The 288,358-nt window shown below is 36.9% G+C and overlaps 2 protein-coding genes across 4 annotated transcripts; both read left to right on the top strand.

Annotated features, from left to right (window-relative positions):
• Positions 1–56,281: 56,281 nt before the first annotated feature.
• Positions 56,282–225,027, top strand: LOC149576078 (ABC transporter G family member 28-like). Of its 2 annotated transcripts, XR_016361373.1 has the most exons (15): positions 56,311–56,793; positions 56,877–56,953; positions 98,187–98,441; positions 150,346–150,409; positions 150,513–150,659; positions 150,922–150,956; positions 156,364–156,437; positions 156,653–157,572; positions 158,092–158,388; positions 158,679–159,152; positions 159,276–159,424; positions 159,698–159,987; positions 160,087–160,220; positions 224,131–224,202; positions 224,754–225,027. XR_016361373.1 is itself a non-coding variant. In XM_089816266.1 (14 exons), the coding sequence occupies exons 1-14, from the start codon at positions 56,612–56,614 to the stop codon at positions 224,917–224,919; spliced, it is 3,264 nt and encodes a 1,087-aa protein (XP_089672392.1). In that variant the 5' UTR covers positions 56,282–56,611; the 3' UTR covers positions 224,920–225,027. The 2 variants fall into 2 exon arrangements, 1 of the variants encoding a protein (XP_089672392.1); XM_089816266.1 differs by lacking the exon at positions 224,131–224,202 and having other exon boundaries at positions 56,282–56,793.
• Positions 187,983–192,294, top strand: LOC149576079 (uncharacterized). 2 transcript variants are annotated; one of them, XM_089816269.1, is made up of 7 exons: positions 187,983–188,758; positions 188,918–189,606; positions 189,770–189,986; positions 190,114–190,266; positions 190,405–190,801; positions 190,956–191,355; positions 191,474–192,294. In XM_089816269.1, exon 7 carries the CDS (start codon positions 191,632–191,634, stop codon positions 191,935–191,937), a length of 306 nt encoding a protein of 101 aa, XP_089672395.1. In that variant the 5' UTR covers positions 187,983–188,758; positions 188,918–189,606; positions 189,770–189,986; positions 190,114–190,266; positions 190,405–190,801; positions 190,956–191,355; positions 191,474–191,631; the 3' UTR covers positions 191,938–192,294. The 2 variants fall into 2 exon arrangements, 1 of the variants encoding a protein (XP_089672395.1); XR_016361375.1 differs by lacking the exons at positions 187,983–188,758; positions 190,956–191,355; positions 191,474–192,294 and having other exon boundaries at positions 189,297–189,606; positions 190,405–190,783.
• Positions 225,028–288,358: the final 63,331 nt, after the last annotated feature.

The following is a 288,358-nucleotide window of genomic DNA, read 5'->3' as shown; positions in this document are numbered from 1 at the left end:
TCACTTTGAAAGAGTGAAAAATGGTGAGATATTGCTGGTGGTTTTTCCAAATTGGGTTTCCACATAAAATCCTATTGTAAAATCTATGTTTAATTCTTTATATATTTTACATTTGATGATGTTGTCATTAAGCTGAACATATATGTTTAATATAGTATCCTACAATAGAGGCTGAGCAACAATAGGATAAATAGAACAAAGAGAATTTCTGTTTAATTATTCAAGTGGTACTTAAGAACCTTGAGTAACAAATTAACCCCACTTTCAGTTATTATAAAACATTTATAACAATTGGTATCAAAACATAGTGTTTACAAAGAAAATTTTGAAGGTACTTAAAGCCAAAGATCATGACTCATAAGAGAGATTTACCCAAATTGAACAAAGAGAATTTTCCTGCATGGAAAACCTTGATGAGGCTACACATATGTAGTATTAGTGATGATGCTATCAAATTTGTGGACAATGAATATGTGAAGGTAACAACTACTCCTCTGACTGTTGATCAACTGAAGTAGAAGCAAGAACACAATCAAGCAATGTTGGAGATTGCCTCGGCCCTAATCTATGTCAAGTTTGATGAATTAAAGGAGTGTGACAGTGCAAATAAAATGTGGGACAAACTAAAGACCATATATGGAGGTGATGGAAATGTCTTGAGAGCCAAATCAAAGAGCGTAAGAGGTAAATTTGATGATATGAGAATGATGGAAGGTGAGAACATAGTACAATATTACAAAAGATTAAAAGACTTTGTGAATGTTATTTGTGGTGAAAATGGAGAAATCAAAGATGAAATAGTAATAAGCAAGGTATTGAGAACTCTGCTCCCTATATATGCCATTAGATTTTATGCAATTCAAGAACTAAGATGTACGCTAGGTAACACTTTGACCTTAGAAGGTGTAATTGGTAGACTTACTGCTTTTGAGATGTTTAATTTTGATAACTATACACCTACTACTATTGAATATGCAGTCAAGTCACAATTAGTTCTTAGCAAAAGAAAAGGCAAACATGTGAAGAGTAACACTGATAGTTCTAATGATGAGATTGATGAACTTGAAGCTATGATTGAAAAAATATTTGGAAGAGGAAAAGGCAAATATAGAGGAAAAGTTCCTATTTTTTTTTTTTCATATAACAACGTTGATCATATTGCTGCTAGTTGTCCTAACAGAGAGGATAAGGATGAAAGTAAGGAAAGTAAGTACAAAGGAAGAAGATATGACAAAGACTACAAGAGAAACAAGGATGATAAAGATAAGAAATCTTGTTATATTATAGAAGAAGAAACTAACAATGAATCCAAGAGTAATGATGACGAAGTTGTCTATGTTGCTTTGAAAGAAGATTATGATAAAGATGAGAAAATTGCATAGATTTCATATTTAAAAAAAGTGACAAATGGATAATTGATAGTGGATGCTCTAATCATATGACTGGTGATAAAGATAAATTTGAGAATATTGGTCCAAACAAAGGTGGATGTGTTAATTTTGGTAATGATATGCCATGTGTTGTGAAAGGTAAAGGTGCTATTCAACTAACTAATAAGATAACATGTGACAATATTTACTAGGTTGAAGGACTTAACAACAATTTGTTGAGTGTTTCACAACTAAACCAATCAAGTTACATAGTTAAATTTCACAATAGGAAGTCCAAGATACATGATGTTGGTAGTAAGCTGATTGGAACTAGTGATCAAACAAAAGTTGTAACGCCCTGCTCGGGAACCCAAGATAAATAAACCTAATATGTTACAAAGTTAACTAAACTATTTTTTAATAATAATTTTAAACAACATCAAATTAATAAATGTGAAAGCAATATACACATACACAAGTAATTACAAATAAAAAATTTCATTCCTTAAGGGTTCCTTCATGTTGAGTCACATTTAAGAAGTTTATAATAATTAGTTTAAGTCTCAAGTACAATGTCATGATCACAAGAAAATAACAGATACATCATCACATAAGAAAAATCATAAGTACAACTAATAATATGAAAGCACATCTAATGATTAGCATCCACTGCACATGTCACAAGGTGTGTAAAAATAGATACAAGTACATCAAATGAATAGAAGTCTCCAAGATAAGAATAAGAATGATGATGGTACCACTATATCAATGAGCATCCAATGTCTATCAATCTAAGGGGGACCCAAATGGTAAGAAGACACTACCTCCTGACTATGTGGTCACCTAATCAAGCTCCCACTCCCACCATGTAGGAGATAATGTAGGATCCACACATAGATCATCAATTCATAAAATAATCCTAGGCAAGGAAACTTGATAGCCAAATCTACCTCAATGGTAACACAAACTACTCAAGAAGAAGATATAATCAAAATAAAAAAGACACTCATCCAATACTAACACCACATACCAAGTCAACATACAAATACCAAGACTAAAAACACACAACCACCTTGAAATCAATATCAAGTGTCACAAGCACAATGACCAACAGATAACGACAGTCATCAATAAAAGTAAACTACCAATCACTAACTCCAACAATAAAAACACCACCAATAAATAATTGATCATTCATTAATAAAAGTCAACTCTCAACAATAAATGGCATCCAACCAATGAGTGATAACTCACAATAAATACACCATCAAAAATCATATCCAACAAGTACACTGCTAGAGGCAAATATAAAAAAACCATGAAGGAGACTCAGGCTACATACTATGGAGTGTCATCACATGAGCCAACTCTAAGGTTACCCAAGCAATCTCTCAAGACTCTGACCCCCTAGTGACTCTATGCAGAACAAAAATACCCTATCGTGAAGACAAGAAAACTAATGATACCTCTCAAAATATCAACATCATCTCATCCTTAGTCTATACAAGCACTCAAGACATGGAAAAGGAAAAATCTCTAACTTATATTTTTAATGCATCTCAAGGAAAGGGCTAGGAAAGATATTTTAATTACTATGTTATCACTGGTTACACAACTTACAATGAGTTACCCTGATAGCCACTTTTGAGATTGGCCTCCATTGCAAGCCACTCCCATAGACACGTACCTAGACTTCCTTCCAAAAAATCGCAAACCACAATTGTGTCCCATACCACAAAAGTAATATTGATTGAATTCAATTTCTTGATAGACAACCCAAAAATAACATTGGTTCTCAAAACCCAAGTTCTCATAAGCTCATAAAATATAAATATCAATTCAAATCATAAAGTTTATCATGACATCCAGTCAAATAATCATAAAAGAAATCTCAAAAGACACCTCTAGTGCACATCCTAACTTGGCTAACTAAACAACCCACAAAGAAAAACCATCACAAAAATAAACATCACAAGACTATAAATAGAATATTAGAAAATACATAGTTTTTAACCACATGATTTAATTCCACAAATTTCTCTTGTTTAGTTTGGGTCATAAGGATGTGTTTAAATGTCAAAACTCTTTATGTATATAAAATATCATGCAACATTATCATGTTTTTAATTTAAAAAATCTTAAATCATAATTGATTTAATTAATAACATAAATGTATATTATTAGATTAAATATTAATATCAATTTAATTTCTAAAATATTAATTTGTCTTCTATTTAAGTCCAATATTAATATTTACTCTTTTGTTAAATTCATAATGCAATTAGAGATAAAATTATAATTATAATTGAACAATTTATAATTTCTCTCATAAAGTCAAATAGTTATTAACTAGATGATGACAAAGTGAACTTCACCACTACTCTTAAACTATAATAAAATTATAAATATTTATTTATTAACTTTACTCTTACATTAATAAATATAAAATCATTTATATGCAATTAAGAGTTTAACTAGACTTAAAGAATCACTAATACTAACATTCACTTTAACTAAATGAATAATATTTATTTAATTTTTGAAATTAATAAATTATTATTTTAATTATTTTAATTTTTGAAATTAATAATTAATCATTAGAAAAAAATTTGTTTGTTGTTTAATAAATAAATTCGAAAATAAAATTATATTTTTATAAAATAAAATTATATTTTTATAAAATAAAATTATATTTTTATAAAATAAAAATAAACATGCAATCACTATTTTTGGATTCCCTTGATCTTTCAAACCATGCAACCATAATATGCTTAGTTTTCTATTTTTGGATACCCTTAATCTCTCAAATCATGCAACCATAATATGCTTAGTTTTATATTTTTAGCATATTTGTTTTCACATGCATGTATGAGTTTATTACAACATACTTTCTTCTTAATTAATCTTTTGCTTTAACCAATAAATTTTGCAATCAACTTATTTTAGATGTAAGAATAATATTTATCTTTTTTTAGAAAATTCATGATAATCACATGCTTCTAATGACAAATTTAAAGTTCAAACCCTAGTTGTTCAATTTGTTGCTTTCTTCCAATTTTTTATAATTGAATTAGAAAGGGTTTTAAAAGAATATAGTCATAATCATTTTCTAAATTTTTCTACAATTTTTTGCGATCAAATTTTCTTGACCAACACATTTTTTCTTTTCAAAATCTACAACATAATTCTTGATCAAAAATTAATACAATAAATTAATAAGCATTATGCAAGCACCCAAAAAGACACAAAGTAAACAGATCTTTCAATCAAATTCTACAGTGGGTTTTCAAACCTACCTCAAAACCACAATTAAAATCTGAGACAATCTATGGACGCATGCAAATCCAAACTGTCTAAAACTTTCAACAATTATTTTGATCCAATTCTGAATTTTTGCTCTCAAAACTCATGTGTAGAAATGAGCTCAAATCTTTTAATAAAGAGTTTAACTCTACCTAGGGTTTATGATTTTTGAACATACAAAGGCCTATCCTTAAAATAAACTTTTATTATTTAATCATTTCATGCTCACTTAAAAAACTTTTTAATAAAAATCTTTTCTTTTCTTTTCCTCCACTTTATTAATTAGCATCAGCACTAATTAATGTGTAGTTTATTATTTAAATTAATAATAATAATTAAAGCTCATTATCTAAATGTAACTCCAATTTAATTACTATTAAATAAATAATTATAATAAAATAATATTTAAATTTTAATCTTTTAATATTCTAATTCTATTTTTATCCAATTTAAATTAGACTTTCAAATTAAATCTTTTAAACTGGAGTACATATTTAATTAATTAAATATCATCATATTCTAATTTCTCTCTAACCAATTTTCTAAATTTAAACTTTTAAATTAAAGCATTTATTTAATTAGTTTTTAATTAATTAAATATACTCGTATTTTAATATTTTCTTTATATTCAAATAATATTTAATAATTCTCAATATTATATGCTTAACCCAAATATTATAATTAAATCATTTACCAAATAAATCACGTAGCCAAATCTACATAAAAGCAACATTACCAAAACATACCAAAACTCAAAATCAAAAAATATAGACAAAGACAAACTTATGGGTTTAAAAAGGGTGAAAAGTTAAATTAATGTCATCCATCTTAGGACAAATAATCAGGCTATGGTTGGGATTGGACCTGAACATTATCTCCCCATTCTTACCATTGAGTTATTGTGATAGGGCATGCTCATCCTGGCAATTCAAAGAAGTCGATGCTCGGTACCTATATCCTACATAAAAGACAAGCATGTACATGTATATAAATATATCTAAACTAAACAAGCAATGGCAAGGAGTGATACATTGTATAGATCCCAACTAGCAGGTGAGTACGACTCCCTCCATTAACCACATCAAACATGTTAGATAGAAAAATAAAATAGGCACACACACCATACACATGCAAGTATGGGGTAAGTACCATAATAGTCACAAGTCAAACATCAAATGCTTAAATAAAATAATGCATTATTATGAATATGAAGTAATCATCTTACGTTGCTATGAAAGAAATCACATTTATTAACTACGAATCGTTGAAACATCATTAATGCACCAATAATCATAATCATTAAACAATACTTGAAATATAGTCAACTAAGTGATCATCGTTGATATATCTCTAGTCCAAGTCATAAAATAATATCCTTGAAACTAACACATCCATTATATAGGCATAAAAGAGTTTGGTAAATATAACCGAAAAACAAACTATGGGTGAACAATTCAAGAGGTAACTTGTTCTATCTAGATTTATCAAATGAGACATGTTTGTTTGCACAACAAGAAGATGTTTGGTTATGGTACAAGAGATTATATCATGTAACTTTTCAATTTGGGGAATATCATTAAAATGAATAAAGTAAGGGGATTGCCTAAACTAAATAAGCCTGAAAATGCCATGTGTAAATAATGTCAATCAGGAAAAATGACGAAGTCTAGTTTTAAGAGCAAAACATACACTGCTAGTGATATTTTGGAATTGGTTATGATGCAAGAGCATCAGAAAGTAAAGGGGGAGATTTTTTTGTTTTTTGTTTTTTTCAAAAAAAATAAAAGAGGAACAAAAATAAATAAAAAATTGTGGAGTAGAGAGAAAGTGATGAAAATTAGAAGAAAAATTAAATAAATAAAAATGAAGAAAATAGGGAAAATGCATTTAATTTGGGTTGTGGGTATTTAATGAGTGTTGTAGCCGACTTGTGGCTTATACATATATTTAATGTAAGGGTTTATTTTAATTTGTAATGGGCTAGTCTAACTTGTGGCTTAGTTGGGTATAAGTAGGGGGTCTTGTGGAGTTTTAAGGCATTCATTCAGTGGAGTGAGAAATAGAGAGTGTGGGATCCATCTTGGAGAAGAGTATGGAAGATGGAGTAGTTGAGTGAGAAAATTTTATTTAAGTGTGTGGAAAAAGCATCGAATGTGAGGCAGTTTACACCTAGATCTTGGGTAAAGTTTGAGAAGGGCTAGTAGTCAAGGCTTGGGAAACAAGGAGATTTCTTAGTGGGCTTGCGAGCACAAATTTAGATCTTCCTTAGAGGTTTCTACCAGAGTGTGGATTTGGAATAGCTAGAGTTTTGATTGGATCTTGAGGGATCTTGTAGAACTCTTACTTGCTTTGTATCTGGTCATAACTGGGAAGGCCTTATAACCCAACACATTGCATGTAATTAGTTATTTTATGACTAAAGTGTTAGAAATTTGTGCAACACTCCCCTCGAGATTTGTGAGATGGCTTAACTATCTCTTATGTACTATAAGTTGAGTGGTTGTATCGGGCATTAACAGATCGATCTTTTGGTGCAACGGTAACCCCACTCTAACAAGTGGTATTAGAGCTTGGTCAAATGTTTGAATCCTCACACCCTCAGGTAACATTGAGGGCAGATTGTTGAAAAAAAATTTAGTGCTCCCCTCACGATTTGTGACAAGGGATTAATTGTCTTCTATGTACTATAAGTTGAGTGGTTGTATTGGGCATTGACATATCAAACTTTTGGTGAAACAACAACCCCACTCTAACATAAAGAGTTGTGATTTGGTATCAAATCTTGATTTATTGTTATTTTTTCATTGTGTGGTAATTTGCTAGGAGCTAGGACATCTCCTTTGGGAAATCTCCTTCCTTGCACTACATTAAGGAAAAAACATTGTGTAGTAGAGAGAAAGTGACAAAAAATAGAATAAAATTTTAAAAATAAATTAAATTAAAATGGAAGAAAGAGGGGAAAAGGCATTTAATTTGGGTTGCAGGTATTTAATGAGTGTTGCAACTGACTTGTGGCTTATGCATATATTTAATCTAAGAGTTTATTTTAATTTGTAATGGGCTAGGCCAACTTGTGGCTTAGTTGGGTATAAGTAGGGGGTCTTGTAGAGTCTTAAGGAATTTATTCAATGGAGTAAGTCATAAAGAGTGTGGCATCCATCTTGGAAAAGAACATGAAAGATGGAGTAGCTCAGTGAGTGAAGTTTTCCTAAGTATCTGGACAGAGCACTGAATGTGAGGCAGTTTACACCTGGATCTTGGGTAAAGTTTGAGAAGGGCTAGTAGTTGAGGCTTGGAAAATAAGGAAATTGCTTGGTGGGCTTGTGAGCACAAGTTTAGATCTTCCTTGGAGGTTTCTACCAAAATGTGGATCTAGACTAGCTAGGGTTTGGATTGGATCTTAAGGGATCTTGCAAAACTATTACTTGCTTTGTATTTGGTCATAATCGGGAAGGCCTTACAACTTCATACATTGCATGTAGATATTAGTTTTCCACAATCCATAAGAAACCTTTGTTGTATTACTTCTGGGAAAATTGTGTGATATTTTTTTTGTGTAGCAGTTTTCTCCTTGAGCTCTTTCATCCTGATGATGGGTGATAAAGTGTGATCTGAAATGTTGATGCAAAAAAATATCACACAATCTACCCAGAAGTAATACAACAAACATTGCATGTAATCATTTATTTTATGAATAAAGAGTTGTGATTTGGTATCACATCTTGTATTATTATTGTGTTTCTATTGTGTGATTTTTTGGGGGGGCTAAAACATCTCCTTTGGGGATTCTCCTACCTCACACTACATCAAGTGGTATCAGAGAAAGTGTTGGGCTAGAAAAAATAAATAAATAAAATTAGAGAAAAGAGGGATTCTCCTAGTAGAGAGAAAGTGATGAAAATTAGAAGAAAAATAAAAATAAATTCCTTGCACCTCTTAGGACATCTCCTATGGGGATTCTCCTATGTTGCACTATGTTAGGTGGTATCAGGGCAAAGGTTGTTCTTGAGCATGTAGACATATCGCTAAAGTTGAGGTAGTTTGCACCAAGATATTGGGAGGACATGTAGATGGATATATGGTTGTGAGGATGGAAGGTTGATCTTGTTTAGGAAGATTGATCTATTGGTGATTTGTTGCAAAGGGTTTGCAAAGATCTTGGAAGATGGCTCCAAGAGGATTGGACCTTGGGATGATTGTGAATCTATGTGATATAGTGGAGAGGAGGATTAATAAGATAATACCTTGGGTGGATGTTGTTGTGGATGTTGTTTTTTCTAAAAGAGTTAAGAAATGGAAGAAGGAAGTTGTATGCTAGTGGAGTTTGAGTCCACTGATCTGAAAGAGAGTTGTATGGCTAGTTAGATGACTTGTTTGAGAGAGAAGATGGCATCGCAAGGTCAAGGTGGAAGAGTTTTGTTGATCAGTGTGTGGATCCTGATACAAAACATGTAGAGCAACTCGAGGTTGTTCCTAAGGATATTCCCAACCTTGAGGATATTGGGATGAAGATTGGTTTTTGTGATCAGTTGGTTGAGTCTGACATGGTTATTGTAGAGCACTCGGTTCTAGATAATCCAGTTGTTGTTGGTGGTGAATTGTATGTTGTAGAGCATCTTATTGTGAGCAATGAGACTATTGATGTTGTGAGTTTGGAATGTGTCAATGGAGATCTAAATATTGTTGTTGATGTGGAGTTTGTTGTTGCTAGTGTGGATTCATTAGTTTTTTATGTGAATGAGGTTTTGTTGATGAAAAATTATGTTCAATTTGTTCTTGGGAGTGAGCATGTTGATTAGATGATTGAGATTCTGGTGTTTGATATATGTATATAAATGTGGATGATTTGCATGTTGATTTTCTTGTCCCTGTTGGAGTGGAAGCCTTTGGTGAAGATGAAGATGGTTGCAAATATTTCTTTTGGTGTCAAAGAGTGGGACACACTTTTCTATCTACTTGGGGAGTCTAATGTAGGAGCATCTTGCATCAGAAAATAAAGGGGGAATTTTTATTTTTATTTTTAAAGAAAAACAAAAGAGGAAAAAAAATTGTGGAGTAGAGAGAAAGTCACAAAAATTAGAAAAAAAATAAAATAAATAAATATGGAGGAAAGATGGAAAAATTCATTTAATTTGGGTTGTGGGTATTTAATGAGTGTTGCAACCAACTTGTGGTTTATGCATATATTTAATGTAAGGGTTTATTTTAATTTGTAATGGGCTAGGCCAACTTGTGGTTTAGTTGGGTATAAGTAGGGGGTCTTGTGGAGTTTTAAGGCATTCATTTAGTGGAGTGGATCATAGAGAGTGTGGGATCCATCTTGGAGAAGAGGATGGAAGATGGAGTAGCTGAGTGATCGAAGTTTTCCTAAGTGTGTGGATAGAGCATCAAATTTGAGCTAGTTTACACATGGATCTTGGGTAATTTTGAGAAGGGCTAGTAACTGAGGCTTGGGAAACAAGGAGATTGCTTGGTGGGCTTGTGAGCACAAGTTTAGATCTTCCTAGGAGGTTTTGTTAGATTGGGGTGATTGATCAGGAAAGTATTGTAAATACTTCATCGCCCCAAAAAAAAAAAATAGGCCCTATTTTATTAGAATTTTGGGCCGACATGTAATTATTAATTATAACCCTAAAGTGGTTAACATACTTGTATAAAAGGGCTTAGGGTTAGGGATTATTTCATAGTGGTGATGCGAAGTTAGTTCTTGCGGCAGTATTCAGCTGTAAGGGATTATAGATTGTAATCCGGTTGTAATCAGTGGATCATAAAAATATCGGACTTGCTATTTGGTGGATGTAGCCTAGGGATTGGGTGAAACATGTTAAATCTTGGTGTCTTGTGTTCTTTTCTATGTGATCTATTATTTTATGTTATTGGTTATATTTGCATGTAATTGTTATTTATATCCATGGTTTAATCCTAGCAGGTTTCTACCAAAGTATGCATCTAGACTAGCTAGGGTTTGGATTGGATCTTGAGGGATCTTGTAGAATTATTAATTGCTTTGTATTTAGTCATAATTGGGAAGGCCTTACAACCTGACACATTGCATGTAATTAGTTATTTTATGAATAAAGAGTTGTGATTTGGTATCAGATCTTGCATTATTGTTGTGTTTCCACTATGTGGCTATTTGATGGGGGCTAGGCCATCTCCTTTGGGGATTCTCCTACCTTGTACTAAATCAAGTTCATACTAACTTATGTGGACCCATTGATGTTCAAAGGTACTATGGATTTAAGTACTTCATTCTATTTGTTGATGACTACTCTAGGATGATGACTATGATTATTCTTAAAGATAAATATGATGCCTTTTAGTTATTTAAGTGGTATTTAGCCAGAGTTAAAAAAAGAAATAAGGAAGAGTCTATAGTGCTTGAGATCTTATAGAGGTCATGAATTCATTTCAAATGAGTTCAATATATTCTGCAATGGTAGATGAATTAAAAGATATATGTCAACACCAAGGACCCCTCCTCAGAATGGAATAATTGAAAGGAGAAGCATATCAATAATGAACTATGCAAGGACATTAATGATGGAGAAGAGTGTATCAAATAAATATTGGAGAGAAGTTGTTGGTACTACTCTCTATACCCTAAATAGTCTATAACTCAAGAAATCTATACCCTGAATAGTGTATAAGTCAAGAAACTATGGTATGGGTATGCTCCTAATGTAAAATTTTCAAAATATTTAGAAGTAGATGTTATATACTTAAAGATAATAGGAATGGAAAACTTGATGCAAATAATGATAAAGGTATATTCCTAGGATACTCCACCAAAAGTAAAGCTTATAAGTGTTTAAACTCTAAAACTAACAAAATTGTGAAAAATGCAAATGTAAAATTTATGAGTTTGCATAAAGAAGTGACATTTCATGTAATGAAGAATGTAAAGGTTACAATACATTCATCTATGTGGATGATGATTCTCCCAAAACTCAAATGAACAAAAAAATCAAGTTGCGGTTTCCCAAAAGACAGGAAATGATGTAGTGCAATAAATTGTCGAGCAACAGAGAGTGGGTGTCAAGCGACAGAATGAAGATACCGAGTTTTGTGGTGTGGAGCCTAATTAGACTTAGAGGTTTATTCAACATAGTTTCCCCCAACATTATTTCTACGAGTTTTTTGGAGTAGCACCTCTGGTGGGGTTAAGGGGCAATGCCCCATGGGATTTTTTAGGGGCAATGCTCTCGAAGCCAAAAAAATGACTTTATAATGTAAAAGGCATCAGGTACTTTTTTTCTACTGGATGAATTATTCTAGCCCTAATTTTGTAAGTAAAAAAAGCTTGTATAGAATGGCTTATAGTTAGGGATTTCATAATGAATGGTGATATTGTATCTTCTTATAGTGATATCGAGCTGTAAGGGATTGTGGATTGTAATCACTAGATAATAATAATATTGGACTTCTTGTTGGCGAACATAGCCTAGGAATTGGGTGAACCATGCTAAATCTTTGTGTCTTGTGTTATCTTTTGTGTGATAGATTATTTTATGATATTGGTTATATTTACATGTATCTATTATTTATATCTGTGGTTAATCCTAACAAGTGCTATTAGAGCCAAGTTGTTGTCATTTTTATTTTTTGTAGCTAGATTGCCATTATTTATTTCTAGTTTTATAGTTATCCTCCACAAGAATGTCTCATAGTTGAGTGGGAGTGATGGTAGATGAGGGTAAGATGAAGGTTGACAAGTTTAGTGGGAAAACTTTCAATTATGGAAGAATAAAATGGAGGATTATCTTTATCAGAAGGATTTATGGAAGCCATTGGAAGGAAAAACCAAGAAACAAGGAACTATGACAGATGAAGACTGAGAGATTTTAGACATAAAGGCACTTGGAAGTATTTGATTATGCTTGGTATTTAGTGACATTTAACATTATAAAAGAAAAGATGACAGAAGAGTTTATGGAAACCCTTAAAAAATTGTATGAAAAACCCTTCACTTCAAACAAGGTATCTCTTATGAAGCATTCATTTAATATGAGAAGGTGGATCTATTGTAGATCATTTAAATAAGTTTAATATTGTTACTAGGTAGTTATCTTCAGTGAATGTCAATTTTGATGGATAAATTAGGGCTCTCTTAATTTTGTATTCTTTTCCTAAAAGATGGAATGGATTGGTAATGGTTGTGAGTAATTTTATTTCTCGATCTAACACCCTAAATTTTGATGATGTGATTGGTGTTATTTTGAGTGAAGAAACTTGTAGGAAAACCTCAAGTGGATCTACATCTGGAAGTGCTTTGAATGCACAAAGTAGAGGCAAAATGACTAAGGGAGGAAGTAATTCTATAAATTTTAGAAAATCAAAAGCGAAGAGCTCTCAATCTAGAGGATCAAGAGATTACTGGTACTGTGAGAAACTAGGGCATAAGAAGAAAGATTTTTAGACTCAAAAGAACAATGAAGGAGATAAAATAGAAGGGAACAAGGAGGAAAATGTTGTAAGTAACAAATTTGAAGAGGATTCTTTGCTTCTTTCTTTAGAAAGTGTTGATGATTCATGGGTTTTAGATTCTAGTCATTTATTTCATGCTACACCCCATAGAGATTATTTTATTTATTATGTCCAAGGGGATTTTGGGCCTGTTTATTTGGGGGATAATGAACCCTATCAAATTTTTGGAAAGGGAAAAGTTAAGATTAAGTTGTAGAATGAGAATCATTGGCTACTACATGAGGTCAAACATGTTCCAAAGCTAAGTAGGAATTTAATTTCAGCAAGGCAACTCGGTGATAGGGGTTGTGTAGTTACTTTTAATGATAAAAATTGGAAGCTTTCAAAAGGTTCCCTTGTAGCAGAAAAAGGTGTGAAAGAAGGCATATTATATCTTTGTATAGGTCATATTGTTCCTTTTACTTTAATGGTTTCAAAGAAAAATGAATGTTCAAGAACAGTTGCTGCAGTTGAGAAAAGAGAACAAATAGTTATTGTAGATTCTAACACAACATTATGGCACCACGAACTTGGGCACATGAGTGAGAAAGGTATGGAATTTTTTCATTCAAAGAAAATTTTACTAGGTCTAAAATGTGTTAATATGGAAATCTGTGAAAGTTGTGTGTATGGAAAACAAAAGAGAGTGAGTTTTGTAAAGATTGAGAAAGAAAAGAAAAATGAGAAATTATAGCTTGTGCATACACATGTATGCGGACCAACTGAAGTATCTTCCCTTAGTGTCTCTCATTATTATGTTACATTTATTGATGATGGAACTAGAAAAGTATGGGTTTATTTCCTTAGACATAAATCTAATATATTTCAAACTTTAAGAAATGGAAATGTTTGGTTGAAAATGAGACTGGTAAAAGATTCAAATGAGAGATCTAATGATGGTGGTGAGTATTGCAATCATGAATTTGAAAATTATTGTTCCACTAATAGTATTCATAGACAAAAAACTATTCCAAGGAGCCCACAAGAAAATGGAGTGGTTGAACTCATGAACAAGACAATAATGGAGCATGCAAGGAACATGAGGTTATATGTTGGGTTTTCCTTAAACATTTGGGCAAAGATTGTCAATACTATTGTGTATTTGATTAATAGAGGTCCCTCTACTCCTTTAGGTTGTGGCATTCCAAAGAAAGAATGGACTGGTAAGAAGGTGAGTTATTCTTTTCTCATAACCTTTGGTTGTGAAATATTTGCACATATAGATTCTAAAAATAGAACCAAGCTGGAAGCATGTGCTAGAAAATGAGACCTGCAAGAAGCATGGGTTAACAAACAAACATTAGCTAAAAATTTTGAAATTGCATCAAAGACTCATCAAAATGAAAAGAAAAAAATATCAACTAATGCTTGCTTGAGTTTTGCAACCCTAAGCAACCAACAAATCCAACCTTCCAACCACCTCTACAGCTCAACAAAGGCACCCGTGAGAGGCCTTGTTGGTGTGTTAAGATGGGGGGATGTTTGATGTGCTCTCTCAAACACAACAATAAATGAATCTCTTGAGTGAGTGAGTGTAAGTGTGCATGCAAGTAAGATATGAATCTAGACTAAATGAAATGAAGAACACCTCAAGAAATGGCTATGGAGAGAGTCATTTTTGAAGGTATTCAAGGATGAAGATGATATGTAATGAAAGAACTAACTAGATATGCAAACTATGATAAAAATGCAAGCTAAAATGAAGCTACAAATGCATGTAGAAACTAGATTAACAATGCATGATGTAAACTAAATAAGCTACCAAATTGTTAGTATGAACCTACAAAATCACTATGAGACTCTACCAATGCAAGCTCAAACTACCATGAAAGCTCAAACTATGAATGCAAACTCAAATCTCAAACCAACATGATGACAATGCAATAAAAAATGAGATGCAAATGCTTGAGACAAGCCCTCTATTTATAGGCTTGAGGGAGGGCTTGGTGAGGTGACATCCAAGTAAGTGCCAAATAAGGCGACATGCAAGCCATGCAAATGGTCAAAAATTCAAAGTTTTCTCACACGTGTGTGAGCAAACTTGAGAAGAAGAGTGGGAGACAAGAGTGTGTAGGCATGCCATCTCACACATGTGTGAGCACACTCTTAGGCTAATGAGGGGGATTAGGGAGATGATTAGGAATGATTAAGTGGGATTAGGCTTGAGAGGATGAAAATGATGGGTGTAGACTAGGCTCTAGGTTAGGTTTAAGACTAAATTAAGTGAAATTTAATTTAATCATGGGTTTAGAGGAATTAATGGGATGTGAGGATTTAAATAAATAAAATTTATTTAAAAAGGGGGGAAAGATGGAGGATCATGTGTTAAATTAATTTAACACATTAAGGCTAGAAGTATTTAAATAAAATTTAAATACCTAGGAAAATGAACTCATTTAATTAATTAGCTTAATTAAATAAGTAGAGGAATGTGAACAATACAATTAATCAATTAATAATTAATTACAATGTCACGAAAAATATTAAAATTAATTAATATAGTGTTTAGGGACGATTTTAAGCGTCTACAAGAAGATAATTCAAAGAAATATGTATTTGTTGGATATGCCATTGATGAATTTGGTTATAGGCTTTGGAATTTTAAAAATCATAAAATTGTACGAAGCAGGGATGTCATATTCAATGAGAAAATATTGTACAGGAATCTATTATAGCAACATGAGAAGAAAGAAAATGATTATATAGTGTTGGATGATACTCCAAAAGATGATGTTCCAACAGTTCCTAATGATCTGCAACAACAAATACCACACACCCCACTGAATTTTAGACGATCAATAAGGCTAAGTAGACCTCCAAAAAGAATTTCTCCTTCTTTTTATTTTATTTTACTTACTGATGCTGGTGAACCTGAATGTTATGATGAAGTTGTACAGGTGGATACAAAGATTCAGTGGGAGTCTGCAATAAAAGAAGAAATGAACTCTTTGCTAAAAACAAGACATGAGATTTATGCAAGTTGCCTACAGGTAAAAGGGCTTTATAAAATAAATGGGTTTAGAAGTTTAAAGAAGAGGATAGAGGTAAGAAAATATTTAAAGCTGGGTTAGTGGTAAAATGATTTGCATAGAAAAAGGACATTGATTTTAATGAGATATTCCCTCTTGTTGTTAAAATAACTTCTATTCACATTTTTTAAAGAATTGTGGATATCGAGGATTTACATTTGGAGAATTTTGTTGTTAAAATAACATTTCTTCTTGGTGATTTGGATAAAGATATATATATGCAACAACCATAGGATTTGAGGTCAAAGGTAAGGAGAACTTAGTGTGCAGATTAAAGAAAAGTTTATATGACTTGAAGCAAGCACCTTGGTAATGGTATTTGAAATTTGATAGTTTTATGCATAAGCATGGATGTAGTAGGTGTCATTTAGATCATTGTGTTTATTTTAAGAGGTTAGATGATGACAACTACATTATTTTATGTTTATATGTTGATGATATTCTTGTAGTTGGGTCTAACATGGATTATGTTAAGGGGTTAAAAGCATAGTTAGCACATTCATTTGCTATGAAGGATTTGGGAGCAACAAAACAAATGCTTGGTCTAAAAATTTGTAGAGATGGGAAGATTAGAAAATTGACATTATCTCAAGTTGATTATATTGAGATGGTGTTGCAACATTTCTTTATGGAGAATGCTAAAGTTGTGAGTACACCTTTACCTGGTCATTTGAAGTTGACTAAGGAGATGTGTCCAAAGACACAAGACGAGGAGGATAAAATGTCCAAGGTACCTTATGCTTTAGTTGTAGCAAGCTTGATGTATAATATGGTATGTACTAGGCCAGATATCACACATGCAGTGGGAGTTGTTAATAGGTATATGAGTCATCCAGGGATCGAGCATTAGAGTGCACTTAAATGGATTCTCAAATGTTTGAGAGGAACATCCAGTAAGTGTTTACATTTTGGCAGCTCTACTACTAATATATAGGGCTATGTTGACTCAGATTTGGTAGGGGATATTGATACTAGACAAAGTACTATTGGTTATGTATTTACTATTAGTGGGACATCAATGAGTTGGATTTCTTGGTTATAGAAGGTTAATGCTATATCCACTACAGAGGCAAAGTATATTGCTGCAACAGAGGCAGCCAAGGAGAGGATATGGCTTCAATTCTTCATGGAAGAATTGGGACACTCATAGAGCGATAATTATTTGTTTACAGATAGCCAGAGTGCCATTCATTTTATGAAGAATTCTACTCTCCATTCAAAGAAAAAATACATACAGTTGCAGTACCATTTCATTCGATCAATTTTGGGTGATGGATAGTTAAAGATGGAGAAGATACATATAGATGATAATCCAACATATATGTTTACCAAGGTAGTAACAAGGGAGAATCTGAATGCCTCTTCAATTTTGGTTGGTCTTCTAGATTGAATAAGATAAAAGAACAACAAAGTCTAGGGTAGTTTGATATTTCAATGGTAGCTATAGGTTTAGCGGTGCTATAATCAGTCTCCAAGTGGGAGGTTATTTTTGTGGAGTCTAATCAGTCTCCAAGTGGGAGATTGTTGTGATGTGGAGTCTAATCAAACTCAGAAGTTTATACGACGAACTTCCCCCTAGATTATTTCTACAAGGGTTTGGGGCCAGCGCCCCTGCGAGTCTTAGGGAAGTGCCCTAGGTGCATTCCCTATCGTAGTACAAGGTGGGGTCAAGGGACAACACCCCCACAAGGTTTTTTGGGAAGCTAAAAATGACCTCATATTGTAAAAGGTGTTTGCTACTATTTTTTCTATTGGATGACTTATTCTAGCCCTAATTTCGTAAGTGGCAAAAGGTTGTATAAAATGGCTTAGGGTTAGGGGTTTCATAATAAATGGTGATATTGTAGCTTCTTACTATGGTATTGAGTTGTGAGAGATTACAGATTGTAATCACTGGATAATGATAATATTTGACTTGTTGTTGGTGGACATAGCCCAGGGATTGGGTGAACCACATTAAATTTTTGTGTTTGTGTTCTTTTTTGTGCAATCTATTATTTTCTGATATTGGTTATATTTGCATGTAATCATTATTTTTTTCCATGGTTAATCTTAACATTAAGTCACAAATAGGAAATGTTGACCATTAGATAGAAAATGTCAAGCATGCAGAACATAAACCATAACCTAAACAAAAGAGAGCAACTGAGCTTGAGATTATTTTTCCAAGTCAACTTGTAGAAGAGCCAAGAAGGAAACTACCCATGCTAGAAAAATATGTGAGAAGATATCACAAACCTTACCAATCATTAGTGATGTTCAATCAAGTGTTATGAAAAGAAAAAAAAACTCAAAGATGACACATGCTTACTTTGGGAATTTAAGCCCAAGATAGTGAAAGATGCTTTAGACAATGAAGATTGGATTCAAGCAATGAATAAGGAAATTGACTAGATTGAGATGAACAGTATTTGGACTTTACTGCCAAGACCTAAAGACAAAAATGTCATTGGGACAAAGTGGGTTTTTAGGAACAAACTCAATGAAAAAGGAGAAGTAACAAGAAATAAGGCAAGATTGGTATGCAAAGGATATGCTCAAGAAGAAGTTTATTATGGAGAAACTTTTTCTATTGTGGAAAGAATAGGAGTTAGAATTCTTCTTGCATATTCAACCTACAAAAATTTCAAGGTATATCAGATGAATGTCAAATCTGCATTTTTAATGGTATACTTGAGGAAAAAGTATACATTGAACAACCTGAAGGATTTGTAGATCCAAAAAAGTGGAACATGGTATGTAAACTGAACAAAGCCTTTAATGGATTAAAACAAGCTCCAAGAGCCTGGTATGAGAGACTACATAACTATTTGGCAAAGATTGGTTTTGAAAGGACAAATGATAACATTAATCTGTATTTGAAGAATGGTAAGACTAATGAAGTACTATTGTTTGAAATATTTGTGATGATATTATATTTGGAAGAAGAGAAGCATTATACAAATCATTTGCTAATGAAATGAAGAAGAAATTTGAAATGTCTATGTTTGGTGAAATCAAATTCTTTGTTGGATTAAAAATATGTCAAATGAAGTTTGGTATTTTTATTACTCAATCCAAATACATAAAGGAGATAATAAAGACTTTTGGTATGGAATATTCAAGGCCAATGAGCACACCTATGTCTACAAGACATAAGCTATCTAAGAATGATGATTTTACTTATGTGAACTAGACCTTATAGAGATCCATGATTGGAAAATTACATTATGTTGTTCACAATAGACTAGATATTGCTTTAGTAGTTGCAATAGTTTCTAGATTTTCACCAAATCCTAAAGAGAACCACATAATGGAATTGAAAAGGATAATGTGATATCTAAAAGGTACAGAAGACTATGGATTTCATTACAAGAGAAGTGATAGATTTGAACTGAAGGTATTCATTAACTCAGATTGGGCAAGAAATATTGATGACAAAAAAAGCACTAGTGGAGGTGCATTCTTTCTAGGAAAGAGATTGGTGTCATGGACAAGAAAAAAATAGAATTTTATTTCCCAATCAACAGCTGAAGCCGAATATGTGGCATCTACAGTGAACTATTCAAACATTATGTGGATCAAGCAATTATTAAAAGGTATGAAAGAAGAAATTTTAGATCCAATGGTTATCTATAATGATAACACAAGTGTTGTTAACATTTCAAAGGATCATGTGATGCATGTTAAGAAAAAGCACATTGATATCAAGTATCACTACTTCACGGAACTAGTTCAAGAAAAAGAAGTGAAATTAGAATATGTGATGTAGTGCCTCTCGTGTTTGCAATCTATTTCTTGTTCATTTTAATTTGAGAGATACTTGATACTCTTATATTATGTACCTTGAGATGACCTGAGGGTCAGATGTTATACTTTAATTTCAGTACCATAGATGCTTTACTGCTATGTTGTTCAATTTATCATATTTGCATGTTGATTTCATTTTGAGATGACAATAGATCTATGATGATATCTAATTATCTGGTATTTGGACATATTTTCTGATTATGTTATGTGATGGATCTTATGCTATGGTTATTTACTTCATTCTTGTCTCTTTATGCTTAATGCAAATGTGAGTGATGTAAATGGATTATTTAGGTATAATTGAATAAATGATTAAATTAGTTATTTAATGCATTTACTACTTTAGCTATGTTATTATATGCAATTTCACTTGATCGTGTGTTTTAGTGTTTAGGATTTATATCCTTGGTAGTGGCACATGGAGTTAGTGATTCAACTATTCATATTTTACCAATGTCGTCCCTTTATGGTTAGTGTATCCTTATTTAATTGTTTATATTAAAAATTTTAGTGATTATTAAATCCAAACTCATTTGCATTATATGTGATTAGACTAGTAAGCAAGTCTATGCATTTAGAGATTCAGATTGTCACGAAAGTTGTTAAGTTGATTTCTATGATTTTGGGTTTTTGGACTCTAATTTTTATTGAATTTAATTTCTAGTAGCTTTGCCTTAGGTGAATTCCTATTACAAGGGCTAATATGTTTTCATTTGTGTTGATTCAGAGTTTAGCTAGTCTAACTGGCTATTTGTCCTAATCAATTATTCACTTGAAAAGTGAATAAGTATTGAAAAAGGGATTTATTTCTCACTTCTCACTTTTGCAAAATACAAATTTGAGAGCTTTTTGAGAATCCTCTTCTAGAGGATCATGTTTTTGTTCATTGTGAGAGCTATGAGCATGGGATCTTTTTGAGGTCAGTCTAATTGGATCCAGCTTGGGTAGACCTTGCTTTGTTGTGATTTCTAGTAGTTTCAATAGGCAATTTATTTTAGTGTGTTGTTTTTAGTTTCAGCCCCTTTTGCTATCAAGTAGGGCTTTCTTATTTTCTTTTTTATGCTTTGTTTTAGCTTATGTTTCTAATAGCATTTTTTTAGGAACTTGAGAACTAGTGTTCCTCTTCATTTCTATTTGTTGGTTTTGCCCAGTTGGTTGAGTATGAAAATTTTCTCTATTTTTGGGATGGGGGTTTGGGGTTTTGCGTTGTTATGTTGGTCATTTTCATATGCAGTTTCTCAACCCAAATTTTATTAGATTTTCAGAGTATTTGTGCCCAAAGACCAATGGGTTTTAATCTTGAAGTTTTTCTAGTTTTGGGGGTTTTTACCTCATTTTGTGTGCCACCTTGTTTTCTCTAGTTTTTCTAGCATGAGTTTGGTCGCAGATCTGGATCATCCATTTGGATGTCATTCAAACCTTTTTTGCATTAGGATGCGTGTTGCATTCATCCTCCCAAGTTTATTTTCAATTGAGTGATTTTCGACATTATGTTCTCATCCAATCTTTATATTATGATCTTCGTGATGGTGGTGTACCACACATGAGTACATGCACGTACACTTGTTGGGTGATTTGCAAGGCTCGATCTTCTATGGTACTTTCAAGAGTTATGATCATTGGGGTTGGGTTGAGAATATGCATGCCTGCGGGCACTCATCATTGGATGAGCATGGGTAGGGTAGAGTAGCATATGAAGGGAGCTTCTATCTCACAGCCTAGCAATCATGGTGCCATAGGTTGGTAGAGGAAGCTTTAATCAAGTGATAACTAATAAAATACTAGGTGGTAATAAAACTTAAGATGATAAAAAGGTTCAAGATGTGCTCCTTCCGTTGGGAAGTCTGAGCTGCCAATACTAGCTTGGGATTGTCGATGCCAAGTGACTCTCCATGATTTCAGCCCCTAATTAGTAGCCCAATGAGTGTTTGACCAAGATCTATGGTTTATGCATTGTCTATGTTCTTGTTTTCAATCATCATACTGTCTAGTGTGAGTGTTAGCCATGGACATTTTCTTTATGTGTGTTTGTGGTTAGATGATTATCTCCATCAGCACAGTGGGAGTGGACCTACAAGTTCCACATGGTTGGGAGGCATAGCTACCTTCACAACTATTAGGGACCAGTGTACAGAGATGGTCTACTATCCCAGTGCGAACATTGCTAGATGTTTTCACTTAGTACTTCGGGTTCCAAAGTATTCTTTCTTGTGATTTATGCTTTCATTGGAATGCGTGTATATCATATTTAGATGATTTTAGTATTGACGTGTTTCCTTATTATGATGTTTAGCATATGTTAGATGATGAGTTGGATTTTTAGGATTATCTTATGCTTTACTTCTAGCATGTTAGATTTCCTTATTCTTATGTTGTAGCGCATTTTAGTAGTGACATCCTCATAGATAGCATCGACGATCTAGTCAATATTTTGGGATGTTACGTGTGGGGGATGGCTAGGACCCAAGATGGTCCTATGATGCTATTATGGTTGGGAGGAACATTGTACTTAGTTTGGTTGTTCTATACATTGCGATTTTGTTTTAGTACACTATGATGTTACCTTCTGTACTTTCCCTTCATTACCATGTTTACATGTTTAAACTCAGATTCTAGCTTTCCATATTTCAGTTATTGTTTAAGTGTCCTTGCCTTGAGATGGGGATTCGGTACCCCCCGATGTGGAGGAACTTTATTTCTTAGCTTTTTACCTTTTTGTTTTCTAGTGTGTTGTCTTTGATTCTTGTGCAAAATTGTACTTTCTCCCGCAAGAATGCAAGATCTTGCATGGTGTGTTGGGATTTCTTGCATGGCTTTTGACACTTTTGCACGCAAAAGCCCACACCAATTTTGGGGTGCCTTGACTACTGTCGAAGCACTTCCTCGTGTCATTTGGTGCACTTCCTCGCATAAAGGGCAGTTTCTCATGTTGCTTGTTGCACATCCTCATGTGAGAATCTATCAATCTGTTGTCATTGCATGAAAAATAAGGGGTATCTAGACTTGGCTAGGGAAATTTTGGAAGTTGGTTTTGGAGACCTGTTATGTTTGACATCTTCCTAGTTCAAAATAGATTTCCTATAGGGTTTAAAATATATTGTTTAAGTAATTCCTTATATTTAAGATATATTTGAATACATGTGACAAGTCTTTTGAGATAAGTTCTAGACCTCTATGAGCTAAGATAGAGATTCTAAAAAATTTCAAGGCTTCATAAATTTAGACTTAGCCAAATTTTAGGGCTTCAGGATTTCAAACTTAGCCAATTTTTAGTAATTAACTATTATCTTTGAGCATGGTGTTCAATTTTTGAGTTGTGCTTCCTTTGTGCCCTCATATGTGTGAGACCATGGTTGGTCTCTATTGTTTTCTTGTTTATATTTTGGTCAGTGGTGATGCTTGGAGATCTTTGGTGTTTGATTGTTTGGTTAGTCTTCTGTTGTGATCTTTGTGATCTTTATATGTTGGTTGTTGTGTGCTTCCATACTTGTAAAAAGAAAAGTTGTTTGGCTTTTATCTATCCTTGTTTCAAGGATCTCTGGGCAGGGCATTACATGTGAATACCAATGAACAGATTGCTAACATATTCATAAAACCCTTACATAAAGATGCTCATGAATATCTTAGAGGTAAATTAGGGGTAATTCCCCTAACCAAAGCTACTTAAGGAGGCAAGGTGCATTGCATCACATGCACTAATCAAAATATCCTACATAGTGATGCAATACAAATCTACTTTGGGAAATACCTAAGGTAGATAGTCAAGTACAACATAATAGATCAGTCATAGACAGATAACAAAAATTAGCCAAAAATGCAAAATCTACATAATTCAGATGTATGAAGTTTTGAAGCTAAGTGTCTTTGGCATTGTTGTCAAAGAGGGAGAGATTACTACAAAGGGAGATATATAGTAAAGAAAGAGAATATACAAATATTATTGTCAAAGAGGGAGATATTGAAAGAATACAAAAAGAGGGAGTGATATAGAAAAGTCATAGAGGGAGAATCTATAAAAGGAGATTTATCATTTTAGAGGGAGATAAAAAAAAAAAAGAAGAATCATAATGACAGTAATAAAATCTTTTAGATTGTATCATAACTAAGCTAGTACTAGTATTGAGATGTTTGAGATGTTGCCATCAATGCCAAAGAGGGAGACTATTGGAAACTTACAATTGGAACAATTATTGTTTTGTCATTGATGTCAAATCTAGTGATAAAACATATTGCTATCTAATCTAAATATCATATCTATTTGATTGATGAAGAGGATTTGAGAAGTTTCTCATAACAAAAGAACCTAGAGGAAAGGTTGAGTTATGAAAAGGAAGCTACAATGGACATTTGATTAGTTAGACTTTGATAAAGCAAAGTGATTGTTTATATCAAGAAAGTTAAGCTAAGTTGATCAATAGAGTAAATGGCTAAGGAATGTTGAGCGATGCTAGTGTCAACCGAGCCATAGTTCGTGTCAAGAAAATCTAATGTTGACCGAGTGTTAATATCGACTGAGTAAGTTTGTTGATCTCGAGTCTAAATTTTTATTGTAACTGGGTAATTCAATAATGATTGAGTGTCAAAATTTAGAGATTGTCAAGTAACAATGTTAAGAATGAATTTGAGGAAATCGTGATTCCTGCCTAACTCGGTTGATTTATTAGGAGATGTAAACCATGTTGAAGATAAGATTGATGAGTTGGATCAATTCAAGGTGAGGATTGGGTAAAGGCCTAATAGATGGATTCTAGAGAAGTTTATAGAGGTAGATCAAGAAGATGGACATATACAATGAATCATATTGAACCTAATCATAAATCCTAAGATCTACAGTGATTGTGGAAAATGGTAAAGCAAGAATTGCCTATTTAAAGAGGTACAAAGAAAGAAAAAAGTAGAGTATGGTGCGTATGAGAAAGAAATATAGATAGATGTCAAAATTTAGAGATTGTCAAGTAACAATGTTAAGAATGAATTTGAGGAAATCGTGATTCCTACCTAACTCAGTTGATTTATTAGGAGATGTAAACCATGTTGAAGATAAGATTGATGAGTTGGATCAATTCAAGGTGAGGATTGGGTAAAGGCCTAATAGATGGATTCTAGAGAAGTTTATAGAGGTAGATCAAGAAGATAGACATATACAATGAATCATATTGAACCTAATCATAAACCCTAAGATCTACAGTGATTGTGGAAAATGGTGAAGCAAGAATTGCCTATTTAAAGAGGTACAAAGAAAGAAAAAAGTAGAGTATGGTGCGTATGAGAAAGACATATAGATAGATGTGGATCAAAGGCACACAATGGTGAACACAAGAGTGTTTTAGTGAATGCAAAGCTCAAGGAAATATGTTGCATAGATGATGTTGATTTTGACAAGTGAATCTAAGAAGATGGCTTAAGTGTTGGTGAAGTGAGAAGGTTGATTGCTTGAAGGGTTGTCAAGTGAATAAAGATCAGAGATGATAATGGGAAGCTTATCAGTGAGTCAACACATGAACCAAACAGAGATCTCAACCTACAAAAGTAAGTTGTAATCATACAAATCAAAACCTAATATTTTCTTTCTAATCATTATAATCAGTTTGTATTGAAATCCTTTTAACAAAGGTTGACCTAATAGTCATTTGAAAGACTTAATAGTTTGTGTGAACCCTTTAGCCAGGTGACATTCTAAATGAAATGATCAAAGTCCTCTGACAAGGCCACTCCTAACTGGGTGATTAAATCCTCTAACCAGGTCACATTTAATAGTGTGTTTTATAAACCTTTAATAGGGTTGGCTCCTAACAGAGCTCACTTTGAAAAAGTGAAAAATGGTGACATGTTGCTGGTGGTTTCTCCCAATTTGGGTTTCCATGTAAATCCTAGTGTCAAATCTGTATTGAATGCTTTATATGTTTTACATTTGATGATGGTTTCATCAAGTAGTGCATGTTATGTTTAAGACAATATTATACAATAGAGATAGAGCAACAACATGATAAACATAACAGAGAGTGTTTGTGTTTAATTGTTCAAATGTTACTTAAGGACATCGAGTAACTAATTCAACCCCCCTTCCCCCCCCGCTCTTAGTTATTCTAAAATATTTCTAACATTTTGTCTAGGCCAAGGTTTCATTTGGTGGACCCTGAGCTTCTCCTTCTTGAATTAATGCCTTCTTACTGTAGACACCTAAAAACCTTTAGAAAATAAAGTATTTTTATTTTCTGAAAAAATTTTGATGACATCATCATTTATTAATTAATTAATTTTTATGCCATTAAATCCCTTTATCTTAATTAAAAATATTTAATTAAGGAATCCCTCCCAAAAATGTTTAAATCTTATTTAAACATTATTTCCTTATTTATTAATTATTTAATTAATAAATTGACCAAAAAACCCAAAATAAATAAAAAATTTATTTTTTGCCCAAAACTTGGCCAATTTCCTTAAGACCACTAACCTCTTCCAAAATCTTCTAATCTTTCTTTAATTTTGATTAAAGGCTAATCCCATCATTTCCTACCCCTAATCCCAACTCAAAATATTTAATTAAGATTAAATATTAATCCTCATGTTTATTAAAAAAGTTTTAATAAATATCTCCTCAACCCAAACCCTTGAAATAAATAAAACTTTATTTATTTCCTAAAAATCTAATTTATCCTCATCCTAAGAAGTTCTAGACTCTTCTAGAAAGTCTTCATCCTCATCCGAGGAAGTTCTAGACTATTCTAGAAAGTCTTTATCCTCATCCAAAGTCTAGACTCTTCTAGAAGATGTCTTTAAACCTAATCCTAATCCCCTCCTAACCTTGTCACATTCCCTAAACATGGGTTAAGACTTACTAACCCAAGCCAAAGTTAACAAATATCTCCTCCTTCACCCACCCTCATTAAATGCCATCCACTTGCCTATCCCTAAGCTAATCCAAAACCATCCTAATCCATCCTCTAATCATTTGCACAATCCTAAGAAAGCTTAAAACCTTCCTAATCAAGCCCAAGTCTAAATTACTCTCATCTCCCTCAAAATATCTCAACCATAAAACTTTATGAAGCCCACTAGGCCATAAATGACTCTTCCAAGCCCTTTTATTGCTCTTACAAGCCATTATGAGGGTCTTTATGAAGATTTTATCCCATTGAGCCTCCTTTGTTGACTCATCCTTCCCCTTTCCTCCATCCTCTCACCCTGTGACATGTGTCACTCCCTGATTGGTTGTAAGGAAGCACAATCCATGTGCTCTCCTCTCATGCAATCTGAGCCCTCCATGAGCTTTTTCCCATCCTTGCATCTTAGCCCTCAATCCCTCAAGCCTCTTGCCTATAAATTGAATCCTTCCTCTTTGCAAAACAACACAATCCATGAAGTAAAGTCATAATGCATTTTAAGAAGCCATTTTACATCAAAACCATACACTCACACCCAAATTCCAACTCCATTTGAAGCCCTTTTTGAAGCATAAAGCTTGAGCATACATCCTATCTATTTAGACAAAGCTACTCAATAAGAGAGCTTCTCATTGAGAGAGCCCATTAATGGCTCAAATTCTCAATTAAGAGCTCATCTTAGTTTATCTTGAAGTTTATGATTTTTTTTAGTTTGTAGAAACTTTATTTAAATTTGGTTTTTATTAGCATACTAACATTGCTCATATACATTTTGGCACGCCCGGTGGGACCCTGCATGGGTCATCTTCATTAGCTTTTTTAGTCAAGTTTTGTATGTCATTTGCTAATTTTGGCTAATTTTGTTTGTTTTTGTGATTGGTAGGATTGTATAAATTGGTTTTGTAGGTCCACATGAGCATGAAAAAGACAAAGGAACTCATAATCTATCTCATAGTGTTTGCAGATTTTTCAAGCTTATAAGTGGACAAATCACTTGGAATTCTTCTTCCTCTTCTTGTCTATATTCTTCTTATTCCATCTACTACTTCTTCTTCTTCTTGTGGGAGATCTTGGCCATTTTGTTTGAAGGAAGAAAAATCATACACACTTCTTTTTAGTGCTTAAAATGAACCCCTAAATCATACTTAAATCCATTAAAAACTAAAAATTTGCAAAGAAAAAAAAGCCTTTTAACAAGTGAAACTAAACCAATTCAATCATTTGCATCCTTGCAACATCAAGGTTTTAGATGCATTCATGCAAAGTTAGGAACACTTCATTTTTGGAAATTTAAAAAGAACTTCAAGTTTCCATTTCAAAAGGTTCAAAATCAACACTAAGTGCACACTAAAATCTAAATCAAACTCAAAGAATCAATCAAGGATAAAATGAACCTCATTTGCAAATATTTTAAAGTTCTTTTAAAAATCTCATGAAAACTAAGAGTCCTAAATGATTGCCAAAAATTGTTCTAAAAGCTTTGTTATTTGTTCCAAACAAATGTCTTGTTGCAAAATCTTGAATGTTTCTTAGGTTTTTCATGGATCAAAACAATCTAGGAATATCATTTTTGGGCTTAAAATATGAAAACTGGAACACAAAATCTTGAATGAAAACCAAAGTCCAAAGAGTCATTTTCACTTTTGAGTCTAAAACAATCTTGAATGATCTAAGGTTAAAACAAAGCACTTCAAAGTTCTTAAAACAACACACAAAATCTCAATCTTGAATGCTCAAAGGAAAAAACTTGAATGTTTAATCACTTGTCTTTGAATGCATGTTGCTAAACACACTCTTGAATGCCATGGATTAAAATCAAATTTTTCTTGAATGCATGATTAAAACAACAAATCCAATCTTGAATGCCAAGGATCAATTAACCATTGCAATATCAAACACTTCATTTGGAGCTTCTAAGATTGAACAAAACAAATCTCTTTTCCACATGCAATTTAGGTAAAGTTTAATTTTTGGACATTTAAGAAACTTTGTTAAGTTAAATAAAAATTTGCAAAAATCAATTTGAGTAGTTCCTTGTACTCACCTCTTTTCTAATCACCCATCAATTCAACCATTGGTTGCAATCTCAGCACCATTTATGGGGATGGGTCTACTTGAAAAAGGTGTTAAATGTTCCACAATCTAACTCACTCACTTGGTCTTTGAACGTTTGCTTTAACTTTATCAAAAATTTTAAATGACCAAAACTCTAGATTAAATCGATCACACTTCAAGTTTGGGCACTAAAATTGAACAACTATTGACGTGGAGGGCCTCCGGGCGCGCGCTTGACAAATCAAGTCTCACACATCTTTGCTTTGGGCTTAAAACAAAATCACACCAACTCTTGAATGCTTTAAAGGAAATTAATCGATACTTGACGTGGAGGGCCTCCGGGCACGTGAGTTTTCTTTTGTTGACCCTAACTCTTCTTCTTGTTTGCATTCTTTGATCAATTTACTTTTGTTGGCACTTCAAGTTGGAATTGAACATTGTCTCTTAAACATGAGTGCTTGCAAAGTCTAGATTAGAACACATAAGAGTCAGTTGGTAAAAGAACAAGCGTGTTTTTTTTTTTTAGCCCAAGGTCATCCAAGTCTTCTCTCCCCTTGTCGTCTTTCGAGGCCATCTTGGGTGCATAAGATTAGGATCCAAAACCTTGTTTCTTTTTAGGAGGCCTGCTTGGTGATTTCATCACCCCTTGGATGACCTCAACTCCAGCGTTCTGGCGGAGTATAAGAATCAGGAGGTGAATCGAAAGACACCTCTCTTGGAATCAAGATTTTTGTCACTCGGGCTAAGCCTCAAGGAACTTTATACCCTTGAGAAGTGAAAGAGGAGAAGTGGGTTACCGCTCCTCTCGGCTGTGTGACATCTTGTTGGTTTCATCTATGAATTTGGGCCTCACGTACCTTTGGGTATATCGAGGACTCCCTAGCTAAACTAACTGTCAACCTTGTAGAAAACCATCTAGAGTGTTAATGTGTTTGAAGTGACTGATCAAAACATTTGTAAAACATACACACTCCTCAGCGCAAGTATCACATTCTGAGAATCAAAAACTTCTATCTAGTTGTTCCTATCTATTGCTTTCTTTTTTATTTGTTGAATGAATGTTTGCCAAACTTGGTCAATCCTAGCTTAGGATACACTTAGTGTAGTCACTGCCTATTCCAGAAGTTGAACAAGTTGAAGCAAAATAACCAAGGTCTCTCAAAGCCAAGCAGATTCAAGAATTGATGTCAGAGCAACCCAACCCCAAACAGAAGTTCCACAAAGTTAAACTCAAACCATCTCAGACATACCAAGAACTTTCAACCAAGAGAAAGGAACTAACACCAAGTCCTCGAATTGTCAAACTCCACAAAGCAAAGGATAAAGCTGCCGAAGCACTTCAAGAGGCCTGGTTATAGTGCACCATCAAATTTAGCCAACATCCAGGAGTTAATCCTGCTTATGCCTTACCAACTAGGCATGATTTCTATGATTAGACACCCTTGTTTCTCCACACCTTCTTGGATAAGCTTCACCTTAGAGTCATCTTTGTAGAAAAGTCAGCCATATTAGGTTATCCCGTTAAGAATTATTAGCTCATCCATCTCATTTAGGACCAAACCATCTAGCCAGCAATCCAAAATCTTCACATCCAAGCCTTCAAAAGTTGTTGTCACCTTGCTAAAAGTTTGCCATTCCTAAAATCTTTCAAAACCACCAATCTCACCAAGGTTATCCCTTTGACAAAGCTTTGTCTAGGGTAATCTAGCTTTTCCACTTGTTATCCCTCGTCACCTTGAGCTAAAGGTTGGGATCCACAAGTGGTCAATCTCATGTTCTTCCTAAAGGATCATCAGTCTATCCTTAAGTTGACACAATCACCACCAAGCTTGCACATAGGAAAGCAGACCTTTTGTGCTTTGGCAACATATCTTTGAAGTTAGAATCCCCAACCCAATCCTCCTTAGGTTTTGTCATATAGCTTTGCCTCAACCTAGGAAATCATTTGCATAGAAAAGCCTTCCTCCCTTTTGCATCCACTAGCATTTGTTGCATCTCATCCCTAGGAGCATTTTTCATGCCACTCGTCACTCGCTTAGCCAAGAAGAAAGAAACAATGGAGCCCTATCATTTGGATCGATCAAGCCTCACCCCCCTTGAGCACTCAGCCATCCTTCAGCCCAAAGAAAGCTATGCCATCATCTACTGACATTGAAGCTTTCATAAACCAACCAGGAAATGCAATATTGGTAAACGCCATTATAGACAAGAACAAAGAGACAATCATGGCTAATTTTCGAAGGGACAATGTAGGAACCTTTGACTTTGGAAGACCCCCTCCATTATCAGATCCATCTCACCCATTGTTTGGGTAGCTGCCACCACCCATAGGCTCTTATGATCCAAATTATCCTCAATATATGCCAAAAGAAGAGCCTCCAGCCAATCCATATGATCCAACAGACCCAAACATTCCATCATCCACCCAAGTTGAAATCTCCATGCTGCAAGCCAACCCAGCCACCACCACTCCATCCTTGGTTCATACCTCTTCGCTCAAAACCCCCTTTACCCAAAACACCTCACCGTTCACGCCCTTCACTATTGCTGTTGCTGCTCCCCAACCCAGCCTTCCAAATCCACCCATCTCCCAAATCAGTGCTAGCATCTTTGGCCAACCTTAGCAATATACAACAGGGATGCCCCCCATGGGGCCAAGTAATCAACCTTTCATCACCCCCAGCTTGTTCACCATAGCCTAAAGCACAATCCCATCATTTCCATTAGGTCTTGGGAGCTCAGTGCCATCAGCCACAAATCCACAAGCTACTACCCTCACTCCACAAAGCTATCAAACCTCACAAGCTACTACCAATGTTCTGCCCAACTCTCAAGTGACCCAAGCTCCCGCCACCACTCTACCAAGCTTCCAAATCTAGCCACCAAGCTATCAAAGCCCATCAATTCCCTTTCCTAGCTTTCAATTCCCACCACCTCCACCACCAACTAATCCATTACCTCCTATTACCAACTACTTTTCAATGCCACTTCTAGGAAATAACCCACCAATCCAGCCAACCACCAATTATTTGCAGGTACCATCCCAAATGGGGGCGCAGCCCACATACCTTGGTCAAACTCCACAAGCCCCCCAATCCTTTCCCCAAGCTTCACAACCATCTTATACCTTACCTCCACAAAGAAATTCATTTATCCTACAGTCAGCTTGTGTTCCTCAATCCCAACCTCAAATCCCATATCAATAGCAAGCCTCGCAGCACATGCAACACTATGCGCCACCTCTCCCTCAAAAAACTGTCATCCACCATGCAGCTACCCAAACAATGTACAATCCCTATCAGCAAATCCCTCACATCCATCCATATTCAGTGGCCCCATCTAGTGCATACCTACCTCAAGGCACTCCTACATTGGGGGCACCCCAACCATCACCCATTAATTCAGAATGGGAAGCCATGAAAATAGCTTTGAAGAACATCCAAGAGGGAAATGATTCAAAAACTTTCAAGTTTGAGAATGTGTGCCCTTACCCATTTGACAAAGCCATTACCGTGACACCATTCCCCAAGCATTTTGAGCCACCCAAATTTGACAAATTTAGAGGAAAAGGAGACCCTGTCACACATATCAAAGAATTTTACATGCACTGCCAAGAAGTGGCATACGATGACATCTTCCTCTTGCATCTCTTTCCCAAAAGCTTGGCCGGACCAGCTCTTGAATGGTTTTATAGAATCCCCTATGGCACAATTAAATTTTTTGTTGAATTATCTAAGGCATTTGTAGCCCAATATGCCCATCTTGTTGAAACAGAGCTATCAGTAGTTGATCATGTCCACACCAAGCAAAAAGGTGGAGAAAGCCTTCCCGAATATCTACAAAGATGGCAAACCCTTACCACCCGCATATCTTGCACCTTGCCAGAGCTCCATTTGGTGAAAATGTTTATTGATAATGCCCATCCTAGCTTGGCTCACCACATGACCATGAACTGTTTGCAGACCTACAAAGATATCAAAGAGAAAGGAATGATCCTTGAGCAAGGACTCATTAATGATGGTGTGGTCAAGATTTACAAGGAAGCCAACCAAAATCAATCACATTCTAATGACAAGTCTAGGTATTGGAACAAAAACAAGCATGTTGCAACAGATGGTGTCACTGACACCAGACATGTGAATATTGTTGGTCCTTCTCACAACCAGTCCAACCCACTCTATCAACCAAACAATCAGCAAGTTATCAACTACCAACAGCAGAATAATCACAGCTATCAAAACCACAACCCAAGACCAAACTTTCAAGGGTCTAGCAATCAAGCTAATGCCATCAATGTAGTTGTAGGACAAAAGCCCAGATTCCAACCTACACCTAGAAACTATACACCCCTTGGTGAGCCATTGGATGTCATTTTTGAGAAATTAGTCAAGGAAAACCTCATCAAATTTCCTCCTACCCAGCACATTGACCCAAGCCAATCCAAAGCTGCATGGTACAAAGACAATGAGTACTGCAAATTTCATAGGGTAAAAGGTCACACTACCCTCAGATGCATGAAACTGAAAGACTATGTGCAGGACCTCATTGATCGGAAGGAAATCACTGTTGGTGCCCAAACCTCTCCCAATGCAGGCTTACAGATCTATCAAAATGCTTTTCCTCCTCACAACAATCAAAATCTTGGAAAAGCACCTATCCAAACCAACAACAACAACACCAACAACCGTCAGCCAAACCAACAGCATGGAAAGAACAATGACCACACTTCATCCTATATAGACTATGGTAGCCTTATAGGTTGTATATCTGAGAAAGAGCCTTCTGTCAATGTTATCAATATCCAAGGACCAAACAATGAGTGTGCAGTCACCACTCGAAGAGTCCAATTTAACATCACAGGCCCACCCGTTTCACCAGCACCATCAGATCCATCAAAAAGCCAGTACAATATCTTGAAACACCTTGGGAACATGCCAGCCCAAATCTTCATTTTAGACCTTCTTCGCACTAGTCTTGTGTACAAGAACATCCTTGACAGTGCTCTCATAGAATCCAATGTCCCTTCTAATATCAATGCTACTGATTTTCATAATCTTGTTGGACACCTTTCATCCTCATGTGCCCTATCGTTCAAACCCACCAACATACCCGTGGTCAAGCTAGATCACACCCTTCCGCTTCGCATAGCCATCATGGTATCCAATTTTGTAGTGAAAAGAGTAATGATAGATAATGGATCAGCCTTGAATATTTGCACCCTAAAATTCATAAAACAAGCTGGGTATACTAAGGAAGATATCATCAGTGAGGTTATCACCATCAAAGCTTATGACAACTTGGAAAGAACCACAGAAGGAACTATTTTGCTGCCAATTAAGGTTGGGCCAGTCATCCAAGAGACACGCTGCCATGTTATTGATCTAAACCTACCATTCAACATACTCCTCGGTCACCCATGGATTCATGCCATGAAAGTCGTTCCATCCACTTACCATCAGTGCATCAAATTTTCGCATCAAGGCACTAAGGTAACCATCCATGCCGATCCAGAACCCTTTGCTTACTGCAATGTGATTGAAGCTTCATATACAAACCATTTCCCTGGAATTGATATTGGCACATCCATCGCTAGCTCATCCCACACTTGTAATGACCCAGAAACCATCCTCGCCTCTACCTTGTCTACCGTGAAGATCAATAACAAGGGCTATGGAGAGTATAGTCTGTTGAATGATTTGATGTTAGCGCACTCCCTCTTGATCCACATGCCCATGGACGACCAACATATCACAAAGCTAAGGAGATTCCACCTCCTCGATACAAACAGTTTGGCCCAACAACCTTTGTATCCTCAAAAATTCTTCTTCATGAGGAGCTCAATCCAGATATCAACAATTGGTTACATAAGGATGCACCTCAAAGGAATTAGGCACGCCTTGATCACTTCAGCCAGAAGTATCCCCAAGAACATAAGCTCATCACTGACAAATGGAACTATCAAGGTGGTGGTCTAGGACTAGAAGAAAGAGGCATGCAGTGCCCCATCGACGCACACAAGTGAGAATTGAAGTCAGGTCTTGGCTTTGGCATACCCACAACTGAGGGGACCAATATGGATGGTCACGCTTTTTTGAACATTCACCGTGACCTTGTCGAAATCGAAGACATTCCTGAGGAAGTTGAAAAGAGAGCCTACGATGATATCCTAGACCAAATCTCCCTTGGAGACTCTATTCTCCAAGAACTATCCATCCACCTCATTGACCTACCACTCGCCCATCCACAACTCATAGATTGGGACCAACCAAGCGTCATACACATTGATGAGTTCACATTAGAGGAAGCGCTTCTGAGATTCATGGGAGCTGAAACACCTCACAAGAAAACAAAGCCAGATTCTGCCTATATCTACAAGCTAGATCCCAAGGGGTATTTTGGAGAAAATCCCCAACCTAGTTCCGATACACCCAAAACTAGAACTAAAGTGAATCTAAGACTAGCTAAGGTAGCGAAGAGAACCCCTCAGCAAGAACATCCAAAGCCACAAGTAGAACATGAGGATTTAGCATTACCTCCTCAAGATAATCGACCAGAGATATCTTCTATTCTAATTGAGGATACTAGGGAAGTCAACATTGGTTCTTTAGAGATCCCTAGGCTTGTTCACATTGTTGCATCCCTATCACAAGACCAAGCTGATCTCCTCTTTGAGGTCTTAAGAGAGAACATTGGCCGATTTGCATGGTCATATCAGGACATGCCAAGGCTTGATCCAAAGGTTCTAGTTCATCATCTTGCAGTCAATCCACAAATCAAGCCTGTCAGACAAAAGCTTAGAAAAATGCACCCCAAGGTGGCATTACTGGTCAAAGTTGAGTTAGAAAGAATGTTAGCTGCTAAGGTTATCTGACCTATCGACTATTTAGAGTGGATCTCCAACATGGTCCCCGTCACTAAGCCTTCTGGTGACATCAGAATCTGCACTGATTTTAGAGATCTTAACAAAGCTTGTCCAAAAGATGATTTTCCCTTGCCCAACATAGATATGATTGTAGATCTTATAGCTGGACATGAAATTTTGTCCCTCATGGATGGATTTTCTAGGTATAATCAAATCAAGATTGCAGAAGAGGATCAGCATAAGATAGCATTCACTACCCCTTGGGGAACCTTTTGCTACAACATGATGCCTTTTGGCCTAAAGAATGCTGGGGCTACCTATCAAAGAGCTATGACAACCATTTTTCATGACCTCATCCATAGTATTTTGGAGGATTATGTGGATGATATCTTGGTCAAGTCTCATACCTTCATGGATCATCTTGCTGACTTGGAGAAAGTCTTTGATAGGTTAGCCAAATATCATCTCATGTTGAATCCCAAGAAATCTGTCTTTGGGGTCACATCTGGCAAGCTTCTAGGCTTTATAGTTTCTAAACGAGGTATAGAGATTGACCCCAAGAAGGTCAAGGCTATCTTAGACATGCCTCCTCCCCAGACACTGCGACAACTTTGTTCTCTTTAGGAAAAGCTTCAACCTATTCGGCACTTCATCTCCCAGCTTCGACCAGCTTCGACCATCTCAAGTAGTATCTCATCAATCCCCCTATCTTGGTTCCACCAGTTCCTGGTCGTCCCCTGATTTTGTACATATCAGCAACACCTACTGCTCTAGGGGCACTTCTAGCACAGCTCGATGACTACAGCAGAGAAAGAGCCATCTACTACATCAGTAGAACCCTAGTTGGTTATGAACTCAATTACACTCCTATAGAAAAAGCTTGTTTGGCAGTTGTTTTCTCAACTCAAAAGCTTCACCATTACATGCTAAGTCATACCATCCAACTAGTCTCCAACATTGACCCTCTCAAGTATATGCTCTCCAGAACAACACTTACAGGCCGTTTGGCCAAATGGGTTATGCTCCTTAGCGAATTTGACATCCAGTATGTGGACAGAAAGGCAATCAAAGGGCAAGCTATAGCAGATCACCTAGCTGATGCACCTCTAATAGATGCTTATCCGTTGATCACAGAATTTCCAGATGAGCATATCTGTCTAATTGAAGAACAACCCCCATGGAAACTTTATTTTGATGGCTCATACACATCTCATGGATCAGGGGCAGGAATATTGTTGGAAATACCTCAAGGAGATTACATTCCAAAAGCCTTCAAGCTACAATTCCCTAGCACCAACAATATAGTTGAATATGAGGCCCTCATAGCAGGAATAAAGATAGTTGTAGAATGGAACATTGCTGAGCTACAAATCTTTGGTGATTCTCAGCTCATCATCAAGCAAGCCCTAAATGAATATCAAACCAAAGATGAAAAGCTATTACCCTACAAAGAGCTAGTTGATCAGCTAACCCAGCATTTTACAAGGCTTCAGTTTACACAAGTGCCTCGAATACAGAACAAAGCAGCAGATGCTATGGCTACTATAGGCTCGCTCTTGGAAATTCCCCAAGCAGCTACACAGTATGAGTTTTTAGTGGAGTAGCTCCTCACACCCGCCTATGCGAATGAGGATTCAAACCGTGTTTGTATCTTGGTTGGTCCCCAATCCCGTTGGTACCATGAGATTCACACTTACCTTAACGATGGTATCATATCCCCTCACCTCACACGTACCCAACGCCAGAACCTCATCTGAAAATCATCTTGCTATGTTATCATAGCTAATACCCTATATCGTCAGGGTTATCACGATACTCTCTCTCGATGTTTAGACCAAAATGAGGCCGTGATGGTATTAAAGGAAGTACACTCTGGACTTTGTGGTGCCCACACGAGTGGTATTTTCCTAGCGCGACAAATCCTTAGAGCAGGCTACTATTGGCCTACCATTGAAGAAGACTCCTGTGACTTTATCATAAAGTGTCTCCCATGTCAACAGCATGCAAATCTTGTGTACGCTCCTGCACAGGATCTACAGCCTATTGCACCACCTTGGCCTTTCGCTTGTTGGGGCCTTGATCTAGTTGGAACTATCACACCCCTCTCATCTGATGGACATAAATGGATAATAACAGCTGCAGACTATTTCACTAAATGGGTGGAAGCAGTCCCCCTAGTCTCAGCTACAGGAGTTCAGGTCTCCAAGTTCATCTTGTACCACATTGTTTGCCGCTTCGGCATCCCATCCACCATCTTCACCGACCACGGAGGTAACTTTGAAAATCTCAACATGGAAGAATTATGCACTTCCCTCCGCATCCATCATCGCTTTTCTAGCCCATATTTCCCACAAGGTAACGGCCAGGCAGAGGCAACTAACAAAACCCTCCTCAAAATCCTAAAGAAAGTTGTCAATGATTCCAGCCGTGATTGGCACCTACAAATAAATCCAACCCTATGGGCCTATCAAACTTCCTTTTGTACATCCACAGGCACAACTCCATACTCCCTAGTCTATGGTGCCAAAGTGGTACTACCTATAGAGGTTGAACTTCCCTCCTTGCGCATATCTTTGCAAGGGCAAATATCAGATGAAGAATATAGAGTAGCTCGACTCACCCAGCTAGATCTCTTAGACAAGAAGTGACAACAAGCCTATGATCATCTCACAGTCTATCAAACTCATCTCAAAAGGAATTTCAACAAGAAGGTGCTTCCACGACACTTTCAGCCAGGTGACATGGTCCTCAAAGAAAACATGAAAGTCCAAGCAGATCGAGAAAAGAAAGGCAAGTTTGAACCTACATGGCTTGGTCCTTATGTTGTCACTGCTTCCTTTGGCTCCGGAGCCTATTAGCTATCTACATCGGAAGGAGAACTCTTGAATGATCCTACTAACATCATTCATCTCAAGAAGTTCTATGCTTGAAGATCCTTGGTATACCTAGCTTTTGAAAAATACAAAAAAAAAATAGTAAAGAGAAATAAGTGTCCAATGGTGAAAACTTGGCAATTCAACCGCCTTGGATAGGTACCTTGGTGAAAACTTGGTAATTTAGGCACCTTGTGTACTAAGACTAATCCATTATCTATCACTATCCTATCCCTCATCCATTCACCCACCATCCCATAAAACACCTGCTTGTTCCCTTGGTGTTCCAACCAAATATCCAAAATCTAATGGAGCTTGTAAATACCTCCTGTACAGCTTGTAAAATCTTGTACCTTAGCTTGTAAAATCTTGTACCAAAGCTTGTATTATACCTTGTAAATCTTGTACCATACCTTGTATATCCAAATCTTGTCCAAAGTTTGTACCATATTCCAGCCTGTAAATAATCTTGTATCCTAGCTTGTATACTATCATGTGCACACACAAAACCCCATTTTCACTTAAGCTTTTTACAAACCATCTACCTATCCACCTATCACCTATTATAGACATCCCATCCTCCACAAACATTTCCATCTCACAAAAACCAAAACATGAACAAACTTGTACATTTGTAACATATCTTGGTCCATCAGCTTGTAAATCCTCTTTAGCTTAGTACCATTGTATCTATCCAGCGTTCGTGTCAGTTCATCCTTGATCAGCATCTTGCACCCATCGCACATCTTGGTTAGCTATTCCAATGCATCCTTTAGCTAGATTTCCTGTCACCAAAGTGTTATCTTTCTTAGTTCAGCTTGCCAAACGCATCACTCATCCAAATCCACTAGCTTAGGTGCTCTCTGATAGGTCCTTGCAGGATATAGCTTTCCTCATGTTTGATCTTGGTCCGTTAGTACCTCGTCCTACCCATCTCGTTGGCAAACGGTTCTCTTTTGGATTTTTGCTTTCTTTTGATTTGGACTCTTCCCTGTTGGATCTTGAAATATCTTTTCCAAGAAATCTAATTGTTCCCTCCTCAAGGTTGCCACGATCTTCCATATCATGGTATACTGCGAATGGGGCAATCTGAGCGTAAGGTCTTGATCATGTCTTTTGCTTGTTTTATTTTCTACTTGTGGGTTACCCAGTGTCATTTCCACACTGCTTCCTTTGGGATTCATGTGTGATACTGGGGCAATCCTTGCGTGTTTGTTTTGAGTCAGTTCGTCAGTCCTCTGGAGAGTTGGTGAAAAGGCCTTGATGTTCTTGGTAACCTTGGCAATTAACCAACAATCCTATAGCAAATCTAGTGCTCAACTACATGGTGGTACTTCTCTTTGAAGTATCCCCCCACTCAAAAAGCTTTAATGGTTTTCCTTCATCTCCATTATCCCCCATCCATATCCAACATCCATATCTCCTACCCCAGCTTATGCATCAGTATCTCTTTGAATCACTCCTCACCTTTAGCTTTAGGGATCCATAATCCTAGTCTTAGGAATCCACCAATCCAAATCAATCCACCAAGCCTCATCTTTCGAGATCCACAATCCTAGTCCTAAGGATCTCCGAAACCCATCTTCCGCCAATTTGACTCTTTGAAATCCTATTGCATCAGCTTTATAATCCCCTCATCCATCTCCCTATCTTGGATTCCTTTTTATAGCGCTCTGCTCCTTCATCCTCCACCTTCCCTAAAGTCTTAAGCTTGCTTCCTCTTGTGCATTTGATTCTCCTTTATCATTCTCCCATAGTGAGAGTTTGAGCTAATTCAGTCCCTTCTCTTTGCCAATCTGAGTTTCCTTGCTCATCTGAGATTCTTGTACTTTTCAAGAAGCCATCAAGCCTCGCTTTCTCTCCCCGCCGCCTTCTTGAGGGGGCATCTCACAGTCCATTCTCTCCTCTTCTGCTCTAGCCTTGGGCATCTTATTTTCTTATCTTTGATGCCATGCCACTTCCGGCATCACATCAAAGAGGGGCAAAATGTAGACACTTAAAAACTTTTAGAAAATAAAGTATTTTTATTTTCTGAAAAATTCTTGATGACATCATCATTTATTAATTAATTTTTATGCCATTAAATCCCTTTATCTTAATTAAAAATATTTAATTAAGGAATCCCTCCCAAAAATGTTTAAATCTTATTTAAACATTATTTCCTTATTTATTAATTATTTAATTAATAAATTGACCAAAAAACCCAAAATAAATAAAAAAATTATTTTTTGCCCAAAACTTGGCCAATTTCCTTAAGACCACTAACCTCTTCCAAAATCTTCTAATCCTTCTTTAATTTTGATTAAAGGCTAATCCCATCATTTCCTACCCCTAATCCCAACTCAAAATATTTAATTAAGATTAAATATTAATCCTCATGTTTATTAATAAAGTTTTAATAAATATCTCCTCAACCCAAACCCTTGAAATAAATAAAACTTTATTTATTTCCTAAAAATCTAATTTATCCTCATCCTAAGAAGTTCTAGACTCTTCTAGAAAGTCTTCATCCTCATCCGAGGAAGTTCTAGACTATTCTAGAAAGTATTTATCCTCATCCAAAGTCTAGACTCTTCTAGAAGATGTCTTTAAACCTAATCCTAATCCCCTCCTAACCTTGTCACATTCCCTAAACATGGGTTAAGACTTACTAGCCCAAGCCAAAGTTAACAAATATCTCCTCTTTCACCCACCCTCATTAAATGCCATCCACTTGCCTATCCCTAAGCTAATCCAAAACCATCCTAATCCATCCTCTAATCATTTGCACAATTCTAAGCAAGTTTAAAACCTTCCTAATCAAGCCCAAGTCGAAATTTCTCTCATCTCCCTCAAAATATCTCAACCATAAAACTTTATGAAGCCCACTAGGCCATAAATGACTCTTCCAAGCCCTTTTATTGCTCTTACAAGCCATTATGAGGGTCTTTATGAAGATTTTATCCCATTGAGCCTCCTTTGTTGACTCATCTTTCCCTTTTCCTCCATCCTCTCACCCTGTGACATGTGTCACTCCCTGATTGGTTGTAAGGAAGCACAATCCATGTGCTCTCCTCTCATGCAATCTAAGCCCTCCATGAGCTTTTTCCCATCCTTGCATCTTAGCCCTCAATCCCTCAAGCCTCTTGCCTATAAATTGAATCCTTCCCCTTTGCAAAACAACATAATCCATGAAGTAAAGTCATAATGCCATTTTAAGAAGCCATTTTACATCAGAACCATACACTCACACCCAAATTCCAACTCCATTTGAAGCCCTTTTTGAAGCATAAAGCTTGAGCATACATCCTATCTATTTAGACAAAGCTACTCAACAAGAGATCTTCTCATTGAGAGAGCCCATTAATGGCTCAAATTCTCAATTAAGAGCTCATCTTAGTTTATCTTGAAGTTTATGAATTTTGTTTAGTTTGTAGAAACTTTATTTAAATTTGGTTTTTATTAGCATACTAACATTGCTCATATACACTTACTAGGAGCATCCTTTGGCTAGGCTTTTTCCTCTTGCCTAACCCTCTTTTCTTCTTCCCCTTAGCCTTGTCACTGTACAAGTAAGTCACTTCCCTCTCATATTTGTGGACCATCTCTAGTTCTATTGGGGACTTCTCTTGGTAGGTCAAGACAGTGACCTTGGTGCCTTTACCTTTCTTAGGCCTGGCCTCTACCTGTAGTGTTAGCACATTTGGAACAAGCTCCAAGTGAAAAAAATTCTTAACCTACTCTTGGGTTAACTAGATGAAATGACTAGCCCTATGATGTATATCATCATTCTCCTCTCACCCAATCTCAACATTCATTATTGACCTCTCAAAGATTCTATCACTATTGTATAGTGGATCCAACACCTCCTCGGTATCCTAGTTCCATATCTTTAGAGGGATATTCAAATTGAGGGCTTTCTCAACCAGTTGTAGACTCATCCTACAATAGTTCTTAATCCATTCACCATAGTCATCTATATAATTCATCCAATGATCTTTGATGGCAGCATCTGAGATGAATTATTTCCCTACAAGATGTCACACCATCTTGATGTTGTCAAAGTATAAGTAGGTTGATGGATATTGATCCTTCTCCAGCTTGTATGTTGCAATATCTTGCTTCTACTTCACCTCAAAAGGTTCAATAGTGATGGGCCAAATCCATGTCTTCTCATGCTACTTTTTGACCCTATCATATGCTGAGGCCAATTGCCTATCTATTTCCAACAATATCAATCTATCAAATGGATAACACAGAAGCTTCTTCGGATATAGGAGAGTCCTAGCCACCAATATGTACATAAATTTATTGAACTAGGTATAATAAGCACCCACTTTTTCTACTTGGGAAATGACTTCTACAAAGAGTCTCTTCACATAATAACCCTCAATGAACTATATTATGGTGAAGATAAAGCCATCATTCACCAATTTGTATCTCGAGCTCTTAAAAGGGATCTTCTTTCTTACCAATTGAGGGTACACTATATACAACTAAGTATTCATGTTTTGTATGCTCCCTATCTTTACCAACCCTGGGTAATTTATTAGCCTAGCTTCCAAAAGATACATGACATAAGAGGTCATGTAGAATGTTAGATCATTCTTTACTGAAATGAATTTCTCGTCTAGGTTGTTGTTGATGATGGTGGCCTAGTCAATCAACAATCCCCTTTTCTTGATGGCTTCGATGAAATGAACCATCCATGTGCCTAGATCACTGAGAGTCCCATGACTCTACTTAATAGCACTATACTATAGCTGATGTCATCTATCTTGTATCCTCGGGTCATGTTGACCCTTTTGGCTCTTTTGTTTGTGGGGGGTTGGGCAATGAGGTACTTCTCTTGTACTATGTCTTTTGCCTCTTGTTTATGTTCTCTTTACCATCGATCTTCTATGTCATATGTGATCTTTTGGAACTGATCCATAGTTGGTAGGTGGAACCTTCTCAACATTAACAGGTCATATATCCAACACCATCTCCCCCGTGATACTCCTTATGACCTTTTCCTCCAACACATAGTGTTGAGCTAGTTCCACGATCAACTCAAAAGATTGAATGGATACCGGATGTGAGGTTGTGTTCACTAGCCCACTTAGAATCAATGACAAGATCATCTCTAATATATTCCTTGAGTTGTTACACAGGACCAGGAATGTGTTCTAGTCAATGTGACCCATCTCTGTATCTCCAATTTCTGAGTACTTGTCCACAAATCGTGAATTCTTTGGAGTTCCTAGGAATTTGAAGGTAACTAATTTATGTGTTATCTTAGCCACCATTGATGAGGAGGATGATGCCATTTTGACCTGCACAAAACACGCATGTCAGTACATTAATGGAAAAACTTGTAGAATGCTAATTAATATGACTTAACTAATGTGAAATTGATGACAAAACCATAGAAAATGGAAAATTTAGCCTATAGGGCTTGAAAAGTGCACATGTGCACCTTACGCACCAGAAATACTTGAGCATGTGTGCAAGGTGCAAATAGTGCAAATCTTTGCGTTGATTTGTTCTTTATATGGTGCACATGAACAACATGCACATGTGTGACACTTTTATGGGGGCTTGAACATTTTATACTCGTATGTTGCATATATAGCATGTCATGTGCACCTTGGTGGAGTTCATATGTGCACATATATGGAGGGGCACTTTGGAAGTTTACCTTGTGCATTGTTGAAGTTGGAGAGTGGGGATGTAGAGGTGTTAGGATTTGAAGGTATAAATGTGCGGCTTTGGGGGTCTCCTGGGTGCAAGGTACCAATAAGCGAGGTGAGGGTTTCAATTATAGGTGGGGGCCCTTGGACGTATGCATAGGAACCTTTGAAGGTGTGCATGTGCGCATTTTTAGAGTTAGGCACTATGGACACACAATGCACACCCTTGATTGGTGTGCATGTGCACTATGTGCGCACATTCTGCCTGACTTGGGACATTTTGACCTTTGGACTAACTAAACATGCTCAAGACTAACTGATTGGACATCATAAACTAACGAAGACTCGTAGGGAGACCTTTTCTCCAAGGCATGCAACTAGGTACCTCATTCTGAGGAATAGAATACCTTGCCCTAAAAGCAATGAGGGTGTCATATCCCCATTTTAAGATAAAATTTTAATAATAATTAGATAATAAAATGTCATTAAATAAATAGTGATAATAAAGTTATATAAAAACTAATACTGAAATATAAAGCTAGGAAATAATAATTATTTAATCTACATTATTAATGAAATAATATTTAGAATGATGTTTTTTTAAATAATAAAATTTCAATGAGTAAATAAAGAAATAAAATAAGATACAAGAGACAGTATTGTAGAAAGTATGTTAATTTTCTAAATAGAATTTAATAATAAATAATAATAAATACAAATGAGTAAGTAAATAAATAATATAAATTAACTAAGTCTAATAAAAAGTCAAGAGACATTTAACAAATAGATATGACTCCTTAAAATTAAGATATTAAAGGGAGGAGAGTCTATTTTAGAGAGGAACCAAAAAAGGAGGAGGAGAAGAGAGGAGTTCAAAAAGGAAAAATTGAAGAGTAAAGTAATATGAAGAAAATAAGGAAGTGACTTTTTGAAAAGGTGTCAATGATATTAAAAGGATGTGAAGCTTTGAAAGGGTCATAATTATAAATAATTGCAACTCTTCAAAAATATTGTGATTATAAAGTAGTCAGACTTTTCAAAGGATTTTAGTTATGAAGTGTGGTGGCTTTTTGAAAGTATTCTAACTATGAAGTGGTGTGACTTTTCAAAGGATTTGTATTATGAAAGGGTGTTACTCTTGGAAAAGAAGAAGGTAAGAAATGTATCTTTATGAATTATATTTTTTTAATTATGTTTATGAATTTATTTATATTAATGAGCCATACTTGTGGATAATATTGTGTTAGCTCATGGGGTTAACACCATGGATATTAATGAGACTCGAAGCATGGAGCATGTAAGATATTAAGACCTCCATTGTCTACCATGGTCAAAAATCAATGTGGATTCGAAGCATGTAGCATGTGAGATATTAATATCTACATTGTCCACCATAGTTGAGAATTGAAGCACAGAGCATGGAGATATTAAGATCTCCATTGTCCGCCATGGCTGATAATCAATGTGCCAGAATATTCTGATGTTATCAAACATATGCATATGCCATTGGCCTTGGATAGAGGATGCTCGTCCAAGAAGAATCTTAAGAGGTGCGCTCCCAGGATGACAGCGAGGTATCTATGAGCTAAGAAGCCCAATCTGGAGACATCCTTAAGATTGGGGTTAACTTAGAGGGTAGAATAATATATTTAGTTTTATTATTATTGTGATTCTAACATTTATTTTTTGGGTATTACCTATCCCTAACTAACCCTATTAGTGGGGACATTACAGTGGTATCAGAGCATGATCTTGCCATCCTGTAGGGTTAAAGGAGATCTAGAAAATTAATTTATATAAAAGACTAATGTAGACAGTTAATGACTATTAGAAAGGATACAAACATATCCATGATATCAACTTAATAATTTGGACTAAAAGAAATATATATTTCAACTCAATAGAAGAAATTATCTAATTGCTTGAGGACAAGCAATTTGAGGAAGGGCGAATTGTCATATCCCCATTTTAAGATATAATTTCAATAATAATTAGATAACAAAATGCTATTAAATAAATAATGATAATAAAGTTATATTAAAAACTGATACTAAAATATAAACCTAGGAAATAATAATATTTAATCTATAATTGATGAAATAATATTTAGTATGATATTTTTAAAAATAATTTTAAAATAATAAAAATTCAATGAGTAAATAAAGAAATAAAATTAGATACAAGAGACAATATTGTAGAAAGTATGTTAATTTTCTAAATAGAATTTAATAATAAATAATAATAAACACAAATGAGTACGTAAATAAATAATATAATATAGAATAATATAAATTAACTAAGTCTAATGAAAAGTCAAGAGATGTTTAACAAATAGACATGACTCCTTAAAATTAAGATATTGAAGGGAGGAGAGTTTATTTTAGAGAGGACCAAAAAAAGGAGGAGGAGAAGATAAAAGTTCAAAAAGGAAAAATGGAAGAGGAAAGTAATATGAAGAAAATAAAAAAGTGACTTTTTGAAAAGGTGTCAATGATATTGAAAGGATGAGAACCTTCGAAAGGGTCATAATTATAAATAGTTGCGACTCTTCAAAAATATTGTGATTATAAAGTAGTGAGACTTTTCCAAAGGATTTTGGTTATGAAGTGTTGTGACTTTTTGAAAGTATTCTAACTATGAAGTGTTGTGACTTTTTAAAGGATTTGTATTATGAAAGAGTGTGACTGTTGAAAAGGAAAAAGGTAAGAAAGGTATATTTATGAATTATATTTCTTTTTATTGTCTTTATGAATTTATTTATATTAATAAACCATACTTGTGGGTAATATTGAGTTAGCTCATAGGGTTAACACCATGGATATTAATGAGACTCAAAGCATGGAGCATGTGAGATATTAAGATCTCCATTGTCCACCATGGCTGAGAATCAATGTGAACTCAAAGCATGGAGCCTGTGAGATATTAATATCTACATTGTCCACCATGACCGAGAATTGATATCAAAGCATGGAGCATGGAGATATTAAGATCTCCACTGTCTACCATGGTTGATAATTGATGTGCCAAAATATTCTGATGTCGTCAAACATATGCATATCTTGTTGGCTTTGGATAGAGGATACCTGTCCAAGAAGAATCTTACGGGGTGCGCTCCTAGGATGATGACGAGGTAGCTATGATCTAAGAAGCCTAATCTAGAGACTTCCTTAAGGTTGGGGTTAACTTAGAGGATAGAATAATATAGTTAGTTTTATTATTATTGTGATTCTAACATTTATTTTGCAGGTATTACTTCTTGCTAACCCTATTGTTGGGGACATTATAGAGGGGTTCCCCATTTTGAGTTCAATATAGAGCATGTATTGTAAGGCCACAATAATTCTAACCATAAATCTAACCCTAATCCTAACCCTAACTCTAATTGTAACCGTAACCCTATCTCTAATCCTAAGCATAACCCTAACTATGACCATACCCCTAACCCTGACCCTAATGAAAGCCCTAAATCTAACCCCAACTCTAATTCTAACCCTAATGTTAACCCTAACCCTAACTCTAACCCTAATTATACCTCGAACCCTAACTCTAACCCTATATATAACCCCAACTCTAACCCTAAGCCTATATATAAACCTAACTCTAATCCTAACCCTAATTCTAACCCTAAACCTAACACTAATTCTAACCCTAACTCTAACTCTCACCCTGATTCTAACCCTAACTCTTACTCTAACTCTAACTCTAATTCTAACTCTAACTTTAACTCTAATTCTAACTCTAACTCTAACACAAACTCAAACCCTAACTTTAACTCTATTGTAACCCTAACCTTAACACTAACCCTAATTCTTACCTTAACCCTAAGCCTAACCCTAATTCTAACCCTAACCTGAACCCTAACTCTAACCCTGATTCTAATCCTCACCCTAATTCTAATGCTAACCCTAACCCTAATTCTAACCCTAAATCTAACTCTAATTATAACCCTAACTCTAACTCTAGATCTAATTTTAACCCTAATTCTAATCATAAATCTAACCCTAACTCTAACTCTAATTGTAACCCTACTAATCCTAACTCTATCTCTAACCCTTACCCTAACTCTAATCCTAACCCTAACCCTCATTTGAACTCTAATACTAACCCTAACCCTAATGCTAAACCTAAACCTAACCCTAATCCTAACCCTGACCCTAACCTTAAATCTAACCCTAACTATAACTTTACTCTTGACTGTAACATTTTATCTTACAATACACTTTAAATAAAAACAAATCAAAGTTATGCAAATTAAATACCTTATATAGAATTTAAAAATAAAAAGTTGAAGAATTTTTTTTATGGTAACCTTTTTCTTGATAGGTAATCGACCAAGGCCTCAATTATTTATTATTTATTTTATTATTATTGCTAGATTAATTATTATTATGTGTTAATCTTGTGTAGATTCAAACCCAAGACCTCCTTGATGAGAGGCTCACAATTTACCTATGTGTTGTAGGTTCTTTCCTTTTGTTATATTAACTTTATATAACTATAATTTTATAGTAACTTTATACATCTATAAGTAAAAATTAATTAATAATTTTTTACTAACATTATCAAAATAGAAAAATAGAAAAATATTTTTCCTGTTGTATTTGTGTGTGTGTGTGTGTGTGTGTGTGTGTATAGAGAGAGAGAGAGAGAGAGAGAGAGAGAGAGAGAGAGAGAGATCATTCTCGAGGCACCTATTTTCATAAATCCCATTTGAGAAAGAATAACCTTAAGATTAAATGAAAATAGGCACCTTGAGAATGATTACTCTCAGCATAATATATTGGTATATATAAGCTAGTTGATTACATGAACACACAAACTTCAAGAGATGTTCTATCTATTTGGCAAGGGTCCATGTGCACTATTGATCATATTTGGAGTTTTTATTTCATGTTGTGGCGATTATCTTTGCAATTTTGAAGAAATATCATATTTTCTAATTAATTTTTTATTTCACCATTCTCAAATCATCTTGAAAAGGAGAAACTATAAAAATAGTTAAAGATGACATCATAAAATATCTTAGATGGCTTAGTTGTTGTTATATTTGTATGATCTTGTTCCTTCACTTGACACATGTAGTAAGAATTTTTTTTGAAATTGTTAAACAGATCATGTCTTAGAAGTTAAAGTTAGAAGTTAAAGAAATGTATTTTGATGATAACATATTGAATTCTATTATTTATTTTAAGTGTCCTTGTGCTCTTTCGACTAAATTTTTTGAGATCTATTGATATCCTTGAACTCATACATACCCAGATAATCCTTATTCAAATTGTAATGTGTCTCTTCTCTTTCCAAAAAGGATACCCTATAGTTGTAATCTTATTCTAGAGTTTCGTCATTTGGAATAATTGAAAATTTAGAAGATGAGCACAAGGTAGCTTCAAAGGTTTCTAAATTTTCTTCAGAGGTAGTTGTTTTAACCTTCACATTCATTAATTCATTTCACAAAGCCATTGATTGGGACTTCCATCATTCTTTTTTGTTACAAACACCTTTGTCTTTTATATTTGAAGGACACATTTGAGGGGTTAACTATCCTCTTTTATTATAATCATTGAGCTCTTCTTGTCAAACTATATCTATCTTTGGATCTTATTCAACATCAATTTCCACAAAGATTCATTTTGTCACCTTATTTTTTGATTAGGCATGTTCTTGATTGCATTATGGTGTCATATTTCTTGGATAAGGAGACACATAAGTAGTTTTCAAAGATACCATCAATTTTTTTATGCTTCCTTATTTTAATTCTTATATTTTCTTAGGAAACCTTCTTTCTTTTATACTTGTTCTAGTTTCTTCCTAAGGTTAGATAAGTTGTGATATTGCCATTAGGATTTAACTATGTAATTTTGAGTCAAACTCATTGACCCATATTTCATGAGTAGTGATTCAACATGAATCCATATCTCATGAGAATAAATGGAACACTTAGAACTCATTGGATCTAGGTGATGCTCACAGGGGTGAAGCACTGGGACTTCGTGGGAGGTCACCCATCCTAGTACTACTCCAGCCTGAGCGTGCTTAACTATGGAGTTTCCTCTATGCTTAAACCCGAAGCTTGCAACCCCATTTGCAAAACCTTCACCAAGTGTTGTGTCTTATGAACCATTCATTAGAAAGCCCCTTAAGCTCATCAATTGATAAGTAGGAGATAATTTCCATAGCAAATTAAATTGTGATATTGCTATCATGATTTAACTATGTAATTTTGAGTCAAACTCATTGACCCATATTTCATGAGTAGTGATTCAACACGAATCCATCTCTCATGAGAATAAATGGAACACTTAGCACTCATTGGATCTAGGTGATGCTCACGAGGGTGAAGCATTGGGACTTCTTGAGAGGTCACCCATCCTAGTACTACTCCAGCTTGAGCACGCTTAACAATCAAGTTTCCTCCACGGTTAAACCCAAAGCTTGCAACCCCATTTGCAAAACCTTCACCAAGTGTTGTGCCCTATGAACCATTCATTAGAAAGCCCCTTAAGCTCATCAATTAATAAGTAGGAGATAAATTCCACAACAAGTCAAATTGTGATATTGCTATCAGGATTTAATTTTGTAATTTTGAGTCAAACTCATTGACCCATATTTCATTAGTAGTGATTCAACATGAGTCCATCTCTCATGAGAATAAATGGAACACTTAGCACTCATTGGATCTAGGTGATGTTCACAGGGATGAAGCACCGAGACTTCTCGAGAGGTCACCCATCCCAGTTCTACTCTAGGTTGAGTGTGCTTAACTACGAAGTTTTAAGAGAGGAAAATTTGTAGTTAAGTGTGCTCAGGCTGGAGTAGTATTGGGATGGGTTACCTCCCAAGAATTCTTGGTGCTTCACCCTTGTGAGCATCACCTGGATTTTTTAAGAGAGGAAACTTCGTAGCTAAGCACACTCAAGCTGGAGTAGTATTGGGATGGGTAACCTCCCGAGAAGTCTTGGTGCTTCACCCTTGTGAGTGCTAAGTGTTCCATTTATTCTCATGAGAGATGGACTCATGTTGAATCACTACTCATGAAATATGGGTCAATGATTTTGACTCAAAATTACACAGTTAAATCCTGATAGCAATATCACAATTTGACTTGCTATCAAAATTATATCTTACTTATCAATTGATCAACTTAAGGGGCTTTCTAATGAATGGACACTTGGTGAAGGTTTTGCAAATGGGGTTGCAAGCTTTGGGTTTAACCATGGAGGAAACTTCGTAGTTAAGCGTGCTCAAGCTGGAGTAGTATTGGGATGGGTGACCTCCCAGGAAGTCTTGGTGCTTCACCCTTGTGAGCATCACCTAGATCCAATGAGTGCTAAGTGTTCCATTTATTCTCATGAGAGATGGACTCATGTTAAATCACTACTCATGAAATACGAGTCAACGAGTTTTACTCAAAATTGCACAGATAAATCTTGATAGCAATATCACAATTTGACTTGCTGTTGAAATTATCTCCTACTTATCATTAGACAAGTTGTTTATAGACATTGGATCATGTTTTGTCCTTAGACAGTTATTATTTTTGTTAGAGATTATTAATTAAATGTGGGAGTTGGGGCTCTCGTGTCTCTCTTTTTCCCTCTTATGATCACATAAATTATATCTTCATTACAAATATAGTTCTTGGAGAGTATTGTTGATATATTTATGCATCAGTCACTCTATCACTTGTATATGATTTTATTGTACAATATCTCTTTTTTGAAGAGATTTTTTCCAAGTTATTTTTCTTCTTTTCCCATTTGTGGGAGAAAATTCATGCATGACTACCTAACATGGCCTAGTATCTAGGGCCCATATTTTCATTTTACATCATTCCATAATAATCTACTCCCTATGTTTCACTTGAGAGGTTTTTAGAATGAATAATGTCTCGTACATTCTAAATGTCCTTTACTAGCAAGAAGACAATGGACATATTTACATGTTATGTTAGCTTAGATCCTTGGTCCAATTCTAGAAGTTAGTTGTAATGGGTTCATTTTTACCTTATTTACTTTTTAGTTACCTGGACATACAATAATTACATCACATTCATTTAAAGTTTGTATCAAGGTGATTTCTTGTATTGCATATTAAATTTCTTACACAAGTAAACCTCTTATACATTTTTAACATATCCCATTGATTACTTACTAATGGACCTTACTAGGATAATCCAATTTCAAAGGCGATTAAAATCAAATGGACAAGGGCAAATGATAAATGGATAAAAGACTTTTTTTAATGGAGCATTGAGGGGGAAATTGGGACCATCAAGAGCGTGATATGTGGTGAGAAATAGTTTAAGGTGTATAGTAATGATGAATTTTGAAAAAAGTGAACAAACAATGAATCAAAGATGCATGTGGCATTACTAGGGAATCTACTTGGCTAAATAAATTAGTTAATAAGTTATGTGTGGAGGATGACAAGTGATGGTAATTGTAACTACACTAATCAAAGTGGGGGGAGGGGGAGGGGGGGCATGAAATATACATAAATATATAAATTTTATTTGTTAATTACTAAAATATTTCAAAAAATATAAAGTATCATGTATATAAAGAGTGGTGGCAATAAGTGGTGGACAACCTCTCAAAAATGGCATTGACATCCAATGAGTGTCTACCATAGTATTGACATATTTTATAGATTTAAAATGGGAGAATGATGATACCCTATATGCCCCCAATGATTGGATTGCATCATGCTTTTATATGTCCCAAAATGATGTGAGAGCTATGGATCAAATGAATTAAAAGAGAAGGTGAGTATTTTTTCATCAGATGTCGTGAGTTAAGTAGATAATTTTGTGTAAGAAAGGTTGGAAACATTTTGGTGGTATGTCAAGACAACATTATAGAGGTGGAGTTCACCCTTCTTATTGATAAACAACAACAATCCTTCTTTGCAAGGGTTACTAATAAATATTTGTAGGGAGTTTTAAAAAATCAACGAACTTATTTTTCTACATGTTGTGGATAGCTTACTTAGGGAGGAGTTTATGAGATCAAAGTATTGATAGATGGTAATAATGGACATTGCATTCATGTTCCTTGTATTGAGTCTAGAACTGCATTTGAAGGAATAGGCTTAATGGGTCATGACTGAGAATGTAAGGAAGAAATGCCTTTATGGCATGTAATTGCTTGATAATTTACCAAGAAAGGGTTTCAAACTTCTCCCAAGGATTGAAGGAGCACCAATGATAGAAATGGGTCTCTCTACCCATTCATCACTTAGAGTGGACAAAGAAATAGAGAAGAATGCCGAACAAAGGCCTAGATGGGTTGAGATGCCCTCAAAGATTTTCCTTGAAGGGTGGAAGGTACAACTACAAAAAGGATACACAAGCACCAAAAAATGGGCTAGAAGATTGTTGGATTAACAACCCTATCAAGCCAAAAAGGGAAAAGAAATAAGTTTGTTGAGGTCCAGAGGTGCTTTTTGGCCACAATTCTATTTTTTTAGTTGGTGGTTTATATGTAAGAGTATTGTAGTGTCATAATGCCTGTACAATATATGTTAGCCATTTTAAGGGTAATTTTGTGAAAGGGGAATTATGTTTTATATGTAATGGGGTGGTAAAGGAATCTCAAATGACACTTTGTACAAGGTATGGTTTGTATGGGAGATTGAGCAATATTTATGAAAACTTAGTCCTTTTGCAATGTGGGGTTGGGGGGGGGGGTGGGGTGGTGGTGGGTAGGGGGAGCTGATAGTATGAAAATTTATTTAAAGAGAAGGGTTACAAAACTATGGAATAACATTATGGTATATGATAATTACTTAAATGACTTAATAATATCTTTTCATAATGAATGAAAAAATAATACATTAATATCGATAAAAAATCAGTAAATAAATATATCCTATTTATGATCATTTGATCATATCACATATCTTATATCTCAATATTCAAGCAAACTCATTAGCTTACATAGTCTCTTGTGGAAGGCATCATTATTTTTACATGTGATTTTAGAGCTCAAAGATCCTACATGGTATCAGAACACCATACACCCTTTTTACATTCATCAAACCTAGATACTTCCTAAAATCCAAGGTAACTTTTCATCCCATCCTTCCATTTCACGATCTCACCTCTTTATTTCAACATCCATATAAAGATGTTTTCCAAAATAACTTATGAAGCCTAGATTTTAACCATCATGTGACACATGCCACATGATTATGTCTTTGATCTCGATGCTATTTTTTGTTCAATCCTTACCATTCATCATCAATCAATCCTAGCACTTTATTTTCCCTCTTAACAATTCCATAAAATGGAGGTCTCTCACAACATCTTCACATATAGCTTTGCCATACACCACTCAATCACCTTGATCACATCATCATGTTATTAGAACCTAACCACATTAAATCTATCAAGATCAACATATTATTTAATCTTTTTGAGGTATATATATATATATATATATGTTCTTTTGTTATATCATTTGTGTTCAATATGCTTTTTTTGGAGAAATTTTTTTCATGATGCGAGATCATCTTCTTAACTTCAATTAAGATGCATCACTTTTGTACGTGAGTACTTCATCAGGCCTTGTAGAAGAGACTCATCCATGCACAAATGCAGCCATTATTAAATTCATTATTATATTTTTAGCTTCTCCCTAAGTTGATCTTAAGGGAAGTGTTGGAGTTATTAAGTAATCGCGCTAGTAGTTGATTATTCAATCATTAATTATATAGCCCCCTACTATTCCATTACACTTAAGCTAAGACTAGGAGTGCTTTTCTATATCTACAATATTAAGCTAATTATATGTCATGTTGTCTTATAGGATATGATGATAACATTTTTCATGATCTAACTTAATCCTTACTTAAGGTTTCATCTAAGTTTTTGTCTTTATGCTTTTACAAGCATTGGTTGTACATCAAGCGTGATCTAATTGCATTCAAGCTAATCTCAATACTAGATGCTTTCTTGGATCAATTCTTTGTCAAGTTGCATAACAATCAATCATGACCTTTTCTCTTTAGATATAATAGGTGTTTTGGTGTTAGGTGATTTTAATTCAAAAGGTTTTTAGTGTATGCTTTTGAGGTTGACCCCACACTCATAAACTTAATCCAGGACCCAAAATTTGGTAGACCAAGGCAAAGAACAAGACGCTATAAAAAAAGAAGCATAACCAAAATAAGATACCATGTATGAGAATATATAAACACAAGGATATCAAAATAGATAATTATATAAGAATGTATATAAGAAAATAATAGACAACAAACATCAAGAAATTGAATTTTATATAGAACTATAATTTATCAAGATATTAATATACCCATCTTTAAACAAATCTAAATTTAAATATAAGTAAAAATATAAATATGAAATAAAATATAATAAAAAATATAAATATGAAATAAAATATAATAAAAATATAAATATGAAACCAAAAAAACAGAAAAAAGAAAAATATACCTTTTAACTTCCAAAAATAGATAAAAAGTCCATTGACTAAAATACAAATTTTATAAAAACACGCCTTATCAAATTATAATTCACCTAATTAAAAACAAGAAACAAAGAAGAGGTCCAAGTTTATACGTGAAAGACGAGGAGAATTGAGATTAATTTATTACATAAATCTTATCGTTTAGGTAGAATATCTTCAACAGGCCAGTGGCTACGGCAACGTCTATACAGCCACGAAAATGCACTTCCTTACGAAGGAGAGGACTCGGAATTTTTTTTGAAAAGTCAGAAAAAGCAGTGTAAAGGAAGTGCATTTTCGTGGCTGTATAACCACGGGCAGTGGGGACGGGGAAACAGCTGACCACACAAGCTCATTATTGCAAGGGAAAATCTACTTACAAATATCATTCCGCCAAATGATTTCAGACGAGGACACATTTATGATTTCTCGCTTGTTTGAAATGATAATTACAATTATATATGTCGGACAGGACACATTCAAACTTCAATATAATATCAATTAAATTAATCTGACAGTGACAAGATGTCTACTATTCCACATTGCATAGGGGCGGCATATTTCCCTGCGTCTGATTGTTTTTCCGCCTGCAATTTTATGTGGTGGACTACTCACTCGTTCAAACATATATTTCTCAAAAGAGTATTCGATGCAAACATAAAAGAAAGCTCATGGTGGAAGGAATCCGAATTGGACCTCGACTTCCAAAATCATGAGATCAGGGAAAACTTCGAAGCATCAAATGAGATTCGAATTATTATGAATGGAAGATCATTGTGGAGGGATACGGGATTTTAACCAGTTACGACCGTAAACTTCAGATTAGGGAAAATATCGAAGCAGCCGAGGATTTAAGTCAGGGTAATGGATGAAATAAGGAGACATTTATGTTTAATGTGTCTGATTTTTCTAGTCTTTGGAGTAAGGGCTCAGCATAACAAGAGCTTTGATTCGGTTTCATGGCGTATATACGAAAACATCGTGTCGATGACTGAAAATATCACCAACGAAGTTGCCGAAAAGTTCCCTTTCTGTATAACGGACGTGTAAGTAAAGTTTGAGTATTTTCAGCATTGCTTTTAGAAGGGAATGCGGCTTGTTAATCTTAGTTCTGATTTGTCCCTTTCAGAGACAAGGAACGGAATGATGCTTTTAATTTCTCCTCAAATCCGGACTTTGTATCGCTTTGTCTGTTGGAAACTGATGGTATGGTTGCATTTCTTTTCTTCCTTTTTGGCTATTTAATCATCAGGAATAGAAGCAATGTAATATTGTTCACGAATTTACGAATTTTTGTTTTTTTCCCAGCAATTCAGGTATTCATCCAAGTTTGAATCAACATAATTATGCTGTGTTGGCAGAGTGGAGTTGAATCCACAGTCCGAATCTCGTCCACACTCTTGGCCTTTAGGTTAACTCATTGTCCACTCAGTAATCGCTGTCTCACGATAAATTGTGTTGTTTTAGAATAGGGTGAATTGATGCAGGAGCATCTTGGGTTTCTTTGTAATCCTGCACATTAGTTCATTCTGCCTAGTTCCAATTTGGCCGATTTTGCTCACATTTAATTTTGGTATAGTTAATTATATTTGATGAGGGCCGATTTGTGGTTTCTCTATGTTCTAGAATTATCCGTAAGCCATTTTGGCAAGTATAAGTAGGGTGTTTAGGTTTAGGGTTAGGGCAGATTTTTGGTGGGAGAGTTCAAAAGAAAAGAGATATGTGGATTTAAAAAGCTGATTTGGAGATTTCGAAGTTGTACATTTGTAATTGGCCATAACCCAGAAGGCCTTACAACTGGGCTTGTATGCTGAATATTTGATGAATCAATAAATATATCCTTGTTCTCTCTTCCCTTGGTGCTGTTCCTCATGTTTGCTTCCGTTGTGTTAACTCTTGTAGGGTGGTTTGGATAGCTGGGTGCACCTTTGGTTTAGTTATTCATCCCTTGCCTGCATCAGTTGGTATCAGACCCTGAAGTTCATCCTTTTGGAGATTGGATTGTGTAGAACCCTAATTTGGATCTAATTGTAGGGTGGCAGATCTGTGGATTTGACCTATAACTTGTAGAGGGTTACGATCTTGCAGGACCTTGATTTGTAAAGATGGTTCGTGGTAGAGGAAATAATGTTGATAACGTTATATTGGATCAGTTAAGACAAATTGCAGCCAGATTAGATGCTGTGGAGACAGCCTAGAGGAGAGGAGCGCATTTTGAAGATGTAAGTGATGATAAAGCAGCAGCACCAAACCATAATCCAAAACCTGAAGAAGATTGAGATGAGGAAAGATTGTTGCGATTATTGTCTAGGGCAAATTCAAAGCCTGCTGTAGAAGTTGTTCCTTATGATGGAAAATTGGATACAAATACTATGTTGGATTGGATCTCTGATGTGGAGAAGTTCTTTGAGTATGAAAACACTCTTGATAACAGAAAGGTGAAGATTGCAGTCACTAGGCTGAAAGGTCATGCATCATTATGATGGAAGTACTTGCAAACTGATAGACAAAGGAGAGGAAAGGAGAAGATAAGAACTTGGCTAAAGATGGTGAACAAGGTAAAGAACAAATTCCTTCCTGCTGATTACCAAGTTAGCTTATTGAGAAAGATGCAAAATTTGAAACAAAGGGACATGACTATGAAAGAATATATTGAGGAATTCTATAGATTGGACATCAGATCTGGACATGTGGATGATGATGTTGAAAAAATTGCAAGGTACATTAATGGATTGAGATCTGGAATTCAAGATGAGATAAGTTTTGTGAAGTTGGAAAGTGTGGAAGAAGCATACCAGTATGCCTTGAAGGCTGAGGAGATCTTGACAAAGAAGCATGAACAAAGACAAAGAGGTAGAGGTGGTAGATTCCAAAGAGGTAGAGGTAGATCTTATGGAGAAAGTAGTAGATCTGACAATTCTATGCAAGATAAAGACAAATCTGAATGGAAGAGTGATGATAAAGGCAAGACCGAATGGAAAGGTGGTCTTATCGAGGAAGAGGTAATTCCTATTCTAGAAGTGGATTTCATGGTAATTGTTTTAGATGTGGCAAAGCAGGGCATAGATCTTTTGAATGTAGATTCTCTGAAAGTGGACAGAATAATAGAAATGCTGTGATTCAAGAAGACATTGAAAGTTCACCAAGTGGACCTGAAGTTGGAGAAAATTTGATGGTGAGAAGAACCTTATGTAATAAAAGAAGCGATGAGGAACCTGTTTGAAGGAGAAGTCTTTTCAAGACAAGATGTAAGATAGCTGGAAAATGCTGCAAAGTGATCATTGACAGTGGGAGTTCTACAAATCTGGCATCAGAAGAGCTGGTTACCAAGTTGCAGTTAGAGAGGCTGAAACATCCCAAACCTTATCATGTTTCATGGATCAAAGATGAGCATAAGATATTGGTAAGTGAGCAATGCCTTGTGAAATTTAAAATTGGACATTATGTTGATGAAGTTTTGTGTGATATTATGCTCATGGATTGTTGTCATATTTTGTTGGGTAGACCTTGGCAATATGATAGACATGCTGTACATGATGGAAGATTGAATCAATATACTCTTTGGGTGAATGGGAAGAAACAAACATTGTTGCCTTTGATTGAAGTTCCAGATGAGGTTAATTGTACTACTGTAAAGATTTGTATGGTTAATGGGAAACAATTTGAAAAGGAAGTGAAGAAGAATCAGGTTTGTTTTGCCATAATTTCAAGAAAACCAAGTTTTGTCAATGAAGGCCAAGTGCAAGAGAATAATGCTAACCGAGTGCCAGATAGTGGTGACTGAGTGACAGATGGTAGTATTGACCAAGTGCTAGAAGAAATTGCAAAATTGCTCAATGAATATAAAGACATTATTGCTGATGATCTTCTTGATGGATTACTTCCAGTAAGAAGTATAAGTCATTGTATGGATTTGATTCCTGGAGCAAGTTTGCCAAACAAAGCACCATATAGATTGACACCTACAGAGAATGAAGAACTTAACAGACAAGTGCATGAATTGTTGCAGAAAGGTTTGATCAGAGAAAGCTTGAGTCCATGAGCTGTACCTGCTGTATTAGCACCTAAAAAGAATGGAGAATGGAGAATGTGTACTGATTCCAGAGCCATTAACAAGATAACAGTGAAATATAGGTTTCCTATACCAAGGATGGATGACATAATGGATTGTTTAAGTGGAGCAAAGTATTTTACCAAGATTGATTTGAAGAGTGGCTATCATCAAATCAGAATCAAAGAAGGTGATGAATGGAAGACTGCTTTCAAGACAAAAGATGGTTTGTATGAATGGTTGGTTATGGCTTTTGGTTTGACTAATGCACCTAGTACTTTTATGAGGTTAATGAATGAAGTTCTGAAAAGATTTTTGGGTAAGTTTGTGATTGTTTATTTGGATGATATTCTAATATTCAGTAAGACTAAGGAAGAACATCTTGAGCATATTAGACAAGTATTGCAGAGGTTGAAAGAGGAAAAGTTGCTGATTACTCTGAAAAAGTGTTCTTTTATGCAAGAGGAGATTGTGTATCTGGGATTTGTGATTTCAGCTGATGGTTTGAAGATGGATCTTGAGAAGGTTAAAGCAATTTTGGAATGGCCTACACCTGAGAATGTGAGTGAGGTAAGATCATTTCATGGTTTAGCTAGTTTTTATAGAAAGTTTATAAAGAATTTTAGTGTTGTTTGCAATGCTATGACTGAGACAATGAGGGGAGATAAAAAGGAATTCAAGTGGACACATGGAGCTGATAAGAGTTTTGAGACTATGAAACAAAAGGTTGTAGAATTACCAGTATTGGCTTTGCCTGATTTCAACAAAGTATTTCAAGTTGAATGTGATGCAAGTGGTAATGCAATAGGAGCTGTATTAAATCAAGAAGGTAAGCTTGTTGCTTTCTTTAGTGAAAAGTTGAATGATGCTAGAAGGAAATATTCTGTGTATGATCAAGAGTTTTATGCTATTGTTCAAGCATTGAAGAAGTGGAGAAATTACTTGATGCCTAAGGAGTTTGTGTTGTATACTGATCATAAAGCTTTACAATACTTGGGAAGTCAACATAAATTGAATCAAAGACATATGAAGTGGGTTGAATATTTGCAGAGTTTTACATTTGTGATTAAGCATAAGAGTGGAGTTACTAACAAAGTTGCTGATGCATTGAGTAGAAGACGTTATTTGTTGACTGAAATGAAGGTTGAAGTTCTTCATTTTGATGAGATGAAAGAGTTATATGATGCTGATTTTGATTTTTCTGAGGCATGGAGAGAGTGCAGAGCACCAAATCTGACAGATCACATAAGTAAGTATGATGAGTATTTCATTCAAGAAGGTATGTTGTTCAAAGGCATTCAGTTGTGTATTCCTAGAAGTTCTATGAGGTTGAATCTAATTAAAGAAAAGCTTAGTGGTGGATTAGCTGGACATTTTGGAATTGATAAAACATTGGGTTTGCTGAAAGAAAAATATTATTGGCCACAAATGTATAAGGATGTTCAAAAATTTGTAAAGAGTTGTGGAGTTTGTCAAGTTGCAAAAGGAGTGAGTCAAAATACTGGTTTGTATACACCTATTACTGTTCTTGAGAAACCTTGGACTGACATTAGTATGGATTTTGTTCTTGGATTGCCTAAGACAATGAAAGGGTATGATTCCATATTTGTGGTAGTGGACAGATTTTCTAAGATGGCTCATTTTATACCATGTAAGAAGACATCAGATGCTGAGCATGTTGCTGAACTTTTTTTTAAAGAGATTGTGAGATTGAATGGATTACCAAGAAGTATTATTTCTGACAGAGACAGTAAGTTTGTTGGATATTTTTGGAAGACTTTGTGGAAAAAGATGGGTATTGAGTTGAAGTTTAGTTCTACATTCCATCCACAAACAAATGGACAGACAGAGGTTGTGAATAGAAGCTTGGGTAATTTGCTAAGATGTTTGGTTGGGAATAAGCCAAGTAATTGGGAGATGGTAGTGGCACAAGCTGAATTTGCATATAACAATTCTGTGAATAGGAGTACAAGGAATACACCTTTTGAGATTGTTACTGGAATGCATCCTAGAGGCATATCAGATTTGAGAGATGTTGTTGGTGAAGAAAAGAAAAGCGTTGCAGGAGAAGAATTTGCTGATTTTATGGAGTCTTTGCATAAGGAAGTGAAGTTGAGATTGAAACAAAGTAATCAGAAGTATAAAGAGAATGCTGATCAGTCTAGAAGACACCATGATTTTCAGGTTGGTGATGAGGTGATGGTTCATCTGAAGAAAGGAAGATTCCCAGCTAGAACATATAGTAAGCTGAAGATGAAGAAATTTGGACCTTGTAAGATCTTGAAGAAGTTTGATAGTGGTAATGCTTATAAAGTTGAGTTACTTGATGACATGGATATATCTCTTATATTCAATATTGCTGATTTGTATAAGTATCATGAGTCAGAGGATGAAATTGTTGTACCTGATGATTATCCTAAGAAGCAAATCAAAGAGGTTGAACAGATATTGGATCAAAGAGTTGGTAAGAGCACAGGAGGAAAAGATTACTATGAATATTTGGTGAAGTGGAAGAATAGACCAGTTGAAGATGCTACATGGATTTCTCAATTTGAGTTGGATTCAGCTTAGGGTGTGACACTTGCATGATTCAGGAGAATCATTTTTTTCCCAACCCTGGTTGTCTGATGCAGGAGCATCCTGGGTTTCTTTGTAATACTGCACATTAGTTCATTCTGCCTAGTTCCAATTTGGCCGACTTTGCTCACATTTAATTTTGGTATAGTTAATTATATTTGATGAGGGCCAACTTGTGGTTTCTCTATGTTCTAGAATTATCCGTAAACCATTTTGGCAAGTATAAGTAGGGTGTTTAGGTTTAGGGTTAGGGCAGATTTTTGGTGGGAGAGTTCAAAAGAAAAGAGATATGTGGATTTAAAAAGCTGATTTGGAGATTTGGAAGTTGTACATTTGTAATTGGCCGTAACCCAGAAGGCCTTACAGCTGGGCATGTATGCTGAATATTTGATGAATCAATTAATATATCCTTGTTCTCTCTTTCCTTGGTGCTGTTCCTCGTGTTTGCTTCCATTGTGTTAACTCTTGTAGGGTGGTTTGGATAGCTGGGTGTGCCTTTGGCCTAGTTATTCATCCCTTGCTTGCATCATGAATGACAGAGAATACATAGTGAAATCGCATACTTAGAAATGTTCCTCACGTTTCCTTTCTAACCATAGGTCTAAAACTCGGGGCGCACACTTGCGACTCCTTTCGGCATACGATTTACCCTCCGCCTGCCATTTTCTATCCAAGCCTGCCAAAGAAACTTTTGGCGAATTTTGGCGAAGGCTCACTCCTGCTAAGCTAGTCAGTACAAGATATACTCGGTCGTTACAGAAAGCCTTGCATAAATCTTCTCCTGTCATTTTGTCTTAACCAACACGAGTCTCGAGGGTCTAAATTGGTGTCAGGTCATTAGAGGATTTATTGATGATTGGTTATAACTTAATGACGATAAAGATATTAAAAATGGATGTGCCATGAGGGTCGTCCTAGTCTCAAAGGCCTTAATTTGGGTCTTGGGGTGGCAGCGTCTCATTTCGACCTTATCCTGAATATCAGTGGAAGCCACGAGGGGCACTGTAGTCTCTGAACCTTCACATGTGTTTTAAAGTAGACAAACGAAAATGTGCTGAAAACCTTCGGGTGCAGGTTGGGGCTGGGTGAACTACAATAAACAAATACTTAACCCTTCTGTCACAATTTTCTATTGCTTGTAATTAATACAACTAATCATCAACAAGATAGTAATGACAACACACACATAAACACCAGATTTACTTGGAAAATCTATTGTGGGAAAAAAAATGGCGAAAATTTCATATAGTATATGAAATAATTGATTACAAGTTTTAGGCCAAAAAGCCCAAGAACTCATCATTCCTGATGTTTAGGCACCCCAACTCACGGTCACTAAGAGGACTTGCACAATCTTGAGGCAAGATACAGGTTTGCACAAAACTGCCAAAAGAGCAAATTGTCTTTCAACTGGTACTGAAAAATGATGAAATGAAAGATGTAGTATCTCTCGATCAACTTTTGTAACCTCTACGTTTGATTCAGCAATTTGCACTTCTGCTCTTCCTTGTTTGCTTTACTTTGTCTTCACATCACTTCACAACTTCCTCACACATCCTCTTACTTTTCTCATTCCTTTGTACATGCACGTACATGTGTGCACATAGATTATTTTATCCATCAAAATCTCAACAAGATTGGCCACAAGAAAATGAGCAATGTTTACACGAAGTCTGCCACCAAGAACATCAAGGCTTAGTGCTGTCCACCCTAGGAGATAAAGAGGACTTGAATAAATCACAATAAGTCTTCGTCAAATGATTTGATCAAACCACATGCATTGCAACACTCCCACCGGCCAAATCCAAACATAACATGTAGAAAAGCATAAAAAATGTGTTATTGGTAAGCTCGATAACACATTCCAAAGCACATGTCAAATGTGGTAACTCCTATTGCTAACTAAAGTGGAACTTCTCTTTCGCCATATGCAAATAAAGGTGCAAACTCCTAGGTGTCTCAATTGCAAACTAGAACGTATGCATTATCCTAAGTAAGCTTCAATATAATTAGTGATAAGCATACCAACACCCCCCCTTAAGTGCAACTTAGGGGAATGCATTTGAACTCACAATTCAAGGTAGGGCCTGATTAATAGGCCATTAGCTACCGATGTACGATATGAAATGCAATGCAATGGAAATTTTTTTCTCATAAAGTGAAGAAGCACATGTCAAATTTGGTAACTCCTATTTCCAACTAAAGTGGAATTTCTCTTTTGCCATGTGCAAATAATGGTGCAAACTCCTAGGTGTCTCAATTGCAAACTACAATGTATGCATTATCCTAAGTAAGCTTCAATGTAATTAGTGATGATCATACCGACACCCCACCTTAAGTGCAACTCAGGGGAATGCATTTGAACTCACAATTCAAGGTAGGGCCTGATTAACTTGCCATTTAGCTACCGATGTACGATATGCAATGCAATGGAAATTTTTCCCCATAAAGCGAAGAAAGGGAGAAAGCGACGTGGGACAATTCCTCCCTCCAAATGAGAGATGGAAACAAACAAGATGCATGCATGGGGGACTCAAGACCCTCTAAGGACTACATACATCATGAATATACAATCAAGTATCTGTTCATAAGAATGAAGGAAGGAGACATGATCTCCCCCCCACCCCATAATGAACAATGTCCTGCAGAAATAGTGAGCGCTGGACGATAAAACACAGTCCAATGCTTACAAACAATATTTCTCCCCTTGGGAAGAAGATAGACCAAGTATAAATGCAGGGACACTTCTCATTCTGGATATGAATTAGGATCCAAATTAGAATGATGATGCTGTCTCTGAAATCTGCTCATGTGTCACTATGCCCTTGGATGACGAAAATGCCTTTTAACCAAGTAGGAACATGCTTAATTACAATAGAAGGTGACAAACAAGCAATCAATGGAAACTAATTGTGAACAAGCTATAAAGACAAAGACAAAGTGATAACATTATTGCTACAACTATCATCAAATAGGAATGATGCCTCTGAAACATGAACGGGAGTCTCCAAACTCGAAGAAGCCATCACCTAAGCACGATAAACTTGAACCAAGCAATGTGACATATCAAGTGAAGGAAGAGACTCATGAATGCCAATTTCCAAAGACGCGGAAGAAGATTCTCCAACTGTGATGAAGCTGTCATCAAAAAGAAGAGAAACCCCCTCAGATGTGTTTCCCAAATTTGAAATGCGAGTCTCCATAAACAACGAAGCAATGTTTGGCAAGTAGGAACCCCAATCAGGAAGACAAATAGATATCTTTTGCAATAACTCACTGGAACTGCTAACAAGAGATAAACGTGTTATCTCAATTGGAGAAGTAGGAGCTGCAGATGGAGTTACTAGATCATTGTAGCTCTAAGTGCTGCAAATTCTTCAATCTTCTCTAAGCTATCATCTTTAGAGGGAATATTGTTTGCATCATCAAGTGGAAGAAGGCAATATGAAGCAAGATCACTTGTGAAAAGAGGAACATTTGGATCTCCAAATGTCTCCCAAATAGTGGTCCAAATTGTATGTGGGCATTGATTAGTTCTGAACTTGGGGTAGATGTCATGGAAGAGACACAAATAGATGTTGCTACCAATCAAATCTATGACATGAACATTTATTCCATCCCAAACATATTGCTTCCACTGTGACTTTGGCTTATGAATGAGCCCATAAAGATGAGGTGAGATTAAGCCACCTACAATGTGTGATGATTCTTTTTGCTCATGACTCATAGTTATCCTTAGTCAAAGATCTAATAGAAGGATTTGTTGCATAACCATTGATTCCATCAATGATACATTTCTCAAAGCATAAATTGAAATCAATTGTAGTTGTAGAGAGTGAAGAGAAGAAGCCTTAAACTAGGACAGTGGCCACAAACCATACATAGGCATACACACGAAAAGAGGTGGCTGTACTCAGAGACATTGCCATAAAGTGATCGGCCTAAAGGATTTTTTTGATATTATGTTTGCAAAATGACAATAGTGGAGACAGTTGATGGACCCAAGCACAAAGAAAGTTGGCGAAACTAGTTAAGGTAGTTACTTGCAAGTGGTGTCACCTTCTTCCATGAACAAAACAATGACGACATTGCCATCCATAGTGCGAGTTGCAGGAAAAATAGATAGTGGGAAGATGTAATATTCCTATATAGGTGTACAGATTGATTTCGGGCTCTGGAGGAGGATGGATTGTGAAGCAGGAGGATGGATTGCAAGCAACAGGACAAATTTCAACTAGCAGGACAAATTTCAAGTAACAGGACAAATTTCAAGCAGCAGGACTGGCTGCAAGCAGCAGAACGGACCAAGCAACAGGAACTGACCGCATGCAGCAGGATGAACCAAGAAGAGCAAGACGAACCAAGCAATAGGATGGACTGCAAGCAGCATGATAGATTGCAAGTAGCATGACTGCAAGAAGCATGACGAATCAAGCAGTAGGACTGCAAGAAGCAGGATGGATCAAGCAGCAGGAGGGACTGCAAGCAGAAGGGGGGGTATGAAGTGTAAGCAGGAGGATGGAGTGTAATGTTGAAATGTTCCCGTGTACCGTGGTGCCAACAAGGGTCCCAATGTATTGGTACATAATTTTGACATACAACAAGTCTAGGCATACGGAGATTTGGCTTGTACAAATCGGAGTAAATGGGAGACGTATGGTCTAGGAGGTCATACGGTGCTATGGAGTCCGTAGGAAATTGGTGAAGGTTTTAGATGGATGTACGAAGGTGTTCGTATGACAATGCCCCTATGGTATGTTGGGAAGCCTATACAATTGGTGTTGGTAGATGGTTGTCCATATTCATACTTGGTTTGAATCAGCTCTTCGAAAAGTTATTAGATTTGTAAGTCGTGCAATTGGTGCTATTTATGAATGAGCAAATTCCAATGTTGTGTGCTAGATAAGTTGATATTAAAACACCAATTGTGCAAGATATATGCCAGCCAAGAAAAGATGTCGAACATAGATATTCACCAATTATATTTGTAGACAAAATGACACTCTAGATGTGTCGGATCCAAAGCAAAGTATACAAAGACAGAATAGGGTGAGGGTTGAATCCCACCAAAACCAGAATAACCAAGTAGGGAAGATCTTCCACTTCCAAAATGGCGAATAATATTGAACTCCAATTGGAATTAGTAGTACAAAGAAATAATCCAAATCGAAATACCTACAACAATTGATCTGACGAACATATATACCCCGTCGGAGGAAAATTCCCGAGGGAGAAACAATGTGTTGACACATGACACAACAAATACCTACACCAATGGAAGATGAGCCCGAGATATACAAAAATCAATTGGCACCCCAAATAAAGTTATTAATTTATTTTGTTTAATGATGGGGATATTATAGAAGAACATAGGGAAAAAGACAAGGGCATAAGTACAGAGCTAGGTGGCGAAGGACTAGGTGACGATAGATGCCATCTCTTTGAGGGTTTGAATGGTGTAGATTGCAAGAAATGGTGGCTGGAGAACCCACATGATCATCCTATCAAAAAAAACTTGAGGCATATGCAAGTTCAATGAGCTATTTAGAAGTTGATATTCTGTATTAAAGATTTCAAGGTAGCTCTTCGAGCTATGATTGGTACTTATGACAGGTAACAACACCAATCTATATTTGATTACCAACACTATTAGATTGCAATCTCTTTTTCCACTCATGAGTCTACCAAAGTTTTTGGCATCCAGGAACACATGGGAAAACGATTGAGAAGTGTAGAAGATATCACCAAAAAACAAGGATATTTTGTTACAGCTGATGCGCAAAGATGACCTGACACTCACTGAGCGAGATAGGTTAAAGCATGCAAGTAAAGGGAGAGGCGTAAAGAAGTCCTTTCTTTGGCAGGGTGAGTGGAAGTGCATCCTGGATGTTTTAAAGAGCCACTTGATAGGAGCTAGCTTCGCGCTGGATATTGCCATTGCCTAGATATCTTTGAAGAACGAGCTCAAGAATGGTGTCATGTATGATTGGGCCTTCATGTTGGCAAATTGAATGGAGAAATTCATGACATTGTAATGCAAAGGTTCTACATGCCGCACCATGCCATCAAGCTCTACCTCAAGGCGGTATACACTTAGATATCTACACACTTGTATGTAGCATACGATGGCACAGGGTTGAGTACACCCGACCAACCACCCATCTTTTACTGGCTGAATCATGACATTTAGGGAATTGGTGGGGAGTTTCAATTAAGTGAGAAATGTAAGAGGCAAGTAGTGGTGTTTGAGATTGAGTCTGACTTAGATGGCGAGGGTGGTGATGACTGTGGGGAGGAAGAGTTCGTTGGTACATCACAGGCGAGTGGAGGTAGCTTCTAGATGGTGAGCATATGAGGGGAGCACACTGCTGAGGGAGAGGCCTTGGACTCAAAGATAGGTTAAAGTATGCAAGTAAAGGGAGAGGTGTAAAGAAGTCCTTTCTTTGGCAAGGTGAGTGAAAGTGCATCTTGGATGTTTTAAAGAGCCACTTGATAGGAGCTAGCCTCGCGCTGGATATTGCCATTGCCTAGATATCTTTGAAGAACGAGCTCAGGAATGGTGTCATGTATGATTGGGCCTTCATTTTGGCAAATTGAATGGAGAAATTCATGACATTGCAATGCAAATGTTCGACATGCCGCACCATGCCATTAGGCTATACCTCAAGGCGGTACACACTTAGATATCTCCACACTTGTAGCATACAGTGCCACAGGGTTGAGTATAGCCAACCAACCACCCATCTTATACAGGCTGCATCGTGACATTTAGGGAACTGGTGGGGAGTTTCAATCAAGTGAGAAATGTAAGAGGCAAGTAGTGGTGTTTGAGATCGAGTCTGACTTAGATGGTGAGGGTGTTATGATTGTGGGGAGGAAGAGTTCGTTGGCACATCACAGGCGAGTGGAGGTAGCTTCCAGATGGTGAGCATATGAGGGGAGCACACTGCCGAGGGAGAGGCCTTGGACTCAAAGATAGGAGTTGGAGCCACACGAGTGAATACACTCACACCCTCAGGTAGTGACACATTTCAAGTCCTGTTAACCCACCACTTCTATCCGGAGTTGCCCATTTGACTTCACCTACTTCATTTGGTAAGACGCGGGAGCCGTTTTGGTACTTGGCTTTGGGCAGTTGAGGTGGTTACAGTGACAACTCCTAGTGTGGAGATGATAGTATTAGCCCTACAATCTTAGGTCAAGGAGCTCAAAGGTTTCATCTATTGGCTAGGAGGTTTGATTTGTGCTTTAGCACCCTATTCTAGCTGCTAGGGTTTTAAGGCAAATTGGAGCTTGAAGATTCAGAGGGAGCTTGAGTGATAGATGGAGAATCCCAAATCCTTTGTAGAGGATCATCAAGCTTGAGAAAAAGTGTGGCTTTGAAAGCTCTTTGTTTGGTTAAGACATTGGGCCAACTATAATTTATTGTGATAATCAAAGCTATGTGAAGCTCTCTGTCAATCTAGTGCAAAAATGCTACCCTTGTTGAGAGGGAGTCTCAATATGAGTGATTCTTACTATTTGCTAAAATGCATATTTCTCTGAGGTGAAGGCTCTTGAAAGATGTTGCTGTGATAAATGCATATTTCTCTAAGATGAAGAAGTATGAGGTGAAAGCCCTTAAGAGATTGTGATAAATAAATTTTCCTCGAGATAAAGAAATATGAGTTGAAAACCCTTGAGAAATGTTGCTCTTTCCACACATGGGAGTAGCCATGGTGCATGTCCCATCATGTTGAGTGATTCGGTGATAGGCACTTGTGTTTATGCTTCTATCCACACATGGGAGTAGCTATGGTGGACGTCACGTTGAGTGACTCTAGACATTATCACGTTGTGAGATTCCATGATAAAACGTTTTTTCACAAATGGGTGTAGCCACTGTGGGTATCATATTAAGAGACTCCATCGCAACGATATCTGGAAAGATACCTCCCTAGCTAAGAGGGAGTGTTGATGTTATAGCATCGGGAGCGATCTTTTTTTCCTAGATTTGAAATATATAAATAATCTGTTTTTTATTTGAAGAGAACGGAGGGTCCTCACTTTGAAGGGTTAAGACATTGAAGAGTCAAGACAATGAAGGGTCAAGAGAATTTTATATATTCTTCCGAGATAAATTGGTAAGAGAATAGATTGATAGCTTTTATTTTTCTTAGAGATTGATACTAGAAATTACTATGATCTACATGTTAATAAATGCTATGATTGAAGCTTCAATTGAGCCTAGTGTTTGGACGAATTGTAAAGCAGTCTTCTGATGCAAGAGCATCTTGCATCAAAAAATAAAGGGGGGGAATAAAATTGGAGGAGAGAGAAAGTGACGAAAATTAGAAGAAAAATAAATAAAAATAAATAAAAATGGAGAAAAGAGAGAAAATGCATTTAATAGGTGGCATTATAAAATGTAACTTGTGGCTAAAGGGGTTATTTAATGTAACTTGCTAAGCCGACTTATGGCTTAAGGGTTTATTTAATGTAACTTGCTAGTGGTCAACTTGTGGCTTGGTTTGGTATAAATAGAGGGCTTTGTCTTGTCATTATTCATTCATTTGGAGGAGTGAGTGTGGAGAGTAGCTGAAGAGCGAGTTTTTCCTGAGTTTGTGGATAGAGCACCGAATGTGAAGCAGTTTACAGCAGGATTGTGATTATTATCCAGCTTGGAGGAGAGCATGGAAGATGGAGTAGTTGAGTTAGAGAAGATTTCCAAAGTGTGTGGATAAAGCGCTGAATGTGAGGCAGTTTACACTTGGATCTTGGATAAAGTTTGAGAAGAGCTAGTAGCTGCAGCTTGGAAAACAAGGAGATTGCTTGGTGGGCTTGTGAGCACAAATTGAGATCTTCCTTGGAGGTTTCTACTAGAGTGTGGATCTCGACTAGCTAGAGTTGGGTTGGATCTTGAGGGATCTTGCATAACTGTTATTGTAATTGTTTTGTATTTGGCCGTAACCGGGAAGGCCTTACAGCCTGGCACATTGCATGTAAACAGTTATATCTATGAATAAATTATTTTAACTTGGCTTCAAATCTTGCATTGTTGTTTATCTTCCTTTGTGTGGTAATTGCTGGGGGCTAGGACATCTCCTTTGGGGATTCTCCTACCTTGTACTGCATCATCTTTTGTTGTTTCCATATATATATATATAAGTGATATATTTGTCCCACAAGCTGGAGGGTTTCCCAGTATAATTCATGGTGTCTTATTGTGTGTTATTTCTGCTTTGTTTCATTTCTGAAATGAAGCTTTAACATATAATCCCATAAACAATAACCAAAATCAGTAAATCCATACCCAATAAAAGTCTACTTCTTGGATTTTGCCTCAAGCTTTGTTCTATTTTCAATGTCAATATGGACATGAATGATTAGTTTACCTTTTAACTTGTCCTTGCCTCCTTTGGAATACCGCAATCTAAAGAGCTTGTGGAGGACTTTAGTTTTCTGGAAGTCAAAGTGTGAACAATGTCCAAAAATGTGTTATGAGTGAGCTAAAGATCCACTGCCCAAACAATAGATTTTAGGGCACATTTTGGCAAAAGTGAGGCCCCACTGCTGTGCTAAGCATCATGTAGAAGTTATTTATTCATTCTTTTGTAGATCAGAAGTAGTTTTAGATAGTTGAGATGTAGTTTTAAATTTCTTTCAACCCAAAATAATGCCCCAAAACCGTAGTTACATGTTTGGCGAATTTCAGTTGTAAAAACTATATAAACCAGTGTAACCCGGGTGCGCGCAACCGGGTCAAAACCCCGGCGCACTCGGTGCGGGTGCGTCACGCACCCGAGTACCCTCGCCGGGAGTTTTTCTGCTGCCACACCCCCACCGCACCCGTCAAGCACCCGGGGGGGACGTAGTGCTTGGGTGCTTCCAGGGTGCTTGGGTGCGTGGGTGCTTCCTGGGTGCTCGCGAGGTGCTTCCTGGGTGCTCCTCGAGTGCTTGCAAGGTGCTTCCTGGGTGCTCGCGGGGTGCTTCCTGGTTGCTTCCCGAGTGCTTGCAGGGTGCTTCATGGGTACTCACTTTGATATGGCTATAATACATTATTATTATTTCATTGTTTCATGCTATTCGGCTCATTGTCATCATGAGCATCTTTATGATATATGATATTCATAGAATCATATTTGAAGAATGAATTTTGAATCTTGCATCTTGAACTAAGTTGATTTGTTAAATGGTCATTAGTAATGGTTATGAAGTTTCAAGTTTCAAGTTTGAACTTATGGTTTGTGAATCAAATTTCAATTTTCTCTTTTCATTGTATTCAACTATATTTGGTATGTTAATGTTATATAATATATTGAAGTATCATTTCATAATTAGCATTTTCAGTCATATATATTATATATATACTATGCAACCCCCTCCCTCCACTCCCCTCCTCCCCTACCCCCCCACCCCCCCTCCGCTCCCCCACCGCCGCACCCCCGCCGTCCCCCTGCCGTCCCCAAATTGAGGCTTTTTTTTTCCCGCACCCGAAACTCGTCCCGACGTCCCCCCGCACCGCCGCACCCCCGCGCCGGGGTAACACTAATATAAACCCACATTTGTTTGTAACAAGGGTTGGGATTTTTTTGTTTGAACACAAATATTTAGTGCTGTTGCAATCTCAGTGTGTGCATATTGCTGACTTTGTAGATTTGAAATGAATTTGGATTCAGGAGCGATTTCTTCTGTTCCTTAGTTTTATTCAATCATCTGCTTTAGTTGGTGTTGATCATCGAATACTTATGTGCTGTGCTAGATAAAATTGTTGAATCATTTCTATTTGTGCATTGAGGAAGAATTTGTCCCACTTGTGTGCATGCGTATGGCTTTGTGATTTTGATGAATTCAAGAAAAAAACTTTTGTTATCTAAATTTCCATAGGTGATTGCATCGTGTTCTAATGAATTGTAGGAATCCAAATTTATGATTAAGTGGTTTCCATCTTAACTGTTTGTGACAGTGAATATGTGTTTGAAAAATCATTGTATGTAATAATTTTTTTTTCGTTTACATTTATCTCTTGCATCCCTTGAAACCTTTTGCAATTTATTTTACATTGTGATTATCAAGTTAGACTAGTTTAGAAATTGGTTTCTTGTTTTCAAATTCTGGTAACCGTAGGATTGATCTTCAAAGATATTAGAAAACCAGACTTCAACAGCTAAAAGAGAATTGTAAATTGCTAATTCTAGTAGTCACTCAATTTGAAATTTATAAAGGCCCAACTTGTGAACCTTCATATTGTCTTCCATTGACCTATCCAATGTGACAGTGGCCTGATTATCTGGAACCTTTGAAGTGGTTAATTTCCCTTTTTCAAGAGAGGGATCTCATTCTCGCTGTCCTTAACATTGTATCTTGCTAAGATGGAAGTCAATAGTAACACATCATGGAGTATGTAAAAACAGAAAGGTATCGCATCTAGGGCTTATAAGATCTTTTGGAACTTACTAGAAACCATATCAAATCACAACGCATGACTTCTAGGACTTTTAAGGACGTATAAAAATGTACTAGGGCTCATGTTATAAAGGATTCAACAGGTCTAGCAAGTTGCATTATTCTAGTTGAATCATGTAATTAGTGAAGGTTGCACACAGGTTTAACAAGTTATGTTATGCTAGGTGAGCTACACACCAATGAAGGTTACAAAGAAAAACCCCTCTATCTGCTGAGTTATCTTGGATATGATATTGCTAGATGCTGCTACAATTGCATTGAGCAAATTGTGGATATTACTGCTAAATGGGTGTTGTAGTGTCATCCATCAAATCATGATGTGCGATCAAAGTGGACAAACCAATCTTGTTGTGTGTGCACAAAGTGAAACACATATTGGAGTGTATGCTTGCAACTTAAAATGATCAGGTGCGCCAATCAGGAGCAATTACTTTAAGGTAGTATACATCCAAAGACATGTAGCTCGCAAAAGTGCAATGCCCCAAAACATAGGGAAATCAAAGGTAAAAGGTCACATATGAAACAAGAGGCTCCAAAAGCACACTATTGCTCCTAGAGCTAAAGATAAGGAAATCAGTTTACTCTTTTAATGCCTTGATTTATCTCACTAGATTTACTGTAGATTTAAAATGAAATAACAATGATGCAACTAGTTAACCGGTTAAATGAATGATATGCAATGATAGCAATGGTGTAATTGATAAACCAATTAATTAAACTATGTAAAATAGTGCAAATAACCACCAAATAAAGCAATATGAAAGAGAAATACTGTGATTTATTAGTGAATGCAAGGTACTTAAGCAATAAATTTCAGAAATATGTGCATATAAACCTGAATTCTTAGTGAAAATAAACTCAGATACAAACATCCAAATCAGAAATGATGCAAGCCAAGGCCGGGTTCACCAAAATGAGATGGTGTGAGATAGAGGTCATGTAATGTCTTTTTTTCTGTGAAATGAATAAAAAAAAAAAAAATTGTAAGTTGTTAAAATAAATACCATTTTTAAAGGATGAGTTTGTTTTAATTAATTTAATTAAAATTCAAAAAAATAAAATAAATATTATTAAAAGTCACTTTATTTAATAAATCTCTCCAATTTATTCTAGAAACTACATCATGAGGTGGAGAATATTTTTTTTAGAAGGTTCATCAAATTGCTATAAAAGTAAGGGCTGGCAGTAAATTTGGATATTTAGATGTTATTGTATTTGATATGGTTTTGTTTGATCCTTTGCATTAGCTGATTCTTTGAGGACATATTTTACAAGTGTGGTTGCCGTTGCCCTAAAAGATCAACTTGTTAATGCTTGATACAACCACTAGACTTATAGAAACCGTAGGAGGCAGTTAGACCATGTAACAAATCCTGTGACAGATGCTAGCGCATTGCCATCAATCCCCCTGAGCGTCACTTTCTGTAGGCTTGTGTCACTGACGGAGGAGTTTTGAAATTGTGACCAAGCTCTGATACGACTTGTTACAAGTGTGGTTTCCATTGCACTAAAAGGACTTGTCAATGCTCAATACCATAGTTGAAAATATTGTTATCGACAACTTATCGTCGGGGTAAAAAAAAGACATCGACAAATATTAGAGATAAGATAGGAACTTTCGGGAAAATATCACAAACTTAAAAAATTGCTTAAATTTAATTAGAAATGCATTTATTGCAAAATTCAATAACAAGATGCATCTAATGAGTTTGTATATGAGTAAACCAACCAAACAAGCTGATCTAGATATATATAAATACAAATATACAGAATCACATCCGATGGATTGTAGCCATAGACTGATAATCTAAACTTTGAAGCAAACTAAAAATAGAAAATTGTCTTTGTAAAACTATAAGCAAATACAAGTGTCAAGTACAATATGAAAATAGTCTACATCTTCCTCTTCCCCTTCCTAGTAACTCTGGTAAAAACTATTGGAATGGGATAGGGTCTAGTCCTAGAAGTTTTCTCTTTCTATGGCTGTGGTTGTGGTTGTGACAAGACCTCCATCCTTATGTTGAAGGTGCTGACATTGACAATGACTCAACATCTGTATCCTCTACTCTCTCAGTGCCCTCACCCTTGTCATGAAAGTCATCCAATCCCATTGCGAATCCACCCTCCTCCATAGCCTACCTCTCCAAATTGTAGATCTCATCTTCTATGTACGACAAAGGTTTATTCTATGATGTCCAATCACAGTAAGGATCCATGTCATCCAAATCAGTTGGACTCACTGGTGCTAACTCTACCTTTCTTATTCACAACTTAGGGTTATATTTCACAAAGGCAAGGTCATTGAGGCGTATCTGTGCTGGCTTGTTCCTCTTCTTCTTGTGAATGGCCTCAAATAAGCTCCTATTATGCTCACAACTAGATGAGCTACAAGGCTAATATTGGACGCAAAAGAATTTTTTTGTAGATTTGGACATTTCCATCCCATTTTCGCCACCAAGGATCTACAAGATAAATATTAAAGAGTTAGAAAGCAAGGTGAAAACATATTTTAGTTACTTAGTTTTTATCTACTTATCATACACGTGAAAGACTCTAAAAGTCCAAATATTGTACTTGGGGTTTAAGTATTTCTTACTCTCCTTGCCATATCTGAATATAATAACTTGTCCATTGCATTCTGGTACACTTTCAGCCTGACCACAATGAGGTCTCTCACCTCAACCTTGGGTACCATCCTTTGCATGCAATCAGTGAAGCCCTCCATGACCTCTCTATTGCAATCCCAGTAGGATGGAGAGAAGTGAAAATGAGGGTTGAAGAAATACCTCACCGCATTAATGGATTGGCAGAGCTGATTGTTCCCCCTCCTATCATTAATGTCCCACATCCAGATAGACATGCGTCTACTGGAGCATTGGAAGACCCTGCATTGACCCAATTGTAGAGGTATCCCTATTTGCCATTTAATGAAGAATCAACCTACACATGCATCAAAGGCACACATTTAGAAATTGAACAGACAAATAAAATTAGTTTAAAAAACTAAATTTGTTTAAATAATTAAATAAGTTTATAAACATAGGTGAAACTGGAAAGAAAAAGAAAAGAAAAGTGACAAGTTATGAATTTTTTAAGGAACTATGAGAAATTTGTAAAAATAGCTACAAAATGGTGTTACATCTTGCACAATACGCTCTAAAAAGAGTTAGAGCACATTGGAAATAGTACTAAAGGTCTATATAAACTTCGATGCAACTAAGGCAAGACAAAATGATTTTAGAAAAATAAGAAAAAGAATTTTGATTACATACTTGTGAATCCAAATTTTCTTGAAAAATCTCTTCAAATCCGCTTCAAATCCATAAGAAATTGCTCTAGAATGTTGCAAATGACATTTTTGCCTCCCCAAAACCTTTCTCCTCACTAAACCTTTTCTTGCAAACTAGGAAAAGTGTTTTTGCCCTTTGTTGGGCTGTCACAGTCAAATACCAGGCTGCACACACGATACGGTTTCAAGTTATCGTGATAAGTATGTATTTTATTGCCGATAAGTGCCATTTTTCTTTGCGATATTCTTGTAATTTATTTGCAATAAGTTCCTGCAATATCTTTGTTTACCGTACAGGGTAAAAGGATACTTATTGCATGTAGTACAGTAAGATATAACACAGAACATATACTTTATTCATATACACAATATGCACTCCAATGCTTACAATATGATTATGATGTCACAATAGTCCCTTTTAGATGGTGTACATATACTTTCCCGAAGAGGTGACTCAACCGTCACACACCCTTTTGAATACACTTCTACCCATCGGCTGCAATATAGTTTTATTGACAACATCATCCCCCCAAAAAGTAAAGTCATCTTCGAACGACAAACATCAAAATTCAAAATAACAACTAATTACATCAATTTTTTGCTACTAAGAAGAGGAATGCGTCCTTGGAGTAGTAGCCATCTGTGCCCTACGCTTGTTCAGCTCTGCTCGTAGCTTGTGCACTTGCATTGTCCGTACTTTCAGATCTAACTCAGTTTCCATTTGAAGCTCTAGGGCTTATTGCATCATTTCAGCAATCTCTCCAAGCTCTCTCCTTTTCCTCTGCTATCTGCTCCTCCTTTGTTGCCAACTGTGCCTTTTCTGCTGCTAATTGTTCCTTCTTCGCTGCCAACTTTTGGGTACGCTCACCCAAGTGTGGCTCTACCGCCTCCAATTGAATGGTCAACTCCTCTCGAGTTCTCTATGCATCCACCAATACAGCCTCATGTCCAATGCCTACTTCGAGTGCCTCAAAGCATAACGCCCCTTTTGAAATGCTTGCTTCAGTGCCCTCTCCACCTCTGGCAGACAGACACTCCATGATTGCAACAGCTCCAGGTCTCATCAACTGGTCACACTTCCCAATACTGATAACTGAACTGATTAGGGGTCTAGGGGGCAACGCCTCCAGTAGGGTTGAGGGGTAGCGCCCCTGCGGAGTCCTGGGGCAGAGCCCCAACAAGACCAAATCAGCACCCTCAAATCCACTCAAAAATCCATGGAACACACCATTTTTGTGATTTTCTTCCAATCCTATACTATTTCTGCCAACTGCTTCTGTTTTACTACCTCTTTATGTCTTTCCCTTTCCTTTGGTATCATGTATTAATCATTGTGAACTGTTTTGATTTGTCGTCGTTTTTCTTTTTTATAGAACCTCCTATCACCCTTCTTCTGTGTTTGTATGGTGGTCGTCCCTTGTATCAATTTATGTCATACGACCGTGCAATGATGTTTTATAACTTCTTTGTACCTTGTCTGTAGCCTCTTCTCATTTCAAAGGCCGTACAGTATCGTCTCACTTGCTAAGTGTTCTATGCCACCTTGTGTCCGTATGGTATCCACAACACTCCTACCTCCTCCTATCAATGGTCGTACTTTGATGCCCCTGGCTTTTTTATGCTTCCATGTCACTCTATGACGCTCTTCTCTATAACCCCCAGGCCATACAGTATCACCACTTCTTTGCAATCTCTCTGCCTTTACCGTACGATATACAACACTCCATACTCCTGATAACATACGGTGTTTTGAATGCTTTCTCCTTGAGCTGTACGGTCGTACAGAAGACCCTCCTTTCTATTCGTATGGTAGACCCTTCTCCTATGCTGTACGTCCGTACGGTCTTGTTTCTGCTCCTGTGTTCCGTACGTCTGTACGGTTCTTTCTTCTTCACAGACGATGCTCCTTTATGTGCGGTACATATGGTGGTGTGTTTGGTTTATTGCCTTCCTTATACTGTACTACTATACGGTCGAGTCACTCTTCTTGTCTTGTTGCCGTCGTATGATGTTTGTTCAAGGTTGTGCAATGTGCTCATATTTCTTCTGCCTGTGTGAAGGCTGTATGGACCATATTTGCTTTTTATAATGCTTTCTTTGTGTCGTACGACCGTACGGTTGACTATGCCTTCATGTTTCCGTACGATTGTACGGTTGACTATGTCTTCCTGTTGCCATACGGTGAGCTCCTCCTTTCTACTGAATGACCGTGCAGTGAGTTTTCCTTTCCACTTGGTGCCCGTATGGTGATTTTAATCTTCTCTAGCGCTCATACATATGATTTCTTGTAGTCGTACGTTACCTTGTATAGCCTTCAACTTATTTTATTGTTGTTTCAATACATTTTATACTTTTCTTTCATATTTACTAAACTTTATACTCTATTTACATCTACTTATCTTACCTATATACATTGCTAATTACTATCTTATGCTCTCTCTGAGCTGTTTGTCCGCAGAGGGACGTCACTTTTTTTATTATAGACTTCTAACTTCAAGCCGTTCACTGCATCAGCTACTTCCTTCCCGTCGAGCGTCCATAATTTGATTGCCCCATTATCACCAACTTCGCGGATCTTGTATGGTTTGACTCATTTAACTTTAAATTTGCTTGGTCTAATCTCATTATGCCCATTATACTTTAAAGCTAACTGCCCCGGTTGAAACTTATTCAATTTCAAATGCCATATTTTTCACCTATTTTGTGTAACCTCCGTGGTCCATTGTGTTTGCAATCGTCGCTCATCAAGTTTAATTAAGTTATACAATCTCTCCCTCAGGCTTTCCATATCTCCCAGTTTGTTCTCAATCGCGATCCTTAAACTTGGTACCATGAATTCCGTCAGTTGCCACTCCATGCCGTCAATAACTATATTCTTAATTCTAGAACCTTCACTCTGTACTATTGAAGTTTTTATTAAACACTTCCTCTTTGTTTCCTGTGCAGACCGTACAATGTGTTTTCCTTGCCGTCGATACCTTTCTACTAAATCCGTGGTGCAGTGTAACCTTTTCTTTCCATGCAGTTCGTCCATTGTGTACCGTATGGTGTAATCTTTCCTTTTTCTGGGTTCGTACGGTGTGTTCTTCCTCTTGTATTGGCCATACAGTATGTTCTTTCCTTCAGCGTCAGCCGTAACCGCCTTGCCTTCCTTTGCTCCTCTATATTCTTTCGAACATTCATTTTCCTCTCTTTTATTACCTTCATCAACCCTTAACATATTACAGCTCGAAAATAGCTCGTAGTCCTCCATCTGCCAATGGAGTAGGTCGTTCACCGAGCCCAAGTCATCATTGTTAGACCCTCTGTCTAGTCTCAATACTCCCTCTTCATTAGGTTCCATTCTCTTCTTCCCCTCGTCGTCCCCTCCACCTTTGCCTTCGGAATCCGATGATGCTGCCTCCTCACCTATCATCTGTGTGTGTAAGTTGATTACAAATCTTTCGCCTCCGTGTTTCATGGACATGGTATTTCGTTTCCAATCACGTTTCACCTTCTCTTGTACCAACCAACCTTGTCCAAGGATAGCGTCATATCCTTTTCTTTTTAACGAAATGACCACGAAATCCAATAAGAATGGTTGCATTCCGATAGTTAACGGCTGCGCCATCAAGGTTCCCAACAGCTTGATTCCGTGCTGATTTGCAACGAGTAACTAAAATGTAGGTGGCCACAATGTAGGTTGTCCCAACTTTTTCTATATATCCTTCGGTAACACGTTTACACCTGACTCTCATTGCAGGGTGGAAATGGGTTTGAAGCATTCACAAATAATTTGAGGGTCAATGCACATATTTCCTCCACAAAGATATGAGAAGCAACACACACTTTGATGATTTTACTTTGCATAATATCTGTATTGAGTGCTATTATTGATTGCTAATTAAGTGGATACTGGATTGCCTCAAAGAATTCTTTTTATTTGAGACATCATGACTTCCTTCCCTATGCCGACTGTATAATCATTTCTATTATTTATGCTCGAAATCTGCATCTATTATCCATGTCACATATTCAGTTTACAGAATGTTGTGCCAGCCCTCGTCTAAGCCTTGGGTTTTGTTTAAAAGAAAAAACGAAGAAAACATTGGAGAGCCCTCACATAGCAATCGAGTGTGCTTCTTGCTCGTCTCGTAGAAACTGATGTTGTTGACCAAATTTAGAATCCCAAACTCACATCTGTCTTGATTTACAGGGATTGGATCTATCCGAGGACCGTTGGGAAGTTTCAATAGGAAAATCTCCCCATTCACTCGTGACACACAAACAAAGTCTTAGATGCGAGCTTGCCCTTGAAAGATCACTTTTCCAGGCATCTCGGTGACACATTGAAACGACAACAGCTGCCAAACCATTCCCAATGTTCTGCTGATTGAGTTGCATATAGGTGACATTAGGGAGCTCCCACATAGCAATCGGGATGCTTTCGTGCCCATCTTCTCATAAACCCGATGAGTCATCTTGCTCCATTGCTGAGTTGGAAGACTTCACAATATTTGGCAAGCTCCAACCAAACCTTGGACTTCATATATTTCATGGTTTCAATAAATTTATGATCGCTGACAGGGTGTTGTTTATACAAATGATGTCTCTAACTCTTTGCTCATTCATTCTTCTTTGTCTTTGAAGAATTAATTCTCTTCCATCGAATGAATAAGATGCATTATAACTATTGCTGGTTGGTACACCTACTAAGCAATGCCTTTTTAAGTATTAGTTATTCCTTATCGCTGAATACCCCTTGTTGTGTATAAAGGATTTTGTTAGATTATCATCTCCTTTCCTAAATTGCTCGCTGACCCTCTACATCAGATATGAATAATATATGTATATCATTTTCTGATATGTTCCACCCTGTAACCCTTTGAATCCATTGTGTCCCAATATGCCTGCCACGTGCACAGTCGGGACTTGATCCTCTGAATACATTTCCCACACTCTGCTTCATTCAACATTTAATTTCCAAATTTTAATGACAGACATTATGATTGTTGAAACCTTTGAATGTCTTCGGTTACAAGTCGATTCCATAGATTAGCAATTATATCGATTTAGACTTTACCCAATCTCTGTATCAGCAATCACACATAGCTGTTTACATTTTGCAGTCTGGCTCTGATACCATGTTAATGTTTTCCAGATCTGCTGCAAATTTAATAGTACTGCCATTGTATTTGGTATGTATTTTCCAAATGGCAGCCATCTCTCTAATATAGGATGAATCATGGATAGACATGTCTCTTCACAGGACATGTCTATTCATTAGAATGCAATTACTATAATGACAAATAAATATCTAATATATTTAATATATTAAATATATATATTATATCTCACACTTATATATATATATAATATATTTGCACTATAGCTTATCCTAACTAAAGCTACCAATTATTAACATTATTTGCCAAAGTGATTTGGTCATAGTAATCCCAAACATGAACCTGGAGATGATCTCCCTTGGTTGAGAGACCAAAGAAAGATCCCATGGTAGCAGTAATGTAAACAAGGTAAGAGTTCATATAGAAGGGCGCTGAAGTTCCCATGTTGCCTATCTGTTGGCAAAGTGCACTGCTGATCAACTCTTCCCAAAAGATGTGTTCTTTGTTTTCCATGATTTGAAAGATGAACTTGTACATCCATGGCTTGAAATCATTAGAATCTCTGAGACCACTAACTCTGCTGAGAAAGCTGATGAGATTCTTGTACTCTTGTTTAAAGTTAGACCGATGAATGGTCTTTGGCCATCTTGAGAAGTTGCTCCTTTTATTGTCTAACCAGTATTAGTTGACATACTTGTGATAATCACCTTTCTACCCATTGTAGCATGCCAAAGATGATTCCTTGGTTAAATTTGCACACTCTGCTTTATGTGGTACTTAAAAGATTTGCTCAATGACCTTTGGATCAAGGCTAATGGCAACCTTGCCGTTAGCATCCTTAATAGTCTTTGATTTTGGAGTAAAATGCCGTGCATATCCAAAAACAAAATCAGGTTCCATTGCTACCATAGAAAATGCAGACACCAAGTGAATGTTATTCTTTTAATATGTTTCATATCATGACCAACATGATTTTCAACTCTTCGCAGAAAATCAGCCATATCCACATGACCAATCATTGTGTCCATTACATTATCAAGAATAGATGCAACTGATGATGGAGTTGCATGAACCAACTCTTTATCGTATTGATATTTCATCTTTCCTTTGGACTTTGATGACGAGGGCATCTCTTGTGTTTGTGCTGCAACACAAAAATCCCAAAACATAAACACATCATCAAAAGGAATTGCCATACAAGTTGATTTGCGATCAGCAACCAAGGTTTGGAAACGGATTGGAGACTCTGTAGATCCAATGAAATGATCTCAAAAAGAAATCATCATGCATATGTAGTGAATGAAGATGAAATGAACTGAATGCGGAATGGAGTGTTATGAAGGTTGAAAATGGAAGATGGAATGAAATGAAATAAAATGAAAATGTGTGAAGGTGGAACACATGGGAATGCGTACGAATGAAGATTGCTGATTTCCGAACGTGACTTAGGGTTTTCAGGCATTTATTGCATGAAGAATGAATACATGTAAGTGCAACATGTAATGAGAGATGAGATGCGAATGCGGATGGAAGATACACTTTACATGTGAGGTTTTCAAACATAGCCCCAAATCTTGGGGACCCCCCTTTTTTTTAATCGCCTTGGCAAATTTTTGGATTGCCCTAAAAAAATTTTGAGTTTTGAAAATTTCACGCCTTGGCACCTTTAGGACAAATGTGGGGAGGCTTAGCTTATTTTCACCCGGTTTCAACTTGATTTTCTAGAGCTATCAATTCTATCCTTAGGCCGAATAATTTTGTAATGATCCCATCTTTTAGCAGTTGACCAAGTGTGTGTGCGTTAGCCTTGTTCTACATGGTCCCGAGGACTAACGAAGGGTTTAATGGGATCCTGGAGTGTTTTGGCCTAGTCATTTCCAGTTTGGGCCAAAAAGAAGTTGATTTACTCAGTTTCAGGCATACTTACTATTTTTAGTAAGTCGGCAGGACACAGTGCAGGTCAATTTTGGTGATTGGATTCGATACTCCTCGGTGAGAGCTTTCCGATGAGCTATCACTCGCATTATTCGGAGTCCGATTGCTAATACATTTTAATGCTTGAAGTTTTATTAAAGTAACGTCTAATTTAATTGTAAAATATTAAAGTGTTACTTTAATATTTATTTTATGGTGATGTGTACTCAAGGGAGACATAAAGGGTATTTTAATATATGTTTTATATATTACACATCTTTTATCCCACATTGCCCATATGAGTTGAGCGGACCCTTGGAAATAGAATAAAAGGAAGCATTTGTGGCTTCATCAGGCAGGTTGAATATGAGAAGAAATTGGTGTGTGAGTTGCAGCTCCGTTCTTGGCATTTGAAGACGTTTATCCTCTCTTGTAACATTCTAGACGTCATTCCCTTGGGGTTTGGCCTTTGGAATTCTTTGTTATCGGCTTCATTATCAGGCAGTTTAGTTGCATTTCCGGCTACAGGCAGATTTGGTATTTTGCTCATATCTTCTTCACTACTTGCCCGACGCTTATGCCGCTTTGAGGGAATGATATTACGAAGGTAGTGGGCTGATTGAAGGACAAAGTACTCTAGCAGCAAGTTCGAAAGCATGGGCTGGAGTATTATGTCAATAATGCTGAAATAATTAGTGAGTTGATAAATCTGCCATGTATTTGGTTTTATGAATTCTGAAAATAACATTTTATTAGCAGCAGTTCATTTCCACTTTGCATATTATTGTAGTTTCTTTCTTGTTTATGTTGTATGATACCAATTCCATGCACGAAACACAACAAACAAATAAACGTTTGATTTCCGGAGTTATAAGGGGTTTAAAACATTAAACGGAGAAATAAGAGGTTGCATGCAAACTGTTTGACAAAATTCCTTTCAGCAAATTGGTTTAGTTTTTTGGGACATCCAGGGGTGCCCATTACAAATTTTCTAAGTTAATTTCAACTTGGCAGGATAAAATTGTGAATTTTGTACTTGGACGATTTCTTTTGAAAATTTGGTTTTAATTGTGTAAATTTGGAGGATTTTCAAAAGGGAAATTTTAATTAGACTTAAGTTTTGGAAAATCTCAAATTTTTCTTTGGTGAAAATTTAAATTTTGTTGAAATAGGGTTAAATTGCAAATAATCGATTTTTGGTTCTAGATGCAATTTTATTTTATTTTTATTGGCATAACAAAATCGATTTAGGTAGAAAGTTGCAAAAAATTGGCTTTAATAGATTAAAATTGCCTTGAAAGCTTTTAGTTTTTAATGAATTTGGTAATTTAATATTGAAAAAATGGCTTTTGGTTAGTCAAAATCCAAATTTAATGACGTATTAATTACTAAACCCTCATTAAATGGAAATATTTAACACCCTCAAGGCACCATTTAATTTCGTTTTGCAATTTGGAGCTAAGTGGCAAATTTAAAAATGCAATTTTCTTTTGGGAAAAATTAAATTTTTGAGCTAAGCACTTAATTATGGACCATGACTTGGAGTTAATTTTTGTTTTTTTCTCCTCCAGGACTAGGTCGGCTTAGAGGGAAAAGAAATTGGGTATAAAGGAGACCTCTTTCCCATTTCTTCTTCACAATTCATTCCTTCCTCTCCATGCTTGGGTGAATTTCCTTGGGAGCAGATTTTGATGCTTAGGCGATTTTGTTCTAAGGCAGATTCCTCTCCATTGTTGAGCGAATTTGTCTTGAGGAGCAAATTTCAGGCCTTGGCGATTTTCCTTGTGGGCAGATTTTGGCAGATTTTTGGTGATTTGTTCTCCTTCTATGTGCTGCGATTTGTGCCCTAAGCAACATTTTTGGGCAAATTGAAGACTTCCATGCTTGGGCGAATTAAGACAAGGGCAGAACTTTCCACACTTGGCATTTTCTTGAGGCAGATCTGATTTTGTGACATGGACAATTCATGGTGAAGGTCTGATTTTTCCCTATTTAGGACTGCATTTTTTATATCAGACTTGGCGATTTTGTTGGGAGAAGGGATGCATATGAAAGTTTGATTTTTGTTTGTTGGGCAAGTGTTGGATAGTTTTAGAAGTTTAAATTTTTTATTTGCAAAGGGATTTGAAATTCTTGAAGTCATATCCTAGGTTCTGAAAAGTCGCTGTAAGATTATTAGTTAAGGTGAATTTTTATCATCTAGAGTTGCAAGGGGTCCTTAAGCTGACATCCATCTTTCATTCTCGTCTAAGGATTGCTCCTCTTGGTTCTTCTTGCCTTCTGGTCCACCACTCTACCATCCCGTAATAGGGCGACGAGCATGGAGGATGGTAGTGCAAGTAAGAATCTCAAGCGGGCAAACACTAAGAAAGACAAAGAGGATATGATGCCCAAAACTCCCTTCTTCTCGAAAATGAAGAGAATAACCGACACCAATATTGGTACAGTGGACATGATACAGATGAGGGACAGACTAAAGGAAGGACAATCCCCCTTGGCAAAAAGGATATACAAGAGCGGAATTGTACATGTAGCGGCTTTTCCTCCCACATTGCCTTGTCCAGAATTGATTATGGAATGTGCATTCAGATTTGATCTAAACAGTAAATCCATCATTTTTGATGAAGGGAAGAGAGTGTTGGCTAGCATTGGCGAACAAGCAATCGAGGAAACATTCAACATTCCCCAATACAAAGGCATGACGGTTGTGATGATGGACCAAGCAACTAAATCATTTCAAGATAACCAAGAGGCCTATTACACGTATCTAAAGCAGAATTGGATACGCGAGGGAAGGAAGGGAGTTAACAGATCATCGAGGCTCACAATGGCAGATTTCAAACCAGAGTATGGTGATCTCGTTGTTCTGCTTAGCCGGATCATAGGCCTAGCTCAAGGGATGCAATTTGAAAACTGGATGTACTTCTTCATTGATGAGATCGAGAAAGGGAAAATAAGGTTTGATTGGGCCAAGATCATAAGCGAGAACTTAGAATTGCAACTCAGAACCGTGCAAAACCAAAAGCAATTCTACATGGGCTCTTATCTGTTCTACATAATTGCTAGATTGTACAAGAGTCCAGGACTTAAGGCCTTAGGAGAAGTTGGTAGCGGACCGAGACAATATTTGGTACATGAATGCTATCCGTAGCTCCATTTGCACAACAACAACTATTACAAGATATTTTGTGATGCCTTTGCTATGAAGATAGTAAGGGTACTACAAGGAACACTTGCTAAGAGACTTTCATCGGACGCAGAAACAAAGATAAAGAAATATGGAAGTTGGTTCATCTAATTTCCGCAATTTACATACATTAGAGTGGCAGAAAGTACAGTTTGTCTTACGAGGCTTCCAAGGTACCCACCCGACAAGGTAGTTTTGTTAGAATTGGCTAGGCAACTTGAGCACTATGATAGAATAATGAGGAACGAAGGGAAAACAGGCAATTTCGTTCTCAATCGTAATTGACAATGATAGTTGCCCAAATCGGGCCTCCTTTGAAGCCGTAGAGAAGGAATTGGAATGGTATCATCTAGGATGGTACAAAGCAAGGCAAGGATTCGATCCTAATGGTCTTATCAAGGTATCTCATGGAAATGAATTCAAGCATGTTCCCACCATAGAAGACTTTTGGGCCAACGCCAAAGATGACTTTCATGTGAGAAAGCTAGCTTTCTCAAGGTTGTCGGTGAACATGATGAGGGCTATTAGATGGAAAGGCTTTGATATTTTGGATCAACTGGAGGATGATGGAAATGTGTTGAGAGAAGACTATGATACAGTAGAAGGAACATAATTGAATCCAGTGGATTGGGATGACCATCATATCCTTTCTTGGAAGCAGTCACAAGGGTAGTGGATTTACATACCGAGTCGTGGTATAATGAAGGACTAAGGAAGCTACAAAGACAAAGGACTCCCCTTACCTATGAGATGATGAAATCAAAAGAGAAACAAGCAGGATTAGTCAGACAAAGGAATGAAGGAAATAGCTGGCAACAGGAAATGATTAGAAATAGCAAGAAGAAAGTTTTGGAGGTAGAGAAGGGCAAAGAACATCCAGAGCCTCCAACCAAGAGACAGCATGCAGCGCCATCAAGAGAGAGTATAATTGAGGCTAGAAGCCAAGAGGTCAATTCAAATGATAAAGGGGCCGCGGTGGAGGTGAGCTCTGATTCGAAATCAAGTGGCTATAGTGAAAGCACTGAGTACTCCCCTCTCTCGGAGAACCAGCAAGGAAATGATATGGAAGAAACTAGTAGAGAAGAAGATGGACCAATCGACATCGAGGCAATAAGTCAGGAACTCGAGACTGTTGGTGACGTTTTGTTAGTTGAACCAAATCCAGATTTGGGGAGATGCACTGCACCACTATGGTTAAGACAAATGCTTATGCCAAGAGGCGAGGTGGTAACGGTCCATATAGCTGAGGACATCCAAGGGTTAATGGAAAAGGGTGATAGCGAGAACCAAAAACAAATGGCAAGAACAGTGGCAAGGGTAATCAGGAGCGACAATGATGGTCACCGAAAGGTTCAGATTGCTATTCCAACAGTCAACAAGGCAGTGAATGAGATTGTGGCCCAAGAATATGAGATAGTGGAACATAACTTGGGAAGGAATACAGATGATATGGAGTGTGAGGAGGTCTAGGAAGGTATGGCATCAATCAGAGAGAGGTTAAGGCAAATGAAAGGATAGTAAAGTTGGAGGTTGAGAACAAATATTGGAGAGATAGCCAGCCCATCCAACAGCTGCACCAGGCAGCCCTTCCTCAAGACAGCGAGAGCAATTCAGGAGAGATATTAGCTCAGCTACATGAAGTCAGGGTTTGGATCCATGATACAATCCAAGATGGGCGAAATTTCTTGCCTTCCTTCGTCTCGACATTCCAGTCATTAGTGGCCATTAGAGACAAGTTCAAATTATTCGAAGAGGAGTGGAAAGGTTTCCTTCCCGTCAGAGATTTGGCTATTCCTAGGCTACAGGCGTTCATTGGGCTACCTGAGGCATATTTGCAAAGGGCCAGGTTGGTTGATGAAAGAGGATTGAGTATAGTTGAATCTTGGCTTGTTGCATTAACTACCAGATTTAGAACACTTGAGGAAATACATAATGAGATTGCATGACACAGTCCAAGCGTCGACACTTCTATTTCAACCATGATGAGTGACGTTGGGGTGGCACTTGATTTTGAAGATATTAGAGAAGAGGATATCAATGAGACAGATTTTGGATCGAGGTTGGATGAGTTAGGAAAGATTGCTATTAAGAAAAAGCATTTGGGCACCCTTTCCTCTCTCAATGCTTTTATTGGATTTGCGAAGGAATATGAGAAGGATCACAAAAAGATACTACAAGCAGCAAGCAGCGTGGCAAAGTCAGCGAAACTCAAGGCGAAGCATACACCTTGTCCTCCTATGGGAGAAGTTAACGAAAGGCTAGCTAAGTTCATTGCCTTGGCTAAGAAAATGAAAGAAAAAGGGAAGATTTATATTAGAAGATCATTTGATATAAGCCCAAGTGGCAATTTCCCTTTCTTCTAGAATAGGACAAGTGTCTATTTCTGATTGGCCACCATTTTGGTGCCTTCTCATTGGTTGCCACTTTTTGCACTTTTTTCATTGGTCCATTGATGAGGTGGCAGCTGCTCATTGGCTGATGGGATGGCAACCCTAATTAGGGTTTTGAGGATCCAATCTGGATCATTGATCTTGTTTTGATCTCCACTGTTCGTTGTATTTTTGGCCCCTATAAAAGGCCATTTGCTCTCATTTGTAAAGTGTTAGAGAAATTGTTGCGAAGATAATACCAAAATTGCTCTCTTTTTCATTGTTGCGATTTGCATGTTGATTAAGAACATTGGGTGTTATTGCATGTTTTCTACTTCCACATAGATTTCTTTTCAAGTTGTTTAAGTTGTTTAAGTGAGGTTGAAGTAGATGGATAGTTGTATGGTAGCATTGGTAAATGTTTGATAGGGGTCAATACTAGGCCACTAGCATCCTAGTGGCTGGTTGGGAAGCTTTATGTGGTAAACTAGTTTATTATTCCTTCAAATCATTGCACTTGTGGAAGTGAGGCCGTTGGTCAGCTCTCATTGGGTTTGATCCCCGTCCATTTGCTAACCTTCCATTCATAGGAATAGGAGTAGAATAGTGAGTAGCTGGGTAGTCGAAGTAGAGAGAGAGAAGTTAGAAAGGTAAGTCAAGCATTAGAACACATCCACTCACCTTCCACCACTATCACTTTCCCATCAACAACACCATTGGCAGACACATCCTTCATCACCACCACCATCAACATTATCTGCCTCTGCACATTTCACAAACCAAGCCACCATCACTTTCATCCCACCAAAGTCCAAGTCATCCTCGAAAGAATAGCGTAAGGCTGCCTACGTGATTATTAGCAAATCACATCGATAAAACTGAGAGAATATCCAACGGTGTAAGGAACATTGGAACTATTGCTTATGTCTTCATAGGTAATAACTTTTCAAGAGAGGAGTTGCATGTTTGATATCCCATATTGAATATTCAAATCCTAATATGTTATGTAAGTGATACAAAACTCGCATCAACAACATGCAAATGTGAATGAAGGATGAGGTGCAAAGCATGGAATGATACAGAAACATGTATTTGCTCACGAAGGCGCAAATGCATATGGAGAGATGGAAATGGAAAATGTAAGAGGGATAATGAGCTTTATTGTCATCTTTGGTGAAAAGGTGAAGTCAAAGTACATGAAAAAAGAAAATGACATCTTTTTGACTTTTCAAAAAAGAAAACTTTTAGTCAAAATTGGACCTTTTAGATGCTATTACACGTAAGGCTTTTCGTGTAATTATGTCGTACGAGTGAAGACAAAAAGTGAGATGAGTGAAAATGAAAACGGAAAATGGGATCACATGCATTGTGGATGGTGAATGAGATGGAAAACATGTAATTGCATTTGTCAGATGAGATGTGAAGTATTGTGACATCGAAGATGGAAGTGAAACGTGATGATGCTTTCACATGAAGTGAAACAACAAGTTCTTGGGAAAGAACTTGTAACTTCTCCAAAGTGGAGAAAACCGGCAAGCAAGCACAAAGCACAAAATTTCAAAAGAAAAACGTACCTTTGGAGAGTGACTCAAACATGTCAAGATGCAAAACACTTCAACACACAAATTCAAATTTGAAAATTGGGGAAAAACCAAAAACAAGAAAATGAACAATTTCTTCATTTTTAAAGGAAAAATGCACTTTCCATGGCATAGATTTCAACAAGTGGCAATCATCAAGCAATAATGTGCATAAAATCAACAAAATCAAATTAAATAGCAAGAAAGAATAAGTCCACTTACATGAAGATGAAGTGCCAAAAATGAAGGAAAAAGATGCTCCAATGTTGAAAATGTCTTTAAAAACGTTTTGAATCTTTCAAACTCTTGCAAATTCGAATGGGTGAAGGCAGCAAATAAGGAGTATTTGGAAGGTGATGCCAAAATGTGCCCTAATAATGCTCCAAGATCCAATGTTTTGCTTGCACAAGCTCATGGGACATTTTTAGTGAAAAAACGTGTTTCACCAAGGAGCATGGTAAAATCGATTTGGTGTTTAAACATGAAATCATGTGGCAATATGCAATGTAATCACCAAATAAGACCAAATCGATTCATATTGGAGCAAAAACTTTGATAAAAAATGATGTTTTTTATGAAGTTTTCTTAAAAATGTGCCCTAGGATAGAACTGAAGAAAACGATTTTCAGCAAGATGAACCCATTTTTGGCGCTAGAAAATCCATTGCCAAGCAAAACGACCTTAATGGAAAAGATCTCATGCAAAAATGCCAAGTAAATCTCTCACAATGAGCAAAATCAGGTTCTTGGAGAGCAAATGCATGTGTTCTTCCAAAATCGGACCTTTTGGGGGGCACAACATGTTTTAAAATATGCTTTAAGTTAAAATCAGACCTTTTGGTTTGACATGCATATTTTAAAAACTCTCAACAATGTAAATTGGACTTTTTAGGGTGCATAACACATTTTAAAACATGCATTTGGTGAAAATCAAACCTTTTGGGGAGGACTGCATATTTTAAATGAAATCTCATATTTTTTATGCAATGACATATAAACTCACCTTTTGATGTAATGACACCCAAAAGGTCCACTTTTGATAGTCTTGTGCTTTAAAGTTGAACTTTATATGCAATGACATGTAAAATGTCCACTTTTGATGAATTTTACATGTAATTGCATATAAAATGTCCACTTTTGATGACTTAAAAGTAATAGAAACATACAAATATCCATTTAATTTCATTAAAATGGTACTTTAATGGGACGCAAACAATATTTATAAATCATATTAAAAATATAACACATAAATATCATTTAAAAAGTAACATAAAATGAGCATTTGATTTAAAAATAAAATATTAAATTGAAATTATATAGTTTATATAGCGACTTTAAGTGAAAAATCAAGAAGTAACTCAACTTAAAATTATAACATAAAGTGCACTATAGTTACTTTAAGTGAAAATTTAAATGATAAAGTAACTTAAAAACATAACATAAAGTGAATTTAAGTTATATTTTTCAAAAAGTTAATGTCAAATTAAATATATAATATGATATTTTTTATTTGTGCTATTGCATAAAAAATGTCCACTTTTGAGACACTAAAATGACCATATCTCATGCTCTAGATTAGACCAAATCAAAGGGAAAATGGAAAGCCATAACATGAGCGAAACCAAAGGACTAAAAACCAACAAACGCAAACTCAAAAGCAAAGAAAAGGACGATGAGTAAAGGCTCGATAGAAAGCAAAACGAAACAAACTTGACGAAAGCTTTCAGTAAAACAATTTGATATACGAATTGAAGTTGATTGATCGATCAACATTAAACAATTGGATATCAAATTCAAATTTAGAGATACGTGAAATTAGCTTGAAAAAGTTTCGTGCTGTTACCAACATTTTGTGGTGACAAAATGCAAGATAACAGACATCAATGACAATAATTCCATCACATCTTGCCAAGTAATTCCTTTAGCCATTGTTTCTAGGCTCTAACAGACTTGCTCTTCCCTTGTTTGGTACCATAGATTTCTGCCAATATCTTCGTGTTGTCCCGTAGTAACTTGAACTCCTTCTGGAATTCCTTTTTCAACGCATCCCATGTTGTCAAGTTGGTCTTATCTACACCATAGTACTCGTCAATGGCTCCCTCCCTGAGTGTAGCGGGGAATTTTTTAACCCATTCATCGTGGCTGGTAACCCCATTTGCTGTCCAAATGGTTCGCACGTTCGACAATGGTAGTTTGGGTCCTCCTTTGCGTGGCCCATAAATTTGGGCAATTTTTTGCTTGTTTTTCGCCATGGCTACCGGTTGTGATACTTGATGTACCATCAATTGTACTGCTGGTTGTGTTGGTTGTGCTCTGTGAGGGGTCTGCATTTGCTTCTGTGTACCTGCATTGGATTGTGGTGTGGTAGGCTCTGAAAAAGGTTTCGGTTACTAGACTATGCTCGCTCGTTCGGTGTGTGAGGAACAAACTAATTGTCTCAGCTACCTCGTGCTTGTGTTGCTTTAGCACCTCTAGCCGCGCTGGTTCCCTCTTCACTCCTGCATGGTTTCTCCACCCTCAACCCGTGGTGTATGAGACGAATTTATGAAAGTTTCTTCAATCCAATTTAACATTTGCCGTGTTTCTTCCAGTAACTCCTTGCTACTTCTCATTTGCCAATGTTCTAGCAAACCACGCTTCCCTTCAATCACTGTACCTCCTGTGGCACTATTGTGGTCACCCTCTGTAACACCTCCGTAGTCCGTTTCAATGAGTTGTTTGAACCTCTGTCTTCGCTTGGTTTGCTCTGCGAGAATTAGGGCTTGGTGTGTGTACGACATCATTTGGATCCTTCTTATTTCTATCTTTATTTAATAGATTGGGCATCAATTCCAAGATAACATCATAAATAACAAACAAGCATAACACTTATTTATTTATTTATATCTCTGTAGAAGACAAGTGGGTCAACTGTCCGACCTTTGTCATTATAGATTTACAAGTGTTCTTTTCCACCCCCAAGACTTAAGCTCATGGGTTGGTCCTTTGTCGGGATGCATTGCAATCCTCTCCCTTCCGATGGATGCTTTCAACAAAGTTTTGGAGGATTTGTTGTTGTCACTGTTCGTGCTCGACTTCTTCCTGTCGATTTTGCTGCATGAGGAATGCTAGCGCTAATAGATGAGGCAATTGGTGCAAAAGCCTATCCGCCGCGAGACTGACGTTCAGTGCATCCCACATAGAGTCCTCCATAACTTCCTCTTGCACGGCCTCCCTGCATACAAATGTTTCAATGGCGGCTTGTAGGAAATTACGAAAGTCAGTTGTCAAAGCGTGCTCCCCTTAAAAACATTATGTGATTTCTTCTTCATTGGTTGTCTCGTTGTCATTCACAGGTAGTCGCATCTATTCCATTACCGCACTTCCCAAATTCAATTCGGCAACATCGCCAAATGTTTACCCTCGTAGTGTAACATGAACCAATACATAGATACAGAACAAGGTATTCAATATAGGAGATGTATAGAACTCAAAAGAAATACATGTCATGCCTTGCTTATGAAGAAGGTACATACATATAGCGTCCGAGGGGGTGCGAGGTGAACCATCGCACCTGTGTAATTGCCTTTGTTATTCCAAATTGTCTAACTACCAAGTTTACCGACAAAAATCGCTTCCTCTTTTGTGATGAGGACATCTATTCTACACAATATGGTGGGTTGATTTGTCTAGAGCAGCATCGGAGGCAGAGATCTTTTTGCAGAGGAATTCTTGGAAAGTCGACAATATTTCCCGCAACTAGAGTGCATCTTTACATTGATTTGATGCACTTAATTGGGCCTGGCTTGCAGTTTGCATTCCATTTAAATCTTTGTTCCATCAATATATTATTAAGTATTTTGGAGGGAGCCGAGGTTGGATCTAAATTGTAAATGCAAATGCCTTCATTTGACTACCTTTCCTGCCATGATCATATCTGGGAGGTTCTCTGATTGTAGTCTATTGGGAAGGAGCTCAGAGATCATACAAATCTTTGGTCACCATTGCCTAGTGAAGAATTGTGGGTTGCTGAGCAACATCATTTGCTGATAAGAAAGGAACGCTGTGCTACAGATAGAGGATTAGAGAAGATTTGCTCCATTTTGTGTTTGACAAAATTGATTGTAACTGCTGAGGCTACAATCCTACTTTTTTGTTGCTATTCTATCTAGAAACAAGTTTCAGAGGCCAGCAAAATAAACCCCTAACATGTTTCTGGATTTTGAAATGATTAATGAGATATGGTAACTTTTATTGTCATCACTGTTTCAACTTGATGCAAATGTTGTTAACTACTACAAATGACTAGGATTTATGATTTATGTTGAATGGGAAGAACTATTGCAAACCTCTGTTCTTTATCTGCTGTCAATAATCATATGCAACTGAATGATAAAGCACAATCAACAATGAACTATCAGCAACCAAAATATTCTGTCGGAAATTCTTAATCAAACTGCACATTATATATTAGATAAAATGTCTAATTGGTAAACTTGAAGAAAGAGACGAAAATTTGGTTCAAATGTAGTAGGGGCTCTTACAACTTAGCCTATGAATGTAGTCTAAGATCTGAAATTTTCATGGGGTATCTCATTGGAAATTGCAAACTAGGTTTAGCAGCTCGCATACTAGGATAAATAAACACTAAGTGGGTTTATGACTCTTTCAGCGACCAAAATATTCAGTCTGAAATTCTTAATCAAACTGCACATTATATATTAAATAAAATGTCTAATTGGTAAACTTGAAGAAAGAGAAGAAAACTTGGTTCAAATGTAGTAGGGGCTCTTACAACTTAGCCTATGAATGTAGTCTAAGATCTCAAATTTTCACGGGGTATCTCGTTGGAAATTGAAACTAGGTTTAGCAACTCGCATACTAGGATAAGTAAATATTTTAAGTGGGTTTATGACTTTTTTTGATAGGTAATGGATTTAACATTATGATATTTATACGAATAAACTAGGTTAAATGATAGGAAATTGATAACTTGCAACATAACCAGTAAGATGTAGAACTGGAAATCAACATTGTCATAGAGATCTGGAATTAGGAGACAGAAGAACCTGTTTAACAATCTGGAGCAGAAGCTGGCAGACATGGTTGCTAAATTCCTTAGTCTGAGGGTGTCTTCATCAAACGAAAGGTTCCAAATTCTGCATCAAAAGGTTCTGCATGTCTATACTTTCAAATATCAACTGATTAGTATTGGACATGGCTGGTGGGCACCATAGTCTGGAGGTTTCTGCCTGTTCAAAGCATGAGATAGTCTGTTTTCATTTTCCCTGCACACTTGTAGCACTCTATAGTTGAGTTTGAACTTGCAAACAGAAAAAAAAGGAAACATATTTTCCTGTATAGGGGCTTGCCTTGGTCAAATCTTGTGCTGTTGTTTAAACCTCTACCACAATAATGTTTTGTTGAAAAAGAGAGCTTGTCCTCAGAAAGGACAGAGGTTAAAGCCTTAATGGAAATGCTTGAAATGATAACTATTACCTTTGATATGAAACCCTTGGCTTGAAATCACACACAAAGCTTGTCGTTCCTTGATTGATGCTAATCCATGCTTTCATCTGGAGTAATGCATAAATTTGACCATGATTGCTGATACTTGAATGCTTGTATCTTTGACTGTAGACTTGCGCTCAATTGCCTTGAATATACTTGATTGAACGCTCATAAGAATTGATACTTGATGTGCATTAGAGATCAAATGAGAGAGGGAGTAGGTATTAATATGCAACTTACACCTTTTTGGATTTAATTTTTGATTACGGTCAACATTAGGGAGGATTTCCCCCCCACTTGCAAAGACCATGGTAATTTCAAATTTGGTCCCAAACTGCTTGGATAAGGGTGCTAGGCACCCTAGTCCACCAGGACAGGGATGTTGGACACCCTAATCCTAATAGTCTAGGCCAAAACAAAGATCATTGAGTAGGGGATTGCACCAAGCCTTTGGAAATGGTCCCAAAATTGAGCACAATTAGACATGAATCAGCAAGATTAGGCACAACTGCCAAAGCAAGTGTGAAATTGTAAATGTATATGATTCTACACTACACTATGATTCACAAATTTAGTAGCGAATAAGTCAAGATTTTGATTATGTTCAAAGAAGAGTTCCCAGACTCAGACTCAGACTCAGACTCAGCTTGGACTCAGCAAGGCCGATTCAATTCATGACTCACCTATGAGTCGGCAAAAAAACAAAAAAACCTTAAACTATATACTTTTATAATTATATTATGAAAATATATATCATATTCCATGACCCGGGTTGAGTCATGAAAACTCAGTCAGGTCTGCTTGGCTTGGTGACTCGGACTACTCGCGGAGAGTTGTGGAACTATGGTTCAAAGTTATTCCATAGAAATATTGACATGCTATGTCTCTCTAAACTTGCTAGTCAACATGGTCAAATTTCATTCAGTTCCATAATGGACATGCCCTAATGCTTATTTGTTTCATTGACTTATGCTAAGATTTGATATTTGTTAAAACTTAATATAAATTCACATAATGTTTTTGAAATCCTTTTGTGTCTTCAAGACAAGGGCGGACACATAAGACTGAGCTTCTTGTCTGAATCCACAGCTATGAATGTGAGGTTTGAACTTGTATATTTTCTTGATAATAGAGATTAGATGACATATGCATATGAATGTGATGGGAACATTTAAAGTTCAATTCAATTTGTCATTCATTTGTTTGCCTTGACTGAATATAGCTATCATTTCTTATTTTAAATTTAGTAAAAGAAGATGGTCATTTAGGAGCTAAAACTAATCTATATCCAACTCAGATACTATATCATAGACCTTTAGAGTTATTTTATGTGGTGAAGATAATGGTTTACTTAAATATTGTTCTAAATCATGCTTAATGTTCTTTATGATCCATCTCTCTTGTATTATATCTGACTTTTGGTCTAATTATAGGAGACATGTTGCAAAGACTCTGTAGTGTGGCAGAGATTAAGTTCTACTTCAATACCTATGTGCGAACTGGTGATGCATATGTAAACAAAAATTGTAATTCTTCATCATGGGGTCCAGGATGTGAACCAGGATGGTCAAGTAGTACTTCTGCCCTGTTTGACCTTCAGAACCCAACAACTTGGCCTGCTCGAACAGAAAATTCTAAGCCATGCTGCTCTGGATTTTTCTGTCCTCGTGGTTTGACATGCATGATTCGTAAGTTACAAAATACATATAGATCCTCTTATAAACTTTCTTTTTGAGGAACTGTTATATCTGCTGTTAGATACAATTTCTGTAGACTCTTAATAGTACATAATACTTTTTAATAATGAAATATAAAGCACAGGGATTTATATTTTGTGATTTGGCTAGGAGAGGTCTAGTTAAATCCTTGTGCACTGGTGTTTCTCTGTGCTGGGCTCAAACTGTTGATCCCTGTTCCTCTGCGTTCTTATTTATACACTCCTAGGCAATAATTATCAATGCATGAGAGTAGTCAATTCTGTGATATCATTCTATTTTATGTACTCAGATCTGTTAGTATGATTCCAACAATTATTCTACATTCACGTGTCTTGTTATTTTGATGCACCAAACTCTCTGTTCTGATTGTACTGTTTGACGTTCCGTGCCATACGTATTTGTTTTGTATGGAATATCATGTAGGAAGTTTAGAATGTATCTAAAAATTGCAGCCTGCAGTTTCTGATTGAACATTAAAAGTGGGTTGACATGATAGTGTTGTTGCTCATTAGCATTTGTGGATGTCCATTATAATTGAAGGTTTTCCATTTTTCATATTTATCTGTTTGAAAGATTTTTATAGAATCCACTTCCACTCTTGGTCTTCATTATGGCATGGATAACCTTGTGTGATGTCCCCATCTTTGCACTAATGTTATAATAGCAATAAAATGCTTATGTGGTCAAGGAGTGGCAAACCTTGAGCACTTTCAGATAATTAGAAGGTAGGTAGAAGAAAGTTGTCAATAGCAAATAGATAGATGAAGTAATAAAGTATCAGGAAAATTATGAAGTCCTATAAATAAGATGATTTTCTTTAATTAGCATTAATAGATATGAGGATGAGTCAGAATCCATGGTGGCAGATATCTCCATCAAGCATCACCAAGCTCACAAGTCATCAAGAATACCAATCTGAAGGACAATAACCGAATCAACATGTAATCATGATTGTATTATCCAATTAGAATACTAAGCCCATAATAGATACCATAATGATTGTAACAATAATCATCAGATGAGAATATGAATATTATAAACAAAGATATCATGAGCGTTGACATAAGACAATAAGCAACTGCCTACTTGCCTTGATCCTGTACCATGTTAAGATCAACAAAGATTAGAGAAGGTCGATAAACAAGCATTAATGAGCCCATGAAGATGATGACAACATAATTACGGTAAGTATCCAATTGCTTTGATCTGATTGGTCACATGAAGAAGCCGGATATATTATCAATGATGGTTAGAGGCTATTAGTCTTTGAAGACATCAAGCACAATACGGTATGCAGATCGGTAATTGACTAAGGCATTGGTACCTCACTAGGTGCTGGACTCATGCCTTCTGATCTCTTTGGGGTCTTTTAAAGTTGGTTCTCATCAGCTATGCATACAGACTGATCACTAGATTGGCAGAGAGGATAGGGTATACCATCTTTGTAATCTTGAGGAGATGAAAACTGAGGTTTTCCATTGTCCCATTTACGATGAGGTCAGGGGGAGCTTCTATTGCTTGTTCAAAGAGTGCATGTCCATTTTTTCATTTTTCAGATATAGTGATCAGTGGTCCCTTGCACTTTATCTACAGGAGGCCACGCGGCTTCATGACTATACTTTGCAGCTTCAATATTTGCCTAGGATGACTTCAGACCAACTTATCACCTCCTTTTTCACTCCATTATCTCTTGCATGTGGGACGAAGCGGTCACTCGGCTTGCCCTCTGGACACACTAGGTTTGTGGGATACTGTAAAACCACCATGCAACCAACAGATCCTTAAGGTGGTTTGGGACACACCCTCGTCTCGGACTGTATCCTTTGGTGCTGGGCTACTTTTTGTCTATGAGCAGTTCCTAGTCTTTCCTTGTTTTGTTTTTCTAGTTCCTTTTCTTTCTTATTTGTTCCTTCCACGGACATTGTTTGGTGCTCCCACAGCGGGCTGTTGCCTTGTTATATGCCTTTTAGTCTCTTAGACCCTTGTGGTCTCTTGTTGGACATTAATAAATTTATCTTATCTTATCTTATAGAAGAAGCTCGTGGTGCACATGGCTGTTGATAGAATTTGTGTTAGGTGAGATGGTCCTCCAATGCGGTGTTGCTCTTGTAGTTTAGCTTGGTTGAAGACCCACAAGAATATATCCTTTCTAGATTGACTACTTTATCTTGGAAATGTAAATGAAGCTTTGTAGAGTATATGAGTTATTTTTCATGTTGGTAGAAGAAGATAAAGATAAAGATAATTATATTAATGTCCAACAAGAGACCTCAAAGAGGGTCCAAGGTATTGTAGAAATAAAACAAAAGGCCAGCCTGCAGCCATGACATCAAGCAATGCTGGAGGAGAGAAAACAAAACAACATAAGTAGGAGACAACATAAAAGCAAACTTGCTAGCGACTCTAAGAGGTGGAGAAAAAATCAAGAACCGAAGTATAAGCTGAAGGGTGAGTGGAGGCCCCAAGCCGTTGCGCTGAGCCTTGGGAGAGGAAGAAGATGACGAAGACCACCATTGCTGAGTAGGATTTTGTTGATGCGAGTTTTGTATCACTTACATAACATATTAGGATTTGGATATTCGATATAGAGTATCAAACATGCAACTCCTCTCTTGAAAAGTTAATGCTCATGGGACATGAGTATAACTCCAATGTTCCTTACTCTTGTGGATACTTGCTTAGTTTTATCGATGTGATTTGTTGGTAATCATGTAGGTGGCCTTACGCTATTCATTCGAGAATGACTTGGGCTTTGGTGGAATGATGGAGATGATGATGGGTTTGTGAAATATGCAAGTGGCAGATAATGTTGATGGTGGTGATGATGGAGGATGTGTCTGCCAATGGTGATGTTGATGGGAAAGCGATGGTGGTGGAGGGTGAATGGGTGTGTTCTAATACTTGACCTACTCCTCTAACTTCCTTCTCTAAACTTTGATTACCCAGCTACTCACTATTCTACTCCTACTCCCATGAATGGAAGGTTAGCAAATGGACGGGGATCGAACCTAATGAGAGTTGACTAGCGGCCTCACTTCCACAGGTGCAATGACTCAAAGGAATAATAAATTAGCTTACCACACAAAGCTTCCCAACCAGCCGCTAGGATGCTAGTGGTCTAGTATTGATCCCTATCAAACATTTACCACTGCTACCATACAACTATCCATCTACTTTACTCTTGCTTAAACAACTTGAAATGAAATTTGCTTCAACAACTTGAAAAGAAATCTATGTGGAAGTAGAAAAGATGCAATAACACCCAATGTTCTTAATCAACATGCAAATCGCAACAATGAAGAAGAGAGCAATTTTGGTGTTATCTTCACAACAATTTCTCCAACCACTTTACAAATGAGAGCAAATGGCCTTTTATAGGGGCTAGAAATACAACGGACGGTGGAGATCAAAACACGATCAACGATCTAGATTGGATCCTCAAAACCCTAATTAGGGTTGCCACCCCATCGGCCAATGAGAAGTCGCCACCTCATCAATGGACCACTGAAAAAAGTGCAAAAAGTGTCAACCAATGAGAAGGCACCAAAATGGTGGCCAATAAAAAATAGACACTTGTCTTGTTCTAGAAGAAAGGGAAATTGCCACTTGGGCTTACATCAAATGATCTTCTAATATAAATCTTCCCTTTTCTTTCATCTTCTTAACTAAGGCAATGAACTTAGCTAGCCTTTCTTTAACTTCTTCCATAGGAGGACAAGGTGTGTGCTTCGCCCTGAGTTCCGCTAACTTCGCCACGCCACTTGCTGCTTGTAGCATCCTTTCGTGATCCTTCTCATATTCTTTCTCAAATCCAATAAAAGCATTAAGAGAGAAAAGGGTGCCCAAATGCTTCTTCTTAATAGCAACCTTCCCCAACTCATCCAACCTCGATCCAAAATCTGTTTCATTGACATCCTCTTCTCTGATATCCTCAAAATCAAGTGCCACCTCAACGTTGCTCATCATGGTTGAAATGGAAGTGTTGATGCTTGGGTTGTGATGTGAAACTGCCTTTTGTATATCCTTTTATGGTACTGCCATTGGTATTGGTTATTTGCCTCATTTTTTGAGAAGGGTGTTTTGGGCATCATATCCTCTTTGTCTTTCTTAGTCTTGTCTGCTTGGGATGCTTACTTGCACTAACATCCTACATGCTCATCACCCTATTACGGGATGGTAGAGTGGTGGACTAGAAGGCAAGTAGAACCAAGGGAAGCAATCCTTAGACTAGAACGAAAGAAGGATGTCAACTTAAGGACCCCTTGCAACTCTAAATGATTTGAAATTACCTCTACCTATAGCCAAGGGAGATTGTCCTTCCTTTAGTCTATCCTTCATCCGTATCATGTCCACTGTAGCGATATTGGTGTCGGTTATTCTCTTCATTTTCGAGAAGAAAAGAGTTTTGGGCATCATATCCTCTTTGCCTTTCTTAGTGTTTGCCCGCTTGGGATTCTTACTTGCACTAACATCCTCCATGCTTGTCGCCCTATTACGGAATGGTAGAGTGGTGGACCAGAAGGCAAGAAGAACCAAGAGGAGCAATCCTTAGACTAGAACAAAAGAAGGATGTCAGCTTAAGGACCCCTTGCAACTCTAGATGATGAAAATTCACCTTAACCAATAATCTTACAGCGACTTTTCGAAATTAGGACTTGACCTTAAGAACTTCAAATCCCTTGCAAATCAGAAATTTATCATGCAATTCACCTCCAAATAAAATTACCCAACCTAGGGCAAAAATTGCAGCCTCTTGAAAAAATCAGAATTTTATCTTCCACAAATTTAGGCTCCCACAAATTTCGCCCTCCACAAATTTCGCCGAGCAAGAAGAGTGCAGATCTGCTCTTTCAAAATCACCAACACCTGTAGAAGGAGAAGTGAGAAGTGAGGAAGAAATGAGAGGGAGGCCTCCTCTTATACCCAATTTTTTTTTTGGACCCTGGGAGAAAGAAAAACAAATAATTAATGCAAAATTATGGCCCACAATTAAATAGTTTACCAAAATTAATTTTGCCATGATGAAAATTAACTTTCTAAATTGCAAAAAGAAATTAAATAATGCCTTGAGGGTGTTAAATATTTCCATTTAAAGGGGGTTTAGTAATTAATACGTCATTAAATTTGGATTTTGGCTAACCAAAAGCCATTTTTTCAATATTAAATTACCAATTTCATTAAAGGCAAAAAGTTTTGAAGGCAACTTTAATCTATTAAAACCAATTATTGCAATTTCTCTCCAAATCAATTTAGCTAAGCAATTTTAGCTTTTTAACACAAATAAAATTATTTCTCTAAAGCCTAAAATCGATTTTGCAATTTTATTTCACCATCACAAAAATTAATCCTTTTCACCAAAAATAGTCAAGATTTTCCAAAAGACCAGATTTAACAAAATTTTCATTTTTTGAAAATTATCCAATTTTATACAATTATATCCAAATTTTGAAAAGAAAATTTCTAAGTACAAAATTTACAATTTTATCCTGCCAAGTGTTGCTCTTTTAAAATTTGTTCGGCCTAAAGATGAAATTGGTGGCTTTGGAAAATCAAGTTGAAACCGGGTGAAAATAAATCTAACCCTCTCCCCACTGGCCTTGAAGGTGTCCAAGATGTGAAATCTTCAAATTTGAAACCTTTGGACCGAAAATTGCTAAGGCAATCGAAAAAAAAAGGGGTCCCCAAAATTTTGGGGCAATGGTGTGAAAACCTCACAACAAATTTTACTGAGGCCACAGGTATTTGGCATGACCCAAGGAGGGACCAAGATGATGTTTACGACGACGTGCAAGGGAGACTGTCGTGAAGAATCAGGTGATGAGTTGATCAAGATGTCGTCTCGTGGGCAACTGATGCTGTAGAGATTGGTTCCAAAGCCTCAAGGATTCTAGAAGTAGAGTGCAAGGCACCTTTGATCAATGTACCCGAAGGAGGAGAGGGATTAAGTCTCCTTGAACAAGCAGTAAAAATGTCCTCTAATCTCATAATAGATAAGGCAGTGAAAGATGAAATGTGTTTCGATCTTGCCCTCACGCATGCTACAAAGATGGAAGATCTTGTCCTCCTTGGCCATCTGATGGTCTGTTCAAATGTGGAATTGATGCAATCCCTCATTGAAGGACCCGAGGGAAATGGAGCATGCAACCAACAGTGAGAAAGATAGGAAGGAACAATGATCACATTTTGAATTGCAAGAAAGTGTTCTAAGAAGGCCATCTTCAGGTAAAGCCCCCCAAGGGGTTCACCCAAGTGGTGCAGATGTATTGCCTATAAATGTTCAATCTTGTGTGCATATTCAGCTCTTGCAAAGATGAAAGGAGATGAGCGGGGGCATTGAGAGAGTGCTAGAAGGGTGTAATGACCCTCCTCAAATCTGCTCTCAAAAATGCTAATGAAAGCTCAAAGAATTTCATCAAACAATTCACATGCAAGGGACGTATGACTGATATAGTATTTTAGCTGGCTTTAAATGACTCTTTATTCAATTTGCATCAATGAGAATCTTGTGCTAGAAGACTCCAAATGGACTACACAATGACCTAACATGAGTGTGCTACTAATTTTGACAATATTCAGTGCATATATATGATCTAAGCATGAGAAATTAACACCTACAGCCAACTGGCATTTTTACAAACAGTTGGTATGCAAACTAACTAGCTGATAAATAATGATATTGAATTGCTTAAATGACACCAACAACTATTATCTTCTTAATTGCAATGAAATTTCTAATACAATGCTCATGAAATATGGCCAAGACTTTTGGCATTTACATGGATTACAAAATGATAATGCTGGTATAATGCACACTTACAGCTGAAACTTATAATACCCTAAAAAACAATACTAACAAGGGAACCTGGTTGTAGATGGCTGTAATAATTTCCTTCAATGCTGCCCCTTCTGCTTTGCTTGTCCGATTTGCTTTTTCAAACTGCTTTTTCAGATCTGCTTTTTGAACTGCTTTTACGGACTGCTTTTTTAGCCTGCTTTTTCGGTTCCGCTTTTTCGGATTGCTTTTACGGACTGCTTTTTCAGCCTGCTTTTTTGGTTCCGCTTTTTCAGACTGCTTTTTCGTATCTGCTTTTTTGAATTGCTACCATGTTAAATCTCAAGACCATATCTTTCAATGGCGTCAAGATTTCCAGCTTGAACGGATTTCGTCCTTCAAACTATTGAGACATAATCTCCAAAATTTTTTCCAATTTCTTTGATATTTCCAAGCATACTAAAAAGAAGCTCTTCCCTTTCTTTTATAGTGTTCTCACAAGAGCTCAATCCTTCGTTTTCTCATTGTGGGATAAAACATCGCTCCCTTTATGTAACTTATGTCTCCAATGTGTTATAAAATAAAAGGGACACTTTTAATTTAAATATTTCTCACAAACTATAGTCTATGCATTAATAAAGTTAAATATTTAAATTTAACTTTATAAAATAGCTTTATCAATGCATAACAAATCTTATCAATGATAAACAAGTCTTCTTGCGGATTTTAAACAATTACCATCGACATACCGCTGCCACTGGATGTCTGACCATATCCAAGATGACTTACTATAAATAGTAAGTATGCCCAAAGTTGCCTCAAAACCCCTCAGAAAGACCTGCAACTGAAACCATCTAGGCCAAATGGCCTCTACGTCCCTTTAATGTCCTGGTTAGCCTATGGGACTGTGGGGAAATAGGCTAACGACAACATCATGCTATGAATGCTAAAAAAAGGGACATTACAGTCTGCCCTTCCCAAAATTGCTTGTCCCCAAGCAATGGTCGAACAACAACCCAATCAATCCACCTGGATCCCAAATGTGGTCATGAACTATATTGTTGTCAGTCAACATAGGCTCTTGCAACAACCTTTGAAAATTAACCAAGAGGAATCCATAATCAAATTGGCGAATACAACTCACCCAAACTCTAAAGTCAGGAACCCATGAGAAACAAGCTCTCGAAATATCAGAACCCAAGTAGAGTAGATAACCCAAACTGCCAATATAGTAAATACCATCAACACATCCCACTAGCCTATGTGGAATGTACAATACAATTCTGCAACAACGATGAATATGCTCGCATGAAACTGCACCAAATACAGAGAATCCACACACTGCACACCTACTGCAATTAACACAACTCTGCAGATCATCGGTCACTGTCTCATAACCATAACATGTATGCACTGCTGATGGTGAATAGTCATGACACGGTAGATAGCAAAAACGAGAGCCCAGACCAAACTTGTCTGCCATCAAATCCTCAACACATGGATCAAAAGCAAACCGATGAACATATCCTACAGTATAATGCCGGTAAAAAGAACCAATCCTAGTCAAAGACTCATCTTGCAGACGTGATACAATCAACTGTGACTAATCATCAGCTAAGTCAGAGGATGATATAGCCAAGAGTGCAGAATCAACAACAACATCACTAGTCTTTGTGCCCTCCAAGTCAAACATATCACAATGCTCAGCTGCAAGGTCCAACTCAATTGAACCTGCCTCCAATGTAAACGGACCAAATATGCTAATACTAGTGTCGTGGACAGATATATCCTCATCTCCACTACCTCTATCAACCTCGACCATGGACATCCGCGGATCACTAGACACCATGGTCCGTGATTGTACAGAATCTGGTAAAGACTGAAGTCGTTCTAACTCCATGGTCACCTTAGCTAATTGAAACTGTGACTCCTTGAAAGCCAACTGTGTACTCTCAAGAAACTCAGAAGTCACCTCGAGCTTTTGAGTAAGCTCACTCACCTCATCTTCCTTGACCAATAATGCGTCATATGCTGTACTGCCCCACTCCATAAGATAATCTCTGTTGGCAACCAACTGCATATAATTCTGTCTCAGAATCTGGATAGCCTCCCATAAAGAGTGAATCTCTGTTAAGGAAAGATAACTGCCTCCCTGTTCATCACTAGTAGGAGAACCCCATCCATAAACTGCTAACAACTGACGAACAACATCAAAATGCTCACAAGCAATAGAAATGTCTCACTCGCCAACTCTCAGCTGACTAGACACATGATTGTGCTGACGGGTCGAACTCCTATACTCTATCCCTGGTACAGTGTTCAAAGGAGTAACCTCAGAACAGCCATCATCTGTAATACTCAGATCTTGAGACTCTCCTGTAAACTCTGTCATCTCTGAGAAATCATCAACATGTGACCTGACTGTAGAAGAAAACTGAGTCCCTGCTATATGTGCTAACTCTCGAACTGAGCTCACCTCAAGACAAAGCTCGTCCACATATCTCTCAGAATCCTAGAGAGCCAACTGAATACACACCAAGGAATTCTGAATATCCTCCAGCTCATGAGAAAGCCGGTCAACCTCCTCCTCCTTCTTCAATGCATCTAAATAGATCCCTGCAAGATTAAGGAGATGATCGCGATCTGAAAGTAGGTGTATGTAACTTATCTTCATTGCCTCCATGCCTTCCTTGATCTGTTGTAAGTTGTCACAAGAAGAACCTGTTGTGACTCCTTTCTGTCTCCCCTGCAGTTGAATCATCCAAATGTGATTCTCAATCAATCCATGTATCCTGTCATGATGAGATAAAGCCGTGACAATATTCTTGTCCCTTGTCTTCAGCTGGCTTGCCAAACCAAGTAAAGAGCTACTAGCCTCTATCTCATGTGAAGAAGCATCCAACTGTGCTTGATACTCATTTTCTGCAAAGTCCCGAATGCTCACTTTCTGATCAACTGTACTATCCTCAAACATGACAGTATCCTCAACTGTTGTAACTTCATCTAGCCCAACTGTACTGGAATCACTATCTGTGTCAATCACACAATCCGGTGTGCCTGTGATATCAGTTTCTGATGCTACTGGCTCAACCTGCACAACATCTGTAACCCCTTCTACCTGTGAAGATGATGCAGATAAATCATTACCTGAAGATGTGCTAATGTCTCCCTGTATCGAATCAGCATGTCTGTTAAACTCCTCATACAAGTTTCTGCCTGTCATAGGGAAGGTACGATCCTTAGGCCTATCAAAGCGTTCAATTAGTCTCTCCGTAAACTCCACATATGAGGTAATGTGTGCATGACCCATAGTGACCATACCATGATGCCACCACTTGTGTGCTAACCCATCCACGCGAATTGCTGCACACTTAATAGCTTCTTCCTCAGGCCTAGGGTTCAATTGAAAGTATGTGTCAAGCTTTTGAACCCAAGCTCTTGCTGTAGACTTCCCCGAGCCATCATAATATGGTAACTGAAGTTTTCCTACTTTCTTCCGTAGCTCATAGCTCTGGTTCTTGTCATGTCCACGTGGCATATGTTTCATCCGCACATCCATATACTCCCTAAAGGTAGTTGCAGCAGTAAAATCTGGACCTCCGGCTTCCCAATCTCTCCTCAACTAGTCTTGTCTATCAGTGATCTGGGGCTCTGGTACGGGCTGCTCTGGAGCTCTAGGAGGAAATGTGGGAATCATGGGCCTCGAACTCACTGTCCTAGCTTGTTGGGGTGCATGACCGAAATTGTTCCCAACTTGTTCACCTCCATTATGTGTCCCATGCTAATTATTCCCATTCTGATTGTTACCATTCTGATTATTACCATTCTAATTATTTCCTCCACTTATGTTAGCGTTCAACTCCATTTGACGAGCCATCATCTGCATCATAAGCTCCATTCTCTGATTTTGTTCTTGTGCCCTCTGTTCTGCTAATCGCTATCCCTGTGCCAAGGTCTCTAATAACTGTAAGAATCTTTCCTCTCCAGGATCCCGAGCATTCCTGTCTCCCATATTGCCAATAACCTGTTCACCTGTATCAATATGATCCTCTAGATTTCCCTGTTCCTCTTGTCCTATGTTTAGATGAGCCTTGGTTCTTCTTAAATTATAGTGATGAGTTAAAGGTTGAACACTCCAATCTGTCATATCACCACCTGTTCATTGTGTTTGTACCCACTAGGATGGTAGGATAAACAAGCTTTGATACCACTGTAATGACCCTCCTCAAATTTGCTCTCAAAAATGCTGATGAAAGCTCAAGGAATTTCATCAAACAATTCACATGCAAGGGACGTATGACTGATATAGTATTTTAGCTGGCTTTAAATGACTCTTTCTTCAATTTGCATCAATGAGAATCTTGTGCTAGAAGACTCCAAACGGACTACACAATGACCTAACATGAGTGTGCTACTAATTTTGAAAATATTCAGTGCATATATATGATCTAAGCATGAGAAATGAACACCTACAACCAACTGGCATTTTTACAAACAGTTGGTATGCAAACTAACTAGCTGATAAATAATGATATTGAATTGCTTAAATGACACCATCAACTATTATCTTCTTAATTGCAATGAAATTTTTAATACAATGCTCATGAAATATGGCCAAGACTTTTGGCATTTAAATGGATTACAAAATGATAATGCTGGTATAATGCACACTTACATCGGAAACTTATAATACTCTAAAAAACAATACTAACAAGGGAACCTGGTTGTAGATGGCTGTAATAATTTCCTTCAATGCTGCCCCTTCTGCTTTGCTTGTCCGATTTGCTTTTTCGAACTGCTTTTTCGAATCTGCTTTTTCGGATTGCTTTTTCAGCCTGCTTTTTCGGTTCCGCTTTTTCGGACTGCTTTTACGGACTGCTTTTTTAGGTTGCTTTTTCGGTTCCGCTTTTTCGGATTGCTTTTTCGTATCTGCTTTTTCGGACTGCTACCATGTTAAATCTCAAGATCATATCTTTCAATGGCGTCAAGATTTCCAGCTTGAAGGGATTTCGTCCTTTAAACTATTGAGACATAATCTCCAAAATTTTTTCCAATTTCTTTGATATTTCCAAGCATACTAAAAAAAGCTCTTCCCTTTCTTTTATAGTGTTCTCACAAGAGCTCAATCCTTCGTTTTCTCAGTTTGGGATAAAACATCACTCACTTTATGTAACTTATGTCTCCAATGTGTTATAAAATAAAAGGGACTTTTTAAATTTAAATATTTCTCACAAACTATAGTCTATGCATTAATAAAGTTAAATGTTTAAATTTAACTTTATAAAATAGCTTTATCAATGTATAACAAATCTTATCAATGATAAACAAGTCTTTTTGCCGATTTTAAACAATTACTATCGACATACCGCTACCACTGGATGTCTGACCATATCTAAGATGACTTACTATAAATAGTAAGTATGCCCAAAGTTGCCTCAAAACCCCTCAGAAAGACCTGCAACTAAAACCATCTAGGCCAAATGGCCTCTAAGTTCCTTTAATGTCCTGGTTAGCCTACAGGACCGTGGGAAAATAGGCTAACGACAACATCATGCTATGAATGCTAAAAAATGGGACATTACAAAGGGAGGAAGACAATCCATCTCAAACCTGATTGAACTATGAAGGGCTGCAGCCTGGGCAAACTGGTACCAAGTAGGATCTAAGGTGTAATGTCACCATTTTTGCCGGCATCAGAGTTTGGGAGATTAGCTTATTATTGTGATCTTCGTAGGCTAATTATTGTGGATAGAGGGTCTTTTGAAACAATGGCTTGGCTTGGGAAGCTCTTGTCTTCTCCACAATTCAGTAAACTATAGGTTGGTCTTCATTAGGTTCAGATTGGACTTAGTTTTGTATACTTACTATTTGTGGTAAGTTATGTGTTGATTGAGATGGACTCTTTCTATGTTTGGAAAGTGCATTTGATCACATGGAGAAATAATAGGTTTCACTCCTATTTTATACGACATATTTAAATGATGAGTATTTTGGGACTTATTATATTTTTAGTGGCCAATAAATGACTTATTATAAAATTATAATTTAACTTCATAATTTCACTTAAGTTGAGGGTTGAGTCATCATTGTTAGGGGGGCATTTATTTAATTAATTATAAGCCTAAGCCAAGTATTAAATGTTATAAAGTGTAGTGTTGGAAAGTTTTTAGAGTTGAGTTCTTTTGGGAAACTTTGGAGTTTCTAGAGCTTGAGTTCTTTTGGGAAACTTTTGGCAATAAATGATTATAAATATGAGCTGATTTCATTGGAAAAGACATCCGATTATTTGATTATCTTATTTTGCTTTTTCATCTTTGTGACGTTTCAGAGTTTCCTAATTTTCAAATCCCTTGCTAAAGTATTAAGGGTTCGAAGCTGAGAGGTAATTTGAATAATTGTTGAGGTATAGTGATTTCAATTTATATTTGTTGTGTCTTCCTGTAGCTGTGATTACAATGGTTGGAAGTTTTCTTGCTGGAAGTATTGAAGTTGGGATTATTGAGTCTCCCTGCTGTATTTCCTATTGCTGGGGGACATCATTTGTTGAAGTTTAGGTTGCATTATCACCTGCAAACTGAAAGGGCTCGATCTGCATATGAGAGTACTGCATTGTGAAGAATTTATAGGTCTTGTTTGCAAATATTATATCTGCAATTCATATTCTGGAAGTTTGACCCGAATTTGGAGGGCTGTTGTTTCAATTTGAGGCAGCGATTTGATATTTTTTCTGGGTGTCTGTGATCTACCTATTGGTGTCTATGTTTGACATCGGAGGGCTTGCATTTAACTACAGTGGCCTATAACCTGCTTCCAGGGGCCTGCAATCAACCTTTCGAGGACGTGCATCCTTGCTAGGAGTCACGTGGAGACCCAGCACTGCAACTGGGCAATCCTTTGCATCATTCAAGTTACACATGTTGCATTTCGTACAGGTTCCTGTTATTAAATAATAGAATTTAATTTTCAACTTGAGTTGTGATTAATTGTGGGAACTATTAAATTGGAAAGAAGATTATTGTGCAGGCACAATTTAAAAGGAATAAAAGTTGCAGAAATAAATTGTGAATCAATTATCAGCCTCACATAGATATTTGTATGTCATTTCATATCTGATGGGAACTGCTAGTCAACAATATATAATTTGCAGCATAGTTTATGAATGAATAAACTCAGAAATTGATTATTATTCGATGCCTAACTATGCAAATTCAGAGACAGATTTATATATCAGTATTTTCATTATTTTTGCAAACATATAAGGTCGAAGTTAAGAAAAATTAGTGAGCACTTGTTGCATCTCTGGGTATTGTGTTTTATATTTAGACCATCATATATTCAGTTGTGACTGGTTTACTTATTAAGTTTTGAAGAAATGTTGAGCAACTAGTTTTTTGCAAAAATTGAAGTTGTTGAAGTTATAACTTGGTCGGGGTTATTACAATGATATCAGAGCGGTTTCCTGCCAGCCTGCAGGAATTAGGCTCAGTTTGATTAGTGCTTAATTTTGGAGATTTGATTTTCATCGTTATGAATGGTGACAAGAGGTTTGGTATTCATTATGCCCTGTTTTCATCGTTATGGATGGTGACAAGAGGTTTGGTATTCATTAAGCCCATAGAGGGCTTAATTCACCACCTAGGGATGAAAAACTTGTGATACAGTCTGGTATTTTGAAATAGTTGAATGTGTTACTAAATGAGTTGAATCAAAATCACAAACGGATGACCCAACTGGTTTCGAATCCGAGATTTGAGCAGAGTGTGATATTGCTTTTTCGAAGAGTGAAATGTGATGATACAATTGCGGCTATAGATGTGTGGGACATTTCTTATGAGACATCGCATGAGTTGGGTATAGTAGAGGTGAAATGTGATGAAAATTCATGTCGAGTCAGATGATGTGGTTATTGGCATGAGTTCCTAGGATCATATATTTGATGGCAATGCAATGATAGTGGGAGGAGCATGTGAGGATATTGTTATATCAGCAACCACTTCTGTGTCGGTTGAGCCATCTATCGAGGAGTTTAGTAGTATGCATGCGGTTGTAGATGTGTGCTTTGATGACAGTACACATGTTATTGACGATGAGGTGAGTGATGTAGAGATAGAGTTATAGTACAGATCAATGTAGAGTTGTTTACTTCGTGGACAATCTTATGTTCGACATGGATGTAGCATGTCTTATGACAATCCACTGTTTGAGGTTGATGTTGATCACTCACTTGAGTGGAGTTGGGCTCAGTTTTTAACTACAGCGGCCTGCAACCTGCATCTAGGGACCTGCAATCAACCTTTGGAGGATGTGCATCCTTGCTAGGAGTCATGTGGAGACCCAAGACTGCAACTGGGCAATCCTTTGCATCATTCAAATTACACATGCTGCATTTCATATAGGTTCTTGTTATTAAATAATAGATTTTAATTTTCAACCTGAGCTGTGATTAATTGTGTGAACTATTAAATTGGAAAGAAGATTATTGTGCATGCACAATTTAAAAGGAAGAAAAGTTGCAGAAATAAATTGTGAATCAATTATTAGTCTTGCATAGATATTTGAATGTCATTTCATAGCTGATGGGAATTGCTAGTGAACAATATATACTTTGCAGCAAAGTTCATGAATGAATAAACTTGGAAATTAATTATCATTCTAGACATAACTATTGTAACAAATGGTTTTTCATAACAAAAATAACAAAGACAGTTTATATAAAGATTTTCCAAGATTCATTGAATGGTTAACTGAAATCCCTTTTCATATGACATTAACTGTTTTTAACAATTAATTGAAATAACCATATCCATATCAATAATCATCTAAAAATAACTAGATTAACGATTAACTGAAAATAACTGTATTCATAATCATCTAAAAATAACTAGATTAACGATTAACTGAAAATAACTGTATTAATGATCAACTGAAATAACTAGATTAATGATTAACTGGAAATAACTATATTCATGATCATCCTAAATAACTAGATTAACGATTAACTGAAAATAACTGTATTCATGATCTATTGAAATAACTAGATTAATGATCAACTGAAGATAACTGTATCAATGATTAACTGAAATAACTAAGTTATTTATTAACTATCTTTTCTACATACAAGTAAGTAAATGCTTATTGTTAGTGAAATAGGATTGATTAATATATAAAAATCTCACAACCCTTTCTTCCATATCTTTTAAGTTGCATTGCAGAAATTTGTTTTGATCTAATTTCATGTTTAATCCCTGTAATGCTTGTGGGTCTACCCCGATCATCCACACAGTTTACAGTTTTAGCAAGACAATCTACTTTGGCCTTATGTTCACTAAGCCAATAAATTCCTATGATAATGTCGTAAGACCCAAGAGGTGCAACAAATAAGTTCAATTTTGTTGAAAAATTCAAAATGTCAATCTGAGCTTTAAACAGGCACTACTCTACCTTAGCCCTTGACTTGTTTGCATACTTGGCTGTCCATGATTTTTCCATAAAGGTAGATCTTTTTGGGAACCTACTTAATAGTCTAGGTGATATAAAACATTCAAAAGCTCCAGTATCAATTAAAATGGACACAGGGTTTTTGTAGATCTTATCCGGAGTTTCAATGGGGCCTATCTGCTGTTCTGCTTGCCTATTATCCAAGGCTGCATGAATCCTCTATTGAAAGACTTGTTGTTGTTGTGGTAGAGGTGGTCATGGTGGTTGATTGGTGTTAAACTTACTGGAGCACTTATTAGCATAATGATTCCCTCCACAGGTGAAACATCTTAGAAGTGGTCCCTTCTTTTCATTATTCCTGTCACTCTTATTTGCATTGAAATTTCCTTTAACATCCTTAACCCCATTTCCCTTTGACTCTGGTTTGCTGTACTTGAAGTCCCTAGATTGCCTTTTCTGGGTTCCAAAGTCAGCGCCCTTTGAATTCCAGGTTGTTTTTCTTTTGTTGTCTCGGATGGAATCATCCTTTTTGATTTTGTGTTCTTGCTGAACGACCTTCTCTAGAGCTTCTTCCATGGTTCGGGGGGTGAGAACATCTACAACTATGCCTATTCTATTGTTTAAACCCATAATAAATTTTCTCACCTTTAGATTGGTATCCTGCTAATATGGTGGTACATATTTTAACAGTCGGGTGAACTTCTCCCAATACTTATGTATTGACATGTCCCCTTTAAGTTTTGAAAATCTAAAAGTTTCTGATCATAAAAGGTTTGAGGCAGCCAACGATTTCTGAGAATGGTTACAAATTTTTCCCAAGTGATCTCAGTGGTCTTTATGTTCCGTTCAACTTTGGTGTTTCCCCACCAGGTTGCAGCTTCTCTAGTAAAATGATATATTCTCCAAACTGCTTTTGAGGTTTCAGAGAAATTCCTAATTTCAAAATATTGTTCCATCTTAGTTAACCAAGCTTTAGCTTCCTCCCCGGACTCAAAACTGGAAAACTTGGGTGGTTTGATTTTCTTAATGTCTGTTGACAGATCAACCACTATTTCTTGTTTCTTTTGTTTTTCTAATTGTTTGGGTGAGGAGGTTTTCTTGTTATGCTCGAAGAATTCTATCTCCGCTCTAAGAGGTGGTGAGGATTGAGTTTCCTCGCAGTTCTGCCCTATTTGGGCTGCCATTTCATTCATTCTTCTTTCCATGTTTCTAACTTCAGTTGCATTTCTTGCAAAATCTGAAGTAACAAGTCATTAGAAGATTGGGTGTTCTCACGAATTATGTCTTGATCTACAACGTTTTCCATGCTGTTCATTTTATATTTATTGTTCTCATTTGTTAATTTACAAATTTGTGTCAATTAAGTGGAGAAAAGAATAATTTTTCACAAAAAAGAAGTCTTGCAAACACATGAATCGCAAGAATTAATAACTTAATTTAACTTAATACTTCGTTGCTTCACTTAGAGCAACCTTATTTACAAAATTTCCTCTATTGAGGATGTTTACATCAAAATTAATTAGTCTTGCTTTACAACACTAAATTTTGGCTCATTTTGGTACATATCTCGCACCATCCAGGATCTATGGAATTGTAAATGAGAATTGCTTTGTCGAGCGTTCTAGTTTTGGATCAACTTGTTTTTGTATGCTGCTTTGCTAGTAGGAGTCCACTTGACTCTTTGTTTCTTCATCCGTTGTATTGCCTGGTTCAGAGTTTCGTTATCTTGGGACATGGAACAACAGGTGTAGTCATATATTGGCATGTTTTTAATTAGATAGGGAAAGATGGGGTGTCGAGTCTTCTTGCAGGGTGTTTTACGTATTTGCATCCTGTATAATCAATTCAGAACTTTTAGATTTCAAAGAAGGTAGGCTGCCCTAGGTTCATTGTCGAACCCAGCGCTCTGATATGATATGTAACAAACGAATTTTCATAACCAATTTAAATCTGCTAATAATCTGATTTAATAAGTAACTGATTCCATTTCACATGACAACGACTTCTATAAATTGAATATAACTATGGTAAAAGTAACTATTTCTAATCTAATTGTATTTCATATTCAGCTGATATAATGAGATCAAAAGAATAAATAAAAATATGTAAATATACATTGCTAACAATTTAACTTTTTCTAATTGATAACATATTCAGTTGAAAATAAAGTAACGACTAACTTTCTTAACTGGTTTCTATCATCTGAAATATTTATTCAATGTAAATGCTATTAAGAAAACTAAACTATCTAATTATTCTTCTGAGCATTAAAAGTAAAAGAGTAAAAGAAACATACAGTATTAACGGAAGAATTCTTTATCTTATTGTTCAGGCTTTGAGATTGGTGAGAGGAGAAGCATTGACATAGGCTTAACTTCCCAACCTCAGACCATACTTATCCCCACACATCCTAACTTATTAGAACGACCCTCCCTACCTTGAAATCGGGCTTGGGATGTTCTTTAGTCAAGCCATCCGAGCTACCAGGTGGTTTGAGTGCCCTATCAGTTATACCTATATAACTGATATTTGCGAGCAAACAAAAGATCTAATGATTGGCACATATGCCTAAAACTACCTTGGCCAAGGATTTCAGTTGAGTTCGTGAACCCGATCTCCACCACTTGACTTGACAACATATTTCATTATTGGGACATGCATTAGTTATTAGTTATTCATTAATCATATCTGATTTTATTGTTGATTCTTGCAAGTTGATTCCACCTTTTCACCCTTCCGTGGCTTCTATGCCTAGGTGAATTCTAGGTTTTTGAAAGATTATGATTACCTTGACATTATATACACCTCTTCACCATTCCATGGCTTCTTTGCCAGTGAATTCCTTGGTATTCGTAAGATTATGAGCATTTAGATATATTTTACTCCTCTTCACCAATTCTGTGGCATATTGCCGGTGGATTCCTCGGTGTTACAAGTACTTTGAATATGTTTGGAAAATTGTGATAACCATGCATTAATGTTGATTCATGCAATTCAATCAAGCTTTCTATCATTTGAATTCATAAATAATATAATCTCAAGGATACTCGATAAGGATCAGAAAGTGTCTCAATGTAATACAGGGAAAAACAACAACAAGATACCAGACTGCATGTAAATCCGACTATGGGTAGAAAGATGGGAGTTATGCATCTTTGATACACTTTTAATCTTAGTCTACTATTTATACTATACGGCAGCAACATTATATTCAATGGTAAAACGAACTAAGTATAGCATTGCTTCTTTGGTATTTCATTCAGCAAAAGGAAAATAAGGGAAGCCGACTATAATTGGGCTTAGACTTAGCAGAGCAAGGAAGACACATGACCTGCGATTTGTATTTGGCTCTTCCATCCGCAGTCGGAACTCTTATTAACCCATTGTAAAATACTTTCCTTAGAATTTCTGTCGCCGGTAGAGTTAAAGAAAGAATGGAAAAATCGGAAGTAAGAAATATTGGATGGTTATTCTGCTGAAATTGTCCCAACTCGACTGGGTAAAATATGTAGCAGATGGAAAAAAAGAGGAGGAATGCAGAAAGGGTTGCCTCCCAAATCGATTCATGGCATTCTTTTAATGGTTACCATCTGTTATCAAGAAGACCATTCGAATACGTCATAAATTTGAATTTAAAAAGGAGAGAGGTAAAGAGGGAAAAGAAATAAGGAGTTGAAGAGTTTTAAACTTTTTTTTTTATTATAATATGCTCTTATATACGTTCGCATAAGTATATTGATGAGGTGACATCATTAGATTATATTATTATAATTTGTTGGTGTACACTAGAAATGTGTCCCACTCTAAACTTTTTTATCCCAACGATTCCATGAGTTGGGGATGTTTGAATGCTGGCTTAGAGCTCCCTATCCACGGAGTGCAAGAGAGTGTATTTCAAGTTCAAGGGCTCTCAGATGAGCCTTAGAGATACTCTTCTTGCTAGTAAACCATGCAATGGGAGGTTTCAAAGACAAGATGCAAGAATGCAAATGTCCCAAGGAGTTCCTCAAGAATGCAATGCAAATGAAAATTAAGCTAGAATGAGATGCAAAGTGGAGCTATGCTAAAACATGTATGAGAGTGTTACAATACCATTATTAAGCTATGTGAGATTAAGCTACATGTAAAAATGAAAGCTAAGCTAAGCTAGAATGCCATGATGCCATGGATGAGAGAATGTAGACAAGAAATAGAAGTTCTCCACAAAGCTCCAAAGAAACTTGTTAGAAAACCTGCAGCATAACAATATTCAAAATGAGGATGGATCATTTGAGGGGGAAAGCTCTCCCCCTTTTAAAGTCGTATGGACGGTAGAGATCAAGATGAAGATGGTGAATGATCAACGGTGGAATTTGAAAAGAGGAGTGATCCATGTGCACACACAAGTCAACCAATAGAATATAAGTTGACTTGTCATATAAGACAAAAGTCACAAAGCCTTTTCTTTTAATTGCAAAATAGAAAAAGGACTTTATGTGTGCACTTTAAGTGGGTTAGAAGAATGAGGTCTTTTATTTAATAAAAAAGAGACATGTTCTTTTTATCAAATAATGAACTTAGGATAGCATAGTCAAACTATAGGTTATAATCAAATAAATTGATTGTTAGCAATTTGGTCTAGGTAAATGATTAAATTAATTTAGCCAAAATGTTGAAAAGAGGGCTAATAGTCTAGATGACCATTTTTAGGTGATTACATTAGCCCCTCTTTGACTAATGTGCGATCGATTTGGGAACACATTATGTCAAAAAAAATAGAAAGCCAAGTAGGTGGTGATAGATATAGATATCTGATTTTGAAGAACGAAATGTAGAAAAAGATAGCAAGTCCTAAATGTACAGCCTGATAGTGGTAGTACTGAACACTAGGAAAAGATGATGTCAGAATTCAAGAAGAATGCTAACACTTAGCAAAGTAGATAGATCGAGAACAAGTGAGAAGATCAAACAAATGCTCCTAAGAAATAGATAGTTGTAGCAATCGGTGATAGAGTATTTCTGCCCCCTCGGGATCGAAATTGAAATGAGGTAAGGGGATGCAAAAACTGGCTAGACATGAGAACATTAGAATATAGCAATGTCCAAGATGACAGATAGATGATTAGAACCCAAGAATGACTATAAAAAAAAAACTGATAAAATGCCCCAGTTTGACTAGAGTTGACCTTGAAGGATATAGCATAAAAATTAGGTCGAAACAAGTAGAAAGGTGATTTTAGACATGAAACAGTGAATTGAAGTAGATATAAAGTATGGAAATGATGAAGACATGAAGAAATGAAGATGCCCCAGTGATGATTCAGAGATTAGACCTCAAAAGGTCAGCTAATTGCTCAGAAGAAAGTAGAATTTTTAAAAGACAATTTTGACCATCAAGATGAACTCGAATTTGGATTTTTGATCCCGAAAATGAATCTAGGATGTTCAAATTATTTAAGAGGTCAAAACTTTATATAATGTGATGATAAGATAGAAAAGAGATGAAGTGAAAGATTAAGAAGGTGAAAAGACATGAACAAGAAGAAAATAAAGAAATATATGAAAGGAGTTAGCTGATATGTCCACAAAAAGATGAAGAGAGAGCTCTCCCCATATGCAAGAATGCAAGACTCAGCTAGAAAATGAACCTAAAGTGCAAGCTAATATGAAAAGTGGTTTACCAACAAGAAGTGTATAGCATTTAGACTCTTAATTTCATCATTGAGCATTTATTAGGGACATCATGAGATCATACAACCATCACTAGTATAACTATGGGGATATGAATATGATCGATATTAGATAGGTATGTGGAAATCCAATCTAAGCATTAGAGACATGTAAGTCAAGATAACTACGCGATTAGATTCCCTAAGTTTAATTTAGCAAAATTAACCTGTATCAAGGCATAAGCGCCAAGATAACCCCGGAGTGTGGTCTTGCAAAACAATCAAGGATGATACATTTGTAAGTCAACATGTTGGATAGGACAAGAAATAGATGCTTACAACACTATAGACAAACAAAGTATACCCACAAGCAGAAATTAAGAAAGTATGTCCCATGCCCCCAGTCTTCTAGTCAACGACATCCTCGAAAGACTATTAGGGAGGGAACACATGTCAAAGAAATCATCATAGACAGCACACAAAGTAGATAAAGATCAACATAGCTCAGTCGTTTAAGTGTTAAAGTGCGTGTGTGTAAGTCACTTGGCCATTTCTTCAAGACTTGATTTTGATAGTGAGAAATATCGTGACATCGGAGACCGTAGGTAAACTATCTGAAAAGTGTTGAAAAACACTTGATGTCAAGGTGGGGAAAGTGTTGAGAAACACTATTTTGTGAGTTGTCCAAGAAACCCTAATGCACAAGAATACCTCAATAGGCTAAGTAACTATGCCCCTGAGAAAAAGACAAGAAACAATTCCAAGCTAAGAAATGTGTAGCAAAATAGGTGATTAAGACTGATAGACAGAGGTGCAAGGGTCTCAAGTAGCACCTGTTTCCAGATTTTCACTACTTGACAGATTTTTTCAGGACTTTTTTCAATTTTTTGTATTTTTGTATTTTAAAATTTTTTTTTGGTGATACATCAAAGCACCTATTGCTAGGTTTTCACTAAGATGATTTTTTTTTAGGACATTTTTTTTATTTTTAGGATTTTTTCAGCATCATATATGATTTTTTGGATTTTTTTAGAATAATTTAGAGATCACTAGTTCTCAAGCAAGATCACATCATTTTCTCCCAATGTCTAGCAAGGTATAGGACACGATGGAGAAACAAGCCGATGGATAAGCAAAGATGCATAAAAAAGGAATGTGAAGCAAGTGAAAGTAATCCTCAAGAACTGACTCCTCAAGAGTACCCAAGCTAGGGAAAGAGGTGAAATAGTCATATGAAGCATATTTTGGATAAGCATTGGAAGTAATGAGAAAGACAGCATGTAGGATAAGCGGTGAAGCCAATAAGTGCGATAGCATATAAGATAAGCAATGGAAGCCAATGAGTAAGATAGCATGTAGGATAAGCAGTGGAAGCCAATGAGAAAGATAGCATGAAAGCGTGCAATACAAGAGAGTAGACATGTCAAGAGGCCTATGAGAACCATGTTTTATTCATTGTGATCAAGACCAAGGGGTCAACTAGATAGGGTAGCAATGGGATAGAGCAATAAAAATAAAGCTCAACATGGAGGCTATGAGGGAATGAGAAAGCACAAATAAAGAATCTCATGGATAAGATAGCCAATATGCAAAGATAGCTCAACATTGTCAAGATCAAAGAGAGAAGAGGGTATAGATGGATGATGGAAGAATTACGCATGACGCCTGTTTGCCAGGTTTTCATCATGGTACTTATCCAAGGTGCCACAAGAAGTAGTTTTCACTGTAGGATAAATTTATCTCTCTTTACTTTTGCTACCAAGGTGCCACAAGAAGTGGTTTTCACCAAGGCACATTTTCATTTTTATTTATTTATTTATTTTTATTTTTTTTGAATTTTTAGAAAGAGCTCAAGCTGTTTGTAGATAGTGCTCCTATAGAAAAGATAAGTCATGATAAGCCGAGACCATAGACTAGTATGCTCAAAGATGTTGATAGGGTGATGAAAGAGAAATGGTAGTAGGAAGAGTATATGGAGGATAATAGTTCATGTATAGAAAGTAAGTGTAAGCTTTAGAGGATTTCATGAGGGTAGCTGAAATATTGGACAAGATCAACGTTGACACACACCTTGAAGGGTATTGGAATGATGGAGGAATGATGGATGAAATAGCTTGAGATTTAGATGTATGAGGTGGTAGAAAAGATTTGGAAAAAAGTGGAGTGGAAGGCTTTGGAATATTTTTAGGAAGATTTTTGGAAGAAGATGGAATGGAAGCCTTTGGAAGCTTGAATGTCAACTTTGAACTATTTTCAATATTCAAGTCTTTTAAAAGAGACTTGGGAATCCATATAGCTTTAGATTTTCCTTTGGATACTTCAAAACACATTTCTTCAATAATGGGTTTAGGAACTCATATTTTCTTTGATTTAGCTTTTTTAATAGTGGACCTTTGCAGTCTCTTTTGTGCTTTCTCCTTCTTAGCATTCACATGTTGATTAGATGGGACATAGTGATCTTTCTTTTTCAATGGATTCTTATGTTTATTCTCACTTCCAAAGGACTTGGGATTTGTGGATGAATAAGGATGATATGACTGGTTTAGATGTATAGATGGGTGAAAAGTCATCAAGGATGAGTGCCTTTGTTGATCTTGAGGTATTATAGGAGAGCTAAGGAATGAGCTAGGAGTGAATGTAGGAGATGGAGGAACATAAGGCCCCAATATGGATGGAAGGCTTGAATGCTTTAGCTTAGATGGATAAGGACCAAGGATAGATTTAGAAGATGCAAAGGGATATCGACATCTTTAGAGTGAGCAACATGGTCAAAGCCATCAATAGACTCATGAGTACCTTTGATAGGAACAACATTCTTAATAAAAGCACTTGAAGCTTGAGCACAATTTTGAAGTGGATGTGGAGAAGTAGAACATGAGGGGATGCTTTGATCTTGACAAGTAGCTTTAGATAGCATAAGAAGAGAATTTTTCTCATAATTTTCAGTAAGCTCAAGGGAAATGGTGGAAGTGGTGTCTTCATCATATTTAAGAGGTGGATAAGACATAGGATATGGAGGGAAAAATTCTTGAAAGAGATGAACGGGTGTTTGATCTTGATCTTTCTTGACATTTATAGCTTTTTCTTTTTGAGAGTCCTCTTGACATGGAGCCACTTCCAAGGACAAGGGAGAATGAAGAGTGAATGGAGTAGTGCTTGGATTAGGCATAGTAGTGCATGAAGGTTGAGGATGTTTAGGATTAGTAGCATGGAAAAGGTTTGCAGCCAAGTGAAGGTTAGCTTGAGTTTCTTTTAGAGGTAGCCCTTGAGGATACACGTAGTCAATGTGGAAAGCATTAGGTTTCTTTTTTGATAGAGGCATGTTGGAAAGCTTTGAAGTGTTGGGAGATGCATGAGTGTTGGAAGAAGTGGAAGATGTAATGGAGCCACTACTAGACATAGGTTCATCAACGTAATCTTTCTCAAGAGAAGTATCCTCAGCACATGAGTCACTCGAGGTTCCAAGATCAACAATCTCATCATCAATGAGATCTTGGATTTTATGTTTAAGCTCTATACAATCAGAAGTAGCATGGTCATTAGATTGATGATAGGCACAATAGGTATCCAAGAACGGATTTCCATAGGAGCTAGACTTAGGCAACATGATGAGCTTGGTGCTAAGAAGTTTTTGCAAAGTGTCATCATAAGAATCTTCCAAGGGAGAAAAAGTTCTATTAGAAGTATGTCTAGAGTCCTTTTGTTGTTTCTCAAGTGAATGGTATGCGTCCATGTCTTGATCATTATCTTGGTCAAAGATAGGTCCATCATAATATCTTGGAATAGGCTCAAAGTAGGTATCACTTTCTTTCTCTTTAAGGAGGTCTTTAGATCTAGAAGATGAAGACATTTGATGTCTTGAAGTAGAGCATGTAGACCTAGAAGAACAGGATGACCTCAAAGAAGGTGACTCACATGCATGTAAAGACCTTAAGGAAGATTCATGTAATGATGCAATCTTCTCCTCTAACCTTTTCTCAAGTTTAGATTTCATTTCTATCCTGCGCTTAGGGAGATGAAGGTAAGAAATATCATTTGTCTCTTCTAGTTCTTTATATTGTGCATATAGATCTTGAAACTCTTTAGTGACATGGAGGATATCATGATCATCTAGATTTGGTTGAGGTTTGGTAGCACAAGCTTTGAATTCCATAGTGATAGATAGATAATCAAGCATGAAGGAGACTAGAGGAAGCTAATAAGGTGACACAAGATAACTTGATGTCCAAACTAGAGAGGTAGATTATTCACTTGCCAATATAGTAGAGAGAGATTAAAGCGACTTGTCAAACAATATGTCCAAGAAACTTACGACATGAATGACTCAAGTCAATAGCTAGGCAAGATGCCCAAATAGCCAAATAAATAGAGCAAGCAGGGTGACAAGTGAACAACTTTCCCAATCCAAGAGTGTTGTCAAGAAATCAAGGTAACCATTTCAGCAAAAAAAAAACTAGCAAGCAAACATAGACCATGAAGATAGGAAAACCATGAGCACTAAGACCAAAGAGTCACTTTAAGCATGTTTAAGCACTAGAGACATAGAAAATAAAAATCAAATGATGAGACTCCCCTTAGCAAGCAACACAAGAAAATGTTTGTATTTGATGTTTTGACTTGGTTGACAAAGTTTGACAATAGTTGATAGCATAGCAAGTTTGATGTTCAAAAGCAATTTCTTTCCAAGCAAGATAGTGACACATGGAGTAGTCTTCAAACAATCAAGCAAGGGACAAAGCAACCTTGCATGATACCAGCATATGTGAGGTCTTAAAAGAAAGCCGTATAACTATCATTATGTGTATGTTCCAAAGATTTTCACAGCTCTTGCACATTCAAGAACACATCAAGCAATATCTACCTAGAAGTCATAGTTCATTACTCAACAACTTGGCCTACACTTGATGCTCCTTTGCCTCACACCAAGTGGTTTCCCACAAGAGATATTGGCTTTGTCATGGAAGTGCCATAAGCACAACCAAGGGAACACATATGGTGAGTGTAAAATCTTGGGGTGATTCGGGTAGTCCACTAGGGTCGATCCTTGCACCAAGAAGTTGAGCGGCTAAAAAAGGGTAGTTACTAACTTAGGGTGTTTAGATAGGGCTTTCGTTCATAGTGTTCCTCTTGCTCCCAATTACGGGACACCTCACCTTGTGATGAGTAACTGATCTCGCGATCACAAGAGTACCTTAAGCATTCTTGCCTAGTGATCTCCCTATGGTCAAAATCCCATAAGCGATCACACTAGGCGAAGATAAACACTACGTCTACCAAGGTTTTGTGTCCTTGATAGCCTTGAGTTTATAGTGGGTTGGAAGAGCCAGGTAATTTGCTTGTCCCCACTTGGGTTGTTCCTCTCAGGTTGTCCGAGAGCAAGCCCTCTAAAGGATTCTAAACTACACAAAGAGTGGATCAACTTTTGGAAGTCAAGATTTCTGATTCACCACAAGGGTGAAGAGCATACTCTCCTAATACAATCATTTTCTCCCAAACACGCCAAGAAGATTCAGTTACCCCTTGCTTTTGAAACCAAATGGCAAGTCAAGATTTCTGATTCAGCACGAGAGTGAAGAGCATACTCTCCTATTACCAAAAGACTCCAATCACAAGTTTTATGTGCCTATAAAAATGAACAATTATTCAATGCCGCACATGAAAACAAAAAAGCAAGAAAGTTTGGGTTTTTATGCTTTGGGCAACCCTGTAAACAATGTTAGTAGCCCTTGCGCATTTGAAGCTTTGACATGCGTTCTTTTGTATGCAAGGTTTCAAATTTTTTTTTTTTTTCACAAAGAGGGCAACTTGCAATCACAACTCGTTAGCCCACAAGTTAGCACGAAATAATCACAAAAACTGTGAATTAAACCTCTGTAAAACAGCCTAGAAATCTGCTTAAAAACAACAGTCAGCCAGCTAAGAAGAAATTTGATCAAAACCCTCAAGGAACGAGCAAAAAATTGTCAGGCGATACTTTTTGCTGAACAAATGTCGTGCGATACTTTATAGCGGGGCGACAGTTTTTGTTCAGGCGATACTTCTTCTTCAGCTGTGCGGCAGAGTTTTGGACAGAGGGCGACAGAATGCAGGCTTAAAGTGCGACACTATTTCCAAAAAAAGTGTCGCACGACAGTACTGTGAACTGTCGCGTGATACTGGAAAAATGTCGCCCAAAACTGCGATTGTAAAAAAAGAAAAAATGCAGAGCAATAAGGGAAATGCAGAGCAATAAGGGAAATGCAAGCGGAAATAGGAAAATGCAGGGTGAAACGTATAGTCCAGCCCCACGGTGGGCGCCAAAAATGTACACTAGAAATGTGTCCCACTCTAAACTCTTCTATCCCAACGATTCCATGAGTTGGGAATGTTTGAATGCTGGCTTAGAACTCCCTATCCACGGAGTGCAAGAGAGTGTATTTCAAGTTCAAGGGCTCTCAGATGAGCCTTAGAGATACTCTTCTTGTTAGTAAACCATGCAATGGGAGGTTCCAAAGACAAGATGCAAGAATGCAAATGTCCCAAGGAGTTCCTCAAGAATGCAATGCAAATGAAAATTAAGCTAGAATGAGATGCAAAGTGGATCTATGCTAAAACATGTATGAGAGTGTTACAATACCATTATTAAGCTATGTGAGATTAAGCTGCATGTAAAAATGAAAGCTAAGCTAAGCTAGAATGCCATGATGCCATGGATGAGAGAATGTAGACAAGAAATAGAAGTTCTCCACAAAGCTCCAAAGAAACTTGTTAGAAAACTTGCAGCATAACAATATTCAAAATGAGGATGGATCATTTGAGGGGGAAAGCTCTCTCCCTTTTAAAGTCGTATGGACGGTAGAGATCAAGATGAAGATGGTGGATGATCAATGGTGGAATTTGAAAAGAGGAGTGATTCATGTGCACACACAAGTCAACCAATAGAATATAAGTTGACTTGTTATATAAGACAAAAGTCACAAAGCCTTTTCTTTTAATTGCAAAATAGAAAAAGGACTTTATGTGTGCACTTTAAGTGGGTTAGAAGAATGGGGTCGTTTATTTAATTAAAAGGGGACATGTTCTTTTAATCAAATAATAAACTTAGGATAGCATAGTCAAACTATAGGTTATAATCAAATAAATTGATTATTAGCAATTTGGTCTAGGTAAATAATTAAATTAATTTAGCCAAAATGTTGAAAAGGGGGCTAATAGTCTAGATGACCATTTTTAGGTGATTACAATTGGTGCCATTTCATATTTATATTTATGTGTTCATATTTAAGTGTTTATTATAATGATAAAATAAGAAGATTTAATATTAAATCTCTAAAAGTATGAATTATATTTTAATTTAGATTATTTTATGTTTTTATTATATTACTTTCCTAATGGCTCATGCGGTCCCATAATGTAACCTATGGACAAGTCTTCATATCCTTTCCAAGGGAGTCTTAGGTCATACTTGCTGATCTTGATAATTGAACCAAACGACCATCCCATTCCAATGATCCCATTTAGCAATGCTTCCCCTCTCTTCAGTCTTCTCCTGTAATCACCCAAGCAAAACATTAATTGAAAAATATATTGATCGTTAATTCAAATAAAACAACTGCTAATCATCTAATAACATTTATAGGTTACTGGTTATTTCATCAACATCTATAATAATTAATTCATTTCAGATGATCATGAAAATAAATAATTCGTTAACAGTTGGTACAACATATATAGATAACTAACTCGTTTCGCATGATGAAGAAGAGATAATATGTTAATAATTGATACAACGTATATAAATAACTAACTCATTTCACATGATTAGGAAAAGAAATAATTCGTTAAACCAGCAATTATGATAAAATTAAAAATTAGGGCAAAATTTGGGATGTAACGTATCTTGTGAACAAGCCAATGATATAGGGAAGGATAAGTAGATGGCTATTATTATTACAGGAATTTACATTCAAGATTGTGGTACGACCAGGAAAGAGTCATGTAAGTGCGGATCACTTGTCGAGGATAAAATCAGGAGAGCCACCAAAAGGGGTGAACCATGATTTTTTTGACGCGCAACTATTGCAGATTGCCATACTACCTTCCTAGTACACACATATTGGAGAACATCTTTGGATGGGCCAATTTCCTAGGGAGATGCCGTCGAACGAGAGAAGGAAACTGGTACTGATGAGTCGGACATTTCAGTTGATCAACGGGTTACTGTACAAAATGGGACCCGACCAGATTTTAAGGCGATACGTTCTAGAGGTGGAAATATCAAAGGTGTTGAAGGAAGCAAATGAAGGACCAACTGGAGGACACATGGGACAGGATACAACTGTGCGAAAGATACTTCTAGCAGAGTTATGGTGGCCAACCGTGCACAACGATGCCAGGGAGTGGGTCATCGCATGCGATACATGTCAGAGAACTGAAAAACCACTGAAGAGAGACTTCATGCCTCTGAATCCTTCACACACATAGGAGCTATTTGAAAGATGGGAGTTGGACTTTGTGGGACCCCTCAGGGTAAGTAAAATTAAAAGATGCAGGTACATCGTGGTGGCGATGGAGTACCTAACCAAATGGGTAGAGGTACGGGCCCTACCCAAAAATTCTACAGTAAGCACATCTAAATTTATTTATGAGCAAATCATTACAAGGTACGAGATCCCGTTGCAGTTGACAAGCAACCGTGGGGGACACTTTGTGAATATGTCATACGCTTGCTAACCACAAAATTCAAGATTTACCATTCTCTGTTGAGCCCATACTACCCGAGAGCCAATGGACAAGCAAAAGCTACTAATAAGATCCTAGTTGGAGTGATTTATAAGTCTTGTGTAGTTGAGGGAGAAGATTGGGAAGAAAAGCTACTATCAACATTATGGGCGTACTGTACTTCATACAAGGTAACCACTGGACACACCTCATTTCAGTTGATGTATGGGCAAGAAGTCGTGGTACCGACGAAATTCATGATACCAAGTTTAAGGATCGCGATCGAGAACAAATTGGGAGATATGGAAAGTTTGAGGGAGAGATTGTACAATTTAAATAAACTGGACGAGCGACGACTGCAAGCACAATAGGCCATGAAAGTTACACAAAACAGGTGTAAGGAATGGCATGACAAGCATTTAAAATTGAATAAATTTCAACCAGGCTAGTTAGTTTTAAAGTATAATGGGCGTAACGAGATCAAACTAGGCAAATTTAAAATTAAATGGGTTGGACCATACAAGATCGACAAAGTTGGCGATAATGGGGCAATCAAATTATGGACGCTCGACAAGGAGGTAGCCATTGAAGTGAATGGGTTGAAGCTAAAAATCTATCATAACGAGACCCCAACAACTCAGAGAGAATATAAATAATAGAGAAATAATGTATATATAAGATAAGTAAATGTAAATAATGTATAAAGTTAAGTATATTTTCATAGTACGGCCCTGCAATCAATAAATATAAGAGAAAGTTACATGAGCAATGACAAAACAATATTAGAACTGAAGACTATAAAAGCCACTGTATAGCCACAAAGGAGAAGAAACAAGTACTGTATGGACAAGAGGAGAAGCAATACTGTACAACTAGGAATTTCGTACTGCCATACAGTCATAAGCACACTAGAAACACATTGTACGACTAGCAAGACATTGGAAAATGCTAAATAGAAGCAGGGGTGTTGTATGGACGTACGAACTTGGGAAGTGCATGAGGAGAAAGCTACCATACAACTAGTTTAAGGAAATCGTACAGCCTAGGAAAACACGAGTATAAAGCACCACTGGTACTAGATGGCACCGTATGATTGTACGACCAACATAAGGAAGGGCACGAAGAAGCATCATGTTATACGACTTTGGGTGTATACTGTACGACCCTAGGAAAAAGTGACGAGTAAATATGCAAAGGAGAGAGGGAGTGAGTCATATGGCCATAAGTCAATACATAGGAGAAGCACTTGGGTCACGTACAGTTGCAGACAGAAAGATATATCCTAGAAGACTATATAAGATCTACTATACGGCCATCACACAGAGAGAGGAGATTGCCATTTGGGTTGTGAGAGGAGAAAACATCGTACAACTCGAGAAGAGGTCAAAATATGAAGATCGTATGAAATTGGGAAGAGCAGGTTTAGGAGAATGCAATGAAGCGAGAAACAACAAACCAGTGATATCGTATGGCTAGTCAGGGATAGCAAACAAGACCAAAGGTGATTGGCGTACGGTCAACACAAGGGGGTAATACAACTGTATGGTTTGGCAAACTCCAGACAAGAGTTCAATGTACGGAATTGAGGGACAAAAGAAGGAAGCTACAAATGCTACTGTACAGTGTACGAACGTAGCATTGAGGTCTAAATACAAAAGAGAAGTGCCACTGTTGGACGATTTCAGAAGGGAAGAGAGGCCAACATACATTCAGGGGGGTGTAGAAGACATCCAGCCGTATAGCCTCTGGAAGAAAGAAGTATTGCATTCGTACCACCTAGCTAGAAAAGAAGTGCAGCCGTATAGTTCAATTAATATTTACTGTACCACCATTTGGAGAAAATTGTAGCTGACCTAACCATCTTTTGTCTCCTACAAGAAAAACGACAAGAGAGTTGACAGACATGCATTTAGCTGGTAAGAGAGCTTGGAAAAATAAATTGGAAGAAGATACAACAACAACTGCAGCCATGAATAGGAATGTGAAGGCTTTGCCATCCGAAGTACGTGTAGTAGGAGGCACAAGTACAAGACCAAGCAAAAAGAAAGGAAAGCAACCAACACAATCGGCTGCGACGGATAATCCCACAACACAAAATGTTTCATTTGAAGGGTTGAATGGAGTAGAATGCAGGAAGTGGTGGTAGGGGACACTTGATAACCATCCAGTGAAGGCTAACATTCGAAAGGCACAGGTTGAATGAGTATTACAAATGCCTATATTTTGTATTCGAGATTATGAAGGGTTTTTGCGCCTCATGATAGAAATGTACAATAGGTTATCTCGAACCAGTACATTTGCCTATCTTGGATGCAACTTGGTAATATCATTTAGATTAGTAGACTTCACACGTGTATTCGGGATACTTGGTCATGCACAAGGGGGAAGGAAAATAAACATCAAACCGAAAAAGTTGAGTCGGGAGGTAAAGACACAACTGATACAGCTGGTATGTGGGGATTTGACGTAGACGGAGCAAGAAGCTCTCATAGATATGTCGAAGGGTAGAGGATTGAAGAAGTCCAACGTGCAGGAAGGGCACTGGCGTTGTTTTATGGATTTAGTAAAAAGTCGCCTCATAGGACCTAGTTGTACTTTTGACATTTCATTCCCATAGTTGGCGATGATGATCGGGATCTTGAATGGAAGAGTGTACGAATGGGCTGCATTATTAGCAGAATGGATGTACGAATTTATGACATTGCAGTACAATATGTTCTACATGCCACACTATGCCATTAGGCTATTCTTGGAGGCAACGATGTAGATGATCCCCAATGATGCATTGGAGGCCAAATTGGGACCACTCGCGCCAAGGGAATGCAGTGGAGGCATCTTGATACAATTGGCAACAAGACCACCGTTGGATAGAAACAATTGAGACCAGATGACGGAAATACTGACAGTGGTCGTGAGGAGACTTCTTCTAAGGAGAGTGAGACCGATAAGGAGGATGAAGAGGACGAGGAGATAGAAGTAATTGCAGCTACAGTATTGAGATTTCCACGGCTTGCACTCTCAGTGATGACACACTTGGTCCCAATAGGTATACATGACATTTCGGGGTTGGCCAATTCAGACAGCTAGTGGTGATGGCTCCAACTACATTTGCGATTCAACCTGCTATAGAGAGTCGAGACACTATCCATTTCAGAGGCATTAGTAGAGGCACATCTGTGAATGACAGAGACAACCATTTCAGAGGTAACAATGGAGCCTGCTCGGGAGGTTTTGCCAGCCATACCAGAGGCAAGGGTCTGGGTGCTAGTACTTGATGAGGAGATAGACACTTAGGAAGGAGTGATGGAGATATCGATAGGCGAGGGTGTGAGGATGCTAGGTGTTCATTTGGACATAGTCGGTTCAGATGTAGTGGTTATGGTGGATACAACATTGTTAGCATTGCCTGAGGAGCCAGACAGAGAGAGCAAAACCTAGAGGTTGAGCACATATCTAAGTACGAGGTTTCACTGTACACCAGTACCTCGAGCGACATACCTCCAGTACCTCGAGCGACATACCTTCACACACCTACATGAGAAGTAGCTTTGGAGGAAGATCCTCTATAGGCACAGGTGGAGGAGTGTCAACCGACACAGACTGATGGACTACCACATAGTGCTGTCGAGCAGATGGTGAAAGTGGTAGAGAGGGCTATGGGTGCTTAGCAACAGCATCTAGTAGGGCTAGAAACAGTGACGAGAGAGGCATTCTTCGTTGATATAGCGACTATAGTGACTCGGGCTTGCCAAGTAGTGGCCTTTCTAGAGATACAGGCCTTGGACTCAATAGTCAAGGAGCTGGAGAGTGTGAGATCCTTCATGAGATTAGGATGCCTTGCGGCCTTTACAGTTTGTTTTGAGGAGCGAGGATGGCCGAGTGTGGAGATTGCAGAGATGTGCCAGGATTGGGCCACTGTGAGAGATCAAGGTATGGAGAGCCAAGTAGAGGCTTTGACCTGGAGATAGTCGAGATACACAAGGATGCGTATTACACCCTTCGGAGGAGCCAGGCAGACCAAGTAGCAGTGGAGAGGGCTCGGGAGGAGTCAATTACCAGGCTAGCCGTAGAGAGGGCAGCCTGGGAATCCGAGAGGGCAACATTGTTAGCCCGACAGAGCTAGCTACAAAAGGTGGCAGCGGAGAAGGAACAGTTAGCAGTAGAGAAAGAGCAGGTGGTAGAAGGGAAGGAGAAAGAGCTTGAAGAGATTGCTGGAATGATGCAATCAACTTTGGAGCTTTAGATGGAGGTTGAAGCAGAATTGGAAATACGGAAGGAGCAAGTGTATAAGCTATGAGCGGAGCTAAATGAGCTTAGGGCATGAATGACTACTACACCAGGGATGCATCCCTCTTCTTAGTGTCTAAATATTGATGTAATTAATTGTTTTGGTTGTAATTTGAGGTTTGTTGTATGGTTTGTCTCTATTTTGTTGTCCAGAGACGACTTTACTTTTTTTGGGGGGATGATGTTGTCGGTAAAATCTATATTGTGGCCGATGGGTAGAATTGTATCTGAAAGGGCATGTGACGGTTGAGTCACCCCTTCGGGAAAATATATGTACATCGTGATGGAGCTCTAAAATTTCTAAAATTTTGGAAAATTTTAGAATCCGAAGCACCATGGGCATGAGAAGATTTTTTTATATTATTCACTATTTGTATTCGAAAATTATGCTTCAATCATGAGCAGGGCTGTTGCATGATGATCTTTGTGAAGTTTTACTGAATGGACCTGATATACTCATCTATGATGATGCCCATATAATTAGGAAAGATTATGAAGTGAAATAACAAACATGAATGAAGAAGGATTGCCAGCAGAACTGATAGCAAATGTATAGGCAGATTTAGAGCGTAATGAAGGTCTGATTTTCCTATTTTAAGTGGTGGTATTGGTCTGATACAATTTTTGTGAAATGATAGATTTGTTGTTCTAAAAGCCCAATCAGCAATAAAACAACTGGCCTCAATTTTCAGACTTATCAGGGACCTCATCTTAGGTCACAATTACGGTGTTGGTTGTGAGTGCTGGAGTTCATTTTATTCGGATGTAAAATAGAAATAAATTTGTAAAGGTCTGATGAAATTTGCATGTCAGCGTATAGGTCCAAAATTGCCAAATCATGTATATGGACTGCATTGAATATAAATGGTACTGTGTGAGCATGAATAATGGTATATTAGCAAAGTTATTCTGGAGTCAGTTTGATTTGATCATCCCAATAAAATCTTAATCGAAATATGGTTGGGTCTCTCAGAATGAACATGCCTTTAGAGCTTGGAATGTATTAGAATGCGTACAACAGGTGCAATATTAATAATATTTTTTAAAGACAAATTCTTCTCTGAAAAAGAATTTATGGTATAATATCCTAGCAGAAATGGGGTTTAAGCCTAGCAGCCACTTCGAAGGATGCGATTTCTACAAAGAAGATGTGGTCATTTTTAGCAGCAATTCAATTGAAAATAATTGTGGAGTGTGATACGAAGACACCTGTGTAAAGTCATCATCAGTTTGGAAAACTTTGAACAAATAAAATGAGTGAACCACTAGCATGTCTTGCAGAGGCAGCAAACAGGACAGAGATCTCTCAGCCTCCTTTGCTAGGCTTGCCTGATATCAAAACAGAAGAAGCTGATAAGTATCGAAGCATGAAGCACACAAATGGAATTAAGAAGAGAGGTCTAGGTCCAGTAAATGTAGCTAGAAAGGAGTCAGGCAGGGTTCATCCTGGTATGAATTCAGAGATATCCCAGAAATTGCATGCTACAGCTCCAGAGAGAATGTCCATATCAAGGAAATAAAGAAATGTAGCTTTGGAAAATGATTCTTCTATAAAATATGAAAGAAGAAATAATCCTGTTTGGTTTGCCTTGTTAGCTTCAAAAACTCAATTGGGAGACAATGCTCTTCCGCAGATTCCAAAATGCTATCTCAGTCAAAGATGGAAAAGTACCAGTTTCATATGTCAGCGAAAAAGACATGTGGCAGGGCCCTCAGAGCGTATGAAGCATGTTATTTGTCACCAATAATGGATTTCTAATATTGAGTTATGTTGTTTGCAGGAAGAAAAATCACCATTGAAGTGCGGAATTTGAACCTGGCTGTCAAAGCGATGAAGGATATGGTCCATGCGAATGAAGAAGTCAGGCCTGAGGATAAAGCCCTCACCTTCTTGCAACAAGGATACTCGTTCCAATATTGCTCTGTATTCCACGCGTCGTCTGTTCAGCAAACTCATCGAAATTGCCATCAGAAGCACATGGAAGTTCACCCATGGATGGTCTCATAGCTGGAGGTGGGCCAGCAGTTCTGAACTCTTACGTGGAGTGTGAAAGGATCTGCCTGTGCGTGAATGAAGAGGAGTGTGCGTGTCCAAACAAGGAATGCTCACGAGAGGCAGAGTATGAAGTCCAAAGGTGAAGCCGTTGTAGATATGGAAAAGAAGATTCTTGCGGATGATGGTGCAAAATATTCAAAACGTTTCTAAAGGCCACTACCTGGGAAAATTATACATAAAGTTATAAATCACCCAGCATGATAAAATCCGATTATATTAAAGTCATTGCAATAGTTAGTCATTAGTTTTGAAAGGGTATGTTGTTAAAATATGATTTTTCATAAAGACACAACTTTTCAGGTCGTGACTCTTCACCTATTATAAATATGAGATGTAAAAGCCGAACCAAAGAGACAATACATTATTCATTATTCATATTTTAAATTTTTTTGCCTGCCTATGCACGATGATATATTATATTATTTTATTGGTGGAGAAATGTAGTTTTTGAGCTAAGCCCGTGGGTTGAATTACGGAGTAAATTCATATGCGATTCCGGATAAATTTGCAGTAAATAGATCATCTGTAAGGAGTGTCTTTATTGTGATTTTATTTCTGGCAAATTTATTTATTTTAATTTCGGAGTTTTAAATTATTCTTAAGTTGTGTCCTTTGTAAATGTTTTTTTAATTTATTTTCTATAAATATTTTAATATTCGAATAAGTGGATTGGATCATTATTGCATTTTAAATTTGATAAACGTAAATATTGTGAAATATTTTATTGTTTCTGTATTTATGTCTAATTTGTCTCCATAGGAGTTAAAGTGCATTTTAGAGTCATTTAAAATTGCATTTATATAATTGATCCATCGCATTTAAATTATTAAAATTGCATTTATATAATTGATCCATCGCATTTAAATTATTAAAATTGTTTAGAGCTTAATATATTGAACTTTATAAAATTGTACGTCTCAGCTTATAATGTTGACTCTGATTGCCCATTTAATTAGGCACTAGTCCTCTACTCCTGATTCATAATCCATATGCTAGCAATTGTTTCATTTCTTTCCCTTTGAGGAATTAATATATTCATTTGTTGCATTAATCTATATTTATTTTTTATCTAAACATTATTTCAATCATTTACTTTTGTTCTTAGTTAAGAAATTGCAAGTTTAAAGTTTTCCTATAGTTCTTGCCATTTGGGAAACTTTTATTGTATTTGTGTTCTAATCGATCTGTTTTAAGCATCTTGGATCAAAGCATTTCGTCTAGGATTGGGTAAACCTGCCTCGGTCTTGCAGAGCCGGAAGTGTAGGGAACTCGGACCGTGTTGTTCAGTTCCGTCAAGTTGGCCTTAACCAGTTGGATATCCTAGCATCGAGCAGGCAAGGCTCGTAGGATTCCAACCTGCGGTTTTGGGAACCAACACATCGTCCATAGGGACTATTGAGACATCATCATAATCATATTGTAAGCATTGGAGTGCATCTTGTGTATAGGAATAAAGTATTTGTTTTGTGTCATATCTTACTCTACGACATGTGATAAATATCTATTTACCCTGTATGATAAACAGGGCCCACCCATCAATAAAAAAAGTCACCTTTTGGAAAACACTGGATATTTTTATGTGCTGAGAAATTGTCCATACACCGCCTTTTCTCTTTTGTGCAGGCAGCAAGGACATTGGTACAAGCAACAATATCTCGTCGAGATTCTTGGCCAAACAATTCACGCCTTGTCAATTCCTCAAAGTTTCTAAACCTTTTTTGACCAAATCTGTTATCGGCACAAGCTATGACTATCTATTGAGAATCTGAGATGGCATCTCTTTCGGGCATTTTGCCAAACAATTCAGGTGCATTGTGTCTTTGCTCCACCTATCATGCATTTTCTTTGAGAGTCCTTCAGCCTTTCCAACAAATTACTTTGTTGATGCCTTGCAATGATGGCACTCCATGTGATGACTTCTCTTTGAGGTTTTTTGTGAAACCAGTTTGTGAGCTTTTTATGTGCTTCACATTTTACATGCATGGCCACTGCTTATGCACTTGCAACTACAACATTTGATAAATTTTTTCTCCTTTGGATTTTATACCCACAAATTGCATTTTCTTGAAGGTTTCTATAGCCTTTTGAACAAATCCATTTGATATATCACCAATCACTCTACTCTATAGAAGGATGACTCTTCAATAGATTGATTATGTGTTAAAACTGCAACAATTGAGTTTAATTTGGCAACATCTCCTGTAATGCAATAAAAAGGTGAAAAAGCTTAGTTGAAAAGAGGTTAATTAGCCTTAAACTTTTGTGCATTCAGGAATGTTAATTAACCTTTTGTGTATTTGGGAAAAGTTAGTTAAACTTTGCGTATTTAGGAAGAATTAATTACCATTTATTTTTGTGCCCACTTTAGAAAGGTTAATAGTTTTTAAATATCTGCGCAAAAATGGAGAGACAATTAACCAATGAAAACATTTTGAAAAATGGAGCTTTTAAAAAAATTCAAATTGTGAACTCTTGAAAATGAGAAATACTAAATTAAGCAAATTAAAATATCAAAATTTTATTATTAAATAATTCAATATTTTCTCTTTTCAAAGCTTCATTTGTTTTTTTGAGAAACACCCATTAATTTTTATTGCAGATGAGTGAAGCTCTGTAATTTGGACTGCAAGCTGAGGTTGCTAGATTGTGCAGATTATCTGGTTTTGACTTTCATGACAAAACTGAGGGTTACAATAGCATATGCTTTTACATATGATTGAAAACACAATTGTGTTTCAAATTATACATCTTTGAATGTACGAGTTGAAAGTTTGGTTCTGTCAAAATTAGGACAACAAAATGTTATATAAAGCATTTATGTGAGACTTGAGGAGGGGGCATGGAGATCTCTCAAGGAAGAAGGTGGTTTGATGGAGATCCAAATTGGGGTACAAAGGATACTCAAGATTGTCCTAGCTAGGGCTTTGATGCTTTTGAATGGTGCACATATGAACATCTATGTTTATACTTAGGTTCTTCAAAGTGTGCCATAGCTATTAGAGCCAATACCATTGAGATCTTATCAGAATGATAATGACTGTTCCAAGTGCTCTAATTCAAATAAGCATTGGAAGCCATTAATATTAAAAGTTATTATAAATTATGATCATGATGTTAATTTGATTGAAACATATGGTTGTGTTACTCAATTTTCGGCATTAATTATCTACTTTGGATTTCTTATAATTTATCACATGTTTGGGGGCATAGTTATTCATTTATATTTTGATAGCACTAGATATTGCAAATTGTGCTCTAATATTAATCATATTTGATTCTGCTGCAAGTACCTAATTATATCTGGGAGAAAAGTAGCATTACATCACTGGTTGGATGCTTTGCCCTTAAGCCGAATTCAAATTAGCCGAATTCAAATTTTTTTATTATATACTCCTCTCTTTTTTTGTATTTAATTCCGAAGAGATCTTAATTTTTGAATATGTACATATAACTCCCCTTTTGGTTTCTTGGTCTATTTGCACTGTGTAATTTGCAGACTTTCCAAAATGCCTTGCTGTATAAAATCTTTTCTTTTCTTTTCTTGAAATCATTGACTGCAGTTTGTAGTTTTTGGACAAATTTTTATCATCACTCCTCTGAATTTTGAATTAAGGTGGAATCAAATTTTTTTACTTTATGTAACTTAATAGAAACAATTAATTTTCCATTAAAGATAATCTTCTACTGTAGAATGGAAATACTACTCAAGTTCATAGAATAATACCAATGACATATACATAGAGCAAAATATAGAATGTACCTTAATACCACAACACTAACTGGTGAGGAAATGACTTATTTTCTTCATACCAAAACATCATGAGTACATTGACAATATTCCAAGTATTTATAAAGGGTCGGTTGGTTGGGAAAACCAAATGACACATTCCCTCATCTCCTAACTACCCAGCACGCTTTAGCTTTCACAAGCGCTAAGTACAATAATACTTTATTTTCTACTACATTTATCACCTCAAAAAAAGAAGTCGTCTTCCAAATGACTGCTGAACACTGAAATAGAAAAACTTGATTTTAAGAAGAGGGTTGGGAAGACATCCCTATACTCGGAGCTCTCCAGAACTGTTGCGGGTCACGTTCAACTGTCTTTTGTTTTGCGCGAACACCCTATAGTACCCTTAAGGCATCCATCTTCTTTGCCTTTGCTGTGGTGATCTTGTTTTCAAAGTCAGTTTTCTCTATTCTCCAAGCCTCCTCCATGACAACTTTCTCTATTTTGTCCTTGCACATTTGTGGGCAGCATTATAGGACTCGACGAGTCTGGCAAACCGAGGCAAACTGCCTTTGGACTCGGACTCGGTCGAGTCTTGGCCGACTCGCCGAGGTAGTTGACTCGGCTAACTCACCGAGTCTTGCTGGTTGGACTTTGCCATCAGCCAACAAAAAATAATAAGTTTTTCAGCTTAGGGGCAGGAGGATTTATACAAATATAACATTTAAGTATAAGTTGCATTTATTTTCTTTCTTATACTTTAAGTTATATTTGTATAAATACTATCAGGATGTTTGAGATAGGTTTTAGTTTCATAAGAGTTAAAACGTAGATTCTAGATTTTGGGGGTTTTCAAAAAATTCCAGGCTTAGCCAAATTTCAGGATTTAGCATGCCTTCAACAATGTTATCTCACACAACTTGTCTTGGCTATCTGAGGTCAAATTGAAGCTGGAAGTTGATGATTTTGTCTTCAGGAAGATTTGGAGTGGGTTGATCAAGTGGATCGAGAAGCAAAGGCAATGGCAATGGCAGTAGGGGAGGCTAGAGCACGAGGAGACCCAGTGTAGGACCTTGAGGCTGAGAGTGATGGATCCGACTCTAATGATGAGGATTATGAGGTGAGGAGGATGATTGTGATGACCATGTCGTTGAGGTTCAACTTTACACAGGGAGAGTTGATGGCTCTAGAGTTTTCCATGACCTGTCTTAGGCGTAGTCGTAGGAGGACATAGGCTACTACGAGCTTTTATTTTGATAGATGTTTTGAACTTTTGATTCAATGGATTACATATTCCATGAATATTATAGACATTTGATGGTGACGCTATATTTCTATTATCTTATTTAGTTTACCATTAAGTAGTTTCTTTCAGAAATTCACATTTATTCTTATGTGATTTATGAAAAGTTGTGGATGTGTGCATGTTTACCGTATGGATTAATTAAGCAACGCACACAGGAAATCGACACGAACACCGAACAGCAAACAACAGAACTCTTATTATTATTCGTATATACCAACTACTAGTACATTATGCTTCCATGATAAGATATGATGATAAGATGAATACAATGCTTCTCGAAGGGGTTATAAATACTTTCCGAAGAACCTTCCCGAAGGTATCCGTCGGCCAGATACATTATGTCCGCTACATAACAAAAACCTTTCCGAAGGGACCTGTCGGCTACATAACAAGAACCTTTCCGAAGGAACCCATCGGCTGATACACAATTTCCTTTCCGAAGGGACCCGTTGGCTGATACACAATTTCTTCCGACATCATCCCCCCCAAAAAGAAAAGTTGTCTCCTGACGACAACAGAACAAAACTCAAACAACAAATACAACAATATTGATTTGCCACATCACTTTCACATTCATCTCGTTGCATCTATAGCCTTTGCTAACACAATACTGACTCCTCAAGCTGACCTTAATAGCCACCTGTGTTGCTTTCTCTGCTTCCAACTCCTCGGTACCTTGAGCCAAGTGTCGCTGCACTGCCTCCAACTGGATGATCAGCTCCTCCCGAGCTCTCTACGCATCCACCATGACAGCCTCACGGCCAACACTTACTCTCAGTGCCTCTGGTAGATAGACACTCCATGCCTGCCGCAGCTCCAAGTCTTCTCAATTGGTCAGACTCCCACGACTGATATCCGCAACGACTGGGGGTCCAGGGGGCAACCCCGCCCCTCGTCGCCAAGACCAAATTAGCACTTCGCAACCCACACAGAAATGCACGGAACACACCATTTCTGTCATTTTCTGCCGATTCTACCCTCTTTCTGGCAATTGCTGATGCTTCCCCTTCCCTATGGCATCATCTGATACTCATTCTGAGCAACTTGATTCTGTCGTCGTTTTTTTTTTTTTTTTAGAAAACCTCCTGCACCCTTCTGTGATGAATTTGGTACGGCTTCGAACTTGACACAATCTGGATTCCAATCCTCTTGAAAAAGCCGTACAGCAATATCCCACCCAGTCTTGAAAAATCCGTACAATGAAAATTAACAAATTTTGGTTCCAGAAACCGTACGTTAATCTTCTGAGGCACAGAAAAATTGTACAACTTTGCAAGTGGAAACCGTACCTTGCCTTAAAACCGTACTTCAAATTTGAAACCCATACCTTGTCTTTAAAAAACCATACTGCAAAATCCGTACTACAAAAATCGTACGGTGGTGCTCCTTCCTGCATATACTGAATACCATACGGTACTCTCCCTTAAAAACCGTACGGAACTCTATTCTTTAAAAACCGTACGCCATTTTCCATCTTCTGAGAGATCCGTGCGGTGGATGTGTGAAATCCGTACGCCGTATGGTGTTCCTTCATTGTGAAATCCGTACGTGCTTGAGGAAGCCGTACGGTGCCCATATTTGACTTGTAAAAATCCGTACGGTGCTTATCTGATTGCATAAATCCGTACGGCCACACTACATCTGAAAGTTCGTACGGTGATAGGGACTCAAAAGTCGTACGACTGCATTTGATAAATCCGTACGGCCACACTGCATCTGAAAAGTCCGTACGGTGATAAAGATCAAAAGTCGTACGGTGACTACATAAAATCCGTACATAACTTGCCTGCACCAGAAGACCACAAATCCGTACAACAGTTTCCCTCCCTAAATCCGTATGGCAGGAATGATGGAAATCCATACAGTGCATCATTGTTATAAAATCCGTACATCATACATTAAAACCCGTTTTGTTCAAAGCTCAAAAATCTGTACATTGTCTTCACTTTAGCTCCTTTTAAAAACTCTCAGACTTTACAAGCTGCAAAACTGTACTCTTCCTCCAAATTTTGTACGATGAGCAGGTTAAATCCATACGGTGCTTCAGAGTTTAATAAACCGTACACTAGCTCCCAACTTAAAAACCGTACAACTCAAAACCAAGTGAAAACTATACGGTGAGCAAACAAAATCCGTACAGTACTTTTTAATTTTAAATTTTTTTTTTTGAAAATCTCACTTCTGGAACAATTATGTACAATATTTACATATATACAGTACTTACGGTCTTCTCTCAGTTATTCGTCCACGGGGGCGCGTTACTTCTTTCATTGCAGACATTTAACTTCGACCTCTTCACTACATCGAATACTTCCTTTCGGTCTAGCATCCACTGTTTTATTGCTCCGTTATTGCTTACTTCCTGCATCTGGTACGGCCCGACCCATTTAATTTTGAACTTGCCTGGTTTGATCTCATTCCGATCGTTGTACAACACCCACTGTCCGAGTGGAAACCTGCTACGCCTGTTCTGTGTCATCTCCATATCGCCCAGTTTGTTCCCGAAGCCCCGTACCATGGACTCCATCAACTGCCCCTTCTGTCCGTCAATAACACTTTCACTCTGTACTGCTACAACTTTTATTGAGCCCTTCCTCTTTGTTGCCTGTGCAAACGGTATCGTGTGTCTTCCTTGCTGCCGGTACCTTTCTGCTATATTTGTGGTTCGACGTAATACTTTCTTCCGGCGCAGTCGTACAGTAGAATCTTTCCTTCTTTTGGGTTCGTACTGTATGTTCTGTTCTTCAGCTTCAGTCATACCCGCGTTTCCTTCTTCGACTTCTCTGTGTTGCTTCGAACATTCATTTCCTTTTTCGGGTTGTCCATGTTCCTTCAGACATTCATTCCCTCCGTCGGCTTCTTTGTGTTCCTTCGGACATTCATTTCCTCCCTCTTTCTTACCTTCGTCGATCCTTGGCATATTACAACTTGGAAAGAGCTCGTAATCCTCTATCTGCCAGTGGTAAAGACCATTTACTGAATCCAGATCGTCATCTCCTTCCAATCGTACGACTCCCTCCTGATCGGATTCCGTACTCTGCCTCCTCTCATCATCTTCTCCTTCGGAATCCGACGATAGAGCTTCTTCTCCAACCATCTGAGTGTATAGATCGATGACATACTTCCAGCCTTTGCTTTCAAGTGATAAAGTATTTTTCTTCCAATCGTGTTTTGCCTTGGCTTGTATCAACCACCCCCGACCCAGAATGACATCATATCCTCTCCACTTCAGTAGGATCACGACAAAGTCCAACAGGAACGGTTGTGTTCCAATCGTCACTGGTTGCGTTGTGAGTACTCCCAATGGCTTGATTCCATGTTGATCGGCTGTTAACAATTGGAAGGTAGGTGGCCACAATGTCGGCTGTCCCAACTTTTTCCAAGTGTCTTCAGGCAACACATTGACACCGGACCCTCCGTCCACAATTGTTTCCGTCAATACGGTCCCGAAAATTCCCATTTCAACGACTGCCGGATAGCGTCCGGATGAAAGAGCTAACAGCATAAGATCTTCTGCACTTGCGCCACTTCCCTTCTCCTTTTTGTCCGTTGCACTTGCTCCACTTTCCTGCTTCCTTCCATGTTCTCCTGGTAGTTGAGCAGCGGGAACGATGTTTGTGAGTGCCGATTGGAGCTGAGGCATAGTGAGCAACAGATCACTTATCCTGACGGGTATCTCAGCTTGCAATATTTGCTGTACAATGTTCTGTTCTGCACAATTCCGAACTGAGGTACTTGGCGGGTCCTTCAGGTGTGCAGTTTCTGCCTGTGTTGCTTTTTGGATCTCTGCCCTTGCTTCCTCCAGTCTCTTTTTTTCTTCCGTTGGGTCAGGGTATAGCTTCGCCTGCTTTCGAGTGATTGCCAGAACTTCTTCTTCGTCTGTCCCTACGGTAATCAAGTTTACTTCGGACTTCGGACACTTAGTATCATCATGATCTCCAGGTCCACACCATCGGCATAGCAACTTCGGTGTGTTTGTTGTTGTGCACTCTCGGGCGAAGTGACCCCACAGATTGCATGCGCGGCATTGAACAATTGGCCGACCATTGGCATCGTATTGAATTCGACTCCTTCCTCCATTGTTGTTGCCACCATTGTTGTTATTGCTGTTGTTGTTTGGACCACGCCGGTTGTTTCTATATCCGCCTGATGTGGCTCCTTCCGTACTGGTGTTCCCGTTCGCTCCTGACGGGGATGCCTCCTGTGACAGGAACACTTGCTGTGGTGTCCTTGTTTTTAAATTGAAAGGGCATTCCTTTACCGAGTGTCCCAGGATCTGGCAAATTTCACAAAATTGATCTTTCGGGCAGGATCCCTTCGTATGGCCTTCCTTCTTGCACTCCGTGCACCATAGATCATTACCCTTAGTCTCCTTATTCATGTTTTTGAATTCCTTCATCATCCGCATCATGTCCTTCTGGAGGGCGTGAACCTTCTTGTTGCTGCCCTCGTCATCGTCGCTGCTATCTTCTCCTGAAAGGTCATCATCATCTGAATCTAATGAGCTGGTCTTCTTTTTCTTCTGTCTTTTGGTCACTTTCGAGGTTCATTGCCCGATTGTACGCTTCAATGTATGTCGATGGTGGCACGATCTTTATCTTCCTCCGCAGCTTCGGGTGAAGGCCTTCAATGAACCATCGTTTCTGGAGTCCATCTGCCGGTTTATTCTCCATTTTACTGATTAAGTCCTTCAACCTCCTGGCGAAGACCCGTACTGTTTCATTCTTCTTTTTCTTGGTATTGAATATCTCCACTACAATTTCATTATCGTCGCGCAAAAGTTGAAATTCTGCAATGAACTCCTTCTTAATGTTATCCCAACTATTTAATTTCTGTGGATCAGCATCAGTAAACCAATCAATCGCAACACCCCGTAGGGTAGCGGGAAATTGTCGGATCCATTCGTTTGTATCTGTTATACCATTTGCCCTCCAGATCGTTTCACATGTTTTACAATGTCGAATGGGATCAGCTGCTTCATCGCCATCAAATTTAGGCAATTTTTCCTTCGGATCTGCCATTATCACTATATGTCGAGGGTTTTGTTGTGTACCTGCGCTGTTTTGTACTCCCGCGTTGTTTTGAGCACCCGCGCTGTTCTGAGCTCCCGTGCTGTTTTGAACACCCGCGCTGCTCTGCACACCCGCGTTGCTCTACACACTCGCGCTGTTTTGGACACCCGCGCTGTTTTGCACACCTGCGCTGTTTTGGACACCCGTGCTGTTCTGCACACTCGTGCTGTTTTTTGCTTCCGTGCTATTTTCAACACCCGTGCTGTTTTCTGCTTCCGCGCTGTTTTCAACACTCGCGCTGTTTTGGACTTTCCCGCTGTTTGGTGAAGAGGGTTCGTCAACCGAAGCTGTCCGTTCCGGAAGTATATCTCGGACGAAGAGGTCACTCCACGCTCGTGCTCCTTCGGCACTCCGAGTCGTGCGAGTCGATCTCCTTCCGTCAGGATTCTCTTCCCGTGGCGTATGCAGGTTCAGAAACTCCTCCCTCGCTTCTTCCACCAAATCAAGCCGTTGTCGAGTCTCCTTCAACAATCCTTCCGCCCTCTTGGTTTCGTCGAAAATCTTTTAAAACCTCCTTCGACGCTCTATCTGCTGAGCCAAAATTAAATTTTCCTGCGCAACGCGTATGTCATCTTTTTCCTTCAGCTTACTCTTATCTTTGTTCAATTGATTCGGCATTTAATTCATATCCGCTTGCCTGCGTGCCAGATCCATCGGGCAACGGCGCCAAATGTTTACCGTATGGATTAATTAAGCAACGCACACAGGAAATCGACACGAACACCGAACAGCAAACAACAGAACTCTTATTATTATTCGCATATACCAACAGTACATTATGCTTCCATGATAAGATGAATACAATGCTTCCCGTGTTAGCCGACTGGATGGTTCCGGCGGTGTTTCTGTAGCCGACGGTCCGGCAGTAAATAGTTTGTAACGGATAGAATAATTGTGGCCGACAGACTCCTTCGGGAAGGTTCGGGAGTAGTATTTATATCCCGTTTGGGATCATTGTAAATCATCATTCACTTACTATTGCGAATATTATGCTACTGTTCTGCTGTTACTTTCTGTATGCGTTCGTTTACTTTACCTGTACGGTAAACATTTGGCGCCGTTGCCTTATGAATCTGGAAGGTGGGAGGCATGAAGATTAATGCCAAATCAGCTTAACAAGGATCGGAATAAGGTGAAGGGAAAAGATGGAATCCGTACTGCGCAAGAGAATTTAATTCTAGCACAGCAAGCCGAACGCCGACGGAGATTTCAGAGGATTGTCGACGAAAACCGAAGTGCGGAGGAATTGTTGGAGGAGACTCGGCAGCGAGTGGAATTGGTGGAAGAAGCACGGGAGGAGTTCTTGAAATTGTGTTCGCCAAGGGAAGAAAATTCAGACAGGAGAGCATCAACTCGCACGGCTCGCGGTGCCGGCGGAGCACGAGCGTGGAGTGACCTCTTCGGCCAGGATAGACTTCCGCGGGAAACAATTTCGGAGGATCCTCCGTCTTCACCAAGGGTTGCAGCTGTCGACACCTCCGGTGTGGGAGTACAGATTGCCGGTGTGGGAGTGCCGACCACTGTAGGAGTGCAGACCTCCAGAGTTATGGCGGGACCCAAAGAAAAATTACCCAAATTTGAAGGCGATGGTATAGCCGACCCTCTCCGACATTGTAAGACATGTGAGACGATCTGGCGGGCAAATGGAATCACAGATGCCGACGAATGGGCCAGGCACTTTCTGGCAACCCTACGGGGTGTCGCGATTGATTGGTTTTCGGATATGGATCCACAGAAGCTGGATACATGGGATAACATTAAAAAGGAGTTCTTGGCGGAATTTAAACTCTTACGGGATGATAATGAAATCGTAGCGGAAATTTTCAATACCAAGCAAGGGAAGCACGAAACTGTCCGTGTCTATGCCAGGAGATTAAAAGACTTAGTAAACAAAATGGAAAGCAAGCCAGCGGATGGATTGCAGAAAAGGTGGTTTGTGGACGGCCTACGCTCGAAGTTGCGGAGGAAAATGAATGTCCGGAGGAATGCAGGGAAGTGGAAGAAGGAAAAATTGCCATGGTTGAAGCTGAGGGGAAGAACATACAGTCTCAACACAAAAAAACGAAAGATTCCACTGTCCGGTACATGGTGAATAGACCGCGCGGAAAGAAAAGGTCACACTGCAGCATAAAATTAGTGGAAGGGCACCGACAGCAAGGAAATAATCCAGTTGTGCGACGATCGCAGGCACAGTGGGCAACAGAAGTAGCACAGAATAGACGCAAACTCTAGCATGACAAGCATCTGAGACATAACAGATTCCAGACAGGACAATTAGTACTGAAGTATGATGGCCGTAACGAAATCAAGCCGGGCAAACTCAAAGTGCGATGGATTGGACCATATCAAATCCGAGAAATTGGCGACACGGGGACAATGAAATTAGCAACCTTGGACGGACAAGAGATAACTCAGCCAGTTAACGGATCTAAGTTGAAACCATATCGTGTAAGGAAGTACTCCCCGGTGGTGAATCCTTCCGTGTCGTCAATACAACATTCTCTGGCGATGACGTCACTCAGAGGTACTGTTGTTGAGTAATGTATTCTGTTAAAAAAAAAAAAAAAAAAATTTTGAAAAAAAAAAAAAAAAAAAAAAAAAAAGCCTGACAGTCCCGCGGGAAGAAAGCCCCGCGGACTAAGAGTCCCGCGGGCCCCGCGGACTAGAAGTCCCGCGGGAAGGAAGGCCCCGTGGACTTAAAACCCCGCAGATCCGTAGACGGAAAACTTCCACGGCAGTAGCAAGGTAAAACAACCGCGATTTATCTTCTCTCAGACAGTTTGGGTGGGTATGTTGAAGAATTTGGTGAGGAATTTGACCAGCAGAAGGCCGCGGGTAGGAGAAGAATGGGTCGCGGGAAGAAAAAAAGGCCGCGGGTAGGAGAAAAGAAAGGCCGCAGGGAGAACAGGAAGGCCGCAGGTGATGCAGAGTCAGAGGTTCAGTACTTATAAAAAAATGGATGATGCCAAAGGGAAGGGGACACATCCGTGGTTGCCAGAAAGAGTGCAGAATTGGCAGATAATAACAGAAATGGTGTGTTCCGTGCATTTTTGTGTAGGTTTCGAAGTGCTATTTTGGTCTTGGCGGCGAGGGGCGCTGCCCCTCGACCCCGCCGGGGGCGTTGCCCCCTGGACCCCCAGTCATGGCGGATATCAGTCGTGGGAGTCTGACTAGTTGAGAAGAGTTGAAGTTGCTGCAAGCACGGACTTTCTATGTACCAAAGGTAGTGGGAGAAGGTGTTGGCTGTGAGGCTGTCTAGGTGGATGCGTAGAGAGCTCGGGAGGAGCTGATCATCCGGTTGGAGGCAGTGCAGCGACACTTGGCTTAGGGTACCGAGGAATTGAAAACAGAGAAAGCAGCACAGGTGGCTATCAAGGTCAGCTTGAGGAGACAGTATTGTGTTAGCAGAGGCTATAGATGTAACGGGATGAATGTGGAAGTGATGTGATAGAAGCAGATTTCTCTTGTTGTAGTCACTTTGTTAATGTATTTTGTTTGTTAATTTGTCTCAGATATTTTGTCAGTCGTCAGGAGACGACTTTTCTTTTTGGGGGGGATGGTGTTAGCCGACTGGATGGTTCCGGCGGTGTTTCTGTAGCTGACGGTCCGGCAGTGTTTTCCGTAGCCAACGGTCCGGCGGTGTTTCGGTATTCCGTAGCCGACGGTCCGGCGGTGTTTCGGTATTCCGTAGCTGACGGTCCGGCGGTAAATAGTTTGTAACGGATAGAATAATTGTGGCCGACAGACTCCTTCGGGAAGGTTCGGGAGTAGTATTTATATCCCGTTTGGGATCATTGTAAATCATCATTCACTTACTATTGCGAATATTATGCTACTGTTCTGCTGTTACTTTCTGTATGCGTTCGTTTACTTTACCTGTACGGTAAACATCCCGAAGGGGTTATAAATACTTTCCAAAGAACCTTCCCGAAGGTATCCGTCGGCCAGATATATTATGTCCGCTACATAACAAAAACCGTTTCAAAGGGACCCGTCGGCTACATAACAAGAACCTTTCCGAAGGAACCCATTGGCTGATACACAATTTCCTTTCCGAAGGGACCCGTCGGCTGGTACACAATTTCTTCCGACGACAGTGCAAAGTAGCTACTATTGATCTCAATTATTGTGTATTTGATGTTAATTGGTTAATTGACGCATGAAAAAAACTTGAAATCCTTAAAAATCTTTGAATTTCATATGTTTTTAATTGCTGAGTCCATACTGAGTCCTTGCCAAGTCCAAGTCCGAGCCTGATTTGGACCTGAGCGAGTCCGAGCCAAATCCGAGGCTGGTAAGACTGTTTGTGGGTTATGGCATGCAAATATTTATTTTGGTTTGTGTGAAGAGGATGTGATAGTTTAATAAAGTTTAGTTTTGCTTGACTGCATCTTTTCTTTCATTTATATAATTATCATGGTTTGAGTCCATTCATGATGGTATGCATGATGCCAGCTTAATTATCCTAGTTTGTTTCCATAATGTAAAGAAAGAGTAAGCAATTCTGTTCTGCTTATGATTTTAAGAAAAGTGGAAGGCAATCATTAAAAAATATGTTGCATATGAATTGCCTTTTTGATGCTATATTCTCTCTAAAAAGAAGGATAGAGATAGAATGACCAAACATGTCTTTACTCAACAAAAACTGCTGTACACATTCACCAATCAGTTCATGTTTGCCGATTTGTGCAGACAATGGTTAAGAAAGAAAAAAAAATACTAAAGTGATTTAATTTTGTCTGTATGTGAATGTAAGATGGAGAGTCTTAATTCTTTCATATTGAATTGTGTTTTGAAAAACTGAATATACTGTATTTAAAAGAAAACATTTCTAATAGTGATTATGTACGTGTTTTTGAGGAAAGCATGCCCCTTAGGTACTTACTGTCCAAGAGCCAAGTTGAACAGTATTACAGGTTTATGTGATCCGTAAGTATTTTAGCAATTTTTTTTTGTGTTCCTTCAGCATTTGTTTATACATACTTTAAAGTTTAATCTTTTTAACTCTGCAATTTTTGTGATTCTGGTGCAGATATAGATATCAGCTGAGCCCTAGAGGGGTCAATCATACCTGTGGAGGAGCAGATCGATGGGCAGATGTTAGGAGAACAGATGAAGTTTTCTGCTCAGCTGGATTTTATTGTCCAACTACCACAGAAAAAAAAATCTGTAGTGATGGGTGCTTATCCTTTCTTTAAGCTGCATGTGGTTTCTTAGTCAACTATATTATATATCAAATGAGTATCATTATACGCTGTGTAAATGGAATAAAAAGAGCACTTTTAATGCAGTCTAGAATATGCATTTCTATTCCATTCAGTTATACTATGTCATTGTTTGACACCATGCCATAACTCTGTCACTAGATATAACTTAAAATGGCTCATAAATATTCTAAAGGAGATTCTGATAATTACTGGCATTGTGCATGGTTTTGGCAGGCACTATTGCAGACTAGGGTCTACTTCACAGAGTAGTAAGTAAAATCTCTTTTGTAAATGTCTAAGACAAGGTAGACTAGATATCTCCAGCTAACTTCCTCTAGACATATGTTTCATGTCTTTTTATGAATTTGTTATTTCATTATGAGACCCTAGACACCGTATTAATATTTAATACTAATAGCACTTGGATTAGGTTGTATGGAAAAAGTGATCCAGCATTCACCTTTATGGTTACCCTACTGCAGCAGACATCATCAAGAAATATAATGCCTCATTTAGTTACCCTTTATAGTTATAGCTTTCTTTTTGGCATTTTATGCAATTTGAATTCAGCTCAGCTATATGTTAGATGTTTTTATTTCTTTTTCTGTTTTCTTTCCTCAGTTTAGTTATGTGTCTGCTCTTGTCATTTAGAAATTTTCTCATGCAACAAGAAAATAACTAGTCAGTCTTCTTCATAATTGTGTATAAAGTATTTAATTGGCAAGCATAAGTCTTTCAGTACTTCTGTTTGATTCTTTTGCCTTCTCCTTATAATTGATTTCAAGATGCCATTGCTTTCCATTTAGGCTTCCTACTCTCTTCGAGAAGTCACTACATTTTGTAAAATTGCCTATTGTAGGGAATTTTGAACCTGAGTTTCCTTGTCTACTTGAGCTGGCTGCTTTTGATATGAGTCTACATGTGGAGAGAACTGAAAAAGTATGAATTGGATGCAACTGTTTCATCTTGTCAATCTTCATTTGATGCCAATCATTAATTTATAAACATGAAAAGAGCATATCATAATATGGAAAACATTTGATGCTCAAATACAAAGTAGCAATATGACATGCAATACAAAAATAGGATTCAGACAAAGGTGCAATACTTCTTGTAAAAATAAGATTGTGGCATGTATCCATATGGTACTTAGTATGTTGGAAAGGAAATTTCCTATGACTATTTGGTTCTCATTTTTTGGGTGCTAAGCTGACTTTGCCCCAATCATTTCTTGTTGTAGAGAAATCACATCTAAATAGTTGATTGAGAAGACCATTGTTATTTCTTGACTTGGCAAGCTCTTACAAGAAAGGCTTCTGAGAGATGCATCTCCGGTTCCTGGGATGTGTCCCATGGACCAGGGCAGGTCTCTAGCATTGGTGACATCCCCAGAAATGTCCCAGCTTGAAGGGTGTGCTCTTCTGCCATCTCCTGCTGTTCACAAGTCTCCTATTGCGCCTAAGCCATCATCGAGAGAAGAATTTGGCAATTTTCAGTTTGGAGTAATCGCATGTTTTGTTGAGACTTGCCTTGCTTGTCGGAAGCAATAGAGATCACTCCTAGTACAATTCCGTATAGTAGGAGTCACTGCCTCTGTACATTACTTTCCACCCATTCTTTTTGTGATTGTAGGGGGTGATATACTTAGAGATTGACGATTGTGCTATTGTGAGTTTCTCAAGAAATGTGGGAAACAAATCTGTGCCCATGTGTTGCATTTCTGATTTCATCAAATGAAAATAGTGCCCTCATAGCCCACTAACAAAACATTCTACAACATTATCTTCTACCAATAAATGATTTTATTTTTGTTAGACTAGTTGTCATTGATGTCAAAAGTCTGGAGGTAGCCAACTTCAAGAAGAGGTAAAAGAAAATGGACAACTTCTTATGGACAAAATAAATCCTATCATAGTAAATGATCTCCCTCTATATGGTGGCACATAAAATAATGGTTAAAATAAAGGCCACATTACATTTTCTATGAGCTGATCCAATGGGAATGAAATTTGGACATTTAATTGGGCTGATTCATCTTTTTGCGCCGATGTTGTAAGATCCTCTCTGCTTTAAGAACTGCAAATTCTGATTTTTTTGTGTGTTTCTTTGAATCTTTCTGCTTATTGTGGAGTTTGTATTATTCTGAATTTTTGGTTTCCCTGGTTATGCAATTTGATGGAAGTTAGATGAACCCAAATTAGAGCAGTAACTTGGAAATAAGATGAACCCTGAACTAGAGCAGCAACTTGGAAATAAAATATCACAACTAGAGAAGCAACTTGGAAATAGGATGAACGCAAGCTCCAAAATCATTGATTGTTATGCATAAACATACCATTACAATGCCTGATCTGAAGATTTATTCTGAAGAAATAGTACAGATCTGATTTCTCATTATACAGCAACCGATTGGATCCTTCGCAAATGCCCATTTGCATGGTAATGATTAATTTGCTAATTGTGACTTGTTCAAGTGACTGATCTGCTGCTAATGTCTTGTCCGAATTCTGATTTTTATTTTTTCAGATTCTGCCTGAAACCCTGCGTCCAAGATTTAATTGCATGGAATCATCATTTGGAGGTAAGGCAAACTTGTTTTGCTATTGCTGATTGATGTATAGGCCCAAAACAACCCATATCCAAATTCTGATCCTTAAATCTGCTATATACGATGGCTTAACCACTGATATAAGCTTATGAATTCTGAATGAATTAAGAAATGTTTGGTTTTCATCCAACTTTCCAATCTCCATGGAGTTTCCATTCCCAATAGTCTTGATTGGCTGTATAAACTCTTCCTCAGAGCTTATTCCAATTTACTTTTGTAAAAATGACCGATTGAATGGTGAAATGAAACCTCTATTAGCAAGAGTAACTGATATGCATAGTATGTTGTCATTGATGGCAACTACTTATACTCAGTCTTGACCATGAGTGGAGGCTAACTATTCTACTGAATGATTTTGATGCTTATGTGTGTACTGGATGTAGTTTACTGGACAGTCAGTATGTAAAGGTTGGATCAGACAGATCTTGGTAAGATTATAAAATGAGATTTTAGGTGGAGCAAGCAGACATAGGATTATGTCTAATCTGATGATTGCAGACCTAGATGTTGCCATATGCATGAGATATTCATCATTATCTGGTTGGAAGTTTTTGGAAAGAACAAAGTAGTTTTGTATAATCCATTGGTATGCATGATTTGTCATATTAACTCTCGGGTTAATGATACCTCTTGATGGAGCCGACATTGCAGAAGATTTATTTTGGTTAGCACGCTATGGTTTGGTAATTTGGTTACGGAAGAGTTAAGGATTGTACTTGTTTCATTATGGAAGCCGACAGAGTTATATTTTTGTGTTATGACTTGATATTTTAGATTGAGGTTTTGGCTGTGATGGATATAGAGTTTTTGTGGATGAAAGGAATGATTGGCGAACATTCTGTGCAGATTCAAATACAGTGTTTAGAGATAGTATTTTCTACCGGAGCTTACTGTACAAGCATTTGTGATGCTACTAGTTAGTTTGGTCTAGGACTGTAAGTCCATTTTTGTTTATATAATTGGCTTAATGCCTCAATGTATTGGATTGTGTAATTGCACAGTGAGCTCTAGTCTGTAGGCCTAAAAGCAAGTGCATTCTCCTCTTTTTGTACTTACGCCTTTAACCAAGCTACCTTTAATGGAGCATCTGATTACTCCAGTAGTAATATTTGTGGGTATCATCCCCACCAGGGTTTTCCCCTCAATCGAGTCTTCCTCAATAACAAATCATGGCGTTATGATGTTCTTGTGTTGTATTTTTCTTTGTTTAATTGCTTTTATATTCAGTTTTAAATTGTGGTTTGGATTAAAGAAGATGGTTATAAAATATTGCTGCACTGGTTCACCTCCCCCACCCCCCTCCCCCTCTCGGTGCTTCTTCATCTTAGCTATTTGTATCAAAGCATGGCTCCTTGGAAGAAGCATAACAACTTAAGGAGAATCCTGATGGCATCATCTAGCTGTATTCAAACTCAACCCTTGAGAACTCTTGATGATCTTGACGAATCTAATGCTTACATTTCTGAATTAGAGGACAAGTTGAGAGATAATTTGAGAAATTATTTGACAAAGGAGAATCCTGATGGCATCATCTAGCAGTATTCAAACTCAACCTTTGAGAACTCTTGATGATCTTGACAAATCTAATGCTTACATTTCTGAATTAGAGGACAAGTTGAGATAATTTGAGAAATTATTTGACAATCTGATGTGTGTTTGTTCAGTGTCTGTTTACCATGAGATCTGTGGGAGGTATGCTTGTGCTTGTTTATACAACTGATTTGATGTTTGTTTGGCCAATGTCTACTACTACCTTCATCGAAGATGCTTACCCATTTTTCTTCTAGAGTTTTTAATTACTCACTCTCATGCAGACCTTGACAGGGTACCCCAGAGCTACCATGCTGAATACATCCTTCTTTTGGCTTATTACAAACATTGGAAGTGGTAAGAATTCCTTGGGTGTTGACATTTCGCATAGGGATGGAAACAAGTTAGACAACAATATTGTTCTTAGCATACTGCTATTAGAGTACCTTAATCTCAGTTTCAGTCCAAGCATGGTAGACATGTTTGCTTGGTCTAGAGCGTTAGCTAGTCTTCAACTACATTCTACAAGATTCAACCAGATGTGAACTACCAACTCGTTGGACATGGACATGATAAGTTTTCCTTAGAGACATCTTTTGTGCCTCCAATATCACATGAGCAGCCTTCCTATCTCATTTTTTTGTAATGTTTGTAGTATTTAATTTTTTTGAATTATTTTGGGTTTCTTGCTTTTGGTTCACTCTCGTTACTAGCTAATCTCTGTAGTTGTTACACATTCATCTTGCTTTCAACATTCAGCCTAGTCTTAGCTTGTAGCCTCTTTCGAACACCTTTCCTCTCTTATTTACCACCAAGTTCCCTTGGTATATTGTGCTCTTTAGTGCACATTAATATTATAGTTTTTTTAAAGTTGGTAATAGTTAATATGATTGATTTTATTTCCTTGGTCTTGGTTGATGAAAATGTTATCCTAAGCATATTGTGTGATACTTCAAAGGTAGAGAATGATTGTTAAGAGTCGACACAGCATAATGTCATTTTCTACTGAATTTTATTGTTTTTGGATTTAAAAAAATCTTATATTATTATCATCCTTCGTTATATAACCTTAGGAAGGAAAATGCTAAGAAAGTTGGATAGGAAAGGTCTCTATAGAGGGACTAGAGATTTATTATGTTCAATTCATTATTTTGTTCTATGCTTTCTCTTTCGTATGCACTGTTAAAATGTGTTAGCAATTTTTATGTTGTATACTTGAAATAAATTGAATCCAGATTTGATGTACTTTAAGATGAAACAATGCCATGTTAATATCAAAATACTCATAAATTGCCAATGTTCCGAATTAGATGTTTATGAATACTACAATTGAAACATATACTTGCAAGCACATTTTGAAAATACGATAGAAATTATGATCCATCTAATGCAATAAATATGCTGGCTGATGTTGTATCTCCTTGGAATGTATCTAGACTCTATACTGCAATGTTGCAATGCAAACTGAAAATTAGATCAGTAAGGATGCATTATCTATATACTTTCAATTTCGACTAAATGACTCTGGTATTTGACAGGATGCTATCCATTCACAACGTGCAAGCCAAGTTCACCTAATCAAAACATTCATGCTTATGGTGTACTGCTTATTGTAAGCCATGCCTTATTCATTCAGGAACATCCTCAAAGTTCTGTGTATTGCGTTTCTTAAATCTAGATTGTAGCAAAGCAGATAAGAACTAGTCTGAGATACTGCCATTGCAGCATTTGATCTTTGGATATTCCAACTAGCAAGTGGTCACTGATAATAAATGTTGCAGGTTTAATTAATATTGTCACTAATACATATGCTGGAAAATCATTCAGGTCATAATAATCACCTTGCTTTTGCTGAGCTACAACTGTTCTGATCAATTGCTTGTCATTCGTGAAAGAAGAAGAGCCAAATCAAGGGAAGCAGCAGCTAGGTGTGCAAGGGAGAACATGCAGGCACGTGAGCGATGGAAATTAGCAAGAGAGGCCGGAAAACGCTGGGCAAGTAAACGTCAGAAGCAACTGAGCAGAACATTTTCATGCATCCAATCTAGAGAGAAACATGAAGAAGATGACATTTTGGCTCCTGGATTGTTTCTCTCAGATGATGTTTCATTTGTTCATCTGTCAACTATTCCTCAAGAAAATGTGGAAACAAAATCGTCTTTAGCATCGGCACCCACACCTGTACAATCAAGAGATCTGTATGATATAGAACTTTCTTATGTTGCTGACAAGGAGGATCCTAAATCAGCTTTTAATGACTCTAATGTTAAGAATTCCAAAGCAAATAAGCATCATATCAGCCATAGTCGTACTCATCTTTTTGAGTATGCTTATGCTGAAATAGAGAAGGAAAAGATGACACAGACAAATCACTTGACTTTGATGGATGCCGTTTCAAAGGCTACTTTAGGTGGAATTAAAACTCGACCTAAAATTGAAGTATCTTTTAAAGATCTTAGCCTGACTCTTAAAGGGAATGGAAAAACAATATTGAGGAATGTGACTGGAAAACTGATTCCTGGACATATTGCTGCTGTTATGGGTCCTTCTGGTGCTGGAAAGACTACATTTTTGAATGCTTTGGCTGGCAAGATAACAGGCTGCGTTGTGACAGGTTCTGTGCTTATTAATGGAAAGCCAGAATCAATATATTCATACAAAAAAATAACTGGTTTTGTTCCACAAGATGATATCGTGCATGGCAACTTGACAGTGGAGGAGAATCTTTGGTTTAGTGCTAATTGCAGGTTCTCACTCCATTTTTAATTTTTCTGTTTGTACATTCTTTTCTGCAACGCTATGCACTAGCTTGGTTTTGAAGACTTTTTTTTGGTGCTGCTGACTTTCAAGTCCGTTTCTTCCTTTCTATCCATTGTTTCAATTTCTTGTTATTTGCATGACAAACACTTTATCCTGAAATTTTTTGTTTGTGTCACATTATAGATATATTGCTGATGCTGTTTGAGATTAGTACTGTCATTGATTAGTAATGTTGATAAACTAAGTAGTTGATATGAGTCTCGAACTTATTTTAAACCTTTTTCATTTTTTTTGAAATTGAAATCATATGGAATGAGGATGTGTTATTAACTATGCTTTCAGTGATTATTTAATAGATTGTTTTTGAATGTTGAATAGAGAAATTTGCAGAGTTGCCAAATCTTTCTGTTTAATAAGATAGTCTTTGTTTTCCAAGAAGTGATTTTTGATGTTTGTTTAGTTTGAATTCTTAATGACTCACATGATAATATACATAATGTTTGAAGGCTTCCTGTTAGCATGCCAATGGAAGAAAAAGTTTTCATTGTTGAACGTGTCATTGAAGCTTTGGGGTTGCAATCTGTGCGAGACTCACTAGTTGGTACAGTGGAAAAGCGAGGAATCTCTGGAGGGCAGAGAAAACGAGTAAATGTTGGACTTGAGATGGTGATGGAACCTTCTCTCTTGATCTTAGATGAACCAACATCTGGTTTAGACAGTACTTCTTCACAGTTGTTACTAAGAGCTCTTCGGCGTGAAGCTTTAGCTGGTGTAAACATATCTATGGTACTTCATCAACCAAGGTAATTTCAGAAAGATTTCATCTGGGATATACATTTTATTGAACTGCCTTGGTGAGAGGAGGGAGTTCAAACAATCAGTGAAGTGAAACTCTATGAATGTTGCCTAGTTGTGGAATCATATAGAGAAACTTTTCACAAATTCCTTTTACCATTTGTGGTTTTACTTATACAAGACCTTGTCTTCTTGTTCTTTCCCTGAATATTTTGCCAAGTGACTGAATGCCAGTTTTCTAAATTTGATTTTCTGTTTAATTACAAGTTATTTAACAACATAATGTTTATTTTCTCAGCTATGGATTGTTCAAGATGTTTGATGATATAATGCTGCTGGCTAAAGGTGGATGCACGGTGTATCTTGGACCGGCAGATGAAATTGAAAAATACTTTTCAAACCTTGGTATTAATGTCCCTGATCGTATCAATCCACCTGACCACTTCATGGATATCTTAGAGGGGATCACAAAGCCTGACGGAAATCCAAATTTTGAGTGCAATGATCTTCCTATCAAATGGATGTACAGTAACGGTTATGAGATTCCTGCAGACTTACAACAAGCTTCTGCAAGAAGCAGAAACACAAATAACAATCCTTCTAGTTCTGACAGTGGAAACATAAAAACTTTTCGACAGGATTTATGGGAAGAGGTGTGGTGTAACATTGAGTTGAAGTGGGATACCATTAGGCATAGTTTCTTAAGGGTAAAAGATCTTTCTAATCGCCAGACTCCAAGTTTCTTCAAACAATTTATACTCTTTTTACGGAGGTAATGCATTTGCTTAAAGGAACATTGAATAAATTTTATGACCATTCTTTTATAATTTTATTCAATGACATTTTGGTGAAATTCCTGATTGCCAATTCACAAGTGCTTGTCTAATGTCACCAGAGTTGCCAAACAGCGTTTCCGGGATGCCAGAATACAAGCACAAGACTACCTTATTTTACTGCTTTGTGGAATTTTTATGGGAATTCTAGCTAAAGTAAAGGATGAGGACTTTGGATTTGCTGGGTACACATATACAATAATTTCAATGTGTAAATGCCAGACCATACTTAGAAGCTTAGCCCTGAGGACAAAAGCTCTCTTCATTTTGTTTAATGTGCTTTAGATGCAGTTTCTTTTTCCTTCATGACATGGAGCGTGAAATTATTGTTTTTGTTTCAGCACTTTTCAGTGCTAGTGTTATCTGATAATGCTATTCAGAATATTTCACTTTGAATATGTTCAATAAAGTATCATAGGCTCTCAATTCAACCATCTAGCATATAATATTTTGACTTATTTTTTTCTTTGTTGTTGATATTCAGCTCTTCTGTGCATGATAGCAGCATTGAGAACATTTTCTCAGGATAAAATGCATTACTGGAGAGAGAGTGCTGCTGGAATGAATAGAGTAGCATATTTTGCTGCCAAAGATAGTATTGATCATTTCAATACAGTGATTAAGCCAATTGTTTATCTCTCCATGTTCTACTTTTTTAACAACCCACGATCAACATTTGCAGCAAATTATATTGTGACTCTTGTAATGGTTTATTGTGTGGAAGGAATTGCTTACATATTTGCCGTAACTCTTAATCCAGGATCAGCTCAGCTGGTGAGATAACATATAACCTGTTAGTTTCTTTAAATATAATCATGCATTGATACATAGTTTCTTTTCATAGATCTAACAGGTGTTTTCTGTTTTTGGCAGTGTTCTGTGCTTTTTCCTGTTATTTCTGTTCTTCTAGCAACTCAGAAAGAGCCAGTTGGAATTATGAAGCATCTCATGAAAGTAAACTATTCACGTTGGGCTCTTGAGGCATATATGATAGAAAATGCAAAACTGTGAGTTGTACCATACTTTCATTTAGCTTACTAGCCTTGAACAGTTGTGTGTTGTGAACGGTCATCTCACCATGCAGCTCAAGCCATATCATGTTTTTACATAAATATAATTTTTTTCTAAAAAAACTATGATACCTATTTTCAATTTAATTAAACGGGAAATTTCACGTTCAAATAAAACTATAATCAGTAATAGGCTTCAATACAACAACTTCTTCCTGTTATTATCACCCTTGTTCGAATATGGATATGGATTGAATCCCATACTATGTAATCATAAACACTTTTCCCACTGCCTTGTTTGTGATAGAATCACTTAATTTTCTGATTAGTCTTAAGCACAATTAGATAACAAAATCTGAATTCTAAATCCCTTAACTCTTCCCAATTAGACACCACAATTTTCCCCCCTCTCTTAGTAAAGTATCTAAGAAACTTCTCCACCGTTCAAGTGCATTATGGAACATCTTGAGACATGCAATTTCTCTTTTTATGCCTAATTTCCATTATGTACATTAAAAGAAACCTCTGTTTGTTTCATCCGTGGATCTGATAACTTAACATTTACTTACACATCAAATGATTTTATTCTCAACTGTATTGAAGTTTGTTAATTTTTTCCCTTCTCTTTTGACGGCCTTTCTGCCTAGACTCTTCTTCATCAAATCCATCTTATGTTGTCTCCAAGAACAAACTTCTTTGCTAGAGCTTACCAATGCATTGGCAGATGATTGTTTTTGGCCAAAGTTTGATTTTCTTGTCTTGTCATCTTGTTGTTGGCTTACTGATGTTTTATTCTTCCTCATTCTCCTCGTATGGCCGTTAAAGATAGTTACTCGATGTGATGTCCCCTTTCGTAAACTCTTGAGGTTGTAGAGTTATTCAATAATACTTCAATTTTAAGTGATTCTGATTAAGTGCTTCAATGTCTTGATACTCTACCTCGCTTTTAACTTTTCAACTTATCAACTATTATAATTTTAAGGTACTGTAATCTTATATCCTACAATTGGTGTTTGTTGAGCTATTGTTTTTTACGATAACAATGGCAAAAATCGTTACGAATTTCTCTCTTGAAAAGTTGATCAAGTTAACCAACTCCAAGGTTCCGGATGACTGTTTTTCAACCTACGGGTAGCTCAATTATAGATAAATGTGCATGTTAACAAGGAGGCCTTTGCTGGTATTTGTAAATCCTTCAAAACTTGAAAAACCATGTCCACAAACCAATATATTTTTTATATTTTCTGAATTTATGATGAATGCAAATTCTAACAATTCTATATGAATTCCGATTCTAACCACGTGTTCAAAAGCAAATTATTGAGATAGGGTTACCAATAAATTAAAGCAATTTGTTGAAAATAAAATTCCTAATGAACATAAGTCATAGTAACAACGCGTTTGTGTTGGCTAAATTTTTTGTACATCACTGACCACAACTTACAAAATTGTGACTTTAGGCAACATTTCATGAGATTTGTCTCTCCTCTCTACAATAGGGGAGGCTCCTTTCTTACCGTAGGTGGCTTCAATAGGAACTTGACTGAAATTACAAAAAAGATTTTTCTTTCGATCAATTCCTCTTTTTTTAGGAATGATTTGCAAACAACTATAACTTTCCAACTTAACGAAAAGTGCCTTATTGCTACGATAATACTGGTAACCCTGGAATTGATGTAAGAACAACACTAGAGGCAGCAATTTACTTTTTATATTTTGTGAAACAAAAAAGGAACCCAAAGTCTCTAGCATTTGTCTCGAATAAAGACTCAATGAAAATAACCAATAAGACAGAGGCTCTTACTAGATACTCTCAAATTCAATAAAAACACTTGCAATTGAAGCCCAAAGTCTTAAAATCTAAGAGATTACAGCCACTACTATCTATCACAATTTAACCTCTCGCAACACAAAGTCTTCAAAAGTTGAAATTGGTTCTGAATGCAATAGAGAGTTCAAAGTCTGCACTATTAACTTCAAATACCTCTTGATCAATGCTCCAAAGCTCACAATCAATATTCAGAAAATGTCGTCACATAACACCTTGAATCAACACAAATTTTGAAAGCAAGTTGCCTCTTTAATTGATAGCAATTTAGATTTACATCCAGACACAAAATCTTAGAGTGCATATATAAACTGGCAAAATTTTCTTGCCCTACCAAAAGATGATTATTTGCAATTAGCTCTCTTCTTTATACAAGAAAATAGGAGAGAGATAGGTGGAGGGAAAAGGGAAGTCCTCAACCACCTTGACTTATTGTCTAACAAACTTCTAACTAACTAATTTGACATATTTAAAGTTGCATGCCTAATGCAGTTGCTATTTGACCACATGAGTTGATTGTACGGGAACATGTTATCCTGTACTTACAATATAATTGCTCTTTACATCTAATCTTCCTACTGCTATTTACTTAAAGCATATGAAAAATTTGAATCCATAAGCCTAGCTAGGCGGCTAAGCAATGTGATAAGATCATTGATCTCCTCCTTGAACTCTGACCTTCTCATCCTTTTAGGGAAACATTGGGCCTCCTTTGAATCAGCTAGTTGTCATTAATGAATTTGATGTAGTAAGAACTCTCTTTGCTCCACCGCTCCAAGGCTTTCTGTCTAGTGATGCTTGTGACAAATGGAGTGTGAGGAACATGAAAAATCCGATCAATAGTCTTTGGATCAAGATTAATGGTGGTATTCTTGTCTTAGTCCTTGATAGTTCTAGAGGTTGCATCGAAATGTCTAGTGCATGCAAGGATGATCTCAGGTTCATGAGCCACCACAAGAAAAGGTAGGTAGCAAATGAATATGACTTTGTTTGATCCAAGTCATATTCTCAGTGGCTTTAACATTGACATTATGAGAAAATCTTCCATATTCATGTGCACTACATTTGTATGTCGAACCTCATCACCGTAGGAAGTTACTTGTGATGGTGGGATGGAGTTGTAGTAGAGGTTATACTGGCACTTCATCTTTTTCTTATCTTTGCCTTTTGCTGATGCAAGCTCTTTTGACATTGTAGAGTGATGTACGTTTGCAATTGTTATATAAAAGTTCCATAGTGTAAGAACATCATCATATGAGGAGTCCATGCAAGCTTTTGTTGTGTAAAGACACAGATTTGGGCAAAGTATGGAAAGGGATAGTGTATGAGACGATTGCAGAGAGTGAAGGAGCAAATAGCTCAAGCTTAGAATGACTAAAAAATGACTACAGTAGCCAAAAACAAGTTTTTGGGTGTGGATTGCATATCCGGACAGCGAGCTCTAAAATGTGCAAATGAGGAGTGAAGCATAATGATATGGAAACACAACATGCTTTAATTGACACAAATCATGCTTTGTATCCGACAAGCATGTGGGGAATTCTTTTTGAACCAAAGGGCAGCCATATGGAGGTTCATGGACTGCATATTGGTGGGACTTGCACTTGCATTCTCATGAGGGGAAAAGAGGGATTTACTTCCATATTAGAACAGGATTTTATCCCCGACTGCTTATGCAAGTAAGTGAGACTTTGCATATGCAACTTAGAGAAGTAGACAAAAGAATAGAAGAAGCAACTCAACATATACAAAACAAATGCAAATCTGAAAATGGAAATGATGATACTTACATACACAACATAACAAATATACACAACAAAAATCTTATGAAAAATAACAAGAAATCATACCATTTTATTAAGAGGCAAGAGAAGAAGTCGTTTCAAACAATTGTGAAAAATTTGAAAACGCAATCAAAGAGATTTATTGGATTTAGAAAGATTGCTAGATGGAGTGTTAAATAGACTTCAAATCTTGACTCGATCCTTGCAAGAGATGAGTCAAAATTGGTAGCTTGCCAAGTGTAGGAAGTTAGAGCAAAAAATTGGATCATTTTAGCAACTGTTTGACCAAGCAATGTGCAACATGTAAATAATTTGGAAAATGTCATCTAAAGCATATCAAGTGATTTAAAAGACTTGAATGCAAGCTAAGAAGGATAGGAAATGTTTTCAGACTTTCCTTGATCCAAACAATTGCTGTTTTAATTGTGCAAATTGCTCCAAACTAGGGTGTTTTTGAGCAAAAACATGCCCAAGATCGGTTGAGAAATGAAGAAAACACTGAACAAACCCCCTTTTAGAGTAGCACAATGTGTTCCTTGGATTATTTTAGGCAAAAAAGACCTATAGATCATTAAAAATGACCAAAAAATACTCATAGCTCAAGATATGAGCATTTGAAGGCTGAAAAACCTGTTTTTGGGGAAAAACGTCCATAAAAATGAGGTTTTGAGTAAAAAACATGTGTTTTTGGGCTAAAAATCACCATGTTGAGGTGTCTGATAAAAAAACCTCATTGTGAAGTAAAACACACTTTTTTGTTGCATTTGTATGTTCATAACATATGCAATGGTTGGAAAAATCGACACTTTTAATTTTAATGCACTACAAGCCATAAAGACGAGCTTTTAGAAGCCATTTGCATGTTTAAATGATACGCAGATGGCTCTAAAATCGCCACTCTTACCTGAACACATTTTAAAAAGTGATAAACATGTTTAAAACTATATGTTGTTGCATGAAAAATCACCACTTATGACCTTTAAGTAAAAAACGAGATTTTTCAATGCATATACATGTTCTTTTAGCATTTAAAACAAATATAATGGGGTCAAAATTTGCCACTTCTAGTTTTGGCTTATAGAAATGGGTTTTCTTTTACCGAAAACATATGCAATAGGGTCAAAAAACACCATTTTTGGTTTACTTAAGTGAAAACTCACTTAGAACATGTATTTACATGTTATAATAGCATGTAAAGTAATCTCAAAAGTCCACTTAAGTGGCAATTTTAAAATGCATATGTAATAGGTTTGAAAAACTCCACTTAATGCACTAAAACATTAAAATGAACTTATATGTGCAACAACATGTGTAAATGGATTCAAAATGTCCACTTCTATTGATTTAATAAGTTGTAAATATGCAAAAGCATATTAAAAACCCATTATATACATTAAAATGTGTTATTGCGTTTAAAAAGTGCACTTTAACGATGCCGGGAGTTATAATTTATTGGAAATGGGTTTTCATGTAGTGATTTGCTTGTTGACATATGCAATGAATAATAAAAACCCCACTTAAATGCATTTAATATGTCTTATGTAATTAAATTTAATATTTAGCTATAGTTTTCAATAAAGTAACATGAAAAATAGGCTTGAAATAGGCTAATTTCATAAAACATTAAAAACTATGGTCAAATCAACACAGATAGAGTTGAAATTTGAAATTGGATCGCAAATTCCACTTAAAATATTAAACAAAATTTTATATTATGCTTTTACCAATAAAAACCCCACTTTTATGAGGTTTTTAAATTGAGACATGCAGTTGTCCTAAAAAACCCCAATTTTTCCTTTATAACTTGAGATAGACAACTTTGATTTTGACCTAAGTTAGCTCGAAAGAAATGTGCAAAATCCCAAGTTCTATTCACCTAAGCAAAACCAAGAGTAAAAACTATTTACAACACAGAAAAACAAAGAAAAGATGCAAAAGTTCGACAACAATCGAGCATTTGTAGTTAGAGAAGAAAAACTCTTACTAGCAAACATTTGAGATTCAACTCGGCAAAAACCTTAAAAAAGAATGCAAAGATAGGATCACATAGAGTATAATTTAGGGATAACGAATTGTTCCATGACACCTTATCGACACATTAAAACAAAGAAGATGCACTTATGAATCCGTAAGAAAATTCCGTAGGGGTGCTCCAATTTTGTTAAGCCAAAATTGAGGACAACAACTGACTCTAATTTGGGAACATACCTTGTTTGTTCTTAGAAATAACGAGGGATGTAGAATCTAGACCTCTGAGTGCCTTAATCTACTCCATTGGGCTAGAGTCAAGCGACTCAAAACAAGAAGACTAAAAAAGGATGATATGACTAACACAAAGTGAACCTAGTTAAAACACAACAAACTTGTGCAAGCACACTTATTAAAAACAAAGAAAAACCTACCTAATTAAAACTAGCCGAGAATGCAACTGTTTAAATGAAACCATTTACTGGCTCAACAATATAGATTTTTCAGCAGCTTGTAGCACCTTACTTGTTCATAAACAATTTCTGTAATGTTCGTGCTTTTAGCAGGTTCTTGCAGTTGGCTAGGTCAGCTCACCATCGCGACCCTTGTGAGATGACAGTAGGATTTGAGTGTCTCAGTTGTGCAGTTATGGGCTTTCCAGCAGCCAATGGTGTGTTCTGGCTTTGTTTGGGGGACTTACTATTTATAGTAAGTCAATTTGTTGGTTCTGATGAGCTCAGTGGAGTTAGAGGAGTTGGAAGATGCTCTCAGTTTTTATTTCGAGCTTCTGGTTTGGGCTCCAAGAATCTTGGAGGGAGTGTCTATTTATAGTAAGTCACCCTGTCAGGTTCATTCATTGTCTTTCATCATCAAGATCACTTTGGTGTTGTTAGATTTCGATTCTGGTTCTTCAATTGTTTTTGCAAGATGGGTGAATTATTGTTATTATTCATCTAAATATGTTGAGGTTGCTATTTTTGTTGGTGTTGTTGGTTGGTCACCTCAGTATCATAGCTCGTTGGAACTGGAACGAAAAGTTTTAAATCTTGGGAACAAGAAATAGTGGCCTTACTTGTCAGATTATGAAGTTACAGTGGAAAAAAGGTCATTTTTGGAGCCAAAAGCAATTAATAAATTAGTTTATGATGGTACTTTATTATGTTTTAATGTTGTGTGTGGGAGGCTTCTTAAGTGAAGTTCATTTGGCAAACTTTGTGCCATTTGGAGATTATAAATATGTGCCCATTTGATGAGTTAAGCACGCTTGATTATAGATTTGATTTTTTGCCTTTGTGGCTTTTTCTTGGGTTCTTAATTGTATGCCCTTGTTGATGTTTAAGGGTTTGGAAGTTCTTTTGCAATTTAGCTACTGAGGTATAGCTAAATTTTCCTTACTTCTCTATTGTTCATCACTGTACCTGAGAAATGTTTTCATTCCACTGCTGAAGTATAGTGGATTCATATTTGCTGGATTCTCCTACTGTATTCACCATGTCTACGGAGGGGTTTGTTTACAGTGGTTGATTGATCGATTGGAAGCATTTTGTTGGTTGAGAAATGTCTTGAAGATTTGCAATTGCATTTTGTTAGCCGACTGGATGGTTCCGGCGATGTTCTGTAGCCGACGGTCCGGCGGTGTTTCTGTAGCCGACGGTCCGGCGGTGTTTCTGTAACGGATAAAATAATTGTGGCCGACGGACTCCTTCGGGAAGGTTCGGCAGTAGTATTTATATCCCGTCCGGGATCATTGTAAACCACCATTCACTTACTATTGCGAATATTATGCTACTGTTCTGCTGTTACTTTCTGTATGCGTTCATTTACTTTACCTATACGGTAAACATTTGGCGCCGTTGCCTTATGAATCTGGAAGGTGGGAGGAATGAAGATTAATGCCAAATCAGCTTAACAAGGATCGAAATAAGGCGAAGGGAAAAGATGGAATCCGTATTGCGCAAGAGAATTTAATTCTAGCACAGCAAGCCGAACGCCGACGAAGATTTCAGAGGATTGTCGACGAAAATCGAAGTGCGGAGGAATTGTTGGAGGAGACTCGGCAGCGGGTGGAATTGGTGGAAGAAGCACGGGAGGAGTTCTTGAAATTGTGTTCACCGAGGGAAGAAAATTCAGACGGGAGAGCATCAACTCGCACGGCTCGCGGTGCCGACGGAGCACGAGCGTGGAGTGACCTCTTCGTCCAGGATAGACTTCCGCGGGAAACAATTTCGGAGGATCCTCCGTCTTCACCAAGGGTTGCAGCTGTCGACACCTCCGGTGTGGGAGTGCAGACTGCCGGTGTGGGAGTACAGACTGCCGGTGTGGGAGTGCCGACCACTGTAGGAGTGCAGACCTCCAGAGTTATGGCGGGACCCAAAGAAAAATTACCAAAATTTGAAGGCGATGGTACAGCCGACCCCCTCCGACATTGTAAGACATGTGAGACGATCTGGCGGGCAAATGGAATCACAGATGCCGACGAATGGGCCAGGCAATTTCCAGCAACCCTACGGGGTGTTGCGATTGATTGGTTTTCGGATATGGATCCGCAGAAGCTGGATACATGGGATAACATTAAAAAGGAGTTTTTGGCGGAATTTAAACTCTTGCGGGATGATAATGAAATCGTAGCAGAAATTTTCAATACCAAGCAAGGGAAGCACGAAACGGTCTGCGTCTATGCCAGGAGATTAAAAGACTTAGTAAACAAAATGGAAAGCAAGCCAGCGGACGGATTGCAGAAAAGGTGGTTTGTGGACGGCCTACGCTCGAAACTACGGAGGAAAATGAAAATTGTGCCACCGTCATCATATGCCGATGCTTACAACAGAGCCCTCGACCTTGAGAGTGCATAGAAGACAAAGAAGAAGAAAACCAGCTCCTCTGACTCTGATGATGATGAATCCGCTCAGGATGATAGCAGCGATGACGAAGGTAGTAACAAAAAGGTTTGTGCCTTACAGAAGGATATGGTTCGAATGATGAAGGAGTTTAAAAATATGCAAAAGGAGCCAAAAAGTAGTGAACTGTGGTGCACGGAATGTAAGACCGACGGTCATACTAAGGGATCATGTCCGACGAACCAATTCTGTGACATCTGTCAGATCATGGGCCATTCGACAAAGGACTGTCCCTTTAACATTAAAACAAGAGGATCTTCACAGGTGCTTCTCACACAGGAGGCTTCCCCGTCAGGAGGTAACGGAAACACCAACACAGGCGCTACATCTGGAGGATATAGAAATAATCGCCGTGGACAGAATAACAACAACAATAACAACACCAATACGAGCAGAAGTCGAATTCAGTATGATGCAAACGGACGACCAATTATTCAGTGCCGAGCATGCAACTTATGGGGGCATTTTGCGCGAGAATGTCCAATAGCAAATACACCTCACCTATTGTGCCGATGGTGCGGACCCGGCGACCACGATGACTCAAAATGCCCAAAAGCCGGAGTGAACTTAATCACGGTTGGAACCAATGAAGAAGAAGTTCTGGCCATTACGCGGCAACAAACAAAAGGATATCCGGACCCCACCGAAGAAAAAAAGAAGTTTGCGGCAGCACGGGCAGAGGTTGGTAAAGTATCTCAAGCAGTAACACCTCCGACCACTGCCGCCACCTCAGCAAGGAATTCCGCTGAACAAAACATAATACGCCAAATTTTGCAAACAGAGGTGCAAGTAAAGGTAAGTGATTTGCTTCTTACCATGCCCCAACTTCGATCTGCTTTTTCAAATATGACAGGGGAAGCAAGCCTTGAGAAGGAGAAGCCACCAGGGGAACCAAGTCGACGGAAAGAAAAGGAACTTGTTACGGGAGGAGAAGACCAGATGTTGTTGGCACTGACATCAGGACGACACCCTGTAGTTGTCGAAATGGGGATACTTGGACATGTTCTCACGGACACCATAGTGGACGGAGGGTCCGGCGTGAATGTATTGCCAGAGGAAACTTGGACAGCCAACATTATGGCCTCCAAGTTTTCAGCTCCTAACCGCTGATCAACATGGTATTAAACCACTGGGTATTCTCATGGCACAGCCGGTAACCATTGGCACTCAGCCGTTTCTAATGGATTTTGTAGTAATTCCATTGAAAAAGAAAGGTTATGATGCCATCCTAGGCCGTGGTTGGCTTATAGAAGCAAGAGCCCGACACGACTGGAAGAAGAACACTATATCCCTTGAAAGTAAAGGCCGTCGATTCGTCATCGACTTGCATACCCAAATGGTAGGGGAAGAGGCCTTGTCATCTGATTCGGAGGGTGAGGAGGATGGAGGGAGACGACGGATGGAACCAGATCAAGAAGGCGTTCTCCGATTGGACGGGGGAATAACGGATGACGACTTGGATTCCGTCAACGGTTTATACCACTGGCAACTGGAGGACTATGAGTTATTTCCGAGTTGTAATGTTCTGTCAATTGAGAACGAATATCCGAAGGAGTTTACTGAAGTTAAGGAGGGGGAATCACCATTGCATATTACCCCCGCTCATGCATTCGGTGAAGGAGAGCCGATCAAGTATAATGAAGCTACACTGCAAACGATGAATCTAGGGGATGGGGCAGAACCAAAGAACATCCTAGTGGGAGATAATTGGGATCCAGTACTCAAAGCCGTGGCATTTAAGATATTTCTGGACTACAAGGATGTGTTTGCATGGACATACAAGGACCTCAAAGGAGTACCGCCAGAATTATGTGTGCACCGCATTCCGCTGATGGATGGAGCTGTCCTTGTACGGAAGCGACCCTACAGGATGAATAAGAACTATGCCGCACGCGTTACGGAGGAAATCAACCGGATGCTGGACGCTGGCATTATCTTCAAAGTACAGACCAGCGAATGGGTGTCACCAATAGTCATTTCCTTAAAAAAGGATACTATTCAGATTCGGATATGCGTTGATTTCAGATGCTTGAATGTAGTAACAATCAAAGATCCTTTTCCAATTCCATTCACAGATAGCATTCTGGAGGAGGTCGCGGGACATGAAATATACTCGTTCATGGACGGGTTTTTCGGATATAATCAGATTTCTATAGCGGAGGAAGATAAGTTGAAGACGACGTTTGTTGTTGAAGATGGCGTCTATGCGTACAATCGGATGCCTTTTGGGTTGTGTAATGCACCGGCCACATTCCAACGGATTGTGTTGCATATCTTCGACAAGATGTCTGTGGGAAATTTCAAGGCCTTCTTGGATGATTGGTCAATATTCAGCGCAGAAGACGGACACCTGGCAGCACTTGGTGAATGTATGGAGAGATGTCGCAAAGCCCGGCTAGCATTGAACCCCAAGAAGTGCCGATTCATGGTTCCACATGGCAGACTGCTCAGACACATTGTCTGTAAGGAAGGATTAAAGACAGATCCCGACAAAGTGAGTCATTCTAGAAATGCAGCCATCCACTAATGTCACGGAGGTAAAATCTTTTCTCGGACACATTGGGTATTACCGAAGATTTATTAAAAACTTTGCCAAGGTATCCCAGCCGTTAGATAAGCTCACATGCAAGAAAGAAGCATTTAGATGGGAGAAAGAGCAGGATGAGGCATTTGAAGGGCTAAAGGTATGACTGGCTACGGCACCCATCCTGGCATATCCGGATTGGAATAAAGAATTTCATGTTCATGTGGATGCCTCTAATTATTCGATCGGCGCAACCTTGGCACAGACTGGTAATCAGGGATTGGATCATCCAATATACTTTGCCAGCCGGTTGTTATCAAAGGCCGAGCAAAACTACAGCACGATTGAAAGAGAAGCTTTGGGAATGGTTTATGCCGTACAAAAATTCCGCCATTATTTGCTTGCTACACCGTTTGTGTTTTATGTTGATCACCAGGCCCTGTTGTACCTGATTAACAAACCCGTCATCCAAGGGAGGATCAGCCGATGGTTGCTACTGTTGCAAGAATTTACTTTCAAAATCAGTGTCCGGCCAGGAAAGAAACACGTCAGTGCCGACCACCTGTCACGGATCAAAACAGGGGAATTAGCGGATGGTGTGAATGACGACTTTCCTGACGCACAGCTGTTTCAGATTGGGATACTACCGGAATGGTACAAGAGTATTGGTGAATACCTATCAACAGGACAATTTCCCATGGGGATGTCACCAAACGATAGATGCAAATTGATAATCAGGAGTCGTACATTCCAATTAATCAATGGGTTGCTCTACAAAATGGGGCCGGATCACATTCTTCGACGATGTGTGCTGGAAGAAGAGATACCGCAGGTGTTAAAAGAAGCCCATGAAGGCCCCGCAGGAGGCCACATGGGGCCTGACACCACTGCACGAAAGATATTGCTTGCAGGACTTTGGTGGCCAATGGTGTACAATGATGTACGGGAATGGGTCGTCGGATGTGACACTTGCCAACGGACTGGGAAACCGCTGAAGAAAGATTTCATGCCACTTCAACCTTCTCATGCGCAGGAACTTTTTGAATGATGGGGACTAGATTTCGTTGGACCATTGAGGGTGAGCACGACTCGACGGTGTCGCTACATCATTGTTGCAACGGAGTACCTGACCAAGTGGGTGGAGGCCCGTGCGTTACCGGATAACTCGACCGTCAGTACCGCGAAGTTTATTTATGAACAAATCATCACAAGGTATGGAATTCCATTACAATTAACAAGTGATAGGGGAGGTCATTTCGTCAATCATGTTATTCGACTGCTCACTACTCAGTTCAAGATTTATCATTCGCTGTCAAGTCCGTACTATCCAAGAGCAAACGGGCAGACAGAAGCCACCAATAAAATTCTCGTATCCATCATCTACAAATCCTGCGCGGTGGAAGGAGCGGATTGGGAAGAGAACTTACCTGCTGCTCTCTGGGCGTACCGCACGACATACAAAGTGACGACCGGGTACACACCATTCCAGTTAATGTTTGGACAAGAAGCAGTGGTCCCCGCAGAATTCATGATTCCAAGTCTTCGAATAGCGTTGGAAAACAAACTAGATGATGACGGAAGTCTACAAGAGCGATTGACTAATTTGAATAAACTGGAGGAGAAACGGTTGTTGGCACAGTGGGCAACAGAAGTGGCACAGAATAGACGCAAACTCTGGCATGACAAGCATCTAAGACATAACAGATTCCAGACAGGACAATTAGTACTGAAGTATGATGGCCGTAACGAAATCAAGCCGGGCAAATTCAAAGTGCGATGGATTGGACCATATCAAATCCGAGAAATTGGCGACACGGGGACAATGAAATTAGCAACCTTGGACGGACAAGAGATAACTCAGCCAGTTAACGGATCTAAGTTGAAACCATATCGTGTAAGGAAGTACTCGCCGGCGGTGAATCCTTCCGTGTCGTCAGTACAGCATTCCCTGGCGATGACATCACTCAGAGGTACTGTTGTTGATTAATGTATCCCATTTCAAAAAAAAAAAAAAAATTTGGAAAAAATAAAAAATAAAAAATAAAATTTCCGCGGCCTGACAGCGCCGCAGACCCCGCGGACTAGAAGTCCCGCGGGAAGGAAGCCCCGCGGGCCCCGCGGAATAGAAGTCCCGCGGGAAGGAAGGCCCCACGGACTTAAAGCCCCGCGGGTCCGCAGACGGAAGACTTCCACGGCAGCAGCAAGATAAAGTTAAAACAGTTTTCGCACAGATTTGGTGCTTGTTCAGCTACACCTGACAAATTCGGTGGAGATTAATTCAGTTTATGATAACATCAGCCGCAATTTATCTTCTCTCAGACAGTTTTGGGTGGGCATGTTGAAGAATTTGGTGAAGGTAGGCCGATAATAGATTTATTCAGATTCTATTTGTGTATATGTTTCCAGCTTGTGTACTGCTATGCAGGCCGTGGTTGGGAAATTTGGTCGAGATTAATTGGGATAACATCTGATTTTGTCAGTCCATGAGATTGAGTTGCGGTTTACAACTTAGCATAGGAGATCCGGGAAGACGGTGATGGTTTGCAGGAGTTATAGCATTGCCAGTAAGTAATAACTTAAAAATTTCTATGACGGATATTGAGGCCTCAGCCGTAGGAAAAACTTCAACGCCACGGATAGACAAGAAGATCGCCGCGGGAGAAAACTTCCACCTTCGCCGTCAGACAGAGTATTTCCGTGGGAAATTTAAGAAGCCGGCAATAGGAAGAATAAATCATTTTTTTGGCATGGAGTCAGCGGGCAAGCGGAAGCCGTGGAAGAGTCAGTTGGCCAATATGGAGAAGACTTCAAGAGTTTTGGCATCGGGAATTCGAGTTGCAGGCCCCTCCGGTTCCAGCAGCAAGAAACAGAAGACCAAGGAAGAACTCACTTATCTCACCATCTAGTTTGAGAGTTTTAGCGGAAGCGAATGCCGGAAGTGGTGGCAGGAAACCTCGGAGGCAGACCAAATTAAACAGATTTTGATGCGGGCACAGGTACATTGGGCTATTCAGCTTCCCATCTTTTCCATTCGGATGTTTGAATCAGTATTGCACACCATGATAGAAACATACAGTGTCCAGAGCAGAACAAGTACATTCTTGTACAAAGGCAGCGGATGTCGGTGTCCTTTAAACCAAGAGATTTCACCAGGGTCTTCGGCATTCCTGGCCCCGGCGGGAAGAAAGTGGAAATAAAGAATCATAAACTGTCGCAGGAACGGAAGGAGCATTGGATAGCCCTAGTATGCAGGGACCTTACACCTATGGAGAAGGAGGCAGTAGTTCAGGGGACAAAGTGCAGAGGGCTTCGCAGGGACTTTATTCGAGAGGGCCATTGGCGTTGTATCATGGACGTCATCAAGAGCAGGTTGACCGGTGCCACTCGAGCTTCAGATATCGCACTGCCACAGATTGTGTTTATGAATGGTATCATGCAGGGAGTGGTCTATGATTGGGCCTCAGTGCTTGCCGACAAAATGGAAGAATTCATGACGCTTCAGCACCGAACATTTTTTATGCCGCACCATGCCATCGGGTTGTTTTTAGAGGCAACAGCTAATCAGATCCCTATGGATGGCTTTGAGGCTCCTCCACGGGGCAAGCTGGCAGACGAGGAGCCTCCCATATTCTACTGGCGACACCTGGATACAGGAGGGTCAGCTGCTGGACACAGGAAAGTACTCCGCGAATTAGCCCTTTCCGGAGAAACAGATAGCGGGAGGGAGGGCACTTCAATAAGTGACGGGGCTGAATCTGGGGAAGAAGAGGAGAGCACATCGGCTGAAGTGGACGGAGAGACAGCAGGAGGTGGGCCTACATTCTTTACCCCGCCTCAGCTGTCAACCTCAGCGCACTTGACTACCTCTTCTACGGTCATTCCGGCCTTTGGTCAGCGCCATGCCCCAGTTCTTATGACTCCTCCAGCGGAGGCAGATGTCCCACGGACAGTGGCTGAGGTGGTTCCGCACGCAGTACCAGATACCGTCCCACAGATAGTTGCCGAGCCACTGCCGACGGCTGTAGCAGAAGTAGTTTCAGCTGCACCAACGAATGTCACGGTCGCAGAGCCACCACTACCACAGTCTGAGCCGCAGGTTCGGTTGGAGGTCATTGATTGTGACGCAGTGGTCACCATTTCATCATCTTTTTTAGCAGAGGCCGAGTCAGCCCAGCCAGTACAGAAGATGAATATGGAGCCTGCGCGGGTCGAACAACCGGAGGTGATGGATAGAGCTAGTGAGTTTTTGAGGCAGCAGTTCCGACTCACTCCGGCGAACCGGGGTCCCTCCATTCAGTCTCCTGGGCGTTTCGCAACGTGGCCGGCGGAACCCCAGCCTCAGCCTCCGGAGGAGGGAATGCCACATGCCGTGGTTGCGCCAACAACACAGACGGCAGCACCGGATGTGGGCATGGCTCCCACTGGCGAGGGGGGACACAGTGATGCTGAATGGTCATTAGAGGCTTTCGCCAAGGAGGACTATGGGTCAGATGAAGACAGGTGTCGGGATTACCTCAGGACTATAAAGTCTGCATTAAAGAAGGGCCACGATGTGGCAATTCAGGCCCTGACTCGGCGGAGGGAATGGCACTTGATCAGAGCATATATCCGTGGGATTTGTCCTCGGCGATTCGAGACTTGCTTTATAGATAGGGGCTGGCCGGCAACAGAGACAGAGGAGATGCTGACAGATTGGGCCACGGAGCCGGAATTGGGACCCATTGACACTCCTATGATGAAACTAGCGCATGAGATTGTGGGACTGTACAAAGATGTTTACTACGGTCGTCAGGATGCGGAGGCGAACAGAGTCGCAGCAGAGCAGTCTTTGGCAGCTGAAACTGAGGCTAGACAGAAACTAGCCACCGACTTGACCGCCCAGTAGGCAGCATGGGCCACAGAGCGGACATCACTACTAGCAGATCTGGCAGCCGCGGTGCAGGAGAAGGACTTGGCTAAGCAAAGTATCGAGGCAGCGGTTCGAGATAAGGATGCGGCTGAGTATGAGATGCAGTTAGCCAGGACGCAGGCCATGGACGCGGCACTTCTTCTAAAGGAGGCCGTCGAAGTGAACTCTCAGATCCAGACAGATCTCCGTATCAGGACAGAGCAGGTGTATGAGTTACGTCGCCAGCAACCCACTTCTGGGACGCCCCCTTCTCTCTAGTCCTTTCTGTAGTATGTAAGTTGTCTCCTAATTTTGTCAGTCGTCAGGAGACGACTTTTCTTTTTGGGGGGGATGGTGTTAGCCGACTGGATGGTTCCGGCGATGTTCTGTAGCCGACGGTCCGGCGGTGTTTCTGTAGCCGACGGTCCGGCGGTGTTTCTGTAACGGATAAAATAATTGTGGCCGACGGACTCCTTCGGGAAGGTTCAGCAGTAGTATTTATATCCCGTCCGGGATCATTGTAAACCACCATTCACTTACTATTGCGAATATTATGCTACTGTTCTGCTGTTACTTTCTGTATGCGTTCATTTACTTTACCTATACGGTAAACACATTTGAGTTGTGGGGGTTAATTTTTTTTGGCTAGAAGTCCACATTATTTTGGTGGCCGACTTAGTGTTGGATAACTTGCATACTAGCCACCATGGTTGGAAGAGGGATCTGACTGCAATAAAAGGAGGGGACGATAATATATCTAAGCACTCAACATATTCCAACCTTCATTGTAGCTAAGACGGCTGTTTGGAAAGCCACGTCAAAAATTGTTGGGAATGTGATTTATCTCAGCAAGCCATGTGGGGTGTTTGGAGATCACGTGACAGTACCAGCTCTTTGCAAGTTACCTACATTCAACATTAAACATTAACGGCTAGAGGATAGTTTTAATTTGTAGCTGAGTTTGGTTAGTGAAGTGGCACACATGAGCAATAGGGGGAATACTTCATGGTACGGCTTGGCAAGTTACTTACAACTCAGGTGCCATTAATAAATATACATATTTCTGATTTGTGGTTCTTCATGTTAAATGCCAAAAAAAATCTGTTTCCAGTTATAGTTTGAATTCATTATATCATTTCAAACTTCTTGTAATTGTTATCACTTATCAATTGGATAAAATTCAATATAAATTGGAAACAATTAAATATTGCAAATAAAAGTTTGTGCATTCATTTATTAAATTGGGAGCTGACTAGGGGTTTTTACAACTTCGTATAGATGAAGCATGAACAACCGAAGCAATTATGTCAATGTTTGATGATGAACAAATTCACCTTTCTGAGATGAATCATATGTATTGCTGCTCCATGATAGGTCCATGAATTCAAAGAGCTATTGTTGAACCAAACATGGTTCTTGGCTTCTTCAATTGTATCTTCATGTTTAGGTACATGTGGAAAGTCTTAACTTTTCGTTTTCCTCCTATCAAGCTAGATGTTGGATTGGAAATCCCCTTGATTGAACAAATTCTAGACTCTTCTTGCCAACTATAACTTGCTTGACTGGTTCATCAATCACTTGTACCTCAGGCTGATTGAGAAAACATTGCTCATACGTTTCCGGTAATGACATGACCGCACTGCACACTTCAGCATGTTGCTCACAAAGTTCTGACTTGGGAAAGTCTTGATTATTTATGAGAAGTTCTTTTTCAAGTTGTCGGGTAGGACATTCATGCAAAGTGCACCCAAGTTCATGACCTCGAGGCACAAATACATCATTTTCAGCTTGATAAAAACTTGCTTGCATGTCCCCTTTTATCACATGATTATCTTGAACATTATAAAAATTTTCCTTCCTCAACTTTTCATCACCAACCTTCTGAGACTCTGTGAACCAGATATGGGAGTTGTCAGCTATGTTTTCTTCATTGTATTGGAAGAGAATAGCAAGATCACTAGCTTTAGATACAAGATGTTGTGTTGCTACTTTTACTGATGGTGCCTCAATTGCAAACTTCTTCAATGGTGAAACTAACTTTTGTTGATTCCCAACAATAGAACTATGAGCAATAGGTCGAGAAGGCCTCCTTTGTACATCTTTGTGAGGATTGAAGAACATGCCTTTAGCTATTTTCTTTTTCAGGGCAAGTAACTCATTTGCTAATCTTTGCACTACGGGATCTGTCCTTGTGATGGAAGAAAATAAATTAGTAAGGAAGATAGCTTTCCTCAAAATCACTTGCTTCAAAACCAACAAGAATAAGATCATCTTCAATTTCAATTACCAATGTTTGTGTGGCTACAAGAGTGGCTGATGCTGCTCTTCCTAATAGAAAATTTACTTCAGGATTTTGAGCAAACACTTCAAATTTGCAGCTGTAGGTTAAGCACTAACTCAAATACTTTGTGTCAATTGTTGAAATAAGCAACAAACACACACATAAGCATGTGAGATGCCTTCTTTAGCTGATTGAGTTGAGCCAACAGTGCGTGAGCATCTTTAGGAGTTTTGAATCTTTCTTCAAACTTGGCCATGAGAGAAGCCCAACTTGTGATAGTATGTGGTAGTAAATGGTAAAACTACATCAGCTACTTCTTGGAGAGTTTCAACGAACAACCTTACAGACACGTCCTCATATCCAACACTATGAAAACCACATGCAATGTAGAAAGCCACAACAAGTTTATCAGGATGTTGTTGTTGGTCGCCGAAGAACATGAAAAAATTATTCCGTGAGCCATCAGGAAGAGCATGTAGAGGCACAGATAGATACAATGGTCCAAAAGCATTTCCTTACATATCCTTGGTAAAACCTTGAAACAAGTACAAAATAAATAAAATTACAATGAAAAAGGACATGAGTGTGCTTCAAACAAAAGCGTAAGGCTTTCGAATGCATGTTGTATCCCTTGCAGAGTTGCCAAAAACTATTGGCTAAAATTTTTGTACATCAATGACTATGACTTAAAAAATTGTGACTTTAGGCAACATTTCATGATATTTCTCTCTCCTCTCAACAATAGAGGAGGCTTTCTTCTTATTGTAGGTGTCTTCAATAGGAACTTAACTGAAATTACAAAAATGATGATTCTTTTGATCAATTCCTCTTTTTTCAGAAATGATTTGCATACAACTATAACTTTCCAAATTAACAAAAAGTGCCTTAATGCTATGATAATACCGGTGACTCTAGAATTGATGTAAGAATAACACCAGGGGCAACAGTTTACTTTTCAAATTTTGTGAAACAAAAGCAAGAACCCAAAATCTCCTGCATTTGTCTCGAAAGAAGACTCAAGCAGAATAACCAGTAAGACAAAAGGTTTCTTACTAGATACAGTCAAATTCAATAAAAACACTTACAATTGAAGCCCAAAGCCTTCAAATTTAAGTTATTACAACCACTACTATCTATCACAATTTGCCCTCCTGCAACACAAAGTCTTCAAAAGTTCAAATTGGTTTTGAATGCAATAAGAAATTCAAAGTTTGCTCTATTAACTTCTAATCCCTCTTGATCAAAGCTCCAAAACTCATAATCAATATCCATAAAATGTTGTCACATAAAACCTTGAATCAATACAAAGTCTGAAAACAAGTAGCCTCTTTTATTGATAGCAATTTAGATTTATATCCAAGCACAAAGTCTTAGAGTGCACACTAAAACTGGCAGAATTTTCTCGCCTTGCCAAAAGATGATTATTTAGAATGAGCTCTCCTTTATATAGGAAAATAGGAGAGAAAAAGGTGGAGAGAAAAGGGGAAATCCTCAACCACCTTGAATAATTCTTTAACAAACTTCTAACCAATTTGACTTATTCAAAGTTGCATGTCTAATGTAGGTGCAACTTGAGTATATGAGCTAATTGTACGGGGACATGTTATCCTGCACTTACAACATAATTGCTTTTTACATGTAAACTTCCTATTGCTATTTACTTAAATCCTTTGATTAATTAGAATCCTTGAGCCTAGCTAGGTGGATAAGCAATGTGATAAGATCATTGAGCTTCTCCTTGAACTTTGATGTCTGCATGCCTTTAGGGAAACATTGGGCCTCCTTTGAATCAACCAGTTGTCATTATTGAATGTGGTGTTGTATCTTTGCTCCACTACGCCAAGGCTTCTTGTCTAGTGATGCTTGTGACAAAGGGAGTGCGAGGAACATGAAAAATCTGATCAATAGTCTCTAGATCAAGATTAATGATGGTATTGTTGTCTTAGGCCTTGATAGTTCTAGAGGTTGCATTGAAATGTTTGGCGCACGCAAGGGTGAACTCAGGTTCATGAGCTGCCACAAGAAAAAGTAGATAGCAAATGAATATGACTTTGTTTGATCCAAGCATATTCTCAGTGGCTTCAACATTGACTCTTATGAGAGAATCTTCCATATTCATGTGCGCTACATTTGTATCTCAAACCTCTTTATTGTAGGAAGTTACTTTTGATGGTTGGATGGAGTTGTGGTATTGGTTATTCTGGTACATCTTTTTCTTGTCTTTGCCTTTTTTTGATGCAAGCTCTTTTGACATTCTAGTGATGTACCTGTGCAACTATTATATAAAAGTTCCGTAGTGTAAGAAGATCATCATACGAGGAGTCCATAGCAAGCTTTTGTTGTGTAAAAATATGGATTTGGGCAAAGTATGAATAGGGAATTTGTTGAGATGATTGCGGAGAGCGAATGAACAAATGGGTCAAGCCTGGAATGGCTCAAAATGACTAGAATAGCAATATCGAGTTTTTTGGAGTAAATTGCATATGCGGTTGACAGGCTTTCAAATCCGCAAATGAGGAGTAAAGTGTAATGAAATGGAAACATACCACTCTTTAATAGACATAAGTCACATTGTGTATCCGACAAGCATGTGGAAAATTCTTTATCAACCTTAGGGCAACCATATGGAGGTTTATGGAATGCATATTGGTGGGACTTGCACTTGCATTCTCATGAGGGGAAAAGAGGTACTTGCTTCCATATTAAAACAAGATTTTACCCTTGATTGCAAATGCAAGTGAGACTTTGCATATGCAACTTAAAGAAGTAGACAGAAGAATAGAAGAAGTAACTTGACATATACAAAACAAATGCAAAAATGAAAATGGAAATGATGAGACTTACATACACAACATAACAATTATATACAACAAAAACCTTATGAAAAATATTAACAAGGAATCATACCCTTTTATCAAGAGGAAAGAGAAGAAGTCATTTTAAACATTTGTGAAAAATCTTGTAAGAATTTGCCTGTCAGCCGACTGGATGGTTCCAGCGGTGTTTCTGTAGCCGACGGATTGACTGTCGGCAGTGTTTGTATTTTGTAGCGGATGTAATGTTGTGGCCAATGGAACCCTTCAGGAAGGTTCGGCGGTAGTATTTATATCCCGTCTGGGATCATTGTAAATCATCAATCATCTACTATTGTGAATATTATGAAGCCTAATGTATGTCTGGCATATGCGAATACGATTCTGCTATTCGTGTTCGTGTTCATTGTCTGTATGTGTTGATTTCTTTACCAGTACGGTAAACATTTGGCGCCGTTGCCCGATGGACTTGGTACGCAGGGAGGCGGATGGAAATTAAATGCCGAATCTGTTGAATAAAAATAAGAACACGGTGAAGGATAAAGATGAGATTTGCACAGCTCAAGCTAATTTAATTCTGGCACAACAGGCAGAGCGCCGGAGGAGATTCTAGAAGATTGCCGACGGAAACCGAAGTGCGGAGGAATTGCTGGAGGAGACTCGACAGCGGGTGGAGTTGGTGGAAGAAGCACAGGAGGCATTCTTGAAATTGTGTTCACCGAGGGAAGAGAATTCAGATGGAAGAGCATCGACTCGCACGGCTCGGAGTGCCGAGGGAGCACGAGCGTGGAGTGACCTCTTCGTCCAGGATACACTTCCACGAGAGACAACTTCAGAAGATCCTTCTTCTTCACCAAGGTTTGCAGCTGTTGAGACCTCCGGTATGGGAGTTTAGACCTCCAGTGTGGGAGTTCAAACCACCGGTGTGGAAGAGCAGACCTCCGGTGTAGGACTTCAAACCGCCGGTGTGGGAGTGTAGACCTTTGGTGTGGGAATTCAGATCTCCGGTGTGGAAGTGCAAACCACCGGTGCGGGAGTACAAACCTCCGGTGTGAGAGTGCAGACCTCCAGTGTGGGAGTGCAGACTGTCGGTGTGGGAGTGCAGACCTCTGGTGTGGGAGTGCAGACCGCTGGTGTGGGAGTGCAGACCTCCAGTGTGGAAGTGCAGACCGCTGGTGCGGGAGTGCAGATCTCCGGTGTGGGAGTGCAGACCTCCGGTGTGATCGCTGGTGTGGGAGTGCAGACCTCCGGTGTTGGAGTAAACAACACTAGTGTCGCAGGAGCCAGTAATGCCTCTCTACCAAATTCAGTTTTGATGGCGGGACCCAAAGAAAAGTTGCCGAAGTTTGAGGGTGATGGTACAACAGACCCCATCCGACATTGTAAGACATGTGAGACGATTTGGCGGGCAAATGGAATCACAGATACCAACGAATGGGTCAGGCAATTTTCGGCAACCCTACGGGGTGTGGCAATTGATTGGTTTTCGGATACGGATCCACAAAAGCTGAATACTTGGGATAACATTAAAAAGGAGTTCCTAGCGGAATTTAAACTCTTGCGGGATGATAATGAAATCGTAGCAGAGATTTTCAATACCAAACAGGGGAAGCACGAAACTGTTTGCGTCTATGCCAGGAGATTAAAAGATTTAATAAACAAAATGGAAAGCAAGCCGGCGGATGGATTGTAGAAAAGATGGTTCGTGGATGGCTTACGATCGAAGTTGCGGAGGAAAATGAAAATTGTGCCACCGTCGTCATATGTGGACGCGTATAACAGAGCACTAGACCTTGAAAGTGAGCACAAGACAAAGAAGAAGAAAACTGGCTCCTCTGATTCTGATGACGACGAGCTGCCGGAGATGATAGTAGTGACGACGAAGGCAGCAACAAGAAGGTTCGTGCCCTACAGAAGAATATGGTTCGCATGATGGAGTTTAAAAACATGCAGAAGGAGCCAAAAGGCAGTGAACTGTGGTGCACGGAATGTAAGACCGACGGTCATACTAAAGGATCGTGTCCAAAGAACCAATTTTGTGACATTTGTCAGATCATGGGCCATTCGACAAAGGAGTGCCCCTTTAACATGAAGACAAGAGAATCTCCGCAGGTGTTTTTCACACAGGAGGCTTCCCCGTCGGGTAGTAGCAGAAACACGAATATCGCTGGCGCTACATCCGAAGGATACAAGAATAATAGCAGAGGGCAAAATAACAACAATACAAATAATAACAATAATAATGGGAGCCGAAGTCGAACTCAGTATGATGCAAATGGATAGCCGATTGTTCAATGCCGAGCATGTAATTTGTGGGGTCATTTTGCGCGGGATTGTACAGCGGCAAACACACCAAAATTATTATGCAGATAGTGCGGACCCGGCGATCACGAAGATTCCAAGTGTCCAAAGTCTAGAGTAAACTTGATCACTGTCGGCATGGATGTAGAGGAGGTTCTAGCAATTACACGGAGGCAAGCGGAGGAAAAGAGAAAAGTGGGGGAAGCGCAAGCGGAAATTGCAAATGCATCGTCGACGGGGACATCTCAGTTGAAGGACATCACCAACACCTTGGCAAGGAACTTCGCAGAACAAAACATTGTACAACAGATCTTACAAACAGAGATACCGGTCAAGATAAGTGACCTCCTTCTCACAATGCCCCAGTTACGAACGACCATTCTGAATCATACACCGTTTTCGAAAGCAACGGAGGATACAGGAAGGGACAACAAGGAAGTGATGAGAACAGACCCAATGTTGCTGGCACTCACATCCGGACGGCATCCGGCGGTTGTCGAGATGGGGATTTTGGGAAATGTTTTGACAGAGACAATTGTTGACGGAGGGTCCGGCGTGAATGTCTTACCGGAGGATACCTGGAAGAAGTTGGGAAAGCCGACGCTGTGGCCACCTACATTCCAGTTGCTCACGACGGACCAACACAAAATCAAACCGTTAGGAATCTTGAGGGCGCAACCGGTAACCATTGGTACGCAACCATTTTTATTGGATTTTGTGGTCATTCCATTAAAAAGAAAAGGATATGATGCTATTCTGGGACGGGATTGGTTGGTGCAAGCAAAAGTAAAACATGATTGGAAACGAAATACCCTATCAATGGAGCGCGGAGGCAAAAGATTCACAATTGACCTGCATACACAAATGGTCGGTGAGGAGGCAGCATTGTCAGATTCACAAAGTGACGACGAAGCAAAGAGGAGAATGGAACTAGACGAAGGAGTATTGAGACTTGACGGAGGATCGAATGATGACGACCTGGACTCGGTGAATGGCCTGTTCCATTGGCAGATAGAAGACTACGAACTGTTTTCGAGTTGCAATATGTTAACGGTCAACGAACGTGAAAAAACACAGGAAAATGAATGTCCGAAGGAATGCAGGGAAGCAGAAGAAGGAAAAGCTGCCATGGCTGAAGCTGAGGGGAAGAACATACAGTCTGAACACAGAAAAACGAAAGATCCCACTGTCCGGTACATGGTGAATGGACCGCGCGGGAAGAAAAGGTTACACCGCAGCATAAATTAGTGGAAGGGCACCGACAGCAAGGAAATAATCCAGTTGCGCGACGACCGCAGGCACAGTGGGCGACGGAGGTGGCACAAAACAGACATAAGGCGTACAACGGTCGGAATGAAATCAAAGTGGAAAAGTTTAAGGCCAGATGGGTTGGACCATATTAGATTCGGAAGGTCGGCGACAATGGAGCGATCAGATTATCAACTTTGGACAGGCAGAAGGTACCTCCGGCAGTCAACGGATCCAAATTCAAAATATATGGTGTTAGGAAGACTTTGTCGTTGTCGCAGAAGGGGACTCCCTCGTCGTTGCTGAATGGCGACGGTCAGAGGCAAAGTTGAGGTGCTTTGTATATTTAAAAAAAAAAAACAAAAAAAAAATTTTAAAAAAATGAAAAACAAAAAATCAAAAACAAAAAAAAAAGAAAAAAAAAGAAAAAAAAAGAAAAAGAAAAAATGAAAAAAAAAAGAGAAGTTAGTAATATAATAGTCTCGTGGGCAGATGCAGGTGTCCGCGGACATGTCCCGTGGCAGAGGTTCGCGGATTGTTCCGAGGGTGACTCCCGCGGATTGTCCTGCGGGTGGCTCCCGCGGACTATCCCGTGGCAGAGGCCCGCAGACTGTTTCGTGGGTGGCTCTCGCGGACATGTCCCGCGGGTGGCTCCCACGGACATGTCCCGTAGGTAGTTTCGTGAGAGAGGTCCACGGATTGTCCCGTGGGTGGCTCCCATGGACATGTCTCGCGGGTAGCTGTCCACGGACTGTCTCGCGGCAGATGTTTGCGGACTGTCTCGCGGGAGGTCTTCCGCAGCGTGATCTATCTGTCTGTTTTCATTGCCGGAAGAATTGTTGAGCTTCTCATTGCCGGAAGAATTGTTGAGCTTCTTATTGCCGGAGGAGTGGTTTCAGTGAAAGATTGTTGGAATTTTGTTTCTCATTTGCGGAGGAGAGATTGTTGAGTTTGTGTAGAAGATGGGTGTGCGGGGTTTTCTATAAAAAAAAAAAAAAAAACAAAAAAAAAGGCGATAGAATCAAATTGTTCAGAATGAGTTACAGATGATGCCAAAGGAAAGGGGACGCATCTGTGGTTGCCAGAAAGAGTGCAGAATCGGCAGAAAATGACAGAAATGGTGTGTTCCGTGCCTTTCTGTGTGGGTTGCGAAGTGCTAATTTGGTCTTGGCGGCGAAGGGTGCTGCACAAGGGGCGCTGCCCCTAGACCCCGCCGGGGGCGTTGCCCTCTGGACCCGCAGTCGTTGCGGATATCAATCGTGGGAGTCTGACCAGTTGAGAAGAGTTGAAGTTGCTGTAGGCATGGACTTTCTCTGTACCAGAGGCACTGGGAGTAGGTGTTGGCCGGGAGGCTGTGTTGGTGGATGCATAGAGAGCTCGGGAGGAGCTAATCATCCAGTTGGACGCTGTGCAGCGACACTTAGCTTAGTGGACCCAGTGTTGGAAACAGAGAAAGCAGCACGGGTGGCTATCAAGGTCAGCTTGAGGAGACAGTATTGTGTTAGCAGAGGCTACAGATGTAATGGGATGAATGTGGAAGTGATGTGACAGAAGCAGATTGTTCTTGTTGTAGTCACTCTGATAATGTATTTTGTTTGTTAATTTGTCTCAGATATTTTGTAATTGTCGTCCGGAGACGACTTTTCTTTTTGTGGGGGATGGTGTCAGTCGACTGGATGGTTCCGGCGGTGTTTCTGTAGCCGACAGATTGACTATCGCAGTGTTTGTATTTTGTAGCCAACGGGTAAATAGTTTGTAGCAGATGTAATGTTGTGGCCGACAGAACCCTTTGGGAAGGTTCGGCGGTAGTATTTATATCCCGTCTGGGATCATTGTAAATCATCAATCATCTACTATTGTGAATATTATGAAGCCTAATGTATGTCTGACATATGCGAATATAATTTTGCTATTCGTGTTCGTGTTCATTGTCTGTATGTGTTGATTTCTTTACCAGTACGGTAAACAACCTTAGGGCAAAATGACACCAAGATCAAGAAGCTTAAGCACTTAGCACAATATGGACCAATAATGTATGATCATAAAAGGCACAGGGAGTAGGTGTTGGCTGGGAGGCTGTCTTGGTGGATGCGTAGAGAGCTCGGGAGGAGCTAATCATCCAGTTGGAGGCTGTGCAGCGACACTTAGCTTAGTGGACCCAATGTTGGAAATAGAGAAAGCAGCACGGGTGGCTATCAAGGTCAGCTTGAGGAGATAGTATTGTGTTAGCAGAGGCTACAGATGTAACGGCATGAATGTGGAAGTGATGTGACAGAAGCAGATTGTTCTTGTTGTAGTCACTCTGATAATGTATTTTGTTTGTTAATTTGTCTTAGATATTTTGTAATTGTCGTTCGGAGACGACTTTTCTTTTTGTGGGGGATGGTGTCAGCTGACTGGATGGTTCCGGCGGTGTTTCTGTAGCCGACGGATTGACTATCGCAGTGTTTGTATTTTGTAGCCAACGGGTAAATAGTTTGTAGCGGATGTAATGTTGTGGCCGACAGAACCCTTTGGGAAGGTTCGGCGGTAGTATTTATATCCCGTCTGGGATCATTGTAAATCATCAATCATCTACTATTGTGAATATTATGAAGCCTAATGTATGTCTGGCATATGCGAATATAATTCTGCTATTCGTGTTCGTGTTCATTGTCTGTATGTGTTGATTTCTTTACCAGTACGGTAAACAACCTTAGGGCAAAATGACACCAAGATCAAGAAGCTTAAGCACTTAGCACAATATGGACCAATAATGTATGATCATAATAACAATAATGAGAAAGAATATTTAATCGTATATAGAATATCTAATTGTATACACACTAGAAGTGCCTGTATATAAAGGCAACTATAATGACTAAAAGTCAGCAAAGAGATAAACATCACAACTAAGCACATGTTCACCAAGAGTGGATTATCCTCCATTGAGCATAGGAGTTTGTGCGATGATGAGAGGATAAGTTTACATAGATGTATCTCGTAAAGAGATGTTGTAAACACCATGTGCTCGAATAAGTTGCCAATGACTATGTTGTCAACAAGACAACTCATATGACTATGCATACTCCTAGGTGTCTATATGACAACTAATATGCTAATGCATTAACTTAAGTAAACTTAAGTAAAGTGTAATAATAATTAATTATTTACATTAACAACCCCCCTTAAGTGCAACTTAGGTGAATGCATTTAAGCTCACAAAGCTAAATGCAATATGGGTCTCGACTACTAGGCCATGTTAGGTACCCATGTACAAATGCAATGCTCTACATACAATGCTATGCAATGCAATCTCTCTGAAAACGGAGAAAGAGGGAAAACCTCATGGGAAAATCCTCCTTCAAAAAGAGATGAAGAAATACAAGATGCATACAAGGATGGAGTAATTAAGACCCCCTTAGTATGACATACATCATGCATGTACAAGCTTATATCCCCCATAATAAAAAATACATGATGGTATCCACCCATATTGAATAATCTCCTGCAAGGATGTCATGAAGACAAAGAAGTGTCCAATGCCTACAAATGACATTTCTCCCTTTAGGAAGAAGATACACCAAGTATAGGTGCAAGTAGGGTAACGTGACTCGCGGCGAGTCACGCGAGTCAGCGAGCCGCGTTGACCTTGCCGAGTCACAATGACTTGTGACCCGCGAGCGGCGAGTCACGAGGAGTGACTCGCGAGTCACAAAGTGACTCGCTTGACCCGGCCGCGGCAGGCAAAAATTCGACCATTAAAATATTATTTTTTTGCAATTTTTTTTAATGTTTTTTTTTTACATTTCTCACTTATATAACCCTAAAAGGGCTCCCATAATAGTCTATAGTGAAAAGAAGAAAGAGAGAGAGAGGTAGAAGAGAAATAGAGTTTTCTTGTTTTGCAACCAGCTGAAAGGAGGAGGAGAAAAGCTTGCATTTGTGACATTGGAGCTTGCATTTAGATCATCAAGGAGTTTATAGGAGCTCTTCTCAACACTTCCCAAAGCATTTGAAAGAGGTAAGACTTGATTGTTTAGATTTTGATAATTTTTTTGTCTATGCTTATGGGTTTTTTGCATGAATTTTTTTTGTTTGTTTATGAGTTTTTTTATAATTTTAGATCTTCATAAAATGCAATGCTGAAGTGGTAATATTTGGTCTAAATGTCTTATTGCAGCAACCTTTACATTTTTCCTTAATTAAGTCATAATGGCTTCTGGAGGTAAAAAACCCAAGCTCTCTAAAGGCAACAAAAAAGATGAGTGTTGGAAGTTCACCATAGAATTTCCGGGTAGAAAGAGAACTCAAACAAAATGCCTATTTTGCAAAACCATTAATAGTGGGGGGATAAATAGATTAAAATACTATATTGCTGGCTTACGTGGTCATGATATTGAGCCTTGTGGAGCTGCAACTGTTGAGGCTCAACGTTTTTGTTATGTAGCCTTGGAAAAATATGAACAAGAAAAAGAATTAAAAAAAAAAACAATTAGAAGAGTTAGCTCAGATTGGTTCTAGTTGCCTTCCACGCTCATCTGCAAATGTTTCTGAGTCAGGAGGCTGTGTTGGAGAAGGTTCTTCCCGTCCCCCTTATCGTCTTAGTGCTTCTGTTGTTCGTGCTTCTTCTACATCTATTCCTTGCACTGCTAGTGATGCTACTGCTGCTGCCCCTTCTAGTAGTGCTGCTATTCTTCGTCCTAGAGTCAGAAAATCTAGTAAGTTGGACAACTTTTTTGTACCGCATACCACTCCTGGTGCACAACCCTCACTTGAGAGCATGGGCTAGAACAGGGAAATACATGAAGCTGGAGTAAGAGCAATTTGCAAGTTTTGGTTTTTCTACGACATTCCATTTATAGCTGCCAGGTACTTCAAGTTTTCAACTTCATTTATATTTGATTTTTTTACGTTTTAAGTTTTAAAATTTATATTCAATTTTATACTTTTAACTTGATGTTGAAAATTTGAAATATGCTAATTAAAATGTTTTTATAAATGTAATAAATGTAATAGGACTCCTTATTGGCAGGGGATGATTGATGCAGTTTCCATCTGTGGTGCAAGGTTCAAAGCCCCCACTGAAGATGAGTTGAGTGACCCCCTCTTGCTAGATATGGTTGAGGAGATGAAACTTGAGTTGGAGGACCACAAAAAGATTTGGAGCCAAAAGGGGTGTACCATTATGACAGATGGATGGACAGATAGGAGGTCCAGAACTCTCCTAAATTTTCTTGTTTCTAGCGAAGGTAATTCATCATGCTCTACTTCTTGAAGTCTAAAATTTAATGTATGCTATTATTGAATAATGAAAATTTTGTTTTATTGAGTATTGATTCTTGAATGATAATTATTTTGTTTAATTTTCACTTTCAGGATCCACCATGTTTTTAAGGTCCATAGATGCTTCCTCATGTGTGAAAAATGCAAAATTCTTATGTGAAACTATTGAGGAGGTCATAAGGGAGGTGGGGTAAGACAATGTTGTCCAAGTGGTGACAGATAATGCAGCTAATTATGTTGCTGCAGGTAAAATTTTAACTTCTAACTTTCTAAGTTCTACTTCTAAAAAAATTGTTTAAGTTTTTCATTAAATTTTGAAAATTAAAAGTTTTTTAATACATCAAAAATTTTCATTGTTTACTAACTAATTTAAAATTGTTGTAGGAAAACTATTGATGGAGAGACACCTAAAAATCTTTTGGACTCCATTTGCGGCCCATTGCATCGACCTCATGTTAGAGGATATTGGCAAGCTTGTATGGGTGAAATCATGTGTTACCAAGGCCAAAAATCTTTGTAAGTTCATCTATAATCATGCCTTGGTCCTCAGCACTATGAGGAAATACACCAAGGGAAAGGAGTTGGCTTGTCTTGGTATCACAAGATTTGCCTCTTTATCACACTAAAATCCTTGTTGAGTTCAAGGTTAGAGTTGAGGTGCATGTTTGTTGGTTCAGAATGGAGTTCCTCCTCCTTGGCGAGCAGCCCTGCAGGGATAGATGCAACAAAATGCATTTATGATGATGATGATTTTTGGGAGCCATGTTTGAAGATTGTGGAGGTAATTTTAAATTTAAATTTTAAATTTTAAAAGCTTAAGTCTTAAAATTTTATAAATTAATTTGTCTCATACATATTTTTGTTTTATTTTCATTGTGCAACTTTGCAAAGTTTCATCATTCACTAAATTGTTTTTTTGTTTAATTGTTTTGTAGATCACTGAGCCCCTTGTAGCCCTCCTACGAGTTGCTGATGGCGAGAAGCCCTTTATGGGCTACATTTATGAGGGCATGGATAGGGTCAAGGAGACTATTAAGGCCGAATATGTAGGAGTTGAGGAAAACTATGGCCTTATTTGGGACATAATTGATAGGAGATGGCAAAATTAGCTTCATAAGCCCATCCACGCAGCAGCCTATTACCTCAATCCGGCATACTGTTTCTGTGATGATTTCAAGGCAGATAAGGAGGTTCTTAGTGGCCTATACACAATGATATCGAAGATGTCCCCTAATCCCACAGATATATTGCTTGAGATGGATGCCTATAATAATGCATCAGGGCCCATTTTTTCAAGTCAAATTTGCAAAGAAGGTCGTACAAAATTGCAGCCAGGTAAAGATTGCAGCTTAAGCCTTATACAATCTAGTTTCTAAATTTCTAGCTTTAAACTTAAAGTTCAAATTTTGAAATGAGATTAATATTTTTTTGTTTTCCTTTTTTCAAAATTCAGATAGATGGTGGCAAATGTTTGGGCCTTCAACCAAAAACCTTCAACAAATTGCCATTCGCATTTTGAGCCAGTCAAGTAGCGCTTTTGGATGTGAGCGCAACTGGAGCATGTTCGAGCACATCCACTCGAAGAGGCGTAACAGGTTGTCTGTGTAGAAAATGAATAGTCTAGTCTTTGTGCACTACAATTTGCGCATTAGGATCAGGGAGGTTTTGGATAGTTACACCTCTCCAATTACTCTAGAGGAGGTTGATCCAGAGTCTGATTGGATCACTGAGGCTACTGATCCTGTCCTTGATGATGAGGACCTACAGTGGCTGGACCAGGCAGATAGAGAGGGCCAGGTTGAGGCTGTGGCTATGGCAGCAGAGGACCAGAGAGCTCTAGTTGTTCCTAGTGGCACCTCACAGACATTGGCAGAGCCAGAGGCAAAGAGTACAGTTGATCCTAGAGGCACCTCATAAGCTGGTGCTATGGCTACTGAGACATCTAGGACCTACCTTAGACGCCTTACTAAGAGGCATTTTATAGATTATATTGAGCCTAAGCCTGAGGTTGAGGCCGAGGTTGGGGATGAGGATGAGGATGACGATGATGATGAGGATGACGATGAGGATGAGCCTAAGGATGAGGATGATGATGAGGACTCCGACTAGGAGCCATAGCTATAGACTTATAGTCTTGTTTTAACTTTTTGTTTAACAGTTTAACTTAATATATGATCAACATTTGGAACATTTGAATTTGATGATGACTATTGAATCTTGATGTGTTGGATTTCATAATGCATAAATGATAATACATATACATTTTGATGGTTTGCATGGATTTATCTTAGTTTGACTTTAATTATTAGTAATATAGTATTTACTTTTAGCAATTTACCTTTGTAAGTTTGTAACTTTGTAGTATTGTACTTATGTAATCGATGTTTGACTTTTAAGTTTTAAGTTTTTAACTTTAAGTGTGTGGCATGTGCATTATGATCAAATTATCTTCTATTTAATGATGTTATTGTGTCTTTACGCTTTATTCAATAATGGGTGCATGGAATGTTCTTTAATTCCTAAAAAATCTCAAAATTTCGAGGTTTTTTCACTTTGCCAAGTCACTGCCGAGCCGGGTCACGAGTCAGAGCCGGGTCACGAGTCAAGTTACCCTTGCCGAGTCCAAGCCGAGTCCGAGTCTCGTTACACTAGGTGCAAGTGTACTTCCCATTGTGGATAGGAAGATGGATGAGGAATCCATATGTAGTATGCTATGGATGCTGCCTCTGAAGTTTGCTCATATGTTGACAAGTCAAGTCATTGATGAATGTAGATGCCACAAGCCAATTTGGTTGATGCCCAAAAGAAGGTGACAAACAAGGTAACATGTCCATGTATGAAAGTTAATCAACCTCCAAAGACAAGGAATCATCCTTATAGGAAGATATGGGAAAAGAAGCAATGTAGCCTCCCCTTAATGATGAATGCACACCCATGAAAGAAGCTCCTTGATGACTGAAGAAGCTGCACCATGAAAACTGAATGATGTTTTGCTCCCCAACTAGTAGGAAGAATCTCAAAAGATATGATGTTTGAGAAAACTAGAATACAATCTCCAAAGACTGATATGTCTCCTTTGAAGTAAAAGAGTCCTCCTTGAACTGCTGAAAAGAAGTGTCCACAATCATGTTAGTCTCAAAAGAAAGATCAAATGGTTGAGGGTCAGAGTGTTCCCTCGCAACAAGTGAAGAAGAATTCTCCTCAACAAAGAGAAGATGGATGTCATCAATAATGTCTCCCACATCTTCAATATAAGACTCCACAAACAACACTGCAATGTTTGGAAGGAAGTCCTCCCATGAAGCTGAAATAGGAAGACTGGTGTTTCCTGCTGCACTGAATTAGGAGCATCTGTGGTTGGAATTGGATCAATAAAGGCAACAGGAGCATTAGGAGGTATGATCTCAACTGGAGTTGTAGGTACCACAACTGGAATGACCAGAGGTAGAATGTCTTTTGGGAATGGAGGGACTTTTGGATCTCCATATGCTTTCCAAAGACACATCCAATGTTCATGAGGATTACTTGCCTTTCTAAGGACAACAAAACAATCCATATTGATATTTGTAAAAATAGCTTGAAAAATCATTCTGAGAACCATCCGATCAATAGAAGAAGGCAGTTCTTTGGAACATAGATAACGAAATACTTTCTTATGTTCTCTTAGATGATCAATCATCAAAACACTCCATTTTTTATAGTTCCTTTTTGTCAATTTAAATCTTAAACCAAAATGACACTTGTGACATGACTCCATGAGATCAAATAATGTATGCACCCTTAAAATGCAAAAAAGAAACGAAAAAACAAGAACCCACCCCCCCCCTCCCCCAATGTATAATTTGGTACATTATATTTAGTGCGATTACAATGGGCCACTTGCCAATTTAGGACATAAGTGGACTTCTGATTTTGATATTTACAACAACAAATATAAAGCTATATTGAACTCAACAAGATAAGACAGAAGACCTCTCAAGGATCTAATTAATTACAAATGCCAATAGGCCAAAGTGAGACCAAAATTACTTCAAATTGATACCAGATTTGGAAAGTAGACAAAAAATCATGCACTCTCAAAAACAATAGCACTTGAATGTGTCCAGATGAGCCCGAACTAAGCCTTTGAAGTTGCAAAAATTGGGATTTGCGATTTGCAGAAAAATTCAGGAACAAAGATCTCAAACATCCTGCACCAATGTGTAGATCACGAAATTCTACCCCAAAACAAAAAAAATTACTTGAAAAAAGGAGTCTGTATGAGGGAGATATTGTTGTTTGAAAAATCACCTCTGTAATTATTTTTCCTGAATCGTCATTGTCGCACCTCCAAAAATCAAATGACTCAAGATTTCACCTCAGATGTTCGATTTTGATGAAACCAAAGTCGATTTAGGGGTTTTTTTGACTTTTTGAATATGATGCCAATATCTAATTTGCACCAGCAAGCTCCAATCTTGACTTGCAAAAAAAATCTCTTCAATGGCTATGCAATGAAACTCCTATGGCTCTGATACCATGTAAGAATTTGCTTTAGGGCAAAATGACACCAAGATCAAGAAGCTCAACACTTAGCACAATATGGACCAATAATGTATGATCATAATAACAATAATGAGAATGAATATTTGATTGTATGCACACTAGAAGTGCCTGTATATAAAGGCAACTAGAATGACTAGAAGTCAGCAAATAGATGAACATCACAACTAAACACATGTCCACCAAGAGTGGATTATCCTCCATTGAGAAATGAAGAGAACACTCAACAAATCCCCTTTTTGAGTAGCCCAATGTGTTCTTTGGGTGATTCTATGCAAAAATGATCTATAGATCATGAAAAAAGACCAAGAAATGCTTAACATATAAGAGGATTTGAAGCCTGAAAACCCCTTTTTGGAGAAAAATGCCCAAAAGATGGAGTTTTAAGAGCCAAAAACATGTGTTTTTGGGCTAAAAATCACCACTTTAAGGTGTTTGATAAATTTTTTTCTACATTATGAAGTAAAAGACACTTTTTGGTTGCATTTGCATGTTCAAAACATGTGCAATGGTTGGAAAAATCACCACTTTGGATTTTAATGCACTACAAGCCATAAAAAGGGGTTTTACTAGAATCGCCCATCTTGCTTAGACATATTTTTAAAAGTGAAAAACATGTTTAAAAGTACATGCTATTGCATGAAAAATCACCACTTATGATCTTTAAGTGAAAAACAAGGTTTTTTAATGCATAAACATGTTCTTTTAACATTTAAAACACATGTAATAGGGTCAAAATTCGTCACTTCAAGTTTTGGCTTATAGAAATGGGTTTTCTTTTACCAAAAATATGCAATAGGGTCAAGTAACACTACTTTTGGTTTTTGTATTTAAAAACTATACTTTAATGATGTTGGGACTTTTAATTATTCAAAGTGGGTTTTCATATAGTGATTTGCATGTTGATATATGAAATGAATAATAAAATCCCCACTTAAATGCATTTGAGATGTCTTAAGTAATTAAATTTAATATTTAACTTTAGTTTTCAATAAAGTAACATGACAAATAGACTTTAGATAGGCTAATTTCATTAAGTATTAAAAACTATGGTCAAATCAACTCAGAAGGTGTTAAAATTTGAAAATGGACCACAAAATCCACTTAAAGTAGTAATTAAAATTTTATATTATGCTTTTACCAATAAAAAACCCACTTCTATGAGGTTTTTAAATTGAGATATGCAGGTGTCCTGAACAACCTCTATTTTTCCTCTATAACTTGAGCTAGAAAACCCCGATGTTGACCTAAGTTAGCACGAAACAAGTGGAATTCCAAAGGCTATTCAACTAAGGCAAAACGAAGAGTAAAAACTATTTACAACACAAATAAAAACAATGAAATGATGCAAAAGCTTGCCTATAATTGAGTGTTTGCAATAAGAGAAGAAAAACTCTTACTAGCAAATTTGGGATTTAACTCAAGGGAACCTTCCAAATGAATGCAGAGATAGGATCACATAGAATACAATTTAGGAATAACAAATTGTTCCATGACGCTTTACCGACATATTAAAACAAAGAGGATTCGCCTATGAATCCATAAGAAAATTGCGTAGGGTTGCCTTTATTTAGTGAAGCCAAAATTGAGGACAACAGTCTGCGAATTAAATTTTCAAAAATATTAAGAAGGAAACCAATGAAATCAAGAGCAACGCATCCTTAACTCCACCTATGCAATCATCAAAGGAACTAATGCAAACTGTATGATGTTTCACAAATTTGTCAAATAGTGTAGCCACGGAAAGTGCATCCACACGAGACAAAATGCTATGCAAAAATTGTAGGATGATCCTTTCTCCAATTCGTCACAACAGAGGAATTTGTTAACAAATATGACAAATACCATAACTAATTGATTGCACTAGTATTAACATACAACAAAACTATTGGCTCCATCCCTATTCATGAACACAAAATTCATAATGGAAACACACATTCTAGCAAGAAACACTACACATAGAATGATAGCACCAATAACACACTTTATTGTGCTCTTTATATTATTAATTACATGGTGCATGGAGCTTTACAGGACTCCAAAACTATCAAAGAAGAAGAAGACAAGATGAAAGAAGACTTTAGATGAACTTCGAGTCTCTAGGATGTCAAAAAATGAGCACTTGGCCTTCTTTGTGTCTCTCTACCAACTAAACTGCTGCCAAAATGTGTTTTCAGTGCATGAAAATGCCCATAAATGGAACTAGCAGTTAACTATTGGTGCCATCACAAATGAAAAAAAAATTGCGCACCTTGGGAAATTGTGCACCTACGCACCTTCAAGTATCATAGGGTCAAAACTGGCAGGATCTTTCTAAGTCCCAAAATTTGAGTTCCAGCAAATGGGTCTTGTTGATCTTTTAGCAAAAATGATGTATGGATGAGCGGCCTCAAAATTTTGTACAACCATAGTGATTTCTTGGGGTTCTGACAACTCTAAAGCTCGGTATTTAGCCCTCACTTCCCCATCAAAATCACGAACTTCCAGTCTCACTTAAACAAAATCATCCATTTTTGAGTCCAACTCTTTCAGTGTCTCCTCGGCTTTACAAAAGTGCAGAACATCATCGTCAGAGGACATTGTTTCAAAGTATGCTCAAAATTGCTGTACTACCATTTCCATGGAACATAGGTTTGTTCTAGAGCCATCATAAAAATCTCCAGACTGGCTGTGCTATAGTACTTATCTGCCTCCAACATTTGGGCATAAGTTCTACACTGCATATTTCAAATGTCCTTGTACATAGCAAACAAGACCTTATTACCGGCCTGTATCTTCTTGATCCAATTATCTATCTTATCCAATTCTTCCTTTGTATATATATCAGGTAATGTCTTGTACCGTTGTCCCTTTATTGTTTGCAACACCCCTAAATCATTAGTCCAACTAGATACTTCATCCATCAACCCAAAATCTTGTGTGATTATCGTAGCCAGCTTCTCAACATTCTTCCGTATACTGTGTATTAAATGCATGTTTGCTTCTATAATCTCTACTCTGTGCTCTTCTAAACTGTGGCGCCATCTTTTGCAAGCATCCAAAAATGAATCACTGGGTTCTGGGGCTGAAGCTCATTTCTCAAGTGCAGTCGTTAGAGCAATCTCAGGGTGATCCGGATCAATGGGATCCGCTAGCTCTTTCACAAATTCCCACAAGACATCATTCTGTCTTCTCAAAACTTGGAGTTCTTCTCCCTGGTCCAACTATTGGAACACCTTGACACTCAGGGTTGTCAATTCTTTGGCGGTGTCCTTAGTAGGCTTCCCCAATATAACCTCTTGCATCTGATAATCTTGGGGTGTTATGGTCTTTGGATAGGCATGGGGTGGAGGAATGGCCATATGCACCACCATGTCATCCTGCCTATTCTTTGCAACAAAAGCCAACTGATGTGACTCCTCTAAGGGGGACACTCTAGTTTGTACAACTTGTGTCAAAACCGATAACCCTTCCTCTAGGGTTTGTATATATCTTCTTTGTCGGGTTTCCACTACCCATGTCAACTATGTTGGAGCAGAACCTGTTGAGGACACATACTGACTAGAGAACGGAATTATCATAACTGCTAGTCCCTTTCTCAATTTGTACTCTTCGTGGTCTCATCTACTCTTGGTTGTTCCAAAGTTGAGGTGACCACTATTGTTGTAGGAATGGAGGAAGATGGTTGCACTGCCGAGGGAGCTTGTTCTTCTGTTTCAACCATTTGGCTCCCTACCAAAGCTTCCTCCATGTGAACTGCACACGTCTCTCCCTCTGCAATATTCTGACTTCTCTTCTAGCACGAGAGGGAGCACTGGCATAGTTTCCTTCTTTGGCGGAGGTGGAGGAGGTTTTTCCGGCCTTCCAGGAGGTGGAGGGGGTATACCAACTAGACCTTGGGGAAGGAGAGATAATGTGTTCCAATCATCACCTAATGGCTCTTGAGGTGGTGTATCCCTTCTCTCCTTCCTCCAAATGTGTCCCAAAAGGTATCCAATCAAAATTTGAGAGATCAAACACATTTGATGCTTCTCCTAGTGTTAACTTAGTCCATCCTTCATGCTCTTGATCTGTAGACTCTAACTTGATTTGGATGGGTTGATCTTGAGTAGCCGGGGGTATTTGTGTTGCACTTCTCCTCTCTTCTTCAGCGACCTAGGCCGACCATGTCCTCTTGTTAAGAGGGAGATTATCAATCTCATCCTCTTCTTCTTCCTCGACCTCTGGGATGGTTTCGCGAATCTGACGTGAATAGTACTTTTATTCTTCAATTTCCTCCTCTTTACCCCAACTACCACAGTCTCTATTCTGTTCCTCTTGGGAACTGTAGCTTCTACCTGTACAAGAGGTTCTTCCTGCTATAGTTCCTCCATCTCAGTAGACTTCCTCTTCTTCTTGCCCTTGACCTTATCGTCCCTTTAGATGTATGTGACATCTCTTGTATGCCTATACACAGTCTCGGGCCTAGCTTGAGACTTCTCCTGGTAGGTGGGACTAGTGACTTTGGTCCCTTTACCTTTTTCTAGCCTAGTAGGTGCCTTCAAAGTTGGGATATTAAGTACTGGTCCAAGTGGAAAGGCTTCTTCAATCCTTGGTCATCTCAATGACATGCTTGGCCCCATGCTGAATATCATTGTTCTCTTTTGTATAGACCTCTACATTCATGATAGGATGCTCAAAGATCCTTTCTTTGTTGTAGAGGGGATCCAAGATATTTGGGCTATCCTTGTTCCATACCTTGAGGGGTATACACAGGTTCAATGTAGTTTTTGCTAGTGATAGACTCATCCTACAATATTTCCTTATTCGAACTTCGTAGTCATCTACGTAGTTCAACCAGTTCTACACTAGGTCATAAAACTGGTGAAAACAATTGGCTTGTGGGGTTTGGTGCATTGATGGTTGCGGATGTTGCAAAGTTGCGCAATTGCGCACATAGTGTTGTTTGTTTTGCATTGTAGCCTAGTCTTCATAATGGAAAGTGTGCAGGTAGCACACTTTTGCACACACGAGGGTGCGCATATGCGCTTTTGATTTACCTTGTGTTCTCTATGCAGCGGGGGTGCAATGACTGTGGGGCTACATAGGTATCAAGGGTGTAGGGATGCACTGGTCTGAAGCTCTCCAGTCGTTATGAGTGCATATGGCAGGTATTGCTTCTATTTATAAGTGAGCGTCCTTTGAGAGGCGCATCTTGCGCACCTTGTCAAGGTGTATACCTGAACGAGGTGCGCAAGTGCACGTCTTGGCATCGTGTGATAAGAATGGTGTGCACCTTTGCTTTAGTGCAAAAAAAATGCTTTCCCAGTAGCCAAATTTTGAACGACACAAACTTTCTCAACTCCTAGTAGTCTTGCTCCCCGAGGTATCTCGAAAGATTCCTTGTTATGGAGAGTGGGTCCCTATGACTCAAGGAAAAAGAGGGTCCCCATTTTCGACTTGAAAATGGGGCGTGTGTTGTGAAGTCACAAAAATGTCTCAATTAATATCTGATGTTCAATTGGAATAATGGATCTTTTATATTTTGACGTGCAACGTACAATTCTTACTGATTTGATATTATAAGAGTATTCATCGCCATCCTTGATATTGCCATGTCAATTGTGTTACAATTAGCTCTGATATGGATAATAAACTCCGATATTACTATGCATGTAAATCAATGTCAACAAGAATACACACGCACACACACATATATACATACATATATGTATATGTGTTATATATATACATACATATACATATTTATTTCTTTTTTGATATCCTTATGATTAGTCTCAAAATGTAATTCTCAAACCTTGACCATCTATAGCTTCCCAATCTTTCTGAATGACCTCTTCCTATACAGAATATCAAAATAGATTTTATATTCTTTTTTATGGTCTTCTTAAAATCCCTTTATTGGGAATACTGTTACTGTGCAGCCTTTTATCTCAAAAGAATACACTTAAGTGTTAAGGGAACTTTGAGTATGTTGCCTACTTTCCAGTTTGCAATGAGTTTACTATTCGTGTTCTTGTCATTTTTGTTAAGTGACGAGTTTTCCTTTCCTAATTTTCTCCTCAGTTTTGACATCAACAAGTTGAGATGAAGACTTTTAAGATGTTTTCCCCACCCCTTACACCCTGCTAACTTTGGCCAATAATCAAGCATAATGTTTCTTTTTTCTATTTTGAAGGCGAAACATTGTCCCAAGTGTAAGTCTTAATTAGTGGTCTCCAACTTGACTTCATTGGTCCAATGTATTGTAATGGTAATGGAATAAAGAATATGCAATAGTTCTGATTGTGCAGTCCAATCATTCTCGTCTCTTCGTCTTCTGTGAATTTTCGTCTTCCACTGGATGTGACTAGAAAAGGATATGTAAGACCAGTTTGATGCTGTTGTGTTATTGTACTGAGAATTATAATCTGAATAGAGATATTGTCCTGCTTGAAAGTGGACGTAGTCCAAACATTCTAGATGAACTACTGTAAATTCTATGTCTACTCTTTCTTGTGCTGATTTTGCATAGTTTTGAATTTCATTTGTATTTCTATATTTTCTTTTAGCTCAACAATTGGTATCACAGCTGGTTAAGTTCAATTTATTATCTGAAAATTGGTGAAGATTTACAAGCGCCATGAATGAGGTGGATAAATGGAAAATTGAAAATTTTTCCTGGCAAAACTTTGGGCTATGGAAAGTGCAGATTGAGTCTTTGCTTATCAAGTAGGATTTGCAACCTACATTGCTTGGTAAAGAAAAAGGCAAAGGGTCTATGTTGGATGAGGATTGGGACGAAATGGATTTGAAAGCATGGGCAATGATTTTGTAAGATCTCTCAAGCAATGTGTTGTTTAATGTTTCAGGAGAGAAGATAACAAGAGAGCTCGTTGAGAAATTATCTTCATTATATGAGATACCTTCAGCATCAAACAAAGTTTTTATAATGAAGAAGTTATATAATATGAAAATGAAAGAAGGGGGAGTAATATCTAATCATCTAAATGAGTTTAATACATTAGTTGGTCAACTGGTTTTAGTTGGTATACCTTTAGATGATGAAATAAAAACCATTTTATTGTTATGTTCACTTCCAAAGAGTTGGGAAGGTGTAGTAATGGCTGTGAGCACTTCAGTAGCAGCCAAGAGTAAGCTGAAATTTGATGAAGTTGCAGCCACACCGCTTAGTGAAGACATGCAAAGGAAGCATTGTAATGTCCCCGTTTTGGCTGACATTGTTTTGCGTGCCAGATTAGTCTATCACAGACTCTCGTAGACTAGTGGTTGTGATGAGAGAGTCATTCTGGTGTTTATTTGGGGATTGGATGGTTTATTATGCTCTTGGAGATGTTATTTTATCATTACTTCTTATATGGGGCCTACATGTTATAATTTTAAGTTGAGTTGCACTTTTTATTTTATAAAGTTATTTTATTATAAAAGTGCATTATAATGGATGTTTCTAGAAGTTCTTAGTAACTTCTTAGAAAAGGATGTTTCTAAAAGTTCTTAGTAACTTCTTAGGAAAGTAGATAAATAGAGGGCTTGGGCTCCCATTTGGAGAGATGGGAATTGATGATTCTACTACCATTCTCTTTGAGCATTTGTGACACCATCCAGGTCTGCAAATATTCAGCATAATCCTTGAGAACGATACCTCTCAAGAGATTGCATAACTGAGGAAGCGAAAGACCTTTTGAAGGGTTGCACTTTGGAAGTGGTATTCAGCCATTTCAAGTTGAGCTTAATTTGAATATTGAGACTACCTGAGGGTTTGAGTTTTTGAAAGCAGTCTGAAAAAAGCAGATTCGAAAAAACAGTCCGAAAAAGTAGGTCCGAAAAAGCAATCTGAAAAAGCAGGTCCGAAAAAGAAGATCCGAAAAAGTAGTTCGAAAAAGCAAAGCGAAAAAGCAGATCCGAAAAAAACAAGTGAAAAAAGAAAATCAGAAAAAGCAAAGCAGGAAGACAGCATTGGAGAAAATTATTACAGCCATCTACAATCAGGTTCCTTTGGATATTACATGCGTTGTTTTTATCATTTAGATGCATATTAGGAGGTAAGGTTGTAGGTGAAAGTTGTAGCAGATTTAAGCATTATTCATGTGGATGTAAGCCAAGAGTCTTGGCCATTTCGTACTAGCATTGTAGTTGACATTTTATGTGCAATAAAGGAGACATAAGTTGCTGGTCTGATATAGTGTAATTGAATATGTATTTATCATTCATGATCAGCTTATTAGTTTGCATGCCAATTGTTTGACAAAATGTCAATTGGCTGTAGGTTCTCTTTTTTGGCATAAATAATGTTATAATTTTGCATTCCAAGTGTTTGTCAAAATTACTAGTTGCTGTAGCTGCATATTGCAAGTAGTTTCAGTCACATATATGCATTGAATATTGTCAAAATAAGTTGCACATTCATGTTAGGTCATTGTTTAGTCAACTCAGAGTCTTCTTGCAAGCATTCTTATTGATGTTAAGTGAAGGAAAGAGCCATAAAGCAAACTGAAATTTTGTATCAGTCATATGATCCTTGTATGCAAAGAGTTTTCTTGAACCTTTATCAGCATTTTGGGATAAGATTTGAGCAGGGTCATTTCAAGCACCAAGAACACTCTTATGGTGACGCTCTTACAGCTGTGAGCACAAGCAATAGAAGTAGAAGTTGTGAAAGAGGAAGGCATAACAATAATGGAAGAGGCTGATCGAATTATCATTTAAAGTTTAGAGGAATAAATGACACTTGCTGGTTTTGTGGTAAACTAGGGCACAAAAAAAAGTAATGTTCGAATTAAAAAAACACTCAAAACATAGTGATGAATGATGTCGTACATATTGTAGCTGATAAAGATGATGGAGTTTTGGTACTTGTAGCTGGTGACACAAATGCAAGTTTGTGTGTTCTTGATTTCATCCTTTCATGCTACTCCACGTCGGAGTGCATTCACAAATTACCATGAAGGTATGTTTGGTAAGGTTTTTCTTGGGGATAATAAAGAATATGATATTGTCGACAAAGGGGATATTTTATTGTTGGTGAAAATTGGTAGTCAATGGCTTTTAAAAGATGTTAGGCATGTTTCTACCCTCAAGCGTAATCTTTTTTCTGTGAGTCAGATGTATACACAAGGCTTTAATGTTAATTTTGATCTTGATTCTTGGAAAGTGTCAAAAGGTCAATTAATTTTAGTTAAAGGAAAGAAATCTAGAAGTCTATATATTTTAGAGTGCAATGGTGAAGTGGGAGCAGCCTGGTGGTTGTAGATAGTAATGCTGCAATTTGGCACAAGAGGCTTGGTCATATGAGTAAAAAGGGTCTTGAAGTAATGCTTCAAAGAGACTAGCTTCCGAGTATTAAATTAGTTGATTTGGAGTTATGTGAACATTGTCTTTATGGAAAGTAAAATCGAACCAGCTTCATAAGGATAGGTCATGAGAAATCTTCTCTATTAGAACTCGTGCGTTCCGATGTCTTTGGTCCTACGGAGGTAACTTCAATCAGTGTTGCAAATTATTTTGTTACATTTCTTGATGACTGCACTCGTAAAGTTTGGATTTACATGTTGAATAAGAAATCAAAAGTGTTTTTGAAATTTAAAAGTTTCAAGGCTATGGTTGAAAACGAGATTGGGAAGAACATTAAATGCCTATTAATCGATAATGATGAGGAGTTTTTCTCTTCGGAGTTTGATGGTTTCTGTGTAGATCATGACATTAGACGTATTAAAACTGTCCCTTATACACCTCAAGAAAATAGTGCAGCTGAGAGGTTGAATCAGATTATTTTGGAAAGAGCTTGGTGTATGCTATCAAATATTGGTTTGGGGAAAGAATTTTGGGCAGAGTCATGCAATACTATAGTTTATTTAATTAATCAAGCTCCTTCATCTCATCTTTACTTTGATATTCTAGAAGAGAGGTGGACTAGTAAAGAAAACTTCATTTTCTCATTTGCATATTTTTGGATGTGATGCTTATGTTCATATTCCTAAGGAGTAGAGAACGAAATTGGATTTTAAATCCAAAAGATGTGTATTTCTAGGATATGGTGAGGATCATTTTGGTTTTCAGTTGTGGGATTTGATCGCTCATAAAGTGCTTCAAAGTCGGGGTGTTGTATTCAATGAAAAGTCTTTTCTAGGTTTGCAAAAACAGAACACTACTCCTGATTATTTTAAATTCGATTTATTTGATAATGGTTCAAATTCCATTATTCATCCCTCCTACGCTTACATTGCCTATTCCCACCGATCCTCCCCAAACTTATAATGTCTCTGTTTCTACATCTTAACATACTCTTGCTCAAACGTAGGCCAAAGAAGGCTATAATGTACCATTGTCTTTGTTTGAAACCAACCCACAAATTTATTACCATGCACACAATGTTTCGACACTTGGCAGTGACCATGTGACAGAGCATACTATACTATTTACCCCACACCCTCCGCTACCCACACTGCGGACCATACCCACGTCCTACACCCAATACCCTGTGGTTGCCATTGAGAAAGAGCATGATGCTTTGACACAATCTTTGCCAACACTATTTTGACTTGCCACGACCCCTTTCTTGGTTCCACACTCGTAGGAAGCACAAACTCAAAACTCCACTTCATTGTGGCTCGCCCCACTCCAACACTCAACAGTTCATGCCCCCAATTTGGATGGTGATTTGGCCATCGAGCATGTTGCTCAACATCCGCAACTTCCACTTTTAGGCTCGCCTCATCCCCTTCAAGCCCACAATCATTCCCAACTGGGTAGTGTTATCACCCAAGCTTACGTGGATTTGTTTCCCACCTAGCCCCAATTCACATTTCTTCATCCACTTGATGTTTCTATACTGCCGCATATTGGAACTTGGCAGAGTTTCGGTGCTACCATAGTTAAAAAGGATTTTGGTGGCCCAATTCAAAGATGTTGAAGTATAGCATCAGTTGAAGTGATATATTATATTGAGTATTTGTATTCATGACTTATATGAACATTGTTTTATGTCTCATATTACTAATAAGAATATACACACACACACATGTATGTGTTTATGTATGTATGTATGTATGTATGTTTATGACTTACATAAGCTACGGGACATGACCTTGTTGTAGCCTCTGTTGGATTGATTTTATTAAAGCTACCTCATTGATGATAAATTGTCCTTAAGATAAATATCTTATATATATAATATATGTAATATAACATGTATTATATTTATTATGCATTATATATTATTATATAATAATATAATAATATTATATTATATTACATTTATGATTGATATATTAATATTATATATATATTAAAGGTGAGTTATACATATAGTTATTTATAAACTAAATGGTGATTAACTATAGAGACATGTCTCTTCTCATATTTATATGAGATCCAAATCTGCATTTGGAAATCATCAATTACAATGGCAATGATCATACATTTGCAAGAACGATCTTAGTTACTTTAACATGGTATTAGAGTCAACTACAAATGTAGAAGTCATATAAAAGCAACAATGAGAAAGGAAAGATGGGGGATGGCGAGAAAGGAAAGACGGGGGATGGAGGAATACTCAGTGAACATTCCAAACAATCCACATTCACACTTGAATAGGGAAACTGATACATAATAAATGAAGTGATTTCATTGTAGTTAGAATTGTTGATTCAAACAGATTCAAGAGAGACTTAACATCTATCCAATATCAGTTGTGTTTGAACAATTTAAATCTCATTCAAATCAATCTTGTGATTCCATTCCTCAATTGCCATCAGGGTCCACTCATTGGTCAAATTAAACATGGATCGGAGGTATATTATCAACGACAAACAAAAAAAAAATAGTCTTTCAATCTGCCTTCAAGTGAGTTTCCAAAAGCAATAAATTCTTCATAGATGATCTGCACATTACTATGGTCTACACATTTCTAACTGGCGCTTTCCAATCAATAATGATCATTAAAATCATCAAACAAAGAATATAAGGAATGAAAGGAGGATTGGAATCTCAACATGGCTAACACCAATTATACGTATGAAATATGCAGAGATTGTTGGTTTAAAACTATCAATTCCCAACCACCATTAATATAGTACATAATAGAGAGGAAAATCATTATATATATATATATATATATCTTGTAATGGTACTTGTCTCCATCAAAGGTAATAAGCAATTCATAATCAAGATCGCTAATGCTATAGACACATCCACAAAGCATTCATCAAAACTGTTGGTTAAAGACCAACACAATAGTCAAGGAGGCGATGTTAATGACAAGCCCACCAACTTATACCACATAAAGGAGAAATGAGAGGAGTTTGTGAGGATATTAAAAAGAGGGATATACCTGACATGACACTTGACCCAATGATGTGGCATTTCATATTGCCATGGTGATAGAATTGGAGAGAGTATGCCCTCTGCGGATGAGTTGAGAATATATACATTCGAAAGAGAGTACATACATCGCCGTCATCGGAAGTTTTGGAGCATTGACAGAAATCCAAAGTCATCAAAACAAATGTGGACAAAATAAAATGTGTAGCTTCGTGTGAGATGTTTCCAGCTTATGGCGTGGCAAAATTCTGCGTGGTCATCCGACACAGGCCATAATCTTTTTGTATTGTATTCATGTTATGTGGCAGAAAATGCATTGCGGAATACAATAAAAGGGAAGATTATTATTTCCAAATTGCTCCTATTCATCAGCTGTCAAAAGGGGAGCCACCACTAACAGCAACAACGAGAAAATTAAAGGAAGTTTAGGCACCGTATAAGCTATGGTTGCAGCGTTTGGATCCAAAGGCTCCTTTCTTTTCCATCTTCTCTTTATTAATAGCCGATTTTGTTCCTATCATTGAAGGGGAAGCCACATCACTTACAGTAACGTACATACACATTAAGGGTGGAGTGAACAGATACGATTGTCATGAGTAAGGCATCCATAAGGTATGTATAAAGGTATGTTCTTTATTATATATTATATATTTGTTACTATACCATATGAGATGCTATAGTTGAAAATATATGTTTGATAATATATAATATGTTCTGTATTTAATATTTTGAAATATTATATTTATATATAGATATATATTTATATATACATTCATTCCAAATGATATTTGATAACTTGATATAATGTTTGCTTAATTATATGAGAATATAAAAGGTAAAAAATAAAGTATAATTGTATGATTAATTTTAATTTTATAAATGGTAAATTAATATAATTTTAAACATTTTGAATTATACATGTGCTTATCTTAATTATATAATTCCATGGATTGTAAAACAATAATTATATTATATTGAGGATAGAGAAAATATTATGTAAAATCTATTATCATTACGGTGACTAATATATTTTTCGGTTACGTAAATAACCATGTTTGAAATATAGATTAAAATATATATTGAAATGATCTTATTTATTATCCTTGAGTATTTTGTTTATCTAAATATCTTGCTTACTTGATTTTTCTATATGAACATTTGCCTTGCTCTTTTCCTCCAAGAATGTTCTTGTAGGAAAAGGAGGATTAATATCAGATTTAGAGAAAGTCTAACACTTTGTTAAAGGGAAGTTATTTTAGAAGCTTAGAAGGTTTATGTTAAGAAGGATTCTGACACATTCGTTAGAGGGAGCAGATAGAGGATATGGTTCATCAATTGTCAGTGATATCGATCATATTGATTCAGAGGGAGTAAACAAATGTTGTGATGAAATTTTCAGTGATCGATAAATTGTAACAGTGAAGAGGATTGGAATTTATGCAACTACATGAATGAGCCTACTCCTTGTGTACATCATAAAAAAGTTGTGACTTTCAATTAAACTATCTACGAGTCTCTCTTTGATAAATGAAACTTGACGTACGAGTTGTAGAGTCATTCAAGTGGCACAATCATACTCAATCAAGATATTGGCATATTGTGGATGAGCTTGTGTTAGCTTCTACTCTTAAGCTTAATGAAGTTTGGAGCTTTAATGGATGAAAAGAGCATGTTGGAATTTAGAAAGAAGTCATCAAATTTGATGTGATGTAAAAGTGTTAGATGATATAAGAGTGAGAATTTTACATTGTGGGGGGAATAATAGGCAATGTTTTCATTCCCACTTGAACCATCCTTAAAAAAAGAGATATTCCATGACCTTCATGGGCAGATAAGTGCTTGTATCTTTTACATTTATCTATTCATTTATTTGTAATTCTATACATACTATAAGGGTTATTTGCTTTGATATTTTCCTTTATGTTTGAGGATATTCGTTCAGGAAAAGAAGGTTGGTACTGTTGGTTATCAAAATTGTTGATTAGAAACCTACAAGCCTTGCCTGCTTGATGCTGGGATGTCTAATCAATTTTGGCCAACTTGACAGGATCAATCAAATCGATTTAAATCCTCCGCGCTTTTGGCTCCCTAAACCAAGGCTTGTACACCTGATCCTGGACAGCAAAACTTGGATCCAAGATGTTTTATAGCGAATAGATATAATGCAAAGGCAATCTCCTCAAATGGCAAGATTCAAATGAAAAACTTCTAGATTACAAATGATGAATAATCTTCGAATTTTAATTACTTTAGTAGAGTTGTGAGTTGCTGAACGGAAAATTTAAAATGAATTACTAAAACAAATAAGTATCAAACTCTTAAAGGAAAGGGACTAGATTATTGCCAGCATATGGATTGAGAGTTATGAGCAAATTAATGATCAATGCCGAATTTTAAATGGGCAATAGAGTAAAAAATATATGTTCTCACATACAACTTTATGATATTGGATATATATTATGTTTATAAACGATTTAGTTACTAGGATGGCTCAAATTGTTTCGCTTTTACACATATTTAGACCAGTCTATGATGTTTCAACCCTTATGTGGACAAAATAGATACAAATAGAGAAAACAATAATATTTTACAATATTTGTATTTATCAGATCTAAATAGCAGCGAACAATTTGATCCTCCTATTGTAATAATGAATTGTAAATAAATAAAGAATAAAATAACCAAAAAGAACAAATTGTATAAATCTCAATTCTAGAACAAATAAAGCTCTTACTGATTATATTGTGGAAGAATTTGTATTGAAGACACTCAGATGCTGATGCTCTATTCAACACAACTTGATCTCAGACAATATCAAAGTTTATGCCTAATAATCTCAATTTCCATCTGCTTGGTTCAAACTTCAGTCTCTCCCTATGAAGAAATTTAATAATATGTATGCTTCAAAATATGCAGAGTTCTTTTTTCATAGCAATATGAATGGTGAATTGTTTTGATTTCACATCATATATTTATAGAAAATGAAAAAGGATTAGTTGATCTCCAAGCCTTGCACCCTTTCACAACAAAATTAAACTAACGATATGACTTTAATATAATTTTAAGCAAAACTGAATATAACCGCAGGCTAGCCACATTTGCTTGGTATATCTTCATTGGCCGATATCTTTAGCGTTCATCTTTTTTGAAGTCTTTATACTCAATCCTTTTGAAAGCCCTCTATTCCGCAAATCTACCAATTCCGTTTTATGTTCTCTCTGGCTGCAAACTAGTCTGCTCGGGCTTTGCTTCCAATGGGCATTTCCACAGACACCTATTTCTTTTTGCTTAGATGTATATCCATCAATGGTAAAATGGGTAGTAGAAAATCCTTTGGTGTGTATGCATCCAATCTCCTATTCCTCTCTCCCATATATTCTTTAGACCTGCAATGGACACGAGATATCATTAAAAATAGATCGTTGAAGCATAATTACCAATAATCTCACAAATACGGCTCGTGGCATCTATTGACGAGAGGCAGCCTTAGACATCATTTTTGAAATCCATAATGAACATTAGACAATGGCAGATATAACTGTAGACAATTCCATGAATACTCCGCACCATGCATTATTGGCATGCAAATCCACTTCGTTCATACTATCATGGTCATGGGAGTAGCTTTCATCGATATCAAAATCCAGAACGTAAAACTGCAAATACAGAGCTAGAAGGAGATGTTACACATTGGTACAAACAACTCTTCTCGCTAAGCTTGTCTCACACACTGACAATGATGTATGGCCTTCTCTATCCCTTCGATGTTAGCCAAGGATTGCACAAATGTAATAGGGATCATGAAGAAAAACACAAGGAAGAAAACCACAACAGATATCAGCAAGTTCTGAATATATGCTTTTATGTATATTGTCATTTTGTATTACATCCTCTGTTGATGCATCCAGAACAACATTTGAAGAATCGTTTTCTTTTTTTAGAATATGCAGAGTTCTTTTTTCAGAGCAATATGAATGGTGAATTGTTTTGATTTCACATCATATATTTATAGAAAACGAAAAATGGATTAGTTGCTCTTCAAGCCTTGCACCCTTTCACAACAAAATTAAACTAACGATATGACTTTAATATAATTTTAAGCAAAACTGAATATAACCATAGGCTAGGCCACATTTGCTTGGTATATCTTCATCGGTTGATAGCTTTAGCGTTCATCTTTTTTGAAGTCTTTATACTCAATCCTTTTGAAAGCCCTCTATTTCGCAAATCTACCAATTCCGTTTTATGTTTTCTCTCTCGTTGTAAACTAGTCTGTTGAGGCTTTGCTTCCAACGGGCATTTTCACAGACATCTGTTTCCTTCTGCTTAGATGTATATCCATCAATGCTATAATGCGTAGTAGAAAATCCTTTGGTGTGTACGCATCCAATCTCCTATTCCTCTCTCCTGCATATTCTTCAGACCTGTAATGGACATGGGATATCATTAAAAATAAATCGCCGAAGCATAATTACCAATAATTTCACAAATACAACTCGTGGCATCTATGGACGAGAGGCAGTCTCAGATATCTTTTCTGAAATCTGTAATGAACATTAGACAATGGCAAATGATAACTATAGACAATTCCATGAATACTCTGCACCATGCATTATTGGCATACAAATCCACTTCATTCCTACAATCATGGTCATGGGAGTAGCTTTGATCGATATCAAAATCCAGAACGTAAAACTGCAAATACAGAGCCGGAAGGAGATGTTACACATTGGTACAAACAATTCTTCTCGCTAAGCTTGTCTCATGCGCTGACAATGATGTATGGCCTTCTCTATCCCTTCAATGTTAGCCAAGGATTGCACAAATGTAATAGGGATCATGCAGAAAAACACAAGGAAGAAAACCGCAATAGATATCAGCAATTTTCGAATATATGCTTTTATGTATACTGTCATTTTGTATTACATCCTCTGCTGATGCATCCAAAATAACGTTTGAAGAATCATTTTCTTTCCACTCCAAGGATGCTACGCATACACTACATAATATCTAATCTTTCCGCAATGACGATACAGGCTCTGTTACATAAACAATGATATGTAAGTTTTACAAATGATTTTATTCAATGAATTTGACCTGTCATTCCTTATCTTTGCCAGATACATATCCTGCCACTGCGACAAATCATTGAATAATTTGTTATTTGAAGAGTCCATAATATACGAACAATCATAGTTTGCTTGAAACTTTCAGAGTAGTGAAATAAGTGTGTCTAGTGCATCTTCCAAATGTAATGCTTGTATTCAATGATTGATCTGGAACTTTACTGTCTAATATTAATAATTCGCTTCCTTCACATATCATTACTTCATCAAGATATAAAAAAGGACCCATTTCACAACATTATCTCATAAATGGAAGTGCAAAATTTTCGGGCTCCATCAGGTACTTCACATATGCTACCAAATATTGTACAGAATAAATCTAATGATAGTAGTTCCAAAGACTTTGATGATTAAGATGGATAAATTGAGGCTCTTGAAGCAAACATCTTTGATGATTGAGATTATGAGATTCTTCTACATTAAGAGGGAGTATGACACTTCTTTGAAGGCAATGTTGGAGCGTAGAAGATTGATACTCAGAGGGAGTCTAGAAATACATGTGGGTGACTACATGATGTTGATAGGCCTACTCCTACGTATATCATGAGGGAGTGATGAGTTTGACAGGCATCCTTGGGTAAAGATAGTTTATGAGGAAGTAACAAGAGGACTTGACTTCCCAGGGTTGATGTTTAGAGGGAGAGATTTTTGAGATGAAATCCTTGGTGGATGATATCTTCTCTATGAGGAGAAGTTCTAAGAGAAATTCTTTATAATGTGCTCTCCTCTATGAGAGAGAGATATAAGTCGAAAACCTTTTGTACCACCCTATGACTAGGTTCATGGTAGTTACTATTTCACATATGGTATGTAATGAAAGATGAAGATCTTTCATTGACATATATAAACAGAAGGTAACCATTATAAGATGACGATCCTATAAATGGTAGATCTATTATCATGGTTTGTTGGGTCGGATTTTGCCGGACACCATGATAATGAACAAACAAAAGGTAATCTTTGTAAGATGGCGATCTCGCAAATGATAGGCTTGTTATCATGGACATCTCTAGATATTGTTTGGACAATTAGAAATCATAGATAACAAACCCATTATGTTACCATAGACATCTCTAGATATTGTTTCGAACAATTAGAGATCATGGGTAATGAATCTATTATGTTATCATGGACATCTCTAGATATTGTTTCGGACAATTAGAGATCATAGATAACGAATCCATTATGATTACTCTAGATATTGTTTTGGACAATTAGAAATCATAATATATGTTATGATAGTGTTCATAACATTGTGATTGTAGTTATTTAACAAGTCACTATTTCAGAGTGTTAAAGTCAGATAATATGTTGTGTATAGATATCCTTGATTCTGATGTCTCATAAAATGTTTTTTGTTACTTCTCCTTTGCTAAAAGGGAGTGTTGAAGTATAGCATTAGTCGAAGTGATATACTCATTACATTGAGTATTTGTATTCATGATTTATATGAACATTGTTTTGTCTCATATTACTAATAAGAATATATATATATGACTTACATAAGCTATGGGACCTGACCTTGTTGTAGCCTATGTTGGATTGATTTTATTAAAGCTACCTTATTGATGATAAATTGTCCTTAAGATAAATATCTTATATATATATATAATATAAATATGATATATGTAATATAGTATGTATTATATATATTATGCATTATATAATAATATAATAATATAATATTATATTACATATATGATTAATATATTAATATTATATATATTAAAGGTGAGTTATATATATAGTTATTTATAAACTAAATGGCGATTAACTATAGAGACATGTCTCTTCATGTCTCTTGAAGAGACATGTCTCCTCTCATATTTATATGAGATCCAAATCTGCATTTGGAAATCATCAATTACAATGGCAATGATTATACATTTGCAGGAATGATTTTAGTTACTTTAACAAAAGACACCATTCACAAGTTATGCAACAAGCGGTGGGTAATGTTCAAAGCATTTCTCAAATTCACATGTGCGAGAATCAACAATTGTATGATATAGAGGTTATTCAACACCAATGTTGATAAACTCTTGAGATTTAATGACAGTGAAACAAACATTCAACTACAAAGTTCTACTAGAGAGAGAAAATGTTTGAGGAGATTTGACGACTATGAATTACTATTTTCTTTGTGTTCTGATCACTTAGAGCCTCAGACATATAAGAAAGCATGTAATGATATTAATTCAGCATCCAATACGCCAATCAGACTTGGGATTTGGTGCCTCTTCCGCGAAATCATAAGGCTTTAAAAAATAAATGGGTATACCAAATTAAAGAGGAAGATGGAGGAAGAAAAAGATACAGGGCAAGATTAGTGGTGAAGGGATCTGCTCAATGAAAGGGTGTTGATTTTAATGAAATATTTTCACTAGTTGTAAAAATGCAGACTACTCGTTTGGTTTTGGGCATAGCAGTAGCATGGGACCTTGAGCTTGAGAAAATTGATGTAAAAACAACATTCCTACATTGTGATATTGAAGAGGAGTTATACATGGAGCAGCTGGAGGGATTCGTTAAACAGGGTCATGAGCATTTATGTTGCAGATTAAAGAGGAGTTTGTATGGGCTGAAGCAAGCTCTACACCAATGGTATTTAAAGTTTGATAATTTCATGACACAAGGTTTTACTAGCTATAAATTAGACCTGTGTGTTTAATTCAAGAGGCTTCCTAGTGGTGAGCTTGTGATTTTGCTACTTTATGTTGATGATATGCATTGTTCATGAGCTGAAAAAAGACATTTGGCTCTTCATTTTGCCATGAAAGATTTAGGGGCAGCAAAGAGGATTCTTGGGATAGATATAATTAGAAATAGAGAAAGATGGGAAATCAAATTATCTCAAGAAAAATATATCTTAAAAGTGAGAGAAGTTTAATATATCAAATGCTAAATCTGTTGCTACTCCATTGGCTGTTCACTTTTGTTTGTCTTCTAAGATGTGTCCTACTTCGGAAGAAAAACACGAGATGGATGGTGTTTGTTATTCTTTAGTGGTTGGGAGTTTGATATATGCCATGGTTAATACATGTTTAGATATTGCTCATGCAATGGGAGTTGTGAGTAGTTTTATGAGTAATTCAGGAAAATCTCATTGGCACGCAGTTCAATGGATTCTTTGGTATTTGAGAGGCACTTTCTCTCTTGTTCTATGTTTTAATAGGAAGACTCCTTATATTTGTGTTGCTGATTTTGATATGGCTAGAGATTTAGACAAAAGGAGATCTGATACAGGCTGTGTTTACTTTTGCCAAGGCAATGATTAGCTGGACTTCTCATAAGCAACAAGTGGTTTCTCTTTCCTCTATTGAAGTTGATACACTGCTCTCACTGAGGGAGCTAAAGAGCACTGGAGGCCAAACCAAGACCACTCGCACTAGGCGAACCCCGATTATGCAATGGAGACATCTTGATACACTGGGCACTAAGACCACAGTTGGACAGAAATGACCGAGACCAGATGGGGGAAATATTGACAGTGGTCGGGAGGAGACTTCTTTAGAGGAAAGTAGGATCGATGGGGAGGAGGAAGAGGATGGTGAAGTAGAAGTAATTACAGCTACACCGTTGAGATTTCGATAGCCGGCACTTTCAGCGACGACACATTTGGCTTCCATAGGTATTCATGGTATTTTGGGGTTTGGTCAATTTAGGCAACTAGTAGTGATGACGCCAGCTTCAATTGCGATTTAGCCTACTGCGAAGGCACGAGCAGAGACACGAGCTATTCCTGAGGCATTAGCAGAGGCACATCCGCTACCAATGGAAACAACCATTCTGGAGGTAACGATGGAGCCTGCTCGTGAGGTTTTACCAGAGGCTAGGGTTGAGGTACTTGTACTTGATGCAAAGATGGACATTGAGGTAGGAGTAATGGAGATACCGATAGGCGAGGGTTTGAGGGCACTGGGTGTCTAATTAGACGTAGTGGGTTCGGATGTAGTGGTTACAGTGGATATGACATTGTTAGCATCACCTGAGCGAGACAGAGAGAGTAGAACCCAAAAGTTGAGCACGTACCTGAGTACGCGGTTCCACCGTACCCCAGTGCCTTGAGTGGCATACTTGCATACACCTACGCGAGAAGTAATTCCAGAAGAAGACCCTTTGCAGGCACAGGTGGAGGAGCCGACACAGGATGAGGGACTACCACATAGTGCTATTGAGATGGTGGAAGCAGTAGAGAGGGCTATGGGTGTGTAGCAACAACATCTAGTAGCGCCAGAAACAGTGATGAGAGAGGCATTCTTCACTGATATAGCAGCTCTAGGACTTGGGCTCGCTAGGTAGTGGCCTCTACAGAGATACAGGCTTTCGACTCAGTAGTAAAGGAGCTGGAGAGAGTAGTATCCTTCATGAAATTAGGATGCCCGACTGCCTAAAATTTGTTTTGAAGAGTGGGGATGGCCGAGTGTGGAGACTGCAGAGATGCGACAGGATTGTGCCACAACGAGAGATTGTGGTATGGAGAGTCGAGTAGAGGCTTTGACTCAGGAGATAGTGGAGATATACAGGGATTCATATTACACCTTTCGGAGGAGCTAGGTGGATCGGGTAGCAACAGAGAGGGCTCGGGAGGAGTTAGCTACCAGGTTAGCCACGGAGAGGTCAGCCTTGTTAGCCAGACAGAGTTAGCTACAAAAATTGGCAGCAGAGAAGGAATAGTTAGCAACAGAGGAGTGAGTAGTAGATGAGGAGAGAGAGCTGAGAGAGATTGCTGGGATGATGCAGTCAACTTTGGAGCTTCAGATGGAGGCGGAAATAGAATTGAGAGTTCGAAAGGAGCAAGCGTACAAGCTACGGGCAGAGCCGAACGAACTAAGAGCACGAACGACCACTATGCCAAGGATGCAATCCTCTGCGTAGTATCTATACATTGATGCAATTAGTTGTTTATTTTGAGTTTTATTGTATTGTCATCCAGAGATGACTTTATTGTTTGGGGGGATGATGTTTTCGATAAATTCTATATTGTAGCCGATGGGTAGAATAGTATCTGAATGGGCGCCTGACAGTTGAGTCACACCTTCGGGAAAGTATATGTACACCATCCAGAAGGGACTTTGGGACATCATTATAGTGAGCATAATCATATTGTAAGCATTGAAGTGCATATTGTGTATATGAATAAAGTATCTGTTCTATGTTATATCTTGCTATACTACATGCGATAAGTATCTTTTTACCCTATACAGTAAACAGTTACAATGATTGTTTGGTGAGTTGGGATTTAAACAATCCAACTTCACTCTATTTTTTTATAACAGGAGTGCCATTCATTTGACTAAAAATTCAGCTTTCCACAGTCACGCAAAACATATAGAAATCAGAATGGAGATTTAGGCAAAAGGAGATTTGCTACAGGCTATGTGTTTACATTTTCCAAGGTAGCGATTAGCTGGACTTCTCGTAAGCAACGAGTGGTTGCTCTTTCCTCTACCGAAGTTGAATACATTGCTCTCACTGAGGGAGCTAAAGAGCTGATATGGTTACAACAATTGTTTAGTGAGTTGGAATTTAAACAATCCAAGTTCACTCTATTTTTTGATAGCTGGAGTGCCATTCATTTGGCTAAAATTTCAGCTTTCCACAGTCACGCAAAGCATAAAGAACCAGATTTCACATCATTCGTCATGCTCTTGAAGAGGGAAGATTACAGTTAGAGAAGATTGATACAAAGGTTAATCTGGTTGATGTGTTTACTAAGGTAGTATCCTGAGAGAAGTTCGAATTCTGTAGAGCTTCGCTCCCATTGTCACGACATAGCCATAAGCATTCTAAGTAGGTGATATATTTGTGCAACACTGATTGGACTTCAAGTGGAAGATGGTAACGGTTATGGAATAAAGAATATGTAACGGTTCTGATTGTGCAGTCTAATCATTGTCGTCTCTTTGTCTTTTGTGATTTTTCGTCTTCTACTAGATGTGACTAGAAAAGGATATGTAAAACCAGTTTGATGCTGCTGTATTATTGTATTGAGAATTATAAGTTGAATAGAGATATTGCCCTACTTGAAGAGTGGAGGTAGTCCAAACATTCTGGATGAACCACTATAAATTCCGTGTATACTCTTTCTTGTGCTGATTTTGCATAGTTTTAGATTTCATTTTTATTTTTGTATTTTCTTTTTAGCTCAACATGTATGACTCAATTTTTGGATTATGCCGCCCCCACTAGGAGGCCGTTGATCCCTAAAAGATCGAGGATTGATCAAATATGGGGATTTCTTTTACTTCTCATTTCTAGAAATCTATTTTCCTTTCTTTTTAGTTGCCCTTTCTAAGCTATCAACCACACTTCATGCTCATCTTGTTGGAATTGTCTTATCTTCTTGTTGAGGATAATATCATTTTCTACTTCATGTTTCTCAAGTGCAAATCTTTCACATGTGGTATAGTGTCATCCTCTTTACCAAGCAATAAAGCTTCGAACAGTCTCAACTTATCAAAATTAGCTAAATTAGCTACATAGAAAATCTTCATATACCTACAAATACAATCTAAAAACACTTTTACCTACTTGCTCTATGATATAAGATGAACCATATAAGTTTGTTTGAGGCTTTGAGGTATATCTTTGTTATGTACCTAGGGATGTGATATTAAAATGTATAAAGGTGGATAAAGATGCCATCACATGGCACACATCCCTTAGTTATATCGGGTCATGAATTATATTAGGTATTTCGGATGCCTCCTATTTTTTGTGGTTTACCCCCTACATTATGTTATTGGGTCCATATAAAGAAATTGATTATGATTGTAAGGGTGTGTCTTGAGAATGATATTGTGTACTAGTAAATAGATTTTTCCTTCAACAATAATGCAATAAATTGACTCTTAAATACCCATAAGGAAGAGTAAACAAAACTAACAGTTGGATGAGTTATTGTTGGTTGATAACTCTCCTATGAAGCGAGAGGCACAACTCCGTCGTTGAAAAATTTGCAGTGAATTGAATGATATGGTGTATCTTAAACCTGAAGATACTAGGGTTTTCTGATATTCATTCATAGGCATAAAATGAATGTGATTGCTATATTTATAAATTGAATGGAAGAAGCAAGACGAATAAGCAGCCACAAGACTACCTAGCTAGTCCTTCGTATTACAGAGAAAATGGAGGGAAGTATTTCTTTGGTTTACGAACAATGAATGACAATACAAAAACTACATTTAAAATGTGACAAAAGTGACAACATAATCAACATCAGTCTAAGAAATTCATACCCAGACTTACAAAACCTGACATATTAAATTCCTACATTTTAAGTACATAACAGGATGATCACAAGATTATCCTATCTCTGCAAATCTAATCAAAGTATAGAAAACCAAACTAGATTCCCCCTTCTTCCTATTACAAATAGCATAAGAGATGTATCCCCATTTCCCTAGAAGCCTCAGGACTATCCACTGTAAAAAGAACCCTTTTCACCGTTTTAGATTTCCAAGAAATAGTTTCTCTTTGTTTCTCGGTTTCTCCTTTAGTTATGAAAACCAATTCTTGATGCTCCCTAAAGTTTCATGAAGACTTTGTCAAAGTCCCTTTTTAACATATTTGGAGAGAAGCCTTGCCATATGACATTTAAATGAGACTTGCTAGGAGGCACCCATATATATGTAGCCCATGGTAACATTTCCCCTTAACAACACCTTTTATTAATGCAAAAATAAAAGTAATGTTGTCTCTCTGGAACAGTTGCCAGATTCATTGAGAGTTTCTCGGGCCTTCGTTATCTTCTTAAATGTTTGGTCATAAACCTTTCGTGTAACCAATTTGCATACAAACTTTGTGAAACCGCTCGGGTGTATATACATCACACCATATTGAAGCTTGGCTATATGTTTTCTCCTAGTTTTAGCTACTTTAGGTGTCTCTGCTTGTAACAGTTCTATGTGGACCCGAAGCCTCAAGTCCATCACTAGGCTCTCAAAACATAATTTCATTTCACTGTGCTATCAGATAGGTACACGACAGTTATGGAATGATGTTCTGATTTGGAAATTTTACTCCTCTAGCTGTACCTCACATAATGACATGCCATCAACAAGGAGTGGACACTCAACAGATTTCGAACGCATTAGCATTTCGTCAAACATTTCATGCGCATGCTTGTACTTCTGTACATCAGGTTTGATGAACTGATCGTAGAGAAAAGCTTCTTGGGTGATTGGCAACAATATCATCATTTATGCTCTTTGAATTCGGAGTCAACTTGTTGTTCAGGCCAACATTTGGTTACAAAAGTTGCTCATCCTTGTAATTCTTTGATCAACCGCAGTGATGATCGGGTTCAAGGTCTCCATTGAAATCACCCCTTTGCATTTCCAATTTTGCATATGCATAGCTGCTTCTTCGGAATTGCTGCTCAAAAACCTTTGAATTTTACCCTAGCATATCGGGTTGGTGCTTGTGTTCTTTGGTGACCCAGGGACACAGTCGGGCTTCATTGCTGGAGGGTATTGTTGCTTATTATAGTGCTTTCAAACCAATGCTATGATGATTCAGGCTAAAAGATCTGCATTTATTTTTGCCTTCGCATACCATTCATTATACATTTCTTATACCACGTGAAGATCTATGTTGACTGTGGTGTCCAACATGCTCGGGTGTTTGAGTTCCCATTGACATTTAATATGGTTTGTAATCCATCCAATCTATTTATCTGAATCAAGCACGGGTTACATGGTTACACCTCATCATTTGAAAACTGATGAGGTCAAGCATTGTGTCAAACAGTTCTCATATTGGCGTTGGGCTGGTCATGATTTTCATGAACTACCAACTCCCAAGTTTTTGATCAAACAAATTAAACTTGGTTGTCGATGTTGATTGGGACATATAAGTTACTACATTCTTTGATGATTTTGGGGATCTTATACTATGTTCTTGCAATGGCCTTTGGATTCACATGGCCTTTCCATCTTATAAGCATGACATGACATTTCATGTGGGTTGATATTCTTCAACACGGTGAGTAATGTCATATAATCCTTTTGGTGACTGCTATGGCAAGTTGAACTTTGTCTTGAACCCATTCATGCTGATGATGTATAATGGGGTTCTCTGTACTTTCAGAATTTGGAAACTGATCCCAAGATGTGGAACTTCGAGAAGGAACCCGATTGGAGTAGTGGTAATAAGACGTCATCTCCTCCTAGCTAATATACGAATGGTCTATTTGACAGCAGTTCATGCAATTTATAAGTTCTCCACAATTATATGCATGTCTCTAGAAGGGCAGTGGTAAACTGGGAATGTATGTTGTCGCCAATCTGTCGATTCTTTATGCACTCGGGCTTAAACTCATAGTGATGTTTACACTAATATGCAACAGCATTGAGATCTCAAATGAGAACTACTCCTCTATCGGGCCATTGGGATGAGTGAACTAGAGAAAACAAAGATTCTTTTCAATATGGGAGACTTCTTTGCTATATCAGATATAAATATTTTGGCAGATAGGAACCTTTGCCTTTGGGTTGAATTGATTGAGGATGTTACTATAATGTAGAACATCAGGTTATAGTGACCTGGCCCTTTACTTTTATCAACAAGTCACCATCGTGAGATAATGCTATCTATTGATCCTTCATATTGCATAACTTAGAACAATGCATCAAATTCAAAGTTGAACTTAAGAATTTGAATTCCCTTAGCAGTTGGAGCATGTAAGAGTGGAAGTCACTTTGAATCTGAGCCATGAGTTCTTATGTAATTTGAACTGTGAACTTGAACATGAATCTGCACTTTGGCTTTGGATATTTGAACTCTGGAGATTGAACTTGAAACTAATTTTTGAGTCTGGTCTTGAACTCTGAACTTGAATTGAGCTCCTGGCCTGATCCTGCATGTTGGACCTTGAAAGAACCTTGAACAATAGCCTTTTGAACCGAGTCTCCACTTAGGAACTTGGGACATTTAAACTGTACTTCTAGAATGAACTCTAAAGCTGAATCTCTGAACTCGGTTTTGAACTGACGAACCAAGCTTAACAATGGTGGACCTCTGAAATTGAAGCTTAAACTTTGACTCTGCAAACTCAAACTTGAAATCTGAACCCCAAACCATGTGAACCTTCGAACTTGAACTTGAACTTGAAACCCACGATTCAAGTTTGAGTTCAACACGATGTCGGGGCGCTGCCTCTACATAGAACAATCCTTTACAAAGACATTGTTAGCAACAAAAACCAATGAGAAACTGAAACAGTTTCCCCACAGGGCCAATATACAAAGTTTAAAAACTCGGGTGCGAAAGCATGTTAACACTGTGTTTGGGACCTCTTCGAGATATAGCATGGAGTAGTTTCTTTCATAAGGAGTATTGTATAGCATTTCCATACTTCAAGGGCTTATTTTATTTCTATGTATAATAAATATTAGGGCATCTTGATCCACAAGCATCTCTCATGTGGTGTGTGATGGTTATTTTCTCCGATTTCTGTTATTATATGTATCTCATCCAGTAGTACCAAAGCATGATCTTGGCCCCTCAGAAGTAACAAAATAAAGTTATTTTACAAAGTTGAGAGGTCAAATTGTGAAGGGCATTCTCTTTCCATTTTGGTGATATTTTAATATTTCTAGCAGGTTGATCAAGGGTTTATTAAGCAACTACAGTCCAAATTTGATGTCATTTGGAGCAGATTTAGGGGATTTATAAGAAAATTAACGTTTGCACCAAGTTTGTTCCAAGGCTAGAAAAACAAGGATTTCTTTTTTTAATTGTTGATTGTTGAATAGAGAGAGGTATCACAAATATTTCAAATTCTTGATGATTGAATAGGGATATATGAAGGGAAATATATATTTTTAAATTCTTGACAGTTGAATAGAGATCACATACCACACAAGGGATTTATAAGAAAATTAACGTTTGCACTAAGTTTGTTCCAAGGTTAGAAAAACAGGGATTTCTTTTTTTAATTGTTGATTGTTGAATAGAGAGACGCATGACAAATATTTGTGCAAATATTTCAAATTTTTGATGGTTGAATAGGGATATATGAAGGGAAATATATATTTTTAAAGTCTTGACAGTTGAATAGAGATCACATACCACACAAGGGATTTTTGGGTGGCACGATTTTCTAATATCTAATATGTACAAATTTGGAGCAACCAATAAATATTTGCGGTGTGTGATCTCTATCCTACATTTTCTTATTTCCATTATTATATTGTGGATCTTATGAATCTTTTACCAAGTTACACCCACATTTTGTCACCCACTTGGAATTGTGCAAACTTGATGTTGATCGTGGTAACATTTGAATTTTGCTTGAAACTCTTTTTTCCTGATCGTTGGGATGGATTTATCTTACCTTATCTATGAAATTTTCTGCTTTATCTACATTTCTATACCCTTCTTCCAGTCCTCCTGCTGACCTTTCAAGGCAAACATCAAATGGGCTAAGAGGAAAGTAACCAACACAAGCCTCAAATGGAGAAAAAATGCCAACAAAAGAATGTCTATTTTAAGCATGCTAGCATAGATCAAATGCTCAACTCAATTTTTTAGATACCTTTGATCATACCCTCATAGAAACCGTACTGAAGTTCTATTCATAACTTCTATTTGCCAGTCCATTTGAAAATGGAGCATCATAGAATACTTAAGTTTTGTGTCCTTTCTATTTCACGATGTGTATTGAAGCTCGCTTAGAAATCTCATATCATGTCCTGAAATGATACTTTCTGGAAGACGAAAGTGTTGTCTTAAAGAGTAAAGCAGTTACATTGTTTTTGGTTTTTTTTCTTCTTACAGTAACTAATATGAAATCTTTGGAAAACTAGCTACAATAACCTACAAGGTCTATGGATATGCTTCCCATGGCCTTTGAGGCATTGGTAATGACTGGTACAACTGACAACCCTTTTTAAAATTGGAGATATCATGTTTACCTTCACATCCTGACTAGTATATGTTGCTGAAATCTTCATCACGGGCATAATCTTCAGAATATACCTCTTTGCCAAATAGTTCTGATTTAGCTAGAGTGCTTATTGAGGAGATAAGACAAGTGGCAGTCTAAAAGACATATTTGCAAACTTAGTTGTTGGAAAAACCCCACCCATGCTCTTGATCGCCAGAATCTCATCCATTTGTTTTGGCATGACTGTAGAAAAGTTTTTTGAGCTAGCAAATATTGCAATGGTTGGTGATCAGTGTGCACAACAGTTTCCTTGCATGTAAGGTAATGTTTCCATTTCGTTACTACTAGAACTAGTATACAACTCCTTATCATATGTCCTAATTATATCAAATATACATCATGAACACTAAATCTTGGTTAAATGTAGTTTGTGGTCACTTTCAACATGTTAGCTTTGTAATATCTTGTTTACCTTTATTTAGCTCTTAATGTTGACTCATGGGCATAAAAGTTGCTTACCCATAATGCTACCTTATAATAGGATTTTTTAAATTAAAATAAAATAAAATTCAATGTTAACAAATATAGTGATTGATACTATAAGTAGGTAGCATAATATTGGATGTCATTAGATGGTCGTTTTTACTTTACAAAATCACTTCAATGCAACATGTTTTCTTATGTAGTGAAAGATTGATTTTTTTGGTTCAAGATAAAGTCATGAGGATAAGACAACAAATATCATTATTTTCCTAGCCACATTCAATGCAAAACTAATAGTTTCATATTATAGTTTAAAGCAATTTCTCATAACTAACTAGAGGTTTTATTTTTCATTTTTTGAAATTGGAATACATTTGTATATATGATAGCTATTCTGGAGCGTGGTTGATATCTCGTTGCGGTGCATTATGGAGTAGAGGGTACAACCTACATGATTGGACTGATTGTATTAAGATTCTTGTTGGCATTGGAGTATTAGCTCGGTTAATAGCTTTTATTTGTTTGCTTTCCTTTAATAGAAAAAGGCAAAGGTGATGTAAATTTCCAAATTCTAGCAAACATCTTGCTTTGAGATGTAAAATTAAAATATTGTATATACTAAATTTATTCTTTAAAACTTATTAGTTGTTTTCATCGAAAGAATTGTACTACTACAAAGAGTGTAGTGTGTCAACTTTAAACTATCTATAATTAATTATTAGTCCCTGAATAGGCAAGAAACTAATGTTTTCAGTGGTGGTCACAATTAGTTTTTATAACAGTTCTTAATGAGTTTGTAAAGCTTAGAAATTAGTTTATTTTTGAATTAATTTCAAATAACAATTTATCGTTTTTAATTGGTCTGTTACAATTGGACACAACTATCCTCCTACAAATTGCACCATTGACTAATTTTCAAAAAAACAAAAACACAATTATTTTTTTTGAAAATTTCAGCATTTGATCTTCATAATCCGTATATTTTGTGATCGAAAACAACAAAATTTTTGAGAAAATTTCGCTATGCTTTTGTGAATATGAAAAAGAATCATGTTTGACTTTTTTTATTTTTTTGTCTTTGGTGCATTTTGTCTAGAGATTAGCCAGTGCCGTTACAATTTAGCCAGGGGTAAATTTCGTTTTTGACACAAAAGTTGGTGAAAAATCCATATCTTAAATATCCTTTTAATATTGTAAAAAAAATAAAAAAACTTCTCAAATTCGTCTAAAAGGTCAATGCAAATTAACGACTGAGGAAAACATGATTTGAGATACGCAGCCTTGTCCGCTTGCATGTCTCCATTGACGAACTATTGCAGGGTGTTCAGATTAAAATGAGCTCTGTAATCCACAAGTTCAATGCAGTTTGTCGCCTAATCCATGGCTCCCTACTTTTTTTTTTTTCTTCTCCAACTAATTTTTATTATTAGGGACAGATTGGTTTATTCGGAACATGTCTAGAACTCCATTTCCACACTCAAAAACTTTCAATTTTCTTCACCTTTCCATAAGATTGATAAACTATAATGGACAAATTAAAATAAAAGATCAAATACATTTTCCTATAATTTGCTAGTGCATAAATGATATGCGTAAAATATTCACACAGAAGGATTTGCAATACTTGGATAGGTTTAAAGTTCCCTTATCATGAAAATCGTTGAAGAAAATGCACTCTATTGAACAACAGTTGGACTGCCTTCCCTCCTCGATTGAAATGTTGTTTGTCCTTGCTTCACAATGTTTTCTCTTCATAATTTTCAAAGACATAGGCAATCAAGTATCTTTTCCTCTGCTTCCTAGACTTGTCGGCCACGAGAAAATGCTTGAAGTTCGTGAAACCTCAGTCTGATTATGGCATGGAAGAGATAATTCTTAAACAATTTTCATGTAATCATCCTTAGTGTAGATGTGGCGAGAGGAGAAAGCATCAGAAGCTCTTGTGAGACTAATTTTGGGGGTTTTGTTGAACTAATCAAAGAATTGGGTTCTTAGCATCTTGGAGTAGGGTTTCCTAGGAGACCACAAGGACTTGTGTAATTCATTCCCATGTTTGAAATATTCATGAGGGCTCATGAATCTATAGAGATACATCCCACATCTGCTGATCTCCATGGATACAACCATTTCTCTCATAATCTGCTTGGACTGGGCTCTGAAAGGTCAATTCTTGCATCTGGGGGCATTGCAAATTTCAAATAATTTATAGATGATAATTGAAAATCCTTATTGCAAGGAAGCATACTCCACCGTAGTTGCAAATGAATTGAGCAACTACAACTGGGCACATGATTACCTAATTTATATTGGTTGACTCTATAAAAGGACCGGTTATCTAGAGAAGAAAAATTCGATTGATTTTACCAATGCCAAATATGCATATGTAAACATTAAAAGTATATTATTTCTTTTCCAAAAAATGTTTTTTTAAAATAACACAGAGGTATCCCCGCGAGGCGAGCTGAGGCGAGACTAACTAATCTTCTATGGGTGGGATAGTGGGCTCATACAATGGTCCCACTGGGTAACCTGTAGACAGGTTTGAACCCGAGACCATGGGGGTAACCCACAACCTTAGGCCTCCGCTCTCAACCAGACGAGCTATAGTGCCTTTCGGTTCAAATATTAGGTGTTATTTATATTTAAGAATATCTATCTAAATTGAAATATAAATGTAGTTTATTTAATAACATATATGTAAAAAGTGAATTTTCTAAAATTTAATTACTCTAAAATTATATTCAAATGCAAACCTTCACTATGAAATCTTCAAAGACAACTAGAATTTTGGAATGTCCTGGCTCATTTGGAATTAGTTTAATGAAATAAAACAAGAATATCTACACATGAGAAAACATATCATTAATTATAAAATAAAATAAACTAATCTATTGAGTAAACTTCTGCACTAGTAGTTAAAATGTTACAAAAATTTACCTTTCATTTTACAGAAAAAGACAAGGACTCAAGCTCCATAGAGCTCTTGTTTGTATTGAATTGAAATCAAATAAAAATGTAGCACCACTCACTGTGTATATAAAAATTGGTAAGTTGAGAGCCCATTAGTGGGCCGATTTTTAAAAGAGAAAATCTATTCAATGAAAATTTATAGAGGTTGGATGGGTCGATTTTCAAAAGAGATAAAATCTATTCAATGGAAATTTGTAGATGTGGGATGAGCCAATTTTCAAAAGATATAAAATCTATTCAATGAAAATTTGTAGATGTGAGATGGGGACCTCAAGGGTAACTCTAGTCCCTCGAGGCACAAATATGTTGCAAGAGATCATGAAAGAAACTTAGTGGCCTTGGGTACCAAAAGATTGTATGGAGTGAACATGGCTAAACTTCTATCGATGGAAAAGATCCATGTAGAGGGAGACTTGCAAATTATTATTAATGCATTGATCAAAGTTGAAGCAAAATCTCGGCCTTCACTACCATTAAAACCTTATAATCCTTCAAGGTCAAGGAATTAAAATCTTCTCATAGCAAATGAGATGGTAACAAGTTGGATGATCGACTTTCTAAGCTAGTAGTGGACTTAGCAAATGTGGCAAAAGGAGAGATTTGGGATGTTTTTTGGTACTTAGCATTCAAGGAAGGTTATGAGGATATGTGTTGACGAGGAATGACTATTTGATCTTATGACCATGGTGGCAGATGCCATCTTCAGAATAGGTTCTAAAGGGGGTAGCTTAAACATCACACACTAAGCTTAATTCCTAGACCAAAAGTGTTAAATAGTCAAAGTTGACATTTTTTTTCCCAAGCTTAATTCTTCCCTTGCTTAAGGGTAGCCGCTTTAAAATAATGATGGGGGATTGGCACGACTGCAAGGGCAATGAAGGAGACATTCACCCCTTCATTATCTGTTGTGCAAATACAAACATTGAAGAAACAAGGGTTAACATGGGCATTTGATACTTCCTCCATGAAAGGAAGGAGCTAGCTCAGGTAAATAATGAGGCAAGTGCGAAGAAGTGAAGGATCTTCTAGCTCGAAGATTATTGATGCAATGACCCAATTCATCTTCGGAGAAACAAGCCACAAGAATCTAAGGGGTAAATTCCCCTAGTATTTTCTTCTCTCCCACTACACTTTGTAGTTGAGTCTATCCTTCTACTTTTTTGTTTGTAATGTTGTAAAGGTTGACCTTTCGCATATAAAGGGAATTTTGTATATTTGGTTTTATCATCGATTTTGTTGCCACTTGAGATTTTGTTCATGTAATCTCAATAGCGTAGAGGATTTGGGAAGATGTAGATGGAAGTTTGGCTGAGTAGTATTTTAGTTCTGTTGGTGGAATAAACTCAGCTTTGTTATTGCAATGCTTTTCTTTATTTCTTATTAATAAAGTGAATCATATTACAGGTCCCCCCAAAAATAGTAACTTGAGATATGCAAGTCAATAAGTTTTAAAGAAATAAGATGTTACAAAGGAAAAATGTGGCATAAAAATGCAAACAACATAGTTTTTCAACTATAATATGCCAAACCAATCCAAAAACTAAAGGTTGAATGCATCAAGCTCGCCTCGCCATAAACAATTACATAGTCTTTCAGATTTACATAAGATTTGACATGCATAAGTCACCACAGTCAGCTTCATGATCAAACTACTTAAAGCCCTTAACATAATAGCGCAAAGATTGGAAACCAAAATCTTAGGGTTGATTATAGAACACATCCAAAGAATGAAGCATATACATGTTTTGATGCTTAAAGTTGCATCTTACAGTTTTGTTTGTAAATTTGAGGTCTTCAACGAATATCCTCAATGCTATGGTATTATACTCGTACTCATTTGATTGATTAATTGACCAGGAACTAAATAATATCATCAATCTAAATCTTCAAAGGTGGCCAGATCACATTAAATGGATTAGTGTAGCAATGTTGATTTTAATTAAAATAGTGATAGGTTATCAATTGAAATGAACTCTAATGTATAAAAGAAATTAAGAGTTTCATGATAATTTTTAAAAAAAGATATTAATAGTAATTCACACTTCTATATAATATTATTTCAATAAGTCTATGAATACAAAATAAAACTTTACAAATTTCGTTTTTATATAGTTTGGGTTTTCAAGGTATATACATTTTTCAATTTACTATTATAGATTTTTTTTTTGAACATATCTCTTTCCACTGTTCATTTATTTCTATGAAGCATTTTTGAGATAATATTGAAAGCATAGAAACTTTTGATAAATGATATGGAAAATGATAAATGAATATAATTAAGAGTACTCATACAGTTAAAAGTTGTCCACTTTGCGATTTTAATTTTATAAGTTGTAGCTCTTTTAGTTTTAGTATCTATAGTATGTTTCTACGATAAAGGTGCAAGAAAAATGCTAAGCTATTTGAAGAGCAATTCTTTTTGGGATACGATTCATTGATCAACCTTTCATATTTATAATAGGACTTTTTAAAAAATTAAGAGATTAACTAATCATGCAACTACCTATTAAGTACTAAATAACTTATAATAGCCAATAATTTAACAACATTTATTATCTTATATTATTCTTTGTAAGGAAAATAAGAATGAAATATTCTCTGTTTATCCCATTTCTCTCCTATAGTGCAAGCAAACAAGGAAAATACTATTCTTTGGTTATCCCATTTTCCCCCCATAATGAGTATTGAGAAGAAGTAAATTTTGAATTGTTTAAAAGCGATTACAAGTAGGGGCTTTATGAAAAGATTAGTAGTTCGCATTTTGGGATAATATGCAAGTTCAACCAATCCTTTCATGACTGTAGTGAGTTGGATGTTAGTGTACCATTAACTATGGAAAATGTTAAATGAATATAATTAAGAGTACTCATATATTTAAAATTTTTTCACTTTGTGATTTTAATTTTATAAGTTGTACCTCTTTTAGTTTTAGTGTTGTTGCCCGGATGTCAAAATTGCCTCAATTTCCTACCTTTTTGAACTATGGTTATTCTCAGAATATGCCTCATTTTAAGCATTAAAATGGTCACTCACTCTCAGAGTTTTTGAGAAAATTTTCCCTTCAAATATCTCTAGCTCATTCCCAGCTTTGTCAAACACTTCGATATTTTAAAATCTAGCCCCTGAGTCAAAAGTTGTCATAGGTTAATGGAAGGAACCAAAATACGTATTTTCAATCAAAATATTAACCATTAACCTTTAAAAAGGTTAAGGTTTGAGGTCCAAAACACGTGCTTCACTTTGAAATCTTAACCTCTCCATCAAAAAGAGGTCAAGATAAAATTCCAAAACACGTAATCCGAAATATTAACTTTTGAAAAGGTTAAGGTTTGGGGTTCAAAATACGTGTTTCACTTTGAAATCTTAACCTCTCCATCAGAAAGAGGTGAAGATAAAATTTCAAAACACGTATCCCGAACCATTAACCTTAACCTCTAAAATAAAAGGGTTAAGATTTAAGTTCAAAACATGTATTTTAGTTTGGTTATTAACCTTTTTGTCCAATTGATAAAGGTTAATAATCAGAAGCAGGATAATCTCAAAAGCATATGTAAGATGGAAAATGCATTTCAGACATGAAGTTATGGAATCACTGGTTTGAAGATGTGGAGTCACGACATATACCATGATTAAGGAAGGTCAACAACCCAACTCTAACATGAATTTGATGTTTTAGCTTGCAACACATTACATTATTGAAGGAGATGATCAACACATACTTCTCGTGAGTTTGGTTGGCAGCAGATCATTGACATATCACTTTGATAATACTCAAATATGCAAATAAACATGGTGATAATGCACAAATCCTAGTGCCCACCATGTCATTGATTCAATAACTTGAGTTTGTGCATAGGAGTGTTTAATATGGTAAATGAGAATTGTGCTAATACAAATGAATTAAGAAAGCCTACGCAGTCAACCATACATTGGTTTAGATTTATAAATGATTCAGTTCACTTGCCTACGACTTTCCTCCATCCCCCAACCTACAACATTCAATGCGGATGCAACATATGTGATTTGACAAAAGGTTCCTCTAGGGGACATATCTCATGAATTGGTCTAATACATGATTTGAAGTCTTTCAAACTCAATGTGCAGATGAGAAATTCATTTCTAATCCAAGACATTTAAAAAGAGCATAGACATCGAAGTTGAAACAACAAGAAAGGCAGTGGATCAGATTTGTTTGACGGAATGTGCAATCAGAATGTGATTTAACTATTTGACACAATTCTTCAATCTCCAACACACAGGTGACCTCTGGCTCTCCCTTCCCACATTATTCATAGAAAAACTTCAATGTCACTAATTGATTCGAAAGAAAATTGGCACAGAGCTAGTAAAGGAGCACCAGAGCAGATTTTAGAACTTTACGAGTGCAAGGAAGACATGAAAAAGAAGCTATATTCAATGATTTATAAGTATGCTAAACGAGGGCTTCAATTTCTGGCTGTGCCTAGATAGGAAGTGCAGGAGAGAAAGACAGAGAGTGCTAGAAGAGCTTGGGTTTTCATAAGTTTGTTGCCTTTTTTTGAACCTCCTTGCCATGACAGTGGAGAAACCATTCATAGTGTTCTTAACCTTGGAGCCAATGCAAAGATGATCGCAGGTGACCAACTAGCTATTGCTAAAGAAATAGGACAAAGGCTTTGAATGGGAACTAATATATATCCTTCAACTGCCTTACTTGGCCAAGACAAGATTATATTTGAAGCATCTCTTCCCATTGATGATTTGATTGAAATGGCTGATGGATTTGTTGGAGTATTCCTAGAACACAAGTCTGAAATAGTGAGGTGACTTCAACAAAGAAAAGTATAGTTGGTAGATATAAGCATAATTGGAGAGATCATGAACATAAAGTTAGTATTCGGGACACTCACACCCGCCTCATGCTCTTGACCTCTTCATGAAAAGAGGGATATGCGTTCATTAATAAAGTGATGTAACTTGAATAAATAATTCAAATATCAAAAGGAGATCGACAAGGACTGATTGTTCAATCTTCCTCTTGAACAATGTAAGGTTTAAGTTTCATACTATACTTGGTTAATTCTATAGAGGTTAATTAACCCCTCCCAAATTACGCATTTTGGAGGTCTCTATTAGCCATGAAGGAGTAATTCTTAACCTCCATGTCTATATAAAGAGTCATTTGTGGCTTTGTAAATGGACTTTTTGGACTTTAGAAAAAGGGAGCACTATGCTAAAATTTTGATTAGAAGATGATATTTGGAAAGTATGTACAAATTTTGTCTTTGTAATCAGAAATTCCTTTTAGGTTCTTGGTGCAAGAAAATAAAGGAGCGTGCAATTTGAGCTCTGTACTTCTAAATCTAAATTGTTAGAAATGTTGATTCTCTTTACAGTGAGCATTCTCACGGTATGGTGCAAATGTTTATGAATCTTTTGATCAGCATTGTGCTAGTAATAGTTCTCAAGCATAGATCTTGATTGATGTTATTAGTGGTTTTAAGTTAGTTTAGGAAAGCTTTGAAGTCGTGTAGTGCATTCATCATCAATGACTTTCTATTTATCTTTTAAAGTTTGATTTCACTTTTGTTCGAAAAACTTCAAAATTATATCATATGAGGGAGCTGCCCCTCTAAACACAGAGTAAGGTTGCATATCAAGGGCCTATCCAACTATTGTGAACAATTTGCCACATATACTCCATTGGGCCATTTTCAAGTGACAAATCTGCTTACCAATAGATTTTTGGTGACTTTGTTGGAGATCAAAACAAGAAAGATAAATCAGTTGCCTGTGATGAAATAACATGTTATTGTCACATGAGAATGTGCTGCCAGTTCTCCAACTGAATCTTGGTTTCGAGGACACGCAGAAAGATATTATTTCAGATTTGAACACTAGCATGGAAGTGTAGACGAAGTTCTCAACAATATCATTAAGTAAATCGAGTTCTAGAAGAAGAAGAAGAAGAATTTGGGAAAATCTTGCAAAGAGCTCCTATTGGTCAAGACGTAGTCATTGAAAGAATAATTGTTTTTTCAAGAAGGAATAGGAAAAATCTTGGTCACATCCAAGGTCAAGTAAATAATAATCAGTAAGCTAGCTGATAAAGGTACCTTCCCTTGAATGAAGGTTGGCGACTCTATTTTGAAGTCTAAATATTGGTTCAAATTCAAAACATGGTTTGGTACAAGGGAAAGTGGAAAGTGAAAGTGATAGTGACAGTGATGAGGAATACTTTTCATACTCAAACAAACACATTCTTAATGAACCTCTGTAGGTAGATTTCTTGAAGAATTTCTGTGGCGGCAAGAGGCTAGATCTTAGAATGGTTTATCCTTGCCACAAATTTTCCAAAAGATCAAAGGAGATGCTGGAAAAGATTACGGGTTTCTTTCTCATGATCATGATTCTTTATTTGAAAAAGGTTCAACATATAAAGAAGGCCTTGTTGAAACATATGTTTCATTTAAATCAGCAATAAAGAATAATGGAAATGTTTCTCATTCACTTGTCTCCCAACAAAATCAAATTTTCATCAATCCTAAGCAAGGTAGCTTCTTGAATAGTTTCTATGGTGGGTAGAAACTAGATCTAGAAAAGATCCATCCATCTTTGCTCCAAGCTTTGCAAACGATAGATGAAGAAGATGGTAAAGATAATCAATTTTTCTCTCATAGACCAAAACCATTTTTAGAAAGACGTTCCACATGATATTATGATGAAGAACTTGATCAGAAAAGTGATTCATGTGAATTGAGGATGGATAATTGTGGTCAAAAAGGTGCCCCAATGCTTGCACCTATTGCTAATCAAAATCATACTTCTATTGATCCCAATCAGGTTGAATTTTTAAAAAGCTTCTATGGCAATGCACGCCTGGATCCTTACAAAGTACATCCTTGTTTACTTCAAACACTGCAAGAACTTGAGAAAGAAGACCCATGGGAGAATTAGTTTCTTGATAGCACAACACCTCCTGATCCAAATGTTAGAAAGGACTCATCTAAATATCCATGCTGAAAGAAGACGGTGAAAGAAGACGGGGATTCTATGTCTAATCAAGGAGAGGGTTGAGAAATGGAATCTATAGGAGAAGAAGGGTCTGCTAATGTACTAGGGTATCACTATGAAGATTTTAATATCTACGAGAACATATTCAATCATCTCAATCCTAATGAGAAAGAAAAAGAAATATCAAATGTTTCTCAAGGAGCTACACAACATATGATTAAAGATGAAGGAAATATGGATCAAGGTGAATTCAATACTACTTTTATTCCTACATGGTGCCTCAATGCTTTAGATGATGACTTCCTCTATGGAGGAGACCTTCCTATTCATTCACCCCTAATCATTAATGATGGGAACTCTATTGCTGAAGTCAACTCTTTATAATATTTTTCACAATCTTCTACTATTACCACTGATGAAGAAATAACTTCAAGTGAAATCTTGTGGACATATCTGTTAACTCCTGAGATTGAAGTCTTTACTTTTGAGGATGTTTTGAGGAGTTTTCAGAAAGTGGTATGATCATCACAACAGTAGAAGATCACTTTCAAGAGAAAGATGATGAGTTGTCAAGAAATTCTATTCGAGGTTACACGCAAGTGGAAAATTAAGCTTTCCCATTTTGTGAACATGGTCATTAAGAAGAATCAATGAACCAAGTTTGTGAAAACATTGATGAAAATTTCATAATAGGTACAATGGAAATGGGAATTAAAGATAGGCTTCAAGTAAGAGAAGATGAGACATCAAGCTCTCACCCTTCCTCATGCATGAAACTTGAATTTGAAGCATTCAAGTTCACAAGTGGAGACTACAATGAAGAAAACATTGTGATGGTATCTCGCACTAGAGAAGTACTTGGCCTTGAAGAAATGTCTTCTCTTCTAAAAGAATTTCCCTTACTTCAATATCAACTGATGATCAATTTTCCTGATTAGATAGACTCATTAGAGGATGTGGGCACCAAAATAGAAAAGATGATTGTTCCTTCTTTAAGCGATCTAATGGAAGAAGAGGAAGAAATACATCATGGGAAGATTCAATGTGACAAGGATGTGCATTCATATTGGAATAGTTTCATAGAGAATATAAACACAATCATCCCCATGGAAAAGAAAGAGTGTCTGGTGTTAGAAATAAGTTCAGTAATTCATGATGACCAATCACTAGGATTTTCAAGTAGAAGGCTTGTCAAGTGGACAAAAGTATCATAAATGCATTCAGAAATTTGAGAGCCTTATCCTTCAACTCTTTCAAAATGAAGTAATCAATGACATACACCATGAAGCAGAGTTGATTATGAAGTCAGAGATTTTTGATGAGACATGGTTATTTGGATACATTCCTTTATCAAGTGATGTGAAACATGCTAGGAATATTAGAATTGGAATTGAAAGAGAGAACTTATACTTAAGTCACAAGAACCTGAAAGTTACCACACGTTAGCATGCCTTGGTATTTATTTCCCTTGGCTAGTGAATGGATTTGCATGATTATACCTTGAGTCACTGGAGGTAGGGAAACTTGCCTTGTATATAGTCTAGTTAGGAGTTTTTGTTGTGTCTGATTTTTCTTTTAGTTGCCTAGTTTTTGGTGCTAGTTTCCTCCTTTGCAAAGTGGTTCCTTAGGTGACTCTACAACCCAATGGATATAACACTACTCTAATTTTTCTGGATTCGAGCTTTGTCCTTATAAAGTCCTTGTCCCTATGTAGAGCTAGTTGTTGCCTAGATGTCAAAATTGCCTCAATTCTTGCCTTTTTGAACTATAGTTACTCTTAGAATATGCCTCATTTTAAGCATTAAAATGGTCACTTATTCTCAGAGTTTTTGAGAGATTTTTCCCTTCAAATATTTTTGGCTCGTTCCCAGCTCTGTCCAGCACTTCGAATTTTTAAAATCCAACTCCCGAGTCAAAAGTTGTCACAAGATAATGGAAGGAACCAAAATACGTATTTTCAACCAAAATCATAACCATTAACCTTTAAAAAAGTTAAGGTTCAGGGTCCAAAACACATGTTTCACTTTGAAATCTTAACCTCTCCATCAAAAAGAGGTTAAGATAAAATTCCAAAACATGTAATCCGAACTATTAACCTTAACTTCTTAACCTTTAAAAAGGTTAAGGTTCGAGGTTCAAAATACGTGTTTCACTTTGAAATATTAACCTCTCCATCGAAAAGAGGTTAAGATAAAATTCCAAAACACATATTCCGAACCATTAACCTTAACCTCTGAAAAAAAAAGGTTAAGATTTAAGTTCAAAACACGTATTTTAGTTTGGTTATTAACCTTTTTGTCCAGCTGATAAAGGTTAAGAATTAGAAGCAGGATCATCTCAAAAGCATATGTAAGATGGAAAATGCATTTTAGACATGAAGGTATGGAATCACTAGTTTGAAGATATGGAGTCATGGCATATACCATTGTTAAGGAATGTCAACCACCTAGCTCTACCATGAATTTGATGTTTTAGCCTACAACACATTACATTATTAAAGGAGATGATTACCACATACTTCTATGAGTCTAGTTGGTAGCAGATCATTGACATATCACTTTGATAATACTCAAATATGCAAATAAACATGGGGATAATGCACAACTCCCAGTCCCCACCATGTCATTGATTCAATAACTTGAGTTTGTGTGTAAGGAGTGTTTAATATGGTAAATGAGAATTGTGCTAATACAAATGAATTAAGAAAGCCTACATAGTTAACCATAGATTGGTTCAGATTTGTAAATGATTCAATTCACCTGCCCGCGGCTTTCCTCCATCCCCCAACTTGCAACATTCAATGCAGATGCAACATATGTGATCTGACAGAAGGTTCCTACAGGCGCCATATCTCATGAATTGGTCTAATATGTAATTTGAAGTCTTTCAAACTCAATGCGTAGAGGAGAAATTCATTTCTAATCCAAGACATTTAAAAAGAGCATAGACATCGAAGTTGAAACAACAAGAAAGGCGATGGATCTGACTTGTTTGACCGAATGCGCAATCAGAATGTGATTTAACTGTTTGACACAATTCTTCAATCTCTAACACACAGGTGGCCTTTAGCTCTCCCTCCCCATGGTATCCATAGAAAGACTTCAATGTCACTAATTGATTCGAAAGAAAATTGGCACAAAGCCAGTAAAGGAGCACCAGAGTAGATTTTAGAACTTTGCAAGTGCAAGGAGGACATGAAAAAGAAGTTGCATTCAATGATTGATAAGTATGTTGAACGAGGGCTTTGATCTCTAGATGTGGCCAGATAGGAAGTGCCAGAGAGAAAGATAGAGAGTGCTGGAACACCTTGGGTTTTCATAAGTTTTTTGCCTTTGTTTGAACCTCCTCGCCATGACAGTGGAGAAACCATTCCTAGAGCTCTTAGCGTTGGAGTCAATGTAAAGACGATCACAGGGGACCAACTAGCTATTGCTAAAGAAACATGATGAAAGCTTCAAATAGGAACTAATATATATCCTTCAACTGCCTTACTTGGCCAAGATAAGATGATATCTAAAGCATCTCTTCCCATTGATGATTTGATTGAAATGGCTGATGGATTTGTTGGAGTATTCCGAGAACACAAGTATGAAATAGTGAGGCGACTTCAACAAAGAAAAGCACAGTTGGTAGATATAAGCATAATTGGAGAGATCATGAACATAAAGTTAGTATTCAGTGCACTCGTACATGCCTCATGCTCTTGACCTCTTCATGAAAAGAGGGATATGTGTTCATTAATAAAGTGATGTAACTTGAATAAATCATTCAAATATCAAAAGGAGATCAACAAGGACTAATTTTTCAATCTTTCTCTCGAAAGATGTAAGGTCTAAGTTTCATATTATACTTGGTTAATTCTATAGAGGTTAATTAACCCTTCCCAAATTACATATTTTGGATGTATTTATTAACCATGAAGGAGTAATTTTTAACCTCCGTGTCTATATAAAGAGTCATTTTTGGCTTTGTAAATGGACTTTTTGGACTTTATAAAAAGGGAGCACTATGCTAATTTATGATTAGAAGATGATATTTCGAAAGTATGTACAAATTTTGTCTTTGTAATTAGAAATTCCTCTTAGGTTCTTGGTGCAAGAAAAATAAAGGAACATGCAATTTGAGTTCTCTTCTTCCAAATCTAAATTGTTAGAAATGTTGATTCTCTTTGCAGTGAGCATTCTCACGATATGATGCAAACGTTTATGAATCTTTGGATCAACATTGTACTAGTAATAGTTCTCAAGCATAGATCTTGATTGTTGTTATTAGTGGTTTTAAGTTAGTCTAGGAAAGTTTTGAAGTTGTGTTTTGCATTCGTCATCAATGGCTTTCTATTTATCTTTTAAAGTTTGATTTCACTTTTATTTCAAAAACTTCAAAATTATATCATACGAGGGAGTTACCCCTCTAAACACAAATGAAGGTTGCATATCAAGGGCCTATCCAACTATTGTGAATAATTTGTCACATACACTCCATTGGGCCATTTTCAAGTGACAAATTTGTTTACCAACAAATATCTATAGTATGTTTCTACGATAAAGGTGTAAGAAAAATGCTAAGCCATTTGAAGAGCAGTTCTTTTTTGGATACAATTCATTGATCAACCTTTGATATTTATATAATCAGATTTGAAAAAAAAATCTAAGCGATTAACTAATCATGCAACTTCCTATTAAGTACTAAATAACTTATAATAGCCAATAATTTAACAACATTTATTATCTTATATTATTCTTTGTAAGGAAAATAAGAATGACATATTCTTTGTTTATCTCATTTCTCTCCTATAGTGCAAGCAAACAAGAAAAATAATATTATTTGGTTATCCCATTTTTCTCCATAATGAGTATTGAGAAGAATAAGAAGTAAATTTCAAATTTTTTAAAAGCGATCACAAGGAAGGAGCTTTATGAAAAGATTAGTAGTTCGTATATTGGAATAATATGCATATACAAGTTCAACCAATCCTTTCATGATTGTATTGAGTTAGTGCACCATTACTATCTAAAAAGTATTTGAATTAACACAATACAATATTGTGGGACTATTGTGAAGTTTTAGGTTTTATAATAGTTGTTTCAATTTAAAAACTTAACAAGAATAAAAATGGTGGCTTTATATTTGGTCTCTAGAATGGAAATAGATTTAATCATTTATTTTCTTGAATTTCCAAGAAATGATTGTGAAACCAAGATCAAATGTATAACCATAAAATACTTTTGGTACCAACTTAATTTGACGTGTTGAAAAAAGTACCATTATACATTGGTCCCCTATGATATTTGGGAATCTTCTCAGCAATACTCCAATGTTTTCTCTTTAGGTCTGTCATGAACCTATAATCCAAACGTATTGGATATACAAAATTTGGTCTACTAATGGTAAAATTTTTTTTATAAGAAATTGTCTATATATGGTGAGACTAATGAAAGGAGAACCATCAAAAGTGGATAACCTAACATCAAACTCCAAAAGCGTGGACTTGGTATTGCAATCGTGGATATGAAACCTTTGTAGACGTTTTAAAACATACTTCCATTGTGATAAAATATACATTTCATATGTTGCCAAAATTCGAGACCAAGAAGGTGCTGGCATATTACATTAATTCAGACTTAGGTTAGTTTTAGATTAATTAGTTAAATGTTAGTTCTTGGAATGTCATTCTTGTACGATAGTTATTTTGTTGTAAATAAGGCTTTATAAAGTCATTTGGAAATAATGTAAGATCATATGAATGTATCCATTTGAATCAACTAAACTATTTAACTCTTTTTTTTTTTTTTTCTCACATTTGATGTCAGAGCCTACTTGGTGAGAGCAATCATGGAGGTCTTGTGATGCAGGAGCATCCAGAGGTATAAGGGCAATCCTGTGTCACCTAAAAAAATGTACTTAGACTTAGTTTTTGTTTCATGTGTTTTCATTTTTGGACACCCATTTGGGTCAAATAAAGGTTCCAACTCTCACAATTCCACTATCAGTGTGCTAGAAAATCTCAAAAAATAGGAGCATGTAATTGGGCCATCATTTTGGTGAACTAGGAGGTGTAAATTGGATAGATGAATGTAATTGTAATTTAGAGCATCCCAAAAAAAGAATCAGGTCAAAAGGCCCCATGGTTTGAAAGTTATTGCAATTTTTCAAATTTTGGAGACCTCCTAAGAATGTTTCAAAGTCAAGTTAGGGGCATTAAGTGACCTCAAAAAGGGCCAAAAAATGGGGGACAAGTGAAGCTAGTTCATAGGGCTATAGAGCACTTTGAGAGCTTTCCAAAAATGTAAATGATTCATCAATCGGAGCTACGGTTCAAAAGTTATGCCTCTCGAAAGTTCGGTTACCATTTCTGAATTCTTCTAGATTTGCGTTGACTTCTAACGCATCTTCTGGAACCTTCTATTTGGTCGGTGGATGCCTACTAGCACCTTCTAGAATGTATTCCTAGTCCTTAACCCTCCGGGGTCTATTTAAGGAGATTCCTGGCATTGTAAAAAAGTAGTTCGGAGTGGAGTTTGAGAGGAGGTACTGAAAGGAGAAATTATCTCCACACTTATGCTATTGTAAGCCCTTAAGGCATGTTTTGAAGTTTATTTTCTCTGTACTAAATGTACTAGCTTATTTTTCAGTTAATACAATTTCCCTTTTTTGTTGTGTCCATTTTGTTCTTGGGTTGTGTCCCCATCAAGTGGTATCAGAGCTGGTTTTCCTGAGTGTGTAGATAGAGCGCCGATTGTGAGGCAGTTTGCACTAGGACTGTGTGGTTGTGGGTTTGAGTTAAGAAGATGCCTCCATGAAGAGAGCATGGCGAAAGGGCCAGAGCTATTAATCCTGAGGAGGTTAGAGCCCTCCAAAGGCAGGTACAAGCATTGTAGGAGGAGCTCCGTAGAGGAACAATTGTGGCCGCAGGTGATGAAAGTGAAGATGACAACAAAGAAGACAAAATTGGACCAAAAGGGGAATTTGATGGGGAAGTTCTAAATCATGCAGAGGAAAGGCTTTTTAGGGCCATTACTAAGTTTGAGAAAAGACCTACAATTGAAGTGGGAGTATTTTCAGGAAATCTGAAACCAGATGAGTTGATCGATTGGATCAAGGAACTGGAAGTATACTTTGAGTATGAGGATATCAAGGACCTAGATAGGGTTAAGTTTGCAAAGGCCAAACTGAAAGGCCATGCCAACATCTGGTGGCAAGAGGTTCAATTGGAAAGAAACAGAAGAGGAAAGGAGAAGATCACAAGGTGGGATCGCATGGTAGACAAATTGAAGAAGCAATTCATTCCTATGGACTACGAGCTTGATTTATTTAAGAAGATGCATGGGTTAAAGCAAGCAGGAAGATCAGTCCAAGAATATACAGAGGAGTTTTACCGACTCTTGACTAGAGCAGGGCATGCAGAAGCAAATAAGGAGAAGGTTGCTTGTTATATCAATGGGTTGCAACCTAGCATCCAGGAGGAATTAAGTCTGGTAAGAATGACCAGTGTTGAAGAGGCATACCAATTTTCCCTACGAGTTGAAGAGAAGCTGAATAAAAGGTTTGAAGGAAGACAAAGAGGGTATAGTCAAGGAGGAAGGGGAAGTGGTAGATCATCTGGAGGCCGCAATGAAACCCAAAAGAAAAATGAAGATGTGGGTACTAGCAGGAACCAAAGGAATGAGGGTTTCAACCGCTCCCATGATCAAGAGTTTGGAAATCAGAGAGGAAGAGGTAGAGGATGTGGACAAGGAATAGGAGGCTTCCGTGGTACCTATTTCCATTGCAATGAAGAAGGTCATCGTGACTTTGAATGCCCTCAACGACAAGGAAGGACAGATAGGAGAGCTGAGGGCCAAGCTAGGGTTGCTCATGTGGATGAAGATGCATAATCATCACATTCTGAGGATGCAGAAAGAGGAGAGACCTTGGTAAATGAAAGAGTCCTACTAAGTGGTGAGATTGAACCAGAACAACAGAGGAGTCTATTTCGTACCAGATGCAAGTGTGAGGATAAATGTTGTGATGTGATCATTGATGGTGGTAGCACTAATAACTTGGTATCAGAAGAAATGGTCTCTAAGCTGAAGCTCAAGAGGGAGAAACATCCCCAGCCCAATCGGATTGCTTGGGTAAAAGATGATCATAAGGTCCTGGTAAGTGAACAATGTTTAGTGAAATTCAAAATTGGGAGTTACCATGATAAAGTTCTCTATGATGTTATTTCGATGGATGTTTGCCATCTATTATTGGGTAGACCATGGCAGTTTGATAGACATGCAATACATGATGGACATGCAAACACATACTCTCTGACAAAGGATGGAGTTCACCACAAATTGAAGCCCATGAAAAAGGAAGGTGAAAAGGTATGTAGCAGTGCTAGGATTTGTCTTGTTGATGAAAGGAAGTTTTTAGATGGCATGAAACATCAACATATGTGCTATGCTTTGATTCCTAGGAAAGTTAAAGAAGGTAGTAGTGAAATACCACTTGAAGTTTCAGATTTACTAGGTGAGTTTGGAGATATTATCTCTGATAATTTTCCAGATGGATTGCCACCAGTAAGGCAAATCAGTCATTAGATAGATCTGATTCCAGGAGCTAGTTTGCCTAACAAGGCTGCTCACAGGATGACTCCTGCTGAAACAGAGGAGCTAAATAGATAGGTTCAAGAGCTGTTGAGCAAGGGCTTGATTCGAGAGAGCCTGATTCCATGTGCAGTACCTGCAGTACTCGCACCAAAGAAGGATGGAGAGTGGAGGATGTATACAGATTCTCGAGCTATGAATAGGATAACCATCAAGTACCGGTTTCCTTTGCCAAGGATGGATGATCTTATGGACTGCTTGAGTGGAGCTCAGTACTTCACAAAGATAGATCTCAAGAGTGGCTATCATCAGATACAGATTTAAGAAGGAGATGAGTGGAAAATAGCCTTCAAGACCAAGGAGGGTCTTTATGAGTGGTTAGTCATGCCCTTTGGATTGACGAACGCCCCAAGCACCTTCATGCGATTCATGAATGAGGTACTTAAGAAGTTCTTGGGAAAATTTGTTATTGTCTATTTGGATAATATTTTAATTTTCAGCAAGACTTTGGAAGAACATTTACTGCATATTCGTAGTGTCCTTGAAAGGCTAAGGGAAGAGAAACTGTTAATTAATCTGAAGAAGTGTATCTTTGCAAAAAGGGAGTTAGTCTATTTGGGGTTTGTTATATCACCTGAAGGCTCAAAATGGATCCAGAGAAGGTAAAAGCCAGCTTGGAATGGCCTACTCCAAGGTCTGCTACTGAGGTAAGATCATTTCATGGTCTGGTTAGTTTTTATAGGAAGTTTATTAAGAATTTCAGTGGCATATGTGCACCCCTAACTGATACAATAAGAGGGGATATAAAAGAGTTCAAGTGGACTGCAACAGTTGCGAGAAGTTTTGAATTGTTGAAGAAGAAGGTGACAAAACAACCTGTGTTGGCACTTCCAAATTTTAGAAAAGTGTTCCAGGTGGATTGTCATGCTAGTGGCAGCGCTATTGGGGCTGTATTAAGCCAAGAAGGTAAGCCTATTGCATATTTTAGTGAAAAATTGAATGATGCAAAGAAGAAGTATTCTGTTTATGATCAAGAGTTCTATGCAATAGTTTAGGCCTTAAAGAAATGGAGGCATTATTTATTGCCAAAAGAATTTGTTTTGTATACTGATCATCAGGCATTACAGTACCTAAATAGCCAAGGTAAATTGAATCAAAGGCATATGAAGTGGGTAGAGTTCTTGCAGAGCTATACATTTGTGTTGAAGCATAGAAGTGGAAAATCTAACAGGGTTGCAGATGCACTAAGTAGGAGATAGTTGTTGCTTACAGTAATGTAGGTTGAAGTAGTTGGGTTTGATGAACTCAACAATTTGTACCCCGAGGATCCTGATTTTGCTGAAGCATGGAAAGCTTGTAAAGAACCTGTTGCTGTAGATAGAACCAAGTGGTTAGACTATTTGATTCAAGATGGCATGTTGTTCAAAGGTAGCCAATTGTGCATTCCAAGGAGTTCCATGAGGGAAAATTTGATTAAGGAGAAACACAGTGGAGGGATGGCAGGACATTTTGGTCGAGATAAGACCATTTCCATTCTTAGAGAACATTATTTTTGGCCTCAAATTTCATAGGATATGAAGAAGTTTGTACAGAGTTGCCAGGTTTGTCAAGTTGCCAAGGGGTTTAGTCACAATACTGGCCTATATCAGCCATTACCTATTCCATCAAGGCCATGGGAGGACATAAGTATGGATTTTGTTCTTGGATTGCCAAGGACATAAAGGGGTAATGACTCAGTATTCATGGTGGTTGATAGGTTCTCCAAAATGGCACATTTCATTCCATGCCACAAAACTCATGATGCTGTCCATATTGTAGACTTGTTTTTCAAAGAGGTGGTAAGACTGCATGGTCTTCCAAGGAGCATAGTTTCTGACAGAGATACTAAATTTGTGGGGTATTTCTGGAGGACATTGTGGAAAAAGTTAAGAACCGACTTGAAATTCAGTTCCACGCATCACCCACAAACTGATGGCCAAACAGAAGTCTGGGCAATTTGCTGAGATGTTTAGTCGGGGTTAAGCCCAAGGGATGGGATTTGATTCTACCACAAGCAAAGTTTGCTTACAATAACTCTATAAATAGGAGTACTGAAAAATCACCATTCCAAATTGTATATGGGAATAGCCCAAGGACTGCACCAGAATTGAGGAAGATAGAACAAGGGGAGAGGACAAGTGCTGAAGTTGAAGAATTTGCTGAACATATCAAGCGTCTACATGAGGAGGTTTAGACACACATTACCAAGATGAATCAAGAGTATAAAGCTAGGGCTGATCAAAGGAGAAGACATAAGGAACTCCAAGTAGGGGATCTAGTCATGGTGCACTTACGAAAAGAAAGATTTCCAGCCGGTACTTACAACAAGCTGAAAATGAAGAAATTTGGCCCCTGCAAAATTTTGAAGAAACATGACTCAGGAAATGCATATGAGGTGGAGCTTCCAGATGGTATTCACATTTCTCCCATTTTCAACATTGCAGATTTAACAGAGTATCATGATGATGGTGCAGATGAGGAGCTAGTGTTAGAGCCATGTCCGATTCCTGCTTCTAAGAAGGAGGAGATAGAAGACATTCTAGATCATCGTGTGGGTAGGAGTACCAGAAACAGGCAGTATGAAGAGTATTTGGTCAAGTGGAAAGGACGACCGATCGAGGAGTCAACTTGGATTTCAGCAGCTGAGGTTTCTCATTTGGGATTTCCTCTACCATTCATAAAGTGACAGGGTCACTTTTCAATCTACCCTGGGTGTCTGATGCAGGAGCATCCAGAGGTATAAGGGCAATCCTGTGTCACCAAAAAAAATGTACTTAGACTTAGTTTCTGTTTCATGTGTTTTCATTTTTGGACACCCATTTGGGTCAAATAAAGGTTCCAACTCTCACAGGTTCCACTATCAGTGTGCTAGAAAATCTCAAAAAAATAGGAGCATGTAATTGGGCCATCATTTTAGTGAACTAGGAGGTGTAAATTGGCTATATGAATGTAATTGTAATTTAGAGCATCCCAGAAAAAGAATCAGGTCAAAAGGCCCCACGGTTTGAAAGTTATTACAGTTTTTTGAGTTTTGGAGACCTCCTAAGAATACTTCAAAGTCAAGTTAGGGGCATTAAATGACCTCGAAAAGGGCCAAAAAATGGGGGACGATCAAAGCTGGTCCATAGGGCTATAGAGCACTTTTTGAAAATGTAAACGATTCGTCAATCGAAGCTAGGTTCAAAAGTTATGCCTCTCGAAAGTTCAGTTACCATTTTTGGATTCTTCTAGATTTGCATCAACTTCTAACGCATCTTTCAGAACCTTCTATTTGGTCGGTGGATGCCTACTAGCACCTTCTAGAATGTATTCCTAGTCCTTAACCCTCCGGGGTCTATTTAAGGAGATTCCTGGCATTGTAAAAAAGTAGTTCGGAGTGGAGTTTGAGAGGAGGTACTGAAAGGAGAAATTATCTCCACATTTATGCTATTGTAAGCCCTTAAGGTATGTTTTGAAGTTTATTTTCTCTGTACTAAATGTACTAGCTTATTTTTCAGTTAATACAATTTCCCTTTTCTGTTGTGTCCATTCTGTTCTTGGGTTGTGTCCCCATCATCTTGTCAATTCAAGGGATCCATAGGACAAAATGGTGAAGGTAAAGAGACTATTTTATGCCATCCATAGCTTATTTATCATCATATTTTAAAAGACTAGAGAATTTTATAATATCGACATGGTGAGGTTCTTTATAGCAAATCTTGATGTTAGTGGTTCCACACCAGAGCAAAACAATTAACTTTGGGGGATCAACATAAATTTTGTCTTTGATTTTTTTCTTTCATGGATTCACATTGTTGCTAATTATTTGATTGCATCTATTGTTTCAAATGTAATGAGAGAATTTGGTTCGTAGAGTCATTCGAGTGTCATGCATTTAAATTCATTTCTACCTTTTGTACATTGTAATTATTAAGACTTTTAAATTTTGTATGAAGGTTGAATCTTGAGCTAAAAATAATAGAGAATCTAGTCAAGGAAATGAAGGTCTTTCCTATTCAAGGTTTTGGTTTTGCAAAAAACAAAGCTATGTTAGCATTTTATTATATGACATTGCAGGTGCTTCAAGATTTTGTGAAGCATATGTTTCATTAGTATTTCTAGATAAATAGTAAATGGGTCTGATTTTACACATTAATAAATTTTTTAATCTATTGTATCTATTGAATAAGATATTAGAAGGTAGTTGGGCTACCCTTCTAATTTCAATATTCTTTTTATCATTATGTTTTTAATATTAAAGGAGCGAAAACAAGGGTGTTGATCCTTAGGAACAAAATAATATTTTTTTAACATTATGTTCTCTTCAAGTTATGAGCAAAATAAGAACTATAGTTGTGTGATGGGGAAAAAATATAGCAGTTTCTTTCTTGTATAGCGATATAATCTATGGTTTTCCACAAATTATTAGGTATTATTCAAATACTATGGTCATCTTAATGAATTTCTTCTTCTTCTTAAGAACACTTCTAGTCAAGAGTGTACTTTAGAAATTATCAAAGATAATATGTTTGAGCTTGGAGGCAAGAGGATTTTCATTACCCTAAGATAGCTTCAAGGATGATTGGTTGCATAAGGAACACATTAATTGTGTCCCTAAAGAGTAGATATGATTTGACATATTTGTGTTTCTTTAAGGAGAAAGGGGAGGGGGCAAGATTTTTTGTCTGGGTATAATAGGTTTATTCATGTTTATTGATGATGTTTCAGGCACTTCAAGAGATTGATGCGTTAAAAATATTCAACTTAGTTCTTGCATGGAATCACATGGTTGTCTGTTTTTCTTAGCTTGCATATTTGACCTTTCCCAAGTTTTTATAATACTTGTGAAGAATTAAAAAATTGATATGGATTGAAAGATACAAACTACTCTAGTAATTAACCAATTATGAGGCACTAATGTAGTAATTACTTGAAAAAAGGATCTCATGTCCATGAGAAGTGATGAAGATTGATGTTTTATGCCACAGTTATGACAATTAGATTGATGCACACAACCTTAAACATTTCCTAGTCACATTAAAAGGTGTAGCTTTGCAATGGTTTACAGGTCTTTCTTCACACTTTATCACCACATTGAGTGATATGAAGGAACATATTTTTAGGAGATCTCAAGATTATTGCAAGATGAAGAAGGTTCAAGATGAGATTTTCCATACATAATGCAAGGAAGATGGCTCTTTGGAATACTTTATGAAGCACTTCATTTTTTAGCTTGTAAAGATCATAACAAATTGGCCTCATTGATAATTTCTCATTAAAGCCTTATTTATTAAAGGTATAAGAGATAAGATTATGGATGATTTATATCTAGTCAGTGGGAGTGTGATATTTCCAAATCAACTTTTGATGAAATTTGTGATGCTTGTAGGACCTATTTAAGGTGACAAAAATTGGTTAAAAGTTACTCTAGTATTCATGTCTCTTAAGGGAGATCCTTTCAAAACATGAACTAGGTACATTGTTGGACAATTTGAAATTTTGATCTTTAAGTTGTATGTTCAAAAAAAAAAAAATTATACACATGTTGAAAGAAAGAAGAGATTGAAAAGGCTTTAGCAATCTTTTGCCCTATATGTAGGAATAAATATAATAGTGATGAATGTCCCTAAAATAAAAATAAAACCTCTTCCTAATAATAAGCTTGAATGGGAACCATTCTACAACCTCTTTTTGTGGCATGAGTGAGATAAATATATGTGGTGTCGAATGTGATATTAGTTGTGCTTTTAGTAATCCTTCTAAGAGTACTAAGATCTTCCTTTATTAGACCTCCTCTTGCCTTAATTTCCTTCATCATTTAATGAACTTTCTTTGAACTTCCTTTTGAGATGTGTTCTTTCTAATTTTCAATGGATTTCTCTTCTATGATACCAAATATTTTGTGTGACATTTATTGGACTCTACAAGAGTACTTTTGTAAAGGCTCCATAGAGACCTGGGCTACCAAAAGCCACACGTGCTACAATGATAAATCATTATTTGACACATTCCAATAAAAAAATCTTTTTCAACTCAACCTAGATGGTAGAAAGGTTGTAAACAGGCTCCACACTATCCTCACTAGTTATAATAGTATTTGCATGCTTTATAATAGTAAAAAACATGTCATACATCATCACCCTCATGTAGAATACCCTCCATATGCAACATACACCACTACTTGTAACCACAAAAATATTTTACATTCATCCCACCAACATGCAAACATTAAGCTCTACTAATCTACCAGGGTAAACTCCTATATCTTCCCTATCACTAACCAATCCCAATAATAAGGATGCTCAACCTATTTACAATAATGAGCTTACAAGATGCCTAACCTATCCTATTAACACATTGGAAGTTGGAGGTCTACACTTGATATGACAAAGGAATTCTTAGGGGCTAACTATCATAGATGATATTGATTCTCAATAAGATATCAAGAAGAGTCACCAACACCTCCATTCCCTAACAAATTTCAAGAAAAGCCACCAAAATTAGTAGTTTCTCAACCTTCTTTTGACTTTATGAATGAATTGCAGAATGCTTAACATTAAAATTCCTTTGTCAGTGATAATTCAAGATGTTTTGGAATGTCACAAAGAAGATAAAGAACCTTGGATAAAAAAGAGAGGAAACAAGATCCTAAGATAGTCTAGGTTATAGGATAACTTGTCAATTTGATGCTATGGAGACTCTATGTTCCTAAATATTTTGATTCAATAAGTCCAATGATTAGGATACTTATATTGATATTCCAAATGAAATAGTAGACTAAGGAGTGGCCATTAGTGTAATAACAAATGAAATCTAGAAAAGATTATCTTTGTAAGGTTTACGACCAACTCTATCAATTTTTTGAATGACAAACTATTCTCTGGTAAACCCAAAGGTATGATTGAATATATTTCCATTTAAGTTGATAATTGATAGTATCCTAATTTATTTAGTATCTTGCAACCTAAAGTTAATCTAGGGGATTGTTGTCTTCAATTTTGACATCACAAAATTGAGGCAACCCTATGCAATTTTCTCATGGATTTGTAGGCACATCCTCTTTGTTTAAATCTACTGATGAGGTGTCACTGAAAAACTTCATTATCTTCATATTTTTATTTGTGTAGTCTTGTCTATGTGTTCTTTTGAAGGTTTTCTGTCGAGGTTATCCCCAATTGTTTGTTGGTAAGAATTTTCCTTCTCGTACTATAAACAATCATTTTTTGCTGAATCTTCATTTCCTTTCTTTGTTTTGTGTTGTAAATAGTTTTTTCTCTTATTTTTGCCTTAGGTGAATACCCCTTGGAATTCTTCTTGATTCGAGTTAACTTAGGTCCAAATCGAAGTTGTCTAGCTCTAGTTATAAGGGCAAAAATGGGGGTTTTCAAGTCAACTACTATTTTATTAAAAACCTTATAAAAATGAGCTTTTTATTGACTATTACATGCCATAAAGTTATATTTAATGTTTAAAGTAAAATTTTTAGTCCATTTTAAAATTTCAACTCATTATGAGTTGATTTAACCATATTTTTTTTAATGTTTTATGAAAATAACCCATTTCTAGACTATTTTTCATGTTACTTTTATTAAAAACTATAGTTAGATATTAAATATAATTACATGAGACAACTTAAGTATGCAGAGTGGGAGTTTTATTTATATTGCATATATCCACATGCAAACCACTTTTTAAAAATCCACTCGAAATAAATTTGACATCTTAGCATCATTAAAAGTGTGTTTTTTTAATGCGATTACATATGTTATTGTATTTAAAGTTAATTGTTTTTTATTAAGGAAGACAGGTTTTGAAGGGTGCCTGAAACCCTGTACAAAGCTTAGGATTTTCAATAAGCACAGAAACAAAGATGGATTTGGTTACCCTCTAGGAAAAGAAGTAACCATGGTGACAAATTCTATCACCAACACAATCAAAACATCTAATTAGGAGCCAAAGAAACCAAAACTGGGCTCCATCTCCTAAAACTAGGCACCGTAAGGGAGCTCATGATTTTCCCTTTGATTTAGAATCACCCTTGCCTGACTTGAGAATCATATCTAGTGGAGGAAAAGATGGCTTAGATTTCTTTCTTTTTATTGCAATCCATCCATCCTCCACCCTTGCTACCTCACCAAGCCAAGCCCTTGAAGAAGAGAGGAGGCCAGGGGAAGTAGAAACACCCAACAGATCAATCTCCCTAGGATGAATTGAAGAAGATAGGCCCCCACTAGGACTAGGAAAAGTAGCCAAATTAGGGACAGGATCTAGACCCAAAGGCCTAACATCCACAATGTCCTTTGTCCTCGAAGAAGCATCAGCCAGAGAAGAACAACCACAGGGGAAAAGCCATCCTCAGGATTAGACTTGTGTACCGTATAGTGCTCAAAGGAGGCTCCATGCCACCATGAAGGAGGATGCCTCAGCTTGTTCTTCACAGAAAAGAAACAAGCAACCAAGTGACTTGTCATGTGACACTTCTTGCAAGGAAAGGGGAAACCTTCGTAATCTAGTATATGGGTCCAAGAGCCTCGTGAAGAGGCCAAGAAGATATTCTCAAGGAGGCCCTTTGAGACATCCAACTCAACAAGAATTCATGCACATGTTGAATGAAGAATATTAGAAGTAGCTAAGTCCACAAAGAAAAAATTTCCAATAGCATTCCCCATAGATTCCAAAACAAAGTCTAGCTAGAGATGCATAGGGAGATTCAGAAGCCTAAACCAAATAGGAACCTTGTTGAAGGACTCTGTGAGCGGGTCAAAATCCATATGCCATGGTTTGGCCATGAGAAGGAAATGACCTTTCCATGAGAAAGAATCAAACATAATAGTCTTCCTATCCTCGGCAGATGCAAACTTGATAATGAAGAAACCTTTAGCAATCAGGAAGTTTTGAACACCATTGTCTAAGATTGGTTCCCAATGCTCGGAGATCCATGCATGAAGAACAAAAAGAGAGAGCCAAAAACCTCAGAACCAAAAAATAGTAGCTAGGGTAAAGAACTCCAATACCGTAGTAAAAATTTCATTATCAATATCTTGGTCTAAAACAACGCTTGCTGGGCTAGAGACACTCACTGGAGAGGCCTCTCTAGGCCTGAAAGAGAGACCTGTGGGAGGAGCAACATCATGCAATCTAGCCTCAAAAGTGGCCACATCAACATATAAAGAAGCCCAACCTCGCGGACCAACAAATGAGGCCAAAACAGGGGTGCCCGCAGAGGCATTGGGCAGGGCCGAATCAACATTAACCATAGGAGGGACAAGGTTGAGAGGAAGATGGGTGCCATTAGGAGAAGGCACGAAGGAAGCTCTACCCCTCCCCCCAACAACACCATCCGCTACAACAGACCCTAAAGGCAGCAGAGGAAAGTCATCATCAGCGAAGATAGATGCAGAAACAGTAGCCTGGGATGGATCCACAGATGCATGCACAGGGGATTTTGAAATACTACAGGAGCAAGAAGCCATGCCTATTAAAATTCCAAAACCTTTAGCAATTGTTATCCCCTAAGGACTAGTGTTATTCTTGTTTTAATAAATAAATGCACATGTTTTTATTCACCATTTATAGTGGGCTTTTAAAATACATTTGCATGTCATTTTGACATGTAAATGTTAATTGAAAATGAGTCCTTTACTCATTAAGTTTAAGTGGGGATTTTGGACCCAAATACATATATTTTTAGTTAAAAAAAAATTGTGCTCTTTTAGGCCTAAGATAAAAGTAGCGATTTTAAGGCCAACTGCATATGTTACAAACACATGTAAATTTCTACAAGAAATCTGTTAAGACTAAGTGGCAATTTTTGAAGGGTTTGTATATATGAGAAGACATGTAAATACTTTCTAAAAATGTGTTCTTCACTTAAGTCATTAATCCCCAAGTCTTAGTAGTGTTTTTTCAAGCAAATGCATATGTTTAAAACATGCGAATGCTTTTCCAAAATGTGTTTTCCTCTAGAAGAGCTGAAGTGGCAATTTTTAATTCTATCACATGCATTTTGGTAAATGTATTTTTTCTCCAAAAACATGTTTGAAGGTAGAAATTGAATAAGTCCTCATAAAGTGGTGATTTTTTTATGCTATTGCATATTGTTTTTATATGCAGTTATATTCAAGAAACACGTTTAAACCTTTAGCATTTGTGGAGAAGTTCTTTGGGCATATTATTGGAACATATTTTCACCAAGAGATGGGCATAAATTTTTATCCAGCATGCAATGTTTGTGAAATGTTAGTTCTCCTCTAAAATGTGTTTAAACTTTGTGATTTCCCCATTAAAGGTATTGGCGATGATTTTTAAAAGTTTTACATGTATTTCTAATACATGCATTTGGGCAAAAAAACCCATTTTGGACTTGATCTCCACCAAGATACTTTGCTTTCTCATGCATTTTGACATTGAAACTTTTCAAGGAGAATTCTAAGGTAAGGGTTTTGACTTTTAGCTTATTTTTCATCATTTTTGCAATTGGATTTGGAGTTGTTAGGTCAAAGATTGTTCCACATTTTGGGCATTGCATTTCTCTGACCATCTCCACATGTCCAAATTTGGACCATGTTTTGTGGATTTTGAAATCTATTTAAGTCTTTATCTTTGGACAAATCTAAAATCCTAAATCTCTTGGATTATTTCAAATTTTCTCAAAGTTTTGGATAAAGACTTGTCTTTCTCATTCTTGGTGGAGTTGAGGTAAGATTTCCTTGGTTATTTTTCTAAGGCATTTGTATATATTTGTCTTCAAAGTTCTTGCAAATTCTTGTCATTTCCATTTTCATATTTCCATTTCTTTTGTGTATATGAAGTTGTTCTTTCTATCTTTCATCTTTTTCTCCACATTGCATATGTAATGTTTCATCTTTCTTGCATATGCAGTCAGGCTTGAAATCCTATTCTTAAAAGAAAGACAACTTCATTTTTTCCCCACATGTGAGTGTAAGTTAAAATACACATTCCATATATCTCCATATGGTTGCCCCATGGTTGAAGTTTCCTCCACATGCTTACCAGATAGAACTTCACATTTTAAACTTGTTAAAACATGAGATGCTCAATGTTTTATTCATTTTCCCCCTTGCTCACTTAATTCCAAGCTTGCTGGTTGCATATGTAATTCACTCCAAAAAACTGATTTTTGGTTATTTTACTCATATTTTAGCCATTCTGAGCTCGACCCATTTGTTTATTCTCTATCCTTAATCATTCCATCTATTTTTCTCATCCATATCTTGTTCGAAACTTGTTAAAATCTTGTTATGGATCCTTCACATGAAGACACTCTCATTTTATGGGATTTTCATGTGATAGTTGTGTAGGTGTACCATTTTGCAATATCAAGAAAACCTACTCCAGTAAAAGGTAAAGATGAAAAGAAGATGAAGTACCAATATAATTAGTATCATAACTCCGTTCCATCATCACAAGTAACATCACACTGTGATGAAGTGCATGATAGTGATATTTCTCATATAAACATTGAAGACTTCCTTGCAAGAGTTGATGTTGCAACTACTAAGGATATAGTGTGGATCGAGTAGAATCACAATTATTTCTTGACCACTTTTCTCATTGGCAACTCATGAGCCATAATTTATCCTTTCTTGCACAAGACACTTTGATGCAACCTTTAAAACCATCAAAGATGAAGATGGTAATACTATCATCAGTCTTCATCCTGAGACTATTGATTGTATTTTTCATGTTCCCTACACTATAGTTGTTACAAATATCACAAGAAAAAAGACTATAGAGTGATGGAATGAAGACACTCCCTGTTGTACCAAATTCATCAATGACAACTAGCTGATCACTAAGATGCCAAATCTTGTCAGATGGCTAGTAAAGGGTGTGTGCCGATGTGATTTCAAAGAAGAAATCAATGATCTTGTTACATTGCTCAATCGCTTGGTAGGACTCAAGGATTCAAATACCTTTGAACCATGGATGTATAAGTACATCTTACTTATAATAAGGTAAAAAATAATATACTTTGAGCTGAAATAGTGAGTGATTCAATATGTGAGCAATTTGTGAATGTGTTATCTATTGGTGTCTTCAACATGAACTCCTACATGGTATATATTACTACTGCCTTGGGTATGTTTTCTAGTTTGTCAACAAAACATGACATGTCCATAGTTCATGTGCGAGAGTACTATGAGAGGTTGCCTTTGAAGAAAAGTCAAATATACTTCAAATAGGTTCAATATGCCTTCTTTGTGCATTTTATGTCCCTATTCGATAAAGATTTCTAAATAGGCAAGTATATAATAAAGCATGAAATAAAGTAAATGAGTATGGTTGTACATTCTTGTAGATTCCTAGCTTCACATATTTGCAATTTGGAGGCTTCAAAGGAGAGCCATACACATTGCCAAGGTAGCCTACTAATAAAATTATACTCATGGAGTTGGCAAGGCAACTTATGGAAGTACAAGCTTATCAATCTAATTTGCACCATCCAGGAGTAGGGATCTCATCATGTAACCCATTGAAAATTGGTAGGTACTCAATTGATATCATTCCTAAAGAAAAGAACATGGAGTTTGATCTTCAAAGGATCACATTGAAGAAATTAAATCCATAAATTGTTTTTCCTGGAGAAGGTTACATGATAAGATAAGGAAGCAATTATTGCACATACATCATCTAGAAGATCTCTACATCGATGCACATATTGAGGTGGATAGATAATATATGGACTATATTAGGTTGACTGTGAAGCAGATTGCAGATCTCAACTTAGCTTTCCTGGATTTGAGGATGATGATCATATCCTAGATCCTGAATATTTTTAGCATAATGTGGAGAAGTTTTCCATTCTTTCTCCTACGTGGTCGTGCAAAGAAAATATGCCTATTTGGGCTAGATTCTAGTCTATTCTTACGAATACCAGTATGCAGATGAAGATAAGGGATTGTTAGCTATTTTTGCCCCCCTTCCCCAAATTTGAATATCTAGGGTGACAACCATAACCATGTCCATTACACTATTTATTAATTCCCTACATGCCAATAGGGATACGATATAAGATTTTGACTTTTCTTTTATATCCCAAGCCTTATAACATTTCTATTGAAGGAGGCATTTCAAGTTGCGACAATGCAAAATACCCTCTTCGCACAGTCACAGGCAGTTAGGGCGTAACCATCAAAGGTGCCACAAAGGTGTAATGTGGTCATCTCAATAGTTAGTGTGACCTTGCAAGTCAGAGGACTCACTTTCAATTTCAAGTGGCGACATTGCGATCTTCCTTTATTTGCACAATCACAAGAGGTTAAAGGTTAACCAAAGTTTAGACTGTGATGGCGGTTGATCTGACTCTTTCGCATAATCACAATGGTTCTATAATAGGAGTAAGATAGTTGTGAAGTTGTGAGCAAAGAATCAAGTGGTCACAATGGTAGTTTCGCATCATCGTAGGTATGAAAGTTGCAGTTTACGATTGAGTTGCGACCATGTGAAGGGTATGCTAGCAGTTAAGCTCTCAATAATCGCAGGGCCGTGAACATTTTATGCCAACTAGGAAATAAGCTGTGAAAGAGTGACAAGGAAAGATAATTGATTTCACATCATTGCATAATTAGAGGACTGATTAAGTCTAAACCATGATGATGGTGTGAGGAGTCAATCTCATATCGCTTTCAGGGTCGTAACAGTTAAGATGATAAAATGAAAGTGAGCTACGAGGCACTGATAAACATGAAACATGAAGAGATCACGGTTTCGCAGGTTTAGACATATAATAAGTCAATGAACAGATAGATAAATGTCAGTGAGGTGGCAAAATGATTTGATGATATTAAGCAATGTGGCAATTTTGATGGTTGAATTGATGATATATCTGATCTGGCACATCAAAGCACTATCAAAGGAAGTTCTTTAATGGAAAACCAATTACTTGATCGTCTACAACTACCTTTTGATGTTCTCCATGTCTATTTGATGGAAAGGACATTCTATCACTACCCTAAGTTATCCATTCACTCAACCATGTGGTTATGATTGTCATTTTTGTCTCTTTGAGGTTGGAGTCGGTATGAAAGATATGATTTTCTACATAGGGGCACACACAATCAAATCTTTTTTGGCCTAGCAATGATTGTTCTCTAGGAATTTAATGGCAGTAGTTGATGTTACTAAAATTTTGCACATATGTAAAATTTAAGTATACATGCAATGAAAGTACAGCAGTGCCATTCATTTCATTTTAAAAAATAGAAACGTCCTTATATTATTTATGTTCAAATATACAATTGATGTTTAAAAAAAAAAAAAATGATTGATATGCTGAAAAGAAAAGATCTCACACAAGCCGTGAGTATAGCTAGCTAATTTTCTTTCATAAAGAGATACATAAATAGAGAAATACATATGCATGAAAGAAATAGGAATAGAGATAACCAGTCATTGCCTATTGCTTTGACTGGTTATGAACTCTTTCCTTGGCATGCTTGTCTAGCTCCAAGCTCCATGTTCTTTAACAACTACAAAAAAGAGGAAAAATGATATTAGATCTCGAAGGATCTAAGCAACAACTACATATCTCTACGACTACACATACTCTATCTGTTGATGCATTTCATTACAAAAGAAAATAAGCTGAAAGAAATAAGAAGTAATTTGTGAGTGTCACGAGCTCGTGCTCGAACCTCACAGAATAATATTCTACAAGATTACAATAGATAAATGATGATTGATAATGCAGATAGAAAATGTGTACTTATTGAAAGAAAATAAGCATGCAAGATAAACAATAGGAAATACTCCAAGTCATGTTGAGAGTTAAGGAGTGTTTACTGTAAATGTAAAGCATGCTGCACAAGAATGTCTTTAATATTCAAAAAGGGATGTACAACTACAACACAAGAAGACATGAACTCTTATTGAATGCAACTATTACAATGATGAAACAAATAACAAGTAGGAAAGTGAATCCGAAGGGTTGTAAGAACTATTGTTTTCGGTGGTCTTATTGACCAACAACAAAAAGAAGAAGATAGAAATAGTTCTTTAGAGACAAGGAAGGTTGGTGATGTTAAATACATCACAAATTCACTCCCTGAATTTGAATTACAAAGCCATACACTTGCTTGATTTGGTTGTAGAATGGGGTTTGTTGTTGTACTATTTTTTTCTATTAAGTCAACATGTCAAGCTGTTACCAAATTGCATCAACAAGTCATTGAAGAGTTAGTCATTTGAGCATGTCAGATAAGCAAAATGGAGGTTCATTATTCAAAATCTACCTATTGAGGCTAATGAAGTTGAATTAAGGGAGTTTTTCTCTCAACAATAGAATTACTGTGGAGTTCATGCTCATCATGCATCATGGGTTATAAACATTGCACTCAAACCCTTTCCAAGTACAAAGTTAATGTCATATACAAAGTTGGCTGGACTTCTTCCAATTCATGGGCTATATTCTACTTTTGTGCCTATTTTTGCTTATGCAATCTTTGAAATCCTCAAGACAACTTTCTATTGAACCTATCGGTTTTGGTTTCTAATGTTCTGTCCGGTATTATTGATTCCAATGAAAAATTGTATACAAAGCATGCAATAATGTTAGTACTTGTGGTTGGCTTGCACGTAGAAGTGAGATAATTCCACTTGCTGAAAGTATAATTGCCGGTGCTAAAAAGTTTTCACGGCTCTATTATGTTGTCAATGAAGCATTTGATAAAGATTATGGTTGGGAAAAAATGGAAATATCTTAGACTCTTGTGAGTAGCAGGCCCTCTTACAAAAGTTAAAAGTAGTTGTGAAAATTTTCTACTCAAAGTCTATTACTCCCAATGGTATTTCTTATTACTGGTGTGACAATCTTAGAATCAGTATGGAATAGCACATGATTGACTAATCACAAATATTGTTATCTAGAATCTCATATGCAGCAATATCAATGGGAAGTGAAATGCCCAAATGTCACTATAAAAAAATTCTTGTATGACATTTTAGACATGGTGAAAATTAGCACTGAAAGAGGAGTTTATGTATATGATGTATACTACAAAAGTTCAAAATTTGACACTTTTCAAGTTGGAGTTGTAATTAAGATTGATTATGATGAACACTTGGGTAACAAATATGATCCAAATGCTCTTCTAACAGTTGGGAACCTAAAATTTCATGGCATCTGTGATAAAGAAATGCAAACCCAGAAAGATAAAAGAGACCAAGAAACATCTTTCTATCATGGCAACTTCGTCCGATTTCCAAGAAATGATCATAAAATAGGAAGCCAAGAATGATGCTATTCTTATTTCCAACAAACAAAAACCTAGAACAATACCTTCCAACAACAAGTTATCATGGTGACCAATGAAAAGTAACTTACAAGTTCAAAATACATAAAAATGTCACTAGAATGTATTTATGCATCAAATACAACAACTATCATTCATGGTGACATTAGAAGAATAGTAATAAAAATGGAAATTAGAGAGATCAGATTCAGAAAAGTCAAAATTCTTACCTCATGCAATGTAAACACTAGTGGATTCCACGACTATAATGGAGGATGCAGATAACAACAAAGTAAAAGATCAAGCAAAGAACCTAGATCCAACAATGGCGACACACAACCCAAAATCCCCAAATTTCTCAAAACTTCCAAGATACGAATGCCAACAATGAATAACACCTAGCCTATACAAGCCATAATAACCCTTTTCATTATTTCATCGGTTTTGATGTCCGTGGGTTCCATTATGGGACTTTTATCCCTTTTTGTTGCTTTGAATCAAGCATAATGTGGGAGGGTTTTCTATCAATAGCATGAGTTGCTTTTATCATTTAAATGTTGTTTCAACTTTATTCTTTTGCATAAATGTAATGTGATATAAGAAATAATATTAACATGAAACACGTTTAATATTATTTCTTATTTTAAAATGCAAAAATCAAGGAGGGTTTTATTTTCATTATTTCTCTTTTGCATAAATATTCTTGTAAAGGATAAATATTTAAATGATGAGACTTATAAATCATTAAATATTTTCCTATTTTTCATGCAAAATAAAATGAGTCATTTTTATTCCCTTGTCATGGTCTTAAAGAGGAAAATTAGTTGGGAACATTTAGAGGAAAAATAGGCTTTCTGAGGTTGAATTTGCTTTTACCCAGTCAATTTGAAGATATTTGTAATCAGTTGAAGATTTTGGGGATAAATTTTGATGAGTCATAGGCCTTTTTATGATTTAATAAAGTCTTAGGCATCATGGGACTTCATTTTTGGAAGTTTCTAAGCCCTGATTTGGGGGCTTTATTTCTGCATTCGACCCAAGGTTGTTTTTGGGGTACTTAATGAGTTTTGTAACTCATTGTTGGGAGTTTTGATTTTATGATAGAGTTTTGAGACTTCTTCTCTGAGTCCTAAGCTTTGTTACAGAGTCTATAATTCATCATTTTGAAGACATAATACAAGTGACAATAGTGTGATGATGCTTTGTTGTGTTCATTGTTAAGCCCTTTTCCTTTCTGCAAGTTTTGTGTGTGTCTTTTTGAATGATTTGATATATTAACTTGAGAATATTCATTATTCCTTGTTTTTTTTGTCTCATTCCAGCACCTGTTTGTAGGAAAGTAAGTTTATTTGTAGGTTATTATATGTGTTTAATGGTGAAATTGATTGAAGTGAGGTGTTAATTTTTCCTTCTTTTGTTGTTTCATTCCTGAAGCCTTATCATAAATTATTTGTGCAAATCTTTACAAGAAGATGTGCTTTGTTTGCATTTCACATAGCTATATACTCCTCTCAGTCAAGTGTCTTTGAGTCTTCATAATCACTTTTGGTGTATCACCTCCTTTTCTTAATTTAAGCTTTAGGTTTTAGGTTTACTTTCAATAGTTTCTCACCTTTTCCCCTATAAGTTTACATTAAGTATTTTAGAGATTTTCACTGAAAGATCCAAGAGGAGCTGGCCTAGTACCTAAAGGTTTCATTTTGTTTGCAAGTCTCATGAAGTGAAGTGATTCCCATGTTAAGTAAGGATTACTGAACTCTTTTAAGTTTAGTACTGGGTGCAAATCCTGAAACTTAACAGTTGAACTTTGGTTTAAGGTAGAAGTCTTCTCAGTTATGCTTGAACTATAAAAGAAAGTTTGTAATCTTTCCATGGGTCAGTCTTTTCTCTAATTCTATAGCAATTACCTCCTATGATTTGCTACTATTATTCCCTTTTTCCTTTGAATTAATATGTTTCTCTATTGTATCTCTTCTTTGTTAATTTATTGTGCAATATCTTCTTGTCTTATGTTAACGTATTGCCTCTTCTCTTCAGTTGTATGCTTGTATCTATTTGCCTTTCGAATGATATAGGGTGAATCTATTTCCTCATAATGTTCTTTGGTCTCTGATCTATGTATGGTTGCTAATTTAAGAAATGATTGAATTGTGTATTTTGAGAATATATTGATGAATGGTGCATTTTTGGTAGAGATAAGATTGAACAATACTATTCGGTGTATCACCCCCCTCTAGATTAGAATATGTAGTTTTTCTTTTATGCATTTCTTCTCTATTTTCCTTTTAAGAAATAGTGAGGTGCACCCTGATAGTAAGGAAGTCGGCCTTCTCTAGAAGCTCAATCTCTAAATTGCAAAGTCCCACACTTTCAAGATTGTTTCCATGTTACAAGAGGTTGTCTTTAGGTAAAAACTTTAGGAAAGGGTGCAAAATTTCGTGTTAATGGAGATTTCAAATGAATCAAAATAATGTCTGGCAAAGACTTCAATCTTATTGGTCCAAATGGTCTAATATCAAAAATTAAAATTAAAGGTAAAGATGGGATATCCACATCTACATTTGAACCTCATGTTCAAAGTTTTCCCAAGATGTCTATCAAAAGAGGAAACAATTCAAGAGTACTTAAGGTAATAGGAATTGAAACTCAATCAATTCAAGTTGACTCAAGTGATGATGAAGTGAGGAGATCAAACGAGTCTTCACTATTCGGCTCATTTCCTCTTGAGGTTCTTGTTGTGTCTTCTCTTCTAGATTCAACACTAGTATTAGATGAATCTAATGATTCACCCCTAGGTATGGCTATGGGTGCACTCTCCATAGAGCATCCATCTCTTGAAGATCATGTGACCATCACTCCAACATTGCCTATGTCTTCAGTTGCACCTGCATTAGAAACAAGGGGAGATTAGTATGATTATGAGAGTGTTTTTGATACATACTCTTTGTCAATTCTTGTTGCCACTATCTATTCTACAACATTTCTTGATGTGAATTCACCTCAATGTGAGCAATTCATGACTAAAGTTGCAAATAATAGACCTACTCTAGTGGCCATTCAAACTGAGGTACCTTCTATAGTCACTACTATTATGTAGAGAAATTCACAGTTAACTATGGTGACTACTACTTCAGCTGATGCATCTTTTAGTATTCTTCCATGGTTGAGTACAACCATGTAGAAGAGTAAGAAAGAGGAAATCCCACTTGAAGAGTCCAACAATCAAGCGACCAAGCCGAGGATTTCAAAGAATAAGAAATCCAAGATAGTTTCTTGAGTTTTGGTTGATAAAAATCACAATAAGTATGTTGAAGTAGCTGAACCACTTGTGGAGAAACAATTCAAGAGTACTTAAGGTAATAGGAATTGAAACTCAATCAATTCAAGTGATGATGAAGTGAGGAGATCAAATGAGTCTTCACTATTGGGCTCATTTCCTCTTGAGGTTCTTGTTGTGTCTTCTCTTCTAGATTCAACACTAGTATTAGATGAATCTAATGATTCACCCCTAGGTATGGCTATGGGTGCATTCTCTATAGAGCATCCATATCTTGAAGATCATGTGACCATCACTCCAACATTGCCTATGTCTTCAGTTTCACCTGCATTAGAAACAAGGGGAGATTAGTATGATTATGAGAGTGTTTTTGATACATACTCTTTGCCAATTCTTGTTGCCACTATCTATTCTACAACATTTATTGATGTGACTTCACCTCAATGTGAGCAATTCATGACTAAAGTTGCAAATAATAGACCTACTCTAGTGGCCATTCAAACTGAGGTACCTTCTATAGTCACTACTATTATGTAGAGAAATCTAGAGTTAACTATGGTGACTACTACTTCAGTTGATGCATCTTTTAGTATTCTTCCATGGTTGAGTACAACCATGTAGAAGAGTAAGAAAGAGGAAATTCCACTTGAAGAGTCCAAAAATCAAGCGACCAAGCCAAGGATTTCAAAGAATAAGAAATCCAAGATAGTTTCTTGAGTTTTGGTTGATAAAAATCATAATAAGTATGTTGAAGTAGTTGAACCATTTGTGGAGAAATTTATTGAAGACATGCAACCTACTGATTACAAAATTACAAGAGTTGAACTCAACAAAAAAACTAGGCAAGGTTATTGGAAAGATACATTTGAGTCTGTCAATTTCCTAACAAGAAAGAATGATGAGCTATGGGACAAGAAGAGAAAATTGAAGGAGGAGAATGCACATCTCTTGAGGATCATCGAGGAATTGAAAAAGTCTTCTTTAGGTATTGAATCTATTCTAGATATTTGAATAGAAAATATCAAAAGAAAGGCCCAATCAATAGATGAATGGGAAAACAACATTGAATCACAAGGTTATCAACTCATTCATGATATTTACAAAATGCCAAGGAAAGATAAGGAGGTTGTTGCTCAACTAAGTGATATTCATGGATCACTTAAACAATAATTACAATTGCTAGATGAGGACAATGTTGAGATGTATCATGATTATGATATGCATATGATGATTAACAAGTAAATTTTTTTGCAACAACTGATGAAGGATGCAAAGGCAACAATGGTGAAGACTGGTGAGGAATAACACATGATCAAAAAATATTGTTGTTAGTGAACAAATTATCCTCCTAAAAAAATACATACAAATTAACTCCAAAAATGCCCAGATAGGAAGACTAAATCAACACTAATAGTTGGGTCGCTTCGCTATTAAAAAGTGTAAGTGCCTTATGAATTTATTCAGGTACAACTCACCATGTATAATTTACAACGAATCAACTACACTATGATTAATAATGCATTTAACTTGAAAGCAAGAAAGGTTTACAAACATCTATCCATAAACATGATATAGATGTGGAAAAACTAATTAACAAAAAGAAAATAATACGTAAATGATACAAAGCTCATTTACTCAACCATTACATTACAAAATAATATAGAGAGAAAGATAGATCATTCTTTCCAAATATATGAAAAACTAAAGCACCAAGTCTCAAAGATGATCGTGATGATGATTAGATGTAACAAAGACACATTCAAAGAAAATCAATATCACTCTAAGTGTAACATTGATTAGAAAACAAGCATTTAAACTCAAGGTTTTAATATGCTGAAATTTACCCTCTTTGGACATAGCAGAATAATAAAGATTTTACTGTTTCTATACATTGACCATTATCTGAAAATGAACAATCCACCTTCCTTGCATTATAATTAGAATAAAACAAAGTAGAAAACTCCTCCTCTTGAAAGCCTAAAATTTGCAGAGAAAAGCAATCTCCCTCTCCCCCCAAAAAAAAAACTAGAACCCCTCTTTCGTTTCCTCTCATCAATTAAATAGGACTCTGAAAACAAAATCCCCTTTTGGTTTCTATAACTGTTTATTTAACTGAAACTTGAAAACCTTTATCATTTCTCCTTTTCCCTTTAACATCATAAATATTTTCTTATAGTGCAAACATAAGACTCATAAAACATAATGGCATGTGGCCTATGATGTGGCAAGCAAGAGCTTCATCTTTCATTTTATAACAACCCGAAGAACATTTTTGAGATGGGACTCAAACCCGATGACTATCTATTCATTTTGAAATAAAGTAAAGCCTAACTTTACTAGCTGATTGTAACTTTCCTTCAAGTATGTCAACTTAAAAGTCTTGAGTTGGATCCCATTAGAAGGAAAACTCTCTTCTAGGTGTGAATTGGCATGCACTAAGATCGATGGTTTGAGAATGAATTGGGGTCCTCGGTTGGGGTTTTCAATAATGGAGGATTTGTGGAATTCAATCCCTATCTTTTTATCATTTTCCATCAAACATGAGCCTTCAAGCTTCCTCAATGAAGGAATTTAATTGTGCACATACTCCCATGTGTTGGACTGTGGTAGATCATTTGAGAACCTATAGTTTTGTAGATTGGGCCTACTATTGAATACCTCAAATCTTTGTATTTATCTTTCATGAAATTCTCAATCGACAATGAGGAGCCTTTTCTTCTTTATATTGGGAATTTTATCTTTGATCTTGATGATGGAATAGAGCCAAGATAGTTGAATCTCAAAATTGTGTTCCCTCTTATGTAAACCACCAATGGTATGTACTAAACAATGCTTTCATGACTTGAGAATTATGTCAAACAATTGACACATATTCTGCCAACACCACCATTACTTGGAGTCAAATAAACCATACCTTTCTAATCTTCTATTGTCAAAGCATCCATGGGCATTTTCCTGATTGAGATCTCCTGATGCTTTGCTTATATTTTAGTGTGAAGAGTCTTTTACTTCTTCAAATGTCATAATGGACTTTGATAGTGTTCATGTGATGCTCTTGGGTTACAACTATGTGTGAATGAATTTTGAAGTCTTTAAACTTTTCTCCATGGTCTCGATGCCTCCATCGTGTTGGTGATTTGATCATTCTGCACTAGATTCAGAGCTTTTTTAAACTGACCCATGAAATGTATCCATTATATGACCTCGGATTTGACCTTTGTGAAGGGCCACCCCAAACTCATCAAAACCTGATAGGTTTACTTGCAAGTTTGGGAAAATGTTTAGAATTTTTGCAATACATGAATCTCTTGATTCATATCCTTTGATTTGGGAGTCCTGAGATTTCACATGTTATGGTGAATGCATGATCTTCAGGATTTGCTAGCAAACCTCGAGTGATATGCTCATTGAATACATATATCCCCTTAATTTGATTCTCCACATGGCATATGGCAGTAATGATGTCACTTAGTTTGTAAGACATGTTGCATGCAATTCTAAGTCAACTATTGACCATGCTATTTTGTCTCCAAATGATGACAAATGTCTCTTCATCTAACTACACTTGGGATGGTGTTAGATTTGACATATATTGAGTCACTTTGGCATTCAAGATCTATTGCATGATTTATATGCACCTCCTATATTTACTATTCTTGGTGGACAAGGTATACATATCAATTCATAGATCAATGTGCTCAATCTTTTACTTAGTGCTTTATGCCAAATATCTTTTTCTACACAAACCCACTATCTTCTATTGGGCTTCTTGCATAGCCAATCTTTTTAACAAAGATGACTCTTCTTGTTGAAGAATTTTCAAATGATGAGGGATAATGGATGTCTTAAGCTCATAACTTATTGAATCATCTACCCACAACCTGAATTTTCATCTGCAAGCTTGAAATTTCTATTTTGAATATTTAACTCTATACCAACAAGCTAACTATCATTCTGCAATTGAACCTTGAGTTGAAACTAAACTCTAGTTTTGAATCAAACATGAATTTAAACTTCTCTAAATCAAATGAATTTGCATCTCAAACCATGAATCTAAATTTTTCTTGTACACTTTAACCTTTTAACTTCGAATCATTGAATTTGAACTACAACACTATGTCAAACTTTGAACCTCAAAAATCATGCTTATGGATCTAATAATGACACTTGAATTTGTATGTCAGGGATTTGAACCTTAATTTGAAACCTGACACTTTAAATCTACAATGCAAGATTTAAACTTTGAACCTTTGACTTTTGAATCATTGGACTTTCGTATTGAACCTGCAAGATGAACCATTTCGAACCACTTTGAACCACTTTGAATGATTGTTCAAAGGAGTTCAAGACCATAAAGTGAAAATTTAGTTATTGGGTCTATATGGGTACCAATAGCTACAAAAAAAATTCATATGGAATAATTACTAAAAACATAGAATTCAAGAAAGATGAAGATATTCTTATAGAGTTCACTGAAGTAATTCTCTTGTATCTTGAATTAGATGATTTCAATCTCAATATAATGAATACATTCGCAAGATGGAAGTGTTCAATTGATGAACTAAAAAGTAAAAAGGAAATTTTCATTAAGGAATTTTTAGAGGCATCCATCACATATCATAGGATCATAATGGTTGTTGAGAACACCGGTGAGCTTGATATCGAGGTTGCACAAAACTCATTGAAAAAATTGCAAAGATTGTTGAAATGTTGTGAACATTTCAATTTTTCATAAATTTTAAGTAAAATAGTAGTGAAGAAGCTACATGTAAAGATCATTCATTTTGTAAATATAGGATAACATGCACTTGTATAATCAACTCATGTATTTAAGTTGCAATGGCATTAGGCATGCAACTTTGAATAAAGTCATAGTAGTTAGTTAGAGATAAGTCAATGTGGTTGAGGTTGTTCCACTTTTTCCTCCACCTTTCTCTCTTCATTTTTCCTATATAAAGAAGAGAGCTCAATATAAATAATATTCTTTTTGTTTTATAGGAGAAGGTTGGGCTTGTGACTAGAAGGCTTTGTATTTCTTGTTGCAAATCTTTGAAATAAATAAAGAAGCAAGTACTTCCCAAACTTTGAGTTGTGATACTTAGAGTTAATCTTTGTCTCTTGCATTGCATTGATTGATTCATTTTTATTACTTCTTTCCTTGTAAAGCATTCAAGAATTTAGTGTTGATTTCGAAAGACTGAGCTTTCAAAAACAAGATAATTATAGTTTGATAGTAGCTATGAGTACTAAGAATTAAAGACTTTGACCTTTACTTCTTAATTTATAATTTTGTACATGAATAATTGATTAAAGACTTTGAGCTTTGTTAGTTGTTTTTTCTTTTGATTCAAGAAGATTGCTTGTAGGATACTTTTAGTTCTTTCTATCAATCACATAAGTTAAGTTATAACTATTATCTTTAGGTTGTTCTTACATCGATTCTTAAGCCATTGGTATTACAATAGAAATAGATTCTTTTTTTAAAATTACAAATAGTTGTTATTAGTACAAGATCATTTCTAAAAGAAGAGGAATTGATCTCGTGAATCACCCATTTGTTAATTCTAGTTAGGTCTCTATCGTAGCCACCTATGGTAAGAAGGGAGCCTCCCACCGGGCATGCCAAAATGTATATGAGAAATATGTTAGCAAGTAATACTAATCTATCAAAAGAACAAAGCATTAACTAGCATAAAAGACAAAACATATATGAGAGACAAAGTGAAACCCTCAAATGAGAATATGAGCCATGGAATGGCTCTCCCAATGAGGATAGTCACTTGATTTAGGGATGAGTCTAATGGATTAGTTTGGGATGTATGCTCAAGCTTCAAACTAGCTTCAATGGAGATTTTTGGGATTTTTGGTGTGGATGCATGCAAAAGTATGGATTTGGCTTCAAAATGGCATTATAACTTTACTTGATGGATTGTGATTGAAATGGCTTGGGAGAGGATTTCTTAAATAGGCAAGAGGTTTGAGGGATGGAGGGCTAAGATGGAAGGAAAGATGAAAGCTTAAGGAGGGCTAGGATGCACTCAAAAGGGAGCACATGGATTAAGCTTGTTTAGCTCCAATCAGGGAGTGACACATGTCACAAGGTGAGTGGATGGAGGAAAGGGGAAGGATGAGTCAAAAAAGGAGGCTCAAAGGATAATATCTTCATAAAGACCTTTCATCATGGCTTGTAAGAGTCTTTATGGCTTTTGTAAGAGCATTCATTGTTGGGTGGTTGAGATATTTTGAGGGGAGTTGATATTGTTGACTTTCCTTGGCTTAGGAAAGTCCTAAGCTTGTTTAGGGAATGTGACAACATTAGGGGGTGGATTAGGCTTGGGTTTAGGATTAGATTAGGGATGTTAGAGATTTGCAAGTGGATGGCATTCATGAGGGTGGGTGAGTTAGTGACTAAGCTTAGTTAGTATGGGTGGATGGGGTGGATTAGGCTAAAAAGGGGATTTAGGATAGGTTAGGGGTTATTAGATTTGAGGATTTTATTTATCAAATAGGTTTATTTAATAAATGGGGATTTTGGATTTAGATAGAAGAATAGGATTTAATTGATAAATAATAGGTTATTTGATTTATCAATTAGGACTATAGATGATTAATTAAATTAATTAGCTAGGGGATGGCAAAGGATTAATTAAATAGGAATTTAATTAATGATGCCTTTTGAGATGGCTAAATAGGATTACCAAAGCAGTGTAACCAAATTTAGGTGTCTATAGTTATTAGTACAAGATCATTTCTAAAAGAAGAGGAATTGATCTCGTGAATCACCCATTTGTTAATTCTAGTTAGGTCTCTATCGTAGCCACCTATGGTAAGAAGGGAGCCTCCCCTATTGCTAAGAGGAGAGATTTATATCACTACACCATTGCTAAAGTTCCCATTTTGTAAGTTGTGGTTACAATGGCTTATACAATATTTAGTTAATAGGGATACCCCTTAATTTTTGGAAATTTATGGCTAATAGAAATTGACACTATTTTACTAAAGATAGGCTTTGTAACATGGTCAATTCAATGATGAGTAGACGAAGCAATTGAAATTGTATCTACTAGCATAACCTCTATGGGAGACTAATGATCCCCTCTAGATCAGTAGTCATTTGAAGCATTCACTGCCTATATTTACAATTGACCAAAGACAGATGTAGTTGAGCCATCAAAGGATGCAACTCTTGGGAAGGTGCATGAAAATTATTATTCACTTAATAACACTTTGGAAAGTTTTGTTTCTTATTTAAATAATTATTATATTTTTGAAAACTATCCTTTTGTTAATAATAGATGTTTCCTTCAATATTTTCTTAAATTATACTCATTGATGCCACAAAATTTATTGTAGAGTCAATTTTTAATTTACAAGGAAAGTAATCATTCCTTGGGTTCTTCCCAAATGTTTTCCAAAGATTAGCATATTTAGATACAAGCAATGAAATTATTACGTTAAAAGAAACTCAACATTAATCCCAATTTTAGGACTCTTAGACCTAAGATTTATTTTAAAGGTTTTGTTAACATAAAGAATATTTCATATGAGTACAAAGATATCTAAGTCACTCATCCTACAACTTCTACACATTACTTGTATATAGAAATAGACATGTACGGAAACCCCAAAGAGAATGAATCATATCTTATGAGAAATTGTTAAAGATGAACTTCAAAAGTTACAATCTTTGATAGCCAATGGGTGTCCCAACATGTGGTTGTTTCTAATAAAAATGGAAAAATGCATACACACATGCATGCACACACACGCACACACACACGAATGCATGAGCACGCATGCACACACTACATGCACACACACACATGCACATGAACTAACTAACTAACTAACTAATGCATGCACTAACTAACCATCCAACCAACCAACCAACTATATATCTCTTAATGAGGATGTTAAAAAGAACCACTTTGCACACACACACATGCCTATGCATTATAGATCTCTTAATAAAGAGGCTAAAAAGGAGTACTTCCATTTCCCTTAATTGATCAAGTCTTAGATACCCATATAATTAGAAATATTTTCTTCTTATTCCTTGATGGAAACCAAATTCATATATCCCTAAGGACCAGGATGTGACTACCTTTGCTTTCTCTATGGTATATTTTCCTAAAATGTTTTACCTTTTGGATTATGTAATACTCTAAATTATTTATAGAGGGAGGTCTTGAGTATTTTTTTTGATCCAATTCATGACTCTATAGAAGTATATATGGATGATTTTACTATATGGGGATACATATGTGGAAGCTAAAGAAAATATGAAAAGGGTATTTTAAACATGTATTGAAATTAAATTGTCTTTTCTCAAGGCATGAAAATTGTCATATCTTGATGAATGAAGGAATTATATTGGTTTATTACATTTTTAAAGGAATACAAGTATACTTTAAGAAGGTTGGAGTACTTCACAATTTTCCTATGCCTACCTCTCGAAAGGGTGCACATAGATTTCTAGATGATTGGATACTATAGAATATTCATTCAAATGTTAGCAAGACCATCTCTTTTCTTTTTGTTTTGTTAATAAAACATGTTTATTTTTCATAAATGAATGAATTCCAATAGTCTTATCAAGAGATGAAAGGGAATCAAATCAACTAGTGCTACAAGGACCCAACTAGGAGTTTCCTTTGCATATCTATATAGAAAAATTAAATAATTTCATTGGGATTGAATTGGGGTAAAAACATGGATTCTATGTATCACATTAATGAAAATTTTACTATTGCAAAGTTAAATTATAAATCAATGAGAAATAATATGCAATTGTTTCCTATTCAGTGAATTATACTATCAATGAGAAAGTATTCAATAGCACTTGTAATCAATAAAGATAAAACATGAAATACTCATAGTTAATCTATAAGAAAAATTTGACAATATAATTGGACTTACAATTATAATTTGGTATGTGAATGATGAAGTTTCTCTCTCTCTCTCTCTCTCTCTCTCTCTCTCTCTCTCTCTCTCTCTCTCTCTCTCTCTCTCTCTCTCTCTCTCTCTCTCTCTCTCTCTCTCTCTCTCTCTCTCTCTACACACACACACAGAGATATATAGTATATACTAATATATGTGTGCGTGCGCATATAAATATCATTTATGTATCTGACCATAGCTATCATACTTTAACACTCCAAGCTAGGGAAGATAAAGATATTTAATATATATCACAATAGGCTCATCAATTGTGAAAAATGATATCACTTAAATCATGATATTTGAGGACACAATATGCTCAAGAATATCAACTCATACAACATTATTCTTATATATATCAATGTTGTGATATATGTACTAACATCACCTCTCATGATGTCTACCTCAACAAACCATGGTATCTTGCAAAGAACATAATAGTCTACAATCGATATCAAGTTTCATGATATCTATCAAAATATTCAAGGGATACTAACTATCATGACATGTCTGTGAATATCAAGTCACATGATATTCATCATCATAGAGAATTAATCATTGTAAAGTCATCACCTTACAATGTTAGATACAAGTGTGTATTATTTGAAAGATCATCACCTTTCAATAATGTACTTAGGGGAGCATAAAGTCATTGAGTCACATATATGACAAAAGAGTTTACTCATTAAACACACACACACACACACACACACACACACACACACACTTGCGCGCATGTGTGCACAAACATTAGTACAAATAAATATTTTTGAGATTTAATCTCAATAACTTACATTTCAACTATACCAAGCTTCTTTATGAAGTGTTCAACTTTAACTCTAGAGAGAGGTTTGATGAGAATGTTTATTGTTTGACTTCTTGTACTGATATACTCCAACTGAATCACATTCCTTTCTACCATGTCTCTCACATAATGGTAAGGAATCTCTATATGCTTTGATTAATCATGAAATATTGGATTCATTGATAGCTTACTATACCTCTAATTATCACAATTAATAGTAGTAGGTTTTAGGGGCTCACCAAATAGTCCCACAATCAATTTCAAAAGACATATTGGTTGTCTTTCTTGCATAGAGATTGAAATGTATTCAACTTCTATTGAACTGTGTGCCATCAAAGACTATTTCTTGCTCATCCAAGAAATCATAATTAATCCCAAAGTGAAGAAATATCTCGATGGGATTTTTTGATCAATTACACTTCCAACCCAATTTGAGTCAGAATATCCATGTAGGTCCAAGTCAACATTTCCATATTTAAGACCATATCCACTAGTACCTTGAATGTACCTCAAAATATTCTTTGCAGCAACAAGGTGTATCTCTCTTGGCTTACACATAAATTGACTTAAGACATTCACTACATAATAAATATATGGTCTAGTGTTAACCAGGTACACTAGGGATCTATCGGTCTATAAAGAGTAGAATATGTAAATGTAGATTTCATTGTTACCTCTTTCAACTTATGTATGTTGGTTTCCATGGGTGTAAACATTGGTCTAGAATTTAGCTTTCAAAATCTCTTAAGAAGATCAATAGTATATTTTCCCTAGCTTAAAATAATGCCATTAAGTTTCTACTAGATTTCCAATCCAAGGAAGTAGTGTAAAATGCCCAATTCATTCATGTTGAATTATGAGACCAAGTCCTTACATTGGACAATAAGGTGATCATCCCATGTAATTAGCAGGTCATCAACATATAAGATTAGTATTAACATATCAACTTTAATAACTTTAAAATAGAGACTTGGGTTTGCATCATTCTTTATAAACTCTAGTCTCATAAGACAATTGTCAACCCTTTCATACTAGGCTCAGTGAGCTTGTTTAAGTCCATATAGATATTTCTTCAATTTGCATAAATGTGAGGCATCATTATGAATAAAAAAACCTTCAAGCTTTTCTAGATAAAATTCTTCTTCAATAGTCCCATACAAGAATGTAGTTTTCACATCTATTTAATGGACTTTCCATCTTTTAGTTGTTGCCATAGCTATAATTTCTCTAAAAGAATTATATTGGGCAACAAGTGAAAATATCTCTTTGTAATCAATAAATTCTATTTGAGAGAACCCTCTCAAAACAAAATGTGCTTTGTATTTCTCTATACTATTGTCTACAACATGTTTGATTTTGAAGAGCCATGTGGAAGAGATAACAAAATTATCATTAGGCATATAGGTACTATATCCCATACATCATTTTTCAAAACAGATTGATACTCCTTTGTCATAACATCTTTCCATACTTAATGATTGAGAGCTTTTGTTACACTAGTAGGCTTCGAGTTAATGACTTCACTCATTAAGGAAATATAACAAACTTAGTATCCAAAATGGGTAGAATAGTAGCATTGGAACATGCTAGAGACATTGAAAATGCCAAATTCTTGTATTTTGAGATCTTTACTAGATACGACGTACCAAAATAATTTGTTATAGACTAAGGACCATAATTCACATCAAATCTAGTTGAAGCTAGTACAAGAATATGAAACCAAGCATAAAAAATATAATACTCACCCCTCTGCTACCTCATTAGTTTATGTTGCCAAACCCTTCTTTTCTACTTTTCATGTGCATGTTAGACCTTCAATCACATTTGATGGTATTTTGATGGTATTATAATATCTAATTATGACACACAATATTGATATCTTAAATGTTTGATTATGTCGTGATGTTAGCTATATTTTAATGATTATTTGCAAATGATGGTGTTATTGACCACATACCCGCATGTGTCTGGTTGGCACGTATATTTATATTTTTGTTTGAGATGCTTGATGTGGTTGCAGGATATATTCTTAGTCACCTGTGAGATCTATAAGATGTATTGATCCCCAACATTATCTGTTATATATACTTACATGTATGCACATGCTCCATTTTTATGCAGGTTGTAGATATCGAGCATCCAATTTTGTGAATTGCCAGGATGAGTGTGTTCTATTGCATTACCTCAATGGTAAGACAGGGGGATAACATACAAGTGTAAATCCCAACTTGAGCCATCATTTTCTTGAAATATTGGATACATATTTGATTGACTACCTTCTTCGACTTCATCAAGGTGACATGAATTCGTGAACCCTTGTTCGAGCATGCTTATATTTGTTGTATCTTTTTTGCATTTCATGTTGGTAAGATTTCATTGTGCTTGCAATTATGTGGGTCAATGTGGTATTTTTTCGTGATGTGAATAAACGATTTGTTAAAAGAATAATTAGAGGTCAATGATAAAAATTAAATAAGTAAAACTTCTAGAATGCCAAAATATAAATATATGATTATTTAATTACCTATATTTATTAAATGAATTAATCATAAATCTTAAAAATATAAATGAAGATTTAAATGTTTTTTTTAATGGATAATAGATTGAAACCAAGGTAAATTATTATTATCCATTGTGATTAATTATCATGATTATTAGTTAAGCTCAAGTATATTTGAACTTTAGACCTTCTAGATAAGAGTCTCACAATTTACCACTATGTTCTAGGCTCTTGTCTAATTGAATATTTAATTAATATTAAATAAAAAATAGATTCTAAATATGAAAATTTGTAATGTATTAATTTAACATTACTTTTATTTTCAATGTTGCGTGTTATGGTTGATCTTAGTAGTCTAGCTAATGTAATTAAAAGTATCTACATCTTGGAACCTTTGGGATGGTTAATTGCATTTATGTACATTTGTGTAATGTCTTAGCTTATAGTTTTTATTGCTTCCGCATTTGTAATGTACAAAGTATGATAAAAAATTAAGAAAAACTGTCACACCAACATAGTGTAAGTTAATTTAATTTCTTATGGATTCCAAAGCAAGTCATTACACAAATCTTCTTCGAATCTCCCACAAGGCAATAGATAAGTGGAAATGGCTAATAGATCATTTTCCATTCTTCCACACCTAATACAATTTTTTTAACTCTCTTCATACAACCTTGATTCCCCTTTTATAAAGCAAGGGAGAGACAATAGCTTCAAATTGGTGAAACTTGGTTACAAACATAAAACTATTTAGTTACCCCAATCAACTACCTTATAAAACTAAATATACAAAAAGAAACTAATCACTTTATTAACTCATGACTTCTCGCATACAAATAGAGAAGAAAATAAAAGTATTTTATATCCAAGAAGGATCTTTCTCATTATTGGTTGAATCAAATAAAATCTGCATCCCCTGCAATGATATGTCTTTGAGGTGATCAGCCAAACAAATCACACACATTCCTAATTACTTTACAAATTGTATCATTTATCACAATACTTTAGAATCCAAATTGAAAAGTGACATTAGGGGTGCTCAAGCAATAGTCATGTGTGAACTAGAGGCACCAAGAAAACAAATTCACATAGTCATGATTTTGCTGAACAAAACTATTAAATTGGCCATTACAAGTTCAAATGTATGTACAATCCTCACACATCATGTGGATATATGTTGGAAAAACACAAACAATGATACAATTTAAACATAGGTTTGAGAGCATTCCACTATTCAGAATGTTGACCCTTTCATACAAGGCTCAACAAGCTTGTTTAAGTTCATATAGAGCTTTCTTCAATTTGCATACATGTAAGGATTCATCATGAACCTTCAAGTTTCTCTAGATAAATTTCTTCTTCAATAGTCTCATTCAAGAATGTAGTTTTTGCATCCATTTGATGGATCTTCTAGCTTTTAGTTGTTGTAATAAATATGACTACTCCAAAGAAGTATATTAGACAACATATGCAAATGTCTCTTTGTAACCAATAACTTCCTTTTGAGAGAACCCTCTCGAAACAAAATGTGCTTTGTGTTTCTCTATATTGTCATCTGTAAAATGTTTGATTTTGTAGAGCCAAGTAGAAGAGATGACAAATTTCTTTTTAGGCTTCGGTATTATATCTCATACATCATTTTTCAAAATGGATAGATACTCCTTTGTAATAAAATATTTCCATACTTGATGATTGAGAGATTATGTTACACTAGTAGGCTCTGAGTTAATAATTACACTCATTAAGACAACATAACAAACTTACTATGCAAAATGAGTAGAATAATTGCATTGGAACATGCTAGGGACACTAAAATTGTCACTTCTTGATTTATGAGATCTTTACTAGATATAATGGACCAAAATAATTTGTTACAAACTAAAGGTCATAGTTCACATCAAATCTAGCTAAATTTAGTACAAGAATATGAAACCAAACATTAAAATTTAGAATAGCCACTCCTTTGCTACTCATTAGTTTTTTTGCCAAACCCTTCTTTACTACTTTCCATGTGCATGCTAGACCTTCATTTACATTTGATGATATTTTGATGGTATTACAATATCTAATAATGACACAATATTGATATCTAAAGTTGTTGATTATTTCATGATGCTAGTTAGATGTTAATGACTATTTGCAAATGCAGATGCTATTTATATTTATGATGTTATTAATCCCATATCCACATGTCTAGTTGGCGCATATATTTATATTTTTGTTTGAGATGCTTGATGTGGTTGAGGGATATATTCATAGTCACATGTGAGATCTATACGATGTATTAATCCCCACCATTGTCTGTTATGTATATTTACATGTATGTACATGCTTAATTTTTATGTGGGTTGTAAATACTGAGCATTGAATTTTGTGAATTACTAGGATGAGTGTATTTTATTGCATTAATAAGAGAGTGGGATAACATACAACCATAAATCCCAACTTGATCCATCATTTTCCTGAAATAGTGGATATTCGTATTTGATTGACTGCCTTCTTCAACTTCATCAAGGTGACGTGAATTTGTGTACCCTTGTCTCAACATGCTTATATTTGTTGTATCTTTTTTGTATTTCATTTTGATCAGATTTCATTGTGCATGCAATTATGTAGGTCAATGTGGCATTTTTCTGTGATGTGAATAAAACATTTTTTTAAAGAATAATTAGACCTATCAATGATAAAAATTAAATAATTAAACGTTCAAGGATGCCAAAATATAAATATGATTATTTAATTTAATTTATTTTTAAAAGGGGTAAATGCTTTGACCTAGAGCTATGAACTAGTGAGGCTGTGAATAGGGGACCTCATCCCCATTGGATTTGAACTTTGATGGCAAGGATAACAACTCAACAACTTAACCATCACAACATGCCACTATTAGCAAATATGATTATTTAATTACCTGTATTTATTAAATGAATTAATTATAAAGCTTAAAATAATAAGTGAAGATTTAATTTAATTTTTTGATGGGTAAAAGGCCGAAGCCAAGATTAATTATTATTATTATCTGTTGTGATTAATTATCATTATTATTGGTTAAGCTCGAACAGATTCAAACTTTAGACCTACCAAATAAGAAGTTGACAATTTACCATTGTGTTGTAGGTTCTTGTCTAATTGAAAATTTAATTAATATTAAAATAAAAATTGATTTTAAACATGATTTTTTTTTAATGTACTACTTTAACATTACTTTTATTTTAAAGTTGCATGTTACAATTGATTTTAGTAGTTCACTTAATGTAGTTAAAAGTAACTATGTCTTGGAACCTTTGGGATGGTTAATCGAGTTTATGTACATGTGTCTTAACTTATATTTGTGCTTGCTTCCACATTTGTAATGCACAATGTATGTTAATCGATTAATACAAAATGTTGCACCAACATAGCGAAAGGTTAATTTCTTATAGATCCCAAAACAAGTCATTGCATAAATCTTCTCTGAATCTCCCACAAGTCAATAGACAAGTGAAAATGACTAATAGAACACTTTCCCTTTCTTCCATGCCTAATACAAATTTTCCAACTCTCTTCGTACAACCTTGATTCCCTTTTTATAAAGCAAGGGAGAAACAATTGCTTCAAATTGGTGAAACTTGGTTACAAACTTAAAACTATTTAGTTACCACATAAAACTCATCAAATACCCTTATAAAACCAAAAGATACAAGAGAAACTAATCACTTTATTAACTCACGACTTCTCATATAAAATTATTTTATAGCCAACAAGGATCTTTCTCCTTATTGAGTGAATCAAATCAAATCTGCATCCCTTGCAATGGCATGTCTTTGAGGTGATCAACCAAACGAATCACATGCATTCCTTGTTACTTCACAAATTGCATCATTTATCACAATACCTCAGAATCCAAATTGAAAAGTGACATTAGGAGTGCTCAAGCAATATTAGTCATATGTGATATATGGGCGCCAAGAAAACAAATTCACAGAGTCATGATTGTGCTGAACAAAACCATTAAATTGGCCTTTACAAGTTCAAATGTATGTCCAATCCTCACACATCATCTGGATATAGGTTGGCAAAACACAAACAATGATACAATTCAAACATAGGTTTGAGAGCATTCCACCATTCAGAATGTTGATAGTCTTTGCAGGGCATTATGCCAAACATAACTCCACAATTTGCATATGCGTTTTCAAAGAATTATCTCTTTGAGGCAATGCGAAAAATAGTTAGTGTTTGTTGTCTGGTCTTTAACAGTTTGCATATTTATTTCCACTTCCAACCGATTGACTTATGCACATCCTGCAATCAACCAATATCCTCAGCTATTTCTTCAAACCACCAAATTTTTACAATCAACATGAATCACTTATATTCCTCAACTTGCTTTTGATGGGAGGTTCAAAAAGCTTTATCGACACGTATATTATGTGGATGAAAGTATTTTTCAACTTACTGCAATCATGTAATTATCACATTTCACCAGTTCATATCCTTTTCAAATAACTCTTGTGCTCTTTTGACATTTCAAGATTTGGAAGCGTATAGACCTGAGGATATTGGCTGATGGCAAGTATTCGAAAGTTTCCATGCAAATCTGGCCATCATCAAATTGAATGAAGTCACATTTATAAGTGGCATTTTTTCAAACGTTTCATATGTTTCCCCGTGCTTCATTTCACGTGTTCCTAGCAGGGCGCTCTGTAGAGTATCGCTTTAAATCTGTTGATTGTATCTGTTTGAAAGTTTCTAATGTGTTTTACAAACCATTCATATTAAGGTGTAGGAAGACCAACTACAATTGACATGGAGAGATATTTATGTGATACCTTAACAGATAGTGAAGTTCATAGATCAATATGTTTGATTAACTTTTATCGGTGATGCACATACCTTTGACATAATAGACTATTATGTACCTTTATATTATTCAAGATCTACTTGTTTGAATAAAATTAAAAGGAAACATACAATCACCTACCATATGTGTTTTTGGATCATTACGCATTTATGTGACTTATCTTTATACATCATACATATACAAAATATTGTGTAAGAATTTGCTTAAGACAAATAAGAAAATTTCAAGATTTAGAAGCTCAATTGATAACACAAATAAGAGAGAGTAAATAATATGATCAAATAATAATAAATATAAAATCAATTAATACAAAGTAGATGTGCTTGAATATATAAGCAATGTGTGATAACTAGAAGATATGCATGAGATAACCTATCAATCACACTAGGTTTAATCACATGTCCACTAGTGGTGGAACATCCTCCATTATACAACAAAGTTTGTATAACATATTCAACAATGAGATGATGGTAATGCGAAAAGAACATGCAAAGAGGTATGAAATGACAACTAACTTGTTAGAAATAGATAATGCTGAGAGTGGGGGTGAATCAATATGCTACAAACTTTTGTCAATAGTTGAATATTGTTACTTACTTTATAACTTGCATATGAAAGTAAACCAACAACATTGAATATTAAATATAACCATACACATAGAGAACTTATAACACCATTATTTGTTAACTAGAAAAATCTTGGCCAAGGGAAAACCTCGGTGGGGATGATACCCACAAGATGATTCACTAAACAAAAGGATCTTGTTAGGAGTCTATGAAGTACATATAGTGTCTCAAGTTTTGGGTAGAGTACTAGGCCTTGTTAGAAGCCTCAACCTTGTTAGGAGTTGCTTCAAACCTATTAGGAGTTGGTAGAACAATTACAATGTATGCAAGAAGAACCCACTGCCCTAACATGCATTTATACAATAAAGTTCTTCACAAGAATAGATATACATACAGTACTTTCTCATTGTTGAAATTCACACTTTCTCTAGTCATACATCAGATCTCCCATCACATAAGCCTCATATAATTTTCAAGTTGTTCATACAATAGTTTGCATATCATATAATTTCCACATCTAGCACACTCATTTGCACAAGATAAGATCTTTACTTATACTTCGTAAATTAGTAATTCTCTTCTCAATTGGCCTTCATGTGTTCACACACTTGATATAATATAAAATAACTTATGGAATAATATCCAAAAATTTGACTCATCAAGACTTAGTAATTATTTGTTACCAAAATATGTTCTTAAGTCACACAACTCAATTCTTTGCTATGCTCTATTATGCTCTATTAAATACTCGTACTAGTATTTTAATTATAACTTGTGTCATACTATTTGTACACATCTGTACACTAGCATACATCATCATGATATTGTCATAAAGCTTTTCTCAACTATGCATAAGCTAACTCGAATTGTGTCATCCATACACATCTCATCTATCTTTGTGCTACTACAAACTATTTAACACTTAGACAAATTTCTAACTATAAATACATAAATGAAATGTTGAATGCATGTTGCCATAAGTGACAACTCTCAAGACATCTATCTAACCATATTGCCAACAATCTCCCCCTTTGGAATTGATGACAACATTTGGGAAAATTGGCTAAGTCCCAAAATGATGTCATACATAAAAAAAATAAAAATAAAAGTAACTACACAAAATTGCCTTCAAAACATAACAATTTTATTCATGTTTTGATGGATCATTACATTCCTTATCACTCTTTTAAATTGATACAAGGTATACTCCCCCTTACATATACATATACAATTCCTTACATATATTACTTCTTCCCTTTAGTACTTACAAACATACACTTTTTCTTATGTATTGCTCCCCCTTTGATATCAATGGAAAAGGTGTCAAAAATTGTATACAAAAACTTGGTGGCCTGCTACTAATCAACTTGATCTCCTGGAAAAACAATCTACATATACAAGCTTCAATCTATCCACTTCCTTTTACCAATTCTCCTTCATTGTATTAGAAATACTGATTAGTGCGCATAGTGCATAGGATGTCACTTCAACTATGCTCAAGTCGGTATAGGAAAACTTGTCATAGGAAGTCTTTGCTACAAGACATTCCTCTAGTTGACTCTACAAAATGTTGATCTTAGGTGACAATATTTCTCTAAGACTCGAGAACCTTTTTGTTGCCTTTTCCTTGTCATACTCCAGGCCTTTGATCTCACAATGGATCTTCTCCACTTATGTGCCACATTTCTCAATACTAGTCTTAGGGAGTTGTAGTTTTGTAGTGAGTGTATCAAGGTCACTCAACTTACCCTTTATCTAAATCTCAAAGTCTGCTAGGTATTTTTATGATAGAGTGCGCTATCCATACAATTTCTTCCATTCATCAATGTGTTTTCTTAGCTCCTTGACGCTTACATCAAGTGCCTTCAAATCACTTATCACATTTGTGCACACTGTATCATATAGTGCAACATCATGTTTGGCATGTACTTGCATTGAAGCTACCTCAGTTAAGGTTGTGAATTCATCATCAAAGGTCTTCATCAATTCTTTGGTCTTTAACTACAAGTCTAGATTGGCTACAATTGTGGTAACTATCTTTTGTATTCTGTCCAAGACTTCAGTTAGTGTCTTCTCAAACAATTTTCTAAGTGAGCTCATCAGTCTCTTCTAATTATCATCATCATCAGACGATACCGCTACTATTGATGTTGTTCTTGCTACTATTGGGGTTACTGTAGGAATGCGTGTAACTACTTTTAGTTTTGCAATCTTCTTCTTTTCATCATCTTTCTTCTTCTCTTCATCCAATCTCTCAGCTTCTTTCTTTGAGTCTTCTTCTACTTTCCTCCTTTCCTCTTTTTCTTTTTTCTTTCTTCTTTGAAATTCCATTACATATGCAACATGCAACAAATCGACTGGTATTGAGTTAACCCTTGAGCCATGGTTAAACTTGTACCCTAATATCTTACTTAAAACTTTTACTCCTCTATCCTGAATCATATCTACTTTCATGTTCCATCAAATTTCGTAAATAGGTTGGTCTCAATAGTTTTCCTCACATTATTGTCATTAATAGGATTGCATCTCTCATTACTCAAACATGTGACCTTATGAATGAGGTCACTATCAATTTCTACCTTCACATCACCTAACCAAAACATATCATCATGGACTTTACTTAGAATGATTTGAGTCCAATCATGGTTTTCAAACTCAGTATGGTTCAAATCAATTATTATACTTTGCAGAACCTAAGCGGCATTTTTTCAAATGTTTCATATGTTTCCTCGTGTTTCATTTCACATCTGTTCCTAGCAGGGCACTCTGTAGAGTATGGCTTTAAATCTGTTGATTGTATCTGTTTGAAAGTTTCTAATGTGTTTTACAAACCATTCATATTAATGTGTAGGAAGACCAACTACAATTGACATGGAGAGATATTTATGTGATACCTTAACAGATAGTGAAGTTCATAGATCAATATGTTTGATTAACTTTTATCAGTGATGTACATACCTTTGACATAATAGACTATTATGTACGTTTATATTACTCAAGATCTACTTGTTTGAATAAAATTTAAAGGAAACATATAGTCACCTACCATATGTTTTTTTGGATCATTACACATTTATGTGACTTATCTTTAACTATACATCATACTTATACAAAATATTGTGTAAGAATTTGTTTAAGAAAAATAATGAAATTTCAAGATCTAGAAGCTCAATTGATAACACAAATAAAAGAGAGTAACTAATATGATTAAATAATAATAAATATAAAATCAATTGATACAAAGTAGATGTGCTTGAATGTATAAGCAATGTGTGATAACTAGGAGATATGCATGAGATAACCTATCAATCACACTAGGTTTAATCACATGTCCATTAGTGGTGGATCATCCTCCATTATACAAAAAAGTATGTGCAACATGTTCAACAATGAGATGATGATAATGCAAAAATAACACTAAATGTGAATCTCATGTGCAAAGCTGTATGAGATGACAACTAGCTTGTTAGAAATAGATAATCCCGGCGGGGGGGGTTTGATTTAGTATGCTACAAACTTTTTTCAACTATTGAATATTATTACTTACTTTATAACTTGCATATGAAAGTAAACCAAAATTTTTGAATAGTAAATATAACCATACACATAGAGAACTCATAACACCATTATTTGTTAACTAGGGAAATCCTAGCCAAGGGAAAACCTCAGTGGGGATGATACCCACAAGATGATTCACTAAACAAAAGGATCCTGTTAGGAGTCTATGAAGTACATATAGTGTCTCAAGTCCTAGTTAGAGGACTAGGCCTTGTTAAAAGCCTCAAACCTATTAGGAGTTGGTAGGACAATTACAATGTATGCAAGAAGAATCCACTGTCCTAACATGCATTTATACAATAAAGTTCTTCACAAGAATATATATACATATAGTACTTTCTCATTGCTACAATTTGTACTTTTTTTAATCATACATAAGATCTTGCATCACATAAGGCTCATATAACTTTCAAGTTGTCCATACAATAGTTCACATATCATACAATTTCCACATCTAGCACACTTATCTATGCAAGATAAGATCTTATATTTCACAAATTAGTAATTCTCTTCTTAGTTGGCCTCCATGTGTTCACACACTTGATATAATATAAAATAACTTATGGAATAATATCCAAAAATTTGACTTATCAAGACTTAGTATTTATTTTGTTACGAAAATATGTCCTTAAGTCACACAACTCAATTCTCTGATATGCTCTATTTTTCTCTATTAAATACTTGTACTAGTATTTTAATTATAATTTGTGTCATGTTGTTTGTACATATCTACAAACTGGCATACATTATCATGACGTTGTAATAAATCTTTTCTCAACTACGTATAAGCTAACTTGAATTGTGTCATCCATACACATCTCATCTGTCTTTATGCTACTGCAAATTGTTTAACACTTAGACAAATTTCTAACTCTAAATGTTCAATGCATGTTGCCATAAATGACAACTCTCAAGACATCTATCTAACCACATTTCTAACAATCTCCCCCTTTAACATTGATGGAAACATTTGGGAAAATTGGCTAAGTCCCAAAATGATGTCATACATTAAAAAAAACAAATAATAGTAACTACACAAAATTGCCTTCAAAACATAACAATTTTATTCATGTTTTTATGGATCATTACATTCCTTATCACTCCTTTAAACATTGATACAAGGTATAATCCCCCTTATATATACATATACAATTCCTTACGTATATTACTTCTTCCCTTTAGTACTTACAAACATACAATTTTCCTTATGTATTACTCCCCCTTTGACATCAATGGAAAAGGTGTCCAAAAAATGTATACAAAAACTTGGTGGCCTGCTACTAATCAACTTGATATCCTGGAAAAACAATTTGCATATAAAAGCTTCAATCTGTCCACTTCCTTTTACCAATTCTCCTTCATTGTATCAGAAATGCTAATTAGTCTACATAGTGCATAGGATGTCACTTCAACTATGCTTAAGTTGTTATAGAAAAACTTGTCATAGGAAGTCTTGTCACCGCAAGACATTCCTCTAGTTGACTCTAAAAAATGTTGATCTTAGGTGACAAGATTTCTCTAAGACTCGAGAACCTATTTTTTGCCTTTTCCTTGTCGTAACTCCAAGCCTTCGATCTCACTATGGATCTTCTCCACTTATGTGCCACATTTCTCAATACTAGTCTCAGGGAGTTGTAGTTTTGTAGTGAGTGTATCAAGGTCACACAACTTACCCTTTACCTGAATCCCAAAGTCTGCTAGGTATTTGTATGATAAAGTGCATTGTCCATACAATTTCTTCCATTCATCAACATGTTTTCTTAACTCCTTGATGCTTACATCAAGTGCCTTCAAATCACTTATCACATTTGTGCACACTGTATCAAATAGTGTTGCATCATGCTTGGCATGTATTTGCATTAAAGATACTTTAGTTAAGGTTGTGAATTCCTCATCAAAGGTCTTCCACCAATTCTTTGGTCTTTACCTGTAAGTCTAGATTGGCTACAGTTGTGGTAACTATCTTCTGTATTCTGTCCAAGAATTTAGTTAGTGTCATCTCCAAATACTTTACTGATCTATTTTTCTCAAACAATTTTCTAAGTGAGCTCATCAGTCTCTTCTAATTATCATCATCATCAAACAATACAGCTACTGTTGATGTTGTTGTTGTTGCTATTGGAGTTATTGTAGGAATGAGTGTAACTACTTTTAGTTTTGCAATCTTCTTCTCTTCATCATCTTTCTTCTTCTCTTCATCCAATCTCTCAGCTTCTTTCTTTGAGTCTTCTTCTGCTTTCCTCCTTTCCTCTTTTTCTTTTTTCATTCTTTCCTTTTCTTTTCCTCCTCTTCTTTCTTTTTCTTTTCTCCTTCTGTTGGAAATGATTGAAATGATCATAAAAAAAGTTGTTGAAATAATATATGGAACTGTTAAAGAATGTCCTCAATCATTATTTTGTCATTGATGTCAAACTTGCTACTTGCAGGAATGGCAATTGCATTAGTGATCCAAATACTATCAATTAGTTGATTGTCAAGGAGGAGGCAATCAGTAAGATGTAACTAGAACACCTAGAGAAAGGTTGAAGTTATGATGTTGTAATGAAGTACAAGAATCAGCTAAGCCATTGATGAAAAAGTGTATTTGATGACATACTATAAGATACAAAGAATGAGCACACTGAAACATATCAAAGATTTAAGGTTTTAGCTAAGTCTTTTGTAAAGCTCAACTAAGTTCATTAGAGAGAAGGAGCCGAGCAAGCTAGTAAGAGCCAAGAAAATTCCTAGTTAATGCTGACTAAAATTTAGATGCTGAGTAAACTTCAGATGCTGAGTAAACTTTAGATGCCGAGCAAGTTCCGATGCCGAGTGACACAAAGTTTATGGAGTGTCGAGCAAGTATAGGTGCCGAGCACCAGTAACTCAATAATGTCGAGTTGCTGCATTATTTTGAATATCAAAGATTCACCAGATCCAAGCCGACAAGGTTGTTATCTAGAAATTTGTGAATTAAAAGGAAGATAAGAATGATGAGCTGGTGGCACAGAACACCATGTAGAACATTTTTAAGGATACAGCTGGCGAAGTTTCTAGAAGAGAACAAGATATGGGGTAGATACATTGTATCCTACCTAATCCATTTTGAAACCCTAAAATTGAAGAGGGAGAATTGAGCGGCAAAGTCAAATCAGATTTCTATTTAAGAAGACATAAGTTAATAAAAAAAGAAGAAGAGAGGGAGGTGGTCAAGCATAAAAGCATGAAGTACTGAAGAAGGTGCTAAGGAGAAGAAAGCACAGGAACTCTGTTTGGATAGACGACCACAAGGATGATTGCATTGGCAGAATGAGTAAGAAGACTCTAGGAGATGAAGCTTGAGAGGAAGACAAGCACTCAGAGTTGGAGTGATTGAAGCCAAGCATAAGGATTGAGCTGAAAGTGTGATATGAAATCTGCAAAGTATGTTGTAATTTATATCAGATCAAAAGACCATTATCATTACTTTCTAGCAATTATAACAGTAAGTTTAAATCCTATGGACTTAGGTTGGTTTAATAGCTAGAAGATAAATCCTTTAACAGGGTGACATTCCAAGTGAATGTTCTAAAGACCTTTAACCAGGCCCATTCCTAACAGTTTGGTGAAATCCTCTAACAGGGTCACATTTAACAGTGTGTTGTAAGCCTTTAACAGGGCATCACTTCAAAAGAGTGAGAATCAAGTAGCATGTTACTGGTGGTTTTTCCCAAATTGGGTTTCCACATAAATCATTGTGTCATGTGTTGATCTTGGATGTTTTATCTTTGCATATTGATTTACTGTAACTTGCTTATATGATTGATTTAAGTTTGGATGGATAAAAAGTGTATGGATTCATTAAAAGTAGTAAAAAGGTATTAATAGGGAATTTGGACCTTGGATAACTAATTCACCCCCCCCCCCCCCCCCTCTCAGTTATTCTAAAGAATTCTAACAATTGGTATCAGAGCCTGACTGCTGATTCAGTTTAAAGGGACTACAAGCAGAAAAGATCAAAATGCCAAAGAGAGAAGTTCCCAAGCTCAACAAAGAAAACTTTGTTGCATGGAAAAGTTTGATGAAGCTACATCCTGGATCCATAGGAGATTATGCCCAAAATTCAATTATCACTAAACATGTAGATCCAACAGGTGCTCCTACTGCAGAAGACATGAAAAACAAGCAAGAACACAATCAGACAATGTTGAAAATTGCCTCTACACTCAGCTATGCTGAATTTGATGATATCAAAGGATGTGACACTGCATTCAAAATGTGGAAAACCCTATCAGACATCTATGGAGGAGATCAGAATGTACAAAGAGCAAAAAGAGAAAGTCTTAGAGGAAAGTTTGATGACATAAAAATGGAAGAAAATGAGAATGCTGCTCAGTATGGTGCAAGAATAAAGGAAGTGGTAAGTGCAATAAGATGCTTGAGTGGTCAACTGGATGAAGATACTATTAATAGTAAGTTCTTAAGAACCTTGCTCCCTATATATGCTATTAGAGTATCAGCAATACAGGAGCTAAGATGTATACCAGGAAATAATCTAAGTTTTGAAGGTATAATAGGTAGACTCACTGCATTTGAGTTATCTAATTTTGACAACTACAGACCTAAAAATGTTGAATATGCTTTTAAGGCCAAGTTATCACTGAAAGATGCTAAACAGGTGAAATCAAAGAAAGGAAGAAAAATGAAGTATGTATCCAGTGACAGTAGCACTGATGAGGA

Source organism: Cupressus sempervirens, chromosome 1, assembly GCF_028749045.1.
Source record: "Cupressus sempervirens isolate cs-2001-9-10 chromosome 1, ASM2874904v1, whole genome shotgun sequence".
In the NCBI taxonomy this organism is placed as follows: Eukaryota; Viridiplantae; Streptophyta; class Pinopsida; order Cupressales; family Cupressaceae; genus Cupressus; species Cupressus sempervirens.
This window is presented reverse-complemented; position numbering and strand designations above follow the sequence as displayed.

Coding starts and splice junctions, on each gene's coding strand:
- LOC149576079 (XM_089816269.1), top strand. CDS start 191,632: ATGAATAGTCTAGTCTTTGTGCACTACAATTTGCGCATTAGGATCAGG.
- LOC149576078 (XM_089816266.1), top strand. CDS start 56,612: ATGGATGAAATAAGGAGACATTTATGTTTAATGTGTCTGATTTTTCTA. Junction 159,425..159,697: donor ATATACAATAATTTCAATGT/GTAAATGCCAGA, acceptor GTTGATATTCAG/CTCTTCTGTGCATGATAGCA. Junction 159,988..160,086: donor ATCCAGGATCAGCTCAGCTG/GTGAGATAACAT, acceptor TGTTTTTGGCAG/TGTTCTGTGCTTTTTCCTGT.